Here is a 210,000-nt window from a genome sequence, read left to right on the forward strand (position 1 = left end):
AACCCAACTTTTTTGTGCCCTAATTTACTGCTGCTGCTGCTACTACTTTTTTAGGCCTGCTACTACTACTACTACTACTACTACTACTACTACTTCTGCTACTGCTACTACTACTACTACTACTACTACTTCTGCTACTGCTACTACTACTACTACTACTACCTACTACTACTACTACTACTACCTACTACTACTACTACTACTACTAGTACTACTACATACTACATACTGCTACTACTATACTACTACAACTACTACAGCGTACTATTACTACTACTACTACTACTACTACTACTACTACTACTATGACTACTACTACTACTACTACTGCTACTATTACTACTACTACTTCTGCTTCTCCTTCTGCTACTACTTACTACCACTACGACTTCCACTTACTAGCTGCCACTGGAGTATTACTTCTTCTTCTGCTACTACTACTTCTAATACTACTATTATACTGCTCATATTACCACTTCTTGATAGAGCACTTCGCTCTAAATGGAAAGCTTCAGAGATCGAGAAATGATTCTGCATTAGATGTCCCTGAGAACAACATTTTAGCCACAATGCTTAATGTCTTCTTCACAAACTATAGAAGATAAAGGGCAGTGATACTCAAATACATAATGTAGATTGATGCCCAAATACATTAGTGGAGTGAGTGACTGCAGCAATTTTGTAGACCACATCGGTGAAGTTTGAAGAAAATTAGACGAACCGATTAACAGTTACGTTTTCATTTTGCTAGCATAATTTGATTTGATTTATTTATTTCTGCATTTTTCACAAAGTATATACAACATAACAAACAATTTTCCAATACTGTACATATGATATCCAACACAAGATGAATAGAAATATAGTCATAACGTACCAATAAAAATCATTGATTATTCAATCGAGTTAAAACATACAAAATGCAGACGACCGTCATCTTAGGCTGAAGCTTGAGTTTGAAGGCGGCCTCTGGAAAGCATATGGCTTATACCTCTTTACAAATCATTTAATACATAACAAATTGTGTAACCGAATAGGATAGCTACAAAATGCATTGATCAGTGCAACAACGAGTTAAAGTGCAAGTGCATATCTTTATGTGCAGATTTGTTATTTTATCATCGCTAATGCTATTTGAGAAAAAAAAATGTGTAGATAAATTTTTATATAAAAAATGATATACTTAATCTTTGTGTGTGCGTACTATATATGGACACGAATCAGGTAATATAATTTTGTGGTGGAATGAATAAAGTAATCGTAGCAATAGTTTATCAAAACTGTGTCCGCACACTGTGTTTTATTAGACATAAGACTCTTCAGAAGGTTGCGGATATCAATCCAGGACTAATTTATGAATAAATTTCAAATCAGAGTGATATAACGCGTCAGAAAATAAAAACAATCCAATAGAGAAAAACAAAAGACTGTCAAACCTGGTTAACTGTCATGGAATAACAAAGAGAATCGACAATCACCCCGCATTATACAACGATAAAAAATGTCGTTTTATATTTGTCTCGACTGAGAATTGACTAGAAGATATTCTAATACAATTAGGAAGACTATTCCACAAGTCAGGCCCATGATGTCCTATAGATTTATGTGCTACTAACAATTTTGGATTCGTAAGATGAAAATGTCTGGCATTACGAGTTGGATATGAATGAATACTATTTTTAAAAGCAAAAAATAGAAATAAAAATCAAAAGATGGAGGAAGTTGTTTATTAATATATACTTAAACATAAAAATTGCGACTTCAAGAGCATTAATATCAGCCACTTTTAGTGTTTTCAACTTATAAAACAATGGATCGTATTAGCAAAATAAGATGATCCTGTACAAATGCGGACTGCTCTTTTTTTGTAATAATAAAATAAGATTAACTTTAGTTTTACCACAATTATCCCAAACAATATTACAATAAAAATATATGGTAATACCATGGTATTATATAACAAAAATATAGTGTTTAAAGGTAAATAAACTTCAGTTTAGAGATAATTCCGACACCTCTAGATATTGAACTTAAGATATAATGTATATGAGCATTCCAACTTAGATTTGAAATAATGACAGAGCAATTGCTCCTGTAGTATATCTGTTTCAAAAAGCAGGGAGAACAATATACCCTTAACATGATTTTTGTGAATAACAAATCAAGGTAATGTGTACATTTCATTAAAATAGCACTTTGTGGAATTCACTTTATATTTTCTCTATATCGTTTGGCTACTTACACCGTATGTCCCCCCAAAAAATACAACTGGACTCTCCGCAATGATATCTCTAAAAATATTGAATCAATCTAAATGAAAAATTCAGGGTATGAAACTACAACTCATTGCCCACATCTTACAGAAAACCCCATTCGATTTGCTTCAGTGGTTAAAGAGAAATTAGGAATTTTGTAGAGGATGTCGGGAATCTCTTTCCTCCAAGTTCTGTCTATTGTATTCACAGACAAGATCATCAAAGTGCTAAACTTGGAAGAATCAGACTCATGGCATGCTTTACAATAATCCACATTTCTCCGTGACCGCTTTACCAAATCGTATGGGGTTTTCTGCAAAATAGAGCCAAAATGTTATATTTTAAGACCCTGAAGTAGCATTTAGACAGTTTAATCATATTGGGTGTTATCAATGCGAAAATCTGATTGTAATTTTTTTTACATACTGTACAGTGATGTCTTCTCATCACGCGACAGCGGCACTCAAACTTGGAAAAAATCATATTTTTTAAACAGATTGTCTGATTTTCCTCCAGTTTCACTTATGTGCAAATGATTATTGTTACTTTTTGAATAATTCTGTGTATTATTTTGTACCATCTTGGGTATGGAAAATACTTAAAAATGAAATGAAAATGAATATCACTGCATTTTCTTCATTCACAAATATATTTTCTATGTTCTATAATAATGTATTTAAGTAATATTTATTTTGCCTTCAAGTGGGATATTCATCATTCTATTTCGTTATATTTGATGCATGTTGTTTTTGTTCACTGAGAAATAATTATGCAAATAAATTGGAATTGGAATGGAATATTTGGGTATCACTCCCTTTAAAGATTACTGTGATTGTATTTAGCACGTGTGCTTTGAATATTGGCGTCTTGGATGGAATGCACAGCATAATGGGCAGGAGCGAGTGCGCTGAAGACGCTTGCTTCATTACGTTGACTCGGGTAATCATAATCCATTATAGTAAAACGCGTTGGAAGGCCACTTTTTAAAAGACAAATACAACTGTTGTCATCGGTATTATGATTATCATTATTGACATTATCATCATAATTTATGTATGTATGTATGTATATATGTATGTATGTATGTATGTAAATATGTATGTATGTATATATATATGTATTTATTTATTTATTTATTCATAATACTTTTGATAACCATTATCACCATTATTTGGATCCCTTGAGCTGTGTTGACTGCTCAAATTTCAAGCCGTCTCCCGGCCAGAATTAACGTTTATTTCTGATGAGAATTTTTTTTTCTTTTTTTCACCGAGACGATTAGGTTATTAACAAATTGAAAACACAGGTAGAATAATTACTAGTATGTACTACCAATGCCTCAGTTGATTAAAGAATCAAATATTTAGCGTGACCCTGATGACGACAAATTGGTTGACGCGATCGAGTCCGTAGCAAGACTGAAAAAGGTCGAGGGTCACGTGGACGCTGTAGGTTTTCTTTTCACACCTGACTTGTACAGCTTCGCTATATTGCGCTCCAGTACTTAATATATTGTATATCTACAAATTTACATGCGTTTCTATACTGTGATAAGCAACAACCCCCCCCCCCGTTTTCTAGTCATTGGAGGCATTGCTCTTCCTAGACTACGTTTTCCTTTACCTAGAATGACTCGCAGTCTTTTTTAATCTCGGGTATACATTGACGAGGGGTGAAGCCGCATTTGGACTTAGATTGACACTGAAGCATGAATTCTGTTAGTGTATTATCATGTCAAGAAATCCTATACGTGAGTCATTAAACAACATAGGCTACACAGAGGATGTTGTATTGACTAATTGCAGAACTATAATGTTATCGTAACAAAACAAACCAGATCCCCCCCCCCCCCGAGACTTTAAATCTCACGGAACCTACATACAATCTAGAGTATAGTACATGAACCTTAAAATAAAAATCCCAAGCACACACACACACACACACACACACACACACACACACACTTTTTTCAATGATCTTGATGCAATATTATAAACTGGTACCGCTGTGCAAAGTAACTAGATATATAATGACACTCACACAAACACACACATAAACACAACACTTGTGGTTTTAGAAAGTCGTGTTTATCATTTTGTTGAGTGATTGTTCATGTATTTAGTTATGTGAGCACAGGGGTTGGGAAAGGAGGAAATTCAACGGATTCTATTGTCGGAATCTCCTTCTTCCGAGAGGATGTATCACCGTGAATAACTCGAATGGGTATAGCTGGCAAGTAAAGCGTATACAGGAAAAAAGTGTTACAATGAGTGTTTTATAACTAGCATGGCAAAGAATGAAGGAGAAAAATGGAGGTAGAAAAGAGAGTACAAAGAGGTAGGCAAAGCTTTTCAAAAATTGGAAAGTAGATGAGCCTGAAGATGAAGATGGGGAGAGATTAGGAAGAATCAAGACTGGGGTATATTTTGTAAGATCCTATCGTATCAGGTTGCAACTTCACTACATAGCATAACACGATCCATTTGCTTATAGCCTGCTGCAGCAAATTGATGACAGCTTATCAATAAGCAATCAGGACTAAAACCCATCATCTGTGTGCTGGGTGAATAGTAGAATAGAAATGGATTTCCATGATGGATTGAGGACACAACATTGTTTCCATGCGACTTGTATACACCGATCGAGACCAGAAGGTGCTGTGTCGATGTTCCAAACATCTTTCTCTCTCTCTCTGTATCGAGATACCTCATCGGGTATAGGAGATGATGATATGAAATACTCTGGCAGTCATTAAAGTGTCATTGATTCAATTATGCATCATTTTCGGTGATAGAGGGGAACCGATCGGCAAGCCCGCGCTCTTCGGCGCTGCGATGCCTGCTAGCGATAGACACCCAGAGAGACAGACAGAGGGTGAACAGACGACGGCATGATGGGCAGAAGTACGTGCTGCCCCGTCGAGTCGGGAGATGCTTAGCATACAAAGCCCGTATTGATGCCCCTCGGTGTCTGCTTGAGCATAGAATTAACCTGGAAAAAGAAATAGCAGAAGAGGAGGAAGAGGAACGGGGAGTCCTCTTCTTGGGAAGGAGCAAGCCGCCAGTGAGGTCGTGCCCTATAACGACGAGGCTTGCCGAAAGGGAGACATCATAGTCAAACGGGGACAAAATATCAGCGATTAATTCGGCTTCGGCAGGTGGCTTCACCGCAACGACACGGGTAGCTCCTTATCAAATTTGCTTCGGCAAGACTCTGCATGCACCCGGAGGATGGGTTTAACGACGTCGAGATAAGAAAAGCCGAAAGCAAATGGAAGGAGGGAGTCGACAGGAATGCGCCGCTTGCGTTGACTCATAAGCTGACGTCTAGTTTCTGACTGTCTTCGTATCAAATATTAACAGGTCGGTCGTGAAAGGATTATATTATTTCTCTCTTTTTTTTTCTATTCTTGGACATCTTGGGAATTTAACCGACCCTGTCATTGTGTAAGCTATCTCTCAAGCTGTGTAGTCCAGGAAAGGTGTCGAGAGAATTCAACCGTGACCATCGGACGTCCGCCAAGCGGGTAGTTCCGGGGGCGGGCGTAGATGTAATGGATAGATGATTGTCTGCTATGTATGCTCTTCAGCGTCAAATTTTCATAGCACGGCGGTGGGCTGGACTTTTCTCACTTCTAAAACTAGTTTTGATGTCAAAACATCGGTGGGTGACTGACGGCTAGTAGGAAATGTGACTCGGGAGGAAGTACAACAAATCGACGTGGACGTGGTAGCAACCTTGATCCTCTCTCGCGTATTCTCTCCCTCTCTCTCTTTTGGTAATCGTTTGGGAACAACGGAGGGCGCGTTGTGGGCAGAGTGGTAGGCCGCATGATAGAAAAGCGTGCATACCGACGCACGCGATAGTCATTTGCCCAAAATCAATACGCCGAGATTGAACCGAGCGACTGGTCCCGCTTTGATTACTCACGACTGTATCCCGTGTAAAGTTGCCTAGATAGCTAGCACCGACTGACTTCCCCAGTGCCCAGAGGGAACTCAACAAACGTTATCGCATTAACCTCTCAACAATTGGACATTATCTTTATTGTCACCGCTCACTTTCAGTCATTTGACTTTTCTCAGCCAACCTCATGCAACCTGCCATGCTACAAAGGAAAGTGAGATAGGGATTAGAACGTGATATTTCTCTTCTCTATGATCTCATCTGGGCTAGTGCAATACAAGCGCCTCTCTTGGATTAATGAAGTGGTATCTGTCGGTATTCGCCTGTGAAAACACCGACAGCCACTGTAAAACTCACCCGTCTTTTTCTACCACGTCGAAGTTCAACTAATTTTTGTCGTCAGCACTATTTGGAAGCGAATTCGTTTTGTTAATTTTCTTTAGTCGGGAATTGTGCCTTTAAAGTTACTCAAGAAAGACCATTTCAACAGCAAGCCTTCCAGCGAGCTCTGGATTGAGATCACATCAATCATTTTTATATCAGATAACAGTAGAAACTGGAGACTAGAGGAATTAGTCATTGTATTGCGACAGAGCATCGATTACTCACCAATCCAGGAATTCGTATGCGCTGTACCAATTTCTTTAGAATAAAAATTTTGAGATAAAGGGAACCGGGAACATTTGTAGCTCCTTATTGATCGAGAGATGTCTCTCTCGAGAAAGTCAGCAGAGCTAGAAATGACCAACATGGCAACCGGAGGATGCTTTCGAGGAAGTCTCTCCCGGAGGACATTGTCTCCTGGAATCATCTTCTTTGTCTTGCTCGTATCTTGCACTACATCGACATCTACGTTAGCAAACTGTGTGCCGGACCCTTCCTTGGGGATTGCCGAGAGGACTAGTGGATCTCCGACGGTGGTGTCGGGAAAGATTCAGCAGGTGGACGGACAAGCCTACTCGTTCCGAGTCGTTGAGGTTCTGAAAGGGGACGAGTCACTGTTGAAAAAGAAAATCAAGATCGTGCGACCTAGCGTCACAACGCGCCCGCGGCAACAACAGCAGACGACGCCGCCGCCGTCTCAACAAAGCGATACGGTTACCATGGAGACAGCTCCATCGGTGTGTCTCGCCGGAGCAAAGAAGAGGATGAAGTACATAGTTTTCTTGGTCCGGAGCGGGAAAAGCAGGCGCAAGTACGAGATGGTGTACGATGGAATCAAATATTCGAGAAAGGCTTTAAGATCAGTAAGAGACGCAGTCAACCGGGAGGAGAGAACTACAACTGTCCCAACTTATCCCTCTACAACTTCTGATCAGGATGCTCTGAGTAAGTATACAAAACAAAGTTTGAAAAAAAAGTTTGCAGAATTACTTTATTGGCAACAAACTGTGTACATGTGCTAGTTACATAGGATGGAAGTCTGCAATGCCCAATCAAATGGTACTGATACTCAGCGTATAGCACTCAATTAAAATGGTGCTGATAATATACCCAATACACATTGACACCCAACGTGCCCGAGTTGCTCACATACGCTCGCATGCGATAACTCGCAGTGCGTGGAGTAGTGGAACAAGCGTCTCTTTAACACAGGTACAGGTAATTGTAGCTGGCCTCAACTTGACAAAGCAACTGCTGGTAGATTGGAAGAGCAGACATTTATATCTCCTTACAAAGACCCCGTGTCAGGCGTTGGTAGTCGCTTCTAGATAAGCAGATAACTTCTCAAACACATAATATCGATAGGATGAGCTTCCGGCGAAAAATCAGCGTGCATACCTCACACCAGAAGTCAGGTTACAGATAAAGCGGACGGTTGGACTTTTATCACATTTTTCAGGTGACCAGAAGAGGCTAGCTGCACGATATTTGGTTACAATGGCGAAAAGGCGCGGATGACAGCCGTTATACAAGCCTTAATCACACAATGGAATAGTTTTCAAAATTATTCATTTGGGTGTTGTTAGCTGCTTGTTTTTCCACTGAAGTCTTGTTCATTTTGAAATCGTGTTCGAAAGTCGTTTCTTTTCGTCGTAATAGTTTTAACGGCGATTGAGATGCCTTGAAGACAATTCATTATGTAAGACTATATCTCCAAGCCGGTAGATGTGCCTACATCTTAAGTAGATACACGAACTATTACGCTCTATCACTGTTACGTACGCAGAGCCTGGGTTATACTGTGAGTGACTCATGGTTAAGGAATTATTGATGACCGACAAGTCGCAAGAATGTCACCCTGGCCATGGATACGACATTAACAAATAAATAAACAGACAGACAGACAAATAAACTAGAAAACAAAGTACACTAATCTTGCACGATGCAGCGAAAGCATTACAGGGATGATACAATCGAGACACAAGGGTGTATGATATAGTTCACACCTCCAAACCATGTACTTCCGGGTCAAACGTCAACCCCTCTCACTCTCTTTCTATGCCCGGAATCATCTCCATTAAACATGATAAGATTGGATTAGTCGCAGGGTTATTACGTCATCATTGCTGTGATGTACCTTTACATCTTCACCCCATCCGTTTGATTGGCCTATAAACCATTTTATGTCCCAGATAGTAAGCTGGGTCCGCCGTCACATATCGCATAAGGCCTTACTGGTTTAATCAATAAAAGTTAATCTTCGTACGGGTATCACAGGTAGTGGTTATGGCGGTCGATTATCTGAGTGGTCAACAGAACATGTTGTGATGGAAATATTGATAGGCGTGTACAATGTACTTTTCGTCAGTTCTTGTTGTTTATATACTATTGTGCACCACTTTCACCGCAAGGCAGGTATTGTGCATGTGTCTAGCTTGACCACGTTATACATATAAAATGATATACATATATGAACACAAAAACCTATTTTGATATGACTTACATATTCGATTGATCATAAATTGCAACATGAATGCAGACGCTTACTTTTAACAAACCCTTCCCCTTTTTTTTGGGGGGGGGGTGGTGATAATTAAGGAAGAGATAAACAAATATATACGTCTCTTTTCATTATGATTGATCAATGAATCAAATATTAGACAGAAAGATAGAAAGACGAGGAAACCCGAAAAGATGGCTATTCCGTTGAAATATGAACAATCTGATGTTTAATTAAAACATCGAAATTTGGTTCTGTAGGTACACCTACCAAAATTTTTAAGGGCAATTTGAAATTTCAAGTATTTCGGTTTATATGACACATTTTACTGTGCTCTCTACGCTGCCTATTGAGTTTAATTTCCGAAGCTTCATCACGCTTGAACTTCGAAGGTGACGTTATCAAGACTGTCTGTGATGGTCGTGGAAGTTTTGTATCTTTTGTGATGTATAGGGGTGTATAGGGGTGTATAGGGGCTGGACGTAAAGAAGGGTATATTATGATTATTTGTATGATTAAAAAGCTTACAGTCTCGCAGACTTAAGAAAATATCAAAGCCAAAAGAGCAGTGTTCGGCGACGTCACCATGCAGACTTTCATCGTTGGGGTGGCAATTAAAGGACCGAAGCAGAATTAAAGGGATGGTATAGTGTTGGTTGAGCTGAGAATTTAGCTTTTAACTTTTTGCCAGATGCTTAGAAACCAATTACGAAATGTTAAGGAGCATACAATTCCAAGAGAAATTGAATTCAAAGTTTGTTTGATGAAAATTGGTCTTGAAATGGCAGAGATATCAAAAAAATAAAGTAGAACAAAGCGATCTCCTAATAGAAGATGGGTCCCACCTTTTATTAGGGTTGATTTGTTTTTGGATACCTCAAATACAAATATATGACTTCTTTGGGAGTGGGTGAAAGGTGAAAAAGAGAGGAATTATCACGATGGTTTTAAGACAAGTCCATCAAGAACATGATGAATTTCCGCGGCGAACCCATTTGCACAAAAACAGATATAATGTGGGTGTGTTTCACAAAGAATTTAAGTCGATCCTTATATAGTTAAGATCAACTTAAAATTATGGTATATGCTGTATACGTCTTAAATGGTATTCTACCTACCTGACGAAAATTGACATTTTGGAAACTTTTTCGTGTGTACAAAATGAGATTCAAGATACAAGATTCAAATTTATTTCCACTTCCATCAAATAAACAAAGAAATTATATGAGTACCAGCACACTAAATATAAACTTATAAGCAAAAAAGGAATTGGTCTATAATTTTTTATAACAATGTGAAGTGGATTCTGAAAATTGCAAATTAAACTAATATACAGGGAAACCACTGGCATGCCACAATTTCAGTGGAACTTAACTAACTTTTAAGATCGACTTTTTAGATGACACAAGTCAATCATATACACGTACATGCATAATAATGCTTCAGATCGGAATATTGAGGGTTCGGGTCTCTTCATGGCTGTCAGAAAATGTCACAGAATTAATTACATACGTGTTCAGTAGAGGTACGTATATACGGATAGAAGAAAAAACCATAAGAGTCCGTGTGAAATGGGCGAAACAGTCAACTTTGTATTTTTTTTTTGAAAAGTGAGCCACTTTTGATGTATCATTCGAATTCACCCAAAGGGTTATTACCATAAAGAACCTCCCGATCCCACATTAAACACGTATGTATACTATAAGCCTATATATATCATTTCAAAGAGCAACAACAAAGTTGATGAGCAAAGACACTCGCAAATTAGAAAATAAGCTGATGATTTCTTTTTTAAAAGTCCCAAATGTAATTGGATTGGAGACATTTGTATGATCTTACTGAAGGAAAAGTGCGACCTACAGTTTACTAACCATCATCGTCACATCAACCCTCGGGGCATTAAAAAATCAGATGCTAACATCTTTATCTCAAAATCTACCTGATTGTTATGACACTTTTGGGTATTCTGAAGATTTAACTCTCATTCAAACGTTAAATCACAATCATGAATCGTATCATGCGAAGTTTGTGTCAATTGAAAAATCATAGTTGCAATCTTCAACGTGTCGTGTGTAAATTCCTGTTCAAGGCATCCTTGATGCTTTTTGTGAACTGAGGGTCCAATTTTTTTTTTTGGAGCGAATAGAGACAATGAAGTCTTGGATCCCCGGTCAATAATTGATGAATACAATACATCATTAATTACATTGTAACGAATATAAAGTGCGAAAATTACTGTCCTAAACAGGCAAGAAAAGAAATGTACCATAGAGTAGGCCTACATATTGAATGTATAATGTTAATATCCTCCCCCGTTGGTTTAATAAAGTGCCGGTAGTGGTAAAAAAAAAATCATGTTTTTATTTTTCTTCTTTCTGATTGAGACCAGAAGATTCTAAAGAAATTTTGGACGTCAGATCACACCTAATTTCAGCGTTATCACTTCAAAGGTGGGAGGGACGGTAGTCGTGTATGTCCGGGTACTAGTAACTTAGTGGGACTGTGATGTCAAAAGCGTCACTAACCCTAGGGTACGTTCCGGCCTAACTACGCTCCCTGTGCCCTATATTTCCTGTATAGATTTCGCTTCCGCTGGATAAAGGTATACCCATGAACAAAGATAGGTCCTGATGAAGAAACAGCCGTAACAACAGCAAAATAAAACGACAAACAACACATGGAATACAAATGATAATCATTTTTGTTGTTTTAGATGTGTAGGTGGAGTGGCGATATGAAAAAAAAACAGAAAGGAAGGAAATAGTAATCTTGTTTTTATGGTTACTCCACAATAACCTAAAGCCGTTATAGCTCTCTTGCGCGTGTACCACGCGATGAGGTTTTTTTCCCCCCACAAAACGACACACAGCGCAGCCCCGAGAGCGAAGCTCACCTATAAATAAAAACTCGCATATCTACTCTCTCCATGTTCATTGAGAACTGACGACTCCGCTTGCGCGCACGTGTGTCGCTCAGCGTCTGCCCGCCACTATCCACACCGACGAACCTAAAAACGCCGAAGTTGACTTGATCGTCTGCCGCTGTGCTGATACGCCTGCTTAAAGCAGCTCACGCCACGGTCATTCTAGAGTTATACGAATCGGCTTCCAGTGAGCGAACTCCAACGAACACAGATCGATAACTTTGTCTGGTTCGCAACGGTGCAGTCTTAGCTGACTATCGGAGATCTCAAAAACATTTAGAAATTTCTCGCTATGGCTGACGTGGAAACAAACGACGCGGCTGTGACTTCAATTTATGGCACAAATCCAGCAGGTAAGGCTTTGAATTTAATGGCATTAAATTACTGGCGAGCGGATACACCTCAAATATGCGCCTCTATCATATCCCACAAAATTTCATACTTAGTGCACTGAACAGACTTTGTTTAATATAATACTATATTTCAATTTCATTACTTGACCATATTTCAAGTCGTCTGCTTGCATAATGCTTTTTACACACGTGTATACACTATCATGCACACATTTTTTAATTCACCCACGTCCAACCACCGCACACACACGCACATACATACACAGACACATAAAGACACACACATGCCTTCGCGTACGTTGGCGTGACGGAAGGGTACTTATCTAGTCAGGAAATAAATTCCCCTTAGCGAATATTAATAGATTTTGAAGCTATATCGTCTGGCGCAATACTGCCACAACATTACGATTGAACGGAAAACTACCAGTAGTTTGATAGACATAGTCTACTAGAATACATTCTTTCGAAGTAACTTAAAACATGTCAGGAATATAAACGGAGACATGGTGAATGGACAATGCTTGGTCAATAATCAATATAAGCATTCATCATTCAGTTTAGCCGGCGTTATCGTCGCAAGCGTGAACTATTGCACAATACCGCAAGCTTCCGGTATTTTGCCGGGGAAACACGTCGCCCCGAGTTCGTGAACGTGCGGTTTACCGAATTCCACTCGTGGGGTTAGCACTCTGAAAAGTGAAGAACACGCAACCAATATCATCTGTACATAGGAAACCAAACAGCTCTTCAACTGCTGGAGAACCGCATAGAAGTCAGGGTGCGGACTTTTTAAGTGTAATGCTGGTATTATTTCTGTGAATGTCAAGAGCCAAAGTTAAACTATTGTAGGTCCTACCATCGCACTGTTGAAGCAAGAAAGACTGTAGGTGCGTATATTGCATCCTTTGAGTAAGAGACATGGGCTACAGAGGAGGTATCTCTATTTTTCAATTCATACAGTTGACTTAACTTTTGTAATATGCATTTTTACGTATCATTGTAGCATGCGAGAATGTGACACGCATGGGGTTAAAAGGAGTGCATTAGAATGGCTAACCTATTTGTTTTTCTACTTTTTAAACATGGTATTATGTAAAAGTTAACGTGTTTGTGCCTTCATGTATTGCTATCACGAGGGAAAGAGATTAAGGTTTTTCAGTGAAAAGGAGACGATTTTTATGGGGTTTTAGTCGCTGTGGAGTTGCGTTTAATTCCTCGATCTGCACGACGAAAATCGGATTTGAAGTCAGCGTCAGGGTAATATCTGGAAGAATGTTGGTTCCTTAAAGTCTATCAGCATTCCCCAATTCTCTCTGACAGCTCATAAGTGACGACATCCCTTCAGTCCTGGGACCCAGTCCTATCTGTGCATGTAGCCAATTCAATCATACGCGTTACCTATCCCACGCAATACATGCATGGTTTGTTAATATTTCGTACAAAGAAAAAGAAGAAAAAGGCAATGAAAGAAATATATTTTTGTTAGAACCACAAAAGAACATGCACTCAAGAGATTAAACAGTAAGCGGTATTGCAGAATGGAAAAAATTTCATATCGATTTATAATTTTTAGCAGAAAGCTGCTGTAGCAATAAAACAGCATGCGTTCAATTGACTTTTTTTTTAAAAATGTTCTCTTACACGCCTAACGAGTTACAGTCTAAAGTCCAAACACGTTCCGGCAAAGTATGCGCAAACAGAACGCGGGGGATCAGGCGAAATGAATTAAGCTTACCCATGCATGAGAATGCTTTGTTATATCATTCACTGATTTATCATCTGAATAAGCATTTTCCCCCCAATTGTGGGCTGTATACAAGCGGACTGTAAAAGGAGAAGTTGCTCACTTGTGTCAGACGCGGTCTGAATCTGAACACGGATATTATACTTGCCAGTGGCTGTACTTCTTTACGCTCTTTTTCTACCACGGTATATGCACTACGAATAATCAGGTAGGCCGACATTACATTACGACAGAATGTCAGCTTAAAGGTTTATTTAGTCATCATTATCATGTTCCTTGTGGTATAAAACAACTTATAAGCGATCGACTTTTAAAGCTAATTTCGGTTCTCAGAGTTTGGCGCACAGACAACGCCTTTCCGCCCTGAACTTTCTGACATGGTAAGATAACTTCAAATACGCTTGTGATGGTGATCGTACCCAAAACCACGAATTGTTAAAAGTATTGTAGTTGTGTACATTGATGTCACAATAATGACACAATGTCGAAGCCCGTATAGGGTATTCATCATGAAGTGGGGAGTATAAAGGTCGCTTCGGGGCATATTTGATCAGCTCCGGGCCATCAATACACACTCTTGTGTACAGAAGTCTTGTCCAATTCAACAGGTACATGTTTCTCTGATGCTGATTATAGGCAATGTAACACTTTTGTAATTGTGGGAGTATAACCGCAGTGTGCATTTAAACGACGTTCAAAGAAAGCTCGTGAATGTTTCTTTTTCTGTTCATTTACACAGTAATTCTACACATTTAGTTATATCAATTAATATCATCAATTAAAAAAAAATATATATATATATATAAAACATGCTTACACGGGATATTATGCAAGGTTATTCACAGGCAACGAACTATAGTCAAATCAAAGGTAAGGGTTAAATAAAGTCTGACCCCGCAATGAGCAGTAACCCCATAATGAGCAGTGCTCATTAAAAGATATGAATTTAATTAACCGAACTTTCCTAGAACTCGGAAATTTGCAGATATCAAAGCAAAGCAAAGAATTGGCTGTTGTGCGTATCTTATATCTATCTTGATTGCAAAACAATTATCAGTCCCGAGCAAATTCGGGACTGATGAACTGTCTGAACTCTTCCAATTTTGTTAAAGAAAAAAGATGAAGAAGATATAAAAACGTTACTCTGATTGTGACGCCGTTAATATCGAAAGTGGAGTAGAGAGCAATATTATCTAAATACAGGGCCAAAGCATGAGACCAGCTAGAGGGTCATGTTTGCTTTCTAAACAGTAAACAGGAACTTTGAGAGCACTCAATAAGAGCGAGTTATTTTTGAGGTCTGAAGGTCAAATCCCTGACATTGATCCCAATATGCGAGTGACCGTGTGCAGCAAAGACAACGCCGGGAAAAAGCTACAGGACTGTTAACAATATAATTCGTGACGCTATGCAAGCATGCCAAGTATCTAGGGAATTAACATGACAAGTATCTAGGGAATTGAGAGAGGCAACGATCAGTTCGTTCTTATCGCCCTTTCGTTAGAACATTATCAATCAAATTTCGTATTATTAATAACATCAATCTTGAAAAGCAAGAGATTATCAAGCCAAAGGGGTGAAGATATGAGGTGATGAGTTTTCTTCAATTTGTCTGCCCTCTGTACAAATGAAATGTGTAAGCCCTCTGTACAAGATAAGATCTACTGCTGATCTACAAAATGAAAAAAAAACCACAATTACTTAACATCAATCATGTTGCGATACAAACAAAAAGAAAAGATTTTTGAAAAAAAGATAGAAAACAGCTTTTAATCTATATCTTTTCAAAAAAGAAAAGTGTTAAATTTTCTTTGCACGCTGTTCTGTATAAAATGAACCCGAATGAGACGGCAACGCATGGTAACACGGCGTTTTTAATACTCGGTGCAGCACGAAATCGATATGCTTGCTATTGGACAGCGAACTGGTGGTACATATGCTAAGGCGAGTTACCTCAAAATGTATTTTCATTGTTCCATTGGTGTCCTGTTGGAAAAGAACCACGCTAATCGATAAGCTGAAGAAAGAAAGGCAGAGAATGAGAGGAGAGATGAAGAGAGAGGAAGGTAAACCTTCGAAGCGAGACGGTCAAACCAATGACTCTTGTATAGCTCTGGACACCGAAACACTGGAGTCGTCTGTATACTGCATTCCATTAACCATTGAATTGCAGCCATGCATCAAAGCTACTATTGTGGCAATTACACGTCCGGTCGTCAGTCGGTCTACAGAAGTAGGTCTGCTACGTCATCTGAAAGTCAAACAACGATTTGTATGAGATGTATTCGTTTCCGGAGGAACTTGCCCAAACGTGTTTTCAGTTTTGTATGAATTTGAGCAAAAGGAATAATGCAAAATATTTATGGTGACACAAAAGCCTTTGAATCAGCCCTCGATACCACTCCTCTTTTAGCAGCCTGTCCCCCCTTTTTTTTTCCAAATAACTGTATGTCATCAGAATGAAGAGTAGCTCTGATATTCTAAGTTTGAGCTGGCAGATTTTTATCTTTCCTTTGTCTTCTCCAGATATTTGACTTGTATGTTCAATTTTGTAATATTCGTCACAAGCATGGAGGAAATTAAAATGTCCTAAATAGATATGTGTTTTCTTTGGTTACGAACTCCTTCACTACCATTCATATTAAGCCCTTTCAGATGACGGCACTGGCAGGATTAAAGTGACTTAATTGCAATGATCTGTCTCTTTGCTGTTCTATTAAAGTTAGGGGGAATACTGAATGAGTCAAAACGAAACAAAGAAACAGATTTGCATAGATGATAGTATTGAGTTTCAGTCATATTATTATCATGCTGGTATTCACACATTCTGATATCTTTCTACTTCCTGTTAGCGTGAGAGAGTGTGTGTTTGTGTGTGTATACATGCAGAGCATGCGGATGTCACTACGTGGTGTGTGAATGAACCTGTCATTAGATACCGCCCGGAATCAATCGTGCGTATTTCGAAAATTTCTTTTATTAGAATGGGCCTGGAATTTCTGCCTGAATAGAAGTGATGAGTCACTGGTAAAGAATGAGAAAAGAGTTTGTTCACTAATGTCTGAAGATTCCATTCACATTGTTTGATTGTGCTAGATACCTATACGTCCTTTATCCAACCCTGCATGGCTTGATCAAACAGGGGCTAAATGCGGAAACGCGAGGCGGGTGTTATATCGTGCTATTATCACTTTTCACTAAAATCTGGAGGCTTTCTTTCTTTTTTTCTTCTCTCTCTTCCGTCTTTCTCTTTCGTGCTTTCTTCTCTTTGCAACGTATTGTCTTTAACTACGACTTATACATTTCGACGGAGATCCTCGCTATTATTATCGAGAATGAAACCTAAATTCACCCGATCGTTCTATACAGCATCGGTACAGCCGGGATTTAATCATTTGCCTCTCAATTTCAATCTGAAAAAGTTCTTTAATTAGCGTAATAGCGACAGGAAGAGCTATTTATGTCTCACTCATGTAATCGAATCTCAAGGTGAGAACGTTATAGGGACAACGCTTTGAGTTTTTTCACTTCCAATCTATTCTCTATCAGATGCCAGCCTAAGTGCCTAATAATGAATATTAGTCTGAACACTAATCATGCAGTTTACTCAGAAAAGGGCGAGTGAGCAATATCATGTAGCTGTAAGAGTTAACGTGAGCGATGGGTGGGGCTACTATTAGAGACTATACTGGTTCTAAAAGCATAACAGCGGAAGCAATAGGCCTTGCCGGAAATGATATTTCATTTCCTACCTTAAGTGATTGATAATGCTCGAACGTCAGCCTATCCCGTGGAATTCCATTCATAAAATTTCAGCGTTTGAACGCAGGCGCGTGAACGCCATGTTTCGCTGGGTTGCCATGGCAGCATGACATTAAGCTATTACCGGTTGACACGGCCGGATGCTGTCTATAACGGTACCTAACCATTGATATGTTCAGAATGTCAAATCGATACTGCCAGTTCGATAGTTTTAAGTTTTCAAAGGCACATGTTCATAGCACTGCATGTTCATGATCTTTTGCTCCGTGTCTGCTATAGGATGCAGGAAGAATATCGTATTGTTGTTGATGATAAGATGATAGTTCATCGCAAATGTTCTCCTTCTATTCTTCGTCATCAAGTACTTAATAGAAGAAGGCTAATATAAATGGACAAAGCGTAAAAGCAATAACGCTGTTATGATTTCAAAATATGTTGAAATCTGCAGAAAATTGTCCCTGCTACCATCTACCGTTTTCTGTTTTCATGTTTGGTCCTAATTTCAAAGACGCGCTCTTGTAACAAAGAAATTCTTTCCCCAAACGTATTCCGTTATATCCTTGTCATGTCTATAATCCTTTGGCTTTGTATAAACAAATGTCTTCCTACTTCTAATATGACACTTCCGCTTATAAGGACCAAACGGATTATAAGAAAAAAAACAACACCCGTAATGACCTGTGTTACCAGATGATCAAACCGCAAATACCTCGTTCCATTTGATTGGTTTGTTGTCCATTTTCCCACCATCCGCTAAACCCTGTGGTCGGGATAGTTGTACGACAAGCTTTTGCAAAATGTATGTAACGTCACCCTCCTGATGGTTGATTTAAGAGGATATCAACAAACATCGGTCCAACCATGAAATCATAATTCCAATTCCGGTGACGTATATACAACTTATGTAATTAGCTCGTTCTGGAGATTATCTCGTATGTAAGAAGTCTAGACGATAAGCTCCCCCTCTTTTATGTGTACACATGACGTGTTTGTTTTGTGGTTACTTCCTTTCTAGAGTAGATATTGACTGGTTAATACTTGGTGTGAAGCCATATTGGTTTTATGGCCACGACCGGTGCCATCTTTATAAGAAGCCATGGTACCACAAGGAAGGCGCATCTTTACGTGAAATACAAGTCTTTTTTTTTTGCACTATTAATACTAAAATGCTTCTACAAGGTTTCACAGACTGGCTGTCTGGAAGGGAGGGGGTGGGGGGTGGGCGGCAGCAGAGGTCGAGGGGAGAATCGTGATCAAGCTGATGCCTTGTATATAACGGGACAGACAACCGTTCTTCCAGTCTGCGTATTAAGATTGAAGAAAAAAAAATCAACAAGGAATCAATGGACCGGGGTGTGGAGAAAGGTGGGGGTTGCTTTTTTTTTATAACAATGAGAACTTGCTTGTGCTAAAATTGACTTTATGTGCCCGTAGACTATAGATATTGAACATTACATCTGTACCTATTTCATTAACTGTCGGTGCTATTTGTTGAATGGCGTACCCACTAATACCTTCACGCCAATTACACACCAAATAGTATTCATTCAGACAAGAATGTATGCTATTTTGTGTGTAGGTGGTTGGGTAATTATAGGAGAAGAAGAAAAAAATGCAGCACCAAGCCTGTTTCGTCTTCTTTGTTGATCATGTCATAGACAAGCAAACATGATTATTATTTGCCCGTTCGTTGAGTGGGCGAGGGAACAGTAAAGAAAGGTGAGCACCATGTCATGATAAAGCATATAAACATGATCTAAATCTTAGGCCATCTGGTGGATTTTCATCACGAGTGTTGTGCCCCTATATGGCATGGCGCCATACCCGGCGAACCAAGTGCCAAATATGCTGGCTTTGCGCTATTCACCTCTTGAATGGCGGACTATGATGGAATGTCCCGAAATGGCGTTGTTCACGGGTATACGTGGGTGATGACCCCGATCTATAAATTCCTCAAAGTCGTAGGATTATCGCCTTTGTGAAAAGAATGCAAAGTTTTCCTGTAATAGCTCTATAGATATGATATAATCATATGATTAAAATTGCGATGGAATTGAGATTGGAATTCTTACAACACCGACCTTGATGATAGTTTATGCGAAGTAATACAATTTACATGTATACTGAAATATAAACAATCACGTCTGATCGTAATTATTGACTCACTTGTTTGAGTCTGCGCAACTGTCGCCAGTATACACACCCCTAACTTCCGCGGAAATTTAGGTGTATGGTATACCATAAGAGATAATGATGGCAATAAAAAGAATATAGATGTGATAAACATGACGCCGCCTGATGGCGAGTAGGATGAATAGAGTGCCGAAGAGGACTCCGCCCTCTTTGCCAAATGAGGGATGCCTCGCTCACTCTTTGTCATACGGAGGACTCTGATTTGATTCCACTAATTGGATCCTGCTTTCGGTACACACCCATTGATCAAACATTTACCGAAGCCTATTACTTAACAGACACCACCTCCCCCCCCCCCCCCCCCCCCCAAAAAAAAAAAGAAATACAAAAGATATGGAATAGAAAGCTAACCCGGACAAAACGAAACAAATGTCATTGCACTAAAGCTACACGCTCCATGACGCCCATCTGCATGGTAATATCAAAGTATTATTATGAGAATTCTACATCAGTGAACGTTGTTATATCGTAATCTCCCTATGTATCTCACATCTATCTATCTATCTATCTATCTATCTATCTATCTATCTATCTATCTATCTATCTATCTATCTATATAAACACACACACAAACATATTGGTGTATACACAATTACATGTTAATATAAAACATTCTGTTTTTTGATCCTCCTATATCCTATAATAGAAATGAAAGTGCAGTATGTAGCGCATCGTTCATGTATCTCTATCATCATTTTTCTTTTATCCTCTATGCATTCCTCTCGTTGCAGACGACGCCATGACCACGAATACGACGCAGTTCGTCTCGAAGACATCGAGTTCCCACTTGGAGGAGTGCCCCGAGACTCACAACCTTCACTACTGCCTGAATGGCGGCACGTGCCAATGGGTGTCCGGCATTCAGAAACCGTCGTGCCTGTAAGTCAGCAACCTGGGCCGTTATGTGGCTTATTGATCGTATACTTCCATTCTCTTCCTATTTTCCCTCTCTCTCTGTCGCTCTTTAAATATATAATTATTCAAGTATACAGTTATACAATTATACATATATATATATATATACATATATATATATATATATATATATATATATATATATAATTATTCAAGTATACAGTTATACAATTATACATATATATATATAATGAAAAACCAAATATCTATATATATATATATATATATATATATTTATCTATATATATATCTGTATCTATATATAGATATAGATACAGATATAGATATCTCTGTCGCATTCTATCAACCTATCTTTCTCTATTATTATCTATCTCTCTCCCTATCTCTATCTCTTTCCATTTCTGCCGATCTCTCCTCTCTTATTCCCTCCATCTTTTCTCTACTGCATATTTTTAAAAGCATATGATAAAGTAATAGTTTTCAAAATGAGTGGCATATCTTCACTCTAGCGCACTGCTATGATGCAATTTGAAATAATTAAAAAAAAAACAGCGGAGAAGCATAGCTTAATGTTTTTTTAAAGAAAACATGATTAGTGATAACCATGTTTGATTTACAGTGATCATGTTTCACCCAACAAAATAAATTGAATTTCAACAGAATTCGGTGATGTGGAATAGGGTAACAAATCATAAAGGATTAGTCTGCAAGCACTGAATCAACGTAGCACCGTTTAGACACAAGATAACAGAGGATTCATTCATTCATTTATTTTTCATTTCCAACAAAAACATATAAATATATTACAAAAATTGAATACAGTGCATAAATTTCATCATACAAAGTAAAGGATAAATTTACAGAATATCAGTGTTGACCACATAGTACAATTTCATTCAAAGATTGCACCGTACTGGGATTTGTAAATTGTAATATGTGGTCAACACTGATATCCTATACACACCCTTAACTTCCGCGGAAATTTAGGTGTATGGTACCATAAGAGATAATGGTAATGATAAAGAATATAGATTAATGATAAAGAATATAGATTTCCGCGGAAATATCCACAGGATATCAGTGTTGACCACATATTACAATTTCATTCAAAGATTGCACCGTACTGGGATTTGTAAAAGTCGCACACCGGAGATCCGTGATGAAGATCATTATTCCTTTTTCCTATAATCACGGGGATGCAAAGATAAAAATGCCCTTCATCTATCTAAGCTACATTCATTGAAAAGTAAACATTTGTGTAAACAATTTGCTCAAAATATATTAATACCATTATCTCAGTGATTATACTGAAGCCCGTTTCCATGGTAAGTGATGTCCGACTTTTTCCTTTCCATGTAGGTGCCCACAGGGACACGAAGGAGAGAGATGCGAACTGAAGATTTTAATAGGCACGTCGACAGGTAAGAATTAATCCACACAACATTGATGATGCAATCATCAATGTCGAGTTTAATGATTGAGCCATGCATGCTTCTTTTCACACCGTGACATCATCGCTATACGCCTCGATCCTCAAACACACACTCTCCTCAAAACTTATGTTAACCTCAAAACCAACAACGTGAAAATGGAGAGGAACTAATATATTATGGAAACGTGAACAAAGGAACAGCTTGGGCCAAAAAAAAAAATTGACAACGAAACAACAAACAAATGAATAGATTTTCAAATGGAAGATTATACATTCTTTTGTTATATCTCCCAGCTGATAAAAAGATATCATGTAGATATGTAGATAGATAGAAAGATAGATAGATAGATAGATAGATAGATAGATAAATAGATAGATACGCCTTTAATGTGCAAAATACTCGAAACTCACTTAAAGTTTTGTGTTGTTTGTGGAAAATATGAGTAAGTCATGTCTTGCCCCATAGTTATTCAAAACTTTTAGAATTTTGTGTTTTATGACACTGATTATATTATCAATGAAAAGGGTCCATGAACCCTCGACAATTTTTGTTACTGACAAGATCGCTGTCAAGATAAATATCTACATGGGGATCGTTGTATACAACATATCATGACCAGAAATCACAGTTTAATTCTTGAAAATTGTCACAATTAATGATCAGCATTTCACTTTGTTTAAATCCATGATTAAAAGAAAAATAAAATTCGTTGTTTTCACCTTCCATGCTCTTATATTAACAAAGAGTGTATATTTATTTTGCGACTCTCTTGTAAATGTAAAACCTCATCATGTCGATCTTCATCATTCTCTAATCAATTTTATGCCTAACGAAGATAATAATCATCCATGTCAACTGAAAAAAAAAGACTGAATAATGATCTCCTCTTCATTCACCCATTCATGTTCTCTTTCTCGTATTTTCTGTTTGCATTCTTTTTTCCCCCTTTTTAGGCAAACTTTTCGGCGATTATTGGGAAGTGTTCGTTATAGGGACGATATTTGGCATTGTCGTTCTTTTGAGTCTTATAGTGGCCGTCATATACATATTGCGGAAGTAAGTCACCAAAGCTCATTCATGCCTTTATGTTTTTATTGATTTTGCCTTTATTAATACATCATTTCGTAATAGCCCCAAGTAAAGCTATGATTGTGTTTATTTTTCTACCATGCATGCCTTATTTTGTTCGTTTTAACACTTGGGTGTAAAGAAGGTTTGATTCGAAAGGGATCGTTCAAATCCATATTTTTTTGTGGTCATTGACTTTGTTGTAGAGCTAGTTGTTCCTTCTTTTGTTTTTCTACATCAATGTTATCTGTAAATTGCATTCGGGAGAGGAATGTTGACAATCAAAATTACTCACTGTGCCCACAACGGTGCAAATACCTCTTTCGTTGAATAAAGGAAACATGTGTCGGTCTTTTTATAGGATGGCGAAACTCAGCTGTGGAGTACACGTATAGTCACGTCGTTGATAACAACGTATACTTGGATATCGCCGTATTGCTTTGTATACATAGCTGATTGCTGATTACCTACAAATACATCTGCAAAAGACCAAGTTTTACATTGTCTTTTTATGCGCTGTCTTTAAAGGTCCAGTTTACCTTTGGGAGTAGTGATTTCAAAACTGTTCAAGATATCACATTTGATGCATATGTGTAGGTCTGTTGTATCACAAAACATCCTACCATATAAAATTTTCGCAATAAAGCCTAAAATATAAGGAGATTCAGTGTTTTTCTCAATAAAGCGTAACTGTACACGGTTTAGTCTTGAAACATTTTTATTATAACTATAGTTCACATTTTGTGTATTTAACGACACTTACATAGATTATACAGATTTAAATTTTTACAGTGGTTGTTTCTATCCCTAACTCACATTTTAGAACTATTTTGAAGCACTAATGCTGGATTTTTGTTTCAACTGCAAATGGTAAATTATGCTTTTAAAGTCCCTACCTTTCACTCTTTCGGTTGGGATGAATAATTTGATAGGTCAAATTAAATGCCTCTTAAAATCAATTCCACTTTGGAGAATAATGTTTATAATCATTTTGCATCTGATCAATGATAGAAACAACGTGGATGATTTGTAGTTAAGGTGGATATTCATCGGCGCTTCCTGCCAAAAAAATATTATCTATCATGTGATAATCTTTTAATTGTTTCTAGATATAAACCTGTATTGGTATATGCGCATGTCAACCATCTAGCAATCTATATATCTGTCAATCCACCTCTATCTATCTATCTATCTATCTATCTATCTATCTATCTATCTATCTATCTATCTATCTATCTTTCTATCTATTCATCTGTCTATCTATCTATCTATCCTTCTATCTTATCCATCTATCCATCCATCTCTCTCTATCTATATATCTATGTATCCATCCATCTGCCTATTTCTTACCTATCAATTGTATCCCTTCTTTTATCTATCTATCTATCTATCCATCTATCTATCTATCTATCTATCTATCTATCTGTCTACCCAATATAATTATGAAGATAGATATAGAAAGAAAAGAATTAGGGATCTAATCTACATGATTGTCCTCTCCCCTTGCCTGTAGGAAGAAAGAAAGGGAAGCGTCGCAGAGGCGGTACCAGGAGGCGGTTGACGAATACATTCAGAGCAACTACCCAGTGAGCGAGCTGGAGCACGAGACCGACGCCAATCAGAATCTGTCGTCTGCGAGATACACGAGGGTAAGACACGACTTGTTTGACTCGACCAATAGCTCCCCTCGGCGCGGAGAGGTGATGCAATAAAAGTGATCAAAGCTTCGACTTTCGTCTTATAACTCGTGACTCGTTCGCGTATGATAGTTGATAGAAGATATTCTTACCAAATGTGAAGTGCTTTCAAGAACTTGTCTCTCTCCTTCATACTACAACCTCAGACCCCGCACACATTCTTAATCAGAATTCTGTTTTAGATATCTTACTTTGATGCATTATCTTATTTTGATGCATAGAATGAATACAGCGTTGACATGCGTCAGAAAAAAACACACACACTCTTTTGTGAAACGTGGAAATTGAAAGGATCGAGCTACCTTTTCGGCGACTTGTAATGAGGAGGTTGTTATCTTCAAATCTTTCCTTTACAAGGAATATACTCGTGCACGTATTCTTCTCATGTTCCAACTATGTTGACAATCAGAGCTGCAGCTCGCTTCCAAACTTATTCAAAGAGGGTTGATTTTATTAAACAACAACAACAACAACAACAACAACAACAACAACAACAACAACAACAACAACAACAAAATCACTCTTCCTAATATTATTTTTCTTGCTTTTTGTCTTCACCCTCATTCTCCTTCTTCCAGTTACCGGTCACAAAGGCCGACACTTTCACCGATGAATGCGAGCTGCAATACGGCCTGACGGTGTCGGTGAAGAATAACATGGACTCGTCGAAGCCGTTCAAGCTGAAGGACCCGCCCTTCAGGAAAGGCTCCAACCATTCGGCGCACTCCACGTCTAAAGAGAGCGAGGTATGATAGGAGGGAGGCCGAAACCACGTGACGCTTGTAATACTGACTCTTTTCGACAAGTAAAAAAAAAAATCCTTCAAGAATCACGCGTGGCGGAAGTGACGCAACCGGCATTGCAACAGGATATAGGGCCTACATCCAGGCCCCTTTCCTTGATTAGTTGGAAAAGAGAGAGAGAGAGAGAGGAAAAAAAATATCCCCGTCTGTCTGTCTGTCTCTCTCTCTTTCTTCTGTCTGTGCTCTGCGCGTGCTCCTCACACCTGTTAGCTGGACGTTACTTGTAAAGCCGTGACGTCACCAAATGTTTTAAGGTGGCATGAGAGGAGATCGGGCTCTTCTATAACCATGTAATAAGGTCGTGTCGCACTCTAAATTGAGCACGTCCACTCCCACTGTTTGATTTCATGATCAGTCCTTCTGCTCCGCTAGTTTCATCGCTGCCCTTTAAAGATGGACTGGACTCTGTCGGGCGAGAAGAAGCGATTGTACTGTGACGTCATCACCCTACCGTGAAAAACGCATTAATATCCTTACCTTTTCTTCATTCTGTCTATAAACATGTTAAAGTTTTTGATTGTGTGAAAGCAAAATGGCTAAAGTACTATGCTGAAACTATGGTAGCGCCGTCTTAATATTCCGTTCTCTCACGCGTATTTGTACAGGCTGGTCTATGTGAGAGTACATGTGGATAATCTCGATATATCATGAAGCAGGTGAACTTCTATATTATATTTTATACAACTTTGTACATGTACATTATTTCTGTAAAGTACTGTGTATTATCAAACCATAATTTATTAAAAGCATTAATATAGTTATTTGTTGTTATAGTCACATTTTCCATGTCTTCTTTATGACGTTTTCATTTGCGAATTGCGAAGTGAAAAAAAAATATATATAGTAATGTTTTATGTGGTGATCGCAGTGAAAAGTGAAGAAAATGTCGGCTGATCGTGTATAAAAGTTACATTATCAACTACTCAAGTACCGTTAAATCTATTGGACATTATCCGCATCATTTCTCAGCATTTATGGAATGCCAACTGTGCACCCTTTCTTTGGTCTCGGTTGCATGAATGCACTGACCTATCTGTCTGAAGTAATATTGCGCCTAAATGTTGGGGTGTGATTGTTCGAGTTATTACAATGATTATTACTGCAAGTATATTGTTTAGTAGCCAGAGAGTTCTGCGTGCGATACATACAATGACGTAATGACCACGTGACGAATACTTACACGGAGTCCGGCAAATTATTGATACATGTATTACAGTGTATATCTTTCACCTTGGGTATTTGTATGTTATGAATTACTTTGGTCATTCAGTGTGATCGTTGTGTAATGCCGGAAAGTTTTGAATATGAAGATTTAATCAATACCTCTTTTTTTCAACACTTTTTTCAAGAGTTTTTTTTTTTTTTTTTGGGGGGGGGGGGTATCATTTCAGATTTGTATGATTGGGATGGTAAATGCGAAGAACAAATCAGTAGAACTACATTTCAAAGAAAATGAGAGCATACTATTAACAATAAAATATGTTATTAACATACAATGAAAGGATGAGAAAAGAACTTAATTCATTCCTGGAGACATCTAAACCCCCTTACATAATCATGAGGTGTTTACTGAAGTATTCCAGTGAAGGAGTCCAAGTAGATTATTCAGGGTCATCAAACTGTTGTACGAATGTCTTTGTATTTGTTTTTGTTATGTTTCTTCGTCTTTCTTTCTCGTTTAAATTGCCTCAAAATCATGCTACGGTGGTGATAAATCGGAAACCAAAGTCTGGCCCGGGATAATTATCAGTAAAACCGGCGCTGTATAGAATGTGCAGTGGCCACGGCCATGAGAACAATGTTGGATAAAGTGACTCATGAGGATGGGTCCCTGAACTTTGGGTTGATTGGAAAGACCCAGGTCCAGATTTTCATGCCATTGGCTTGTCGCGTGATTCGAACTTCTGAAATTAGGTTTTTTGAGGGGGGTCTGCTAGTTCGGCGTGGGCGTCCAATAAACACCGCACCGTGAGAAAAAGTACTCCGGCACCAAAATCGATTGCAGCCCAATATGTTTTGATCGCACTTCTTCTTTGTACTCGAATAACAGAAACGGTAACAAACATCAACAAACAATTGCTGGGGTGTCTCCTGAATTTCACATCAATCTTTATGTCATTTGCGTCTCATGTTAAGAATTTATCCACGCCTGCGCTCTTGAACTGCCGGTTTCCTCTAATGTTTAATATTGTATGTTTGTTTGTTTGCTTTGTTTTGTTTGTTTTGTTTTGTTTGTTTGTGCGTGATTTCTACACTTGTTTGTTTGCTTTATGTGAGCATGACGTATCTATCAAATGTATTGGTTTCATATTGAAACATCATTCGGTAAGAATAGTGTATAATCTAAATATTACTAAAAAAGAAAAAGAAAAAGAAAAAGGAATAGCCAATTCCCTTGTCTGTGGCCATCATGTGACTAAGTTAAAGTCAAATCAAACTTCTGCCGTGTGTAGAACACTTGTAGTACGACTTTGTCGCCTTTTATACTTGTTTTTGATTCCAAGCTAACGCATAAAGAACGATAAGCAGCCTTCTTAGTCTAAATGATAAAAAAGGAAAAAAAAATGGACTAGCAACGATGCATACAATATTTTTTTAAACACAGGTCTGCACAACATGTATTGAATTCAAATCGAATGTCCACTATTCCCAGTAATTCGGCATCTTGCTTAGACCACTTTCGACACGAAAATTCTTGTGGGCTGAACGCTCCCGTTCTTTCATTCATACAAAGATAAACACGGTCGTAATTGCATATTTATCTACCGCAAGACGTGTAATTTCCTGTGCTGTTTTATATTCTGTCCTGCTCAAGGGAGCCCACATTCATGATTCTTCTCCACCCCTTCTTGTGACATCGTAAAGGGCAGCAGATTATTATGGTCGAAGAAGATTAATGTGACCAATCACAAGCAATCAACCCATTTGTCACACGGACAATCCATTATGACCCGATTAAAAGAGGCAATGGTATATTTAAACGCCCTGTAACAGACAATTTACATCCTACAGTAGACAATTATATGTTACATCTCATGAGATGAGATTCTGGTATGAAGCTTACAGTACTATCACCATCGTCCATTATTTAGACAAGAATAAAATCCTACAGATGCACATCGAACTCTATGAAAGTGAAATGCCGCGCGGTGTTTACGAACTTACAAAATGATATTGTGTAGATTGGTTTGTTGATGAAGAACGAATGAACACAATCTGTACGTGTTCGACCTCGCATTCGACGAGGTACAGTACATATATTTTGCGATATAGGAACAACTTCACGCAACAGTGTTCATGTGCAAACTGATTTTTGAGCTAGTCTCTTGAAATTACAGACGTGTACTTCTTGTCGACTATTCGTGATAAACCAGTTCGCCTGACAACACTCTGCGTGAAACTGTAGGCTGAAATATATTAATGCAAAGAGCGTTGCTCTCAGAAATGAATAAGCCATGATTAACAGATGTATAAACCGAGTTTTAAACGTGGTTGTGCTTGTAGCATGATGTATTCATATATACATTTTTGAGATTTTGATTTGCATGCAAATATGTTCTGTAAAAAAAAAAGAACTTTCCAAGCTGTGAGTTTTTGTTGTTATCGAAGGGATATGTTCCAAAATAAATACACTATGTTGTTGCGATGATAATGATGAAATCGAATACTTATCTGACTCTAATTCTACCAGTCTTAAGATTTAAGGGTGAAATATATGAAATTCACTTGTACATCTTCTTGCGCATTTTCTCTCGATCTTCCACTCTTTTCTTCAGTAAGTTACATGTTACCTCTCTTTCTACTTCCACTCCCTTTTTGCTTTCTCTCTTTCAAATTACATTGGTTTGTTTGTTTGCTTTTGTTTCTTGTTTGATTGTGAGCTCTGTGATTCATGTGTTGGTATGTTTCTCTATTCCAGGCAACTCTGGTTTCATATCAAGATATTGATTATAATATTAAGATATCAATTTCATTCTTTCACCATCTTCCACCTGTTCACAAGCACACAAATGCTCATTCATCATTGTCAGGACTATCTTCTCATCTTTCTTCGATTTTGTTGTTGTTGGTCACATAGGAAGGCAAAACTTGTGTAACTTGGAGCTTAATTTTCTGATGTATCAGTAAGGACATATAGAGAAACAGAAAGAGAGCCAGAGAGACAGCAAGAGAAAGAGAGAGAGGGGGAAAGAGAGAGAGAGAGAAAAAAGGAGGAACAACTCATCTTTACCACAGGTAGAAAAAGCATCGAAAAAATTACCTTCTAAGTTCATGTACTTAACAGAATTGTTCCGCCCACATACGGTGGCATATGAAATCAAATCTATTTTGTTGATGAGGATGTAAGCTTGACTAGTTATGTATGCTGTGAAAACCAAGACGTTACATAGAAAACAAAATTGTGAAATATTTTATAAAGGAAATTGTCTCCTGAACAAAGCAAGGTACTCTCAATCTCTTCATGCATGCAAACAATCAGGTGACCAGTCAGCTGACCAATCAAGGTGACTAATCAACTGACCTCATTTCATCACTACACCAACACTTCAAGAGGCACAGGTACAATGGCTTTCAATTGACAATTCTGTACACAGTTTACTTGACACTTTTTTTCTCTTTCTCTTGTGACCCACAGGTTATATAAACCCTTTCTTGTGAATGCACTGTACACAGTTTTACACAGTATACACACGGATGGATGGGTGCATTGCCAACATCAATATGATATACATCATAATATATATATATATCGGTATGTACACAAACACATTAGTACCAATTCCTGATCAAAGTACATAAGGCTTTATATACATCAATAATGATATTACAGTTAAATGGAATACACATGCATGTCTATAGCACTTTGTCGACCGACTCATGGTACAGGTGTGGGGATACCAGTTAGAAACCCCCTCCCCATCCCCCCCCCAAAGCACTTAGTAGTTAAGATCAAAGGTTACAGGTGCTCACATGAGCTTGTTACCTACTTCATGTCCCTACAAAAATGAAAACATACCTTGGTCATTTGTTTGTTCTTTTGTTTTAAGTTTTTCAGGCAGCTTCTTTTCTTGAGTCTGTTTGAATGGTGAAGTAGCTTTAAGATTCCTTCTACAGTGCCCTTGTTAGTGCTCTCATATAAAAAAGTTAACAATTTTCTGTCCCTTACACAACAACATCAAAAAGAACAAAAGGCATGTTAAAAGTAGCCCAATATCTCAAACTCTGAGCAAAATTAACAGGAAGATTCCAGAAAAAAAAAAGACCAAACAACTTAGCATGGTGACATGAAAATTTGAAACCAGAGGGAAAAGTGGAATGCAAATATATCTTTAGGGAAGTCTCAATAAAGAATCCATGTCAACATAATTAAAGATGTCATCATTATCCAGCTAAAACAAAACCCCAAACTTTCCTTTTATTCGAAAATGAATGAAGAAATTGGTATCACACATTGGCTGCAAACATACCAATTGTTCACACGTATGCTAAAGGGTTTTTTCCATCAAATGTGCTCACATCTGCTCATTGAAGAAACAGAACACACGGTGCCTGTGAATTCAAGCGTCTATGCAGTTTCTACAGCCTTCTGGGCGGGTGGGGTGGGGCGGGTCGCAATGGGTGGGATGGGTCGTTGAGGGGTAAGGGGCGGAGCAGGGGTCCCTTGGTGTTGATGATGTCGGAGACCGCCAGCTGGGCCTCCCGCACGTCCACTTGGTTGACCGGCTCTCAGGGAGCGGAGCTTGGCCGAGGTGATGGAGTCGTAGGTAGCGGACCTGGGGCTTGGGACCTCGCTTGATGCGGTTCCCCTCTTTGACGACCACACCCGGTGACAGCTCCATCGACTCAATCTGGGGCGGTGATTAAAGAGAGAAAAGACGAAAAATGATGGTGATGATGAGTTACATAACTGAGAATACGGACAAGTACATTTATGCTGTAACAGGACATGTGGCCAAAGTGGCTTTGACAGAGAAGAATGGAAACAAACAAAAAGTCAGCTTTTCATCCACATCCTAATTGACTCGCCCCCAAAGAGTTTTGATCTTTAAACCACTCACACCTCATTTCAAGGATTATTTTATGACATAAAGCTAGAATTCAGATGAACATAGTGCATCTGGTGAAACAAAACCAAGGCTACTACATTTTTCTTTGTTTTCTTTTGCTTGTTTGTTATTCTGGTTGCTTCCAGCTGTGTTTCACGTATAGAGTACTTGCATCTAACCAAACTTATGCTAGCAAGACAAAGATGATGTCCAGTGATTATTAACTCGCGAGAATGGAGTTGGTCTAAATAATAATACAAACATACATTATAGAGCACAGCAGTGGGCACATTGACGAGGACAAATGCCAGAATATTGAAGTCTGTATAATTTAATCATGTTTCGTGGGAAAAACACAGCTGCTTCCTGACAGATATTCACTGCATTGGCAGGACACCCACTCACAAGAAACTAACTGCACTGAGAATGCTGATGAGAGCAGAGTGAAAAACAGATGATTGCACAACTTTGCCCATGGTTTGTCTGCAATGGACCCATTACAAACTGAAATGAGGAAAACACACACCTACACTATATCTATCTTTCCATCTACCTATCTACCTGCCTTTCCCTCTCCACATATATGTACACAGATAACATTACACTGGTGATAGGCTACCATCAAGAAAAAACTTTCAGCAAAGAAACATCCAGTCACATACACACACACAAACACACGCACACACACACAATCTCAAGGTCAAACTGGTTAGGTTAGCAGTTTGTTGGCTTTGTGCGCTAGATGTCCCTGGTTCAAGCCCTAGAGTGAGACCAACACAGCCACTGGCCACAAGCGTTAACAAACCGTGTCCCATCAGTTTCCAATCAAAACTCCTGCATACCCAACTTCTCTTCATTGCTAAGTAGCCTGGCCACAAGGTCTGTTTAACATCTTTTCTCGTAAAATGATTTAGAGATTCCTGGACACCTCAGATTTGCCTCAGCCTGCAAATGTACCTTTGCTGCCCACAACAAATATTCAGCAAATCCAAATGACCGACTGTCCATTTTTGTGAGGGTTAATTTGCTTAGTGTATGTAAAAGTTGGGGTATGCACAGAAAAAGATCATATAAGAAGAGCAATACTTCTGCAACATCCACTTCTTTGGTGCCACTTGAAGCTACTGAAAATTTGCCCCCCCCCCCCAACTACAGTCACCCCAGAATATTGATAACTATCTTGTATTCTCGACATAAAGGGTTACTTGCACATCACAGCAATTAGGCTCTAGCAGTTCTCCAGCTAGTCACTGGTATACAACCAGCATCTGCAGAGTATCCAACTAATATTCCCCTTACTAAGCATTCTAACTGGCTGCCATTTTTCTGGTGTGCCAATGCCAAAACAAACGACATCAAGCGCAACTCCCTGCTCAATTGCCATTTTATTCACTTTGGATGGAGAAGAAGCGTTGGTGATAGGACATCTTGCTTAAGGACACAAGAATGTGAAAACATAGACAAGTTGTCTCTTGGAACCAATAGAATATGTAGACAGTAAGTATTTCCTCTACCTAACTACCCACACAAGGAAAAAGGGCAATGATGCAGAACCCTCTTGGTTTGACCCTGGTGACTAGCAATAGTCAGCAAAATTAATAGTATCAAGCGGGCACATAGTGCCATATGAGAAGGTTTCCTACACTACCAGAAATGGCTCAAATTGTATCTCTCTGTGGAAGTGACTGGAATGATCTTCGAAGACAGTTGCACAGAATCCTATATTTTCAGGCCTGCTGATAGTTGTAGTCCTTTGGAGAGCATGTGGGGGGGGGGGGGGGGGGGGTAAACAGGGAGATGTCCTTGAACAGCACAAATTAAAAATATCACTAAAGATGATCAGCTGACCAGCTGGCTATCTGAAGTACACTGACTCCAACACATCCCTTCAGACTTCATTTAACAGGGATGCACTAGTAGTGGCTTGCCTTCAAACATATCCAAACATTCAACACACAATCTTGTTGTATACAACTCACAGTATAGAATGAGAACATCATTACTGTACATCTGAATGGCAGTGGCTGTCCTTGGCTAGTGCAAGAGTCCAAATTTCAACCCAATTTCAGCTGCAGAGGGCATTAACTAGGAGAACAGCATTTGCAAATGTTATCAGCTCACACCAAGGATGGATTTGGTGGCAACTGATGAAATATTTCCTGGATTTCGTATTAGTCTCTTTCCTCATTTGTGTTGTTTCCCCAGTAAGTTCCACACAGAAATACTAAATTTTTCATATTTGATGTACACATCTGGAAACCTGGACATTAATCACACAATGAGCACATACTCTAAAACATGATATATTCGCGGCATGAAATTTTCGCGAATTGGAGCCGACAGCCTTTTTCATGGCATGAAATTTTCGCGAAATGCTTCTGGCATTCAATGTATGTAGTGTAGACAAAAGCTTTCGTGTGCATTTTAATTTCGTGAATTTTGGCGCTCGCGAAATTCGCGAAATTAAAATGCACGCGAAAATTCCTCGTTTTACAGTACATTGTATCACATGGAAAGTTGTGCCACACTGATATACATGATACTGTTTGGAGGTATGAACAATCAGTCAGCTTCTATGATGGCTGGTCATCTTCTACAAAAGACTCCCTCATTCCATAATAAATAATGTTCATTAAATGCAGGTTGCTATCTTGAGTACAGGCCTTAATGCATGGATCACTAATGGGACATTCAGGGGATGTAATCACTTTGTCTGACTGCAAAAACAGGATGGCACTAAAGATCTGATCGAACAAATTCCGCCTGTGTATTCCATTATAAAAAGCAATCAACAGGTTTGTGATCTGGAGGGACTTGCAGGGCCTTAGCAACAGTGACTGTTGCCTCTAGGAACACACGCCTCCCTTTTCCATCCATTTGAGGTGGCAGATGGGACAAACATCACAAACTATTCAAGTTCCCTCCCGCTCTGAGCAGATGTACGTTGGGCTCTGATTTGCCACACGTTGAAAAGTGACTGTGATTGGCAACTTCACCCGTCAAACCCCATTGCTACCAAACCAGGATGCACATGGCTGATTCATCAAAGGGATCACGGCAAGACACATTAAAGGACAACATCTGCGTGTCCTGCCCCATAATCACGCAGGATTTAGAACACGGATGTAAACAGAGCACAGTCATTCACGCTTTAGGCCTTCTTTACGTTCATGAATAACATAACTTGAACACTAAACCTCTGTCAATACGATCGTCGGTTACACAACTGTCGGGTAAGATAAATCTTGCAGCTGTGGGTGGATAAGAAGTTTTGATACATAACAGATCGAGTGAAGTGCTTGGTACTGTAGTACAAAGCTGGAAGACTCTGCCCTGGATTGCTGATTGTTGAAAATGCCAGTGAATTGTTATGAAGAAGAAACCATATCAATTGGGGAGTTACTGTTTTTGTTGTTGCTGTTGTTGTTGAAAATCTTAATACAAATCTTGTATGGCATCTTGTGTCCTTTCGACTCGGATGGCATATGAACCATTTCTTTTTTTTTTTTAATCTTGTGAAGACAAGCAAGGCTTTGAAAAACATTCTTTCTTATGGTTTCCTTAACTGCAGAGGAAGTGAGAGTTTGCATGGGGTGGAGGTTTGAAACATGCACAGCTGAATGTTCTTTAAAAGGCAAGTTCTTTAATCTCACAATGTTCCATTTTAGGTCGTGATCACATGTATAAGCATGAGATATATTCATAAACACACAAACACACACACACACACACAAAAAAAAAACCCAAACAAAACAAAGAATATGAAACACCTTGTTTGGACCGATATGATTAATGGTGATCTCATTCAAAAGTCTATGGAATTTGAGAGAAACTTAAGTTTTTCATTCACAAACTAGAAGCAAGATGGGAAAGTATATGTATGGCCACTCTATCTTCCTGTATGTGTGTGTGTGTGGGGGGGGGGGGGGGGAGGGCAGAAGCAAAGGCGAACATTTAAAAAGTACAGAAGTGATGACATCACAGTCTTTTGTTATAGCTTGAGTTGGAACCAGGTGATTACACAAACACTTGGGCCATGTGAGGTTGTTTAGACTCAGTTTCCACAGCGATGAATGGCTATGACATCACACCTCGGTACTCTATAGCCCTGTGATACATGATGCAACCATCTCATTGATTTAACGACCATCTCTTGCACAACATGTATTGCTCCTGGCTACAAAGGGTGGAGATCTTCAATTAGTATGGTTGTGATAAGAAGTACTGGGCTGCAAACTGAACTTCATGGCACAGGAAGAACAGGCGATGGGACGAAACCAGGGTGCAGGAAACCGTTAAAGATTTTACACCTCGGCCGCGGTCGGCAGTACCGGCTCACACGCCGACAATCTCAAGATTTATTTGTTGTCGCGGTTTCATTATCATTCCAATGTTACCGTGCCAACATTCTGTGATGTTCAATACCTCTTCCACATTATTGGGTGATTGTACCAGCTACATGACCAAATTTGGTTATGGAGAGTGGAGTGTGGTGTACACTGTGTTTATATTACAAACAGGAATGAAGAAAACATGTTAGTGTTCAAAAAGTGGCCCCGCCTACTATCCAACATCCTTACCATTTACACTTAAAGGTATTGTTTACCACTGGGAGCAGTGATTTTAAAAATGTTTGAGTTATCACATTTGATGCGTATGTGTAGGTCAGTTGTATCACAAAACATCCTACCATATAAACATTTTGCAATAAAGCCTAAAATTTAAGAAGATATCACTATTTTTCTCCATAAACAATAACTGTAGATGGTTTATCTAGAAACAATTGTATCATACCTACTATTCACATTTTGTATATATTCAACAAAACTCAATGTTGATTATACTGATTAAAGATTTTACATCGGTCGTTTCTATCCCTAACTCACATTTTAGAACTATTTTGAAACACTAAAGCTGGGTTTTTGTTTCATCTGCAAATGGTAAATTATGTCTTTAAGTCTCTTGCACCAGTTGTGCATTCAGAAAAATAAATGCAATTTCTTTACAGCTGCCATAAAGGAAGATCAGTGAATATCTATTAACATCTTATTTTAGAGGACATTCACGGATAAGTCCTATCGTCTTTCTCCACCTGGGGTTTAAGAATCCCATGCTTCTCTGTTTTTTGTGATAAATTTACTGTTTGTGAGTTGTTGTTTGCTTTCATGCCTAACATACTACCTATATATTACATTACCGGTCATGTACAATTTTTGCAGACAAACAGCTATATGATACAACTTTACTAAACATACATAACATACACTACACACGATGCAAGGTAGCAAGATTTCCTTTCATTACTTTTTCCTTTCCATCTTATCTTTCCTTGAAGAGGATGTCCCGAGCTAAATCTGATAACACATTTTCTTAGATTGGGCAAGGAGAGGAAGTACCGTACTACCGGAGCTGAAAGGCATATTTCAACTCCAGGATGCAGCCTGCTGCAAACGGTGGAAATCCGTGTAAAAACGTAAAGCCTGAAGTTCATGTTTTTCATACTGGGGGAAAAAAAAGGGAATGGTGATGTAACGCCTGTTTATAGCGCCGGTGCTATTATCGCATTCTGCCACAGCTGTGTCTCAGCTGTTCAATCACCACTGGGCCAAAGTTCAGCAGACATATAAATCAATGTGTTGATCACGTGCTTAGAGTAAGCTGCAATGGAACTCTCCAGAAACTGGTGAAATCTCCTCACATTTCAGTTAGAAAGTCACTGAGCGTCTTGAATCAAGTCCCCTTGTAGTAGTGAAAAGCATTCAAGTTTAGAGACATAAACAGTATATGAACCCCCTCCCCCCCCCCCCAAAAAAAAATGCCTTTCATTTCATGACTTTATTCATAAAAATGAATTTAACTGGAAGAGTACCCACTCAGAAAATGGGAAATGGGGCCTATTTCTTTGGGGGGGGGGGGGGGGGGGGGGTCGGGGGTATTAACAGGTGGCAATCTAAACTTGTGATTGATATTTGATGCTACACAAAAACAGGTAATGAAAATGACTTATTACTAGGAAGCGTGTCATTTTCATGGTTCAGGCTATTGTTCTGTGTCCTTCACTAAATTTGGTCTTTTTCCGATAGGAGCAAATATTGTTTATTTTCAGAGCTCTTACTTGCAATACATCTACTCTAATATCAAACAGGTAAATTGCTATTTCCACCCCCCCCCCTGTTAAGGGATTTGCTTTCAGAGCTTCTTGTATAATAAATGTACTTACAGTCAGTCTCAACAACAACAACAACAAAATCCAGCAAAACAAACTGACAACTCAGAAATGTGTCACCGCAGTGGCACTGCATGGTGGAGGTATGTTAATCTTTTTTTCTTAATATCCTTTTAGTTTTATCATTCATTTTTATTTTTTTATGTTTCTAGGACATGGTAAATCTTCTAACTGGCCAATCACCTATGACCTTGCCTTAAGAGGTCTTGTTTTTATTGATAAATAGGAATTAACTGAAAAATAAACTGTGCAGATAAAGGAAAGAAGAGCACGTTTTGAGAGCAGTTTATGATTTATCCCGCTCCCTCTCTTTCCCCTTTAGCACCACTGCTTGTGAGCAGGAAATGCACAGCTTTTTTTATATATAGTTTCAATGTGTATGTGTGTTTCCCCATATGGTCATGTGAACCATTTCCGACCGCGGAATCATGGAAACTCGCAGAATTATCTCTGGCCTCATTTCCCTTGTACCATTTGTACACCAATGCCCATCTAAATTACTATGTATCTAGTCATAGACATGGCATGTAAGAGTAACGCTATTTTGCTAAATTATGTAGATCAGTAGTTGCGATCTTACAAATTTCATTTGTACATAGGAGACAAATTGAAGAAAACTCATACCCAATATCTTTACCCCTCTGCATAATAATCTCTTGCTTTCAAGAGTAACACATGCCCACAAGATTGATGGTTCATAGCAGGGAATAAAACTCTGATTTATCTGTTCATGATGATGATAATGAAAAGTATTGACAAAAGTTCATCATGTCAATGTAGAGAATGTAAAGAGGAAGCAAATCATCTGAAATATACATAAACCCTAAACATCCCCATGTCTTCAGTCCAAGATCATTGGGAAAATCTTGACATGTACAAATATATGAATTCAGTGTACGTAACATACATTTTGTCATGCATGCCTGGGAGAGAGAATCTGAAATATTGACAGAAAATACATTGTAATACCAACTGGAAGTAAATACAAAGAAGACTGCAACCTTTCAACTTTATGTTTCAATCGAGGCAGACAAAACTTATTTTGCCCACTTCGATGTGAAATCCCTATTTGCACATGTAAATTAAATAGATTTTTGAATGAGTAGAGGGTAGCATATTGTCGCTGGGACGACAAGACCTCGTATCTACAAAATGTCAAATGTTCAGGAAAGCCAAAAAACATGGCAGCCGGAGCACTGTGGCGAATGGGATAGCCTTTCCTTTGACATGCTATGGTGGCTTCATTTTTTGAGTAAGACAGTTGGGATTTGGACAGGACATCACTTAACCCATTATTTGACCATTAATCCAAAAACATCATTTTCACCAAAATTGCAGATACAAGATCTTGTCACCCCGGCGACGATATAAGGGTGAGTTTTTCAACTCGGTGCTCACCAGTGGGGGTGGAAGTGGGGAGACGCCGCCGGGAAGAGTGGACTGCTGTAACCTCCTTGAACCCTGCGTGTGGTGGCTGCTGGCCAGGGTATTTACACTGGTGGCAGGCTTCACTGTACGCAGACCTGGCACACACACACACACATATACAAATGCACAAACAATACATGACAAAGTGGGCTAAAATTGTATTTGTAATAGGAATGGAAAGTACAGTACTGGCACCAATGGCATTAGTCTCCTAAAAATAGCTACATTTCGCATGCCACATACTACCTATAGCAGGAATTGCCACAATTGTGTTCAGATCAAATGATAATGCGAACGAAAGAAAAATTACACTTTAGTGCATCCTAATAAGCCACACGTAATCAATATATTCAATCTTCATATCTCATAGTTATTATTCCAATGTAGATACAAGTGTATTATTAAAGACAAAAAGATGATACACCACAGTTAAGCTGTGTGGTAATAATAAAGACACGATGAGAAAGAAGAGCAAACTCTAACTGAATGCACATTGCAAAAAAGAAAGAAAACAATATTAATGACTTAGGGTTGAAAGGAACTGTATACAGATTTGCTGAATAAAACAGAATAAGAACAAATGTAAACAAAATGCTATTACAACAGGAAGACAATGAAACAATGAAACTGATATCCAAACTTGTGGAGAAACCCACAAGCCACATCTGGTGATTATGGCCCACTCACTATGTACAAGTCACCTTCCACTGAAAATGTTCCAAGAAATGAAAATGAAAATTCTTCATTAACCTAGACGGCAGCTTCAGCTGATGTTTTTATCCCCAATTGATATGCTAAGACATTCTTATAGTAAAGCCCACCGCACATTACATGACTTTGCCATGATTTACTGGTCATACGACCTTATGACCGGAAGTGTGACATCACCAGCCTTGCCAATTTCCAGTCGTGCGACTGGGTCTTAGTACCAGTCGTAGAGATTTGACATGTCAAATTTTTACAACCGGTTGTGGGCTTTCAACAGTCAATCAAAATACATTATAATGCAAGTGCATGCAGTGTGCACTTCGTGCGCTTCTACACCCTTTGGAATTTTGTACTGAAGCCAGAACGGTCGTAAGCCTAGCTGTGTAATCTGGTTGTATAGTGTGCAGTGTCGAGTCGTGCGACTGGTCGAATGGCCTGGCTTGCCCCTCTAGTCGTAGGACCAGTTTGATCAAGTACTGTGCCGTGGGGTTAAAGGGTGTGTACAGTTCCCGTTGAGGTGAAGATTTAGCTTTTAACGTTTTGTGAAATATGCAGAAACCACTCTATGAGATGTCAAAGAGCATGCAATTCTTAGGGGTGTCAAAAGTTTATTTGACAAAAATCAGTTTTGAAATGGCTGAGATATCCAAAAACAAGGTGAAATAAAGAGATCGTAATAAAAGGCGTGGCCTGTCGCCTTTTATTATTATCACTTTTTTCTGATATCTCAGCCAAATTTCATCAAATAAATGTTGAATCCTTCTTAAATCACATGTTCATTCATATCTCACAAGAGGTTTCTCATTCTCTCACTTAGGAATGTTCAAAACATGAATCCCCACCTCAACCAGTACTGTACATTCCCTTTAGGGTTACCACCTCTACCATGTCAGAATAATCCCCCTACCATTTTTGTTGGTGGTATCAGCCGTGTGGGCCCCGTGGTGGCTCTTGGTCATTGCCCTGACCTCTGCCTGCTGCCTGGCCATCGCCGCCTTCTGCTGTGAGATGTAGCGTCCGGTCCTCATGGCCACTAGGCGGGCGTGGGCTGCCTCGACAGCCGGGTCCACTATGGCAAACTGCGTCCGCACCCTGGGGCAAGACGAATACAACATAAGCAAACAAATGCATCTAATTATCAGAGAGTGGAATTGGCTAGGCGAATAATTTACTCCAGTAGAATGTTTCTAGACATTTGTGAGGATAGGACTTGAGCTTAGAACACAGTTCTACATATGTACATCAGTAACTGAATATTCAGAAAATTCCATCTATTACCCGGTGCTGTCTTCTACAACAAGTAACTCAACAAATAATGCTGTGATGATAAAATAAAAAAAATATGGTACTCCACATTGCATTACAGCATTTCATTTAGAATTTTGATTATACGTATGCTTTACTAATGTCATATTTTTATTAGATTGCATATTTGAGCTACAAATGAGTTAATAATATTCTGTACCTTTTCAAACAATTACTTTCTACTGTTGGACTTTAACTAATAAACAACACTATTCCTATGCTACAAGAATTTTAGCACCATCTGAAAGATGCTTTTAGTAGCACTTTTATTAGAAGATTTTGATAGCTTTGCACTACTACATAGAAAATTTTACCTGTGCGCAGGCAGCTTCTCTGGGTCGAGTTTTATAACCGAGATGACATTCCCTCTTTCATCATAGCTCACATCTTTGCTGCCGGGAGGTCTGCCAGCTTGAACCTGTAAGATAATAACTATTGGTTATCCTCTAACAAATAATATAAAAACAAGCACACCCTGTCCCTTGTTATCTGATCGAGGCACAAGTTGGCCAATACTGTTCGCTACATAAAGTGATGAAGCTGTCACTTGTCACTTGTTTCTTGAGAATGAGACGAGTATAGCATGTTATAAAGTGGAATCATACCGAAATCTATACCAGGCAGAGTTAAACATAACTGTTTTTGTTTTGGCATTTTTTTTTTCTCCTGCATGCACTCTGTAACAATCCTCCTGTACAAATCAAATCATGGGCACTGAAGAGACACACTGTGTGGTCTGCAAATCCTACAACTTGTAATATGCACCACCCATTAACCTCTTGAAGGCGAGCTGATTTTGCTATAACACATATTTCCCGACAACATGAGCCCGAGTATACTCGGGACTAGTCTTCAACAGGTTAACAAACATAGTTAAGTCACCAGAATTACATGAACAAAAAGCATAAGTAACAACTTTACCAAGTGAGTACATATATGTTCTCATAAATAGCAATTTTTTCTCATCCTTTCCATTTTTAACACAACATTTCACAGTGCTCCAGATATGCCTGGCAAATTAGACATGTTATGACAAACCAGAATTCAAAGGTATTTTTTGGAATAAGTGAACTTTGAGAGTACTATGTTGACACATGCTTGGAAATACCGGGGAAAAGGCCAAAAAGTACATAATTTCTTGCTGATTATGTATATCTGATGATGAAAAAAAAAATGCAGATATATAAAGAAGGATTCAGTATTTTGTTATGAATGAACAGGGGTGGGTAGATCCCTTTAAGTATTTTTGGTTACTTATCAATTTAGCATATCTTTTGTTTTGGCATGATTTTCAATTATCTAATTTCTGTTGTTCCTGTTTAATGCTCTCGCATTTATTGATGTATGATTTGTGTGGAAACTTAAAGGTCATGTTTACCTTTGGGAGCAGTGATTTAAAAAATGTTCAAGACATTACATTTGATGCATATGTGTAGGTCTGTTGTATCACAACATATCCTACCATATAAAATTTTTGCAATAAACCCTAAAATATAAGGAGATATCATTATTTTTCTCATTAAACCGTAACTGTAGATGGTTTAGTCTGGAAACGTTTTTATTGTAACTATTGTTCATATTTCGTGTATTTAACAATACTTCACATCGATTATATGGATCCAAATTTTTACAGTGGTTGTTTCTATCCCTAACTCACATTTTAAAGCACTAATGCTGGGTGTTTGTTTCTTCTGCAAATGGTAAATTATGCCTTTAATAAATGAAATGAAATGTATTTTTTTTAAATCTATTTATCTATTTTTTTTGGTTTAACTACACGGACCAGCTGAAGAACAGCTTTTGGGCGAAGCAGGTCCTGTGCTAAAATAAAACAAACTGAACTGAACTGAACTAAATATTGAGATATTCAATGCAGCTACAATCGCAATGACAATACTTACTCAATAAGACCTAACACAGCGATTTGAATACTGCCAACTATACCTTGAGTATTGAGTGGCATGATGACGGCATATGATCAAGAATGGAGTCCTTGACGACAGGCTTGGGCTCCTTGGCTTTTCTCTCTGCCTCCAGCAGTTCCCGCTCTGTCTCTTCCAGGGTTTTGTGCATGTCCCTGAGGCCCGCTGAGCGCACACGCCCCTTGTGGGGCTTGAACTTGGGCCTGTGGGGCTTGACCTGGCGCTTAGTCTCCTATTGTAAACAGACGTTGAAAGATACCAAGAAGTCAGTTGTGTATAGAATTTCATTGTGTTAAGCAACTATCTCACTTCACCATTGCTCACTGAAAATGTGTTTACCGAAATGCATAGGATAAAACTAGCAAAGCACCCTCTGCGAGTCCTGCCCTAGTAACGGGGCTACACTCTACAATGATGGGCCAAACAGACAGAAGGCAGACTCATTGTAACTCATCAATATAGAAATCCTAAACGACAGACTGTGTCTGAACTGGGTCTCATATATATATCATACTTTTGACAAGGGTGAAGCAGGGGGTGTTCAGAGAAGGAGTAGAATCTCTTCGCAATGTGTGCAAATTTATGTGTAGGTTCTCAAGCATGAGAATTGAATGCCTAGCATTTCGCTGGCTTTGCTGTTTCATACTCCACGCCGCTCTTCCATAGAGTTTGGATATAGAGCCCAAAGAAGAGGTTCTTGATTGAACAATTTTTCGGCTGTATTCCAGGGGAAATGGTGAAAATCCCATTTGGCTACTGCATGTTTCTGCACGTTTAGTAGCATTTTACACATTAAAGAAGTATGTTTTTTTGTTTTACTGATTTTTATTCATGTGTCTGTTCGCTGCACACTAAATAATTGCTACCAAAATTATCACGAGGGACAGTGAACAACTGCTCATTGGATTTCAGTTGTTGTGATGGAGGAGTGATGCATACTTAAACAGATGTGCTGTCTTTTGTCTGAGCAATTAATCAACACCTGTGATGGAGCGCATAACTCCTAAGCAGTGAGGAGCATGGGTACATAGGAGAGATTCTTGTTTCTTCTTCTCTATACTAACACCTCCCTGGGTGGAGGTTTGTTTTCATTGTTAGCAGGTAGATGACATTTAAAATACAAATAAACAGACAGACAAAGGAGAATTATAAAAAATTGTAGATTCAACAGATTATGCAAACATGATCTGTGTCAGTATGTGGCTGTACCTTTTCCTCCTTCTCAACAATAACATCCGCGGCAACCTCCTCTCCTTTGGCCTCAACCTGATCATCCTCAGGAGCAGCGGCCAACCTTTCAGATGGATCGATCATCTCGGCCTGCTCTGCCTCCTTCTCCTCCCCTTCCCTGTCTGCTGGTGCATCTTCTGCCTCCTCGGCCATTGCACCTTCTGCAGCTCCGTCATCGGCAACGTGCTCCTCTATTGGCTCGATGTCGGCATGGGACGCACACACAACGTCCTCCAGAATGGCGGGGTGAGGGATGGCGCTGACTTCGGTGATGTCTGTTGCCGGTTCGGAGAGTGGTGGTGAGGGAAGGGGTCTGTCCTGCTGTGGTACGGATCCCTGGGCCCACGCATCAGGCACACAGGGCATTGGTTCTGGAAACACAAAGATTGGTGAAATGCGACAATGCAAAAATAAGTTCATAATTAGCAATATATTTTTCCCTTGAATGGAGTGAACATTCCATTTACCAAGCATTAATCAATTGGAGTGGTACGCAATAATTTATTCAATATTTCAAAATAATTTCTGAAAGGACCCAAGTATGTCAAATATGGTAGGAAAGACGTCCTCCAGAGCTTAAGAAAATTGCATGCAATTATAAAATTCTCTTGTCATTTACAACTGCTTAACAGATCAACATAGGTTCTGAAAATTGTTCGGAAATTCCTATCCTGCTGCAGTCAGTAATAACATGCCTATTAGACAACTATAGGTGGTATGCAAAGACACTTTTCAAAGCTTTTTAAGTGTCTGATGCCTGTGAAAACATGTGATCCAATGAGCTTTTACAACATGTGCAGGTATCATTGCTGAGCATCCATTCTGTCACAAGACTACAAGGTGGATGCAGTAATTTTACTATAACAAGTTTTCAACTTGTATGTTTAAAGGAGAGCAATTATACTAATTTAGGCAGCTGCTCGCATCAGAAGTGGTTATAAGGGGCTACAAGGGGGATGGCTAGTAACTGATCAGTGGGAATCAGTGGGAATGCTGGGGGATGATTATTCCAATCCTCGTGGGATTCATTTAAGAGTACTATTATATATCTATTGTTGTGTGAAAATGATTTGCTTCAGAATGGTCTCATATTCGAGTAATGTGCAGTTTAATGTTTCCAGGTTAGCATGCCTGTACAGTGCGGGGCAATCGTTAACGGGCCATGAACGATAGCCCTGTCACTGTACAGGCATGCTGAACTGGAAACATTAAACTGCACATTACTCGAATATGAGACCATTCTGAAGCAAATCATTTTCACACAACAATAGATATACAATACTCTTAAATGAATCCCACAAGGATTGGAGCAATCATCCCCCAGCATTCCCACTGATTCCCACTGATTCCCACTGATCAGTTACAAGCCATCCCCTTTAATGGTATAGATGAAGAAATGAATTGAATCTCATACCATCTTCCTCAAGCCATGTAGAATCCTTCTCTGGAGACACCTCTCCTTCATCTCGTGCCAGGAACCTCCACTATATCACATAATAGACAAATTCAAAACACAACAAAATCATTCAGTTGGCTCTTGCTGTATGATTAACATTATCCAATGATACTGAAAAAACAAACAAACAGAAAACTAATTTCCTCACAAGCATGCTCAAATCATTCATCACAAGCACGACTGAATCATTCAAGTCCAGCAGCAAGCCGAGGGAAGTGATTCCCTTAGTGGCATGTGTTTGCAATAGGGTATTAAGGATGTTGTTTGCTATCAAGTGTGGCCTCCCTTATAGCTCTCCTAAATTAATGCGCAATCTGGAGAAATTTCTGCCCTTTATTACTGTAACATGGATATTTCAGAAATAAAAAAAAATCATCTGCAGAGTGTCTGACCTTTCTGTTAAAATGTAAGAAACATTTTGTCAAAAAAAAAAATCAGCATGATATCATATTTTGTACTGAAATGCATCTAATTTCTTTGATGACATAGAAAATCTAGCATTCATATCACGAACAGACGAGGGCAAAAAGTAATCTTTCCCCTAGAATTCATAATGGATAGGGAAGCCTTTTAATTCATTATTATTCTTATCAGTTATCCATTGTTGAAAAGGATGTATAAAACATGGTGTGCATTGTGTTTCTTCTTCTTTCTTTCTTTCTTTTTTTTAAAGGACAAGTTCACCTTCATAAACATAAGGATTGAGAGAATGTAGCAATATTAGTAGAACACATCATTTAAAGTTTGAGGAAAATCAGACAATCCGTTCAAAAGTTATGAATTTTTGAAGTTTTTGTGCAGTACCCGCTGGATGAGAAGACTACTGCAGTGTATGAATAACTTGCGTACAACGATATAAGGAAAATATAAAGAGAATTTCACAAAATTCCATCTTTTGAAAAAAGTTCACATTCCCCTGACTCGTTACCGACAAATGTTATGGGTAATATTATTCCCCCTGCCTTTAGAAAGAGGCAAGTCAAGTGCTCTTTTATTATGCGAAAAAAGTGAAAACATGTTGAATTTTCTTTTACATTTTCTTTATACTGTTGTAAGCATATGACTCACAAGCTGTAGTAGTCTCCTCATCCAGCGGTTCCAACACAAAAATTTAAAAAATTCATAACTTTTGCATCGATTGTCCAATTTTCCTCAAACTTTCACTGATGTGTTCTACTAATATTGTTGCATTTTCTCAATCCTTATGTTTATGAAGGTGATCTTGTCCTTTAAATTTTGGAGGGTAAGTACTATCTAAAACGGCACAATATAGACGAATCATTGTGTATCAAGTGATGCAACAATTTTTTCTAACAATGCACTACCTTATTGGTTTGCTTTTGCCTGCAGCTTGCAATGAATGAAGCTGTAAATCCTCCAAATCATGTGGCAATACAAAGGATAGTTAAGTTCTAGTGATACTCACCTCAATGATTTGCAGAATGGCATCCCTTGCCTGAGTGACTGTGTAAGGGTAGAGCTGTTTCTCGATGTAGTTGTTGTAAATGACGTTCAAGGCTGAATCGACAATATTGCCAACAATGTCTACAATGAAGTCCTCTCCATCTTCCTTGTCCAGCATGAAATTCCTGTATCAATCAAAATCAAGCCACTTGTGATATGTTTGCAGATATCATTTATGTTTATCCAAGCTGGACAAAACCAGACAAAACAAGATAACACTCATTTGCTGCAAAACTCACATGGTTCCCTTCTCTGCTATTTAAAAACAATAACAAAAACAAAAGAAAGACACATAACAAAACAAGTTTATGACATACTTTAAACTCAAGGATCATAGGCTTCAAATGTCATGTCATGACTAAAAATGTGTTTCTTGCTGTTAAGTTTTCTTTTTTTTGTTTAATTCTCACTAGTAGTACAACAAAAAAGAAAGAAAAAAGGAAAGAAAGAGACTCAGAAGTGTAATGAACACTTGACAGTGATTCAATAAGTAGAAGTAGTACACAACATCCACGCAAAAAAAAAAAAAATCAGCATTGCACCAGCAAAGCACACAAACCTATTTAAACGATATTACACATGTACATATTGTACATTGAGAAGAAAAACTGAAATAATTACATGATTTGCTTTTTGGATAGCAAAAAAATTAATCCCTTTACCCCCCCCCCCCCCCCAATAAAAACAAACTGCACACATAAAAGACATAAAACATACACTCAAAACAAAACAAAACAAAACAAAACAAAAATCCAAAACTAAGACAAAACAAAAATGAGACAGCCCAGAGAAGAAAGTATCATGTTTACCAATCATTTTCTGTGAATCTGCCCGGTATGACATCAGAGTTTACTGGTGGCACTGGCACAGACGTACTCCCTCCCCTGTCTTTGTCCTTATCCTTGGATTTGTCTGAACGCGACTTTGATACTGTGGCCCGCGACATGTCTGGGCTCTTCCTTTTCAATCAATGACTTGACAGCAATATTGGAGACGATGAATCCTCAGGGAAGACTGGTTTGGACTTGATTCATCTGTTGAGAGTAAGACAAACAATATATTGCAAAACTGGGATAGGTGTAAAACACTGTTCCAGAGTGGCCTCTGGTCAGAGTGTCATCTCTTATTATAAAGACTCATGATTCTATATTTCTTACCTGCTGAAATTAGAATAGAAACACCAGAATCTAGGTAGGGTTAATAGAAGTATGGTAGGTGTCCAACATGCCGTCGCTGTACATTGAAACCGACACCCCTTTATTTATAGCATTGCGCGTAAAGAACGAAAATGCATGCATGAGAGACTACAGACAGTATGTACCTGTAGTGGTTTTTTTATTCTTCACTAGGGATTTAAATATATCCAAATATTACTATAAAAAAAGAAAACGATAATAAAGAATAGCAACAGCAAAACAATGATACCATATATTATGAATAGAGCTTCTACACATTGGTATAGCATCATGTGCACTTCACACATATTGGCAATAGAGGGTAGGGGTATCGATTTCAAAGTATGGCGCAACCGACTGCGTCAAAATAACACCCCACGGCCATGCGTTTGAAGCTGTTTTCTTTGAACGTGTAGTAGACCCTCTACAGTGTATACATAGACTAGTAGGTGTCCAACACATTGACACTGTACATTGAAACCGACACCCCTCCATTTATCGCATTGCGTGTAAAGAACAACTTTCATGCATGAGACCACGCGCAGTGGTTTTGCATTTTTCACTGGGGATTTGATGTCAAAGTATTTTCTACTGAAAAAACGATAATAAACAAGATCAACAGCAAAACAATAATATTGTAGATTATAAATGGCACATAGGAAAAGCATTATGTGCATTTCACATGTATTGTCAATAGAGGGTAGGGGTGTTGGTTTTAAAATAGATCTAGGGTAACATCCACAGTATTTGGTCACTTAAGCTTTTTTGCAATATTTTTCAAACTAAAATAATACATACATCATATCTACAGCAATGTATGTGAAATATATCAAATTTCTTTAATCTCAACTTTCATTTTGTTAAATATCTCACAGAATTGCACAAAATCCCAAAATATTTCACCTTGAAAAGGCCCCAGAATACGGTCACCGCAACCAGTATTCGGTCACGCGATGTGCGCGTTCAAAGTCAATGTGTGTTCCAAGGCAGCTGAAAAATGCGCGCGCGTGCTACCTTGTTGGCGCAAAATTGCATCGGGGACGTTGCGGCGACTGTTGGTGACCGAATACTGGGGCCTCAGCACTTGCATTCAACCCTTGTACATTGAGACACTGTATCGGCACGTACGGAAATTTTGTTTTTCTTTTGCGTTTTTGAGGATACCATTACATTTCAAGCTTGCGATAAGCAAAAAATCCTGCGAGAGAACGGCGTATTTCTCGATTTTTAGCGCTTTTTCGGTGACCCGTACTCTTAAAACTGGGCCTTATCAGCACGCGCTTTTGGAAAGTAGTGCCGATTCTGCACTTTTGACGGTAAGATTTGGGATTTTGGATGGATTTTTGGAGGGGGCTATGGGAGTTTCCTGTTGTGAATGAGTGTGCAAGTATGTGAAATATGATGTGATTTGCATGTGTTGTGACAGTTGAACTTACTGGCTGGTGACTACTGATAAGTGACCGAATACTGGTGCCCTTACCCTAATCCAAAACAACAACCCACGCGCGCGTTCGAAGCAGTTATCTTTAGAGCGTGTACTGCGATCGCAAATAGCAATTTCAATGCACGCTTGTGAATTCAGAGTATTTTCTTCACATGTGAGTAAAATTTCAGGCAAATTGTGAGATATTTTAAGTAGGCCTATCTATTGATAGAAAAACATTAGGGTGTCGATGTGTTGGATACCCAACCATACTGTACCACCCCTGTAGCTCATATCGCATTCGCGCGCTTGTGAATAATTGGGCTATTTTTATCAACGTGTGACTAAAATTTCAGGCAAATTGTGTGAATTTTCTACTAAAGCCTAACAGTAACAAACCGTTAGTCAGGCTAGTGATAGAAAAACGTTAGGTCTACTAACCATGTTAGGCCGGTGTCAATGTTTGCATTTAACGTTAGAGTTTAGACACTCAACCATACTCATTGAAGTAGAATCTGCTAACATTAGATCTTTCTCTTTGGTCTTTCTTGAATTGGCTAATAGTAATACTATAGGCCTAAACAATCTAGCTACATTAATAACATAACAAATGACAGTCAATATGACAGCCAATCCAACACTGGCAACACTCCAGTCAACAAAGCTGTAACAAGTGTCTGTGCATTTTGAGTCGACCACTTCTTCAATGATTGAGTCACACTTAATAGAGTCTGGACTGTTGTTAAATCTACGTCAGTGTGGAACGAATAGGTTCTAAAGCCCCATGTGAACATTCAACAACAACAACAACAAAAAAAAATGCTTGCATGTCAGCATGATCAGAATATTCATCAGATGGATCCGGCATGAATTCTTTATTTCTTAATTTTTTAAGCTAAAATATTCAATACTTTATGTATTTCATCACCAAACTCACCAAATCAGTATGATCAATCAATGTGGATTCTGCGGTGATGACTACATTTTGAGAACGGCCGATAATGCTTTATGAAAATTAACGGAGTTCCTGTCCGAGTGAGCAGGCTCCCAGCTTGCTCACAAACGGGTGGGACTATGAGAAACAGCTACTACGACACCTCTCGTATTGAACAACACACAGTCTCATACATAATGCACACAAACGTTGACACGACTGTCAACCAACGTAGCGTAGTTGTCGAGGTTGCTAGGGAAATTTGGGCATGCTCAGTGACCTAAGGTCACCTCGTCCGGACTGCTGATTGGTTGATTACTGACGTAAAGCAATGCAGCTTTCAATTATTGTTTGGAAAGGACGAAGACTCTTCTGTGCTTGCAAATCACATTTTGTTGGTATACAAAAGCTATATACTAACTAACAATGCGTAAGTATCACTGTATGTTTCTAATCCTGGTCTTTTTTACTCATGCTGAATGAAGGCTCTTTGCTTAAAACTAGCCGAGTTATCCCGGCCCCTGCCGGCTGTGTGTCAGTTACCGCAGGTAAAATAAACGTGCGAAACAGTGTGAAATTATCCCCCTGTGGCATCGGCGGCCCAGATCGCGAGCTACGCAGTGCCAGTGGCAGTATAGTGGCGGTGCATACCTATTTTAGTTTACAATTACATCGTTATCGCGACATTGAACGCACGGTTACTAATCGGTCATTATTTACATAGGAGTGAACAATAAATTGTGCAGCAGGCACCTGTACGCGTAGGGTCATGGGTGCGTTTTTCATATTTTACTTTTTAGTTTTACTTTAACGTTAGGTAGATCAGTCCGGGAAACCCGCTCATGAGGACCGCTCCCGCGTACGAGGACTGCCCCGCCTCATGAGGACCGCCCCCACGCCTCATGAGGACCGCCCCCATGCCTCATGAGGCCGGGAAGGGGGGGGGGGGGGGGCGGGGGAACGCCTCATGGGGCCCCCTATTCACTTCTATTCATCTCACATCTGACGTATAATGCACTTGTCAATGTAATGACTCACCCCACTACCCCCGGACATGGGTGCGTCATTTCCTCGTTTGGTCCGTCAAATTTGTGACCCAGGTGTTCGTCATTTTACCAGTCTTTGCGTCATTGTCGTCAAATTTTTGACCGAGGGGTGCGTCATGGTACGTCACTTGGCTATGGAAAATTACACGCATTATTTTAAACCAAGGGGTGCGTCCTGGTACGTCACTTGGCTATGGAAAACTGCACGCATTTTTGCACGCTACCAGTGCCGGATACACGTACCGCTAGTGAAATTACAGTGAGCGGTGTCCCGCGGCAAGTGAAAATCAAATTCGGGAAGTGTTTTGGAATAAGAGGGAAAAATGCTTGCCAGAATCTGGCAAGCACATAATTTAAAAGCCACCTTTTCTCCTTACATTTTCCCTCCAACAAACCCATGAAATCTGTGGTGACAAAGGCGAATTCTTGACAGTAAAAGAAGCGGCAGCAGAAGAAACTGCCTGCAGCATGCCATTTTCTGCTCGCGGGATAGCCCGACCAGACGCGCGACGCTGTTAGCTGTGCGAATCTCTACGTACACAGCGACTAGGCTGTATGTAGTTATTCGCGGGAATGCCGTGGCGTGGTGTGTACCTGCGCTGCAGCAGTATGCATCCACCGCACTAGCAATGGCCGCGCACACACAGCGCATCTGCACATATGTGATTGTCATGTATGGATTGCATGCACAGAATACATACTACTGTACGGAATATCGTAGCAGCAGCGTGATGTACGGTGAATGACAATACGGTGCTTACATGGTAAGGGAAACTTGCCGAAACTTTTACAAATTATGTTTACGAACCAAAAGAAAATGAAATTGCGTGAATAAAACGTATACAAAAATCGTTTCAGTATTTACGGGGGTGCGTCAAATGTACCCGGGATGTCCGTCAAAAAAGTGACCGAGGTGTGCGTCACTTTCAACGTGTTGTCCGTCAAAAAAGTGACTGTGGTGTTCGTCACTTGCAGCGTTTTGTCCGTCAAAAAAGTGACTGTGGTGTCCGTCAAAAACCCCGTGTGGTCAGTCAAAAAATGACCATGACGCACCCATGTCCGGGGGTCGTGGGGTGCGTCATTACATTGACAAGTGCATAAATTGTCGCAACTTTGCACGGTGATTTTTTGTTACACACACATGTCCACTATCCATGATGAAAAGAAGAAAAAATCCTATGATCTGTTTTTTTTTTCAAAAATCGAGTTTTAAAACTCGATTTTTCGATTTTAAAAAAAAAAACCCAGATAGGATTTTTTCTTCTTTTCATCATGGATAGTGGACATGTGTGTGTAACAAAAAATCACCGTGCAAAGTTGCGACAATTTATACGTCAGATGTGAGATGAATAGAAGTGAATAGGGGGTCTCATGAGGCGTTCCCCCCCCCCGGGCCTCATGAGGCATGGGGGCGGTCCTCATGAGGCGGGGCAGTCCTCGTACGCGGGAGCGGTCCTCATGAGCGGGTTTCCCGGACTGAGATAGGCTCTATCTCAGATCTAACTGACAGACTGACCTAAAAAATTTTGACTTGACGTGAGGCAGAAATGAGAATCATGAATGATTCATCATGTCGCGGTATTCACGATCCTAATTGTTTATGCTACGTTTGTATTTTAAAAAAGGCATTTTGGGGTGATAGATAAAATGCAACCATGTTCTTAAACACACTTTTTCTAGGGGTCTTCTACTATTATTTTACTAACCTTAGTTTTTTTATTAGTTTCGAAACAAAGCACCACAATATATATTGCAATCACCATAAAGTGCATGACTGCCTACATAAAACTCTACACTGGCTACAGCCTAGAAGATTAGAAATGCTGATTTGAGACACCATTCAAAGCCCCAAAGCCAAAGGGCGATTTGAAACTCATTTGATATTGATTGCCTTTCTGCTAGCTGCAACCAGCCCGAACGCGAAGTGTTGTGTAGGAAGTAGCGCCCCGGGGTTACCTTTCTGTGCTGTGAGAGATAATAAACACAATGCTATTTTGAAACGCATTTCTCCAGCAATCCTTGTTTTTTTTTTGGGGGGGGCTAAATTATGTTGTATTAGGCTTTTATCTTCAGCACAGCCAAAGACATGAAAGATATGGAATTTAGACCTACTGCCGCTAAAATTGAAAAAAAAACTCCAAACAATTAAGTGATATGTATCAAGGTAATATGATTAATTCAGGCGGCTGTAGGGATTATTAGGGTTAGAGTTTAGCCTTTTAGGGTTAGGTTAGGGGCTGTGCTGAAGTTAGAAGCCTGAAATAATTTAGCCCCCTAAAACCCAGGATAGCCCATTTCTCTGAGCTGCCAAGGTCAACTTCCAGCATACTGTACACCCCGTCAGTTACAAAAAGCGCATGCCTCAGTCAGGCGCGCCGGAAGCAGTTTTGGATTGGGGGGGCAAACATTGGAGGGGGCTCAAGATTAGACCATGCATATGTTACACAATATACATATACACACACACACACACACACACACACGCACACACGTCTATATTATATATATATATATATATATATATATATATATATATATATATATATATATATATGTGTGTGTGTGTGTGTGTGTGTGTGTAAAGTGGCGAACGGTGGGTCGAAACATGGGGGGAACCATAAAGTAATTTTGACGGTCTGTATGCTTGTGCGTGTGTGCATGAGCAATAATGGGACTACAATACATTACGGAACGTGATACATTCAACAACGCAGTCATTGAGGAACATTGTAAGTTTTCCTTACATGGATTATGGAATGACGGTGTGAAACGATCGACAAATTATATACTGTCAGGAACATAAGGTGAATGGCATAACAATAAAATGCGAGCGAGCGAAGCGAGCGAGCTTGAAAATTTTGATATTCTACAGTTCCAAAACTGGAGTTTTAATTACGGTAGCTACATATTTCGCTTTGAAATGAATGGGGGCGCATCGGGCGCAACTGCTGGCAATTATTGGCAGCAACATTAGGAGAATGGCATAACGATTCAATGCGAGCGAGCGAAGCGAGCACGCTTGAAAATTTTGACATTCTACAGTCCCAAAACTGGGGTTTGTAGCTTTATCTTTCACTTTGGAAATTAATGGGGCGGCGCATCGGGCGCAACTACTGGCAATTACTGGCAGCAACATTAGGAGAGTGGCATAACGATTCAATGCGAGCCAGCGAAGCGAGCGAGCTTGAAAATTTTGACATTTTACAGTCCCCAAACTCCCGTTTGTAGCTATATCTTTCGCTTTGGAAATTAAGGGGGGGGGGGCATCGGGCGCAACTACTGGCAATTACTGTCAGCAACATTAGGAGAATGGCATAACGGTTCAATGCGAGCGAAGCGAGCGAGCTTGAAAATTTTGACATTTTACAGTCCCCAAACTCCCGTTTGTAGCTATATTTATCTTTCGCTTTGGAAATTAAGGGGTGGGGGCATCGGGCGCAACTACTGGCAATTACTGTCAGCAACATTAGGAGAATGGCATAACGATTCAATGCGAGCGAGCGAAGCGAGCGAGCTTGAAAATTTTGACATTCTACAGTCCAACAACTGCCGTCGTAGCTATGTTTTTCGCTTTAGAAATTAAGAGGGAGGAGCACAGGGCTCAACTGCTGGCAATTATTGGCAGCAACATTAGGAGAATGGCATAACGATTCAATACGAGCGAGCAAAAGCGAGCGAGCTTGAGAATTTTGACATTTTACAGTCCCCAAACTCCCGTTTGTAGCTATATCTTTCGCTTTGGAAATTAAGGGGGGGGGGGGCATCGGACGCAACTGCTGGCAATTACTGGCAGCAACATTAGGAGAGTGGCATAACGATTCAATGCGAGCCAGCGAAGCGAGCGAGCTTGAAAATTTTGACATTTTACAGTCCCCAAACTCCTGTTTGTAGCTATATTTATCTTTCGCTTTGGAAATTAAGGGGTGGGGGCATCGGGCGCAACTACTGGCAATTACTGTCAGCAACATTAGGAGAATGGCATAACGATTCAATGCGAGCGAGCGAAGCGAGCGAGCTTGAAAATTTTGACATTCTACAGTCCAACAACTGCCGTCGTAGCTATGTTTTTCGCTTTAGAAATTAAGAGGGAGGAGCACAGGGCTCAACTGCTGGATGCGAGCGAGCTTGAAAATTTTGACATTTAACACTCCAAAAGCTGCCGTTTGTAGCCATATTTTTTCCCTTTTATTCATATATATACATATTTATTTTATTTTCTTTGTTTATTCATTGATTTTTATTATCATTATTATTATTATTATTTTTTTTTTTGGGGGGGGGGGGGCTTTTTGGGGGGGCAAAAATGCGTTTTGCCCCCCCACTTTTTGGATTGGGGGGGCGGCCGCCCCCCCTGCCCCCCCACTTCCGGCGCCTATGGCCTCAGTTGACCTCTAGCTCTACTTCCCAGGTTGAATGGCATACGGCTGCTCCACAGTGACAATACTTGAATCACCATTAAATTAAATGTGGCATCCCGAGAATCGCGTTTCAAACCATGTTCATAAACATCATTTGAGCCTTGTTTTTGTGTAGGTTATTTGCCGTGTTATGTTTCCCTCAAGTGGCATACACTGCGTACTAACTGTCCCTTGATAACTAAAAACAGACCCTCCACCACCATGCATGCAAATGCCTGGATCAAATGCCTGGAGAGAGAGAGAGAGATTAAAAAAAAAAAGAAAATCAGTTCTGGTGAAAAACTCATGAAGTGAAATCTGATTTAATACTGCTGGATAGAGTTGGTAGTATCGTAGTTAAAGATTAGATTGTCATTTGTAGTTAAATTACATAGAGGATCAAATAAATGGTTTACAATTTCTAAGAACATACAGTAATATATTATCTTTGTCATGATCTATGAAGTCTATGTCAGCACATCTGTCAATACAGATTATGGCAACTTCAGTATTATGATTACGCTCTTCATTTATTCATCTTTTAAAATATTATAGACAGGATCTAACTGTATTTTTCTGTTTGACTGCTGGTTTTAGGAGCGTTGGTACAAATATGTTGAAATTAATTTGCAAATTGATATTTGCAGTCGAATCTGACAAGAAGAGCATACAGTACATGTACAGCTTACACTGCAATTTCTCTCTTTGATCAACTCTTGGTTTCTCAGAATTGCAAACTCAGCACAGTTCTAGCTATCAGTAGGGAATGTCAAGAGAGCACAGCCATGCAGACATGTTTCAGACCTGTGACATTAATCAGTATCTAATGTTGTTCAACTCTGGCTCCATTTGTTCATTTACAGAATTCACCATGACCGCAAGTGAGTAGTGCAGCAATCGTCTGTGCTAGCATAGCATCCCTTGATCGCCCTACAAAGTACACCAGTAGTATTACCCTTTAAAGATGATGCTTTCAAACCCGATCCCTACGGACCCAGGGTATGGATCTAGTCGTCGGGGTGGGCATGAGCGAAGAGCAAGCTGGTCAGCGGAGTCGAGTGCTCCTCGTCCGCGAGTCAAGCCCGAGGCTGAGGAGATTGCCACCAAGGCAAAGGGCAGTGTTGGACTGCTACTTGTAACAGGGGAAAATGTCTACAGGCCACCATCACGACAAAGTATGTTAACAACCTTTCTTTTTTTTAAGCCTCAATTTTTGTCTGTTCATTTTCTCTGTGATATTCTAGTACCAACAAGTATTTATAGAAGGGTAGTAGAGCACATTGGAGTTTATACTTGTGTCAAAGATTTATTGGCCAGACTCCACAATGGTTGTGTACATGGTACAGCTGTAAATAAAATCCATGGTTTGACTTCAGTCCATGGACTAAAACAAAGACTCAAACAATGCTTACATAGCACATAAACACATAGTTTGCTGTATTCAAATTAATGATTCTTGTCTTGATTTGCTTTATTGCAACTGATTGACAAATTGCCCTACATTGACATAAACTTCAGTTATTCAGTGTTTTGGTAGTAGCCATGATAAAGAAGATTTAATATGTGCATATCAGGGCTGTGCACTCAAGAAAATTAAAGAACAGAATATTGTAAAACCAGGAAGATTCACGGCATAAAACTTTTGCGAATTGGAGCCTAAAGCCTTTCTCGCAGCATGAAACTGAAACTTCCGCAAATTGCCACTGGCATTCAAAAACACTTTTGTGTGCATTTTACTTTTGCAAATCGTGACTTCTCACCAAGTTCATGGAAATATTCATGCATGCAAAATCTTTGGTTTTACGCTGCAGTGTACAGCATACGATTGCAATAGTACCAAGTATCGTGTTTGCTTAAAATTTTAAATGTCACATCATACTTTTCATACAGGTGAAGACTGAGTTTGAGGCAGTTTTTGTGATGTTATCTTTTATGTCTTAATGACTGATTAAGATTAAATTAATATTAGTGATGATATGATAATAATGATGTTATTAATGATAGTAATCATAATAGGGATAATGTTAACAATCATGATAATGTTGATAATTATGATGAAAACAATTCTTGCTATCAATATTATCATCAAATAATTATGATACATTACTTATTTCGTCACGCATTTACTTACAATTGTATCTATATCTATTTTCTATTCTTCCCCACCCCTGGATGATTGCAAAGAGCCCCAGCCCAAGGATTTTGGCAGGGACAATGTGAGGCGGATGCGGCAGATTCAGGCGCAGAGCAGGAAGAAGCAGCAGGAGGAGACTGCTGAGAGGAGCAAGCCCATGAAGGTCCTACCCCAGTCTCAAAAGTACAAGGAGGTACCGTCCAAGGTCACAGAGAAGCTGAAGGTGAGGCATCATCAGATCCATACTAAAGGCCTCAAGGTCAATATCCTGCTATGTAGGTCCGAGTATCTTTTACGTAGCACTACTTAGAGATCTGGCAGCGTGGAGATGCCATGGAGTAGGACGGCTAGCCCAGCTGGGATGTATAAAAGTGTGAGAATCCCCCAAACAAATTATGGCTGTATCATTGACACCTGCCCAAGTACATACACAGGCAAAGAATCTTGACTGGAATTTGGCATTACCGATGTACCCTGGCAGGCAGCATATGAATCAGGCCACCCATAAATCCCCATGCTTCCCCGTCTTTAAACAGAATAGTGTTCACTTTTATATTCTTGTCTGTAGATTAAAATTTAATGCAGTATTCCTACCTGAAGGTGTCTCTCCCCATTGGCAAAGGGAATATTTTAGTATCAATAATTAGGGCTTATACGAAAATTTAGATACCTGTTTATACATCCAATCTACAGTTGAAATAACTGAGTATTTCTTTGGATCTGCTGTTGTTTCATGTACGGCACCCACAGGAATATGAGACTATGAGAGAAGATCATTGTTGAGTATGCTATGAAAGTGGCTGATTTAAAATATATGCCAGATCGCCACCTGACATACTTCTCATTTTTATGGCCATATTTTCTCGAAATATGTGAATTCACTTTTGGTGAGTAGCAAGAAGTATAGCAATTTCTAACTTTTCTTGTACTATTGTCAGCCAAGTAATGACATTATGTTAAGCCCTTTGAAGAAAATATCAAATATACATTTGTTTAGCTATTAACTTTTAGTTTGTTTCTTGGTTTATATTGGCATAAACTTGTGGTTGAACTTTGCACACAGCGATTGTATTTACTCCTCTTTATGTTTTTGCATGCCAAAGTATTTTTCTAACACCAGTTTGTAATATTATCTAATCTAATAGGTCTCACAATTCTTCTAATTGTTTCCCCATGAAATCCACCCTAGAACTCTCCACCCCCAGTGAGGCCATCTTCAGCAAACTTCCTGAGATCACACAGTCGAACAGGTGGGGTGCCCAGGGGGAGATCGCCTAGCCCAGCGCCCCGCCCTAGCAGTGCATCATCCGAGGTATGGATAGCACACATTCCCCATACATGTGTGAAATTCACAATCTGAACACTTTTTGTCAATCACTCTTATTCAAGGTAAATTGTTACCGAATGATTACTCCCTCTCTCTCTCTCTCTCTCTCTGACATTCCATGTTTTGCAAACTTGTGTTTCCACAAACCCAATATGGATACAATTTGCTTTTACATTGTATAAAGCAGTGCTTCTCAACCAGTGGGCCATGAAGCTCTCTCAGGTGGGCTCTGATGTCGGCTAATAATAAGATTAAAATGATTTGTATTCAGTCTAACTGGACCTCAAAAGGTTTGTAAGAGCCAAAGTGGGCCTCGCATTAAAAAGGGTAGAGAAGCACAGGCTTAAAGGAGAAGTCCGGACGATTTTGAAAAAAATTAACCAAAATCTACATAAATAAAGGACCATAATGACTAAGTTTCATTGAAAAAGACCCTCCCAACTCGCCACAATCGATTTTTTAGCATCACTAATTTTGAATCGTAACCGTTCGATTTCTGTACGCCGGCGAGAAAGATCACGTGACAGCGTGACGTTTCATCCTCACATTGCTTTTTGCTTGGAGCATCAGCTGGCTCGGGGGAGCCCTGCTTGAGCAACGGTGATACGGGCCAAGCAAGCGGTAGTAGCGTACCGCTCAACAGTCTCTGACCACACAGCGGATGCACGCGGCATGATCTATTGCTTCATTAAAAAAATGCCGATGTGTCAAGTGTTAGGGTGTTGTCAATACATCAACTTTACTAGTAAGTCTTCAAATTGAAGAAATATTTCGATTTTAAATTGATATCTATCCACGATACTACCTTTACATGATCCTGAATGCTACAACACGCAGCCCGATTACGCTGTGTGTATTGGGCTGCTGGTCGTAGTTACCGGCGCGGCGCGGCGGCGGTACCAAGCTGGCGCTGGCGTTTCTTCCTCGGTTCAAGTTACATGTATACTGTCGTATTTTATCACCGTCAGACACACTTTTCAACAGTCTCGGACAACAAAAGAGGCAATAATTCTGACATTGACAGACTGATTTCAGATTGTTCACACTCAGAAGTCAAAAAAACGATCGCGGATTGTGATAGCACTTGGCAGCGGCAGACGTAAATGTATGCCTGCACAGCCCGACAACAGCTAATGCATTGTAAGTGATGGGGTGGACACTAATAAGTACGGCAGTATTATAATACATACATATTTCAATTTAAACGAAAATGTTATAGCATTGCAACTATTTTACATTAATCTTTGAAGATTTTATATAGATATATAACGAAGATTATTTGAATAAAGGAATTCAGCGTTTGGCAACAGCACTCCTAAATCGGTGTACGGTCTCCTGCAGTAGCGCCGACAAGGCACACCTATGCAGGCATGCAGATACCGCCCGCAGTCAGCAGTGCAATGGGAGATCGATGCGTAGCTGGGCTTCGCTTGCGGTGCTCTCAGCTGAGGAAACTGCGCCCGATACGTCACGCGCAATGCATCCTGGGACAGATAGTACGAAGGGCAGCTCGCGACGGATTCGAACATGAAGAATTACCTTATTTAAAAAAAAAATCATAGTAAATGTATCTGATGGTCTTTTCTCGTCGGGAAAAGGGTAATAGGTTCATGAAATATTGTTCTTTACACACGAAACGGCTGATAATCGTCCGGACTTCCCCTTTAAGTATACTATAGTGAATAATGACATTGTTACATGACAACAGTAAGGTTAATTTGACATACCGGTATGTGTAACTGTAACAAGAAATTGTGCAATGCTTATACGGAATATAAAGTGATGTAGGGTGTTCTTATGTCATTAATCTTGATGAAGTACAAACAAGAGGCAAAATGACTCAACAATTGATGCAACAAGACCAGCATGTCATAATTTTGTTTGTGTGTGTCGGATAAGAAATGTGAAACAAGCTTTGTTGAAATTTTTAAAGCTGATAAGAAAATAAATCATATTGTTTATGTGTGTGGTGCGTGTGTAAGTTTTTGTGTGTAACAAGAGAAGTAGGACTTGTGCATAATTGATGGCACAATAGCTTGGCACAATAGCTTGGCCTCATATGTGTGAATCATTCATTTACTATGAGCCCATGTGACACATAACATTATTTGCATTCAGGTGAGTCTGTGCATCGAGGGCAAGCCCAACTTCATCGCACACAATGCCAAGCTAGCCAAGAAGTCAAAGCAGCAGCGGCCACCATCAGTTGTGGCCCAGGAGTCGGCCCAGAGGAGGCAGCAGGACAGTCTGGAGAGGCACAAGAGAGGGGCAACACCAAAATAGTGGGTCCTCTCATAGTTTTACTCTGGAGGGAAGGGGGAGGGGATGATCAGCATCTGGGGATGTTTTGTCTTGAGCTTTGTTTGTCCTTATTGCTTTGCCTGTTTCTCTGATATAAATCATAGGTACCAGTAATTGAAGGATGGGATCAGTTCAAGGATCATGCCTCTATTGTGGTATCAAAAAAGAAACAAACATTCCACAAGCCACCCAGTTAACTTTGTTTTATATAATATATGGGAATTCATGAACATGTGTGTGACGCTTAGAAGGAGTTTGTAAATAAAACACATTGTCAGAATCATCCTTAACAGAAGTTTTTGTGCGGTATTTCTTTTCATATTTTTATCATCTCCCCCCCCCCCATAGTAATGTAGAACTTTTACTGTTGCTGATTATTTCCCCTCAAGAAGTTAAAAAACACAAGTTTGTCAAATCCTTACGTCTAGCATTATCAGTCCTAAAATCAGATACCTGCTTGACCTGTGATCATCTGAGTTGAAAAAAAAAATGATGGAGCAATTTAAACACGCTGTGTAAGTAATATTTTATGAGGGGTTAACATGAGTCCAGTTTTTGAGCTGTCTTGTATTGGTGAAGAGCATGCCAAGTATTGTCAAGTTGTTTGTTAAGTGAGTGATTTGATGATGATGATTTCAAGATCACCATTTAAAGTCCAATGTCTTTTCCATCCTTCATTAAAAAACAAACAAAAGTCTCCAGAGCCGGCAGAAACAGTGGCAGCACGAGGAGGAGGAGAGGATACGAAACATGCCGGATCCTGAGATGCCTCCGGGTCACAGGATGATGCCTGAAGAGGAGAGGCTGAAGACGCTGCAGATCCTCAAAGAGAGTGAGTCAGTACACGCTGTATGCCAGCATGAGAGCATTATAACATTGTTAACCCATTGAGGATGGGCTGATTTTGCTACAGCACACATTTCCTGTAGACATCTGCCAGAGTATACTTGTTACTTGTCTTCAACGGGTTAATATCAGTTATCATTAAACTTCTTTCTTCTCCTGTGACATGACACAATGTGTTTTGTTTTTTGTTTTTTGGTTGCAATTTGGTTGTCTTCAGATTGGGCAGCAGGGTGGATAGCTCACAAAACTCACATGCTGGTAAAATCGTGCATACTTCATGTGAAGAGACTTGCCAACCTGATAAAGTGAACATTCAAGACATTTCTGACAAACCGGTCATATCAATATTTTGCTAGTTATGTGAAACTGTTATCACGCATTGTGAAGACATGTACTATACACCTATTGGGAGAATCATGCATTATGGCGGAGGCATCAGTCGCTATCTAGTTCTTTATGAGACCTATTAAATTTGTTATATATGATTCTCTCTATATGTTTGTGTCTGTCAACAGAGGAGAAGGAATTCCAGAGTGATCTTTTGAAATTCCCCCTTTCGTGCGAGACCCTGCGAGCGAAGAACAGGAAAGCGGAGATCGAAAACAAGCTGGCGGAGGTGGAAGAGGCCATCAAGATTTTCTCGCGGCGGAAAGTCTTCGTGAAGGTGGACAGCTAGCGAGCGAGAGGAGGCGCTAAGCGGGACGATTTACCTCAGAACGAGAGTCCTCTCGTGACAAGTGCATCGCAGGACGGTGCCTTCAGATTAACTGTGTCTTGACGAATATTCGCCTTGCATCTCGTGTGGTTACATTATGCCTTGCATTGTGTAATGTGACTATGAAGAGATGACGTACTCTGGGCAGTCGAGTATTGTGACTGCGAAGTGGCTATGGATTCACTGAGGATAGAGGGATGACATCATATTAGAAAGTAGGTGGACTCTTCATCGTGGTCGTTGTGGAAGTCGACAGACAAAGTCTGATCCCATGAATTATATATAAAGTGGTATATGTGTTTCCTATCAGTACATGCTGGTAGCCTATTTGCTTGTGTGGAAGGAAGTCAGTAAGTGGGAAAAAGATAACAGAAAGCCTATATGCACAAAATGTACAAACACGTAGGTCACTCTGTGTCAGCTTAATACTTTCCAGATTAAAAAAATCCAGCTTCAAAATTTGTTTGGAGAAAACAAAGCCATTGGTATTGAAGTCGGGTGATTTTTCTGTGTTGCAGTGAGCTAGGTGGGATTTGTTGAGTTCTGTTGTCAAGCTTTTTATGGCCAAAACTGATTAAGAAAATGAAGAGCTTGAAATGCTTGGGGGGGGGGGTTAAGAAGGGGATATTTGGCTTGTGACAATTGCAATGTGTTTGTATAATGTGTGAAGGCATTTTAGTGTTCAATGGCAGCTGCAATTTATAACTCCAAGTGGCAATGTGCATGTAATTGGACATTACTCTACATATAAATTTGAGAGGTGTTGTGTTTGTGTGTTTGTGCTTCTGCTTACCATAATTCAATGACCCTCAAAGCTGGTTAATATTTGCACAAACTCCATCCCAATGTACAAGATATCCATGGAGTGCTTTTTTCACATAGGGTGTAGGAAGCTGAGGACGCTAGTTGTATGCATTCCTTTTGACTGTCTTACACACTGTCAAATGCAAAAACCTGGAATCACCATTTTGCCCATAAAATTTCTTAGTGTTGTTTTTGCTTGCATTCAGTACATTTGCTGTGGATGAAAGGAAAATTATCCATGTGTACTTTGTATGTGTATGATTTTATTATACCCCCGCCAAACGAAGTTTGAAGGGGGTATATAGGAATCAGCGGACGGTCGGGCGGTCGGGCGGTCGGTCGGGCGGTCGGGCGGTCGGTCGGGCGGTCGGGCGGGCGGTCGGTCCGTTGCAAATCTTGCGTCGCGAACTACTTCCTCAGTTTTCAACCGATTCCCATAAAACTTGGCACAGATGTGTGCCTTGGGTTGTAGATGTGCAAGACATATTTTTTGACAGTACCCAAAAGTACGTTGCCATGGTAACGGCATATTATGGGCAAAAATGGGTACAAATCTTGCGTCGGGAACTCCTCCCACAGTTTTTGATCAATTTTTATGAAATTAGGTACAGATGTTCATCTGAATATGTTAATGTGCAAGACACATATTTCCGCAGTGGCAAAAAGTGCATTGCCATGGTAACGGCATGTTATTGGTAAAATATAGGGCAAAATGCTTCATGGCAAAACTGCTTCATCAGTGTTCTTCCAATTCTCATGGAATTCATATTGAATGTTTGTCTTAGGATATAGGTCAGCATGACACATTTCTTGACAGTGACAAAAAGTATGTTGCCATGGTAACAGCTCACAGATTATGAGCCAAAATGATGGAAAATTTTGTGTTGCAAACTACTTCCTCAGTTTTTGCCCAATTTCCATGAAACTTGGTACAGATGTGTGCCTTTGGTTGTAGATGTGCAAGACGCATTTTTTGACAGTACCCGAAAGTACGTTGCCATGGTAACGGCATATTAATGGCAGAAGATCAAGGAAAGATCTTGCAGATTTAACTACTTCCTCAGTTTTTTGACCAAAGCTTATGAAATGTGGCACACACCTTGATCGTGGTGGGAAGATGTGGAAGACATATTTTTCGGACGTGTCGGAAGCTGCGTTGCCATGGTAACGGCATATAAATGGCAGAAGATCAAGGAAAGATCTTCCGGATTGAACTACTTCCTCTGTATTCGACTGAAGCTCATGAAATGTGGCACACACATTGGTCTTGGTGGGAAGATGTGCAAGACATATTTTTTGGACGTGTCGGAAGCTGCGTTGCCATGGTAACGGCATTTAAATGGCAGAAGATCTAGGAAAGATCATTCCTTGGGTAAGACTGTCGTCACGGGGCGGGGGTATTAATCACCTTCAGTGATATTTCTAGTTGCATACTGTCGTACGTCTGATTATCTTGAGCGACATTTTTTTTCTCAAGATAAACCCCCCCCCCCAAAAAAAAAACAAAAAAACAAAACAAAACAAAACATGATGCAGCGTTGTGGTAGCCCTATGTTTTTTTGTTTTTTTTTTTTTGTTTGGTGATACAAGGGGGACCTAGAAACCATGACAGTTATCTTGCTCTATTAGTTTTCTCACTATATCAGGGTACAAAAACAAAGAAATAAAGGGGTCTGGGACCTGCAAAATAGCCTCATCATACAAAGAGGATTATATGTTACATCTGACCGCTTTATAACGAGGTTCTACTGTACTGGGTTAAAACTATCCAAACAGCATATTTGGCTTTTTGTAACTTGGTATATCAACTAGGAAGCAGAGTGCAGTCATTGACTTTATGTTGAGCAAACATATGAAGGAGCTGTCACTGTCGCTATATTTCACACTGCACAGAGGTTTCCTTGCTCCCCACCCCCATTGTCTCATAGAATTTTGCAATGAATTTACATTGTCCATCTTACAGTAATGCTTCCGAATTCCACCCAAGTAAAGAAAAATATTGCATTGACATAGATATGAAAGCAAGCCTAATAGGCAGCCCTTAATAAATTCACTATGACTGTTAGTCATGTATGAACTTCACTACAAACCTGTATATTATGATTATTTTGAGTAAAAAAGAAATCCTCCCTAATTGCATGCAATGCATCCATCAATGCAACTCTGATTTGTACAAGGCATTTTGCACTTGTAAAGTGTACATATGAATGATATATATTGCATATGACTGATACTGCACTGGGTTGTAGGTACATTTTTCTCCCTGTGGTTAGCATACAGACCTTTCTAAAGAGTGTGTGTAAAGTGCATCTGCTGCACTGTTACAACTTTCTGATGTTACCTGGCAGTCAAGTTTTGCTGGCATTGATAAAGTTGATTGAAAAAGAAGACAGTCCACCATAGGGACTAGGAATAATCTTTCACTGCCTGTATTTAAAGTAAAAGATGTAAGAAAATAGCATGCAGATTGAAGATGCATTGGTACTTTACTTATTCTGTGAGTAGGCTACTTAGTCCATCTTGGGTCATCTGTTATCTGATGGCCGGCACAAACTTAAAGGGGACAAAGTGCACGTTATCAGGGGGGCATTTGGGGACAATTTATTATCGGTTTAGATCTCGCCTTTGTGATAACTTTGCTCAAGTGTCTTTAATCACTCAGATGAAGAGTCCACCCAATCTACAACTATAGCATGTCCATGTGCAATGAAAGCATTTTTGTTATTTTTGTCTCTATGAGTTAATATTTTTGTGCACAACCAAGGCCAGTTTGATTTATTTATATAAGTGTCTTTGGACTAAAAGCAAACAGGCAGTACTTCAGAGATAGCAGCTTGCCTCTTTTGATGCTAAATGTTGAAATAGGTAATTGAAGACGCCTGCAACAAAAATATTCTGGGCCCAAAGTGTGTATCTATTGCATACTTTATTGTATTGCTCATCAAGAGGGTTTATACATACATGTAATGTTGAATTTTTGTCAATTTCTATCCATATTAAGTCGTGTATCTTGGGCTTATCAAATATGCACTGTTGTAGGACAAATGTACGTCTGCATGCTGCTAGTACTGACTAAAAAGCGTAGGCTGATCCTAAAGTAGAAAAAATGAATTTAATAAATATGCGGAAAATCACGGGAATTCTATTTTTGCAAATTGTGGATGTGATATGCTCGGTCTATATAAAAATCATCAAGAGCTTTCATTTTTATTCCCTGCTCCCTCTGTGAAAGCAATAACTGTATGCATTTTGAAATTCAAGACTTGATTTGGTTTGACTCGTAAACATTTTGTATGTATATTTTTGTTGAGTAACATGTACAGTTGTATATTGAATATGCACATGTTTATACAAACCTGTATCATACTGTATTAGTTAATAAAGTGTCTTTATTAAACTTTCCTTCTTGTACTTGACAATTGTGTGTTGCTTACCATTTTGTAGATAATACAGAATTGGTTGTGTGACTGTTGATATAGAAAGTTGCTGCTAAATTCTAAGTATGATGTAAACAACTTAGTATTTTTATGATAGCCTTGTGAATGCATCATTTCATCTTTCACCTCATGAAATATTCTGTCCATTGCGCTCATAAAAATTCATTGTTTGTATATCATATAATGCCTGAATAGATCCTTGTCATTTGTTTGACATTGATCATACGTCCCATTTCACTATGACGTTATCATCCGTGCAATGTTGGATCCATACGATTTGCTCCATTGCACGCACGCAGAGAGCCGAGATTGCAGTGTGTGTGCTCAGTGAGCACTCTCTCGATCTCAGATTCTCTCTCAGACTCTTGTTTCTAAATTGATAAAACATCAAATTACAAGGATCTATTTTAGGCATTATATAAAACATCTAAATGTTTGTAATTCATGCAATATGGTCAGACTAATTCATTTGGTGAAAGATAACATTATTGATCCATTAAATTCAGTTGCATCTCATTGAATGGATCATTTTCATCTTTCACCTCATGAAATAATCTGTCCATTGCACTCATTAGCATTCATTATTTGTATATTATTCACGATCATTGCTGTTTACTAGCCCATGTTGAGTTCAGACAACACGGTAACACACATCTCACAATCACCAGAGCCATCAGAACTTACATACATACATGTATGTACAAAGTGTAGTTGTAACATGACTCAACTGTGAGAATTGCATCATGTAGATCAGACACCGGATGAGAACACCCAATACACTCCAGCTGTTATGCTATGGCATTATCCATGAAATACTGTGTATCATCACTCATTAACATCATGGCACACAAACACACGCCCTCACAGAGTTCTCCTTTTGGCTTCCATTTGGACCAGCTATTCGTATGGGTCAAGACAGACATGAACATTTACACGACCGTGCAGAAAACTAGAAGAGTACATTGGAGTTTATGTAGTGCTCTATGTACATTGTAAATATTGTGATGCAGATATGCCTTTGTGAAATTTATGTGAAGATGTTATGTTCTTGATGACAAATCTCATACAGTATACAATGTATTTCAGGTAGAAGAGACTATATGAATTTTCACTTTGACCCATCTTATATTCGACTCGATTAACTTTAACGCGGCTGAAATTTGGTTAAGCATCAAAATGTATGGGGAAAAGTCAGGGCTCTTGGCTTCGAGCATGGACTAGGTCTATACTTCGAGCAAGGCAATTTCTATCCTTTTGTCAAGGCCCTCTCGCTGTAGCGGGTGAGTGAAGCGAGCCCATACAGCCGAGCGCAACAGCACTCAGCTGGGCTCTCTTCACTATACAGCGAGAGGGCCTTGATGAAAGGCTAGGCAAGTTTTCTGTACACTACCATGACATTTTGTAAAGGCGATTCCTATCCCAGTAAACATTCATTCACCACAAATTTATGTCACATATACACCAATTTACCATTATCATGCAGTAAATATTCATTCACGAGTTTGTGTCACACGTACACCAATTTACAAATGTTTGAAAAAAAGTCTCAATATCAATTGTTTATTCTCACTCTTTCAGACATTTTAATGTGGGAGCATTTCATTTTTTTTTAAAACGTTATTGTGAGAATCTGACAAATTGGCAACAATTGTAAGGCATCAAACTAAAACTACCCTCATTCCTTCACCATGCCATACAAAGTGGTCTGGCGATGCAATGTTAAATGACAGAGATACGATGGGCATTGCAACATACTGACATTCATTTATACACAATCTTGTATTACACTGACTTGCACACTCAACATGACCTTAATGATACACAACAACATAGGCCCTACATTTATGAAAGGATCCCTCACATACAATGTATTAGTATTAAAATGCTTATATCCTGATGCTTCAGAGTAAATTCGTGCTTTGAAAGAACAACATCACAACAGAGCATTTTGCATATTTGACCTGCTCTGAAAAAATGTTCTTCCGATTTTATTTTTCTGCTACAGGAAATTGTTGATAACATTTAAGCTACAGGATCAACTGTTGATAACATTTTTTTATTTGTTTAAGCATTGTTTTAGCCCTATTCAATAAATGTCACATTACAATGTAGGTTGATCTGTATCATGTCTAAATGTATTGGGTGGGGGACCAAACACTGTTAAATGTAAAACAGTTTATATCATGCTGAAACTACACGTATTACAACACATTTATAGAAAAATATAATGCTAGTAAGAAGGAAGAAATGCCCTCAATCAATTACAATGTCCAAAAATACACAGACAATATTCACCCCACTGTAACAAAGTAAATTCAGTAATAACATGTTTTGTGCAGTGCTGTAGCTAAAACAACTTTTAAATAAAATCCATGAATTCCAACCATTCTTAACTGCTATGGCCAAACAACAAAAAAGAAAAACAATGAATCTGCAGTGAGAATATCTAACAGCTACAATACTGTATATTGGCATTGTATTGACATGTTCTGAAAACGGTTACAGCTCGTTATTCCGAAGGTTTGTTATTCCGAAGGCTCTTTATTCCTAAGATCCGTTATTCCAAAGGTTCATTATTCCGAATTTCATTTTCGAATTAACCGATCTTCGGAATAACGAACCTTCGGAATAACGCCACAAATTTTTGGATTAACGAACCCTTTTTCATTTTCGGATTAACAAACCTCTAGGTATAGGGAATTTGCGTGTTTCAGATTAACGACCCTTCGGAGCAATGAACCTTCGGAATAACGAACAGCACCCCTGAAAACAGGTGGGGGGGGGGGGTGATGGAACAAGAAAACCAAGTGGGAGCCTACCCTGCCTAGGTGTGAAAATGAATCATACAGTGTATAAATAGGTATTATCTTATAGTGATCATGAATTCTGTAATCTCATTGGTCAATCATGTAATTGATAAAATCTTGTATCACCAGTGTTACTCAGACCAACCACTGAATATTTCCCGAATTCCGTGAATAAGGTCATATTCAACCTACAGAATAAATCAAAGTAGAGAAAAGAAGCTCAGGAGGCCTACACATCTGCCTGATGAGAACGATCTGCACAAAGTGAGGCAAGACATCCTAGAAAGAACAGCAGAGAGCTGGTTGCAGATGAGCTAGTTTCTCAACCTACATCACTTTTCACAGCTAAGAGACCTTTTGTTTGTGCAGCTGACTCTATTCAACGCTAGAAGGGGAGGAGAACCTGCTCGGCTGTAGATTAAGAATTGGGAGGATGTAAAGGCCGGGGTCTGGCGAGGAAAAGAGTGTGTTCACCAGCTGGACTCAACAGACAAGACCCTCTTGACAGACATGAAAGTATCATACATGAGTGGAAAGGGGGCGAAACATCTCGTCCCAGTTCTTTTTCCAAAGGACACGTACACTGGAATGAACCTGTGTGATCTTCAGTGCCACCTGCTTGGATTTTTAATATTTTTATGTTTTATCATTTTGTTTCCATATAGAATACTGTATAATTACCTCAGCTAAAGGAGGAGATTATGTTTTAATCGGCCTATGCTGGTTTGTCTGTGCACACAATAACTCAAAAAGTAGCTAGTGAACAGATTTGGATAAAACTAATAAAGAAAGATTAAGAATGACACAAGTAAGGACTTAGATAGAGGAATTCAACAGGAAGAAGTGAAAAACAAATGCAGAAATTGAAAAATTATAGATCTGATTTTAAACGAGCTGCAGAAAGCTAGCTCTGCTGTGGTAATCAAATTGATTACGATTACTTAATTTTATTACTGATTTTACTTTATCATTAATTTAATTCTTAATTTTAAGATTATTTAATTTCATTCTTGATTCTGGTCATGTACAACTTGTATCTTCAAATTGGTCAATCGCTTTGATTAAACCTTTGTTTAAAGGAAAAGGCTCTCCCGACCGAATCCCCCTATAATTACAAGGGCATTACTTTATTGAGTTGTATGGGGAAACTCTTTACAGCAATATTAAATGATATATATTTTAGAATCAAATAATTTTGTTAGGTGAAGAGCAGGCTGGTTTTCGGAAAGATTATTCTTGTACAAATTATGTATAATACTCTGTATGCCATTTTAGATTGATATTTGAGTCACAGAAAAGAACAAGTTTATTGTGCATTCATAGACTATAAAAAGGCTTTAGAAAAAAACGAGTTTAGTGTGCATTCATAGATTACAAAAAGGCTTTCGATTTTCTAGACAGAACCCCTTTGTGGTCAAAACTAATCAATCACCATGTGAATGGAAAGGTCCTTTCTGTCATAGTACAACTTTACAATTCTGTGAAATCTTGTGTATTTTATTTTATTTTTATTTTTGGTAGTAATGGTGTCAGACAGGGTGCAAACATTTCACCAATTTTGTTTGCCCTGTTTTTAAATGACTTCCAAGGATTTCTTTAGAATGACTATAGTGGTATGAAAGACATCTCATCTGAGTGTAACTCTTTGTTAGGGCAAGGAGATACTGCATCCTTACTTAGTCTGTTTTGGGTGAAAATCGTCAAGAATTACAAATAAGCTTTAGATTCTGTTTTTCATCATTGTCATTTATGGCATCTTACTGTGTGAACACCTCTAAGACAAAAGTACGGTAGTATACGTGTACAATCGATATCATACACTTGTTGTACAGTTTGCATGTTCAAATCTGATACAGTGAGACACTTAATTGTTGCTTTTTAATTGATATTTTCACCTGCTCCTCAACTGAATTTTTAAACTTACTTCACGTTATTGATAACTGCTATTCTGTCTGTGAGTGTGCGCTCTACGTGTTCAATTTTTGTTTTGCTTTGCTTTGATACCGTCATTGTCAAGACTTCTGAAGGAGGCATAGGACGCCAAAAATTTGAGTTAAAATAAACTCATGCTTCATTGGCCAAAAATGCATACCAGTTTGTTTATAAACAAACTATAGATGCAAAATGCAAAAATCAGAATGAAATAACACTGTGGAGCAAGAAACTCTTGACATGTCCACGGTGCATAGGTACAGCATATAACATATCAATACTTTGACCAATAAATCTACCTCTTGTTCGTTGGCATCTTGTTTAACTTGTACGGTCGGTAATACAGTCTGCCCTGATTGTGAGGATTCAATTGGATACCGATCGTACAGCTAACGAGAGGCCACTAAACAAGAGGCAGATTTATCGGTCTGGTCAATACTGTGTTGGTACAAAGGCGAAAAGTTGAAATTCAAGCAATCTTTAAAGTACTAGTCAAGGACTGTGTCCCTTTACTTTGTTTTGTTTTGTTTGTTATCTACTTCATTTCATTTTCCAAAATTTTAAGCAAAAGAAAATGAGACACACACACACACACATACTCACAAATAAAATACAAACTATTCTATTAAACAACAAAAATGCCTGTTTCCATTTAAAAGACAAAAATGCAACCCTGAATTAAAAAAAAAATGTCAAATATAAGTTCCCTCAAACTGCTTTCCAAATTTTGCACGCACTTTTTTTTTAAGGGCGAGTAAAAAAATCAGAGACTTTTCACATATTCTACAGTAAATTCAACCATATGTATGAATTATGCCATATAAAAGCTCAAGCTTTTTAAAGAAGCTTGATGTGTGTAGTTGTTTATGTGATTTTATAAAAATGTCAAAATTTGTTCTTTAAAGTTTGCAGATCAGGGAGTTGATTTCTGCTCTGAACAATAAATCATGCACCATGCCCTTGATTTAAGAAAGAGGACTACAGGGCATGGCATATATATTTTTGAATTAAATGGACTGGACCTCCAACAGTACACATGCAATTGAGCTACAGCAAGAGTCTAAGTTTAAATTTTTCTGCCATTTGCTGGGAATCCTGTTGAGAGGCACAGCAATTTACAGCAAGTAATAGCAAATCATAATCTAGAGGTTTGCACAGAACACATGGTTCCAGTTCTTGTTAATAGTCTTCATTACACATACAATACTGTACCTCACAACTGCACAGAAACTATATAATTACTGACAATTTCAATATAGTTTTTTTTACCTCTCATATAATCTCATGATGGTAGAAAATGAATCACTGAATACAGTCCGACTTCTCCTATCTGGACATGTTGGAACCGGCACTCATCCGGATATCAAAGGAATTTGGCCAGATATGGGAAACTCAATGTTTAATACACACAGCTGCCTACCCAATGATAGCTATAATGTATCAATTTTGTGTGAACATGTCACATCCTCGTCAACTGGTCTGCATTCAGAATTTCTGATAATTTGCTTAATTAACGATCACCTGTACTGTGCCATTATTAAATGAAAAGTTTTGTTCATGTTCTTGTGATTTTGGGGTAGTGAGGTCTGAATGCATGTTATTCAGATGGAAATTTGATGGGAATGTATCTTAATTATGTTGGGAATAATATGCAATTCATGCGAGTTTGTGCAGGAATTCTGTCTCAGTTTAGAATCCCCCTTTTCCCTGTAATAGGTTGAAAACAAAAATCACAGTGAGATTGCTTCTTGATAATAGAGGGATCCAGATAAAGGGAGGCTGAATAGGAGAGGTCGGACTGTATAATAAATGGCACAAAAATGGCAATGTTGATGGCATCAAAATTGGCAATGTCGGGTAATGGTAGACTGCTTTTGAGTGACAATCAATTGCCCACGTCTTTGGAATCACAGTTGAATCCAGACTCACCAATGAAAACTCGGCTTTAACCTGCTGTTAACTTTACAGATCACTGTCAACAAGTTCTCAACAGTCCATGCGGCTTTGGAACTCTTCATGAGCCAAAACAGGAGAACAACTAGTGAATAACAAACATCTGAATAATTTTGAGCTTTAAATATCTCTTGGCTTTTGGCAAGATTGGCCAGTGTCACTCAGCAGTTTCAAGACTACACTGACGAAAAAATGAAACAAAAAATGGCCCTTTGAAAGGGTGAAGAAAAGGCATCTACACAAAAAAGGCGTTTAGGTAAGAGGGAGATGTTGTTTGTCTGTCACTCCTCTTCGCGAAGTCCACACGGTCTCCTGAACTCCTGGCCATATTCATGCGCCCATATATTCCCCACTGTGTGAGAATGAAGAGAATATTCCATTATTCAGGGCTGCACACTAACCCATTTCGTTTACTAGTCTGACCTGTCTGTCGGACCAGTAGATAACCAGTTTTTCCATTTTTTACTGGTAAATTTCTGAAAGAGTTACTGGTCCGACAGTAATTTTTACTAATCAGGGATATCTTCGGACCAGTGCCAGTGTGCAGCATTGCATTACTCATTAAAAAACAAATCTATGGCAGCATGATTGTGATTTTTTTTTTTTCATTTCTAATTTTGCACAAGATCATTTTTAAATCATACAAGTTGTAGCACTCCCATTACTCACAGTGCTGATAGCCTAACAGATAGTAATGAGAAAGGTATTTAAAATGGAAGCAGCCCAATTTTAACAGGTAATTGCTTGGTCAGGTGACAGCACACAAATATCTAGGACACAGTGATACTGTATACGCTATATATTTCGCAGGGGTTTTATTTTCGCGAATTTCGCGAGTTGGGAGCTATTCGCGAATTTAACAACATGCGAAAATATTACCTTCCAAAATGAATCCCTTGCCTTGATGATACGAAAATTTCAGTACTAGTAGTAGTAAAACTGTACCATGTCATGGCTTACCGAACAGACCATATACTAGTACTGTACTAGCTAAGCTTGTTTACGTACATATAGCACGTCCACGTCTACTTATGAATACTGTAGAGAGCCAATCCATTATCGCAAGGGGACCACTCATCAGAAATCTAGCGCGATGGACTTAACCACTTCAAAAATGTTGAATTCTAGCTTACTAGTTAGCAGAGTTTGGTAAGTTTTTTTTTCATGCAGTGTATAACTAGCATTCTTATTTGCTAGTAAGTTGAAAATGCACACTTTCTTGGCCACTTCATATTTTCTCTGGTCCCCCAATCGCGAATTTAACCACTCGCGAAAATGTGTGACAGCGGCAATTCGCGAAAATTTATGTACGCGAAAATTATAGCGTATACAGTATTTGAATCTGTAAAACAAATTAAAACAAAACAAAACAATTGAAAATGGTGTCTTATGGGAATCCAAACTAAATCAGCAGAGTACAACTCCTCAATAAGTTCTCCACAAAGAGCAAGTTAATAATTTCAAACTTTAGAAACTTTAGAGTACAAGCTAAAACTTTCTTTACAATAGAATGGCTCATCTTATATGACCTCACTTTAGATATGGTAAATCAAGGTCATTCTGCCATTACTCAGATATTCACTCACCCCATTTTGAACCTGCCAGCACTGGGCATGCCGCATGCTTTGTGTCACGGTCCGGCGAGCCATTCCTATGTAGATTGTACCAGAATATCGCAGAGCCCTGGTATGCGGGGATGAATATGAAGACAGCATGTCATAGTGTATCACCCTGAATGTTTCAACTCGAGCTCAAAAAAAATGAACTTTTTCTGTGAATAGATTGCTCATCACTCTTAGGGAAAAAAAAAAAATCTCCAGCTTGTAGAAATCAATTCAAACATCAAAGTAGGAGTCTAGTTTCTTGTCTAATTCTGACAAGAGTTGGGTATGGCAATATTCCACTCACTTATAAATTCATCTAAGCTACGCCTTTTCTGCATGACTTGTTCAAAGTTATGTAAAGTGGATGGGCATGGCAAACACTTTGCCATAAATATGCACAATATTGGTTGGCTACCAGCAATGTCTATGTGCTTGAGATTATCATGAAATTCCAGTGTTTCTTGTAATACAGGTAATCTCATCCCCAACAGAATGATTTTTCACTCCCAGAAAACAGTTAAGATTGTGATTTTTGATGCAAAGGTACTATCATTGTGCACTGTAGTGTAAGCTATCTGTAATGCAGATTTCTCCGTAATGGATAGCTTTGAACACATAAATTAGGCAAAAATCTATGGCAAACTCCCACAGTAGTGGATGTCACGGAGGATCTCAACGTGCTGGTACAATTTAAATGGTACCTTCTCAGGTGGTATCCTTGCTCCTACCAATGGAAACACTGTGTATCCTCCGGCATCAACATCATTTAACTGTGACAAGGAGAGGTGGGAGAAGATAACATCAATGTCAGTGTATTGTGGCCCAACTGCAGTTACAACTGAATGCATTGGAGAGGGTGTAAAGTAAATCAAGGGACATACAAAATTGTGAAAAACCTGTCATCGTCACGGAGTGTATACCATGCAAAACATACACAGGCAAAGTTAACAAAGATACAAATGAAAATCTGGTCAAATATCACCTTTGTAGTGCCCTAGCTGAGACCTGGTGAGGTTTAACTTTTAATAGCTGGAATGCAATGTTACATAGAGGCGTTCAGAACTATTGGACTTCCATTGCATTCATATTGCAAATGAGCAGATACGTATTATAATTCAAAATTCTACAGTGTAATGGCCACCTACAAATAAAGCAAAAAACAAAAACAACTAGAAATGTCGCTAAGGCGACTGGTATGCCTCCGCCATAATGCACGATTCTCCTAATAGGTCTATAGTACATGTAGACAATGTGTGATTACATTTTCACAAAATTGGCAAAATATTAAAATGACAAGTTTGTCACAAATGTGTTGAATGTTCACCTTCCTTGACCTAGGTTTAATTGGATGAATAGGAGAGCATGTAGTTGGGGATTTAAGGACTTTAACTTGACTTTGACCCATTCATACGTTTATGCATTGAGTAATTTTCAAGGTATGGAGAAAAAGTGCAATTTCTATAATGAAAGTTCATCGTTACCATTTTTATCTGGCCTTTGACCCTAAAATTCATAGGATTATCACTGTCAGGCACAACACGCATAAATATGTAGTAAGTTTCAAGATAACTTGAGCCACTTCTAAGATATGGAGGAAAAAGTTAGTTCAGCACTTTCCCTTGATCTTTGACCTTTTGACCTTTGAGGCAAACAAAAAAAAAAAGAAGAAGAAAAAAGAAAGCTTCCAGAGAATCTCTATTAGGTTATACATGCATACACCAAGTGTAAAAAAAAAGAAAAGAAGATAATCCCGCTGGCATTGCATAAATATGAGGGAAATAGTAAAATTTTGAAGTGTTGCCCTTGACCTTTGACCCCTGACCTTTGACCTATGAACCCTAAATTCTCTAGATATTCACTGCCAGTCAGTACATGTATATATAGTATGTTCCATGAAGATACCTTGAACAATTTCCAAGATACAGAGAAAAAAGTTAAGTTTTAATATTTTTACTTGACCTTTTGACCTTTGACCTCATGACCCCAAACTTTCACCAAAGACTCTTAATTGGGTAATACATGTATACACTAAGTTTCAAGAAAATATCTTCAGGCATTGCATAGATATGGTGGAAATAGTGAAATTTTACGTATTTGACCTTGACCTTTGACCTTGAGCATGTGCACCCAAAAGTTCATAGGCACAACTTCACCCCCTAATATACATACATGCCAAGTTTCATTAGGATACCTCAAAAGGTTTTTTAGTTACGCTGTCCACAAAATTCATTACGGACAGAAGGACGGACGGAAGGACGGACGGAAGGACGGACGGAAGGACGGACGGAAGGACGGACGGACGGACGGACGGACAACCTGAAAACATAATGCTTCCGGCACCACTTCGTGGCGGAGGTATAAAAACCAACAAAACCCATAACATAATCATACTTACATGTGAAACACCATATAATTACATCTGATGCAGCACAACACTGATACGAAATTTAAGTTCTTTCTTGGTTTTCTGCCTCATAATGGAATCATCTCCCTCTAAATACACAAATATCCACCACTTTTGACAGTCAAAATACAGGCTTTGTAAGGACTTGTCCATTTTCCTCTGACCAGTAAAATGAGCACCTATGCTTCTGTTGGTAATAAGCACTACTGAAATCCGTTTGTGGAAAATACTTACATAGAACAAAAGTGTTGCAATCCTGTCTCCTATCGCACGGTCTCTCCTTTCCTGTGGGGCAAAACGAAAGAGAGAAAGAAACTGCAAGAGAAAAATCTTAAATTTAAAATGAAGCACCATAAACTAAAAGACACCAAGAGCAGCAAATATGAAAATCACCATTATGAACATGTACATTCATTCTGACCTGTGCAACTTCATTTCAAAACACAGAACCTGAAAATTCACAGAGAGCACTAGAGTTCAAAGGTGAGGATCTCAATTCACAGGAGAAGAAACATTTCTCAGTGAACAATGGCATTGGAGTGGAATCAGTGGTGGCTGGTTCATAATGGAGATGACCATCTTTAAGTCATGTTTAAGATGAACAAAGCATGTTTTCTTTGCATGAGATATCAATCATTACTTGGAGCTTCATTCGTGCATGGAGCTCTCTGTGGTGTTAAAATAGAATTCATCTACAAAATGATTTATCAACATCATCAGCGTCAGCAAAGTCATCACCACATCATTCATGATCATCACTGTCAACACCATCATTTTCATCATCAGAGACCAACACTGTCAGCCTCACCATTGTCTGTATCAACGCTATAAATATTATCATCATCACCAGCACCAGTTGCAACAGCATCATTGACATCAATATCACTATCAACATCAAAATTAATATCATCACATTTCGAACACCATTCCACTGCAATACGCGTGCCTATTCCTTACCGAAGAAAAGTCAACATGTGGCTCGTACTGTCCTCCTAGTCCATAGTTTACTGCCTGAGGGTCAAAGTAAAAAAAGAGAACTGTTGGACAACACAAAAAGTGACAGAGTAGGTAACTCTGCTCTCCATCCATTTTCTAAGACCTTACTAGGTCTCATTTTGACTAGGTCTCATTTAAGTGAGTTAACCACAAGAATTGTGCTCAATTGCTTGTAACGCACTACACTGATGTACCTGTGTTCCTATTCTAATACACAGAAAACAGACTGAGATTAATACACTAATCTTGATCTTTTGAGTCATGCCATATTCTAGCATTTCAGGTGTGGATAATAAGATGGAAACAGCAACAAAAAAGAGAAAAGACAAAAAGAAAATCAGACCATTCCCCCTTCCCCCCCCCCCCCCCATTCTTAAAGGGGAAGGCTAGTAACTGATCAGTGGGAATCAGTGGAAATGCTGGGAGATGATTGTTCCAATCCTTATGGGATTCATTCAAGAGTTCATTGTATTATCTATTGTTGTGTGAAAATGATTTGCTTCAGAATGGTCTCATATTCAAGTAATGTGCAGTTTAATGCTTCCAGGTTAGCGTCCCTGGTCAGTGACGGAGCATTAATCTGCACATTACTTGAATATGAGGCCGTTCTGAAGCAAATCATTTTCACACAACAATAGATATACAATGAACTCTTGAATGAATACCATAAGGATTGGAACAATCATCTCCCAGCATTTCCACTGATTCCCACTGATCAGTTACTAGCCTTCCCCTTTAAGTTGGACACATAGACTCTCCCCTATTCTTCAGTATCTTCCTGTACACTTTGAGGGATGTTCTGAATAAAATAATGAAATTTAATCCAATCACTCCAACCATTAAATCTCTTCACACATTCTTCCTGACAGCCTAGCCTCTTCACTCACAACAAATAAAGGTGACCATAGAATACATATGAAAAATGCTATTCATTTGGGAATGTGGTTGTAGCTCCCTAACCCCCCCCCCCAAAAAAAAAAAAAAAAATGAAGCAACTCAAGTGCATTTGAATAACTTAAAGAAAAAAAAAGAAAGAGAAAAAAGAGTAAGATGATGGAAGTTCTGACTGCACGGCGGCACATTTTACCTGAAAGTCTTCGGCTGTAGCCAGGGACAGTCCCGTGTAGGCCTCGACCCGCCGGTATATCCTATCAATGGTGTGACTCTCGTTACGCCTCAGCCACGCGCTCTTGCTGATGCGAAATTTGGTATATTCCAGTGCGCCTTGGGTGGAGTTCTAAATAGTGGCCCTCTGCAGCTGTGAATGAGTTAGCAACACGCATGCATGGTCACTGGGTTAGGACGTGACGAAAAAGTTAGCCATATTAGGTTATACAGGAGAGCAGCAAAAAAAAAGTATGGACTAATTCTTAGTTTTTCCTCTCTCTGTTTAATTTTTCAACAGAATTCTTCTCTTTTTTTTATAAAGAAAATCTAGGATCAGAGAAAGAATCTTGCAGCCATGTGGCAGAGATACAGAGAAAACATTGAAACATATTTGAGAGGAACTATCTACATGTATCTTGAGGGCACAAAATGGCAGGGTGTGGGAAGGGAGGGGGGGGGTCAATTTTGTGTCTTTGCTTTAGCAGGGATTCCCATCACGTGAGCAGCATAAAGTTACAGGTGGGTTCACGACACACAATGCCCTGTAAAGGGGGTCATCCCACAAGACTGACACCCACGAGTCCTACAGCCCACGAGTTCGACACTAGGCAAATAAAGCCCATGAGACCAACACTAGGTAAAAACAGCCCACGAGTTTGACAGATACAACATGGGGTTTATAAATGTGTCGGTCTCGTGGACCTTGTTTGCTTAGTGTCGAACTCATGAGCTGTATGACTCATGGGCTGTATAACTCGTGGGCTGTATAACTCGTAGGCTGTATGACTCGTGGGTGTCGGTCTCGTAACGTGCACCCCTGTAAAGTCCCAATCTTTCTCACTCAAAGATTATTCAGACAATTACATGTACATGTATACTGTTTGATCAATTTATGAGATCTACTTGTCATCCCTCTTCTCCACATTTCTGGGAAAAGAAATGAAAATTCTATTTTAATACTTGATGTACATTTCATTATCTCTATTTCAAAGGTGAAATCACACATTTTTATGATGACGTATACAATGTATACAAAAGGGCATTTGTATTAAGTATCCACTATGGCTCTCATTTATGTAACATAAAGTAAATCAATAAAACAAGTACACAGGACTGTGTCAGACTATTTCACACACACCATAGCATGCATGTTTAGAAGTAAATGGATAGTAATCAAGCTGATTGATATTACTCAATAAAATTAAGTATGGAACTAGTGATATCTTTGTAAAAGAGATGTGGTTATATTGAGCACGGTTAAAAGCTTGAATTTATTTTGTTCTGTTTTTCAAATGAGAGGTTAATTTTTCAGGCAGTAAATGATGTAGTTATCATCAGGAATATAGCTTTATATATATATATATATATATATATATATATATATATATATATATATTTAAACTAATGCAAATATGGCATCCTTTATGACTTAAATTGGTGCTTTGTTATAAATGTAATGCACAGGTTCCAGTGTTGTGCATGATGAACTGTATTGTATGGTAAGCCATTGTGTTGTATTAGAGCATGCAATTTCTTGTAATCTCATATCGTTATTTCATTAAACTGAACCACAAGTAACATGCATTCCCTAGAATGATCCCAAAGCGTTTAAAAGTATAATTATTGGGAAAATTAATGAGGATTAGTGCCGGTAGGTTGTTATTAATGTGAGATGCAGGCAGAGTCACAAAAATGTGGTGAATATTGTAAAATTTGATACGCCTGGTCAATTCATTAAATGATAAGGCTCATCAAAAGTTACTGACTAAATCTTCACACTAATTTCTGTGACTTTGCCTGCAGAGCTAAGATTGCTGGCGATGACACAACAAAACAACATTCACAGGAGTTGGCCATATTTGGGACTCAATGCCAAGAGTGCACTAGTTACACAATCATCATCCAACTGTTAAAAGGGCGGGGTTGTCCCCTTCTGTGGAGACACATTTGTAAAAATGTTCAAAGAGGTCCACGATTTCATGCTCAATTTGTCTACTAAATATAAATAAAGTCAACCAAATACAAAAACACAGAAAGTTTTCATGGAAAAAGGACTATCAAAATAAAAAAAATGAGAACATCTTTTAAAAAGTTAAACATACTTTCAAAAAACCAACAAAAATAAATGATATTTGTTCAAATCACATCAATTATGCAAATTAGATAAGGTGATGACAACATCGCCTCTATCTTGCTTCACTCTGCACATCATTGCTGCCAAACCAGTACAATTCTACGAAAATTTGACTGAAAGAACTATAATTCAAGTTCTTTTTCCTTCATCTCACAAAAAGGAACTTTAAAGAACATTTCATGCGCAAGCCAAAGGCAAGCTTGTGAGGAGACAGCACCTTTACCGTGTACTTCGTTTAAACACAAGCTGGTGACCAATGTCAAAATCGTAAGACAACTAGCAAAATGTCAACTAGAAATGTCGCTAAGGCAACTGCTATGCCTCCGCCATAATGCATGATTCTCCTAATAGGTCTATAGTACATGTGGACAATGTATAATTACATTTTCACAATATTGGCAAAATATTGAAATTACATGTTTGTCACAAATGTGTTGAATGTTCACCTTCCTTTACCTAGGTTTAATTAGATGAATAGGAGAGCATGTATTTGGGGATTCAAGGACTTTAACTTGACTTTGACCCATTCATAAGTGTATGAATACTGTAATTTTCAAGGTATGGAGAAAAAGTGTAATTTCTGTATTGAAAAGTACACTGTTACCATTTTCTTTTGGCCTGTGATTCTAAAATTCATCGGATAATCACTGTCAGGCAGAACATGCATAGATATGTAGTAAGTTCCAAGATAACTTGAGCCACTTCTGAGATATGGAAGAAAAATTTAGTTCAGCACTTTCCCTTGATCTTTGACCTTTTGACCTTTGAGGCAAACCCCCACCCCCCCCCAAAAAAAAAAAAGAGAAAAAGACAATTTCCAGATAATCTAGGTTATACATGCATACATCAAGTGTAAAAAAAAAAAGATTGCTGGTATTACATAAATACATGTATGAGGGCAATAGTAAAAATTTGAAGTGTTGCACTTGACCTTTGACCCCTGACCTTTGACCCTATGAACCCTAGATTCTCTAGATAATAACTGCCAGTCAGTACATGTATGTATACTATGTTCCATGAAGATACCTTGAACAATTTCCAAGGTACGGAGAAAAAAGCGAAGTTTTAAGCGAAGTTTTAATATTTTAACTTGACCTTTTGATCTTTGACCTTTGACCTCATGACCCAAAACTTTCACCAGAGAATCTTAATCGGGTAATACATGCATACACTAAGTTTCAAGAAAATATCTTCAGGCATTGCATAGATATGGAGGAAATAGTGAAAATTTACGTATTTGACCTTGACCTTTTGACCTTTGACCTTGACCATGTGCACCCAAAAGTTGATAGGCACAACTTCACCCCCTAATACACATACATGCCAAGTTTCATTGGGATACCTTAAAAGGTTTGGATAGTTACCCTGTCCACAAAATTTATTACGGACGGACGGAAGGACGGACGGACGGACGGACGGACGGACAACCCGAAAATATAATGCCTCCGGCACCACTTTGTGGCGGAGGCATAAAAAATCAGTAACTACAACGTTTTCCAGCAATTTTCATAATCATAGTCACGATTACAGATGATATTCTATTTGGAAAAATCATCCAGAGCAGGGAGCAGAGGTTCTCTTTCAGTTTATCGAAACTAGTGCTATTAAAGATGTTTGTAGCGTCACAATTTACTGCACAACAAAGCCATTTCAAAACTTCCCTCTGACAATAAGATGTATTAAAATTCCCCATTCAGTTGAAAGAAGATAAGTGGACATACTACCCAAATTTACTCTCTTTATGCTCTCTCTTCCTTCACAATACAAATATGAAACACATTGTACGGATCAGAAGTTGAAAAAAAAAGAACACTTCATGGTTATCCAGCATTTACTAAATTGATGTTCTCATGAAAGACTGCCAATGGGTTGTTTGTTTTGTTTTGTTGTGTGTTTGCTTGTGTTCTGCCAGATAATATTTTCTTCGTTATATTTCAGATAATGCAGAAAGTATGCTGTGATTTATTTTCGATGACCGTACGGAAACATTACCGTCTGAGGAAATTATCTGTCGATAACCACATCAAAATATCTCTGCTTGGTTTAAGGGCGTAACAGTGCTCTTTTGGACATATGTATACCTTTTGACAAACATGGCATAAATTATCATCAAAGAACACAGGCCCCAGCACTAATGATTTATAGTCCCTTCATCAAACTTTGGACAAACAGGACATAAATTGTCATACATTGTGTATAACACAAACCACAACCTTCCTGATTAAAGGGATTGTGTAGTTTTGGTTGATATGCGGATTTTAGTTTGAACTTTCCACGAGATAATTAGAAACCATTTATGAGAAATATCAAAGAGCATAAAATCTATGTGGAATTAAAAGTTTATTTGATTAAAATCAGTTTTTGAAATGGCTGAAATATCAAAAAACAAAGTAAAACAAAGTGGTCCTAACAAAGGAGGGTCCCACCCTTTATTAGGACTTCTTTGTTTTCATATACAGTAAACCTCGCATGAGTCGAAGTTCTCGGGACTGACAAAAATGCGTCGACTTAAGTGAACTTCGACTCTCGCGAGAGTCGATTTTTTTTCGACTCACAGTTTAATATGTACATGTGTAATTTTGCATGCATGTGCGTGTGTGTGTGCGTGTGTGTGTGCGTGTGTGTGTTTGCATTCAAATTTGTCTGTTCTTGAAGATAATGTTATTATTTTGTTCTAAATTGAACATGGAATTTGTATCAATACTAGTACATGTAGTTAAACGTAGTTCTGAGAATGTCTGCGCTAATGTGCATGTGCTATGTCTATGGTGCAACACCCTGAGACAAACACTCTCCCAGGCCCATCCCACCTCCATTGAAGAAAACTATACAGCCAGCCGGGCACGCACAAACAAGCTCCGCCCACTTGGCCTGTCACTAAAATATTAAAGCAGCAATTGGTTGACCAAGGAGTTCTGGCTTGACATGGATAAAGTATGGATGTGCTGTGTGTATGGATAAAGTATGGATCGATGTGCTGTGTGCATACACGTATACATGTGTATGTATTCGACATGCGTGCGGAGCGGTACGGTGAGTGTGCAGCATGCTTACCTGCAGCAAGTCAGGGACGGGGTTCGACGTTCTGCGACATGCCGATTTTTTTTTTTTTTTTTTTTTTTTTTTGTTCTCCTCTAAATGTAATGAGAATGCCAGACAAATCCTCTTCGGCTCAAGTGATGTAAACTACGTGTATTTTGTACAAAAGGGACTGAATGTTTTACTTCGACACATCCGAAATTCGACTCTCGTACTTCGGCTTATCCAAATATTTCTTAGAGAAAATACATAGGGAAAAATCGGGACTTTTTATTTTGCTTCGAGTTAAGTGATTTTCGACTCACTCGACGTCGACTTATCCGAGGTTTACTGTATCTCAGCCACTTCAAAACTGATTTTCATCACATTAATTTTAATTCCTCTTATAAGTATATGCTCTTCAATATTTCATGTAATCAGTTCATAATTATTTTGCAAAAAGTTAAAACCTAAATCCCCATCTAAACCATAACTACACCATCCCTTGAAAGCCTGTATGAATACCATGGGAAAAACATGATGTCAATCAATATTCTGTGACACAAACAACAGCCTGTGGAATCCTTTGAACAATGGCAGGCATACTACTACATGTACTTGTTTGGGAAGCAGGTGACCATCATGGGCGGGGCCTAAATAAAAGGCAGCCAATCATGAGAGGGGCCTATAAAGAATCACCAGCAATGGGAGGGGCCAACCATCACAGAGCAAATGAAGTGCTAGTAATAGATAGGCCAGCCACTGGACAAACCTTGCCTAGCAGGGTTTGACATGGATGTAATTCTAATTTGTCAAGGGGTCCTTGTGCTGGGAGGAGCCACACATACATTGTAGCACCAGCTTTATATGAGGGTGTGGCCACAAAAATGGGTTAAACCATGATGAGAGGTCATCATTATGAGGGAATAAAGTTACAATAGTGCACTTTTCAATGGAAACCTCATAATGACAAAATTCCTTCAAAAAGTCATTTTCGTAAGGGCAGGATTCCCATGGTATGACAAACAGTGATGGAAGAACTTTGCCAAAGAGAAGAACTTATTACCAGTGTGAGGTCCTTTTAAAAGAAGGAAAGAAAACGAATAATATCCCATCAAGTCCAGGGGGGCGTTTCATCAACGAGTTCGTCGGAGGTTTTCACCGACAAATTTGCTATCAGCCAATCAGACGCAAGGATTTACACTGACAACTGTTAAAAGCTAATGAAATCCTTGGTCTGATTGGCTGATAGCAAATTTGTCGGTGAAAACTCCGACGAACTCGTTGATGAAACGCCCCCCAGGAACCACATTTCTGTGGTTTTGTGCCTAAATTTTTTACTACATGTTTCACTAGGCACAGAAGGTAGAATACAAAAAAAAAAAATGCAGATGCTTTCATTTCAGTTCCCTTTTGTTCATATACTGTATCAGCAGTATATTTGGTGGTGTTTTCATTTTTTTGCAAATTTTTTTGTCAGCTGATTTATACTTGCAAAACTAGAAAAGCACTCAGAGCCATCAGAACCTTTTTTCCATCCTTACATGCGTGTAATTTCCCAAAATAAAAGCCTTTTGTTTACGTCATTGCATGGCACCTTGCCAAGCGCGCGCTTTAGTGTGCGTATCTAAACCTCTAGTATGCGCAGCTTGAACTCCAAGTTCGTTGATCTTATATGCCAAAATACGAAAAATCCTTCAAAAATCCATACAAATTTCCAGATCACTTCCAAAATTGAATGAGGTGTTCCTTGTGTCAATATCAACATTTCATGCAAGTTTTATTCCGTACACAACTTTTGAGTTATTTTGCAAACAGACAAACCAACGTTGATGATCACTTAACCTCCTCCTTCTTTGGCAGAAGTAATTGGCGGAAGTAATTATCATCGACTCCTGTGAGACTTAATACAAAAATGCTCTGTATAATCACTATATAATCCAAGGTGGAAAATTACTTGTATTTCTTCTGAAATGGATAACACTCATTTCTCATTTTGTCACTGCAATTTGTAATCACAAATTTAAACACTCATGAAATCATCAAACTTGCAAACTATTTTTATAGCAAGTAATACAGTAATTGTTTGTTTTTCCAATATATGATATGCACAGAAATTCAGAGGTGTCAATTGAATAATGAGAGGATGATGGACTAAATTGAAGGAGGAACCTACAGTGGGAACACAAATCCTTAAAGGGATAGTACAGTTTTGGTGGAGATGAGAATTGGGTTTTTAACTTTTTGCGAGATACCAAGAAAACACTTATGATATAGTACAGAACATACCATTTTAAGAGGAATTCAAAGTTTATTTGACGAAGATCGGGTTTGGAATGACTGAAACATCAAATAACAAAGTAAAACAAAGCGATCATAATAAAGTGTGGGTCCCACACTTTATTAGAATCGCTCTTTTTTGATATCTCAGCCATTTCAAAACCAATTTTCATCAAATAAATGTTGAATTCCTCATAGAATTACATGCTCTTTCACATTTTATAAGAGGTTTCTCATTATCTCACCAAAAATTGTTAGAAACCTGAAATTAGGTCTCAACCATAACTGTACAATCCCTTTAATATGAGAGGAGCCCCTGGCAGGAGGGGGGGGGGGGGGGCATGGGTGGGGAACATCCCCACCCCCCCCCCCCCCCCCACCCCCCACCCCCTCCCGAACATAGTAAGAGCCACTTCTGGGATGAGAAACCATCATGAAAAGGCTCTTCCAATGTAGGAGCTCTGTCAAAGAATGAGTTGGGAGAGCCTAGTCCACCAACAGAGCCCAAAGAGTTGGTATATGGCTACCCCAGAGGGGTAAAACCATGGGGCTGCTCTTTCTGAGAGGAACCCAGAATGGAAGGAGACTACCAGGGGAGGAGCTTGGTGTTGGCACCGCCTACCATGGGCCTGGCCAGTCCTTTGATGAACTTGATCTCACTGTCACGGAGGACATCCCTGAAGATTATGAGACGGGGCTGGTCGAAGACCACCTCTTCTTTTGCAGGTTGGAGCAAGAGCAATGGGTGGTTGTGATGCTGGTAGCTGCAGCTTAAAAATGTACTGTTTCTGATAATCTGTCAAAGTGAAATATATTTGTTAAGTTATATTAACAATCTATCTTTTAGAATGTGTGAAAATTAAGTGTAATCATATCATCTCATACGTCAGTGTGGTTTTGAGATTTATTGCTAATTTGGAATCACTGTGCAACTACAAAAGAGAGATGCTCCAGTAAGTACACGGACAAAAATGATGGCTCTGAATCTAATTCCAATATAGTACTCGAATTTCACATTGAGATACACTTCTATAAAGTACATACTGTCAATATATTGCTAAAAGTTGTTGATCTAGGTCCACTACAGTTGGTTGTCAAAGTTTGCCAACCTATTACAGGTAATAAGTAACTCTAAAGACCAAAAAATAATACTGAAAGTGTACGTTAATCACATCGTGTCAGGTGGACATTGCCTAAACTCGAGGCATACTCTCATATCTCATCAGATTTCTTGACTTATAATGCAGAGTTTTCTGCAGTTGATGACATATAATTACGTAACTTCTATAAATGGGATCATGTTAATCATGTTAATAGCAACCACAGTTGAGAAGATATCAGACAGAAAACTGAATCTTCCCACATCTGTGTTAAACATTCAAGTATGATATAAAGTCATCCGTTGTGTTGTTCTATTTGAACTGAAGTTGGCAAAATAAAATGACATTTAAATGTTTATACCAAAAAAGTGCACTGCCATGAAATATGCTGACACTTATCAAATTCTATCTTAAAATTATTCATCAAGTGTTTATGAAAAAGTATATGAAACATTTTATATGCTATCAATCACCAAATAACCTAGATGCAGGGAGTTGATTTGTTTGATGTACTAGTAATATCAAGTAGGAGTTGTTTGACATATGGGGAATCAGAATGAAATACAGTGCACTCCCGTTATAACGAAATGCTCGGGACCGGCAGTTTTCTTTCGTTATAACGAAATTTCGTTATAACGAAATTTCGTTATAACCGAACAAATACAATATATAACGAAAACAAGGAAACCACGTAAATATATCATATTGTGTTTGCTGAATACTCATCATACACTGGAAAGCTATTTGAAATGTGATGAGTTACTAGTAACTGTATTACAATAACAAACGCAAGTTCCCCTCAGAAACTGTGCGTGACACAAGGAGTGAACACACAGTAGTGTGAAGCGTTCACCCATGCAGAGACGCTATAAATGCTTGTTCCGCTATACGTATTTTCGAAAGCAATTCGCATTTCGTTATAACGGAGCACATTTCTTTTGTTTTTCTTTGTCTGTGGCGCTCGGAAAAGACTTCGTTATAACGGAAATTTCGCTATAACCGTGTTCGTTATAAGTGAATTTTGTACCATAGACTTTAATGGTGATAATTTTGGGACCAGAAGATTTACTTCGTTATAACGAAATTTCGTTATAACCGTGTTCGTTGTAACGGGAGTGCACTGTACCTTCAAAGCTCTCTCTTCTCCACGACACAGCGCCTTGTATCGTGTCCACTCGGTGTATTCCGGCTCTTTTTCCGTTTTGCTTCCCTCCTCCTCCTCCTCCTCATAATTTAGCCCTTTCAAGTCCCCCATCTCACCTCGTGGTTTCATCTTCTTGTTCAGCATGTACTGAAAGTAGTTTTTATTGTCCTGGTACCGCAGCAGATCAGGCTCTGCGTGGATACGCATCAAATATTTCACAATACTAACAAAAAAGTCGCCAAAAAAGATTTGTTATTATAGTGCGGGTCAAACATTGAAAGAAGAGATTCTCAGCTTTACAATGACATTACAACCCTTCAAAATTGGATATTCCTTAACCTCTCATCCAGATACAGATGAAAAACTAAATGTGGAGGACTGTTACTTTTTAGGAAGAGATTTATGTAGTAATGATTTTTCTTAAGTGCTCTGATATATTCTTCACTGAATATGGGACAGAGTAGAGACTGAAGTTATATATCTCCTGCTATGAAGGGATTATGAGATTACCATGAAATTTAGCACACCCACAAAGGGCATTCCACTTATGATATTTGAAGAAATATTAAACTTATTTTTAATGGTTTTGCCATCTTTTTTCTTTTTAAGTATTCCAGTACATTTTCATGTGGCACAAAGGTGGAAAATTAAGAAAAACAAGTGAAATCTGAAATATACTGTTATCTTGCAAAAACTGATAATATATTGGCTCATACTTAATTTTATGTGAATCTAAGCCTCAGGGAAAACAAAGCGAAAACCCCATATGAACCTTGATTACCAATAAAGACGCATCATCAAGCCTACCACAGAATGAACCTGTGCAACTTGTGTGTGGGTTTTGCGATACACAGTCAGACATAATTTGTATTGACATCTACATGCAAACATCAATATTTTTGTGCTGGGTGGCTCAAAAACATATTTGCGGGTTTTTTAATTCGCACTGTGTAATTCTCAACCCATTCAACACGTGTAAATAAAATTGTGAAGATATTTTCGCTGGTTTTAGAATTTCTGCTAGCCCAGAGAAGCACAAAATACGTGAAAATTTCTGCGTCCACAGTACTGACTTTACCATGGACTACTCCAGTATTAGGTTTACTCTTTAATCCATTATATACATACATACCTTTTTCGATTAGTATGTCTGTCACACTTAAAGCCTCCTCATATTCTTCTTCCTGTCAGTAAAAGAAAGGGGAAAAGATGTACTATAAAACACGATATTTTTGCGACATGAAATTTTCACAAATGGGAGCCAACAGCCTTATTTTGCAGCATGAAATTTTCATGAGTTGCCTCTAACGTTCAATGCATATAGTGTAGACAAGATCTTTAGGGTGCATTTTGATTTTGTTGAACTTGGCTCTCGCGAAATTCGCGTAATTAAAATGCACACGAACATTTCTTGTCTTACAGTATTATGATGTTATGACTTAAGGCTTGTAAGCATGTATAGTTTTAGGTTACAGCATAGCATTAACGGAAAAAAGCAGTTACCATCCAAGAACAGTCTACAATGTGTCCTAATTTGAGGCCCTTACACAAAGTCTATGCATTTCAGACCCATCAAACAGCTGCCCATTTGAACAAAGACTCACTGCAAAGTGTGCGAACGCCAGATGGTCGAGAATCTGCGACTCGTTCATGGAGGTGCGCTCATCCCTAACATCTTCTCTCTGGAAGCGGGCGAGGGCCTCCTTCAGCCAAGGGATGGCACGTTTCTTGGATTTCTCATGGTAAGCCATCTTGCCAATCTCAAAGCATGGGTGTGCTGGGGATGAGTGATAAACAAAATCATAATTGAAGCTGCATTCACGTCACAAGGTATGTACTGGTAACAACTAATATCTGTAAGACTACCCACACACATTGATATTTAACCTGTCGAGGACGAGCAGTCCGAGTATACTCGCGCAAGTGTCTACGAGAAATGCGTGTTGTAGCAAAATCAGCCCATCCTCAACAGGTTAAGAAGTGGCAGTTTAAGTATGATAGTTTATAGGGATAGTATACTCTCTCCCAAACAAAACTCCAAAGAAATATCGACCCAAATACAGCTAAATTGATTAGGCACTAATTCTTTATCACAAAATCTATTGTGGACCACTTTCATCCATCCTTGCCTGTTTCTAGCTTTGATGATCTTTTGCTTTGACCATTGACCTTGAGCACGTGCACCCAAAAGTTGATAGGCACAACTTCGTCCACTCACACATACATATGCCAAGTTTCATAAGGATACCTCAAATGGTTTTTAAGTTACGCTGTCCATAAAATTGATTATGGACGAACGGAAGGATGGACGGAAGGATGGAAAGATGGACAGACGGACAATCGGAAAACATAACGCCTCTGGCGACACCTCGTGGTGGAGGCATAAAAAATCTATGGTCGTACCAGACAGGGTGGCGTTGCTCCTTGCTCCGGGGATTTCCCCTCTGGCAATCTGCGCCACCTCCAGCATGTAGGTGTCCTGGAGTCGGAAGATGGCCTCTATGGCCCCATCAAAGTCCTCCTGGTCGGGCACCTCCCTCCACAGAGCTGTGACGTTGGCATAGTAACCTGAGTGAAAGCAGATGTGGTTGGGTTACAGGGAACTGGTATGACTGGTGATGTCTTGGGACCAGGATGTTGTGATTGAAAAGTGGATGTGGCTCGGATATCCCATCCAGACTGAACATTTTCGTGCATGGTATTTGTAATTACCCCCTTAAAGGGCCGGGGGATATGCCCCTTCGACATTTCGCGCATTCACAAAAGCTTATCTATGTTACTGGTTTATAAAGCAATTTTAAATGGTGATGAATTAAATTTCCATCACTCCATCATAGCTTGCATATATATCATGATAGCCATAGAAGTTATAAAAATGTTGATCTCTAGTCACTGCCCCTTTGATTATACAAACCTCCTAATGGAAAGGTGTTTTTCATCGTATTTTCCAGGTACACCCAATCCCAGATGAACCTTTTCACCAACATGAAAGCGTTGACAGGGTGACTGAGGAATTCCTCTGTGTTTTCCAGTGACTCTCGATTCAGACGACGCAAATCTTCTGTCAATCTGAAAGTTGAAAGAGGAGAATGAATGAACTAAAAGTGGCAGCTTGCATATATCAAAAAATGTTGCAGTCTACACATGGGAAATTAAGGTAACAATCAGTCTATGGAGCATTGAATGCTCAAAATAACTTGCAAATCTTTCGTCACACAAACATCAACATACACTTGAAAACTGCTGTTTACCATAATCATAGATCTCAGTACAAGTAATATAAAGTCATCTCTAGTTTTTGTGGGACCCAAATGGCGGGCAATAAAAAGCATTTTGCAATTTTCCTATCTTAGGTTTACCAAAAAAATTTGATTTAAAACACAGTGCACCTTATTACTCAATAGGCCTGAGTGATACCACAAGCTTAGGCCCTACTATTTCTATTTACCTAGGGCTAACTGCAAGACGTTAGTATCATTCCCTCATTTCCTCTGTCAATAGTCATAAGTGTGTGAGACATACCATTTCACCGTTTCCATTTTCTTTTTCTTTTTTTGGTACCACACACTCTGCTAAAATGCTATGGTTATTAAAGTTTGGATTTCTGTCAATTTATGCCTGAGCTGTGGGTCACTGACACAAAGGACCTAAATTAAGGTCCTATCTGAAGGCTATAGACTGTTTTGCCTCTAAGGGAGAGGATGAGAGCATGTTTAAATACACAATGTTAGCTAAACTGGTTTCCCTCCACCTTGAACCTAAAAGACCACAGCGATAGCAGGGCTGCCAACCTTGAGTGAGAGTTTGAAGTGAGACACTGCGAGGGAGCGGAGCGACCTCCTGGCTAGCACCTGGCGGCCTGCTGTGCGGCCGTATGTATGTACGTACTACGTACACAGTTAGTGTATGTAAAGCGATGTAAAGCACACGTCATAGCCATACATGTACTGTTATTTGCCAAAAGTACAAGCTAGCTATGCTCAAGTGCAAATGGTATAGGTAGAAACCAATCGTAATCCAGTAACTCGTCTTTGCGCGCGAACCGAAAACGATTATTATTGGTTAAGCTTTACACCCACGCGGGAAAATCTTGAAATTTTGGGCTTGGGCTTATCGATATTCAGAATATCAGAGAATTTAGAGATATATTTATTTTTGTAGTCATGTACATGTACATTCCATTTTGGGGGTTTAGCGTGAGATTTCGTTTATCATAGTGAGACAGTCAAAATTGGTTGAATTGCGTGAGTCTCACGCTCAATGTGTGAGAGTTGGCAGCCCTGCATAGACAGACAGGCATGCCACCAACTGAGCCAGCTTGCCACTGGACCCGATACTAACTCTCTGACTTTCTGCAGCTTCTTCTCCTCCTGTCTGATGAACTCGTCCACCACCTCTAGCATCTTCGTCTCGGCTAGGATGGCATTCTCAAAGTCCTCCATCGCAGTGAAGACGTCAGCATCTACCAGCATGGCTCCGAGGATAACAAAGAGAAGCAGCCCAAACCTGTTGTTGATGGAGTCCATCATACTTCCAGCATAAGTGCAGTTCCTGAAACACACAAGGCCCCCATGAAAACAGAGAACATTAATAATACTGAAGATGGGTAGGGATTCTACTGCACACAAATGACAAGTGGACTCTGGGAGCACTTATTTGGAATGCTGGCTGAATTTCCCATGTTCTTTCAGTTTGGCGCAAGTCATTTTTCAGTCTGGACAAAGAGCGTCAGTGTTCAGCCAAGCGTGAACAAAGATTTGTTTTGTTGATTGCACTTGATAGATGAGACTATTGGGCATCCATAAATATGAAAAAATCTCTGAAACATTTTGAAATGTAATCATGAAAAATTTTTCAAGTGTAATTTTTTTTTTATACGCTCTGTATATGACCCCCACTAGTTTTGCGAGACTACTTTATTTCTACACTACTACCCTTGTTTGTGATATGTGACTGACAAATCTGATGGTTTGCATGGTGTAGATTATACTTTTACCTTTATCATAAATAAGACAGATACTTGAAACAGTGTTTAAAACAATGACGTAAATTTCATAACAAATGAAAGGTCTAGATCTTGACTCTTGGAGTAAATCAGGGTCACAGACTAGAGTCTAGATATCAGCAATCGTGGGTTTTAGGGGGCTATATTATTTTAGACTTCCAACTTCAGCACAACTAAATGTGGTACAAAATATGGGAAGCCAGGCAAGAGTTCTATATGTAGATCTACCCCCGCTACGGAAAATTAAAATTGGAAAAAAAAATTTGATTATACATTAAAAAATTAAATATGTGATTATGCATAAAAAAAAAAGATTCGATTTAACTAGTTAGGTGCACGTGGCTTTAGGGTTTAATAGTGTTAGAGTTTAGGGTTAGAATAACCACACCAGCGACCCCATAACACGTATCGTGACCCAACACGTATTAGTTACAGCGCCCGCGCTAGGGTTAGGGTTAAATGCAACCAGCCAGAACGCGAGACAGTATGACTGTACGTGAAGAATTCTAAGGGTTAGAGTTTAGGATTAGGGTTAGGGTAGCCCGACCAGACGCCGTGCAACACTTGTGTACAGTGACAGGGCTGTGTATAGTTCACGTTAGGGTAACTGCGACCAGCCCAAACGCGAAGCTCCCACAGTATAACCGAGTACAAGAAGGAGTGCCCCGGGGTGGGGTTAGGTTGGGGTAACATTAGCCCTGGAGACCGCGCTGCACTTCGTGTGGCGGCTGCTGTCGCAGTTAGGGTAACATTGATTTTTAGTCCATATATGTATGGCTGTGCTAAAGTTAGAAGCCTATTTTAGCCCCCTAAAACCCTGGACTGCTTATTAAGCAAATAATCAACATTGGTGGAGGTGATGGGACAAACTATCACTTCTGAGGCGATCTGGATGTAGCTATCTTTCCGAAGCGTAGCTGAGGAAAGATAGCGTACACATTCAGATCGCCGAGGAAGTGATAGTTTGTCTCACTGCCTGAAACTAAAAGTTGATCATTGCTCTATATTCCACATCTAGGGTCCTAGATATTCCCACTTTATTCCACATATGAAACCGTTTTTAGCTGTCTTAGGGTATCCTCAGGGCTTAGGCTACGTAGTTTATCACTTTAGACGTATGCGCGTAGATGACAAAACAACGAATTTGCTCTGCGCCCTGCGCGTGGTACCGAAATAAAAGTGTGTTACACTGTGGTCTATCACTTGACCCAGGTCAAATGATAGACCACAGTGCATCGCACTTTTATTTCGCACGTACTCAAAATTGTAAGTTATATCACACCTTAGGACTGTGTGGTCTAAGAGATCAGCGAAACAAAATGACTATCATCATAGAGTGTAACGAACTTTTATTCTCAGGTGATGTGATGCCACTGATGGGCAAAACTATGCTTTATCACATAATCAGCTCTTGACTAATCCTATATAGCAAGATTCTTAGTATCTGGATCTGGATGTGATACAGTGCAGGACCGACCTTTCGACTTCGGTATAAGCACCATATCAATTTGACCGAAAGATCGGTCTGTATCTGTCCGTCTGGGAATGTTCAGCGGAGACTGCGTCTGGCTTCACGGATCCCCTCCGGAGGACAGCGTTAATGGCAAAATATAAAAGAGTCCTCCAGACAGACGGATCTTTCTGCCTATGTACCGTATCAATAAATTTATGCAGAAGTATTACTAAACTGTGTTAGATCTAGTCTAGATCTATAGGTTCTAGTCAACTTCAAATCCAGCTTCAGGCCCTCAATGGCCCTACTCAAATCTTTGCAAATATCAAATGAGGGCAACGGCCTTCCGCCCCTAAACCCCTGGATTGCCCGTGAGTCATAGACAGTGAACTAGACCATCACTATGCATCAGAATTTACTTTCGATTTGTCCCACTTGCACTTGCACTTGCAACGGATGGTTCAACGGTGCGCTGGCCTGATGGCAGTGAGCGACTTCGTCCAGTGTAGAGGCTGGCGGCTAGGGGCAAAAGGCCAACCACCCACCGGCCACCACGGCACAGCTACCGCCGCGGGGGTAGGTAGCTGTCGTACCGATATGCATCCACACGGGGATCCAGCCACACTGCATCCCCATCACACACGCGCGATATAGTTTGACTACACCGATATAAGTGTTTATAATACATCGCATAAACGGAGGCACATAACAGGCCATAATACATATAATACGAGCCTAGAATAACTGTGAAAACATATTCGTTAAATAACATACCCGGCAACTGAGGAGAGGTTTCAAAACGTCACCTAAAAGATAGTGTACGTAGCAGCCTACTTCCAGGGCTTTTTTACACTAGTGCGTGAGTGCGCGCTCGCTGACTACGTAGACGGCGCAGATTCGCCGAATCAGCTCTTTTTGCTCGATAGATTTACACGTGTACATTGTTGTTCAGATGTTCGAAAGAGCGCCCACTTACTATTTTGTATCGAACAATCACTATCGTGACTCGTTCTTCCATGTAAGTGGATTACCGGTACACTTTTGTGGGGGAAAACAATGTTTCGCTATGCATATGGTACCGAAAATAATTACGCTTTAACAATCCAAAAAAACCCTATTACACCCCTCTGATTTTACATATATACACCAATTAAGGACAAAATTACTTGTAATATGGGTAGAGCAGGGAGCTAGAATTTTCACCATGTAATATATGGCCTATTATATTGTCTTTGTAATTCATGATGCATTTCCCCCATCTGTTCTAATATCTCTTCTGTCTTTTGCCAAATGAATGACCAGGAAGGTGGATTCCCTGGTATGACCCACAGCTAGTGTACCTCGTTCACTGCATCGTTCACTCATTCAGTTTTCTACCTCTATCAGATACACTGCCTTTATCGATATACAATGCTTCAAAGTCAAAGTTACCTAGCAGGATCCAGAGATGAACAGCTATCCGAGCATGGAAACTTTTTATTCCGAGCTTCATTGTTTTAATTTCCTGAGGAGCAATTGTGTCTCTTCATTCAGTCTTATTTGAACTCCCTATAACCTTATGCGCTAGCTGTCCTTGCTTTCTTAATTGAAGTAGCATTAGTGGCTTAATTACAAATGAAACAACAAATAGATGGTTTGGGGTTTTGTTTTGTCGAGTGCATAATAATTGACTGTTGTCTGTATGACATTTTGAGCCTGTAAGTCCAAAACATTTTCCCCTTTGCGAGAAATATCACAGACCTAAATGCCTAAAAATAAATGAGTCAAAATTGAGATAAAAGGTGACAAATATACTTTGTCTATATTATTGAACACATTTGTATGCATCTATACTATTACTTGTTTACCTGTCTCTATTTTAAAGTAATTTGTGGCATCTACACTCATCATCTGGTAATTCCAAGTTGCTTTAATTTCTTCCATGTACTTGGTTACACAGAATTATTGGCCTATTTAACCATTAGGATTAACTCTGAACAGCCTCACTCCTAATTAATTTGCTAAAACCTATACCCAGCTGCACTTGACATTATAATACAGATTTCCTCCAGGTTTTGTGTTTGTGTTTCTTTGGCAATCATATCAACATTGCATCTATTATACTTCTTCCTATTTGGCAGTAAGTTTTCATGGCACTTTAAACCTCTAACAAATTCGAATATGCACATACACATCTCTCTTTCTCTCTCCAATATCTATTTGTATATTCCTCTATCCATCTGTCTGCCTCTCTTAAATATCACACACCCGCCCACACACACACACACAAACACACACACGCACACACACACACACACACACACACACACACACACACGCACACACACACACACACACACATTACATTTGAGTCAACAAGTCAAGAAGTTGTTCAAGGAATAGAAACTTCTTGAACAATAAAATTCAACCTTGAGAGCAATTGATTTTATTATTCAACAGGGCAATCAGTCAAATTCATGATAATATTCTCTGCTAGATTCTTTGCATATATGTATATGTAATTTGTTTGCATATTTTCCTCTCTCGTCTGGTGCAACATGATGATAGTACATGATTTCCATGATGAAAAAAACATCATTCATTTGTGTAACTGGAAGAATAGAAACATTTTTACAAACATACATTGCTAGTGTAATGCTAACTACCAGCTGATTGTTAACTTTAGGCAGCATGAGAAAGCTATAGTTAGACCTTGTAATGTACATATAAAAACATTCTCTGTAAGAATGGTACAACTACTTTTCTTGTTTTCTTTTTCTTGGCAGTGAAGTATTGCCCTGTACATTCAAATGAAAATATGCTGAAAGTTCGGTCAATATAAAGCTTTACTCTGGTGTGTCAACATTTATCAAAAGGTCAAACAAGGCTCTTATAAGAGAAGAGCAGTCCCGTTTTTAGGTTTTGGTTTGCATAGCATAAAGCATTTACGTCATTTCCATATGAGAATGAGAAACATTTAACAATTTGGTAATGTGTAAATTCATACTGAAGTACTACTTTCATGTATGGCATTTATTGTGTACACACTGAGTCTTGGAGCATCAAGGCCCTACTAATGACAAAGAGAATTTACAAAGAAATACAAAGAGATGGGGGAACATTACTGCATAACCAAAATTTGTTCGCTCAGCAGCAACACATTATGACAATCCTTTCACGGATTGAGGCTGTGTGTCACATGGTACATGCTACAACATGTACGAAAAGAACACAGTTTAACCACTCTTTGAACACTGTAATTATCACTCCTTTAACAATCTTTGTGCTGAAAACCTGCATTGATCTCAAACTGCCTCTCACATCATTTATCTCAGCCAGATTTTCCTGTCATAATCAAGATTCCATTTATGAGGCAACGCTGGACTAGTCACCGTCTCCTGGGGAAATTGCACAATGTTGAACAGAATTCCATTTATACTCTGGTAACCTAGACCGTTGTTAAGGATGGAAATCTCATATTTTGTACATGTACCTTCTCTCTCATCATGTTCACATGGCAAGAAATTGACAATTTGCATAAATATTTGTTTCGTAGAATAAATATGAACTCAGATGTGACAAATTCAAGGGCAGTTGACATGATTGAAAGAGGAAATATATATATTGACAGAGTGGGAGCAAAAATGTCAGGTTCAGGTTCATAATTTTGAGGAGTACTATTCTTTTTTATCAGAAGAAAAGGAGAGAAAAAAAGCAAAAGTAAGAGGAGGTAAGTAAAAACAATAGTAATGTCATGCACAAATAAAAATTCAGTTCTATTGAGAAAACCCTACTTTTTCAGTGTACAGGCACAAGAGAAGCTAAATTGTAGTTTATTTTCACTATGATTTGGTGAAATAATTTATCGGGGGGGGGGGGGGGAATAATACCTTCCTGTTAAATCAAAACTATCAATTCTAACACTGATCTTGACACTGATGTACAATGTACCTCTCACTACTAGCCTACGCAATCAATCAAACATCTTGAGCTACTTAACTTTCATCTTTTGGTGTAATATCTTCTCCACTACGAAAAATTCCCATGGAAAGACTTGTTAGATCCTGTTCATTAGTACTATCAATAATCCTGTCCCTCCTTTTATATGAGCAAGTCTATTCACAGCAGGTATGCATATATGAAATACTGGACAATAAATCTACATGATGGTAGTTCGGATCGCATTGGCTATCACAATGATATCTAATCAGAGAAACATGATTAAGTTTGATATCAAACCACACAAGCAATATAATTCAAATCTGACTAATGTATACCTCCTATGTATATATGTATAATCAACAAAGAGTGATAGGAATCTAACTTGCATAGAAGAATCTTACTTTTTGCGTACGTCTATAACTTGAATACTTTTGAGTATCCCAACAGCAGTTACTGGATGAAAGTAATTTCCAGCCACACAACCTACGAGGTAAAATAATTGTTTCTTCTACATTTCAGACAACACAATCTTTTCAGTATATAAGGTAAATGTTACAACACAACCTATCTGGTGATTTTAACAAACATGATTCGAATATTCTGTCCTTTTTTTTTCATCAAATCAGCACCACAACATCTCTTATCTTTACACATAACTTCATTTGCTTATTTTGCTGGTCACGAGGGAAAAATTTGCAAGGTATTGATGTCATGAATTCTACAGGATACCTAAAAAGCTGGTGAAATTATAGCTTCATATATATGAAGGCATAGGGGTGCTACAAGGCTAATGAACATATTCAAAATGAATGTAAAACAGCAATACACAATGATGTTGAATGAAATATGAAGACCAAACAGTATAAAAATATTTCAAAATGGTACAAAAGGTTCACAGTCCGGTGATTGTTGGGGACCTGCACTGATTGGTGTAATACATGCATGCATCTGTACAGGTGACTAGATTGGGCAGAATCTTGTGGAAGCAAGCACATTGGCACTGACAACAAATTCATCTACATGTGGGCACACACACAAAGCGAGATGCTACTCATCGGGATTTAATCCGCAGGGTCGCTTGAATTCCTGACCGAGCTCGTGAATCCATATGTTGGCAACTGAGTGAAGGAAAGAAGGAACAGTGAGAACCACCTGTGTTAGATTATCACTTGCAGAGTAATTTCTTCACCTCTAACTTGATCATCTAATTTCTTTGCAATGGATTCCTGTCCGTTTGTACTACTCAGCATTGCATATACATCTTAATGAAAAAGCTTTCTAACTTAATAATGATCTTTCACATTTCATATGAGGTTTCTCATTATTTCAACAAAAAAATATGTTAGAAACCTGAAGTTAGGTCTCAACCAGAACTATACAATCCCTTTAGAGAATAACTCCCACAAATGCCAACTTCCTGTATATCAATTCCTTGTTTGACATACAAGCTCATGTCACCAAAATATTTGAAGTCAGTATCATATTTCTGGACTTTGATTTCTCTGATTTTGTAAGCTGCTGGAGAGTTGATAAACAGAATCAAACTGCTACAAAAATATTCCACTGTGTTAACATGGAAAGGATAAACATTCCCTGATTCAATGAGGACCTATGAAAAGAAGAGAATACCAGATAAAGTTGGTGGCACTAGGTTCGCCCACATTCATACATGAAAATCAGGGTGGTTCGAAAGACCTATCTGGGAGACACTTGTGTAATATGTGCATCACAAGAGGTGATAATAATTCCCAAATCATTTTGGAAATCATTATTCTTTTGCTAGGACAAAAGAAAAACTTGTCAGATGGGAATTCCTGACCAATAAAAAACACTCTGATAACAAAGACATAATATGTATATATATATATATATATATATATATATATTTTTTTTTTTTTTTTTTTTAATAAATCTTTTTTTTTAAACAAGCAAAACAATGAAATGGATCAAAATTAGATAGAAATCAAATAGAACTTGTACATGTATTACAAAATGAAATTGGGAAAGTTCTGTTAATTTTCACAAAAGATTTCTTGAACAGCCAATATGGACATCAGGTAAAAATCAAATAATACATGTATTACAAAATGAAATTGGGAAGTTTTGCTAATTTTCACATATGATTTCATGAACACCCAATATGGGCATGCAAATGAGGGAGTTAATGACATCTTCGGCTCACAACTTTCCATACAGTTTGATCACAAAATCCTTTTTTCCGATTGTTTGTTCAAACATTTTTATACCCAAGTCTCAAATCATAATACATCTGACCAATCATATTTATTGTAAAGTTTTTCAGCCAGGAATAATATTATGTTTTATTACAATTTATTGCAGAAGCTTTTTCATCATTTTTTTTTTTTTTTTTTGCACAATCGATGGAAAATTGTGATCATGCATTTGCAACATCAACTCTTTGGGAACTTTTTTTTGGAATAAATTAGCAAAACTTGACAATTTCATACCCTTCCTCATCTTTACTTGATTCTGATCAAATTTTCACAATTGGGCTTACAAAATTTGTATTTTTCTTTGCAAACAATTTACTGGTCCAGCATTTCTCTGTAAACATTTCAGGGAGTACCTACAGAATCAGACACTTCATAGTAATGATGGATGTCCAAGGAAATTTTGGACCTATTAATAGGGGATAAATCGCTGTCTACTTTACCCCATTTTGATCCTGCAAGCACCGGGCAAGCTGCATGCCTGGTGTCATAGTTTCCCTCGCCATTCTTGAAGAGATTGTACCAGAACACGGCAGTGCCCTAACACAAGAGATAAGAGCATGTGAAAAGGTTATCAGTATGCCACATCTTATTCCAAGATATACTCAGGAATCCATTTTTAAAAAAAGAAAAAAAAATGGAATTCTTCCACAAAACACATAAGAATTCTTTGATAAAATATATAGCAATTACAATTTTAATAGCATCTATTCTAAATACACCATAATATTCCAGGAAAAGACCTTATTGCCCTTGTGACAGCCATCTTGCCAATTTCCTTTCAATCACAGTTTTTGAAACATCACCATTGGCCCTGTCTCATTTGAATACACCGAAATACAATCACATGCAAGAAGCATACTGATCATAATAAGAGAAAATAAGGTACACCAACATAAGTGACTATATCCACTATTTAACAACACCTGCTGATAACGGTACTGGCTTTAAGATATGATAGAAGAAATGGTAAAGAAAAAGGAAAATTCCCCAATCGGTATCTACATTAACTAGTGCCCTTGCCACATTGAGTCAGTGCTAGGTGTTAACCCCCCCCCCCCCAAAAAAAAAAAGAAAAAAAAAGAAAGAAAAAAGTGATGAATACTGAATTTCTCATGGAACAGAAGCACACACAATTACTAATCATAGTCATTCCTGGGTGACCTTTAATAGTACAGTGGCGAATCTAGGGAGGAGTGCACTGGGCGCGCACCCCCCCTTTATATTTTTGTGTCAAAACAAAAGAAATTTAAAAAAAGTAAGGGAGGGGTGTGTGCGCCCCCCCCCCCTTTAATTTTGTCAAGCCGCCCCTTCTTTATGGAATTCCTGGATCTGCCCATGATAGTACATTGCAATACAGCAGGGCATATTAAGAAGTGGGGTGATAATGGCTGGAAGATAGTCGCAGTCTAAACTTGGCAAAGCATGGAGTCAATACACACCTTCTCTGGCCTAACTCTCGCTCCAACTCTGGTGAAAACAGTCGCTCCACCGGCTTCAACGTCGCTCAACTGATAGGAAGTAAGAACAGAACACAACGGATGATAGAATCATCATGCTAGCTACAGAGGAGGCATACTGTGAAGCAGTGGTGATGATCATTAATAGCCATATAACCCCCTTATGGCTAAAGATATGGTACTTGCGTACTATACATTTTAATAGTTTTAACTCTTGTCAAAAACTTATTGGTAAATTCAATGTAATGTCCAGCAGAATAGCAAGACAGCCAGCCATTCCATGAAATGCTTGGCTCTTTAAATATTAATAATGAATCTCAATATCTAGCATAATCATACTTACATTCAGAGAATTTGAACATCTTTAAAAAAAACAATCACAGCATGTACTTGTATATTCTAATAAAAAAACTTTGGTTAATTACGAAAAGGACAACATATCTTTTAAATCGCTCATACAATGTATATCCTCCAGAATTTAGTGAACTCATAATCTATCGGTGGAACTTGCTAATGCGGTTCTTCATCGAGGCTCTCTCTATTTACTTAAGTGTACATGTACATATTGGTGTACAAAAACTTATAAGATATGTAAAGGTTGCAAGCACGACAAAGTAAGAAGTACACACTGTATCTCCCTTTAAAGTTGAGTCAACTCTGTACATCCGTTTCTGCAGAGTGTTTGAATCACTATACATAAACATTATGACAATAGGAATGCTAACAGCCCCCTTTAATTTTATCTTTCACTGATCCTTCTAACTCACATATTTTATTTTTTAACCTATTTCCTCTGGTATAAAACATTTTTGATTCCCACAGATTAAACACTCTGCCACCAAAGAGTTGTGACCACTAGACTAAACAGCACAATACTTAATAGGCAAGAGCTCTGACATGGCTCTTCATAATAATTCTGAAATACTAAATACTACACTATTAGAATATTAAAATATTATGTAACAACATACACCTTTCAGTTATCACTGGCACTCAAGTAAACTCATAATAATGAGGCACAAGGGACCACTGCCATTGTCATGTGACATTGTGTTTCAAAGTGACTTGACAGAAATCAATCTTTTAATGAGAACTATGACACATCTATTAGACTTCTCCATGTTATAAGATCATTTGATAACACCAGTTCGAGAGCTATGGATTTTGAAATTTCCATACCACTGAAATGCACCTCTGATTATCCAAATCATAACATTATACTTCGTATCCAAGAATTCATTTAATAAAAAGTCTGATAAAGTGATACAAAAACGTTTCTCGTAAAGTTTTGCTAATGTACTCAGCTGAACCCATACAACTGTTTTAAATTATCCTCACAGTTTAACACTATGTAGATGTATACTTTACTTTTAACAAAGTTTCTGAGAGGAATTGAACAATGTGCTCAATGAAAACATGTGCAAATAATGCATGTTGTCAATGTTCTTGAAAAATAGTTTGGTAAAAAGGTATTATGTGTAGAACAAATATCCAGTTAAAAATTATATTCTCATCCAACAAATTCTTTGAAATTCTGGCACTATGCTCGAGTGATCTGTTCTCCAACAAGTTTGCTCTACAGCAGTTGTTCTAAACATGCACCTAGGCACTGCATAACACCAAAATAAGAAAGAGTGTTTAATTATTGCATTCTCCTGGAATAATCTGATAATTTTCTTTCCACCATATGATCCAAATCACACAAGGTAGGAAATGCTTCATATTCAAAGAGCAAAGAATATATCAATGGCACATCTGGCTTTAAATCAATATAAATATCGCTATCTATGTCCAGTCCTCTTGTTGTCATTTTGGTCTGGGTTTTTTTTTTGGGTGTGTGTTGTTGTTGTTGTTGTTGTATCTTTTTGGCACTTTTATGACCTTTATTCCCATACTTACATAAAACAGCATTGTAGCAATTCTATTGCCAGTTCCCAAAGATTTGAAAGCATTTGATTCTTCTTTCTTTGGTCAGAACAGTTCCATGGGAAGCATCAAACAAAGAATATGAAAGTCACATGCATAAAAATAAAACTATGCCTTTAATATTGATGCACACGCACAGGGTGCGCTTTTTTTGTGTGTTTTCCTCCAATACTTGGTAGGCTGTGTCGACACAAAATCTGGCACGCAGCAGCACAATGTTCAGCATTTGGGAAGGCTTTGAAGCTTCATGCAGACAAATTTTCTACTGTGAATTTCATCAAATGTGAGAAGCCTTCTGAATGAGAGCGAGAACTTTGCTTCAGTTTCTACAAGGTTTCATCTTGTACTGGAGCAGACTACAAGCACAAGCGGGGAGGTTTGGATATTGCCAGGATATAATCATTCTACTTGGTGGTTCCAGGATACAAGTGGATGGTACGAGTTGAGTATGATTCCAGCCCCATTTTCTTTCACAGTAAGGTTCATTATCATGGTGAGATTATGATGTTTGCAGCTACTTTTGATGAAATGAAACTTCCTATTGGATATTGAATGTTGAATGGTGCCTATCCAACTGGTCCATTGCGAGCGTAGCTTTAAAATGGGGTCTTGGTTTTGCATTCCGAAGAAATATCTGATGACGAAAAGTGTGGATCATTTTGCTGTGCTGTGCCATTCTTGCGTAACAAAGATCGAGGTGTTCACAAGTCTGCATGAAAGGTAGCTCCGTAGCGGATCTATATGAAGATACTCACATAAAAGAGGGCGGTTGCAATTCTATTTCCTGTCCCCAATGATTCAAAAGCCCTCGTTTCTTCTTTCTGAAGAGATGTCGCAGAAGTTTTTGGTTTTTTTAAGGGAAAAAGAGGGAAATTGGATGTCAGGCCAATAGGGAGAGAGTAGGGAAGGAGGGATTTAAGCTTGCATTACACTAATGTGTGGTCCTAGACAGATTCTTGTTTGGCAAGGCACTGAAGCAAATTGGCAGTGAGAAGAGAATCTCAAAATGTGCAAAATCAATAATCCTCAAGGCAGCTCGAGCTAATTTTGATGCACTCCAAATAAACAGGTGAGGGATACTGTGACTCAGAGCAGAGGAAAAGTATGATTATCTGCAAAATTCACCCTTTCAATTCACATCGTTGTGCTCACAGGTGGCATACAGCTGGCAGTTTCACATTACTGCCTTCTCTACAGATGGAGTCACACCTGTTTCACTATAATCAATTAATTCCACATGTTGGTAGCTTTACCAAAACATTGTACATTTCAAAGCCATTGTAAGGTGTATGCCACAGTAAAAGGTTTGAAAAAACAAACAGGTGAAAATCAGGCACAATAGAGTACCAAAGTGATGATGTCACAGTCTTTTGTTATAACACCTGGTGGCAACCAGGTGCAAACATGGTTAGCAACAATAAATGTGAGGTTGTTTAGAACCAGTTTCCATGGTGATGAATGGCCGGGACATAACTCTTTGGCACTCTATTGGTGCAGAGTGAAATCCGACACTGCAGAGGTATTCCAATTTGCAACATCTGTAAACAAGTTGATACTGGGGGAAAAAATGTACTAGTTCTGTTTCAGCTCTGTGACTTCAAAGCTTGAACTTGCAACATGCACTACAGAAGTTTTCAGCAGTAGGTGTTCTCTTTGCCTTTGAAGTACGAAAATAATGAATTGGTGAAAGAAATTGAATCATTTGCTTCACTGCGCTGCCAGCCAAGAATCTGCCACTGCTCTGACTTTTAGAAACAAATGACGCATTTGCACACACAGGTCTCAGGAAGGAAAACAGATGAATGAACGAAAACAGACAGATGGATAAAATGAAAGGAAGAGGGCAGAAAGATAGATGGTGGCCATGGAAAAAAAAAAAATTATTCAGTCGTAGTGAGGTGTGGATGTACTTCGACCGACTCACATAGAACAGCATGGTGGCGATTCTATTTCCAGTGCCGAGGGATTCGAAATTGTCTTTCTCATCCGACTGGGTAAAATCAGGCCATTTTAGTAGGAGTGGGGAAAGAGGGCAGAAATAAAATGTTACGTGACAGAAAAGCATGTGATAACAGACAGAACGAAAGAAGACCATGTTAAAGATAATTTTGGAAGACAAATTTAGTAGCAGACTTGTACTCTGCCAGCAGCCAAAAAGATGAACACACTCTATAGTAACGAAAGATATCTGAGTAGACATATCAGGGTTACTTTGTGTTGAGAATGACCTTAAATATGACTTTATAACTTTCAGCTCTAATTTTTCGTGAAGTCCAAGACTTTGCAGAAATCTGAATATATGTCTTTAAATGAGAAAATTTGGGATTTACAAAAAAAAAAATTGCAGTTGGCTTATCATTTTATCACTAACATGGTAAAAGGAAATGCAGCATGCAAGAATCTTGGTTGTGCAAAGGATCCTAGTGATATACAAATATAAAAAAGGAAATACTTTTTTTTCTTCTTTTTTTTCTTTATACAAGGATTTCTAGACAAATAGCATGCACAACTGAATGAGATGACAGTTGGCAGAATGAGTTAGTACAGGGATCAAAATGTTGGCTAGAACCACTGTTGGAAGTAAGACTACACAAAATGAAGACAACATTGTGCCAAAACTAACCATGTTCCATGTTTCTAGTGGCATCTTTGTAATCAATTATTTCCTGAGCAATTTATCTTCTTTTTTGGGGGGAGAACATTTTGTTATCAATAAATTACTGCACTGATTTTTTTTTTCTCAAAAAAGAAATCCTAAGGCCACTAAATGTTATATGTTGACAGAATGTAACTTGAAATCAAGATGGAGTTTAAGACATTGGTCCATGTTTTTTTTTAAAAAAGGAGAATTGGATCAGATATCACTACTTTACTTCACACATCATTATTTCCAATGAGATTAGATCTCACTTGAATTACCTGCAGTAACACACTTCAGAAGTTTAAATCAATGACTCTAACAAAATACTGATAGTAAGCAAATAATCAACGTTGGTGAAGGTGATGGGACAAACTATCACTTCCGAGGCAATCTGGATGTAGCTATCTTTCCGAAGGGCAGCTGAGGAAAGATAGCGTATACATTCAGATCGCCGAGGAAGCGATAGTTTGTCTCATTGCCTGAAACTAAAAGTTGATTATTTGCTTTATATTCCACATCTAGGGTCCTAGAAATTCCCATTTTATTCCACATCTGAAACCGTTTTAGCTGTCTTTAGGTATCCTTAGGGCTGAGGCTCCCAAATTTGGATTTAGAAGCTAATTAATGGCATCTCTCTCACACTGAAATTACAAAGAGATCTGTCCAGGCCACCTAAGAATTTAATTAATTCCTCGTACTCATGATGCAACATGGCAATTAAATGTTTTTCGGGCATCAGGATCGGCAGGCTTCTCTGAGTCAACGGTAACAAATTAATGCCTTCGCAATTACAGTCACTTTCCAAAGGACCTTTCGCCTTTCATCAATGTGTATGTGTGTGTGTGTGTGTGCATATGTGTGCCTGTCCAAGCCAGTCAATCACAATGATACACAAAAACTAAATCTTATGGAGGGAGCAATACAGTGGTACAGCCATCATTAAGAACACTGAACAGGAAAAGAGAAATATGGACAAGAGATATTGATTAGTACAGCCATGTTGTGTGTTACACAGTCTCGAAAGTGACGGAAGTGGTACTATAAGCACCATGGTGAAATATGTCGGGTTAGTCAAGGTGACAGGGATTCTAGATGGGGCCTACAGACATAGATCACTTCTGTGCCAACCAATCTTTGGTTGAAGTGATCTTTATCTATAGCCTTCATGATTTAAACTTATAATAGTAGTACAGCTGTACATGTACATCTATTTCTTTCATTTCCTTCATTGTATAAACTGAATTTCATCAGCATGACATGAGCTGAGTTGATTTTGACATAACATTCTTTTTGTGACTATGCTTGCTATACTTGTAGTCTATCCTTTCATAAGGCTGAAAAAGGGGATCTAGGATATAAAATGAATATTGCCACAAAATTATGAGGGAAAAAAAAAATTCCTCCAATGCCCCTCTCTCAAAACAACTGTTTGCCACTTGTAAAACAGAACACACAAAATAAGGGCTATCTTAAAGTTAATCCTGCTTTCTATATTTCGTCACTGGGGCGACAAAACCTCGTATCTACAAACTGTCAAATGTTCAGGAGAGCAAAAAAACATGGCGGCCAAAGCACTGTGGCGAATGGGATAGCCTTTCCTTTGACATGCCGTGGTGGCTTCATTTTTGGAGTAAGACAGTTGGGATTTGGACAGGACATCACTTAATCCATTACTTGACTATTAATCCAAAAAGTCGTTTTCACCAAAATTGCAGATACAAGGTCTTGTCACCCCAGCGACGATTCACTACAATAGATCATTAATCAATGACAATAAGCTTTGAAATGGAAGACTTTGCATGTCTACAAAGCAGTGGAATCAGAAATGTACATTGATGGATGGGTTTGAATAATATCAAGAACATTTTACTATTCAAATGCAAGAAATAACTCTTGGGGGGAAAAAGTAACAATTTCTGTTTCCTACTGTTGTTGTTGCTGTTGTTAGGTAGATAAATACCACGAGCAGTACAGAAATGAAGTATCTTATGAGGATAATTGATGAATTCTATGTATAGGTTCATTAGTTTCTACTTTTGTTAACATTTGAAGCAACTTTGATGTAATATACAATCCATGTAAAAATAGTCAAAAACTTCAGAGAAAAAAATAGAAGAAATGTCTGAATTGCATTGAAGTGAAGAAATCAGAGCAACCGATCAGTGACATTTCGAGCTAAATGGCAGTCTTGCTCATATAAGTTGGTCATTCACCCTAAAAGCATTGATTCCCTCTGTTTGTTTTTTTTTTTGTTTTTTTTTTCTGGTAAAGAAAACAGACCAAAATAAGATCCTCTCCAGAAATACAGAGGCTGCAAAAATCCTTTGGTCTTCAACACTAGTTCATATAACAGTGACTCTCACATTAGCAATAATTCAACCACATTTTTAAAAAATGAATATGTAACTAGAAATGTCGCTATGGTGACTGGTATGCCTCCGCCATAATGCATGATTCTCCCAATAGGTGTATAGTACAATGTCTTCACAATGTGTGATGACAGTTTCACATAACTGGCAAAATAGTGAAATGACAGGTTTGTCAGAAATGTCTTGAATGTTCACTTTCCTTAACTAGATTTGCTACATATAATTGTCTAAGAGTGCAGGTACATGTATTTGGGGAATTGAAGATTTTTACTTGACTTTTGACCGACCCTTTTATAAGTTTATGCATTGAGTAATTTTCAAGGTATGAAGAAAAAGGGTAATTACAGTATAAAATATATATATATATTTTTCATTTTAGCCTGGCCTTTAACCTTTTACCTTTGACCTTCTGGCTGGAAATTTCCCAGAGAATCTCCATTAGGTAATACATGCATATTAAGTTTTACAAATAATCCTGCAAGCATTGCAAATAGTATATGAGGAAAATAGTGAACTTTTGAGGAGTTGATCTTGACCTTTGAGCCCTGACTACTGACCCATGACCCCCAAATTTCCTAGATAATCCATGCCAGTCAGTACATGCGTATGTACCAAGTTCCAAGAAGATACATTGAACCATTTGCGGGAAAAGTGAAATTGTAACATTTTCACCTGACCTTTGACCTTATGACATGAAACTCTCTGGAGAATCTTTACACAGTAGTACATGTCTACACTAAGTTTCAAGAAAATACCTTTGGGCATTGCATAGATATGGGGGAAATAGCAACATTTTTAGCATTTGACCTGACTTTTGACCTTTGACCTCTTGCCAATTTCACTAAAAAACTACTCAACTAATTGCCCTATCATACGTCATCCTTGGACAAGTTTGGTGAAAGTTGCTTCATCCAGTTTTGAGTTATCAATAGTATAAACAGAAAAATTTTAGGATTTGACCTTGCTCTTTGACCTTTGACCTCTGTCCGATTTCACTCAAAAACTAATCAGGTAATTGTCCCATCATACATCATCCTCGGACAAAGTTTGGTGAAATTTGCTTGATCCAGTCTTCAGTTATTGCATAAACGGATACAATTTCATGATTTGACCTTGACCTTTGACCTTGCGCCGATTTCACCCAAAATCTAATCAAGTAATTGCCCCATCATACTTTATACTTGGACCAAGTTTAGTAAAATTCCAGTCAATATTACTCAAGTTATCGCGTAAACGAATGCGGACGGACGTACGGACGGACGGACGGACGGACGGACAACCCGAGAACATAATGCCTCTGGCACCACTTCGTGGCGGAGGCATAAAAAGTGAGAATATTCACTTATCAAATGAATGTATCTAGATTGTGCAAGTATTCACATGAAATATATTTGAAAAAAAGAGGGCACAACTTTCTGAGTACTTGCCTAATTTTACTAAACCAATCATTGTCCATCGCTTTTATCCTCCACACCTTCACATGAAGTGAATTTCTCCTCGGACTATGAGTGTCTCTTGATTTTTTTTATTTTTTATTCTCCTTTAATTTGTAATTCATCTAATCTAATCTAAAATGACTATCCTTGAGCACAAGCAGAAAGATTAGCAATCAGATCAGATGTGCACAACATGTAGATAGAATCTCTAACTGTGCATGAGGTTGTGGTAGTCAGAGCTTATTTTTTGCAGTCTTCCTTTTGTTTTGTTATGTTTTGATAATCAAGGAGACACACTGCAACAACAAAATCTCTGATTGTGCATGAAGTGGTGGCGGTCACTGTTTCTATTTTGCCGTTCTATTTTGCTTTGTTTTGTTTTTGTTTTTCTAATCAGGTAGACATACCGTAAGGACAAAATCTCTGATTATCAATGAAGAGTGGCAACCAGATCTTGCTTTAAGGTTGAGAAATGCTATGTTTTATTTTGTTCCGTTTTGATAACGAGGTAGACATGCAGTGACACAGTCTCGGCAATTTCCTATTTCGGGCCACTTCCTCTCCACTCTTTGTACTTTTTCTAATTCTTCTTTTGTACTCAAGCATGCTGCTGTGACGCTTTGTGAAGGTATCTGGGTAAACAAAGGCGCATCAGTCAGGCAAGTGACTGGAAAGTTTTACGAGTTGTGCTGATTGAAACATTGTGACTTCCTCCCACATCTATTTTTGATCCCTGAACCAGAGGAGTTCTTTGTTCTATCAACTATCTAAGACAGAATACCATATATGATGCATCAGAACATTACAAACAGAGAATAAAAAAAAGAAAAGGTAAAGAAGCTGCGTGATGGTTTCAATAACAACTTGCTTTTTTCAAGGAACAAGAAATAACATTGCAAAACCTTATACACCTCTCTCAACTACCGTAATACTTTAAACTCTCTAAATTTATTTTAGATTAACATACGCAAATCAGCAGCTAGAACAATCGTTCATGACCAAAATTTGAGTTTAATCCTGGAAGCCCCTGTCTGACAGTTTATTCTATGTACACTTTCTGAAAACATTCTGCCCTACACACAGTCAATCTAAGTCTGCTGAGTAGTACACAAGAGCATTTTAACAGTCAAAAAGTTGATTTGATATTATATGATAGTATACTGGGGTGTATAAATCAATGTAAACCTTCACAGTTCCCTATCCATACCCTTTAATTCAAAGGTTTCAGTAGACAGGTAATTTGACCTCTAATTACTGATACCTTACTTCCAACACTCTTCTGGAAAGAACATGGCTCTCTCAATTTGGCTTACCTCTACTTAATTTGCCTTTGGTTTTTATTTGCAGGAAAAATCTGTGATGGCTGGCACAAAGTTCTGAGTTGAGGATTTCATACTGAATTTCTGCTGTGTTTCTTTCCTGCACAATCTCGCAGAAATTTCCTTTAAAAATGTGTGATTTGCTCTCAGTATGAGAGAACTTGTTGATGTTTTCTAAGAAAACAGGTCTGATTATCTTTTGAAATCTTGTAACAAAATGAAGTACCGATTACATCTCTCAAATAACACTATTAACAAAACAAAACATTTATATTATTGTTCTTAGGAGACTGAAAGCTGTGTAGAAGTCTTTAACATCCATTCTGTCATCAAAATGGAATTGGATGTATTCATCTTTGGAATATCTCCTGACACAGTGAATAATCACCGGCATTCTTTGGATGTACAGGGAGTCTTTTGGGAGATACAAGTATTTACTCATTCTTTGTCTTACACTTGTGTGCTCAATAGCTACTCTTTTTACTCACATAGAACAGCATTGTGGCAATTCTGTTACCAATGCCGTGATACGCATTAGGAATCTGCGTGATGAGTTTTAAGAAGAAAAGACATAGTCAGTGATATCTAAAGATGTCCTGTACTGACATTTCTTTCACAAACATGGCCCTCATGGAATAGTGCATACACACACACTAAATGATAGTCTTCATTTCAGATGTACAATTTTAACAAATAGTTCATGCACACAGTTGTAATCTGATCCTTGGTCCATTAAGGCAAAGAAAGTCATACATAGATATGCAATACACGTGATACAGCTGTATATTACCTGTAAATAAAGATATGAGATGAGTATGATGTTGGCAGAAACATATTTTTCAATTTGAACAAATACTTTGGACAACATGTGAAGATTTACACAGAGGTTGGCAGTGATGGCTGCTGCATTCTAATTGGCAGAGGGGGAGATGATGGCACAGATTCATCTTTCTCTACCAAATGGAATACAACCCAAGCATCACAGCACAGTCTTAATGGTAACAGTGTTAGTATGAGCAGACATATAGGAGGGACTGAAGCCATGCAACAGAGCAGAAGACATTGGTATGTCACCTCACAAAACACATATAAACAGACAGATTTCTGGAGACAAACATATATGAACGTATGTAAATATCAATGCATGATCAATGATCAAATACAGAGAACGGTTGGAAACATTTTCATGGAAGCTTGAATCATATCTTATCATAAAGAACCAGTAATAATTACTTGTTTCATTAATAAATTATGATGATGAATGCAATTACACACATCCTTCCTAACTTGCATCAGAATTCAGAATTTGACCATTTCACAATTCTTCCTTCCACAAAATTTTAATCCAACATGCACTATCTGTTAAATTAGTCTTCTGGACATGATGACATATGAGACATGACAATGATTCAACTATCCTCCATTTTCTACCCTATCATATTTTGATAATCACTTCAAATAATGGTCATCACATTTCAGTAAAAGTAAGCTGCGTCATCCAAAGTTTAGTAGCAAGGTCCCAGACTGCACAATAGCAGAAATGTGCTCAATTCATGAATACCAAACTTTATATGGCCATATTGGCTTCCATAAAATATTATTATGATTAATACCACTCTCTGAGACATATCTTACAACAGAACATACTTACTCTTGCAAAATCAAAGTGTGGTTCGTAGTGGCCTCCTATACCATAGTTGACAACCTAAAAGAAAGATTCGGAAATAGCTACTGTTAGATAGTCCCAGGGAAAAGAGAAAGAAGCTTGGCAAATGGTGATGCCATTGCATCATGTTATGAAGATTCATATCATAATCTTCTTTGTTCATTGTCGCTCTCAAAATTTTTTTTCTTCATCATCAGATTGCAGAAATAAATGAAATGGAAATGAAACTTGACATCTGAATCTAGCTCTTGTGCCATGTTTTCAATATTTTCATCCCATCAAGAAGAGTCAATTTTCATACCACACATCCATTGCTTGTACATACCTTACCGTTTCTTCTTTTTTTTTATTATCAATTCATCAATATTTGTTAAAAACAATATCAAACTAGAGATTGTAATTTGTCATTACTGACAAATTAAGGTGATCCGATTTTTTTTTTTCATCAATGATTCGAGTCCTGATCGCAATAGGTATGACCATACAGGTTTCGTCTGTTGTTAAAAACGTTGGCCGTGTGATGTTTGAATTCTCGTTTATAAAAGGGATTCATATCTGCCATCTTTGGTACCAAATTCCGTATACACTAGATAACGAAGATACAACAACAAATACATATGACCTTTGACCCACCTTTACACTCCCAAGATGGCATCTGAGGAAAAAGTGGTTATTTTGTGAAACGATTCTTGCGACATCGTCTATACGTGTGCAAAATATGGGAAAGATAGGACAGGTATTCGCCAAGATACAAGATGAAACATTTATGACCTTTGACCCTAATTTACATACCCAAGATGTTGTCCGATCAAGTAGTTGTTATTTTATGAAATAATGTACGTGACATGAACTAAACATGTGCAGAATATGGGGGTGATAGGGCGTGTTTTTCTTGAGTTATTGCAAAGAAAGTTGCAGAAAGAAAGAAATATCTCAATACATAGAAGATAAGCTTTAATTTCAACCAAGTTTTTTATCGTGATGCCGACAACGTATGAAAAAACGAAGGGCACATTAACGGTAGCGTAAAGTCTCAGCTACAACATATTAAAATCTGGGAGAAATTCACCGAAGGGTAAGTGAGCTAGTGCTCGATAAAGACAATCATGTCAATTTTCACATTAAAAAAAATTCCCTCCCATAGAGATAACACGTCATAACGAAGATACAAAAAGAAGTACATATGACCTTTGACCTCAATTTGCACAGACAAGATGGCATCTGAGTAAAAAGTGGTTATTTTGTGAAATGATCCTTGTAACATGGTCTTTGCGTTTGCAAAATATGGGAAAGATAGGACATGTATTCACTAAGATACAGGATGAAACACTTATGACCTTTGACCCTAATTTACATACCCAAGATGGTGTCCGATCAAGTAGTTGTTATTTTATGAAATAATGTACGTGACATGAAATAAACATGTGCGAAATAAAGAAGTAATAGGGCGTGTTTTTCTTGAGTTATTGCAAAGAAAGTTGCAGAAAGAAAGAACTATCTCAATACATCGAATATAAGCCTAAATTTCAACCAAAATTTTTGACGTGATCCCGACATCGTATGAAAAAACGAAGGGCACACTTACGGTAGCGTAAAGTCTCAGCTACAACATATCAAAATCTGGGAGAAATTTACCGAAGGGTAAGTGAGCTAGTGCTCGATAAAGATAGTCATGTCAATTTTCATTTCCAGAAAAACTGCACTCCCATAGAGATAACACGTAAACTGGTCAAATTTGACAAGGTTACTTTCAATCCATTTTTACGAAATGATACCGTTATCCAATCAAAATTTTGTAATTTTATGTTTGAAAGAACATTAAATAAGCTACATCATACTGAAATCTGGGTGAAAATTGACAAAGGACTAGTGAGATACACTCGAATGAACTTGAATTTGATGACGTCATTTTGAAAATTTACTTTTTTTACTTTATTAAGAAATTTGCTATCTTTTAATCATTTTGTCAGCATTGCCACCCCATGAAATGACATGTACAACTCATCAGGTTTTAAAATATGTAAAGAAAATGGGGGGTCACCGTCCATCCTGACGAGTAAAATCGAATTTAAAATTAGCAGTTTTTTGGCATAGTTGCACTGTATATCGCCATTGACGCGCGCGCGGAATTTCAACTTTGACGGGCCCGTATGACGTCATATTGAGTCGCATTGATTTGAAACTTGGTATAAATATTCCTTAACATTTCAGACATCCGATCAAAGTGAAAAAACTGGAAATTTCAATTGCACATGAGCTGTGCGTGCGTATATTCGCGCGCGCGTACGCGTCCGTCCGATTTTTTCAATTTTTCAAAAAATGCTCCAAATGGTCTGAAACGTGTGCAAAAAAATTTTGAGCTCGATTGGAGCATACAAATATTTCAACGCGCGCGTACGCGCACGTTTTAAGAGAAAATATGAATTTTGAGAACATGAGTAGAATGCGTATAATTTGAAATATATGTGACGTAAATTTCATTGAAAAATTTCATTCCATTAATGAGATATGATTGAGAATGTGTTTTCATATAATGACGTCATAGTGACGTCACGGTCGACTGATCACAATGATACATTAGATTTGTCGTCTTTGGGACATGATGCATACATGGTATAATTTTGAAATTGATAGGCAGCGGACTTTCTGAGCTAACCTCTGCACAACTTTTGCGGAGAAATAAAGAAACAAAGAAGAAGAAAGAATCCGTACAGATACAGAAGGTGATCCGAAGGATACTCGGATCACCTAAATATGCATGTGTGCTAACTGTGTATATCTTGCTCTTTATTTTACCAGATCCTCATGAATTGTTACGAGTAATATCATGGTGAAACAAAAACTGAGAATGGTTTAATAAGAGGGCCTTTAATGATGGCTGCCTGCATGCATTTCGGGAGTACCTGGTGTGGCCAGACTGCCAACATGTGACATAATAAGGCAGGGCTCGACATGGTGGTGGACCGGGGTCACTGAAAGTTGATGTCGGACCACCAAATTTCCAAAAATCTTTTGGTGGCCCGATTAGGCAACTAATATTCAAATGGATTGTATGTTTCATTTATTTGGGTAATACATTTCTTTAAGCAGTCACCAAAATTTCAAACTGAAATAATGTTATATGCAGCTAAAGTCTCCTAGACTACAGACCACAAAAAAGAAGATAGTGTTGAGCCTCTGTAACAAGGACAAAGGTTACAAAATTGATAAATTCATAAATATCAATACGTCGGGTAAAATGTGCCAAAGTATTAATTTCTTTTTCCAGAAATACCATATTTCCAAATTTACTTCATTTTTTATCACTCTGCAGTGTTAAGATTCAGTAGCAAGGATTCTCACTAGGCGTTTCCACATCAGCCCAATAAAAATCCAAGCTCAAAATATTTTTCACGATCGCAAATTAGAGCGCTATTTCATTTCCCATTCACATCAGCCCGAAGAGAATTAGCCCTATATTTTTTCGAGCTAATTCGACAGCTGAGCATGCGCAAACAGTGTCGGGTATACCAGAAGAGCGTGCGCTTTCAGGTCACACACGCTAGGCATGATGGGATGCATCGCGCTAATTTCTTGAGGCGATTTCACATTATCAAATAGCGCGCTAGTTCACAAATTATCCCGCTATTTCTGAAATTTCCCGAGTTGGACTCGAGAAATTTTCTCGATCAGAGCGATAAAATTAGTGCACTAATTTGTATTCACATTATCAAATAGCGCGCTATTTCGTGATCGGGTTAATTTCCCAAGTCAGAAAATAGCGCGCTGTTTTGAAACATCGGGCTGATGTGAAAACGCCAAGCATGTAAAAAATGCACACAATGATGTAATGAGGATGAATGATGATAATGAACATAACTGAGAAGGCATAAATGCTTGACATAATTTTTACATTTTGCCTGGTCCTGGACAGGAATTATTGGGGAAATTGAGCCCAACAAGGCTGCACTGCGAAACAGGGATATAAGATTTATGTTGCGATCTGCCCCATGTAAAGATGGAAACTTTCTCACCTGTAGGTCTTCAGCCGTCTCCAGCTCTAGGCCGGAGTAGGCCGCCACGCGCCGACGAATCCGTCGGATGATGGCGTCCTCTTCGGGCCTCAGCCACGCACTCTTGCTGATGCGGTAGTCGGCGAACTCAAGGTTGCCTGTGATCGAGTTCTGAATCGTGGCCCTCTGAAGCTGTGGGAGACAACAAAGGGTGCACGGACTCGTTTTCATCTCGGTGGCGTCATAGTCAAGGCAGAGGCGTGTGTTTGAAATGGAAGTGCGCAATACCGTCCACTAAATCTAAAGCCACTCATAAATGTGCCAAAATACATGCATTCCGAGTACACTAGCATGCTATGCTTTGTCTGAGCTAATACACTCAAACTAAACTTTAATGGGGAAGGGGTGTGCCAAAGATAAAGTACTAATCTAATAAAAGCACTGAATTTACAAGCAACTTTGTATGTGATAAACAGGTATCTTTGTCGTCGTTAATGTACATGTGGTTAACTTTTTCTACATGGTACTGAACAATGTGGAAATACACTTGGCAAATCTATTCCAACACTTTTGACTTAGGCATTCTCAGGAATTTGACACTGGGATATAACGGATAAGCACATGTTGTGGGATCTCTTTCGTACAATGACATCTTTCTTCTCATCCCCACTTGGAGCTGTACCCAAAATGCATTTTCACTGGATTTTAGTACTGGCAGTGACAAGATGTGCCTGAGTCAGCACACAAAGGTAAAAACTAACAGGAATAAATAAGATATCTCTTTGATGTTGACCATCCTTTAATTATGCTGTTTTCAGCAATCAACATACCCCTGAATGTCACAGGTCGTGGGAAACTGCAAACATGCTATAAGCAAAGTGAAAATTGGGTTTAGGATGGAATGTAAAAGCAGATGACATATTTTGGACATGCAGTTTTACCTAGAGTCACACCTTATATCAAAACTTTTTTTAAAATCAATATCATTGTTCTTGTCAAACTTCTCTTCTCCCATGTTTTATGGTGATTTTGATGACTTTACTCCCTTTACTCTCAGTTGATTACAGTTTTTCATAAACAAGGCGTTGACATCTTTTACTTTAAAAGATTTGCATCACACATTGCGATATATTCCATACTACTGACTGATATTGTTTTGTTTTTTTCTTCTTTTTTTTTTTACTGGTTCCAATGCAGTTAGTATGCGAAATGTTGCTCACAAACAGAGCATATTAGATTTCAACTGAAGAGACTGAAAGGCAGAAAACCCAAAATTCTTGAATTGTACTGTACATCCATTCATTTAGTTATGGGGCAGCTGTGTGTTTTATCCTCTCTCTCTCTCTCTCACACACACACTTTTCAGGGTTATAAGGTTTTCAGCCTGTAATGTGTAAAACTGCATATATGCAGTTTTCTGTGATAAAAAGAAAGTTGTCACTACAACAGAGGAAATTGTCAAGTCTATCTTTGGTACCCTTGTACACCAGACAATGTTTCTAACATTTATCTATATTTATATTCTATTTGGAACAATATCAGATTAAATGTTTTTATTCTTAACAATAACACCAGACTGACTGAGATTACCATGTATGCAGGGCAATGAAAAAGATAAGATGAAGAAAATGGAGATATTAAAGCTACAGTCAATTACAATCTTTCAGTTACATACATTGAAAGAGAATGTCTTACTGATTTCAAAGTGTAAAACAGCAATATTTCAAAGCCACAGAATTGCTTAAGAATCAAATTCTAGTCTAATCTGAAATTTACACCAAATAAACTGCATATGCAGATATGCATGGTGCAGTTTTCTGCGATAAAAAGAAAATTGTCCCTACAACAGAGGAAATTGTCAAGTCTATCTTTGGTATCCTTGTAAACCAGACAGTGTTTCTAAAGCCCGCTGCATACTACACGACTCACGACAATACGACCTTAGGACCATAAGACCCAGTCGTACGACCTACCAACGCACACTATACGATCAGACCTTACCAGTAGGCTTACGACCGTTCTGTCTTCAGTACATTTTACCAATGAGTATTAAAGCGCATGCAGTGCGCACTACGTGTGCTTGCATTTTAGTATCTTGATTGGCTGAAAGCCCACGACCGGTCGTAGAAATTCAACATGTCAAATCTCTACGACTGGCGTTAAGACCCAGTCGTACGACTGGAAACTGGCAAGACTGTGACGTAACACATCCAGTCTTAAAGTCGTACGACTGGTCAGAACGTATAGTGTGCGGCGGGCTTAACATTTATCCATATTGATATTCTACTGGAACAATATCAGATTAAAATGTTTTTATTCTTAACAATAACACCAGACTGACTGAGATTACCAAGCATGCAAGGCAATGAAAAAGATAAGATGAAGAAAATGGAGATATTAAAGCTACAGTCAATCAAAATCTTGCAGCTAAATACATTGCAAGAGAATGTCTAACTAATTTTACAGCGTAAAACAGCAACAATTCAAAGGCACAGAATTGCTTTAGAAAATTCTAGTCTAACCCAAAAATCATGCCTAAAGAAATTGGCTAATTCCTGCTATGAATTCCAAGTAATTCCCATTTCAAAATAGCACTTATTGTGTTTAGTAGAAGTCATCACAAGAGTACAGAAAATAATGTGGATTAGGAGTACCTGTACTACACAAATGTGGGACTAAGGATAGATTGAATAGATGAAAGATTACTGTAATTAGTGGCTTGATTATGATAATGTTGTTAGTGATGAAAATGTCAAATGATTGCTCAGAAAGATGATTATAAAGTTATCTATATATGGTCAGTTTATCCTCTACTACAAGCCATACCATGAATCATTTGTCACAAAAGAAAAAAAGAAGGGGGGGGGGTCCCGTCAACAATCTTATCCCCTATTAATTTACCAACTCAACTGAGGTTTTCAGAACCAGCCAGAATGGAGCAAAATGAAGTGAGCATGAGAAATGGACGAAGGCAATGATATGAGAAAGAAAAAAAAGAAGGGGGGGGGGGGGGGTGTTGTTCCCGCAACCTGTGCCACTCAGAAGACCACGTTCGGAACTCGAATCAAAACGAGGCAACCTCCGGGGGGAGAGAATGTCAACTCTTTTTGACAGCATTGAAAAAAACAAAAACAACACTTGTCATGAAACACAGAAGATATATATATCAGTGTTATCTGTGACATGATAGATTAAATTATACAAATGCCTGCTGACATGCAACAAACAGGTCAAACACACAAACTAATCCTCAATTTTTCCTTTAGAACTTCTATCTGAAGAGAACAATAGTCAAGTTGTAAGCAATGAGGCAACCTTGTGTTCACTGCAATAAGAATAGGTGATATAGTACATTTTGTTATTTCCATTCACTAATAGTTGGAAGAGGAGTAAAGAGGAAAATTAGGAAGCGAGTTGCATATCACAGTGAGAAACTGTAACAGCACTAGTCAAGTTTGTATCCAGACACTTCTTTTCTTCAACCAATGACACATATACCTTAGCACAATGACTGTAACAATCTTGCACTTTACACAGGTAACATATCTCAAATAAAGATTTGAACAAAACCTTTCGAAACCTTCAACACAAAAATAATCTCCCCTTTTAATAATGGAAATATACAAGCTTCACGTAAAAATCCTCCCCCTCTATCAGACACAAAGTGTACAAGAAGACAAAACAATTTGATATAAAAGTTGCAACCAGTGTTATCAGCTTCCTAGTTTTGATCCAGATTATCTGGTACTGACAGAATCCTTGTGTGATTGTTCCTTGAATATGCGTATATCTTGACAGCTGCCTATAAAGACCATGGACATGGTGAATCTCCTAACTTCGCATTACCCTGAAAAACATTGTCTAACCTATGATATCAAAAGAAACAATTTGCCCTGCAAATAATCCACAGCAGGTTGTTTGAATTATACCTGTAAAGGTGTCTTTATTTTTTAACACTTCAGTAAAAGTTTTGAATAAATCAGGTATCTATAAGTTGTGATCAATTTACAGTTTCATCGCACAGCTGTGTAAAAAAAAAAAATGAACAAAACAGGAGGAGAGAGAGATTTTGAAACCCACCACAAAGAGACATGCTTACCCTTGGGGCAGCGAGGCGCTTTACAAACTTGATCTCTGTGTCGCTGATGATGTCTCGGTAGAAGTAGAGGCGTGGCTCATCAAAGATGACCTCCTCCTTTGCTGGCTGAAGGTAGAGCAGTGGGTGATTGTAGTGCTGGTAGCTGCACCTCAGGATCGACGTATTGCGGATCACCTACAGAGAAAAAGACAACACGGTGTTTGGCAGTTAGCTTAACAGATGCACACAACCCAACAACATGCCTCTCCTCTTTCTCTTCTCCTTTTCCTTTTTTCTCTCTCTCCTCTCAATTCTTCCACTCATCTTCATCCTTCTCTATTCCTATTAAACTATATCATAATTCATTTTCTTCTCCCCACCACTTCCATATGCTGGTGTCAATTTGATGTTGCGACTGCCTGATCTTACATGAAGGCTACTGTTTGAACAGCATTTTTTTTTCCAATTAAAAACATTCTTCAATATTTTGTAGCGCATATTCTGTTGATTTTATCTACTAATATAACTCGTTGCTACAAGATATCATGTATATATCAACGACCAGCCCTAGATGGAGAAGCTGGATTGATACTAAAACTTTTACATACAAAGACAGGTAACACTGAACATTCACAGCCAAATTACTGATTCATGCATAATGCCTACTCCATATGCAAAAACATGTTAACCTGTACACATGCAGCTTTGTATCCCTGCGCTCTGTGAGATATTGCATAATGGTTAATTATGTCAAATCTACTCTACGCATGAAAACGTATCTGCTGCTATGACAGCAGACAGCCCCTAAGAGTGCAGTGCACTATGTGCTCTAGCACTCTACATGCACGAATGCCACTGATGACTGTTTGAAATCTGTGTCACACACACAGACACACGAACACATACATATGTACTTGGAGAGGCCATTTCCATGCAAGCTGTACACATCTGCAGTTAGTCTCCAATACCACTGCCTATATGACATGTGTCAGGTAGATTTCACTGAGGTGGACACATCTCAACGTGTTGTCCTTTTGCAACCTTTTGAATTCTCATCACATTGTCCTGCCCTCTTAAAAATGAGGAAATTAATCACTCATTTCATTGCTAGAAGGTTGTTAACCCTATTCTAACTGGGGGGGGGGGGGGGGGAGGGTCAATTTGACCCCCCCCCTTGACATTTCGCGCCGTGATTCCGCAACGTGCAAAGATTTTGCCGCGTCGTGTCATGACTTTTTTCCTTGAAGTCTCCCGCATATTTTGAGACCAAATTTGCGATGTCCGGGTACACCGTTCTGAAGTTACGGTTGTACGTAATGTTTTGCGTATGCATATCAACCCGAAAATGGCTCAAATTCATGATATCGTGTGCAAATCCAATGCAAATTGTGTTTTTTGGTATAATTGATATAAATTAGATTATTTCAACTTTTATCCATTGAAATTAATCCATTTTAATGCAGATAAGCTTGATAAAGTGCCTGCAACAAATTTTGGCCAAAAAACAATAGAAAACAAAAGTCAAAAACACAATGAAATATATAAGAAATTAACAAAACAATAAAAAACAAAAGAAACTGATTTTGATTGTGCTATTTTTTTACAAGAAAATTGTTCAATGTGTCTTGAGGAACTCTTACACAAAAATATAGCAATCATTCAGTCGTTTTAATGGAGGTATAGGTGAAAATATGATTTCATGCGTAAATTTGCATAATTAATTTACTAAAAACAGAAAATCTGAATTTTTCTTTTGTATGACCACGTAATCTTGTAGTTGACATCCGGCTCTATGTTTAAGCAAAATGTTGCGGCGATTGCGCGATCGGCGGCCGAGATCTGAAGGGGGAGGGGTCAAATTGACCCCCCGTAAAAACTTGGTCTCAAATAGCCCAGTTAGAATAGGGTTTAAAGATGATACTGCTGTAAACTTCAAACCTCATATGAAATACATTCAGAGCTTTGTGATCAGGTCCAAAGAGATCCCTCCACCCCCTTCCCTGAAAAGATCGACAACAGCTCCTGCACTGTATTCTCAAAAAGGCAATATGGAGAAGCACTACAATGGACCTTAAATGAATTACTCCAAGACATCCATGACCCCGAATAAAGAACCTTTTGATGTTGTGCAGTTTACATAAAAGCTGTTGTTTGGATCAGGAATCAAAAGAGCCCCCCCCCCAAAAAAAAAGGGGGGGGGGGAGAGAAAACCTACAAACAAACAAGGACATCTACTCCTACGTAGTAACACCAGAAGGCAATTTGGGATAACATCACAGTGAACTTTGACTGAAATACCTTCAGGGCAGCACGATCTCCCCGGCACAGGGCTTCGTACATTTTTCTCTCGGGTAAGGAGAAGATCTCGATCTCTTCCTTCTTCTCCTCCTCCTTCTCCTCCTCCTTTGAGGCGTCCTTGGAGGACTCCACCTCCGCGTCCATGTCCCCCGTCTCGCCACGTGGCTTTTCCTTCTGCCTCAGCTCGTTCTCAAAGTAGGCCTTGTTGTTCTGCGCACGCTCATGGCTGGGCTCTGCCAAAACATTTCAAAAGAAAGAGATAGCAAGTCATGTACAGCAATATCTTCAAAGAGACACTCCATTCTACGACACTGCTGACATTTACAAAGAGATTAGGATTTTATGAACATAATTATAAAAACTGCATCAATAAGAAAAGAGATAAAGCATTAAGATTTGCAGGTCTTTACAGAACAATAGCATCAGTCACAGTCACTATGCAAATGATGTGTGGTGATGGATGTCATCAGCTCACAAATCTCCTATAAATAAAGAATACATGATTTACAAAGTCTTCCAAGACGAGATCATCTTCTTTGCATCTACTACAGAGTTGTTGTGATTTAGCAATGATGACTCCCTTTTTTAAAGGCCTAGTCATGATTTCTACATTCTAGACACACACAATTTTGATAACATCATTGTCGTCAAAGCAATAGAAGATTTGTTGGGTGATGGCATGATCACCACTTTATTACATTTCAAACTGTGTGAATGTCACATGTGACCAACATTACTGCTATGTATCAAAGAAAAACAAAATGCAGGAAATTTTCAAATTCCCAAACCTTCTTTTCAGTTCAATTCTCGTAAAACTTTCCCTGCTCTGATCGACTTTTCTTTCCTAATCACAGACAACCTGAACATGACATGGAGTTCCTCTTTAATGCCCTCTATTCAATGCTAACTGCCGCTAAAATGTCAGCAAAGATATCCTTGCAAATGGCATCTGATATTAGCAAAGCATATGTCAGATTTCAAAGTATACCATCGTTGGAGATTACGTTGATACCTTAATCAGAATCACTAGCATAATCCACTCTTGTTGCTTTTCCCTTCTCATACGTTTGACAGTTTTGGGCATCATTTATTCCCCTTGAATGGATAATATGAAAAAATGATAACGAATCTACAACATCCATTCTCACAGCACTAAAAAAATGTTCACCTTTTGTATCGACCCGTTTTGGGGATGGAATCAGATGATGAAGTATCTCATGGCCGCCTTGCATGTCATCAATTCAGCTGGCCTGCCAGTGAGTCATCTTTAAGTAAGGAGAGCTACTACAATGCTACATTTAAGCCATGTTTCTCCCGGCCATAGCAATAACATTTCAGGCCACAATGGACAAAACAGGGCGGGGGGTGGGGCCAAGATGGGCAAACTTGACAGGCCATGATTGCTGTGGATTCCATGTCAGAATTTTCAAACTGTTAAAAAATTTGCCAGGCAGTCACAGCGATATAAAATTTCAACGCCTGAACTCGGCTGTGATGACAAAATGGACAATTTGACTCACCTATTTCCAAAAGTCTGTTAGTGTACGTAACAGCATCGACCAAGTGCCCTTGCTATGGAAAGAAATAAACAAAAACAAAATAAAAGGCGTTTATATTCATCATATTCAAACGCAGAAATGTAAAGATATACTAATAAACTTTAACTCTATACAGGATATACTAAAAAGCACACTTTGAACCATCAACAACATTGACACAATGCTACAGAAATGGTAGTTGCATTCAGAATCTATACTCGGCTTACATGGTGTTGTATTTCTTAAGAATGACGTTTCCCTTTTCTCTTTTAATCAGTTTAAGGAAGTACAGTGCAATAGAAATATATTCACATCTCACAGCAAGTATGGCATTGGCAGGGGTCAAGTATTTGGGGATAATACGGGTATCTATGGATCACTGACCATGAAGGAGGAGTAGGCCAGGTAGTCCAGGAGGACCGATTCCTGGATTTCCGTCTCTTGTCCAGCAGCCGTCTCGTTCTGGTAGCGCCGGTAGGCCTCGGAGATCCACAGTCGGGCGTGGTACTGGTCGTCATGGTTGTAGGCCACGCGCCCCAGTTCAAAACATTCTTGAGCTGCATGGGGCAGAGTGAGATAGAGAATTTAAAGCAATCCACTTAAATCTCACACAAAGAAAAAGAAGAATCACATTCATGGCATATTGATGGACAGAACTACAACAGGATCCTCCCCCCCCCCCCCCACCCCCGGAAAAAAAAAAGAAGATAAAAAGATTCTGCACTACAAAAAAGATGTGCTTGATGTATATAGAGTAAAATCACAGAGAAATACATGTATGGAACACAAATGAGATACACGCAAATACTGAATGGCAAACAACATACGATGAGGAGTACGCTGCATCATTGACAGTCCTGTTATAATTCTTTCCCTTTGCCCATAGGATGACTCAATTAGATACGAAAGACTAAACTTTCATAAATGACTTGACTTTGTTGACATCTTCACTGATCAGCTGCTTTGGTTTCATTGCATCTATTGAATTACATTACTTTCTTTTCTTCCAGAGAACATATTCTCAAGAAAAACAAAAAAACAAAAACAAAAACAAAAACAAAAACAAAAACATATGACAGATGATCTGATCATACTTGCATTTTTTCACAAGAACCAATTACATAAATTCACACAAATTCAAGGATTCATGTACACTAAAGCACAGATATGAAAACGGTATAGAGCATGAACACTCAGTCCTATTCTACTGACAAAAAAAGAAATGCCATACAGTTGAACCTCTCGTATCCGGACAAGTCAGGACCGGGGCTCATCCGGATAAGGGATTTGGCCGGATACGGGAGACTCAATGCTTTATACATGTACATACATACACTTGTATGCATACACATGTACTGATGTTGCCCATTGTAGTACCACATGTAGTAATGTGTATACTGCAACCTTTTCATTGTTACATTTGGGGATGTTTGGGGATGTTAAAATGTCTGAAGGCAAGCAATTTGGAAGGAAATTTGATGTAATGTATGTTAATCATGTTCGAAGTAATATGTAATTCATGTGTGTTTGTGTAGGAGTTCTCAAGGAGTTGGGAATCCCCCTTTCCTCCCGTAATTATTTTTAAAAAAAATCACGGCGAGATTGCATCCGTATAATAGAGAGATCCGGATAAAGGGAGGCCGGATAAGAGAGGTTCAACTGTACTTGGTTAAATGGTATTGTTGGATTACAGGCCTTATGACAGTCTGGCATGACTATGACACAAATTGGTACACCTGTCACTGCACATAACATCAGGTATCGGCAGCTGGGTATCAGGGTCATTGAACTGTTACTTACAAGTAAGGGAGGCTGTGGTGCGGGTTCCCTCAATCTCCCCGCTAGCAATCTTTCTTGTCTCCAGGTTGTAGGTATCCTGAAGACGGAGCAAGGCTGCGGTGGCGCCCTTCAGGTCGTCATGGCCAGGCGTGTGCTCACGCAGCCCGGTGATGTTCCTCAGATATGCTGTAGAAAAGCATTGGTTTATTTGGAAATTTAATTCCATTTGTTTGTATGGGGTTTTTTGCTCTTTTTTACTGTACAAATCAGCTAAATGTTTGGTACTGTATCCATGCCTTTACACAGATTGTGTGATGTGGCATGGTAGGCCTTTAATCCTTCTACGTCTGGATTATAATTAGACTCAATTTGTAAGTGGGGGAAACATCGTCCAATTATGGTTCAATACACGTATCATGAAAACTAATCCATATCACAAAATTCACCAGGAGCAGGCCTCGAATTACCCGGGAGGCAAAAGGCAATTTGCTGCAATGCCCTATCTACTTGCCGCAATGCCTCTCTCAAAATTACCATGCTTACTGCAACTTTTCCCTTGCTGTCCTTAAAAAATTTTGAGAGAGAGTGCCCCTAAAACCAGAAATTGCCTGTCCCTAGAATTGGCGAAATTTGAGGCCTGCAGGAGCATACATTGTACAGTATGATGCACTTTTTAGAGTTTGTCAGATGAAAATGCAGATGCTTCCTTGCCTGGGACATTTAGGAATTAAAGCATTTTCCTTTGTTTTCATGGCAACCAACGGCAGCTAGGATCAATACAAACTCAACCCCAGCCACAGCAGGCTAGCAGCCTGCGTTGACCCGCACTGTGGGTGTCAGTCTATCTTCTCAATTAGACTGAACAGAGCTCTCTCCAGAATCAATGCTTCAATGCTCCAGCTAACTTACTATGAAAGGGGAAAAAATACACAACCGCTATGACTGTACTAAACATGACAGGAAGACAGTAAGGACCGGGCACAGACATGCACTTTGTGTAGAGACAGACACTCACCAGACTGTGGTCCATCATATTTGATCCAGTTCTCAACGTCCACCCACTCCCACAGGAAGCGTTTGACCAGCAGGAAGGCATTGACTGGATGGCCCAGGTAGTGCTCAATGTCGTCCGCCGCGCCTCGGTGCATGCTCCTCAGTTTCTCTGCCTTGCTGTGAATTCATGAGCATGAAACATGAGCCACAACATATGGTTGTGAACAGTGCTTGTAACATCTACCAAATACATGTACAATGTGTGATAGTTCACAGAGTAAATACAGATACGTGCAGTACATTTGATTTAAAAAAAAAGAAAAAAACATGTAACCTACAATGTACCAGTGTAGAGAGAGAGAGAGAGAGAGAGAGGGAGAGAAAGTGCATAAAGCTTTTCTATGTGATATGCGACCTAGAAGTGCATGTAGTATGCCCTCATGAATACACTGTACATGTACATCTTTTAAGGCAATGTCATTTATTTCATATCACCAAAATTTTCATAAGATATAGTATTAACCCTTTCAGTGCTAGGACTCTGGACAGTGTGTACAACGCTATACAAGTCGGGTATGGGGTTTTCTGCGTCTGTCGGCACTCAAAGCACACAAATAATGTGTCCCTTGTGACTTGGGGCGACTCCTCTCACCTACAGTAGACAAGTAATTAGACACATTTTGTTCATGTTCATTGAAGAAAGAGGCCTTCATTACTTGAAGAACATCAAAAGGAAAATTGAATTCCTCCAGTTAAACATACATGTATAAAGTGTAAAGGTTGATGGACTTTGGGATGCTGCTCTGAGGTTTCAGACACTACGAACATTCTGCATCCAAAGTTAGTGGGTGAAAATCTTATGAGTTTGACTGTACATCATAATTTTATTGTAGAGATCAGTGTAACAATTACAGCAACAGCTTTAATATCCATCACTACCACTATCAACTAAAAGCATCATCTAATTTGTTAACGCTGTACAGCTGTAAGCATGTTTTCAATCATTTTACAGTATACGAATATGAAGTTGAGGGACTAATTAAGACTGTACACACTCACACACACACACACACATTTTATTGCTCTTCAGTGTACCAACATTTGCCAGTATGTATACACAAGTTGTACATGTACAATATGACATACACGTATGTACACCAAAGGGAGACTGTTGTCCACCTTAAAAGAATTTTTTTCTTTTTCTTTTTACATGGAGAGAGGTGTCTTTCGTACAATGTACATTGCAATGGCAAGGGAGGTACACATTGTATGAGTCACCTAAAGTCTTGAGACAAAGCTGCATGAGCTAATACTGTCACGTACCCAACTGTGCGACCACCGACAAACACATTTCCTTTGTGATTGTAATAAAGCATATGGCAGATGACTGTGATATTACAATGTACTTGGCAGCTTGTCAGAGCGTTTCTTTAAAGCTAAAACATATTTTTCGATGGATTAGTCAAATTTTCACAGCATTCCCATTGATGGTAACAAATTAATCGAAGCACTGTGCTGTCTGCAAAGAGAACACAGAAGTGCATTGTATAGTGTGTCTGTATCCGACTTCAATCTTTGGCCTTTCACCTTTCAACGTCTCCTCCCATGATCCACACACGACCCCCTTTATTGGCATCTCTCTCCCAAGGAGATGTGGCATGGTTTCAATTATTCACTTGCCCTGCTGTCCCCAAAATGCCTAATTAGGTGATACGCTATCAGCGTATCACCTATTGTGATTGTCAAAATCTCTCTTTATTTTTTTTTATTCTTCTTTCTTTCTGGACAATTTTGTGTCGTCAATATCTCAAGAATGACATAACGAAATAACATGACATTTTCAGTCAACATGTCTCATGACAAAATCTAGCCACAATAAGGTTTTCATGACAGTAACATATCTATGACGTCATCTAGGCGCCATTTTGTGATTTTCGGACCTTGTCACATGATCGATCATAACTTCATAACTAGATGTCATTTCTGTATCATTTTCGGTGGACATGAAGTTCAGGTCACGCTCTATCTTACTTTTTAACGCTAGTTACACAGGTCATCATTACGCGCGCGTAAGCGCGCGTCAAAATTTTAAAAGGCTCAAAACGACTTCCCAATGGGAAATCTCGAAGTTTCAGACAATTTTAAGCGTTTCAAACATTTTCTCGCGTGCGCGTCCGTCCGCGCAATTCCGCGCGCAGAGCCCGTAAGCAACATGAAAATGCAATTTTTTTGACTGATTTGGATTCCTGATACTTTGAGTAACAATATCCATTGATTTCCGATCGATTTCGACCTATAACAAAGGAATGCACTGGCGTCAAAGTTGAAATTCCACGTGCGCGTCTTTCTGCAAATATAGTGAAAAAACATGTCTTTGTTTATTTCGCCATGGCTCTTTAAATCGTCCGTTGACCCTATATTTCTATTGCATATTACAAAAGTATATGAATTGTAAATAACATTCCTGGTATCAATATTGCCAGGAAAACGCGATGACGTCATCATATCGTCATTTTAGATGAAAAAAGTGGAATTGATTTTTTTGAGGTACTGTTTCTGACATTCATTTGCTCGTATCTCTGTTGTTTAAGCTCAATATTATCCCAAATTCAGATATGTTGCAGTTTGAACATTTGCCTTTCAAGTCCATGTGATGGTTTTGAAATATGATGACGTCATCACACTAGAAATTGTGATTAAAGGTAAAGACTCAAAATCAGACAAGTTTACGTGTTATGTCTATGGGAGGTGATTTTTTTTTTTAAACCATGCATTGACTTGACAACGTTTAAGCACCTTTACCTCATCTGATTTTGCTCCATTTCCTCTGAAACATAAATATGTTGTAGTTTAGACAATAAGCTTTAGTAATCATGCATTTTATGTTTTCAAATCTCCTCATCAGGTTGACAATTTTGCAATTTAAAACTGAAAATGAGAATGCAATCTGTACGGAACGATTCCCAATTTTTCTTTGCAACTGTATATTGATCGAATCCACGCTGCCACTTGTGAGAAATTGAATAGCGCCATCACAAGTCGACACTGTCACAATAGTATTTACATTTAAGTTTTGCACTCGATCTTCAGGACAGCAATGTGGCATAATCTGTTAGCGCGCTGGTTCTTCATAACGCCATACCGGAAGGCGAGAGGTTCGACCCCCGCAGGACTTTTATCCGTTCTTTCTTCTTTTTTTTTCTCTCTTTTTTTTTCGGCAGTTCAGCTTTACTCCGATGTCATTTATCGTATTATTTTATCAAGTGTACGTAACCCGTGAACACGGCTGCTCTATTTCCCTTGCTTTGTATTGGAGTTTGGAGATTGGGTTTGCTTCAATAATTTTGTCACACTTAATGTTGTAAATTTCCCCTTGTTACAGTGTCCCGCTTGCCACGATTCGTTTTCTCTTTCCTTTTCTCTTCATTTGTTCTTGTTATACTGTAGCAGGATATTTAGGAACGTGTTCGTTTACATAACTAACATGAATGGGAACTGAATTAATTAACTCTAGTCCAGGTGCATGGCGTCTCGCTTATCTCTTTGGAATTCCAGGTTATTGTTTGACCAAATAACGGAGTTAAAGACAGGCAGGGAAGGAAGTGACTTGATATTGCTTCATAATGAGGAATTTCGGGCAACACCTTTCCAAGTGTAGTGATTATGACGGGGTTCTCTGTCGTTTATTTTCGTCATGGCTGTTTCACTAGTTAGCCATAGGTGATATTATGTTGCTGGCATCTGGGAGAATAGAACAGATCAGTACCAAACTGGAATAGCCCTATAAGCAATGTGGTAAGCGTTCAATTTTTTGCATCATCTTTCTTCTTTAAAGTCAATCACTACTGATCGAAATACGCAATATAATATGACACGTTCCACTGGTAGTTTAGGCAAAGGGAGTTAATGCATGATGCAATGATAAATGTGCTACCATTGATTTTAGAGACGTCATTGTGGTGTGGTACTGGTGATGGTAAGGGAACCATAGATTGCTTTTAAAGTAATGAGACAATCATTGGACCTTTGCATCAAGACCGTATTCCCATCTAGAATATAATGCATGTTCGTGCGGCGTTTTTTTTTTTAATCCTGACGTGGACATTTTTTTTTCTTGTTTTTAATTTAAGAATGTTATATCTAAATTTGTTTCTTTCCCCTAACATTTGTTTTTTGTTGAATATAGAGTTAGACGTTCCGTGATCGAGTAGAAGAGCAGCGATTTAGTTACAGTTTCAATGCATCTTGTTTACCATCTTCTCTGACATTAAATTGATGGTTTTTATATTTGACATTGTCTGTCTATTTGCCAGTTTATGCTCATAAACCACTGCTATAACAACTAATACATTTGCTTCACCTGTCACACGCAATGACATGGATTGCAGTTGTGCATGCAGTTTTCCTTTTGCCACCTCTCGTTTTTCTCTCCCCTTTTCCCTCACTTTGGTTTTGTTATACTGCAGATGGGAATGATTACAATAGCATAACCCAACTTAAAGTAGGAATGAGAACTGAATAAATTAACTCTGGGCCAGGTGTATATAGCGTCTCGCTCATCTCTTTGAAATTTCAGGTTGCCATTGTTCGACCAACGGAGTTGAAGACAGGCTTTATGTTGCTATAGAGGTATCTCGCGCCACATGAATGGAATGCATACGCTGTTTAGTATTAGTAATACACTTTTTCATGCCCATCCCTGCCAATAAAAGTGTGTTTGACGGGGTTCTGTGTCATTCTGCCTACGAGAAAGCAAAGTTTTATTTTCGCCATGGCTGTTTCTCTATGCGTAGCCGTGGGTGATGGGTGTTGTTGGCATCTGGGCAGTAAAGAACCGAGTATCATGCTATAATACCCCCCCCCCCCCCCGTTAGGTTCTAAGCGTTCAATACGGTGATATATCTTTCTTCTTTATTATATCGATCACTGCTGATGGAATTACAGAATTATGTTATGACACGTTTCACTCAAAGCTTAAAAAACAAAGTTTATGCACGATACAAGTAATGGTGCATGAGTCCTATAGGCCATTGATTTTAGATGAGAAATTATGATATGCCTAAAGTAGTGGTGTCATTGATTAGGAATTAATGACACGATTAAGCACTCCTTCCACTTCTAACTGTCCCCTTTGAATGTGTGTCGATCACGTGAGATCGTCATAAATTATCATTCACGTATAAGCTTACGTTCAAAGTGTACTCTTAGTTGGAGGAGACCTATAGTTACATGGTTAAAGGTGATGTTTTGCCCTTTTCTCTTTAATTGAGGTATCACTTTCGTCCAGGATAAATCACATTCTCATGTAAACAGACTCACTTGCTCTATATCCCCTGTTTTGTATCGGAGGCTTCATTGGTTTTACTGCTGGTAAATCTCACAGGCTTGTATATAGTTGTAAGAGCTCTCTGAACTGATCATTGTGATAGCAAGATTAGAGGGAGTCATATTGGTTATGTAAATAATGGTCAAAGGTCATGTTTTAAAAGGCCACTGTTAAAGCCAGGATGGTTATAAACACTTAATTGTCATGTTTTATTTGTACGTGCCGAGGATCACTTGGACCCCGTTTACAGTGCGAGGCTCGGCCGCGTTCGGTGTAAACGCGCAAAAGGCCAAATGCGGGGCCAAAATTGGCCTCGCATTAGGCCACGCTCTGGAGGTGGTCTCGGCCGCGGCCGAGCCGCGGTCGCGCCCGGCCTTTTTCTCAGTGTAAGCGCAAACTGGGCTAAATGCGCGGCCAATTTTAGTCTGGCTTCCAAACCCTCGCCTGTACTATTTCGCTATTCAGGATATTAACTACTTCAACGTCGAAAACTAGTATAGTTTAAGGTGGTTTTGTCCTGCAAAGGATTTTCTCCTTCGACAAAGGCCTTTGCCCGAACGGCGACTTCGTCGCCACGGAATTCAGTTGGCAAAGGATCTGAAAACCAGACAATACCAAATTGCGTTTGTTTAAAAGGGTAGAGCGCCACTACGACAAAATATTGAAAGGTTCGAATCAAAAGCGCGGCCGAGCCCGGCAGTGTAAACGGACTAAATTGCGGGGCTCGGCCTCGCAATTGAGGTTGTCCTTGATTGCAGCTCGGCCGCGGCTCGGCCCAGCCCCGCACCGTAAACGGGGTCTAAGTTTATGCACTGTAAGTACTCAAAAAGTCCGTAAATCGACTTAGTCGCACACGCACAGAATTTCCACTTAGTTTGTGTGACAGAAAAACAAATGTGATCTGAATAATGTAGGCCCAAAAAAGTTCAACTAAGTATCTCATTAGAACTTCAAGGTTCTGTATTACATTCTTTTCTTTGTCGATCACGGATGACCGACATCTGATGACCCCAAGCGTATCACCTAACTCGTCTTCAGTGTGACGAGTTTCATATCTCGTGTATTTTTGTATCTAGACTACTGTACCCCATGCCAGAGTACATGTAGACAACATGTGAACTCGACTGATGCCAAATATACCTTGTACATTATAATGTACAAAATGTACTGTATAACAATGTACAATTTGTACAAGGACGTTTATATCCCTTGAATTTCCATAGAATGACAAAATTGCAAGTTGCTTGAACACTACAATGTACAACCATTGTGGGCTTCTTTGCTCCTTTGAAGAATCCTGCATCATCTGTATGGACGATTCATGTACATGTGTATGATAGTGCATGGTCTCCCCAATGCCTTTCTTGAGCCAACTTGGATTGGTTCAGAAAGAAGTTGAACATTTACCGGTATAGCACATGCTTGTAGGCCTATACTGCTTCTTCTGGTGAACATTTTTATTATTTTATAAACATTGACTGACTGAAAAGTTGTTTAGTCCTATGTTTGGTCAGGCATTGCAGTTTCATTAACATACACAATGTACACATATACAACTAGAAAAGCACTCTGAGAGCGCAGACCTCCGCCAAGCATGCAGCTCATTTCCACCACTGATCTTGTTCTTCTATTTCCACCCATAGGCCTACGGACTGCATTGTGTGCAGAGTCGCCCGAATCCCAATATAGAAGCCTTTGTTACATCATAAACCCTCAGCTGCATGGCGCGCCTCGCCCTAACAGAAACTAGAGCACGCACTTTAGTGCACGCATGCAAACCTCAAATGCGCGTAGCCTGAACTCGCAAGTTCATTGACCCTACCTGCTAAAAAATAAAAGATCCTTCATAAATTTCCCAAAAATTCTCGGATCACTACCAAAAGTTAATCGTTTGGTACTTGTGTCATTCTCAACCTTTCCTGCAAGTTTCATCCCAATACGTTAACCATTTATTGAGTTATTTTGCGCACGGACAAACGAACGAACGAATGAACAAACAAACCAACAGTAACGAAAACTTAACCTCCCCCCTTGGCAGAGGTAATTATACATTGTACAGCTACAGTAGAACTCTCTCGTTTTTAAACTGCAGATTCCAAGCACACACAAATCTCTTCAGGAAATTTAAATGGCTTAGTGAGGTAAGATCTTTCTCCTACTTGTTCTATGGGCTTTCTGATTCCTTTCACAAGCAAGTGGTTAAGTGCCTATTCATGTATACAATGCATTACTTATTATTCGCCCAATAGTTGAATTCTAGTTACTCTGGGCAAGCGGACAAGCTGGCAAATGACAAGAAGTAAACACGTATCAAGAGCTCTTGGGTGAAGGGATACATTGAAGAGTCAAAGGGGCAAACGAGATTTAGGTTAAATGCTTTTACCTGTATCTGGACTTGTTTTTACAGATGTTGTATACAATGTATGTTTGCAAAACTACATGTTTTCAATAAACTGTTTGCTTTGCAAAATTAGTAATAAATTTACATTTGACAAGAGCATGAATTGATTTCTTTCAGACTTGTGTACAGTTATGCAGTATGTAATTGTCTACTAATTGATACGTTTGTGTACCACAGTTAAAATTAACATGAATATCTATTTGTCAAAAGAGAAGTCATCAGTAATATCACAAGATCATTTTCTGCTCTTAATTTGGCATGCTGCAAGTAATCAACTCCCTACGTTATATTACAAACTTGTCTAAAAAGATACAGTATTGATTGATTTCTGTCATCAGTTGCTAATAATATCATTTGTAAGAGGATTTATTTGTAGAGTGATCTTCAAGGCCACTAAACATCCATTGTTTGGATGACAGGGTAATGAATGACGTCAATGACAGTTTGCCTGTGTAGACACATCATACATGTATATACTTAATTTCAATGCATACACTACTGGTATTAATATGCACACACTTCGTACACCTGGCTGATTAAACGGTATCATACTGCAGCACACCAACAGTACTGATGAACTTTTTTTTTTAAAGCCTGACCTTGCTGCAAGCAGAATAATTTTCCAAACTGAAAAAAAAAAGTGAAGTGGTTATGCTGTGACCTTGGTGAGTGACAGTCCCACACCAAAGTTGTATTACTGTGTCGCCAGTGCTTCAATTTCATCACCTCTACATCACACAGCATGTATGTCCTCAAATTGCGAGGATATTCATGGGAGTGAGAGACTGGCTTTGGCATGACAATGAAACATTACACTCTCTTTGTGATTTTTGACCCCCTGTACATTATTTATTTCACTGGAAGTGTGCATTTTTTACACTTCACTCAGAGGGTACCATTGCTTACTTACGAAAAAGAAAAGAAAATCACACTCAGCACTAAAGTTTTTGCTGACATAAGGATGTGGTTTTCTCTCTGTTGTAGCATGAAGTAACAGCACAGAATGACTAAAAACAGAACAAAACAAACACACAGAAAAGCACACTTGTCTCTTCTTGCTCTGAAGGACCTGCATGCTCATCATAATTATAGCATATAAGGGTTCACATCACCCCCCTCCAAATTTTAGGTTTTACAGAATCTCAACAAAACTATGTGTACTGCCACATTAGAAGTATACATGTACATTGTAGTCACACATGTGATGAGTTCATTTAAAGTTTTATTTTTCTTTCTGCAAGAATAAAAAAGAGGAGAAGAGGAGAAAGAAAGAGAGAGAGAGAGAGAGAGAGATAGATAGTACAGACACAGTGCAATCTGTCTGGGCCATATGCAATTGTACATTGTATGATATGCCAGAAACTTTTGGACAAAGAAAAAAAAGACAACAAAAAAGTAGAACCAAATCACATCACAATAGAATGAAAAATTAAAAACGATGCTCAAAGTAAAAACAATACCAACATGACTATGTATTGTGACATATTCCGAAGAAATTTTGGTTGTGATAAAAACTGTGTTTAATACCTTTAATATCAAATACACGATGTGTGTAGCTTTCTATGGTGAGTTCAATTACATACAATGTACACTGTACATTGTATGCCTTTCAAATTGGAGCATCAGTCATGTAGAATATTATTCCCCAAAATTACAGATTAGCATGTGCAGTACTGGATTACCATGGAAAATTAAATCAACCACCATGCTATTTGCAGTAGAAAGCATATCAAACATTAAAGGACAAGTTCACCTTCATAGACATGTGGGTTGAGTGAATGCAGCAATATTAGCAGAACACATCAGTGAGAATTTGAGGAAAATTGGACAATCCGTTCAAAAGATATGAATTTTTGAAGTTTCTGCTCACAAAAGGCTGAATGAGATGACTAATATAGCTTGTGATGTCACATGTGTACAACGATATAAAGAAAGAATAAAGAAAATTCAACATATTTTCACTTTTCTCGCATAAAAAAAGAACACCTGACTTCTCTCTTTCAAAAGGCAGTAGGAATAATATTACCCTTAACATACACGTACAATGTATGTCAGTAACAAGTCGAAGAAATGTGCGCTTTATTCAAAAAGTGAAGTTTTGTGAAATTCTCTTTTTATTTTCGTTATGAATATCGTTGTATGCATATGACATCATACACTATAGTAGTCTTCTCATCCAGCAGTGACTGCGCAGATACTTTAAAAATTCAGAACTTTTGAATGGATTGTCCGATTTTCCCCAAACTTTCACTGATGTGTTCTACTAATATTGTTGCATTCACTCAATATACATGTATATGAAGGTGGACTTGTCCTTTAAGACACATTCATGTAGCAATTCATTTTGTATCACTTCTCATGTCAATTTTGGCTAACATGCAATCTTCAAACAAAGAATAGGAAGAAAACGTCGTACAACACAGTATAAATTAAAGACAAAGCTACCAAATGATGCTTTAAATGTCAACTTTTCACAAAGCCCCAACAGCCCGAAACGCAAGAAAAAGCCAGGTTTGTCAATAAAAAAAGCAGCACACATGGTAGGCATTTTGAAAACCTTACAATGCATTGTTTTCCAACCGCTTTCTGTTAATACAGCGAAAGGGCATGAACTCTGCTATTTACACATCTTGATCTGCCATCAAAAAGTCATTTTTATAGTCCATATAATCAGCAGCCAAGCTCTGGTGCGATCTTGGCTGGATTTACCCATGATCTGCTGAGCCTTCCCAGTGATACAGCCAAGGAGAGTGCATTCTCAGCAAGGAAATGATCCAAACAGCATTTCCTGCCCACTCACACATCAGGTAGCGATTAGAAGCCAAATTCAGTCAGAGCCACCGGTGATCTCATGACTTACATTCTATGATTAAGAAGTGAACTTGGCTGATGATTGGTGCCATTGAATGAGACGAAATTTGAAGGGGGCTCATCTTGTTGCAGATATAAATATTCTTATATATATCCCATATCTCGAAGTATACCAAGATTCTTTTTTTCCATCACTTGAATGCACCTTGAAGTAAAGAAACTTGGTGCATTTACTCAGTTAATAATTGTGCTGGGTCATTGACAATGTGTGAATTGTAATGCAACCATATGCAACCACTTCATTTTCTGTGCCATGAGAAAGTAATTGTAAACACAAAGTATAAAGAGTGCCTACTTTTTTTCTTTTTTCTTCTTCTTTTTTTTTTTTTTTTTGAGAAAGGGGGAGGGTGAACAAAGTTGTGGTCTGAGTGTATACATACAGCACATACAGTACACAAAAATGTGACAATACTTCTGTTACTACAGCAAATTATACGAGAGGATAATGTTTTCAGAGCTGTCTCTCCATAACATGTCATACAAGTAATAAATGAGTCTCAAACAATGATTTCAACAAACATTTAACAAGCTTCCCGATTGATACAGTGAAAAGCCGTGTTTAAGACTATAAAAACATGTAAAGTGACGTGTGTCAATCTCCCCTCCCCTCATTCTGGCAAAAGTTTTCTCACCTTTTCACCATCGCCAAGCGCTCTTCCTCCTGCTTAATGTACTCGTCGAGGGCTCCTAGCATGTTGTCCTCTGTGTAGATCACGTTCTCCAAGTCAACCAGGGCTGTGAACACCTCACATTGGGCGACAGAGAGGCCCATGCACAAAAGAGCTAGAATTCTCCACATGGCGGCGCAAATATGTCAAGTGTTCTTTTCTCAAGGATTGACGGTACCTATTACAGAAAAGGAAATAATTTGATGCCTGTCATGTTGAAATAAAAATTAAGATTTTGAGGGCCACTGATTAAATTTGGCTATGAATAAAGGGCTGGATGCACACACTCCTTTTTTTCTCTATACAATGTAATCTAATGAAGTGATAACAAATCTTGCAATATATGTTGAATTTTTAGAAAAAAAAAAGGTATAAATGTTGAAGAAGACGAAACAAAATACATGAACAGTTGAGGGACTGGTTGACTGTTAACAGCATGTTTTGTGTGCCCATACCTGCTCTTAACCCATTGAGGATGGACCGATTTTGCTACAACACGCATTTCCCATATAGACACTTGCCCGAGTATACTCAGGACTCGTCCTCAATGGGTTAAGTTTGGAACCAAGGATAAGATTTCCCATGTATCAACAATGTTTGAATGAGAAATGAGATTGATCTATAAATTGAACAGTCAAATATATACTTACTGACATGTACAACTACAGCCAACACACCAGGTCCTACAGCTAAAACATACAAATTGTATGCACAGCTGTCATTTCCTTTATGTTGCTACTGTACATTCCTTTACATTGTTATCTTCAACTGAACATTCAAAGAACCATATCACAAAAATATATAAACAAGTGGAGATCACTGTCAGAAATGTTACTTCTGACATGAACCAAAATGCCTAGGGCTTTTTACACTTGCAAATTTTTGCTTAGTCCCGTACCAATGGCGGGGCTAAGGGGGGCCTTAGCGTGCGTGCGTGTATGTGTACAGTGCACAGCGTAATCATGAATATATTCATGTGGTTTGGAAAGTACCGGACTAAGAAATACGAGTTTAAAAAGGTCAATTTTCTCCTTAGCCCCGGACAAGAGCTTAGTACGGGACTAACGATAGTCCTGGGTCAGAGAAAGTAAGGGGTTAAAGGACAAGTTCACCTTCATAGACATGTGGGTTGAGTAAATGCAGCAATATTAGTAGAACACATCAGTGAGAGTTTCAGCGAAATCGGACAATCCGTTAAAAGTTAAGAATTTTTGAAGTTTCTGCTCAGTCACAGCTGGATGAAAAGACTACTATAGCTTGTGATATCACATGAGTACAACGATATAAAGAAAGAATAAAGAAAATTTAACATATTTCCATTTTTCTCGCATAACAAAAGAACACTCGACTTCTCTCTTTCAGAAGGCAGGGGGAATAATATTACCCTTAACATACAGGTTGTACGTCAGTAGCAAGTCGAAGAAATGTGCACTTTTTTCAAAAAACTCGTTTTGTGAAATTCTCTCTTTATTTTCCTTATATAGTTGTACGCATGTGACATCATACACTGTAGTAGTCTTCTCTTCCAGCAGTGACTGCGCAGATACTTAGAATATTCATAACTTTTGAACGGATTGTCCAATTTTCCTCAAACTTTCACTGATGTGTTCTACTAATATTGCTGCATTCTCTCAATCCTTATGTATATGAAGGTGGACTTGTCCTTTAAGAAACACAAGTGTAAAAAGGGCTTTTCATGCCTTTTGTTTGTGACCACTTTCTAAGCGTTCGGTATACAATGTAGGGTGTAAAAAGTAAAATTGCTCCTAAATTTGATGCCTTTATGTACATGTACATGTATACTAGTACTTCCTAGATACATACAGCTGTACACAATGCATAATGTTGTAAAAACTGTATCCACAAGACCATGTCATACTAAATAGAGTTACTCTGTCTGTTTGCAGTTTGTACATGTCCCTGAATATAAACTACCTGCTCGCTGATAAAACCTCACATTGGGAGAAAATGGTGGCCCAAAAAGTAAATATGAGACAGGAAAGCGACGAGACTGTAGGTGAGGAGGCCACGCTCTGTTCACAGATGGCCATAAATTTCAGGCTGCTGATCTTTTTGCCCCTTTGCAGTAGTACACATGTAAATCACTAGAGCATGCCAATTGTCAATATTATAGCACAGTCTCTGACTATAAGTAAATTGTTTGAGAGCACCTGTGTGTTTTCAAGTAGAAAAGAAAAGCAAGTAAAATTCATGTGTGCTATATCACTGGTAAAATGAGCATTGCTATAATTTGTGATTTCATTCCCTTTTCTTCCTTTCTTACTTTTCAACTGCCAGCAAATTACTCTCATGAGAACCTGTAAAATTTCAATTTGGCCTTTAGTTTGTGCATAAATCTCAGAACATCCCATCCAACAGAAAGTTTGGCTACATGTAGCCCGACCAGACGCTGTTACGCTATGCGAAGACAGCCTGTCGCGACGTACCATGTACAGCGACTGGGCTGTGTATAGTTAGGCTACATGTACACTACATGTTGTAGGTTATGACTTATAAATCTCTCACTTGAATCATTGAAAAATGCTTTCATAAATGTTGCATTCTCAATGCTATAAAATGGAATTTTACAAATAGACATCTAGCTTACACACAAACAGGATTTACAAAGTCTGTTTTTACTCCAATCATGTCCCCTACAGCAATGTACATTGCTTGTGTACATGCTTTTGATACAAGTTGATTTCTGCAACATCCTTTTGGCAAAAGATATGTACTTGAATGTATTGGCTTTATATTTTTTGATGCATTAGATATAATGCATGTATCCAGTATGCAAATCAATATGCAGCAGTAGGGCCTAACTATTAAAGACACTTGTCTTCGTATGTACAATGTAAGCAAAATTAAGTTATAAGATGAAGGACTAATTAGATTTCAACATCCACATGACGTTTCATTAATCAGGAGTTAAAATGAATAAATTAGAACTTCTGAAAGTATGATTGGTGAATGTTAGAAATCTTCGGAAAAAAACTTTCAAAAATGTACTCAAATCCTTAACATGTATGGGACACTATATTCTGGGAAAATGCATAATTTGCATTTAATTAGTGATCTTGTCTTGCCAATTGCAAATTATACTAGAGCATACAGTGTATGATGAGTCAGGTCCATAAAGGAACTTCAACTGGGTCAAAAACAAATTCGACTGATTTTAAAATACATGAATATTCTTTATCTGTCCGGTCCCATAAATAAGATTTGTTTTTGGTTAGTGCAAATGAAGGCAATTTTCGTGCATAAAATTACATAATTTAATATTTTCTTTGTTGGCAATATATTCTTTGACTTAAAATCAGAAAAAAAAAAATGATATCAAGCAAGATGAATTTTGACCTGAGCATCTGAAGGGGACATTAACTTGGAGTTGCCCTGTACCGTATTTGCTCATCATGAGAACTAACTACACACAGCCCTGTCGCTGTACACAGGTGCTGGCCCACGGGGACGCTGTGCTTCACACGGCGTCTGGTCTGGCTACATGAGAACCAGCATGCCATAGCAAGGCCTCATTCATGTACAATGTTATCTTGGATCAAAAATTTACCCTCTGGTAATTGGTTGAAAGAGCTTTACGTGATTATAGGTATTTTCAGCTATTTCAGAAAGTTGACACTCCATAAAGTACTATATGAAAAATGACGTCACTTCTATGACGACATTTTGCAAATAGTATACTATTTGCAAAATGATGACATAAAGCAATTCTGAAATTGTGCACAGCTTCGCGCCGTCACTCTGAGAACAATTTCTAGCAAAACAATTGTGACGCAATTTTGACATTGCGCACTGCTCGTACTGTCACTCTGTGAAATGTATCAATTTCTAACAAAACGACTGTGACGTCATAAAAACAACTCTGACATTGCGCATTGCATCGCGCTTGTCAATGTAACATTTTTAACAAACATCACAAAGCAATTCTGACATCATGCACAGTGATGCTTCTTATGGTATGGTCAATATAGGATCCTTTCACAACATTGCATCCACCATACATGTATATACAACATCTCACTTTGCATTCCCCCCCCCCCCATTTCCCCTTCTGTTTTTAATTTTTTATCCAAAATATAAAACAAATATACTTTGCCTAATTTTGAGTTTCTTGTTCAAACTATAGGCCTTGGTGCCTCAAAAAGAACTATTCACTTCGGGGCTGCACCCCTCAGTGAATAGTTCTTTTGGCCGTTCTTTTGGAGTCACCTCTGCCCATAGTTTTAACCAGAAACTCTCAAGGCAAAGTATATTTGTATACTATCTCTGTCACCTGACCTGTGCTACTGTAGTATGTAGATGGACTCCTAACGAGTTTCAACCCTAGTAAATAAAAGTTCTTGTTTCATGTTCCCAGCACGCTTCAAGCTTCATAAAGACCACGAGCTAGTGACCTAATTTGAGGCCTACGGGTGACCCTCTTCCGTGGCAATGGCCAAAAAAATTCCATGAAGTCCAACACAGCAGCATAATTCTCAGTACATGTGTGATAGGAGAGCCCTCTAGTCTGGCACTGGCAGATGTCATGTCGATATGTAACCAGACACCTTCCGGCCGAAGTTTTGCCACGCATGCAAAATCTCAACTCGCAGCACACAGACAGCCTCACACAGGAGCAACTTCTGATCCCAACAACGGATCCCCTCCCCATTATTTGGATAAACAACAAAACTTTCCCTCTTCAAACACGTGTATATAACTTTGCTCGAGGAATTTATCGGATGTGAATAGAATAAGAAAGTCTCTAGATGTCATTTAAACACCGCAGACTCTCCAGAAGATGTATTATCATCGAGTGGTCCAAATACAATCTAAAACCATCACCGAAGTCTCCATCCAAGAATTTAGCGCGGTGTGAACTTTGCTGAACTCGTCTTGTCTCCGAAAGCGAACTGGCATCCCCGTAGGGTACGTATCGGCGGGGTATCTGAGCGAGGATGTTCTCTGCTCCGTGAATTCCATCACAATCGAACCCAAGGAATTTGTGATGTAGATAAACACGATGACGACCTCAAATGACAGCAAATGCATGCTCATACAAAACATAGAAAATATAACACATTTGTACGTTTCCTCACCTAATTTTCTTCTTTCCGTTGCTCTAGATTCTCCGTCAAACGGCTTGACAAGGTACAAATCCACTTCTGTACACAGCGGATATGTCACGCACACCACATACGCTCGATCGTGGGGTCTGCTGGCAGGTCTGCTGGTGCTAGTGCAGTACTCGTGCATTATGTGTGTGTTTAGGTACGCATTACGTACCCACGTTCATACACACAAAACACGAGCTGCAGTACAGTAAGCGCAGGGATTTCGGACGTGTGTAAAAAGGATTGGGGGGGGGGGGGGGGTGGGCGGGGAGGGGGAGGGGAGTGCGTGTATACACAATCCTATACATGTGTGTGTGTTTTGTGTGTATTCTGTATAGACTGACGTCGGACTCCAGCTTCGGCCCGTCAACTGCCCATGGGATAAAGAGGTTTATAATGTACGAGTTGTTGTTGTTGTTATAATTTTTGGCGTTGCATATCAAAACTCGAATATTTCACGTCAAACAATTCATTATTTTATTTTTAGACACCACGTTAAATTTTTTTCGCACTTATCATAAACAAAATATTTTTCAAAATATATATAAAATAAACATACGAGTAGTTGATCATGACGTAAATGTACGAGTAGTTAATCATGATGTATAATATAGGAAGAGTTCGCTCTAATCATCTTCATGTTGTCCGTAACGCATGACTGAATCCAGTCTTTCGCAACAAGCCAGTTTACAATTTGAGTAGTGATTGCTTTCCCCCTCTGAAAGACCCAGTAACAAGCTACTGATTGTACTAATTGCTTACAGTACCTATAATATTCATGATATAGAAATATATTGCCCTCCAGTTTTCATATTGACGTTGCTAATGCCTAGATGTCGGGCAAGTCTCGGGCAAGCATTTTAATTGCCATGCAGAAACAACCTAAGTTAACGGTGTATGTTCATGTTACAAATTGTAAGCAGGGAGTGTAAGCAAGGTGATTGAAAGAGAGTCTTTTCAACTCCCTGTGTAAGTTTTCAACGTTTGGTGAACTGTTTTCTATATTGCAGGGCTAAGTTGTGAGTATATGAACGTGCTTTTTTTAGGGGGTGGGGTGGGGGAGGGAGGGGGTTGTAAGCAAATGGGGGTCAAGTGTAGGCCTACTGCTCCATCCCCCCCCCCCGGCCTTGATGGGAAGAATCTCACTGTGGAACTTTGGGAGATGGAATCATGCGGGGTCCCCTCCCCCCCCCCCCCCTTTCCCGGCCCTCCTTTTTTTTCTTTTACGAGCCAGAGATCATTTTTAAAGTATAGCTGCCACCTCTTATGACTTAAATTCTTGTTTCTTTATAAAAGTTTGTTGCTAAAACAATGACTATTATACACATTATCACTAAAGTCTAAAGTGTCTTTATAGAGACCAGCTGACATTACCCATTTTTGTGCATAATTTCACAGGTCAAAGTTTAAGTCAGCATAAAGTAACTACGACTCCCAAAAAATGCTTTTATATAAACAGATGTAAGTCGACGTGTATTTCATGAAATATAATAAGCCCCTCCATATCGTTTCACAAATAAAATAACCATTTTCAGTGTTACTGTTACACTATTATAGATAGGATGAATCTTGTTAAGGTGTAGTATTTGGATAGTTTGTATAGGACATTGATTCAGAAAACTTTCATCGGTATATATTATGATTATAAAAGCAGGAGGTAACCGATTCTACCAACCTTCAATCTTTGTGGGCGAGCTTTCATTCCCTCCTCATCAGAGGCGGCGTCACGTTCAAAGTGAGGGGCCGACACGGGGAGCAGTGTCTTCAATTCGCTTTTGATGATGGAGGGGCGGGGACATTTTACTGTCATATATTCTTTGCCACATCCAGGGCTAATCGTCTGACGAGAGAGAGAAAAACAAAAGGCTGAATATTTTATGATGTCACTTCCGGGGTTAATCGACTGACAAGCAAGCAAGCAAGCAAGCAAAAAAAGAAAAAAAAGAGAAAAAAATGGGAAAAAAAAGGTCTCATCTTATATTTCCTACAAAAAAAGTGTGTGTGTGTGTGTGTGTGTGTGTGTGTATGTGTGTGTGTGTGTGTGTGAGGGGGGGGGGGGGTTAAGACCCTTTATCTTCTGTAAAAAGTCGGGCCCCTCCCCCGGCCTTGCTCCTGTCTATAAACATCATTACACAAGAAGTACATTATACCAACCTTTCGCAATTTTATGGGCTATCTTTCATTCACTCCTGTTGGACAACAATTTGATAAAGTCTGGTGGTAGAAGCCGTAACGGTATAGTCCTAAATTCTGTGTAGGATATTATTGCATATTCAATTCTCACTGCTATTGAAGAGAAAACGCTATCTAAAGCACTTTGACTTTCATTTATGATATCAAATTTAGTTGATGAAATTATATATGAACCTCCATTTTTCAATCGTTAAAGTTGTCACCTAGACTGAGTTATTATTGATTTGTAATTGTTGTCCCCTCGTGAAAAGCTACAAAATCTCAGTTGATTTCAGAAGAAACGTACTGATTGAAGAATGAGGATACATAAGTATATGTATGTTTGAAATGGCAGGCATGCATTAAATAACAATCTCTGCAATGGAAGAAGAAATGAAACTGATCGAAGATCTTCTAAAGAGTTATTTTCATATTTACAGTTCAATTGGAGGCATGTGGGGTGATGACATCAGTTCCTTTGTTAATGTGAATATATGTAATTCTTACATGAAAACATGGGAGATTTTAACAATCCATAACAATATATACAGTAAAACATATGATTATTTGATTTCAATTTATGCAAAAAGCATCACAGCATCTGTTTGATTGATTGAAAATCTTTTTTTCTTCTTTGTTTTTCTTCTCTCGCATTTATATTGTGACAAAGGAAAACAGTAACAACGAACCAAGGTGTGATAATTCGCATTCATATCTTGTCAAAGCAAAGAAATATTGAACAGTGAGTGATAACTCGATCCTTGATTGAAGATGAAGGTCAGAAGATACATCCAGGGGAGGTGGAACCCCCCTCCCTGCTGATACATCGAAGGGGCAATAATAGTATCAGGTTGAAGTTACCTATGTTGATATTGCGCAATAAAATTGCGCACGCACTTTGCCGGCGTGCCGTGCGTGCGGAAGAGAGCGATTGCCTGGCAGCTTCAAGTGCGAGCGCGCAAGCTCCCAGGATGAATGGTTCCTGCCAGCTCCCACTGCACTGCACATGTTCACAATGCAGCTGGCGTGGGAAATCTTACTACGTAGTAGATCTATGTGTAATGTACATTGCATTGTATGTAAGGATGTATACGCATTGCATGCATTGTACGATCGTATGCTCATTGCATTGACCATGCATGTATGCGTGACCATTAAAAATCAGAGTTGAAAGTCGCGCTGGAACAAGTGCTAATTACTGTTATATACTCGATCCATCGCCTGCGTTTGTGGATTTGGCAGCTTTTGAAGCAGCTTGGAGGCAGGAAATAAATTTGAAGGTAAAAAACATTGCATTGGCTCTCATTTATGTCTATGATCATGATTGATGTGATGATGAGTCGAGTCTCACCAGGTGCTCACTGACGACGTGACACTGTAAATTTTAATTTGTAAATTCTGTAAATTTATATCTGTAAGTTAGTGTATTCACAGGCGACGTACACTGGACCAGTTTGCTATATTATGAAGTTTGCTCCGCTCATACAGGGACAGTGGTCAGTGCCACGACTTTCCACCGAAGGTTTTTATGATACTGACAAATAGAAATAAGATACATTTATTGTAATATTAACCTGCTGGTAAAGTTTACAGTGTCAGTGGTACGGCCCTACGGGCTACGGCCGGGCCACGGGGTACCGGGGTATAGACACTAGTGATACAAAATGGTCAAAGGTTATACGGCAAAATCGTGAAATAGGCCCCACCGCTGAGTGCGTGCCCCCGTGCGTTAGCAAGCAAGGGTAGGTCCTAGGGTTAGGGTTAGGGTTAGGGTTTTATGGTTAAATTGGCCGTTAAATTTGTCGGGGGACATTAGGGAGTCCTTCCGAGAATAAAAAGTTGAAGACCAAAGCAAAAAACGGGAGAAAGGGAGGACGAAAGATGCTATGCTGTGGAAATCGGCCCCACCGCTGTATCAATCTCGCGTAAACGCCGTTTGGTGGGGCCGCATTCACGAGTATTATACTTTGGAAGGAAGCCCCACCGCCGTGCCTACCTACTGATGAACGCCGCACGGTGGGGCTGAATTCACGAGTATAAACAGGCGAGCCGCCGTATTAGTACGGACACGCAGTGGTGGGGCCTATTTCACAAGTATGCCGGTTATACAATGATTACAATGTTAATGTGCAATCTAGACACAGTCAGTGTAGGGTTTGTCCTACTCATCGACCGCCTAATTTTTATTTGCTTGATAAGAATATTTAACACTGAAATTCACGTAAAAACTTGACCTACGTGATTGAGAAAATCCATATCCAGCACTATCATTACATTGTAGTATCAAATGCTGTTGTTCCCTTTTCAGTTCGAAGTTTCAGTGCAAAGATATCGCCGTCGAACTTGAGTGGCCTCTTTTCAGCTCCCCGCGGTGTTGCTCCTTTTTTAGATCGACCGCTGTTTTTGTATTGACAATGCACACAAACCGAGTTGTATTGAACACCGTGTTGTACAAAGCTTTTTAGAAAATGCATTGACATTTACACTGTACATTACGATTCGGTTAAAATATTCATTCGAAATTTTGTCCTTGATATAAACCATTAATGAACAGTGAATTTTCGCGTTTTCCCACATATCCTCATCAACAGTCAAAGCCAATACATTTTTATGTGCTCTGCACGCAGTGCAGTGCGTACTAAGCGTTCTGTGCGCCAAAACTACGCGGTCGGTTTAAAAAAGGGTGGTCGATCAGGGCTCGACACTAACTGTGGCCCGGTGGCCCGGGGCCACCAAAAATGAAAGTCGGGCCACCAAATTTCAGAAAAGGGCAAATTTGGTGGCCCACCTCGGGTCACCAAAATTTTTTGAAAAGTGTGTCTATAAATTTGTAACTTTTTACGCCGGAAATGCATAAATGCATGCAGTGAGTGTGCGACTTATCAAAAAAAAATGGACTTTTATCAATGTTTTTTTTTTTCGGGCCACCAAATTTTTCTCTCGGGCCACCAAAAATTTGAAATTGATGATTTTGGTGGCCCCATCGGGCCACCGAAAAATAAAGTTAGTGTCGAGCCCTGTCGATGTGTAGTAGAGCTACCATACTGAATTTTGTGTGGTCTGTGAGTGTGAGCATGGTGACTCTCCTTGTTATTGTAATTACGTGTGTACGCAGTTACATTGTATGTTCGGGCTGGTCTTGGTTAGGTGAGTGATAGACAGATTTTTTTTTTTTTTTTTTTAACTAACTTTTATTGCTTTCCCCCGTGAATAAGGAGATTCCGTGAAGCCCGACGTAGACGCAGTCTCTGCGGAATATCCCCGACAAGATACAGACTGATCTTTTGGTCAAGGTGAGTGAGCAAAACAGCGAAACTATTTGTCATTTTTTATTGGATCGGCTTTGATTTCTTGCACCTTTTTACCTTTACCTGAGATTCTGGAAGAGAATGCTGTTGTCACAGCAGTCGCGTCGGCATGCTCGTCGGGTTCCCGTTCTTGTATGTACAGCTGTATAAACATAATCATAATCTAACTGGTGGATTCATTGCAGTTACAGACTCAACAGACACACCACTATGCTATGAAATGCAGAATGATGATCCCCATTTATTGATTGATACGGTTGCAATTTTTTGACTTATTTTCACTGTTTCGTTGTCTCTATAATCAGTTGCCTAGTAAAGATAAAGTGCTATGACATGTCAATGAAGAAGTTGATATAAGCTCCCTTCATACATGTACTATGTACACATGTACATTGTGCAAGTGTGCAAATGAATCAAAATGTTTGCTTACAGTGTACAAATGTATGTTTCATGGAGAGAGTTGTTTCATGAAGATAAGTTGGGTCGGGAGTGCTAAACTATTTGTTAATAGTAGGTCTTGAGCAACTGAATTGATTTCGTAGATTTTTGCTGAATTCTGATGGTGATCAGATGTGCAATGTTTTTACTTCACAGCACTTTATTTGAAGAAGTGGGGCAGCCATGTCGGACGGAATGCAAACTGTTCGCCTTTCAGGTTTTAGCATCTCCAAGAGCGATCTCCTCGGTCTTATCATCCGATTATCTATCGTTGGAGTGACTACCTATTACGGGGTCAAATGGATCGTGTATGCCATGGACCCAACCAGGAAGCAGAAACAAGAGGCAAAACAGCAGGTAAAGGACAGCTGTAGAGCAAACTGTGATGTCACAGAAACAAAAGAAGTTACTGTATCCCACAATACAATGATAAAGAGACATATATATACAAAGTAAGTCAAACTTGCCTTAGTGGCCAACTGTCTATAGCGGCCACTGAAAAATCCCCCGAGAGAAAAGCCCTGTTAAAGACCCTGTGTATAGCGGCCACCTGTCTAACGCGGCCAGCGGCCACAAATTTTGTTCCTCGCAATAGATTTTAAGCTGCCTATGTAGATAGCTGTCAAAAAACCCTATGGAGCCGTAGCCGAGCCGATAATTCAGCGTATTTTTCTGCTTTGTAGCTGTGCGGGCTACGTTCAGTGATTGCCACTGCTGCATTCATCCCTCATTCAGCCATAATAATGTACTAGTGTTAAGCTCTCTTCACGACAATACAATACTACTGTGCAACAATTTCATATACATCGCCATGGTTAAATGCATGAAATACACTGTATGTGCTTACGTACACACATACATGTACACATAAGGATACAACGATGATACATGTGCATGGAAGCAATGCACACAAAGTTGGATTACCCGTCTATAGCAGCCACCTGTCTATAACGGCCACTTTTTCTGTCTCCCTTGGGTGGCCGCTATAGACAGGTTTGACTGTACCAGACTCATTGACGAGGCAGAATCCCTCCCACTCGCAAACTTGAGAAATGAAACCAAGTAAAGCCAAACCTCCTTCCATTTGTGCAATCATGTGAAGGAAGATGCAGAATCATATTATATCTGTATAATTTAAAAACAAAGTTTTGTGACAAGAACAAAAGCTTTCAGGCCAAATCTTCTATGGTTGTATTACAGATATTGCAGTTATAGCAGTTACATTGTACTTTAAAGTAGTGTTTGACTACTGTCATTCCTCTTTTTTCTTTTTTTCTTTTTTTTGTATGTAGGCTGAGAAGCTGATGAAAAACCTTGGCATACAGATGTCTCCCCAGACCAAGCTGAGCGAGTATGAATTGTCCATCGCCTCGCAACTGGTTGACCCGCTGACCCTCAATGTTGACTGGTCTGACATCGGTGGTCTGAAACAGGTGTGCCAAGACATCAAGGAAACTATTCTAATGCCCATCAAGAAGAAGCACTTGTTTGCTGGTTCAAAACTCATGCAGCCCCCGAAAGGTAAGTGTGGGACACAAGAACCAGATGCATACAGTAGTCATGTCAGGACATTTCTTTGAAACCGTTAAATTCAATTTAGTTCAGTTCAATTCAATTCAAATCAATTCAGACATCAAAAGTCACTACAAAGGTTGTAGAATTTGCCTTCATGGTCCTGTTCTCAGAATTTTGAAAAGATAAGCATCCACAAAAGATCATTACAGAGTGTGTCTGCTATGAAATGTCGTACTCGGTACAAACTCTTTTATGTTCAAGTAGTGAAAAGTACAATTGTAGGGCAATTGTTATCACATTGATATGATTTATCATAGAAAGAAGGCAATATAGTACCCAGCATGAAATTGATAAGTATGGTAAGTTTAATGGGCATTTTATGATTGCCTCACCTTGAATATTTACATAGACCCAGAGATTTGTATCATAAAAATACATCTTGCTGCTATATCTATAATCTAACTTGAAAAGTGGCTAATCAGTAGTATGTGCTCAACCTTTCATTGATAAAGTGGCGGATCCAGAGGAGGTGCACCAGGCCCACACCCCCTCTCTATTTTTTGTTAAGACAAAAGAAATAAAAAGAAAAAAATGGTGGGGGAGGGGGCGCATGCACCCCCCCCCCCCCCCCATTTGATTTTTTTTTAAAGGTGTCTCCCCTTTACGGAATTCCTGGATCCACCCCTGTTGATATACTCAAAAACAGGAAATTTCTGTGTGCATGAAACTTTCACAAATTTTGTACGGAACCAAGATTCCCCAAAGTAAAATGTACACAAAAGTGTTGTTTATAAAAAACAGTGAATGCCAGTGGTGATATGCAAGAGTTTCATGTCACGGAATAGGCAGTCGACCCCAATTTGCAAAAGACTCATGCCACAAATGGTTGCTGGTTTTACAGTAGAGTACATCATATGTGCCGAAGGGTATTTTGCTATGTGAAGGTCAAAAGATCTACTTCAAAAGATCTGAGGATGAACCACAGACAAAGGCAGGGTTAAGATTTTGAATTCCAACTTTGCAGCCTAAATTGATTAAGAAGATGTGTTTCTATTACCATAATATTTAAGTTGTGCTACACATTGTACAGTAACAGCATAATCAATTTCCCCGACGGTATTACACACTGTAGAGTCATTCACGGAAATCTGACAGCTTAAAATTTCCTCTCCCTCACAGTGCTAGTTTAGTATTCAAGAGTAGATGAGAATATTTGTTATTGATATGCCACCTTTTACAAGTAAGTAATCATTAAAGAATATGTGACGATGTGAACAATCAACTTTGACTTGTGAAGAGAATCTAAATGTACTTGGCTAGCGTTTGATTTATTTGTCCTATCACTGGCTGGCAGAGAAGTGTTATTTTAGTATCCATTTGGTATCCACATGTGAGTCTTTTTTTTCTTGGCATACTTTGTAGGTGTCCTTCTGTATGGCCCTCCAGGCTGCGGTAAAACCATGATTGCCAAAGCCATTGCCAAGGACGCTGGCTGCCGCTTCATCAACCTGCAGGCCTCAAACCTCACGGACAAGTGGTACGGAGAGTCACAGAAGCTGGCATCGGCCGTCTTCTCACTGGTGACTATATGCTTTATTCCACTTAAAGAGGAGCTCCGAATGTCTGTTCTGTTTTAGTTTCTTGAGATTTCAATGACTCTTATGAGCTCAAATGGGTTTTCTATTGCTGTAGTGCAACTTGCAAAATACAACTCAGACCTCGTTTACAGTGCGGGGCTGGACCAAGCCCAGCCTCATTTGCCGTTTTGTCCGTTTACACTGCTGGGCTCGGCGGCGCTTTTAATTCAAACCTTTCAATATTTTGTTGTAGTGGCGCTCTGCTTGTAAACAAACGCAATTTGGTATAGTCTGGTTTTCAGACCCTTTGCCAACTGAATTCCGTGGCGATGAAGTCGCCGTTCGGGCAAATGCCTATGCCTAAGGAAAAATTCTTTGCAGGACAAAACCACCTTAAGCTATACTAGTTTTTGACGTTATGGGGGTTGATATCCTGAATAGCGAAATAGTACAGGCAGAGGGTTTGGAAGCCAGACTAAGATTGACCGCGCATTTAGCCCAGTTTGCGTTTACACTGAGAAAAAGCCAGGCTCGGCCGCGGCGGAGACCACCTCCAGAGCATGGCCAAATGCGAGGCCAATTTTGGCCCCGCATTTGGCCTTTTGCGCGTTTACACTGAAATAAAAAGGGCTCGGCCGTGGCCAAGATGCGGCCTCGCCTCGCACTGTAAATGGGGTCTTACTGAGTGAAGTTTAAAAAGTAACAATTTGAGGATGATCTGATTTTGCTATAACACACCTTTCCCGTAGACACCTACGAATACTTGGGAATTGTCTTCATTGTGTCAAGTCATTACAATCTAAGCACTCATTACTAGCTCTTGTATAGGTCTCTGTCTTATTCACACGTATCTTGGATACAGCTACTGACTGATTGTTATGTTACTGCAGAATTAGACTATGTCATAATGAGGCTAGTTATGTTGTGTATTCTATGTGTCTTGTAACAATTGTGCCTAGTCTTTGCTCAACGTTTTTTCTTTTTCACCGCACAGGCGAGTAAGTTTCAGCCGGCGATAATCTTCATTGATGAAATCGACTCCTTCCTACGGTCGCGAGCGTCCCATGATCACGAGGCAACGGCCATGATGAAAGCACAGTTCATGACCCTCTGGGATGGTCTCATCACCGACGAAAATTGCGAGGTGATTACTTGAATGCAAGTTGCGTACTGTATATGCCATGTATTTTGCTGTTTTTTAATTTGTGTGAATCTTGAGAGTTGGGTGCTATTTGCAAAATTAATAACACACAAACATATGAACTCTGATCCTGAATGAATGTGACATATATGCATGTATAAGTTTCTTTCTCCAGTACCATACTCCACAATTGCAAATTTAAACACTTGTTGAAAATGTTGGGAACTCCTGATTCACAAAAAATTGCAAAATACATGGCATATACAGTAAAGTCATGTATGCATTTGGAATGAAATACTGAGCTTCCACACATAACTGATCTTTGTAAATCATAGATTTATACTAACCTTTTCTTGGGGGGGGGGGGGGGGGGGGGGCAGGGGGTCCCCTTTGGAGACTTCTATCAGATGAATAGCCAAAAGAGCTTTACAAAATAAAGGGAGTGTGCTAAATTTAGGTTCTCCATTGTAACAAAAAGAAGCTTCATAATTTCAATTGTTCCATATGACTGAAAATCCTTCATGTGTGAAATATGCGTATTGAATGAGTTTGAGATCAAAATGACCATAGATTAGCACATATGATTTTGATATCAAGTAGAAAGTAATGAGTATACTCTTGCAGGTTTTTACATTTTCAGCCATACATTCTATGTAGATAATACAAGATGACTGACTGGATTATGTCAACATTTGGTTGTCCCTTGGTTTCATATGTTCAGACTCTTATGGATGGCATTTAACCCTAACTAGGCTATTTAGATAGATGATATTTATGAACATATAATTCTAAGAGGTAATCAAAGTTTATTGATGAAAATTGGTGTTAAAATGGATGGGATATCCAAAAACCAATTGAAATAAAGTTGCCCTAATGAAAGGTGGGCCTCCACCTTTTATTAAGACCTCTTTCTTTCAGGATATATCACCCATTTCAAAATAGATTTTTCATCAAGTAAACTGTGAATTCCTCTTAGAATTGTTTGTTCTTTCATATTTCATGAGAGGTTTCTCATTACTGTAAAACCCGATATATTCACGGCATGACATTTTCGCGAATTGCCTGTGGCATTATATGCATGAAGTGTAGGTAAGAACGTTAGCGTGCATCTTAATTTCGCGAATCTTGGCTCTCGCGAAATTAATACGCACGCGGACATTCCTAATTTTACAGTATCTCTCAGAAAAGTTTGAAACCTGAAGCTCCATCTCAACCAAAACTATACCATCCCTTTGAGTTAGATGAGGAATGTAAACAATGCATTGCAAATGTGTAATGCACAAAGAGTGGCAAAATTCAATTCAGTTGTCCTTAGGGAAGGAGATGGATCTCAACTATTCAAGTAGCACCCTTAAAATCTAGTTCCGTTTCATGATTGACCTCTTCATGATTGATAATGTCTGTTTGGATAGAGATGGACAGTAATAAACTGCATAGCTAGAAGATTGGACACACTTCTTGGCAAATTAACTTTGCGGAACTTATGAGTTGTCATATCATCATTCTCACTCCCTTGCTATCTCTCTCTCCCTCTCTTTGTATTTATTAATGCAATTGCTCCTCTCCAGGTCATTGTGATGGGAGCCACGAATCGTCCGCAGGACGTCGACGCAGCCATCTTGAGGCGGATGCCCACTTCCTTCCATATAGGCATGCCTGATAAGGTTCAGAGGAAGCATATACTGGAGATCATTCTCAGAAATGAACTGGTGAGTGCTGGCTGACTTTGCTCCAGTTGTTGTTTTTTTTTTCTTCACTATCATTATTATTTTTTTTTTTTCAGAACTACCTGAATCATGAAAAAGTTTTTGCTATTTCACCTTGGGTCTTGTGGAAAAAATAGCTCCCAATGCTTGAAGACCAAACTTTTCAAATCGAATTGAAGAGACGATGTATTAGGAGGAAGGCAACTGCTGAAAAACTTGTAATGACTTTGTTCCACAAACTACACAGGCAGTTGTAGTTTTCAAAGTTTATGGTTTTCATCAGTCGTTTGGTTGATTTGATCATGCTAGTGTGAGTCAGCTCAATGAATTACAGATTTTTTAATTGCGAAGTCAGCTACGGTGATAAATTTGTGAAAATGCAATTTGAGATCAAAGCTTACATCAAGGAGAGTACTGTGTTGTCTCATATATTAGGGAAGGTTTATATTTAGGAAGAAGCTTACCAGCTGTGCCCTGTGTTACATTTTAGTATATTAATGATTGAATTAAAATTCTTAGAGCTGTCTGGGAGTTTTTTTATTTTCTTGTACAGTCTATGAACGCACTAGTTGATGCACGTATGGAGCCAGCCACATGTAGAAATCAAATACAGTCAAACTCGGATACCTCGACGTCGGATAAGCCGAATATCACTTACCTCGGGGGCAAAATGAAAGTCCCGATTGTTCCTATGGAGTTTCCGTGTATTAAAATTCGCGTAGCTCGAAAAAGATAACTCGAAGTTCGGTTACCTCGAAGGGAAATCTAATGTCCCGATCTTAATTAACTTATTGTTTTTCCCAGCATGTTGCTCGAATCGAAATTGCAAACATCACTCAGCATCTCCGATTAAGCGCGCGTGGACAGTGAAGACATGTCACAAATGTTTTCACACTCGATTGTAAATATTCTGAGACCAGAACAATCGCGCGCCCAAGGAGAAATACTAGTACATGTACATTGCACCCGTACCCGATACACAGCTGACAAGGAAAATCCCCAACACCTACCAACACACGTACATGGTATGCACATAGCACCCGTGCCAATGGAGTGCTTTACGATAGCACTACGCGCTGCCCCATCATTTGCTTTTCTTTAACCACTGTGTTTTGATTTTTGATCGAGACAGTCATACCGTGCGCGTAGATTTCTCAACCGTCGGGGCGCACCTGCTTACGTTGACAGTTATATCTTTGCCATTAATCACGCTCAACTGTCAAAACATCAATCTCCCTCGTAGTGCCTTTTTTTAAAACTATTTTTTTTGTTTTTCACGAAGTTTACTTCCCCGAGAACGCAAGCACTGAAACTTTTTTTTTCCAGCAATGCGATTATGAAAATCTGGAAGTATAGGCCGATCACAATGAAGAATAGAATACACAGGGCTCCGTACTAAGTTTTATCGGGCCACCAATATCATTGATTTTTATTTTCTGGTGGTCGAAAGTAAAATCTGGTGACAAAAAAAAAAAAAATCAGGAAAGATATTAGAAAAACTAAATCGGTCCTACTAAACATAGACAAATTAATATTAAGCATTATTGAAGTGATACAGATGCCCATGTCTAAAACAAATGAATAGAAAATTCAATCATCTTACTCTGTGTTTAAAGATTTGACAAATAGGCGTAGAGATTATTATAAAAGTTGATGTCCATATATTGAGGTCAAAACTTACGTTTGAAATGAGAAAATGGGAGCATTTGCTGACATTTGTTAGCATCCGACATTTGTTTTAGCATTGTAAAAAGCCGAAAGTTACCGTTATTCATTTTTAAATGTAAAAGCAAACAACCGATAGTAATTTTAGAATCTTACGGAGCTGAATACTATCCTAATCCATTTCCAAACGTAAAAGCAAACATCCGCTATTTGTTTTAGCATCTAACTGAGCGGATTAATACCATTAATCATTTCCAAATGTTAAAGCAACAATCTGTTATTTATTTTTGCATCGTACGGAGCAGAATATTACCGTTATTCATTTCAAACATCCGACATTTATTTCATTATCGAACGGAGCCGAATGTTACTGCTGTCCACTTCCGAAAGTGAAATGAATCATCTGACAATTTTTTTTGAACGTCAAGGCAGACATCAGACATTTTGGACCATGAAACGTATAGCTGAATGTTACTGATATTTATTTCGAAATGTACCGTAGCAAATATCCAATATTTTTTTATCATCGTTTGGGGCAGAATGTTACTGCTGTTCACTTCCAAACATGCCAAACGTATAAAAAGCAATCATTCGACATGTATTTTAGCATCTTCCGGAGCTGAATGCTATTGACATTTACTTTCGAACGTAAAAGCACACGTCCGGCATTTATTTTATCAGCGTACGGAGTTGAATATTATTTTGATTCACTTCAGAACATCAAAGCAAACATTAGACATTTATTTTAGCATCTTCCGGAGCTAAATGTTATTGCAATTTACTTTCGAACGTAAAAGCAAACATCCAGCATTTATTTCATCATTGTCAGGAGTTGAATATTATTGTTACTCTTTTCCAAACGTCAAAGCAAACATCAAACATTAATTTTACCATTAAACGCAGCTGAATGTTACTGTTATTCATTTCGAAATTTAAAAGCAAACATCAGACAGTTATTTTAGCATCATATGGACATGATGGAGCAGAATATTACTGCTATTTTCTTCCGAACATAAAAACGATCATCTGACATCTATTTTAGCATCTTCGGGAGCCGAATGCTATTGCTATTTACTTTCGAAAGTATAAGGAAACATCCGACATTTATTTAACTATCGTACGGAGTTGAATGTTATTGTTTTTCATTTCCGAACGTCATAGCAAAAATTCGAAATTTATTTCAGCGTCTTCCGGAGCCGAATGTTATCCTTATTCATTTCCGAACGCAAAATCAAATATCTAACACTAGTTTTAGCACCATACGGAGCTGAGTCTTATCGTTATTCATTTCCAAAAGTATGAGCAAACATCCGACATTCATTTTAGTATCATACCGAGTCGAATATTACCGTCATTCATTTCCACAATTAAACGCAAACCTCTGACATTTATTTTAGCATCTTACGTAGCCGATTGTTACCGCTGTTCATTTTCAAAAGTAAAGGCAAACATCCGACTTTTTTTTTTTGGTGGCGCGATCGGGCCACCAAAATCTTTATTTCTGAAATTTTGCTTTCATTTCCGATTTTCACTCAATTCATTCATATAAAAGTTGATTAATTCAATTCAGATTGACAAGCATGCAAACAATCAGTAGGCACTATAACAGACACCATGTTGAACATCAATAAACGTCGAACATCGATAAACATCGGATAAGTCGAAGAAAATTCGACGTACGCGTACCTCGAAATTCGCGTACGTCGAACCATTTTCTTCAGTCCCGACGAATTCGAGGTATCCGAGTTTGACTGTACACTCATTTGCTCTGTGCTTCAAGGGCATTTTTTATTTGCAGTGCCTGTCTAATGATATGTACAGTCAAACCTGTCTATAGTGGCCATCCGAGGGAGACAAAAAAGTAGCCATTTTAGACAGGTGGCCACTGTAGACAGGTTCTTAACATAGTTTTTCTATTGGAGGGAATTGTTTTTAGTGGCCATATACAGTGGGTGGCCGCTACAGCAGGGCTGCACACTAATCCGTTTTTTCTACTGGTCCGACCTGTCTGTTGGACCAGTAGGTACCCAGTTTTTCGAATTTTTTACTGGTCCATTCCTGAAAAAGTTACTGGTCCTACAGTGATTTTTACTGGTCAGGGACAGTCAGACCAGTGCCAGTGTGCAGCGTTGGCTATAGACAGGTGGTCACTAAGACATGTTTGACTGTAATATAATTTTGAAGAGCAATTCAAATTGCATTGGCACTTTTTGTTTAAGTTCCTCCAGTGTGCATTGTATGATGTTATCACAACAAGCTATTCAAGCACTTTCTGTGTTACAGTCATTTAGGGGCAAAGTCTGGAATATAATATACAGTGCAGTCCCGTTATAATGAACACGGTTATAACGAAATTCCGGTTACAATGAAGTAAAAATTCAGGCCGCAACATTATCTGTTCCATGTTTTTTTATTGGCTATTTGTTCAGTTATAACGAAATTTCGATATAACAAAAGAAAACTGCCGAACCCAAGGACTTTGTTATAACGGGAGTCAACTGTAACATTTCCTGATACTGCTTTAGGCCTTTCTCTGTCAGCTGACCGATTCTACCCGATTGTCCCGTTCAAACATGATGTATGCACTTGTCTCTGTGATGCCCATGGGGGCGTGTCTGTCCTGTAATGATTGACAGGTGGATGGCGACATAAACCTGACAGAGGTAGCCGAGAAGGCGGAGAAGTTCAGTGGGAGCGACCTCAGGGAGATGTGCCGGAATGCCTCCATGTACCGCATCAGAGATTACATGTAAGACAGCTAAGCACAGGCCAGTGGCCTGGGTATGACCTTTGAACCATGACTGTACTTTCAACCAATCCCTGGTTTATATACTTCACAAGAATGATCCTACCAACTTTTTGCATGGAAATCAAATGCAATATTAGCATTTTTTCCCCCATATGGCTCCCACTCTTACGTTCAATGATGAGGATAACTGACACTGCTTAACCTGAAAAAAAAAGTTAGTGTGAATCATAATGGAATGAAATGAAAACAGCACATCCTTGTAAACAAAAGTACCAGTAAATGGAACAAATGAGAATCAATTAGGCCCTTGAATGCTATTTAGTCATCTGTCTTTACATCTAGTGGGTCAAAAAAGGTGTATTGCCATGTTATGAATGTCATTAGCAAATAACTTCACATTCTAGTAGTTAGTGAAATTTAATACTGACTATCTAATGCAGTTGTCATCTGTGCATGCTTTGTTTATTTTAACCATCTGGTACTTGTTACTTAGATTGAAAAACGTCTTGTGCTTGATACCTACTCAAATTTGATCATAAATTTTGCACAGTACAATTTCCTTGACACTTGATTGCCATCAAAGCACACCAAAGATTGTTCAATTTCTGATTTGTTTGATAAATTTCTTAACCATACATGATCTGACATTGTAGGCCATACTTTTTTGTTTGAAATTTATATAAACTTTCCCCCACTGCCCACGACATTTGTTGCTTTTATCCTCACCTAGAGCAACCACAGTATATGAAATGAGACATACCTATTATAGCATATGCCATATACATGTGTTTCACGAGTATACTGTGTGAATTGGGAGTTGTAAGGCAATTATTGCAAGTGATTGAATTTGTGATTAAGAACCACAGTGACATAAATTGACATAAGCGTATCCCTATTCAAGAAAAATGTCAGCAATTTCTAACATTGGAGACAATACACAGCCACATTTTTGTCATAGAAGGCAATATTTTTGCAAGTTACTCATTTCGTAATAACGCATACCGGGTACAATATATTGCACATACAGTATCTGTTATGAAGAATTCACTCTTTTGGATGGCTGCTCCCTGTATTATGGTTTGGCGCAATCATGTCATATATCTGATGAGGGCAGAGATTGATGAATTAATCAGGCAGATCTCCTCTATGCCTGTGCAGATATGCCAACTGTTAATTTTTTGCAGTAGTGTGTACTGCATTTTTGCCAAAAATACTACAGGTTTCATGGAAAATACTGTATTTCCAAAACTGTAGTACTACTCATGTCTATGCACCCCTGCCTGTATTTACAGTGTACACACTGTGCAAGGAGACCAAACAGCAGCTCTTTCATCATTTACTCCGTTCACAATCTGCTTTCCTTCATCTCGTGTTACAGGGAGAACGATTCTGCCGATGAGGATGAAGGCAGTGACCTCCGACCCATGAGCATGGCGGACCTGGTAGCTGCAATGGAGAAGATGACAGAGGCGCGAGCGCTTCAGGGGCACGGTCTTCCCTCTGTCAGCACGTTTCCCCTCGACTGACACCAGTGATGAGACTTTTTGAGTATCGTACTTTGATTCATGCAGGTCATACATCGTACCTCCAGGGGGGTGTTTCATCAACGTTTGTCAGCGCAAAAAAAGTTGTCATCGCTGACAATCACCATAGTAACAGTCAGTGACCAGAGCATCTCATCCAATCAAAACCAAGGATCTTGCTGAAATTGTCAGAGCTGACACTTGTCAGCACTGACAAACGTTGATGAAACACCCCCCTGATCACTTCTCTCACTGTGGAGGGGGTATTGATGAAATTTTTCACATTGAGAGTGCAACATTTTGCTGCAGAGGGTAGCCAAATGCAGAACTTTACTCATCATGACAGTATGTGTGGGCCTGTTGTATGTTGTTGTTTTTTTTAGTCCCTTAAAATGTTGTGTATAATCGGTTTGATTTTTGCAATCCATATGTTTTCCCATGTGTTCATGTTTGCAACTGCATGCCGCACTGTAGTGCTGTAGTAGATGGGATATGTGGTCAATGTGTATTGTGATACAGTGTGACTCAATAATAACCAACTCACCTACTTGACCCCTTCCACCAAAAAAAAAAAAAAAAAAAAAAGTTCAAAGGGAGAGAGCTGTGATGTGTCACAAACGTGAAGAACAACATGTTTCTGCCACATAAGGGAGATTTAAAAAAAAAAAAATCTGAATGAATTTGTGCTGGCCATGCATGCACTAACAATGCAAACAAGAAGTAAGTAATTGTCCTGAAAGTCAATAATTGTCCTCAAAAAGTGTTATAGATTTTTACCCTTTGCAGGAAGGTGTATGGGAGAGGTATTTGAGTGTGAATTTTATCTTGTCTTAAGGAAGCCCATCTGTAAAGACTAAAGGGCGTTCCTTGAATATGGAATTCATCAGCTGTTTTGGTGTATATTGTGGTTTTTGTCTGTAGGTCTTTCTTATTTCATATTTCGTAATTGTATAAAGCAGTCCAAGAATTCACAGCAGACAGATTGCCTTCCAAAGACTAAATCGGCATCCTTTGTTTTGTATAAACTTGGAAAAGTTCGTCAGTTTTTGGATTCAAGGACCACTAAAAGCTTGTTCAGGTCTTTGTTATAATGTCATTTAGACTACTCTAATAGTTTGTTATATAATATCTCAGACTCACAGCTACATAAACTCCAAATATTTCAGAACGCAGCTGTAAGATTGATTACCCGCACAAAGAAGTATTCTTACATAACCCCCATCTTGAAGTAGCTGCATTGGCTCCTCATCTAATCACGCATAGTTTTTAAGATACTGTTACTGACTTACCAGTGCCTGCACTCAATGGCACCAGAATATCTCCGTGAGTTCTTGGTAAAGTACGCCCCCTCTTGTAATCTCATCTAATCGGCTCAGAAAAATCTTCTCCAATGTCCTGTTATCACAACCAAGTTTTATGGTGAGCGAACTTTTGCTCATGCTGCTCCCACACTGTGGAACGCTGTTCCATGTTATATAAAGGAAGCTTCCACAGTGTTAAAGTTCAAAACTGTTCTCAAGACATTTCTGTTTAAAAAGTATTATGAATGAGTTTTGGTGTGCATCTACGGTACATACATTGTACAAGAGTCAGTACATTTCTTTTTCCATTTTCATCCCTCTCCCTTAAAGTGCATAGAGACACTAAGGTAGTGATATGCGCTATATAAGCACTGTAGTATTGTTGTTATTATTATTATTATTGATTAAATTTGAAGGAGCTGTGCTCGATCTTTTGATCTGTCTCCACAATGTGAGGTACATTGTACATGTATATTTTGTTTCTCAAATATGACTACTAGAATGAGGACAGATCACAAGAAAATTCTTATGGTGCTGGGCATGTTTGCTTTTTTAGTTACAAGTTGTACCTTTACACACTTTAATGAAATTAGAGGAGGTACCCAAGGCAGATTGTGTGCATAGTAATCAACTGATTAAAAGGCAAATAATGATAGGAAGTAAGTTCTTAGCCTTAAGTGTAAGCCAGGATATTGTATTACATCCCTGGTTTGAGATGAATGTCATACCTCTTCCATGTTTTAGCCCACAGTACTGGTGAGTGCAGGGTCTTGGACCTCTCATATTAAAGGGATTGTATAGTTTTGGTTGATATGCGGCTTCAGGTTTTTAACTTTTTTAATGAGATATTGAGAAACTTCTTATGATACATGAAAGAGCATGCAATTCTAGAAGGAATTCAAAGTTTATTTGATGAAAATTGGTTTTGAAATGGCTGAGATGTCAAATAACAAAGAGGTCCTAATAAGTGATGGGACCCACCTTTTATGAGGACCACTTTGTTCTACATTGTTTTTGGATATCTCGGCCATTTCAAGACTGATATTCATCGAATAAATTTTGAATTCCTTGAAGAATTATATGCTCTTTATGACTTCATAAATGGTTTCTAATTATCTTCCAAAAAGGTTGAATCTGAATCCCCCATCTCAACAAAAACTACCATTCCTTTAAGAGTGTGCTACTTAATGCTGTTGTTTTTTTTTTTATTGATGTGCAGAACTGAAATAAGTGAATGGAATTGAAAAAGAAGTGGTGCATGGTTGTGATGTTATTGCAAAGGTTCACATCCACGGAAAAGGTGCCAAAGTTCCTCCTTTGACCATGAACCTGTCCAAATGGTTGTTGCCGTAGGGTCAGAATCCTATCCTTCGTGAGCAGTGACTGAGTGTTTATATTTCTAACACTGCTTCATCCCTGTTCTGTACAGAACTCTGCATTCATGTACATTTAGTAAACTTAGGTGCCATTTTATTTGCTTTGTCTCACCCTCCCAGGGGCTAGATTGTATGTACAGTGCATCCAGACATTGGAACTATTGCCACTAGATACTCTGGACATACAGTGTTTTTTTTTTTTTTTGGGGGGGGGGGGGCAGATTTTTCAGTTTTCTATAAAGCACTGCTGAAATCATGATTGGTGTGAGTAAAGTACAGGCCTTCATTTTTTCAGCCTTCTGCTCCGTGATGGGAGATTATGTTTTGTCATTTAACCTTGGCTGCCTTTCCTGTGTGTTCTTATGATTATTTCCTATCCTGTTTATTGTGATAGGATCCATCAATTTGTATAAACAGTGCTGCTGTTGTGGGTGTAGTACAAGTTGTATCAAGAATATTTATATGCAATACTAATGATGTAATAATGTTACACAAATTTTGCCACAAAAAATTTGAGGTATGGTAATGAGGGATCTTGGGCAGCAATAAAATGACCATGTTCCCTCATTTCAGGTCCAGTCAATCTGCATAGCACTGCTAAACAGTGTTCTTGCATAAGTACAATGTAGTCATACGCCCCAGTGAATAGTCTAGTGTTGGTCACTGGTTTGACTGATGTGCTATGCATCTGATGATGAGCATGATCATTAAAAAAACGTATTTGTTGTTGGGGTTTTTTTTATGACTGCTCCCGATTGAGCTGTGTCAGTCAGATGTATGTAATTAATAAGTGATATTTGATCATTGAAATAAAATAGTATTGACAGGCCAGGCCTTTCACACCTTAGATACCCACTCTGATTTTGCAGTTTATATGAGTTCAAAGTGAATTACAAGGTCTCAATGTACTGAGGGCATGCATATTTGTTTGGGTTTTTTGTTGTATATTTTTTGGTGTTTGTGCATCTGATCTGTATGTCTGTGAATAAACATGAATACCTGAATATAAGATATGCCCAAGTTCATTAACAGACTTTTGGGAAAAAAATGAATTATTACAAATATTTTGCATACAAATGGAAATGTAAAATTGTCAGAATATTTATCTATGCTTGCTTACCATCATGGGGTCTTAAAGACGTTAGCCAAATTTGGACTTGGGCCGTTCTTTATTCAGGTATCCATCTATCTCTAATATGTGAAAATCTGCATATTTGCATGTTTATTGTGTGTTTGATTCAAAGGATTTGTCATTCAGAGCTGAACAACGTCATGATTCTTCACACACGTTGTCATGTATACATACAAGTTAGATTCTCTGCAGGATACATCTTTTTTTTTTTTTTTTTGCTCTCTAAAAGTTACCAAAAAAATGAAAGTTTCAAACCAGGGCACAACATTTCAATGGACGACATTGCATATTGCATTGTCCGAAAGGATTTTATCAATAGATTGTATTCACAAGTTTCCATTACAAAAATACACGTGCTAAAATTACGAAGGCGTACCATGGTATGCGTGGCTAGTGGAGGTTTTGCAGCAATTCTTAGACAATTCTGAGACGGCAACACATATTTTTACTAGTGATTGTATCATATGATGCCCGTACTTTCATATCTATTCCATATTTTTTATACGATGATTTGCTTATTTCTTGAGCCATGAACCAACCATTAACAAGACATGTGCCAGAATAGAACTAAAGTATGTAGCTAGATGTCTGTAACTCACTTTTTCTCGACCATGATACAGATTTGTGTGTAGTCGCCGTGATACAATGTCAATGAAGCAAATACTAGTGCATGTTGACAATTATTCTTTGATGTTACCCTACAACTCAAGTAGGTAAACACTGCCTGTAATTTTTTTTCCTCAGCCTCAACTTGAATAATGGCGAAACGAACTGACAGAAAATCTAGAAAGAGGTTGAGATGAGTATCTAATTTGATCAGACGCACAAACTGAGTGTATGATGGACAGATGAACGGCCTGCATCTGGACCAAGGATACTTTATACTACATGATGCAACTGAAGTTCTCAAACGTTTCACCGTAAAATCGAACTGCATGAGACACAGTTTCATTCACCAGATTATTTCAAACCAATAGGTATTTGTTTATCTATTTGCTCATTTTGTTGCTTGTATAGATTTACTTGTTTATTTGATTATTCATCTATTTATTTATGATCCATTGAATTACGGATGTATGTATGAATTTTCATTCGCCGTTTTTCGGGGGGGGGGGTGGTAAAAGTCCCTTTTTTCAGGGTTGGAACTTAAATGGATGCAAGGTCAATCTCATCAAAATCTTCATTGAACAGGGGACTAGATCTGATTGACGTCGATCTAGTCAACTTGTGCTGTCGATATGATTAATACGTCTGTTTGCTGCGTTCCCCCTTGATATACTGTAGCCTGTACAAATTTTCCTGATCCCGACTGAGTTTATATCCAGTTTTACATGGCGATGTTCCCTGTACTTACTGAAAGAATTATATAAGATGACTTGTTATTACAATTTTTGCAAAACAATTACTAACAGCAATATCATGAATATGGTGCTGTACTCTTTGATGTATCCGCAATAAAGTACGCCTAGACACTATAAGGCATAATTCTACACAACTCTTGTCCGACACATGCCCTTTGAAAATGATTTACCATATAGCTAGTAAGCAATTGATGTTACATCACACTCCGTAAATTTTCAATCACATCTTCGCTCAATGCTAAGAAGCTAAATTTCAGATGACGCCGGAAAGAGCAGCAACTAATTCATCGGTCCACACGCCCATTGAATCACGAGGGCGTCCCGCTGCAAAAGGGATGAGTGCGTCGATGCTCATGAATCCGTCTGGGGACGAGACGCAAAGTACGACTTCAGCGGCGATTCTTCCCGGAAATGGCGCATGTATTCCTGCAGTTCGGGGTAGGGGTCGAGCAGCCCGTCGACTTTGTACTTGCTAGTCGTCAGGATGTCCAAGAAGTTGAACGTCATCGCGTCGGCTAAGGTAGGCTACAAAAGAACAATATTTTGGCAACACTTTTAAAAGCCGTTTTGTAACAGTATTCTTGTTGGTGTGTGACTGTTGTAGGGGTACTAGGGATAGACATCAGCTGTCAATGAGGAAGATAAAATAATGTTTTCGGGGGGGGGGTAGGAATGTCATTAAAAGAGCATAAGGGCAATCGTTCATAATATGTGTCTGCCGCTTTTCAAAGCTATACAGAAAATGAAAGGTTAACGCGCTCGATTAAGGTCCACATGCATCACAAAGAGAAAAAGTCAACAAAATTTCCATTCGACCTACTTTATTTTCTCGGTAAGATTTCATTTGCCTGTTTGTTTTCCTTTCTTTCTTGTTCATATTCTTTTGGTTTTGATACAATACTCCTGAAGTACTATCATAACCAGGAATTCTAGCGTGTAATATAGACCCCGTTATGATTGGCATAATTGCAAAAAAAAAGTGTTTCGGTCAGAGTAGAAAATGTTCGATATACACGTTTCTTCAAAACGCTTCAAAAAAAGATGGCACAAAAACGATAACGAGTTCAGATTTATTCCAATTTTAGCAGCTTTGTTAATTTGTTTACTATAGATCGTATTTTGTTGTTAGAAGTCCACTTTTATCGCATCATATTTTGAGGACTTTGTTTACATGTGTGTGCGTGCGTATGCAGGTATATTTTGCTCTTTTTCTGTCTAAATAGTGAGACAGGAACAACAGTCCTATGTGTCATGACCTATTAGTAATCACAAGAATCAGTGTCGAACGAGGAGTAAAGAAGGAAAAGAAGAAGAAAAGAGAAGATCGAGTAGTTTCTCGACTTGATCTATCACACCGCTTGACCATGTTGACACATAATTATGTGTGTAAGGAGAGGAAGAAAAAATTATATGAATAGTTAATCATTTTTGTCGTCAGTTATTTGAGATTAAAGCTGTTGAAAAACAAAGAAAAATGAAAGTGTTTCTTTTTATATCATGAGTGCAGTATCACTGAAAACATTATAATCATGATATACACACTTGATTAATATGTATTCCAAAGTGACGACTAATCTCATAATTCCTCGAGATTTTTCAGTCAGTTCTCCACGCTCAAGTGTGCACATTCAGCGTGACGAAGATTTTGTCATTATACACGTCGCGATCGCATCAAGATAAAAGTATACTTACCCCTTTGCCAACGAAGTACTTTCCTCCGTTTTCCTTGAGGAGTTCAACGAAGTACTTCATCTGACGCACAATTCCTTCCTTGAAGGCCTTCACCGCTTCAACCTACAGTCAGTTATATCAAGACAAAGTCAATATTATGGGTCAATATCCCCCTTGTTTGCGCTTGGATAGAATTCTCTTTCGCGTTCAGCCGTAACACGTTACACTATGTACCAAACGAGATCTCCTGGTGACGAGTGTTCCAAGCAATGCATATGAATTATATTTGCGTGAGCCTGTGAATGAACGTTGGAACTCCTTGCACCATACCTGTCAAGTTTCACATAAGGATCCTGATTTATTACGTAAGACCTTGGATAACATACCTTGGAAGTGGGCGTAGAATTAAACCAATTTATTTACCCCTCGATATCGTCGTAATATGAAATAACTCTTAGGTATAGGCGCTGTGCAGAAATTATTGTATTATATTGTAATTTGTCATTGAATGATGTTATTTTCTTACGTTTTCCTTTTCTTTTCTCTTCCTTTTATGTATGGGGGGGGGGGGGGGGGTGGCAAAAAAAATATTTTCCAGCCGTGAGTTTTATATATCCGTGTAAACATAATGTGGATATGTTACTTGGATATATTGGCGCAAAATATCACTCTTACTATACGGATCAAAAAGAAAAGAATACTACTAGCGAGTAAACAAAACTGAATGTAATCTATATACTTAGCCGGCATGCAGTTTGCTTCGAACACGAAGTCGCCAGCTACTCTTACCTTCTTCTCTGGGTCTTGCTCGGTGAAAATCGGTCTCAATTTCTGTTCGATTTCCGATCCAGTCTCCAAAACGACGTCGACATGCGCTTTCTCCGCGTTGGTTTTCCCACACAGGTCTGTCGAAAACATCCATTAAATCACCATTAGTGCATTATAGGCATCATTCAAATACAAGTGAACTTCACCGTTTGTTTGTTGTTTTTATTTAGCAAACACTATGTTATGATTTCCTGTCCTTTTTCGGTGATTGATAGATGATAAAAGAAACACAAGATGATGATATTGTTTATATACTTTCTGAGAGGCAATTATGTCTTGTTCTTCAGCTTTGGCGAACATACTTGTCAAAAACAAACTGTTTACCGTTATTATCGTTATTATACATTGTTACGGTCACTGACATGGTCTTCATTATATACCTAAGTAATCCATGTTACAAACGAGTGAAATGACAAGAAGCACAGAATTCAGATTTTATAAGATTTCTTTCTCTCTCTGAGCTATTGCTTTATTTTTGTTTGAACATTGCATTCTTGAAAACAAAAACAAAAATAAATTGAAATTTGACTGAAATTCAAAACAAAAGTTGAATATATATAGGCCTACATAGTTTAATGCTCACCATATTCCAATGCGACAAATCTCGCCATCGCCCTGCTGTGCGGAATGGTTTTCCCGTCAACGATGAGCACGGGGGCCTGGCCCAGTGGAAAAACTGCGTACATGAGTGTGACAGGGAACCAAAAACATTGTCAAGTAATGCCGAGGAGTTTGTCAAAAACAAATACACAAATAAACAAGAAAAAGATAAACATTAACAACAGCATTGCAATGAGTATAATATCGATAAAAGAATGCACAGAAGAGGTTTTCTTTAACACAGTCTATTTGACAAGAACGTTAAAATTTGTGCTATCCTAATATTCTTGTCAACATTAATCATAATAGATGCGGATTATTCTTGCGGTCGGCTACACGTCACTTCCGGTCGACTGGAGTGAAAACAAACAGCTTGCAAGCGCTAAGCCTGCATACCTATAAATGCGCATACTGCATGCTGTGCATGTGCGACGCGTATAATTTATGTGCAACTCTACGCAGCTCAGACATGGGGACTGTTTTTCATTATTCATTTTGTCATTTGTGCCATCATTCATGAGATACATGCATCATGTCTTGCCAGCAATATTCTCAAAATCTGGATCCTGTCGATCGATCGGTCCCGGTATTTTGCCAAGTTTAAGGCGGCCGGACTGGACCTGTGCCCGTATGAAATCGCGGCAGGACTCTGGATCAACGACCCGACAAAATGGCCAGATGTGCAGTAGAACCTCTTTGAGTAGGCCCTACCCCGATATCTACGCTTACTTAGTACCTCATAGAAACTTCAGGTAGGTCTAACGTTAGTACTGTAGTACTTAGGGTAGGGCCTAATTTAGAGTAGGCCTAGGGCCTAATCCTGCCGCCCGCACAGCTACAGTACCAGCTTGCCTTAGCGCTATGCTCGCGGGGCGCCCCGGGCGGGCGCGGCAGAAAACACGTACAGCGTTCACTCCAGGCTCACGCGAGTGGTTTGTTTTCACTCCAACGCTATCCATGACCCCGTGACACGCAAAATACCCGGATGTCCGACCATGAGAATACCGGGTATACGATTTACCAAATAATATGCTCCATGGCTTGTTCGCAATAAAGGCCTTTGTGTGTGTCTCGATAGCCGAGACAGAGTGTGTATAGACGCAGTATCAGACAGCGTGTGTATGGCCAGAGCGTGTAAAGACAGAGTGTGTACATGTATTATGTACTTTGAGCATTATTGATGTCATATCATTACCGGTTTAATGAACCCGTCTCCGTTTGGTATAAAGGGCAGTGATAATTTGTGTCCCCTTGCGTTAAGTCACTATAAAACGAATGTCACGATAAGCGACGATAAGGGCCCTCTCATGCTGAATGTTATTCCCGTCGAGTTTAAGCTATAGGCCTATAGTTTTCATCCAGTTTCCGTGATGCCAATATTCTAATCAATCAGAGAACGACTATAACAAAGATCAATGCGGTCAGGAACATGTTTAATTACTGCGCACATGCTAAATCGTAATGCGATTCTATGATAATGTCGTACAATGAGAATTCATTTTAGAGCCAACAATGTTTCACCTGAATATTTGCATAAGCAGAAAGACATATATTATTTTGAAAAATCTGATTCTCGAGTCACAGAGACGAATGTAAGATAAATGGTCTTTAAGTTTTTATGGTTATAGATTGTTAACTATAGTGTCAAGCGAGCGATAATACGACTTACTCTATTATATTGGTTCTGATTTAAGTTGATAAAGCTGCACAGTTTTGCAGCGGCCTAATTATTATCCCATGACTATTATAAAGTACTAGTACTCATATCAATATATCTGATTATGTTATAATACTTTCATATACCACTCTCATTTCCGTTTCACTGATTTTTATTAACATTGTATTGAATAAATAATTTATTATGTTGCTATATATTTTCATAATATGTGTAGGCATCCTAATACAAGCATAAGATGCGATGCTGCCTAGCTCTCATTGAAATCGCCACTATTGTGTGTGTGTTTTTTTTTTGTGTGTGTTTATTTTGCCGAATACAGTAAGTGGTCTAAATTGTCCTCAATCAATCATACGGCATGGGTATAGGAGGGATATAATATTAGCACAAGATGCTTTAAGGGCCGCCTGGCTCTCGTTGCTATTTAAATAGATATTTTCCTTTTGTATGTGTGTTTTACTGTTTTCCAGAATAAACGGTCTAAATTGGCCTCAATCAATCAACAAAATAATGAGGCATGAATAGCGTAATTTCACGCTTAATATATTCAAAATCATATAGATCAGACACATTACAATTAGGCCTATAATTCGCGTATTACAATCATCACAGATATCCTAATGGTATATTAGTCATACACCACTGAACAAAAACAAAATAAAACAAACAAACAAAAAAAAAAAAAAAAAAAAAAACCTGATCTCCGCGTCATATAGAGAACCAACTCGGAAATTCGCTTTCTTCACCGGGTATTTCTGCGATGCAGCAAATAATATATAACCAAGAAAGTACATAAATTTGCTCATCTCTGTAGTTCCATTCTAACAGTTTCCTTCGATCACCTGTACGCGAAAGTGCTGAATCATGTTCATTATTCTACATCCACAAACCGCCCAAAGTGTCTAGAAGAAATCGATACGTATTATATTCGCTTGAAATATTGAAGCTTGTCCGATCAGATTGAAAATATTTTGACTGGTTAAAATACGAGACAAGACAAGTTGAAGTTAGAACAATGATAGAATGAGATGCATGTGTCCAAGATGAGCCAAGACTTGACATCATCGACTTCTGCGGATATTCATGTGTCTAGTTTGTAGACTATAATGCGTTGAAGTGATGTAGGACGATCGATAGTATGGTGTTACAACTCACGTTTCTTGTCATCTTTGATCTTGGCCCATTCTTCCTGGGTGAACCTATCGTCGGCGAAGTCGACTTTGGCGAGGGTGAGGAGCATCCGCGTGGGTTCTGCCCGACCACGGGCATCGAAATATTTTACGGTGAAGCGCGGCATGGTGATGGTAGTGTATAGACCTGATGAACGCAGACGACGCGAGACAGGCAGCTGTTGTGACGACTGAACGGGAGCGACGTTCACCAATGAAGTGCAGTGAGCATGCAGCCCGTGGCAATGGATGCAAGCCGAACTTCACCACGAACACCGATACACTTGAAAGCCCTGGATGTACAGAGATCTATCTCAGTATACTCATACGTGCTGAGTGTAATACTGTATCAATATCACCAGCTACTAGTATACATGTATTACTGTAGTACATACAAATATTAATACATTCAATGCATTGATAAAATTGCTGTGCACCGTCGATAAAGGGGACTCATATACTTAAATAGCTATGTGGATTGAGTGACTAGCTGCGTGTAAATCTATAGCTTCTAAGAGAAAACATCGGGAAGTTTGAAGAAAATCAGACAATTCATCGAATCCCTCCAGCACTGTGCCCCCGCCCCCCCCCCCAGTTTCTCTTGTGTTTCGTCTGTTTTCTGCAGATTGGAATTACTCATGAAATAGAACAATATTGATTTCATAGATCCTGTCAGTAAGAGGATACTCAATAACACAAGGAAACAGTCGACTCTTTAGTCAGCATCTTTTTTCCCCTAACGATGGATATACTACGAACTAGCACCAAACATTTTCATACCCTCGACGAACGGGATGTGGGCGTGTCCGGGGTTGCTCATGCACCGCAGACCCGCCCCCTTACGCCTTCCTTCCCGACTCAACACCCCACCCCACGCCGTCTCCTCTTTGTTTTGTTTTGTACGTGACTGCCATTCTAACTACGTCCCTCTCTCGCTCCCTCACTCCACGAATATCTCTCACTCTTTATATATAGAACGTAAATCGCTCTGACAATATTATTTTTGTTGTGTTGTTGTTTGTTTGTTGTTGTTTTTTGTGTATGCAAACGTGCCATAATGAAATATACCCAAACACAGTGTCAGTGTATAATTGGAAACTGCATTCAAAATTTGATTTGAGGTGAATTGAAAGTTGAAAAAGAAAAATACCCAAAGTGATGGCACAGAATGGTCAAAAAAGATGATCGATATTAGTGCTAAGTTGTTACTACACTGTATATTGATTCCAAAACGACAGTTTTTTCTGTGTATCAGTGGTATCATAATCCGTGAATTGAATTGAATTACAATCATATATTATGAATACTATACATTATTACATACTACAATATACATTAGATAATATAAAATATGTCCTCATTGTGTTGTAAACCCAATTAGCACTCATGTAGAATTATGCAATGTTCCACCAACCTCTTCCAGTTCAAAAATACCAACACGAGCCTGATTATTTCATTGATAGGTCTGTCGATTTTAACAGAAGTTGCTTTGCAGACCATTGATCAATGGACAGTCTGATTCACCGTGTCCTATAATGTACATGTATATGCCTGCATATTGGGATAGAAAAGAAAAGATAATCAAAACTGGGGGTGTTTCATAAAGCTGTTTGTAAAGTTACGAACGACTTACGAGCGACTGGTAATCAATTCTTATGCTGAATTATGGAAATTCTGGTAAGTATAGCACATCAGAACTGATCACCAGTCGCTCGTAAGCTGTTCGTAACTTTACGAACAGCTTTATGAAACAGGGCCCTGCTCATTATTGTGACCAGCAGGACTCGATGTCAAATCCCGAATTGACAATGAAAAGCGCACGTAATACCATGAGCATACCATATCGATCGAGTAGGACTTCTCCTTTATCAAACACTCTCGGCACCACTATACATCAAAATGTTATTGACATTGTACACGAATAACTTGCCTACGTTAATGAGAGATTGAATACGGGACAATGCCTCTGAACCACCTGTCTTTAGCATGCCATCCATTGTATAGTCGCGACCCAATTGTTCAGGCAGTGGTGAAGTCGATAATTGCCAGAGGTCACCTGTTAATGCCAGGAGAAATGTATATTTCAACATCCATCCTTCATAATAATAAGGCGAGTTTATCTGAAGGGGGAGTCTAGTGTTGGAAGGAGTTTGATTGCAGGCAAATATTCTTCTCGTTCCGTCCCTCTCTGGGGTGATCACCCATTTTCAGAATAGTCTCGACCGATCTTGACCTTCACCGTTAAACTGTAGCTGCCCCGTATACAAGGTGTCTGTTAATTTGCCCTGAACTCGTTATTTGCCATATCTCTGCCATCATACCATTTATCGAGTACGAGTGTATGGCAAAATACACCTATGTACATCCATATGACTCAGCGGTTTTTGCCATGCATAGTACTGTATGCAAGCCTTTGCTTTGTTATAATCCAAGATGTAGCTTTATTTCATTGCCGCAATCACCTTCTGATCCCCCACCTGTTGATGTCGATGTAAATCATATTCCACCCGGGTGTCCAATCACTGAAATGCATTATGACTATTATATATTTTTGAGCCACATTTTTATTATCTGCAAAGTGTGGTATTGTAACGTTAAATAGGGCCTCTAGCTATGCAACAGATTTAGATTCAACCTTGTCAATTTGATAGGTATAATGAAGATCTTGTATAGTAAATGATGTTCGTATGACACTGTTGTGTACCGCACCTGCTGACAGAACGTTTTATATTTTCGTTTACCGTTGTTCACACAAAACAGTTTCAAGAAATAATCTCTCATATTCTTTCTCTTAGTCAGTCCTCGATTGTCTCCATTTTCTTCAACATTTTCAAAATGGAAACTTTACAGAGAAAAACAATATGAAATTAAAAGCATAATTATAATCACTGCTTGCATTCTGCGTCATATATATTATGAAACAGTCTTAAATTGATAAGTTTTTGGCATGATTGAAGTCATAACTATACTACATATTGCATTTTCGAAATTCAAATAATCATGTTGAATGCAGGGATGCACTGGCCATGATTCACACAATAATGTTCACGAAACAGATATGATATGGACAATGTATTGTTTTTCGAGTGATCCACGTTCTACAAGCTCCCCTCTTCAGTATAACGCTCCTTTCAACGGCTATCGTTACAAGTTCTTTTTGCACTGCTGCAATGACATTGTGTTTCACGTAATCATTCGCATGTATATATATATATATATATATATATATATATATATATATATATATACATATACAGTGGCGTATCTAGGGGAAACGGCGCCCGGGGCAATCGCGAAAATTGCGCCCCTAATTTCTGAAAAAGTGTTCAACCCCAACCCCATCCCGGTAGGGACTTTAAACAAAGTCTATATGCTTTTTTCAAGCACTTAAAATGGGTCTTTTGAGGGTGATTTAAATGTAGTGAATTTTGATAAATTTTGGCGAGCGAGCGCAGCGAGCGAGCCGAAAATTTTTGTATTTCAGCTTACAAAACATGGAATTCTTGCCATTTTTTGCTTATCAAATCTTACATTTCTAATCAAGATATAGTGACGGCCTTATAGATAACGATTTATACCAACAAACTAAGGACTTAAAAAAATACTCTAAATTAGTGCGCGCGAGTGAGCCGAAATTTGTATATTTCTGCGTCATCATCACGTTTTGTTTTTATCTCTCTTTTTTATATAATATATATATAAATTTTGGCGAGCGAGCGCAGCGAGCGAGCCGAAAATTTTTGTATTTCAGCTTACAAAACATGGAATTCTTGTCATTTTTTGCTTATTAAATCTTACAATTCTAATCAAGATATAGTGACGGCCTTATAGATAACAATTTATACCAACAAACTGAGGACTTTAAAAAAATACTCTAAATTAGTGCGCGCGAGTGAGCCGAAATTTGTATATTTCTGCGTCATCATCACGTTTTGTTCTTATCTCTCTTTTTTTATAATGATATATATAAATTTTGGCGAGCGAGCGGAGCGAGCGAGCCGAAAATTTTTGTATTTCAGCTTACAAAACATGGAATTTTTGTCATTTTTTGCTTATTAAATCTTACAATTCTAATCCAAGATATAGTGACGACCTTATAGATAACGATTTACAAACTGAAGCCGAAATTTGTATATTTCCGCGTCATCATAACGTTTTGTTCTTATCTTTTTTATTTTTTTTGCGCCCCCCCCCCCGTATGTTCGAAACCGTTGGCGTCCTCTTTTGATCCAATCGGCGATCGCCTTCAGAACGAAAGAAATTGCAGTCGCTGCTCAGTGAAACATTTGCCTGCTAAATATTAAATGACATGTGTGAACACAATAGACATTGTCATTTTGTCCGCGTCGTCACGTTTTGTTCTTATCTTTTTCTTCCTTTTTTTGATAGATTTGAGTGAGCGCAGCGAGCGAGCGAGCCGAAAATGTTTATATTTCAGCTTACTAAACATGGAACTCTTGTCATTTTTTGCTTATCAAATCTTACAATTCTAATCAAGATATAGTGACGGCCTTATAGATAACGATTTATGCCACCAAACTGAGGACTTGAAAAAAATACTCTAAATTAGTACGAGCGAGTGAGCCGAAATTTGTATATTTCCGCGTCATCATTGCGTTTTGTTCTTATCTTGTTTGATTTGGGGTTTTCTTGCGCCCCCCCCCCCCATGTTCGAAACCGTTGGCGCCTTTTGATCCAATTGGCGATCGCTTCAGAACGAAAGAAATTGCAGCCGCTGCTCAGTGAAACATTTTGCCTGCTAAATATTAAATGACATGTGTGAACACAATAGACATTGTCATTTTGTCCACGTCATCATCAAGTTTTGTTCTTACCTTCTTTTTTATATATATTTGGCGAGCGAGCGCAGCGAGCGCGCCGAAAATTTTTGTATTTCAGCTTACGGAACATGGAATTCACAATAAACATTGTCATTTTGTCCGTGTCATCATCATGTTTTGTTTTTATCTTGTTTGATTTGGTTTTCTGCCCCCCCCCCCTTTCCGGGCGAGTTTTTTTTCTTCTTCTTCTTCTTCTTCTTCTTCTTTTTTCTTTTCTTCTTCTTCTTCTTCGTTTTTTTCTTCTTTTCTTCGCTTTTTTTTTTCGTTTTTTGCGCCCCCAAGGAGTGGCGCCCGGGGCACGTGCCCCCCTTGCCCCCCCCCCCCTAGATACGCCACTGCTTTTACTTCTTACATTTATATTGTTAAACAATTTGAATTGTAAAATGTCGCTTTCGTTTTATGTAACAACTCTTGTTGGATGAAAATAAAGTATACAGCTAAATGAATTGAACTTAACTAAACTGAATTGATTTTAGTCATCACTACACATATTAAGTTGAATCAAATGGGACAGGGTATTTTATTTTTCTATTTGCGTTAATTGCGACTAACAAAGTATTATTAACAATTTAATGTTTATAATTATCTGGGGTATATAGAATTTTTCTTCGAGTTAGCACATTATTTGTATCGACCTTTACGTGGTCGATTTATATGAAGTACTATGTAGTTAAAACCAACATCACCATACATGTAAGACATTCAGTTCCACAATTTTCTTATCTTAAGTCCAATTCAGAAAAGTCCCTCACCAACGTCGCTGGGGCTACAAGACCTCGTATCTCAAATATGTCAAATGCTCAGGAGAGTATTTGGGGGAAGACAGTTAGCATTTTGACAGGACATCACTTACTTGATTACCTGACCATTCATCATAAAAAAAGTAATTTTCACCAAAATTTGAGATACAAGGTCTTGTCGACCCAGCGACGTGATAACATTTCGCTCTATACTTTTCACATAATTGGCTTTGTACTTTATAAGTATTGGCCAGCCGTATAGAAACCCTCGTAGTACCACCATGCCCTATCATTTTGTCACAAAATCGTCATTGAATGCATGTTGGTACAAGAATGACGTTTGCTTGTTATATACAATGTAGTTCTATTGTAGATCCCGGCTGCAGCCTGGTGGTTTGGCGATGACAACTGAACGACTCAAGAAATCTCTCCATTTACCCCTGACTATTCTACCTGTATGGCAAAATCACAGCGGGATGTGTAATAATTCTCATTTCATTTTCACGTATCGCTCACTTACAGACTCACAGTACAACTGTTGTGGATGTCTTTAATTCAGTGCTTTGCAAACTGATTCAACAGCGTACTGTATCTTGCATTTGGCGATTGTCCCACTAAATTTCTTCTATGCAGGCGTGGTGGGTCGTTTTTCAATGTACGATTTGATCCTAGGATCTTCCCGAAAAGCCTCATAAAAGGCTACTAAATTGGGATACTGATCCAGGACGCCCTCTATCTTGTACGTGCTGTCAGTCATGATATCCAGGTGGTTGAAGACGACGATGTCCGCCAGAGAAATCTATAATGAAGAGGAAAAGAAGCCAAAGACTGCAATATGTTGCAGTGGTTTCAATTATAATTATTTATAAGTGTATGGAATTGGAACAAAAATAATGTCAATCCAACAATACTCGCGCAACTTGCTCAAGATAATTCTTTAGGTTCATGCAGGTGTAATTGATATCATGACTATTATGCTAAGTATAAAGACCTAGATGTAATTTTGCTCACATTAGTAGTAACCTCTCTCCGAACCCACATGCAGCTATACAGCAGCAAACTCATTATCTGCAGCTGTTGCCACCCTCGAACATTATCATCATTGTATAATAAATTATTATACTCGGGTACAGGCAATCAACTCGGTAATCATTATTGACTTATCAATAAATCTAATGATTCATCTATTTGTTCGTTCATTAATTTCACACATTCTCTTTAAACGGAGCCATTTCAGAACCAAAATCAATGATAATGATTTATAGCCCTTCTAAAAGAATGTTGTTTTTTCTTAATACAGAGGCATTTCAGAAAGTGCTGTAAAAACCTGAACACAGTGTAAAAGATAAAAAATGATGCCAAAGATCCAATTATGGTAGTGACATGAAAAAAAATCTTTCGTCGATACCACGTGCGAGCTTAGTCCGATGTAGAATGGATAAAAAAGTAGCCTACCTCATTGCCAACGAAGTACTTGCCACCATTTGCCTTGACTTCGTCGCTCAAATAATGATAGAATGGTTTTGAAGTGGTGTCCTTGAATGCTTGAATCAGTTCGGCCTACATGAAAAGAAATTTGAAATACATTAATAAGTTTGGTATACAAATTCTTGAGTTCAATGTGGAAAAATGGAAACGGAATTTTCAACTCGCTGTCATTTTGATTCTTGAAGAAAGACTAGCCATCAAAGGTACAAACCAAGGCAATTCGCACAAGGCAACACATCGATAGAAAATAAATGTTACAATCAACTCTCACATACACATCGGACTTTATTATTATAGAAGTGTTTGGTGTACTTTCGATCATTGCATTTATACCAAGAACATTTTCGTACAGAAGGTCACAAAATGTGGAGCAAGGCATCAGAATAACCGCCAACACCACCAACAAAACAAATAACACAAAAAACTACGTACTAACATAATTTAATTCAAGTGTGTGTAAAGGTTGCATATATATGGCGTGCTGTAGATTTGAAGAGTAGGCTTACTCGTTTCGCGTCATCAGTTGCAAGGTAATGTGGCATCATTTTCAATTCGATGTCGGTCACGGTCTCAATGATGACGTCGTTCTTGGCCTCCTCCATTTCCGTTCTGCCAAAATATCCTGTGAATAACAAACCGAAAACATCTTCGAGTACTTGTGTAACAAGAAAAACAAAATCAAAGTTTTATCTCATAATATTCACGTGACGACAAATGTCATTTATTACTATTAACATTTTTAACTTTCAAACGTGTCCTTGAGTATGATTTCCACCAAGTATGAGCAGTAAATTTATGAATTGTTTCACAGGCCGTCATCAGGCAAGTATATTTGGGCCAACCCTTTCAAATCTTGTGCTCAACATTATTCCCAAAACCATTCACATCATTTTCCTTTTAATTTACGACATTTTACCCAAGAGATTTGTAGTGCAAACTGATGATAATTGTAAGTTTTTGTACAATATTGCTAACAAATTTGGTGAAGCAATATCCATCTTCTTGGCAGATATTACCCCCTACAGAATGAATGAATGACGTGGAACACATCGAACACATCTCCCATGCAGACTGCACATAATCCATATCTTTTCGAAGTATTTCCGCTCTTGAAGAGTGCTATAATCCTGGAAGCTTACCGAATTTCTTCCCCAGATATCTCCAGATCGCTCGGCTTTGGGGAATGACTGCCGTATCGATGTGGAGGATGGGTCCCTTTCCCATGGGGAACTCTGGAATCGATTATAGAGGATTTTGTAACTGGATGAAGACACCTGCATTCTTAAAGGGAGTTCCATCCTGAAATTATGTTTCTATGTATAAAAAACAGAAGACTCTCACAAGGAGATTTTTTTTCGTCGGATCTGTTCAGATCTGTACAGATTTGTTGATTGTTTTGATCTTATTTTGTTTTGTCATGTCAGTCTTTCTTCTTTCGTAGTCGTGTTTTTTTTGTGTTTTTTTTTACTTCGGTACCGTTTCATGTTGTTCTTTGTGTTTGCTTCGCTACCTTTTTGATGGGCTTCCAAATCTGTCTGTTTGTTTATTTGTTTGTTTTGTCGAACCTGTCTTTATTTTCCTTCGTTTCAACTTATTTTTTTTTCTACTGATTTTCCCCATTATAGGGGCCCACATTCTGCCAGCATTGTCTTATTAGTAGGTCCCTACATTTTTCGCATATATTGCATATTGTTTACTTCAGTTTGATCACATCAATATTCATTACAATGTATAATCACTATGAGGTTTCGCTGTTGTTGTATGATCTGTTATATACTCACACTGCCGTATTTATCTTATTCTCTGTTATAATATAAGAAAGTGAAAAGTATATTTTGTCGAGAAAATGACAATACATTTGATTTGAATTGGTACTATTAAGAGTAATATTTTTTGCATGTCATTCTCAGCTGATGAGCTCTGTTAGTGCAAAAAAAAAATGACCGAGACAAATAAAAATCAGTGAAATTTTGTTTACAAAACAAAAAAAGAGAGCTACAGCTGCTCAACATCTGCCTCACACAGCAGCCAATTAATCTTACTCTCCGAACTTAATGAGATCATAACTTTTTGTGCATCTGTGTGTCTGATTTCAAACCCCAAATTTGCATTGATCTATAAATCTCTGATTTTACTGTTTTCGTACAAAGCAACATAACAATCATCAGGATGGGCATTCCCTTTAAGCGCACTTTATCATCATGGCTGAGTCATCTGAGTCATGTTACACAGGATATTGGAAAAGCATCGATGTGTAGCTCTGTGAAAAACCTTTCAAAGTTTGCTCTCGTGAAGGAGATTTTATTTCATCTTCATATTTCTCAGTCATCGATAGTAGTGAAGTATAGTCTTAGCAATAATAGCGAACTCCTACTCATAAAAACAAAACACTTTAGCTTTCGGGATTAGGGCCTATGGTTGTTTCCTCTTGTTTTTCTTCCGCTATAAATGAATTTTCTTTCATCCGATGCCCATCACAGTTAGAATAATTTTCAATTTTGGCCGAAATTTTGGCCGAAATAATGCTTTCCCTCTAATGCTTTCCCTCTTAGTCATTGCATGTTTTTTCTCACTGTTACTAATACATACTAATGACATGAATATTACATCTTACGTAAATCATTGACATTTCACATAATATGTGATGATTATTATCTTCATCATGTAAAATAGTAACAAATACTTTTCTCATTTTGATATAATTATATGGAGTAACAAAAAAAAATCAAATAAATTAAATTGACAAGATTGAAGTGAGAATAAAAAGAAAAAAATTATCAGGGATTTGCCATTCGCGAGGACTCTTGTTTTTGTTTTCTTGGTTGCTACCTCAGACCGTGGTCGGGTCCATGGTCAGACAGAAAATTGGCTACAAAGTTTGCCCATTGATAGCGATCATGACAGGGTGATTGATGATGACTGACACTCCTATTCAAAGCGGTTTTTTTTTTGTCAATAATATGGTAGCAAATGAACATATAGTCACGTGATCACCATCCATACCGGCCGTTATGTTTACTCTGCATACAGGTAGCTCCTGCGCTGCCACGAATACACACACACACACACACACACACACACACACACACACGCACGCACCCACGCACACATCATACACATTCGCACACATTCGTGAATACAATTACTGCTGGTTTATGGTGAAATTTGCACATCAAACAGAATGGCAATCACGATTTTAAAAGTACAAACATCGCCATTCATGTTGAACAGACATAATGTTCGTTGAACCAGGGAGGTGAGACACCTCCCTGGTTGAACCCTACACACCTGAGGACACTATCGATCCCTTGACCTATCGTCAACGTGGGTTGTGTAGGGTTGTCTACCCACATAAAGAGACAAAAAATGTATCTGTTTTTTCGAAGCATCGCCTTACCTTTCTTATTCTCCTTCAACTTTGGCCAGTCCTCGTAGCTGAATCTGTCGTCCACGAAATCTTGACCCTTCAAATAAAACAAAATTCTTGCCGGCTCGGCCCTTCCTCGGGCATTGAAGTACACCAGCTTGTAATTTGGCATGATTAAATGTAATTACAACGTCTTCGTTTCTTTCTGGAACACTCCGTCAAACGTTAATTCTTCAAATCATAAATGATATCTCCGATACACATGCAAATGGTATACGTGTTAGTCAACTGCATATACAAAAGCGTGAATTTGGGAACTTCACAATACACAAGGCGAATGAGAAGTTGTTAAGTCCCGGGCAAAGATCAAAACAGGGCTATCATAGTTTACACTTAAATCTTTATCAGGTTCAATGACAGGGTCTGTCCAAAGGGGACAGAAGCTGTAAGTTTACACTGAATACATTTCTGTTTCGCTCTGTTGTGCCACACTCTGACCATGGCATCAAAATTCAGTACTTCACGCTGCCACGTGCAATGTTTTCAATTAGCCACAAGCATATGTTTTGAGGAATATTTGACTCACTCTGTCATGCGCATTCAGTGCATTTTGCACTTGTTGACGAAATTCTTCTCACAACAGATGCGCAAAAGAATGAAATTAAGTTTTCAAAGTTGCCGCTAGGACTCACATCAGACGCCACAATCTTTGTAAAATGTTTGCATATACACTACCTGTATATTGATGAATAGGTCATGTATTATATATATATATATATATATATATATATATATATATATATATATATATATATATATGTACGTACATACATACATACATACATATATAAAATATAATAACATACAAAATGATACATTAGTGTACTGGATAAGAGCCCGGACTGGTATAATCAGGCTCCATTATTCGGATCATGCACGGTGCGTACACGTCATCATTACTGCAGTATTACAAATTCACCATAAAATCAAACACTAAGAAGAACTCACAATATGATAGTAGATGACAGTTAGTATACAAACACATCGCCTCTGTGACTGTGAACGAGGGACACTGGCAAACACTTGCAGCGGAGTGTACACATCTAAACATGGGAAAGTCAAACATGACGCCCCATTCCAAGGCTTCCCGAGCAGAAGTGATGCACGCAGAGTGGCTTCAAGAGAAGTTTCAGACTTTGAATGGAGTTTACATTCATCATTACGTTTCTGACACGCGTTTCTGTCATAGTGCGTTCAGCATTATGGCTCTATTTGAAACTGTTACAACCATTTGGCCAATGGCATAAGATCGCTTCGTGAAATAACTTTTTTGATCAGGTGCCATCTCGGCTGTCTAAAGGAGAGCTACGGATCAAACAAATTTCGTCTTGTATTTTGGTAAATACATGCGATATTACACCATATTTGCACAGATATGTACCTTGTCAAGACGATCATTTCATAAGATTATGGCTTTTTCCTAAGATGCCATCTTGTATATCAAAATGAGGTTCATTTTGTCTCTTTGTTAACATAATATGCCCTTTCTATTTTAAATCTGTAGGCATGAAAGGTTTGATTCCCTTTTCTTCAATGAGAATCTCAGAAATTATTTATACATCGGATCACCTAATTTGTCAGTCTTTACAAATTCTCGAATCTATAGTTATGAGTTTCTCGCTGACCACACGCAGAAACAGAATTCGCTACAATCGCTGCGTCACAAACTCCATAACCTGTCAATGAAACACACCAATCTCCATAACGCCCAGACTACTCAAGTCCACTTATATCTCACAGGCAGTGACCTTGGCGGAAGTAATCATACGTGTCGGGTCAAGCTCAGCTTCGATTTCTCTATCATGTTTTTGAGGTCAAACTTTTCAAATGGCAAACGTCTCTATAGGGTGGAGAAAAACTGATTTGGAAAACATTCCGGACTACGATCGGCAACATGTGATTTGACATAATTACGTATATACCTTGATCAGCATACAATTTGTCTCTAAACACGTTTACAACGAGTTCTTTTTTAAGTCAAAGCCTATCAAAGGAATGAGACTGATTGACGTGGACGAAGTTCGACAATGAAATTAAACTTTCCTGGAAGAAAAACTTCCTCCGTGTTAAGTAAATTTTAACATTGAACAAGAAATGTAAGACGTTCGACATAAAAGACAATATATGATTATGTAAATATGATTTTTTTTTACAGTGTCGTGTAATATTGTTTTGAATGAGCAGTGATATATAGATGAGGAAATTATAATCACCTCACAACCCTCCCAATGGCTTGTGCTGAAAAAAAAAGATAATGTAAACCCTACCTTGATTTGGGTAGATAATACTGCAAATATTAGAAAATAAGAAATTCCTCTCAAGCCCTCATTGAACCATGTTCATACAGTTGTTATACATGTAGCTATTATACTAAGAGGATAAAAGGAACACAGTGTCCCACGTTGTGTTGGCAGTGTATGTAGGCCTACAAACAGTCGACTCGATCTGTGAACATACTGTGTTGACAGAATCCTGAGGACCTTCTATTTACTCATTGTGTTTACGGAGCCGACTGTTAACACGTTGCATTCATGTGACCATTGCTGGCACGAGGCACACTGCGTTCACACTGGACAGGAAACAACAATTTGCCTTGAAATGTCATGCATTAATGTCCTTTCGATAGTATTGCAGTTTATACCTTTGACTTCGTTTCATTTTCGCGCCGTAGTCGAAGAATTTTAAGAAATCTAGAAAGTTTTTTTTTTTAAGACTTAAATTCAAATTATCAATTTCGAATGAGATTTTATTTGCAATAGCACAGTTTAGTTAATACAAGTTCAAGGGAAAAATACGATGTATACAACAAAGATGCATGTTGAATGACTTTGTCATTTACTTTCTTTTCAAATAAAGTTTCACAGGACTTTGATCAGTTTTATATTTGCGTTTGGTACTATCTTGGTTTGGATGATTTTTACAAGTATCAGACATGCTAAAAGATTTTTTTTCGTCGCTCTCAGTTAAACACGTGCAAAAAGTCAAGTACATGTAGATACCGTATATACATCTTAATCATCTCAGAAAAAACAATATAGTTAGGCACGGGTCATCCTTTTTGAGGTCATAAAATACATGGTGGTATATCGATAATCGTGCCGCAATGACGAGGCCTTTTATGAAGTCAAATGAAGGATGATGATTGGGATGGGGACGATCCTCATTTTTTATATCTATATCTATATCTATATCTACATATATATATATATATATATATATATATATATATATATATAAATATATATATATATATATATATATATATATAAGTATATATATATATAATATATATATATATATAAATATATATATAAATATATATATATATATATATATATATATATTGATATATATATATATATATATATATATATATATATATACACACACATATATACACATATTGAATTTTCCTCGTGTTGGACTTCGAATATCATTATAAAGAGTAGCGAGTACGCCATTTGTAGTTCCAACAAGGTTTAAAATTGTCGGCTCCTCGGGCCTTCGTCAATGTAAACACTGACGAATTGTGTGAATAAAAACCTTGTTGGAATCAGTTGCCTGTCAAAATCATAAATTTCGTCTGTAATTCAGTGGATGGTATATGGTATGTGCGTATCTAAGAACATTAATGGGTGTTTGTGTAAACAGATTAGGTATGATTCATGGACAGTGACTTGCATGTTTCAGTCTCTAGCTCAGGATTAAATACAAAGTGCATGCTGCCAGCGCACTTTATATAGTCGACGTGACAATATGATATAACGAGTAATCGTGTTTGTTAAAAGTTCTGAAAGATTTGACATTCTTCGTCATCTTGCATTGATGGTGTCGAATTACAAAGACGGTTGCAGGAGGGTATTTGTATTCACTTTGTCGTTGCTACTTACAAGCTGCAGGGCACATTAGTAATACGTCAATGGAATTTCAAACCACAGTAATAACCATATCGATATATATATATGGGTTTGACATTATCGGTGGTCCGGTGGCTCGGAGCAACTTAAAATTGATCTCGCACCGCCAAGGTCCTCCTGTCACCCAACTGGGCAACAAAGATTTAGGATCGATTTGTATGTTTCCTTTTATTTCGGGCCACCGAAATTTCAGTTTTGAAGATTTTTGTGAATGGGCTATTACAAGTATATTAGAGAAAAATGTTGGTGTCGAGCCCCGTGTGTGTAAATGTGTGTGTGTGTGTGTGTGAGAGAGAGAGAGAGAGAGAGATTGTTTAATTGCACATTAGAAAGGTATCTGTGAATGATCTCAGCAATATGAATGAAGGCCGTGATAGAGATAGCACATACATTAAACATTACAACAAAGGAAACACCTTTTTAATCTCTGCTATTGCTATTCATTCAAGCAAACAATTATATGACAAGATTTAAACCAAAGTACCATACTGAGTAAAATATATAATTGATCCCATCGAAGTCAGGGATAGTGAACACTGTAATGTACAAAGAAAAACGCTCATTTCATAACTTTGGGCATGTAGGGTGATGATTTATAGTCATGATGGATAACCACATATCAGGAAATGTTTATGCTCATCATTTATGTTGTTTGAAACATGCAGAACTGAAATAGAAATCAATCGAAATGAAGTGTTCAGACCTCAAGAGAAGGTGGAAACAAGATATCTCAGCGACTTTTTCCGAGGAATATGACAGCGACAGAAGAGTATACTTTTGACAGTTTCAAGACATTATTCATTCTAATTTTGACTGTAACATGTGAACCGAGTATAAAAAAGAGGAAGGAGTCACAACAGCAGAGGTAATCAAAACACAGTGGTACTCATTTTCCAGATGCTAACTTGAAAGATGATTTCAATACATTATGATTTTCAATGTAGTGGAAAATCTTATGGTGTTTGTTTCTCATTATTTTGTTTGTAGGCAAGTGAATGTCCAGCGACCCGTTTCTTTCGAGGAACGTGTATTGCCTTCATTTCAGGTAACAGACTCCTTAACATGAGTAATTTTCTTGTACTACAAGGCTGAACTTTTCGTTTCTATCTCACTGCAAAACATGTTGATACTCACACATTCAAACAGCTATTCTTTTCTTTCTTTCTTTTGGGGGGGGGGCGGCGGAAAGATGTGTTGACGCTAATATCATGACGATAGAGGGGGCTAGTGCTGGAAGCTTTATTTTCAAGATGACTTGGTTACTCGTGTCGCTGCATCATCGAGATGCAGTTACACGTCACACCTGCAGAATTGTCAACACCTGAAAATACTTAAATTAATTAATATTGTGAGATATGATGCTCACAACTACAACCACAACAAATGCGTGCGGGCGTATGTGTGTGTGTGTGTGTGTGTGTGTGTGTGTGTGTGTGTGTGTGTGTGTGTGTGTGAAGGGAGCGGGGGTTCTCGGGTCGAGCGTTCTATAACTGAATCATTCTGTTCTGACAGTAGGCCCACAGTAAAATATGTGTAACACTTCTGGATCGTACAAAAAAAAGTACGATAATTTTCAGACACAATCTACCAAACAACAAACAACCTCCTGTGCACCTTAAGACACGTCACTTTACAAAACGCTCTGATTTTACAGCTTCTCGCTACATACAACTCAACGGTTCGATTTATTTGAAAAAAATTCATCACAATCATAAAAAATTATTACTACAAAGGTACTCCATACATGCCTGAGACAAAAAAGGAACAAATAGCATTTCAGTAGCACAAATAAAAGATGTCCTAAAATCTGCCAACACATACATGCTCTATTTATACTGTCAACACTAAAAGGTGTCCAGGAAGTGCCTATGATAATTATGATTATTTCATCCTTTTCCCCATCTATATCATACAGGTGTGACAATGTTTCCATTTCCACTTTACCCGGTAAATATCTCTTATTTTCTTATCCAACAGTTTAAACGTTTGCTTTTTACATAGGTTCCACCATACACCTTTTGCTTTCGCTTGTATGACCACATGGTATTGATACGAAATTGCTACAAATTATATGATATTCAATTTCTCATTTTGATAAATATAGGAATCAATCAATAACCTTATGGAACTAAATTTAGTCATCACATATAAATCGAAATACATGTATAAATTATCATCCGGTTGATAGATTGACATGAGTGTGTTTGTGTGTGTGTGTGTGTGTGTACGGAAAAATTAGGAGAAAGAAAACATAGTAGAAGGGATACATTCAAGGAATTATAAACAAAGGCTTGACATACTTTCAAAACGAGGGAAGAAGAAGGATGACTGCAATCTGCAATCTGGAGTTGCTGTTAGTATCATTTATTGCGCATTTAAGATGAAGGCACCGGGGAATGACGACTTTGGCTTTGGAACAGATCATTGTGCTTCTCGCAAAAGCAAAGGATGGCTAGCGCTCTCACCAAGAAGGCGACTTCAAGGCAACTTTAGAGACGTCTCCAAGTGAGGTGAAAATTCATTCGTCCAGAAGTTACGGAGATGTCGCCACGACGTCTCGGTGACGTCTCCGAGACGTCTCCGGTAGGTCGCTATAAATGGGTCTCCGCAAAGTCACGGAGACGTCGTGGAGACGTGTCCGAGACCAGCTTGAGACTGGAAAGAATCTCCCAAAAAGAAAAAAAAAACAGATCGAAGATGTTCGATTTTCTCGATACTCCCATGGACCAGGCTAGACTCTATAGGAGACGTCGCTGAGACGCCTCCGCGACCACTTCGCGACCGGCAAAACTCGAGTCGCCACCAGGTCGCCACATAGTCTCCAAACCAGTGAGAGTTTTCAGTTCGAGTTCAGTACGCAGCTTAGCACAGCTGTCAAAATATTAATATTTACAATGCGGCATGTATTTAGACTTTTTTTTTCCTCTAAGCAAATACAAGGACTTCGATGTTCCACGTTCAATATTCTCACGTAATGAATAACAGACGTCATGACCAGTATGATATATTACAGCTACCTGATCGGTTATAGTTTGGATTTTTGTAATAATGTACGCGACAATTATCATTGCATTGTCTTGTCTATATATGCGTTTATAAATCATTTTTAGAAGGGGTTGTGGAATTCCATCATGTAGGTACAGTAATAAATGAATAAGAAATATGCAAGGAAAGGGAAACATACAAATCATTATAATAAGTGTGAATCCATCAGTCTAAAATAACATTACCTACATGTAAAAGAATGACCTTATTGCTTACGAACATAGCATACGTAAAAATGGAGAAAACAATAAAGGAGACCACTATTATAAGCAGGGATTATGGCGCATACCGGCTTACCTGATATATATCTACATAAGTATACATACTTGTAAATCTACGTTTTAATGCGGAACGTAATTATTCCGAAATTGGGCTTGTTGAAGATAGTTAGGGTAGTGTATATGATCATAATGGCTAACAATTTGCTTCTGCATGAATGTGATAGTCCACAAATAGTTACCCTTTCTTGATCATTAAATAAGAAAAAAAGAATATTTACTGTGTGGACAAGTAATTGATCTGGGCAAATTCTAAAAATGTTAAATGAGTGTGTTCGTAAAAGCATACATACCACTAACTGCGACACATTCGAACAGTTTCCTTTTTGCTATATAGAGTAAAGGAAAAAGTGGGTGAGGTTTCTGATACTATATTACAGCAAGGATTTTATAAGGAAGTTATATGCTATAGCATGAACAAGACTTTCATTGGCATACAATGCTTGATCTTATGATCTACCACGAACACCAACATTCAGACAAATTTTTGTTCCAAGTGTCGTTCCATCAGAAGGTTTCAGTGAGAGGAAATTCAAGAAACTTTGCGCTTTCCCCCATCAGTCGAATATCCACTTTTAGTTGAGGTTGTTTATCGTTTATCTCGTGATCTTAGAATGAATTAAGTGAGTCTACTTCAGATTGCTTAATAGTCTTCTGTAATTGAAGCATGCGAATACGGATAACTTGAAATTGTCGTTTACGAATGGTATAGTAAAATGAGTAGATGACAAGGCATCGAACCTTAAATTGGAATACAGCTGTACTGTACCACATTCTATCGGCGATAACCGTTTCCAACAGACACGTAATCTTTGGAGCACTGTTCGATGCAGTCACTGCAACTCAGTAAGTTTGTAGTTTTTACATGAAAATGGTGTTAGGCCGTAGTAGTCCAGTCAAAATACGACAAAAAGTGGGTTAACCCACAACTAATTGCAACAGAAACGATTCCACTTGCATTTGACCCGGAAGAGCTATCAAAATAACATATTAAAAGTTCCCTAAAATTCGAGTGGTGGATCAGTGTCTAATTTGCATAAATTCAAAATGGCCGCCATACAACCTGTTTATGCCTATATCTCGGGATACGTAACCAATAGAAAGTAAATTCCGGTGTCTAAACCTATGTTTTTTAGGTCAAGGAATACAATTATGTTATCTGTAGCAACTTTCAAGCATCCCTTTATATAGTTTTTGCATATATTTGCATATAATTACATGCAAAATGGCCGCCATATTGCCTGTGCAAGCCCGTATCTTCGTATACCATTAATGTAGTACACTCAGGAATAAGTCGCTATATATCTGGACATAAAACCCACAAAAAATATATTCTGGTGTCTAAACCTATGTTTTTTAGGTCAGGGAATACAATTATGATATTAGCAGTAACTTTCAAGCTTCCCTTTATACATTTTTTGGAATATATTTGCATTCACTAAATGCAAAATGGCCGCCATAATTCCTCTACAGGCTTATATCTCTATCTGTAAAAGGTACCCAGTGGTGGTGTCTATGGTCTTAATTTACTGCTGAAAGTCACTGTTGTAGAAAACGTTCCAATCAGGAATAATTACCTATATTTCACTAAAAATTTGCATATATTTATACATAAATCTATTCAAATTAAGAGTAGCTTATATCCATAAGCTACTCTACAAAAGCTTCGTGAGTTTGGACATTTGTTTAGAGAATGTTCTTGTCATATCAGGATACCATGTCACTCACTTTCTGAATAAAAGACCCAGGGGTCCAGCCCTCACTCGAGTATCTCAAGTTCACCTTCCATGCATTCTTACAGACTATTACTTGGGAGAGAGGAAATTGGAAGACTTTGGGAAGGGCCATTTCTACAAGCCTTTAGGGACCTCCATGGCCCAGGGAGGCATGATGTTCATATATTCATGACACTAGCGATAAATGCACCTACAGTACTAAGTTTGTTGAAAATTTGACCATATGTTTTCAAAAAGAGGATCAAAAATCAAAAGTGGCCCCCAATAACTGGTCCCAGCCCCAAGGCATCCGCACCTATAGGTAATATTTAAGGTGCCTTTGGGCATCCTGTGGCCTGGGGTGGAGGGGGGGGGGGGGGTTGGGGTAGATGGTACCCGTGATATATGTATATATATATATATATATATATATATATATATATATATATACATACGAAGTATGGTGGCAATGCATTTCAGTTCAACAGTGCTATTTATTCAGACCAAATTTTCGACGGATACATTCATCTTCCTCAGGATCGACAATGACAATTGTGAAGAAAGACGAATGTTTGCGTCGAAAATTTGGTCTGACTAAATAGCACTGTTGGACTGAAATGCATTACCACCCTGATTCGTCATCTTTCTGTACTGGTACCAACACATTGATTACAAGTATCATTATATATATATATATATATATATATATATATATATATATATATATACTGACATCAAAGGACTTAACCACAACATGGCGGGGCGGTGCAAGGACAGTAAATCTATTGACAGCAAGTCTTGCATATATAGACGTGGCTGGTGTTGGGTAGCACCCCTTTAATCATCGAGCTTTCAGGCGAAAAGCCCTTCTTCAGGATTGTGTTGGTGCTGAGTGTGGTCTTGTAGTGTTGTCTGTACACAGACAACACTACAAGACCACACTCGATGATTAAAGGGGTGCTACCCAACACCAGCCACGTCTATATGTGCAAGATTTGCTGTCAATATATATATATATATATATATATATATATATATATATATATATATATATATAATGTGTAATATTTCGAAAATAAGTTAAACTGTGAAAGTAAACTTAAATCTATATGCAATCTCCAAGATATTCAACTTTGTACATTATACCTAGCTCTGTTACACTTGGTTCTACTTTTGTGTGTGTGTGTGTGTGAGGGTGTGTGTGTGTGACGGGAGTTGTTTTTTTTTATAATAGATTCCTTAATTTCGGGGTTCTGGGACCTTTCGGAATATGGTGTCTATTTGAACACCTTGAAAGCCTATCATCCTTGGGATGCTACTTGCCTAGTTTGTTGAAAATCTGTCATTACATGGGTTTTTTTTAAAGAGAACCTAGCTGGAAATGGTTTTTGAAAATGTATGCATGACCGACGACCGGACAGTAGAATATAAATGATGGCTATTTGCAATATTAGCTTGAATCTTTTTTGCTGTCTTGAACCTTTGGCTAAGATGAGTCACTTGATTTCAAGAAAACTTTCGTTTCCTGTACATCATTTTCATTTTCTAGCTTGTGATAATACAGATACTAAGGTATGTAATGTGATCTCTCAAAATAGAAACACGAGTATACAAAACTATAGCTTACACTCACAGTGTTTTATGTGTTTACCACAAATTCTGGACTAGGATGGTGTGAAATTGCAGTTGATTGATTTAAAGCAAACAGGATCTCGGCTCTATTTCATACTGAAGCGTGGTAAGTCTCACGTTTGTTGTAAACTGTGTCGATGTCTTTCGAGAATGCTTCTTATTCCTAGTCACCAATTAGAACAGCATAATCTCACTCCTCACATATTTTAGAAATACAACATTACAAGTGTCTGATATATAATGGCCCGCATCTGACACTGGTATGGGTTGTGTGCAGTCAAATCTGCTTGCCCTGCAACTATACACTGCCAGTTGCTAACATCCTGTCTTGCAGTTGCATCAGACTTTCTTCAGGAGTTCTTAATAGCTGCACTGTGTCTGTAGTGATCAGAACATATTTTTGATTAAACATCTTCCTAAAATCGTCCCAATTCCAATGATTGTATGTCATTTCCCTTCCACTGTTTAACTTGAAGAAAAGCTGGAGGGAAGGGACCTTTTGGAAGGGTTAGGAACAGAAAATGATGTTATGTATTTTGTTTTTTATCTGACTTAAGACTGCTTTTTCGCCAGCAAAATTGAATTCATGCTGCTCGCATTTCTAAAAAACAACAACTGTGTGTTGGTGAAAATGTTATTAGTGCGAAGCCTCAATGCAATAGGAAACATTTCTTTTAATAAAGCTGCAGATACAACATGAAAAATGGTGAAAGTAAGACGTATAAGAATTTATATGTGTTGTATGAGCTTGAAGCCAATGAGAAGGATGCTGTTTGTATTGATCGACTGATGAATCCAGAGTACTAGTAATAGAAATGTTAAGGCATTTCCTTTTTTTTTCTTTTTCTTTGTATCTGGCTGTAAATCACAATGTTTTACATTTTCAGTGAGTCACTGGGTGAAACAGATATGACAAAATATTGCATATTGTAATATTACATACCTTAAAAATTTTGTGATATGACAAAATCCACTTCCATACAAATTATCACGGTCATATGTTGCTCATTGATAAACATGCCTTTACCAAAAGTTTTGCAACAAAGGACACAAGTATCAACTAAACATGGATGTAAATCATCGTAGGTAAGAAAAAAGATGTTTGAAAAAAAAAAAAACCTGCTGAATGATTTAAGACCAATTTTTGTGTACCGTAAGCACACTTTGAAAGCTATATGAGATATGTCCAAACTCATTAAACTTTTGTAGAGTAGCTTATGGATAATCATGAACTTGATGACATGCCCCCCCCCCCCTTGGCAAAAAAAAAGAGAGAAGAAATAAAGAATTGCAACATAGACACAAGTAATAAGCAGTAAACATGAGGGCAAATTACAAAACATAATACATTAGATATCATGCAATCATGAAATATTTTAACGATTCCTACTACATAATTTTAGACTTTAATATTTGTGTACCTATTGAGCACACTTTGGAAGATAAGTTGAATCTACAGTTAATAAAGATATGTTCTATTCGATGCTACTTACAGTTGTTCTCTGTTTTGAGGCTGTATCTCAAGAAAATGTGAGTACAATGTAATACAATACTTTTAATAAATGCAAGAATATACACACTAGGTGTAGGATAATCATCAAGGTTTTAAATGGTATAACAATTTTCCCTTGATATCTTGGATGAGACATTACAGTACAATCAACCTTCTGCAGCTTGTATTCGTATATCTGAAATCATATTCACGGTAGTAATTTGAATAGATTTATGTATAAATATATGCAAATTTTTAGTGAAATATAGGTAACTATTGCTGAGTGGAACGTATTCTACATCAGTGATTCTCAGTAGTAAAATTAAGACCACAGACACCATCACTAGGTACCTTTTACAGATAGAAATATAAGCCTGTAGTGGCACTACGGCGGTCATTTTGCATTTAATTGAATGGAAATATATGCAAAAAAATGTATAAAGGGAAGTTTGAAAGTTACTGCTTATATCATAATTGTATTCCCTGACCTAAAAAACATCTATAGGTTTAGACACCAGAATTTATTTTCTGCGGTTTTATGTCCAGATATATAGCGACTTATTCCTGAGTGTACTACATTAATGATATACGAAGATACGGGCTTGCGCAGGCAATATGGCGACCATTTTGCATGTAATTATATGCAAATATATGCAAAAACTATATAAAAGGATGTTTGAAAGTTGCTATACATAACATATTTGTATTCCTTGACCTAAAAAACATAGGATTAGACACCGGAATTTACTTTCTGTGGGTTACATATCCCCAGATATAGGCATAAATAGGTTGTACGGCGGCCATCTTGAATTTATGCAAATTAGACACTGATCCACCACTCGAATTTTAGGGAACTTTTAATATGTTATTTTGATAGCTCTTCCGGGTCAAATGCAAGTGGAATCGTTTCTGTTGCAATTAGTTGTGGGTCATTTCATATTTTGACTGGACTATAGAGAGTTGCCTACACATACGATACAAGCTGTACATGACTTCAGCGACACATGTGCTTTTAGTTGTTGTCGGGTTTTTTTATAAGTGTGGAGTCTTTTGATTGATACTTTTTAAAACCATGTTGATCGGGATTCAGTAAATCAATTCATTTTCATCAAAAATCATGATGAAAGTGAGAGCAAAATGGTTGGGTGCCGCTGCAATATGCCACATGACGATTTATCCAATTAAGTGCAAACTCATTTCGTCATGACTACAATGTAACCTTATTTTTCAGTTGGTAGTGTCCAGGATGTCAATTTCTTCAGTTGGTGTGAAGAAAAGGCGATTCATCTCATGGATTTCTCAGAACTTTCTAGAACTCTTTGTCACTCGGATAATATGCTTTTGCGGCATGAGTAATACCGTACCAACAAAATCAAGATACACATAGTCGCGATATGATATTTCGCTATTATCTTTAGGATAAGACAATGCGTGGGCAATATAACAATTAAGAACTTTCCTGTTCAATCAGTAAATTACGTCTATGTAGAGCAACCTTATTTTCAGATCAGTTGCAGTAAGAACGTTCCTTTACTTTCTCCAAAAATAATTGAGGACATCTCGTATATGGCTGACATTCATCAATTAGGATTTGCAAACATTTTCTTGTGATACAGCCTATACGAGAAACTTGCGAATACTTATATTTGTTTGTTTCTGAAAAATCTAAATTTCTTTACCAATCGAGACCAGGATTGCGTATAGGCAATGTTTAAACAACTTGTTCATCTCACTCTCTCTCTCTATATTATATATATATATATATATATATATATATATATATATGCATATCTCCCTCTCTTCATCGCTACATAATGTTATAAAGAACTTCTACTCTATTACTATTGCTTCCAGTTATTCTTATATACGTGGCCACTTAAGTCTCATTGTAAATACTGTTATCTCAGGTTCAGTCAGATATTCTTGGTGTTTCACTACTCTTACACCATTATCCATACTATCATACCGATACCAATAAACTATTACTGTAGTTACTACTATAGTTAACTGTATTACTATTACTATGCTAAAATATTATCAGACTTGCGATATTTTCTCAGTGCAAATCAAAACAAAGGAAAATATTATATATATATATATACATATATATATACATACATATAAAACAAACAGCAGAATCCGCGTCTTAATTGAATTCAACTGTGTATCTATAACAACTTACTCGCCCATAGTCACATGAGAAAACTTCAAATTGACAAGCAGAAGTACACAAGTCATTACCAATAAAATTCAGACATTGAGCCTTTTTGTGAATCGTAATCTGAATAATCACTGCATTTCCGTTGGTCATACTTTCTTTCAATATTTTTCCTTTTCCCCCTGCATATAATGAATAGAAATGATACATTTTAGGGACTGCTCATAGTCTTGTATTTCCCTTTGTTTGTTTGTTTGTTTGTTTTTTTTGTCTTTTCTTAATGGAAAATTCCTCTCCGAGTTATCTGCTCAACGGCCATCTTTACCCAAATCATTTGTGATTGTGATATCAAAAAAAAAAAAAAATCAACCAATGTGATACAAACGCAATAGTTCACTTTCCTACGTGTGCTGATGTTGTCCTATTATCACGGCAAATAGGCACTATTAAGTATTTTTTCTTTCGTACATTTGTCCTTTTCCTCAAACTTTGGCCATCTCCCGGTTTCAATGACCCTCCATACCTGTTCTATTTCCTCGGTAAAAAGATCCCAAGTGATGTAGCCTCTTTGTAGCGCTAAGATTGTAACATTTGACTTGATTAAAGGACCGGATTTGTACATGCAGTCGGTGAAATGAAACGACGTTTTACCCTGGACTGTCACGCCGAGTTTGTCCAGCAGTATGCCGACGAAAACGTCCTCCCAAGGAAAGAGGGGAACCTCAGTTGACACCCTGTAGAGGCGGACCGCAAGATCCATGGAGAGAATATAACCATGTCCTTGAGGGTACGGCGGATACATGCTGCCAGGAAATAAATGCTTTGGCGTGTACCATTTATTTTTAACATTCCTAATCGGAGCTTCGCTGGTTCGGCGACCGACGACGTAGTCGCTGCGACTTTTCTCGTCAACCAGCGAAAGGTCTCGTGCCAGTGTGTAGACGTTGACGACGACGTCGTCATCGGTTTTCATGAGGAACTGTCCGTGCGAACAAAACCTGGCTGCCCATTTGAAACCCATAATGGTTTTGATGGAGAGATTATGATACGAATCCACGAAATCCTCCTGCAGAATGTCGTTGAATCGCCTAGCCTCGTTTTCAACCATGCGCTGTGCTGTCTTGTCGCTTGAAACGCCCAGCATAAATAGTGTCCTCGCCGGGAGATTGTGAGCGTTTGTTCCGTTGATCCAAGTTCGCCTGATTGCCATACGACGCATGCTATGTTGTGGTGCAGTAGCGACAAGGATCAGGAGTGTAATATTTGCTCTGTCCCCATCTTCAGTGAAACACGTTTTTGAGGGATTTATCAAGTATTTGTAGTCGTGGAGGTCCATTCGTGGTTCCCACTGCACTTCACGGAGCCAACCACCAGTCTCATTTATTTTCACCTGTGGAATTTTCTTATCCTGAATGGATTTGTTTATTTTCAGGTATACCTGTTGCTTATTTTCTATTTGACGTGTTCCGTTATCACCACCACTTTTGAATGTTCCGTTTACTACACCTTTTTCTTCTGTAAGAAAGTATGGACCATGTTGTTTGTCTCCTTTATTCTCGTTTAACTTTGCTGACTGCTGGTCCTTTGCTGCAGCCTCTTTCTTCTCAGTAGGATCGCTTCCGTGTCCTTTGCTCTTATACGTCGTGTTAGCGTTGTGTACAGACTTGCCGTCAGATGCCTTCATTGATGTCTCTGTACTATTCTTTCTTGTACCCTTCTCCAATGTGTCTGTACTATTCCTTGTTGTAACTTTGTGGAAATTTACCGGCATAGTCAACTTTATCTTGTTACCGTCTTTGATCTCTTTTGAATGATAAAAGTTAGCTGGTCCATGCGAGACGGTGACAGGAACACGGCCCGCCATGTGCTCAGCATCAGAATTACCACCGACGGCCGTACGATTTGTGAGCGAAGCGGAGAAACGGTCAAAGATACCATGTCTGCCTCTGTTCCAAGGGTGACCAGCGTGGACATCTCGTTTGTTGTCGAGACCAGACGCTAGAGCTCTCATGTTTGGGTCGTACTGCGCGACGAGGTATTCCACGACGGCGCGGCCTACCATGAACACGGCGATGGTAGCGAGAGCGAGTCGTATTTTTCTTCTCCTTGAGAGATGCATTGTCGCAAGTGAAGCAGAGTCCAACGCGTCGTCTGCTCAGCTGTGGGCGTTTGAGCCTCTGCAGTGTTTGCGCAGCGAGAGGCACCTAACTTTCTGCCTTTTTTTCGCTCAAGCATTTTATCGATCACATTGCAAATGAATCAACTCCAGATGTTGATCAATTTTTGGGTCAAATTTAGCAGGATAATAAATCAGTGCACTGTACAGATGTACATAATGGCATCATTCTTTAATGTAGGCTTGAAAATGCGCGTGAAATCAAAGATACTGTGATTTTCCATACGTGTATGTGGAAACATAATCTTTATGTATAACTGAGTGTAATGTGTACCTAACCATTTTAATCATCTTGCTAATTTCCAAATACAGATAACATCTGTCATGGCTTCTTTGTATTATAGGTATGCAATTGAAAAAAAGAGTAAAATAAAAGTGAGAATAACATAGATATTCGAAAGACTTTGAGGATTGATACTTCGAAATAAAATGATTTCCGATTGAAAAGGAAAACATTCTCAGAGAAATTCGATTTGAGATTGATGAAATTCCCTCAACACGGTATGACATTCATCTCTCTTTGCCGGTAAGGAACATCTCAGCCAGGCCATTTTTGTACATTTGTCTCTTCCTTAAGTGTTAATTGCTTGATTGCAGATATTGCACTCAAGAGGATGTCTATATTTCTCTTCGATTTTCAATTCATTCTCATGAAAAGCTTCATTTCAAAAACAAATATATTTTTTGCATCTATGCATAAAAGCAGCACTTTAAAGGAGACCTCTGGATGATTTTCAGATTTTTACATTTGAACAACTAGGGCCTATAAATTAGTTGTACTGAGGACAGAGTTTCAGAATGTATGATAATTGGGATGAAGAATAAGAATATTTTCGAAATTTATAACAAATTGCAATGAACAAGGGTGATGACATGGCAGGGTCACAATAAGAATGCATGAGTTGGGGTTCAAGGAAGCAGAACAAAAGAAAAAGGCATACATAAAATCTACAAAGGTGAACTCGCAAGCAAGCGGTATTGCAATGGAATTACACTGCTTTATTTCTGAAATATGTGAGCCTCCTATGTCATCGTCCTTGTTCAGTGTAATTTGTTTAAGGTTTTTCAAAGTATTGTTTCTCTGCTCAATGACCATAATAAATTCTACAAATCTATACATTGAGTTGTTGATTTATGTACTCCATGATGTGAAATTATGAAAATCGTCTGGAATTCCCCTTTAATCTAAGAAAGTGAGTGATAATAACGAAAATGTCAGTCGGAAAAGGTGCCAAGGATTTCGATACCATGGTGGAGAATGATGACTTTGGATATGATTCGACATTCCCAGCTCCTTCCAAGATCTGTTAGAATAGTTTGAGATAACGGCACACTTTTTTTCGAGGTACACAAAGGCATTTGTGTAATTATGTACAGAGCAATGTCCATTCCAACAGCTGCGTCAGCGTTCAGGACTGATGTCGTCATGCGCTCGTTTCTGAATTTTCAATTTTAAAGGGAAGGTAAAACCAAAGAGCAATGTGGATTGAGTGAAAGCAGCAACATTAGTAGAACACATCAGTGAAAGTTTGAAGAAAATCGGACAATCGATGCAAAAGTTATGAATTTTTGAAGTTTTGGTGTTGGAACCGCTGGATGAGGAGACTACTAGAGGTTATGACATATGAGTGGACAACAATACCAAGAAAATATAAAGAAAATTCTACAAAAATCACTTGTTCATGAAAATTACAAAATTCCATCAACTTGATATTGACATTATGTTAAGGGTAGCAATTATTCCCCTGCTTTCTGAAAGCGGTTGGTCCATTGCTCTTTCATAATTCTAGAAAAGTGAATTTTTGTTTCACTCAATCTACATTGCTCTTGGGGTTTATCTTCCCTTTAAGATATCTTCTTTTTACCGTGTAACCCCTGCAGGAAAGAGCACAACGTCAACACAGTGTGTTCATGGAGTGACTACACAATCGACTACATGAACACAGAGTGATCACAGTGTGGTCACATCTTTGCTATTCCTTTGTGACTACTCTCACTTTATATTTCATCATAGGTTGTCACATCTATAGTTTTCGCACAATGAAAAGGTATACAATGTGTTCACACTATGTTCACATAGTTCCATAGTAGGGTCCCCCAGGGTGATCCGGACTTTCACACAGTGGGATAAATGTACTCTTGTGACGACGTGTGAAATTGCAACTCTGATGTCCCGGAAGAACATTGCACAGCGAGGTCATTCGGACTGATTGTGGCAGTTTGTTGTCGTCCTTTGTGGGTTTGCTTCCATCTCGTCATATTTCGAAAAATCGGGCAGTTTTGGCGACATCGCGATCAACGCCGATCGCAGATGAGCATTCAAAGGACGTTGTCCAGCAGACAATTAATGTACAAGGGGAGTTGCTAACCGAAGGTGAAGCATGCAGATATTGGGTAACCATAGCAGAAGTGAAGTTAAGATAATCGCGTTGAGTAGTCTCATTCAATGTCAGCGCATCTCAAGCAATCTAAACAAGTTGTATATTTCTCTGTCTTAGGATGTTTCATGGAAATATTGTATGTCCACTACAAGGAACAAATTAAGTCCAGCAATAATCATGCAAATAGTAATTTGACACACCACAAGGACAAACGTACGCCCACTTATGAGAATATATATATATATATATATATATATATATATACATATATATCATAGGTTTCTACTCTGAGTCTACGAAGATATTAGTTCACAACAATAGTAATGAAGGAAACCCCGTGAAAGACGTTGCTTTGACGAATTTTCGCTGTTAAGACCTATGGGCGAAAATTCGTTAAAACGACGTCCTTCGTGGAGTTTCCTTCATTATTACTGTTGTGCAGACAATGCTTATGGCAAGTGCATGAACAAAGGAAGTGTAAGAGAATGTACCTGCAGCTAGATGCTGTTCCTATAATGGGCAATCAGTTAAGATCGAAATCATGTCTTATAACGAGGTATAAAAGGGCTCAAACAAACAACCAACAATCATTTTAACATAATCTTTCTGATTTAATGCTTCCATTTTTATTGACTTCCCTATGATACGTGCAAATGTGATTCTGTACACGTATCAGTATTGTAGGCAAATCACTATCGTAGACAAATCGGTTTGTTACCGCTGCTGTTGACATGAAGTCAGCGTCTTTGAACGCAAACATATCATGTCATCGTATTTTAATTTTGACCAAGAGGCAACTTTCTCGATACAACACAATCCTCCTTTCTTGTCTCTGTCATGATTATGATCAACGCAAGCATTCCCATCATGCATCAGACGGAATACGCACTACAAAACTTTCTGCGTGCAGTGTCTTAGAGTATACTAGACTTACATGCAAAAAGATATTCCTCCCCTTACTAACTTCCTTTGAGTGCTGAAAGATGTCCATTTAAGTCACATTCATAACGAACATGTGAGTACGTATACATCAATGAATGTCTAAGACACAAGACAGTATTGTATGTTTGATTATATAATGTATGAACACGAATGTCGTGATTTCTAGTCATTGTTCTTTCATTATGCATGTCGTCTCTTAGATGGCACGTAAATTCTCAGACACGTTAGAACGAGATCTCTACTTTCTGCTCATTAAACACTGGTGAAAAAGTTTGAGCTACAAATCGACAAACAAAAAAAGAAATAAAAAAAAACACGACAATTATGAAAAAGAGGTCATCTGGCGATAATGAAATTTTAAAGGTGTTTTGTAGACGTTGCGGACATGGTGTACAGAGAGATGCCGAAGTTGTTTCTATGGCCACCTATATTTTGAATTGATTCACAATGGTGCTTCGCTCCTGGTGCCTGAATAATGAAATTTGCAGCCTCTTCACCATACTCCCCATATCCCTTTTTATCGTACGAACCTACACAGTAGAAACAATTAGACATCAAGTGCTATTTCAACTGAGGAGTTTTACATGCAGAGTGTACCACAAGTCGAGCATGATTGTCAATCACTCGAGCCCTGTTACAAGGCTTTATACCTGTAGGTATCAAGACGTTAGTATGGTAAAAAAAAAAGGTCATACTTCAAAAGTATGAAATAAAGACCTTCAGCAGAGGGCGCCATCATCGGTATATATATATATATATATATATATATATATATATATATACTATATATATATATATATATATATATATATACTATATATATATATATATATATATATATATGTATATATATATTAATCATTTATCATCATAGCCTTTAAAGGAGAACCCCAGATGATTTTTACACTTTGCATTTGAACATCTATAAATTGGTCATACTCGTACAGAGTTTCAATGTTTATTGTGATTGGGATAGGGAATAAGGAGGTTTTCAAAATTTATAACAAATAACAACGGGCGAGTATGATGCCGTGGCAGTTTCACCATTGAAATGCAGGACTGGGTGCTCAAGGAAGCAAAACAAAAGAAGAAAGCATGCTTAATTTATACAGTGGGGAACTTGTAATTGCAAGTGGTATTGTAATAGGATTACATAGCTACAATACTGGAATATGTGAGCCTCCTATATCATGCATCTTCTTTACTCAGTATACACATACTTTCTTTTTAATTAAAAAAAAAAATAAGAGTATTGGGTTATCTGCACGGGGATGACAATAAATTCCACAAATTTATACATGATATTATTGATTTTTGTACCTCATGATATGAAATTATGTAATTCATTTCGACTGCCCCCTCAAAAGTCTACGACAATCCATGCTTCCCTCCCCTCTGCGTTGTTGTGTGTTTTTTTCTTGCTTCTCAGTACATGGTGTACGGGCGAGATTTTAGATACGGTGAGAGTGTGGAATCATCCATGATGGACTTGCAGTACTTCAGCAGCACCGGATAGGAGTCAAGGTATCCCTTGGCAACCAGAACGCTGTCCAGAAAGAAGTCCAGTATATTGAAGACCACACAGTCCGCGACTGTTATCTGTTTTTGTGTATGTTGTGTCAGTGCGTGCGTGTGCGAGCGGACGTATGTGGGGTGTGTGTGAGTGTGTGGGTGTGTGTGTGTGTGTGTGCATGAATATGTTGGTTTGTGATGAGTAATGTGAGAATGATAGAGAAAGAGAGAGAGGGAGAGCGGAAAATGCATTTAGGCAACAAATTAGAGCAAATACCATGTGAAAGAGTTGTTAATCGTTTAAGGGCATTTAGTACAGCTCTAGGTCATGCACACAAAATTGTCAATTCCCTCTTCGGCAGAATTGTTCGTTCAAAAATGAACGAGCAATAACGTCATTCTTCTTTGATGCTGACGTACAAAAGGAAATTCGTATCTATATTATAACAATAACAGCTACACTTTTCGTTCATTTACGTGATGGAACTATATACAATAGAAAATCTTGCAGATGTTCATACTTTTTTAGGAAATTCATCGCGCACCTTGAACATTAAAGTAAGAGTTAAAATCGAGAAAAGTAGCATTTCGACTATTTTTCAAATAGCCTGGATGGACGTTTATAGTGATAGTACACTGTATGGTACTTTCCTTCAAAAGGGTAAATTTTGGATCACGCAAGAATCTAATCTAATCACATCAATGTAATCGATGTGTACTCAGTAATTAAAAGGAAGAGAAATTATGAAATTTTTGATTTGATTTCCCCCCGCCCTCTGCCCTTCGTATATGAGCAAAGTATCTGCAAGACACGCTTACCCGATTTCCGATGAGATAGATCCCGTCCGACTTCTGAATATAGTCCGAGAGGAACTCGAAGAACTTTTTCAGGTTTGTGTCTCTGGACTTGATAAGGGCTGCTTGCTTCAATCACACGAGATAGGAAAATAAATCGTTTTGGTTGCCAATAGTGTAAGTGCAACTTGTACTTGTGTTCGTCAAATTTCTTTTTGTAAGTGTACATGACACAAAATTTGTATGCGCCTACAACCACGACAAAACACATAGCAGTTATGATATAATAAACTCGTGCAACAAAATATTTGAAACTAAGGGGTAAAAGTCAACATACATTGTACACGGTAGTTTTCCAATGTTCATACTCTAATATCAAACAAGTTGCACATTATGTGAAATGATAGGAATGATTCGACATTGTTCGATGATATCTCAACTTATCCTAAGAATCCGTCAGTTTATATCACGTCTTTCTTTCAGTATTCCTGTTAATCAAAATGATATTTATAGCAACCTCAGTCATTGCTACATTGGTTCCCCTGAAGGGGAGGATAAGCGATCATTTCTAAATAAGATTGAAAAATCCATTCATGAGATCACAGCCTTCTCTAAGAAGACAAAACTACACACACACACACACACACACACACACACACACACACACTCACACACACACACACTCACACGCACACGCACAAGCAAACAACAAGTAAACAAAAGAGAGCTCAGAAGAAAATCTCTCACTCTCTTTTCTGCGTCTTCCTCGTCAAACAAGGGCGCTATTTCGTTCTCGATGTCAGTCGCTATCTCACAGAGGACATCGATGTCCCTGTCTTCCTCGGCGTTGTTGCCATAGTAACCTGATCCCATGAAGACACAAGAGTGAAACATATTACATTAAAAATCAATCAATAAGATTGTGCAGGGGCGGATCCAGGAATTCCGTAAAAAAAGGGGGGGGGGGCAAATCAGTTTATTCACCCCTCAGCTGACTAGCAAAACAAAACAAAAAAGCCTTCTTCAATTTTCCCTGTTTTTAATTACTCTGACAAAACACACACACACACACACACACACACACACACATAAAACAAAATTAAGGGGGGCGGGGCGCTCGGTGGATCCGCCACTGCTGTCGTGAGAGACCAATCTAATATTAGATTGAGAGAGAAAAAAACGACTTCTAAATCTGTTTAGCCATTTCTACACTTGTGTTTCTTAACCCCGTACTTTCTCTGACCCAGGACTATCGTTAGTCCCGTACCATTTTTTTTCAGCTTTTTACACTCGCCAATTAGTCCCGTACTAAGCTCTTGTCCGGGGCTAAGGAGAAAATTGACCTTTTTACACTCGTATTTCTTAGTCCGG

The 210,000-nt window shown here is 38.5% G+C and overlaps 7 protein-coding genes and 2 pseudogenes across 12 annotated transcripts in view; 3 read left to right on the forward strand and 6 right to left on the reverse strand.

Annotated features, from left to right (window-relative positions):
• Positions 1-6,460: 6,460 nt before the first annotated feature.
• On the forward strand, positions 6,461-26,622 carry LOC139720584 (uncharacterized). The gene is made up of 6 exons (XM_071631931.1): positions 6,461-7,490; positions 20,752-20,899; positions 22,256-22,317; positions 23,283-23,385; positions 24,911-25,046; positions 25,673-26,622. The coding sequence occupies exons 1-6, from the start codon at positions 6,869-6,871 to the stop codon at positions 25,844-25,846; spliced, it is 1,245 nt and encodes a 414-aa protein (XP_071488032.1). The 5' UTR covers positions 6,461-6,868; the 3' UTR covers positions 25,847-26,622.
• Positions 26,623-31,463: 4,841 nt separating this feature from the next.
• On the reverse strand, positions 31,464-51,355 carry LOC139720569 (uncharacterized; annotated as a pseudogene).
• A 214-nt stretch (positions 51,356-51,569) lies between these two features.
• Positions 51,570-63,942, forward strand: LOC139720570 (enkurin domain-containing protein 1-like). Its single transcript, XM_071631918.1, has 7 exons — positions 51,570-51,645; positions 57,522-57,833; positions 58,843-59,015; positions 59,982-60,104; positions 62,238-62,401; positions 63,116-63,252; positions 63,782-63,942. The coding sequence occupies exons 2-7, from the start codon at positions 57,623-57,625 to the stop codon at positions 63,940-63,942; spliced, it is 969 nt and encodes a 322-aa protein (XP_071488019.1). The 5' UTR covers positions 51,570-51,645; positions 57,522-57,622.
• An 11,202-nt stretch (positions 63,943-75,144) lies between these two features.
• On the reverse strand, positions 75,145-97,795 carry LOC139720547 (prolyl 4-hydroxylase subunit alpha-1-like; annotated as a pseudogene).
• A 3,898-nt stretch (positions 97,796-101,693) lies between these two features.
• Positions 101,694-147,289, reverse strand: LOC139720586 (prolyl 4-hydroxylase subunit alpha-1-like). Of its 5 annotated transcripts, none has more exons than XM_071631936.1 (14): positions 147,169-147,289; positions 142,037-142,250; positions 130,829-130,983; positions 129,835-129,999; positions 128,419-128,591; positions 128,017-128,068; positions 126,497-126,729; positions 124,220-124,393; positions 120,142-120,312; positions 116,114-116,167; positions 106,671-106,736; positions 104,754-104,822; positions 103,755-103,851; positions 101,694-102,198 (listed from the first exon to the last, which is right to left on the reverse strand). In XM_071631936.1, exons 2-14 carry the CDS (start codon positions 142,201-142,203, stop codon positions 102,128-102,130), a joined length of 1,647 nt encoding a protein of 548 aa, XP_071488037.1. In that variant the 5' UTR covers positions 142,204-142,250; positions 147,169-147,289; the 3' UTR covers positions 101,694-102,127. The 5 variants fall into 5 exon arrangements, with proteins under 5 accessions (XP_071488037.1, XP_071488038.1, XP_071488034.1 ...); XM_071631937.1 differs by lacking the exon at positions 106,671-106,736 and adding an exon at positions 107,453-107,518; XM_071631933.1 differs by lacking the exon at positions 101,694-102,198 and having other exon boundaries at positions 103,555-103,851.
• A 3,186-nt stretch (positions 147,290-150,475) lies between these two features.
• LOC139720587 (outer mitochondrial transmembrane helix translocase-like) lies at positions 150,476-165,306 on the forward strand. 2 transcript variants are annotated; one of them, XM_071631938.1, is made up of 9 exons: positions 150,476-150,635; positions 152,571-152,648; positions 153,258-153,458; positions 154,394-154,622; positions 156,039-156,196; positions 157,188-157,337; positions 158,903-159,043; positions 163,342-163,454; positions 164,833-165,306. In XM_071631938.1, exons 3-9 carry the CDS (start codon positions 153,285-153,287, stop codon positions 164,978-164,980), a joined length of 1,113 nt encoding a protein of 370 aa, XP_071488039.1. In that variant the 5' UTR covers positions 150,476-150,635; positions 152,571-152,648; positions 153,258-153,284; the 3' UTR covers positions 164,981-165,306. The 2 variants fall into 2 exon arrangements, with proteins under 2 accessions (XP_071488039.1, XP_071488040.1); XM_071631939.1 differs by lacking the exons at positions 150,476-150,635; positions 152,571-152,648 and having other exon boundaries at positions 153,066-153,458.
• Positions 165,307-169,896: 4,590 nt separating this feature from the next.
• On the reverse strand, positions 169,897-186,713 carry LOC139720548 (uncharacterized). Its single transcript, XM_071631900.1, has 10 exons — positions 186,557-186,713; positions 184,299-184,391; positions 183,666-183,781; positions 183,127-183,231; positions 182,307-182,470; positions 176,077-176,351; positions 173,230-173,322; positions 172,608-172,723; positions 171,840-171,941; positions 169,897-170,672 (listed from the first exon to the last, which is right to left on the reverse strand). Exons 1-10 carry the CDS (start codon positions 186,696-186,698, stop codon positions 170,499-170,501), a joined length of 1,380 nt encoding a protein of 459 aa, XP_071488001.1. The 5' UTR covers positions 186,699-186,713; the 3' UTR covers positions 169,897-170,498.
• A 14,519-nt stretch (positions 186,714-201,232) lies between these two features.
• Positions 201,233-202,928, reverse strand: LOC139720588 (UDP-GalNAc:beta-1,3-N-acetylgalactosaminyltransferase 1-like). Its single transcript, XM_071631940.1, has one exon. It carries the CDS (start codon positions 202,883-202,885, stop codon positions 201,251-201,253), a length of 1,635 nt encoding a protein of 544 aa, XP_071488041.1. The 5' UTR covers positions 202,886-202,928; the 3' UTR covers positions 201,233-201,250.
• A 4,799-nt stretch (positions 202,929-207,727) lies between these two features.
• LOC139720590 (glutathione S-transferase 1-like) overlaps positions 207,728-210,000 on the reverse strand; it is an 8,673-nt gene continuing 6,400 nt past the window's right edge. Inside the window, exons 3-5 of the mRNA XM_071631941.1 lie at positions 209,377-209,492; positions 208,654-208,758; positions 207,728-207,921 (exon numbers count right to left, since the gene is read on the reverse strand). Coding sequence (XP_071488042.1) covers positions 207,748-207,921; positions 208,654-208,758; positions 209,377-209,492 — 395 coding nt within the window. The 3' untranslated portion in view covers positions 207,728-207,747. The remainder of the gene's footprint in view (positions 207,922-208,653; positions 208,759-209,376; positions 209,493-210,000) is intronic.

The sequence above is a fragment of the Diadema antillarum genome, unplaced genomic scaffold, assembly GCF_040938485.1.
Source record: "Diadema antillarum isolate AM-2024a unplaced genomic scaffold, OU_Dant_1.0 scf00000129, whole genome shotgun sequence".
Lineage (NCBI taxonomy): Eukaryota > Metazoa > Echinodermata > Echinoidea > Diadematoida > Diadematidae > Diadema > Diadema antillarum.

Excerpts from the sequence above, each read along its gene's own strand:
- LOC139720584 (XM_071631931.1), top strand. The coding sequence starts at position 6,869 with ATGTCTCTCTCGAGAAAGTCAGCAGAGCTAGAAATGACCAACATGGCA. Across the intron at positions 22,318-23,282 it reads TTTAATAGGCACGTCGACAG|GCAAACTTTTCGGCGATTAT; the intron begins GTAAGAATTAAT and ends CCCCCTTTTTAG. Across the intron at positions 23,386-24,910 it reads GTCATATACATATTGCGGAA|GAAGAAAGAAAGGGAAGCGT; the intron begins GTAAGTCACCAA and ends CCTTGCCTGTAG.
- LOC139720587 (XM_071631938.1), top strand. The coding sequence starts at position 153,285 with ATGTCGGACGGAATGCAAACTGTTCGCCTTTCAGGTTTTAGCATCTCC. Across the intron at positions 153,459-154,393 it reads AACAAGAGGCAAAACAGCAG|GCTGAGAAGCTGATGAAAAA; the intron begins GTAAAGGACAGC and ends TTTTGTATGTAG. Across the intron at positions 154,623-156,038 it reads ACTCATGCAGCCCCCGAAAG|GTGTCCTTCTGTATGGCCCT; the intron begins GTAAGTGTGGGA and ends CATACTTTGTAG.
- LOC139720570 (XM_071631918.1), top strand. The coding sequence starts at position 57,623 with ATGATGCTTTCAAACCCGATCCCTACGGACCCAGGGTATGGATCTAGT. Across the intron at positions 57,834-58,842 it reads CAGGCCACCATCACGACAAA|AGCCCCAGCCCAAGGATTTT; the intron begins GTATGTTAACAA and ends ATGATTGCAAAG. Across the intron at positions 60,105-62,237 it reads CTAGCAGTGCATCATCCGAG|GTGAGTCTGTGCATCGAGGG; the intron begins GTATGGATAGCA and ends ATTTGCATTCAG.
- LOC139720586 (XM_071631933.1), bottom strand. The coding sequence starts at position 142,203 with ATGTGGAGAATTCTAGCTCTTTTGTGCATGGGCCTCTCTGTCGCCCAA. Across the intron at positions 116,168-120,141 it reads AGACGGCTGAAGACCTACAG|GTTGTCAACTATGGTATAGG; the intron begins GTGAGAAAGTTT and ends TCTTTCTTTTAG. Across the intron at positions 103,852-104,753 it reads CGAGAGTTAGGCCAGAGAAG|GGCACTGCCGTGTTCTGGTA; the intron begins GTGTGTATTGAC and ends CTCTTGTGTTAG.
- LOC139720548 (XM_071631900.1), bottom strand. The coding sequence starts at position 186,698 with ATGCCAAATTACAAGCTGGTGTACTTCAATGCCCGAGGAAGGGCCGAG. Across the intron at positions 183,782-184,298 it reads ATATCTGGGGAAGAAATTCG|GATATTTTGGCAGAACGGAA; the intron begins GTAAGCTTCCAG and ends TGTTATTCACAG. Across the intron at positions 173,323-176,076 it reads GATCAAAGATGACAAGAAAC|TTTTTCCACTGGGCCAGGCC; the intron begins GTGAGTTGTAAC and ends TCATGTACGCAG.
- LOC139720588 (XM_071631940.1), bottom strand. The coding sequence starts at position 202,885 with ATGGTAGGCCGCGCCGTCGTGGAATACCTCGTCGCGCAGTACGACCCA.